The sequence below is a fragment of the Moschus berezovskii genome, chromosome 20 (assembly GCF_049115385.1).
Source record: "Moschus berezovskii isolate FMDL1 chromosome 20, NW_MosBer_1.0, whole genome shotgun sequence".
NCBI lineage: Eukaryota > Metazoa > Chordata > Mammalia > Artiodactyla > Moschidae > Moschus > Moschus berezovskii.
Genome location: NC_142479.1, coordinates 43,231,953 through 43,520,310, shown reverse-complemented (window position 1 = coordinate 43,520,310; position 288,358 = coordinate 43,231,953). Strand labels below are relative to the sequence as shown.

The following is a 288,358-nucleotide window of genomic DNA, read 5'->3' as shown; positions in this document are numbered from 1 at the left end:
AAGAGCAAGTATCAATAAGCTGAAAAAAAGAAAAACAGACTAAAACTAAATGAATGAAAAGAGAAAACATAAGTACACAATCTAGAGTCAAAGAAAGGGATATTATCATTTATATCCATTTATAGCACGGATAGAGAGACAATTTTTAAAATCCTAAACAAATGTTGTGTATTAACCTTTCATTTTAATAAGTGGAAAATATTCCAGGAAAACATAAATTATGAAAATTGACATAGGAAAGTTAAAAAGCCTAATAACAATGGAAGAAATGGTTTTTTAAAAATTGTTAAAGACCTACACAAAAAGAACAATAGTCTTTAGTTTTATGAATGAGTTTTTTTCAAATGTTCAAAGACTATTGAACTCTCATGTCAATTAAACTATTAAGGTCATGGAAAAATATAGAAAATTTATCAACTCATTTTCTGAAATGAGAATGATTCTGATGACATAAATTTGGTAACGTATAAAAATGGAAGTGTTCATCTTACATATGCAGTATAATTACTATCTCAGAGAGCTTTGCTTCCCATTTGTAGAATTTTCTTCAGTTTCTTTTAAATTTAGAGTTTCCAAAATATAGAAAACAGAATAAAAATTTAAAAATATTTGAGTCATTCTTGTTTTACTATATTCTCTCTTAACCTATTACATCACTTGCCCTGGGGAGAGGCCTTATACATTCCTTGTAATTCTTGTTCTGGATGCATCTTAGGAAACCCCAGTCTCCTTGGTGTTGTTTTCAAGTCTCAGCATTTTTCTGTTTTTACACATTCATACCAGCCTCTCTTTTTCATGTGCCCTTTGTTTTCTGTCTCTCCTTATATCTCTTGTACGTGTTCTTTTAAAATGGGAATTAATGAAAGTCTAGCCACATTGATTTTTTATAGATATCTCCCCCTCTTCTTCATCAAAAAATCATTCATAATTATATTGTCAGAATTTAATTTCTGAGAGCATTTCATCCTTTGTGGATTAAAGGGACAATTGTTGTTGTTATTCAGTCACTATGTTGTGTCCAACTCTTGCACCCCATGGACTGCAGCACACCAGGCTCCCCGTCCCATCTCCCAGAGTTTGCTCAGGTTCATGTCCATTGGGTTGGTGCTGGCATGCAACCGTCTCATCCTCTGCCACCCTCTATGCAAGCACAGATATGCATGTATGAACAGTATTATAATGTTTTGTGAGTGTTTGAAAGCTACATAAAGGTGCAGTAGTTCACATTCCTCTCTCTTCCTCACTTTCTCTCTCTCCATACATATTTATATATATACATACACATATATGTATGTGTCTATATGTGAGTGCATTTATGTGCATATATAGATAAACCATGGGGCTTCCTTGGTGGCTCAGAGGTTAAAGCGTCTGCCTCCAATGTGGGAGACCCGGGTTCGATCCCTGGGTCGGGAAGATCCCCTGGAGAAGGAGATGGTAATCCACTCCAGTATTCTTGCCTGGAGAATCCCATGGACAGAGAAGCCTGGTAGGCTACAGTCCACGGGGTCGCAAAGAGTCGGACACGACTGAGCGACTGAACGGAACAGATAGATAAACCATAGATAAATGGAGGGATGAATGGGCAGACAGACAAAGATAGATAGGCAGATAAAGATAGATAAACAATATATATAATGCTTTCTGGTTTTACTGAAATGTAAATAAATACATGCATTCATTCCCTCCTCCACCCCGGGTCACTCACTGCTCTTCCTTTGTGGAACCTGGTACATGAGTCACCACAGTGTATCCATCACTGCCCCCTGTCCCCCTACTGAGAGACATTTGCTGTTTCCAGGTTTTCTGATTACAAACAATATCAGCAGGGGCATGTCTTCCAGCCCCCGTCTGGGGGAGTTAAGCATCCAGACCTAGAAGTGGAATTGCTCATCTAGAGCAGAGGTCAGCACGACACATAGGAAATATTTTAGTATTTTAGGTCTCCGTCAAAGTTACACAGCTCAGCTCCTGCAGCACGAATGCAGACAATGCAAAAGGGAGTGAGGGCCCTTGTGCACCAGAGAAACCGCCACATCTGCCCCCAGCGGATCATCTTTGACATTCCCTATGGCCAAACAGCTCCCCAAGGTGGTGCCCACTCAGCCTTCCTTGCAGTCTTGCTTCCATCAATTTCCCTTGATCGTTTCTTGTCTTAGAGATGTTTGCAGAGCTGAAAATAGAAGCTGCCCAGGTCAACAGTTTCTCCTATATTTTAGGAGCCTGGGTTCATTGAAAAGATTGCATGCTTGAGGTTCAGAGAGAAGAGGTGTATGTATGTTTGTGAGAGAGAGAGGCTTTGAAGGCCACCAGAGGAGTAAAGGAGAGATTTCCCCCGGACTGTGGTTGGTTGCTTGCTCCCTTGAGCAGGGGCACCCTCAGTCCCTGGGGACAGCATGTGGCAGGATCACAGTGGAATGACTCAGAGGTGGCCCAAGAAGGTTCCCAGCCTCCAGGAAGAACAGTCCCAGTTGAGCTGCCAGACTACATCCCAACCGTCACCAGGGTGGGAATAAGAACAGAGAGACTCCCCACCCCCGGCCACTGCAATGACCTGAACAGTTGACTGTCTAGGATTATTATGTGATCTGGAGGAGGAGAGAGGGAGGAATCCCCATTTAAAAATGTTTCTTGAGCTTGGAAAATTATTTTCCAGGTAAAGAAAGAAGTCTGATATTTACACGTTGTATTAATGGAAATGTATGGGAAATAGATGGAAAAACAGTGGAAACAGTGTCAGACTTTATTTTTTGGGGCTCCAAAATCACTGCAGATGCTGATTGCAGTCATGAAATTAAAAGACGCTTGCTCCTTGGAAGGAAAGTTATGACCAACCTTGTTAGTATATTAAAAAGCAGAGACATTACTTTGCCAACCAAGGTCCGTCTAGTCAAGGCAATGGTTTTTCCCGTGGTCATGTATGGATGTGAGAGTTGGACTGTGAAGAAAGCTGATCGCCGAAGAATTGATGCTTTTGAACTGTGGTGTTGGAGAAGACTCTTGAGAGTCCCTTATACTGCAAGGAGATCCAACCAGTCCATTCTAAAGGAGATCAATCCTGGATGTTCATTGGAGGGACTGATGCTAAAGCTGAAACTGCAATACTTTGGCCACTTCATGCGACAAGTTGACTCACTGGAAAAGACTCTGATGCTGGGAAAGGTTGGGGGCGGGAGGAGAAGGGGACGACGGAGAATGAGATGGCTGGATGGCATCACTGACTCTGTGGACATGAGTTTGAGTGTACTCCGGGAGTTGGTGATGGACAGGGAGGCCTGGCGTGCTGTGATTCATGGGGTCGCGGAGAGTCGGACACGACTGAGCGACTGAACTGAACTGAACTGAATCATAGATTATTGCTTGGTTCTGCAAAGAAGAGTTGTTACATTATCTAAAAAAGGATAAATGCTGTGGCTGAATTCTCAACTTTTAGAACCAACTCTAGCCTTCATGGGTGGCAACCTTGCTTACATAACAAAATGTAAACTTTATAAACCTTAATGATGGAAGCATAAAGTTTTTTTGCATAAAGTTGAGGAGGTAGACGGGAGCACTGGTGAAGTATGGGGGAAGAAAATTGCCAGTACGGAAGGGAGATGTCTTGGTGTTTCTAGAAAAAGAAATGGAGATCAAAGGATGACTTTGAATATGTAGGTGTGACTAAAGAAGGATCTGGGTGATGCTAGTCATAGGGGATAGGATTGGTGGTGATAAAAGTGAAAAAAATTCTTATCTATCAAACTGAAAGGCAACAGTTAACAATTAGAGTGAATTAAGGGACTTCCCTGCTGGTCCAATGGTTAAGAATCCACCTTGCAATGCAGGGGATGCAGGTTCAATCCCTGGTCGGGGAACTAAGATGCCACATGTAGCAGAGAAACTGAGCTGCCATGCCACAACTAGAGAGGCCACAGACCGCAACTAGCGAGCCTGTGCACCGCAACCAAGATCCTACATGCTGCAACTAAGACCCGATATAGGCAAATAAATAAATATTTTTTTAAAAAAAAAACTGATTAGAGTAGCTTCATCTGGAATTGGTAGCCTAAATGTACTCTTTAACTGTGGTGCAGGAGAAGACTCTTGAGAGTCCCTTGGACAGCAAGGAGATCAAACCAGTCAATCCTAAAGGAAATGAACCCTGAATATTCATTCAGGGTTGAAGCTGAAGCTCCAACACTTTGGCCACCTGATACCAAGAACCAACTCACTGGAAAAGACCCTGATGCTGGGAAGGATTGAAGGCAGGAGAAGAGGGTGACAGAGGATGACATGGTTCAATGGTAATCAACGACTTGATGGACGTGAGTTTGAGCAAGCTCCAGGAGATGGTGAAGGACAGGGAAGCCTAGCGTGCTGCAGTCCATGGGGTCACAAAGAGTCAGACACAACTGAACAACAAATCTGTATAGAGACAACACCCAAAAGAACAGATACACACACACATACATAACTGTTAATCAAGGAGTAAACTAATGTCAACCACAGAATGCAGCCCTTTTAAAAAAATATAGTAGGAAAAGTACTATATGCTGATGTCATGAGTTTTGCTGGGATCCTTCATTCTTGGGTGGAAGCTACTTTCTTCATCAAAATCTGAGGGTAGCGGGGAGGAATGCAGAGCCAGGATTGAAAATGAGAACAGGGGAGGCAGGCAGACAGACCAACTCAGGGGAAAGCTTCCCCACGCAGGTGGAGACACTCCCAGCCAGATGGACCTTAAGCTGAATCAGGGATAAACTTTGGAATGGACGGTAACCAGGAATGCAACGTCTGGCAGTTTGTAATTTCTGAAGAATCCCAGTTAAATTCCCTTTCCCTTCCGTAAACAAGATGAAAACCACTGTCGGCCATGTGTGTGGTCTCCGTGGCACACAGGAGTCAAGGTCACAGCCAGGACAGTGAAAGGGAAACTCAGCGGCCACTGCACCCCCGGTGCTGAGAGCAGGGGGTAGCACCCCCTCTACTGGCATCCTGGGGGGAATGCCACTTGGAGGCTGAGCCCTGGCTTGGAGATGGCACCTGGAAGCCAGGAAAACTTGGACAGCAAGCTTCTCGGCCAGTAGCAAACAAGGTAACGCCTTCCTCTACCAGGAAATTCCATGAGGGAAGAGGAAACAAACTGAAACCATCTTCACAGCCAACTAGAAATTTTGCAAAGAACTTATTTATTTTTAAATGATTGTAAAACTGGGTTAGAATTGTCATCATAATCTTTTATTTGCCTGGTGACAGGTACTTTGCAAACACTCTGACATTTGTCATCTCATCACACCCTTAGCAATTACTGTCGTCCTCCTTCGCAGACCACACAGCATCCCTAAAATGTGACAACAATGCGTGACTAAGGTCCCGCATCAATTCCAGGTACGCCCTTTAGTTTTCTCTCTGCTGTACCATCCAACCCAGAGGCCCTAAGAACAGCCCAGTAAATCAGAAAATGTTTGTGACTGCCCCTCAGATTCGCAGTGATTCCTATATCTGTATGCACAGAACCCTCGAATGGACTGGAACCCAAGGGCACTTCCTGTTTACTCCACTCTGGTGCAGGAGGCTGCACCAGGAAGAAGAAATGAAGCCCAGGCTTTGGGATTTATGGATTATTCACAGGCACCCACACGCGACCCACACCTCCCCTGCTTTATGGCATCGCAGGAGAGTTCATAAAAGAAACAGGCTTTTTCTTCTCAGCAGAGTTGCATGTTTTGCAATTATAAGACAGTAAAAGGAAGCTCAGATGAAAGCGTGGGATGGCTGCACTTTTTCCCTGTACCCACCATTTAAACTTTTGACACCCAAGTCACGCTGCTGTCTCAAATGGGGAAGCTGGGTCGAAGCTGGTGAGACGAGAACCGTCAGTAGCAGATCAAGCAAAGCCCGCTTGTCTTAGCCCAGCGAGGTGGTGAGCCCCTTAGCACCTTGTCAAACACTAAATTTAATCCCAGCTTTATTTTCGAATCGCTTTTTAAAAATACACTAACCATTAAGCAATCTGGGGAAAGGTCCTTTTAAAATGATTTATTACGTGTTAACAGCTAAAGAAAACCTAAACAATGTCTCCATAAAGGCCCACGATCACGTTTTTAATTAAGAGCCACAACTTTTAATGGAAAGCATAATATGCCCATTCATTTCAGGGCGCTGGTGGCGGCCGGGCCAGGCAGCATCGGACTCCGGGGAGCACTGCAGCTTCGATTCACACCTCAGGGTCTTCTGCTAAAGAAAATAACAATAAAGTCAGATTCCTTTAAACCTTGACTTTGGGAATTGCAACCCAGAGAAAGGACACATTTTGTTCCACTACAGAGACATTTGTTACTGTTGCTAAAGTGCCCACAATAGCTCCTTCAGTGCTCTGAGTAACTCAGATGCCCCCTGAGTTTTAGTATGTGACTAGGTTGTTCTAAATGTGACCCTGGGACTTTCCTTCCCAAGCTCAGGGGAGGCTCTGCCCTCCGAGAAACAAATCATCACTCTTTCTCAAACTGGCCCCTTAGATGTTTTTTCTTCTCCAGCTGTTTTATTTAAGGTTAAAATTCCATCTCTTCAAGAAAATTAGGGAACATTTCATGCAAAGATGGGCTCGATAAAGGACAGAAATGGTATGGACATAACAGAAGCAGAAGATATTAAGAATAGGTGGCAAGAATACACAGAAGAACTGTACGAAAAAGATCTTCACGGCCAAGATAATCACGATGGCGTGATCACTGACCTAGAGCCAGACATCTTGGAATGTGAAGTCAAGTGGGCCTTAGAAAGCATCACTACGAACAAAGCTAGTGGAGGTGATGGAATTCCAGTTGAGCTATTTCAAATCCTGAAAGATGATGCTGTGAAAGTGCTGCACTCAATATGCCAGCAAATTTGGAAACCTCAGCAGTGGCCACAGGACTGGAAAATGTCAGTCTTCCTTCTAATCCCAAAGAAAGGCAATGCCAAAGAATGCTCAAACTACCGCACAATTGCACTCATCTCACATGCTAGTAAAGTCATGCTCAAAATTCTCCAAGCCAGGCTTCAGCAACATGTGAACCGTGAACTCCCAGATGTTCAAACAGGTTTTAGAAAAGGCAGAGGCACCAGAGATCAAATTGCCAACATCCGCTGGATCATGGAGAAAGCAAGAGAGTCCCAGAAAAACGTCTATTTCTGCTTCATTGACTATGCCAAAGCCTTTGACTGTGTGGATCACAATAAACTGTGGAAAATTCTCAGAGATGGGAATCCCAGACCACCTGACCTGCCTCTTGAGAAACCTGTATGCATGTCAGGAAGCAACAGTTAGAACTGGACATGGAACAACAGACTGGTTCCAAATAGAAAAAGGTGTACGTCAAGGTTGTATATTGTCACCTTGCTTATTTAACTTATATGCAGAGTACATCATGAGGAACGCTGGGCTGGAAGAAGCACAAGCTGGAATCAAGATTGCCGGGAGAAATATCAGTAACCTCAGATATGCAGATGACACCACCCTTATGGCAGAAAGTGAAGAGGAACTCAAAAGCCTCTTGATGAAAGTGAAAGAGGAGAGTGAAAAGGTTGGCTTGAAGCTCAACATTCAGAAACCAAAGATCATGGCATCTGGTCCCATCACTTCATGGGAAATAGATGGAGAAACAGTGGAGACAGTGTCAGACTTTATTTTTTTGGGCTCCAAAATCACTGTGGATGCTGATTGCAGCCATGAAATTAAAAGACGCTTACTCCTTGGAAGGAAAGTTATGACCAACCTAGATAGTATATTAAAAAGCAGAGACATTACTTTGCCAACAAAGGTCCATCTAGTCAAGGCTATGGTTTTTCCAGTGGTCATGTATGGATGTGAGAGTTGGACTGTGAAGAAAGCTGAGCACTGAAGAATTGATGCTTTTGAACTGTGTTGTTGGAGAAGACTCTTGAGAGTCCCTTGGACTGCAAGGAGATCCAACCAGTCCATTCTAAAGGAGATCAATCCTGGGTGTTCATTGGAAGGACTGATGCTAAAGCTGAAACTCCAATACTTTGGCCACCTCATGCGACAAGTTGACTCACTGGAAAAGACTCTGATGCTGGGAAGGATTGGGGGAGGGGGGGGAGAAGGGGACGACAGAGAAGGAGATGGCTGGATGGCATCACCAACTCGATGGACGTGAGTTTGAGTGAACTGCGGGAGTTGGTGATGGACAGGGAGGCCTGGCGTGCTGTGATTCATGGGGTCACAAGGAGTCGGACACGATTTGAGTGACTGAACTTAACTGAACTGAAAATTCCATGATGGAGGAGAACAGAGCTGTGTCCCTCTGTGTGGTCCTGCAGGGAAGCCACGATTATACCACCAGCACGGATTGGCTGCTTCCCATGAGCCTGGTTCTGCAGACTCTGATGAGGGCCCCAGAGCATCATCTCACGTGACCCGGGTGACAAGGCAGTAAAAAGCATATCAGCCCCCATTTGTAGATGAAACACTGAAGCTTGGACAGGGTGAGGAATTTCCTCTGGTTGCTGAGCAGCCTCACACATGGCGGGCTGCGGATATGTAGGGTGGGGCTGGACCCAGTCCTTTCCCAAAAAGAGGTTTAGGTCTTTTTGGGAAGACAGGACTTGAGCACATTGAAACAGAGCCGGCCACACAGGACTGTGGCTGGAAGAATCCAGTGGACAGAATGCCGCGTTGTTCCTCAGTACCTACAGGGAGTTGGCTCCAGCACCTCACAGAACCCAAAATCCATAAGTGCCCAAGTCTCACATAAAATGGTGTGGTACTTGCATATAGCCTACACATATCCTCCTGTGTACTACATTTTTTAAAAAATATTTTACTTTTATACAATTTAAAGGTTACTTTCCATTTACAGTTATTACAAAATATTGGCTATATTCCCTATGCTGGACATCTTCAAGCTATCTTTTAAAAATAAATAATTTTATTTACTTATTTTTGTCTGTGCTGGGTCTTCGTTGCTGTGGGGCTTTTCTTAGTTGTGGCGGTGGCTGGGTGGGGGGACTTATCTCTTGTTGTGCTGGGCAGGCTTCTCATTGCTGTGGCTTCTCTTGTTGCAGAGCAAGGGCTCTGGGGTATGTGGGCTTCAGTAATTATGATTATCAGGCTCTAGAGCACAGGCTGAATAGTGGTGCAACTCCTGTCCTGGGAAAACTGGGAATGTATGTAGGATATACCATGCCTTTTCTTTCGGTAGCTTGTATACTGAAGAACACTACTTAGAAGAACATAAGTCAGAGGTGACAGTTAACTTAGAGATGAAAGGACTAGCAGTTGGACAGGCAGGAAAAGGAGTTTCAGGAAAAGGACATTCAGCCTAAGAAAACATTTTGTGTGCAGGCAGGTCTAAAGAAGTTTCTGTCCTGAGTGGCCTGCAGAGTATGGCTTTCGGTCCCAGGAGGGTACGGCCACGGAGCTCCCATTTGGCATTCTGCACAGCTCTCCTTGTCCCTCTGCTGCCCAGCTAGCTCCAGAGGGTGGACTGAGCTGGGGTGGAATTCTAGGCTCAGGACGAGCACCAGGGGAGCAATTCCCAGAAAGTTGTATGGGGCAAAGGTGCTCAGAGTCCAGACCAAACCCCACCCACGAATGTCCACAGCCGTGGTCTCCACAGCAGCAAAGGTGGACACAGCCCAAACGCCCAACAGTGGATGAGTGGATAAACAAAATATAATCTGTCCATGCAACGGAAGACCTCTCCACCTTTAAAAGGAACGAAGTGCTTTACAAGCTGTAATATGGCTGAACCTTGAAAACAGTATGCTCAGTGAAGGCAGCCAGGCACAAAAGCTCTCTTATTATATAATTCTATACATATGAAGCACCCTAGATAGGCAAATCTGTAGAGGCAGAGAGCAGATTAGGGGCTGCCAGGGGATGAAATGGGGGCCACTCAACAGAGTGGTAAAGAAACTCTTTACCACTGAGCCATCAGGGAAGCCCCTTCAACACAGTTTTTGAAATGCAAATGATATTTTTTTAAGTGGATGAAAAAGAACTACACCTCACTGTGGATTTGTGGAAAGCCCTTGGGAACACACAGACAGGAAAGCCACAGTGAAGACAACCGTGCTCCCTGATCTGGTAACCAGAGCAGCCTGTTTGCTGCAGCAACTCAGAAGGGATGTCTCACGGTGTGGAGGGATGGGTGAGCTTGGAAAGAATCAGAACCTGGGTTTGCATGTTCACTCTGCCCCTCTTGAGGTGTCTGATCTTTGGCAAGATGTTCACACTTTCTTTGAACCCTAACCAGTCACACAGGACATCCCGCTTTTAGTCAGCCTGCCCCCAGCCTCTCCCCTCCCCAAGCCAAAGAGCTACCATCAGGGCAGCCCTGGGCCTTCTCTTCCACCCACCGTGACTTCTCCTCTCCTCTGCCTGCCTTGGAGTCTCTCCAAACTCCAGAGCCAAGGCTACTGCCTTCCCAGGGCACGGTCAGCGTGAAGAAGAGACTTCGTGCCCCATTTGGTTGGCCTGCATCACAGTTCTCAGATGCGATCTGAACCACAGTTATTGACCTGAGGGCCACAGGCATCCTCCTCAAAGACCCCTACCCACTCCACGTCCGGTTAGATTCTGTGAGTCTGTCTCCCTTAGAGCACCTCTCCTCTCTTCAAAACCCAAGCAGACAAACTTTTTATCCCCCAGGGGGAAAAATCATGAACATCTCTTTTTCTTGAAAAAAAAAAAAAAAAACCTTCTTAAAAATATTAAATGTAGTAAAAGTGTCTTTAGGAAAATTGATTTTTAAAATTTCTTTAAGACCCCCAAATTTGCCTCATTCATCTAGCAGGGAATGCTAGAATTGCAAATTCTCTCAAAAGGGGGCTGATTTCTAAAGTAAATCAATTTAAGGACTTCCCTGATGATGTAGTGGTTAAGAATCCACCTTCCAAGGCAGGGGACACAGGTTCAATTCCTGGTCAGGGAACTAATATCCCACATACTGCAGAGTACCTACTGAGTCTGTTCACCACAATTAGAGTCCATGAGCTGCAATGAAAGATCCAGCATGTGCAACTAAAACCTAATAAAGCCAAATAAATAAAATATTAAAAAAGAAAATTTCCTAAGAACCTCTAGGGCAGTAGCTCCTAAGATTTACTAAATAAATCCCTAGTAGAAATACTAAGTAGATCTAAATAGATCCCTAGGCCCAACCAGGGATCGAACCCAGGTCTCCTGCATTGCAGATGGATTCTTTACCAGCTGAGCCACAAGGGAAGCCCAAAAATACTGGAGTGGGTAACCTCTCCCTTCTCCAGGGCATCTTCCGGACCCAGTAATTGAACCAGGGTCTCCTGCATTGCAGGCAGATTCTTTACCAACTGAGTTATCAGGGAAGCCCAAATAAAATATTAAAAAGGAAAATTTCCTAAAACCCTCTAGGGTAGTGGATCCTAAGAACATCTTTGTGAAGTTGCTCAGTCGTGTCCGACTCTTAGCGACCCCATGGACTGCAGCCTACCAGGCTTCTCCGTACATGGGATTTTCCAGGCAAGAGTCATAAATAAAGACAGGCATGGAGGGCTGAGGGTTTCCCAGCTGGCTCAGTGGTAAAGAATCTGCCTGCCAGTGGAGGAACTGCAGGAGACCCGCATTTGATCCCCTGAGTTGGGAAGATGCCCTGGAGAAGGGAATGGAACCCACTCCAGTATTCTTGGGCTTCCCTGGTGGCTCAGATGGTAAAGAATCTGCCTATAATGCAGGAGACCCAGGTTCAACCCCTGAGTTGGGAAGATCCCAGGAGAAGGGAATGGCAACCCACTCCAGTGTTCTTGCCAGGAAAATCCCATGGACAGAGGAACCTGGCGGGCTACAGTCCATGGGGTTTCAAAGAGTCGGACACAACTGACCGCACACACACACAGGAGGGCCGACGTTCACGCTTCTGCCCCATTCTGCCAGCAGAGAGGCTCTGACTCGGGTCTGAAACCCATGGAGCAGCAGCCATGCAGCAGGTGGTTAAGGGCAAGGCATGTTCATGAACCTCATCTCAGCTGCACAGAGCTATGTGTCCTCCAACGAGTTATTCACTCATGTACTTCAGCTTCTTAAGCAGTCAAGTGGGGGATAATAACACTGTCTCATCATGAGATCCTCCTGGAGGACTGATTCCTCTAAATGCACGAAGTGTTGACATCAGTGCCTGGCACTCACGAAACCTGGGGGAAATCTAGGCATCTAAGTTCTCAGCCAACTCCTCGCCCTCCACCAAAAGCCTGTCTGCACTTGGGCCATGCTAGGGGGGAGGACAGAAAGGCTGCAGCGCCGGGAAAACCAGCCGGAATGTCCATCACTCACATCTGTGATTGTGTAGCAGGGGACAAGGTAACTTATTCCTCCCCACACATTTTCCATTAACAAAAAGAAAACCTCTGGCACCATCTGGTGCGGCCATCCCCTGGGTTTTGTTCAGGGAATGGCGAGCAATGACTAACTTAATATCAGAGGAGCTTGACAGCCAAGGACTTAATTTATGAAGTGTTTAGTACATTTCTGACGAAAATCGGCTCCAAAGTATGGACACACGTTCATTCATGCCTTATGGTTCCCAGCTGCAGTGCTGCAGCCATAAACACACATTGTTGGAAGGTTGGGGGAGGCTTGGAGTAGATTTCCAGGAACGACCGTTTCTTCGAGGTAACGGGCCAGAGAGCAAAGCTCCCTCAAGACCAGGGGTCCCCTGGCTGGAGCAGGAGGAAGTGGGTGGAGTCTTGCTCCCTCTTGGTCTCCAACTCTACAATTCTGTTGATGATCACAGCAGGCTGGGGTACAGGCCGTTTATTTCCCTCTAATTTTCAGAGAGGAACGCCGAGACCTAGGATTTCCTGGAGTGGATGTGCATAAAAGAAGTGTCACCCATTTTCGCTGTTGCTGTTGTTCAGTTGCTAAGTCCTGTCCAGCCCTTTGAGACCCACGGACACAGCACACCAGGCTTCTCCGTCCTAACTCTGTCTCTGAGTTTGCTCAAATTCATATCCATCGAGTCAGTGATGCCATCCAACCACCTCTTCCTCTGCTGCCCCCTTCTCCTTTTGCCTTCAATCTTTCCCAGAATCAGGGTCTTTTCCAGTAAGTCAGCTTTTCACATCAGGTGGCCAAAGTGTTGGAGCTTCAGCATCAGCCCTTCCAATGAATATCCAGGGTTGATTTCCTATAGGATTGACTGGTTTGATCTTCTTTCTGTCCAAGGGACTCTCAGCCATTTAGCAGATCAGAAAACAAAAACAGGGACTGATCTGGTGATCCAGTGGTTAAGAATCTGCCTTCCAATGCAAAGAACTCAGATTCAATCCCTGGTCTGGGAACTCAGATCCTATATTCCACAGGGCAACTAAATCCTCTTGTCGCAATAAGACCCAACACACCCAAATAAATTTAAATAAAAATTTAAAAAGAAGGGAAAAAAGAAAACCAAATGTGTTTTCAAGGCAATTTGGGATAGAGTCTTCGACAGGCTGAGAAAAGGTGATTTTAGTGGGAAGATAGGAGATTTGTTATTCAGTTACAAAGTGTCTGACTCTTTGTGACCCCATGGACTGCAGCATGCCAGGCTTCCCCGTTCTTTGCCATCTCCCAGAGTTTGCTTAAACTCATGTCCACTGAGTCAGTGATGCCAACCAATCTTCTTGTCCACTTCTCCTGCCCTCAATCTTTCCCTGTATCAGGGTCTTTTCCAATGAGTCATCTTTTCACATCAGGTGGCCGAACTATTGGAGCTTCAGCTTCAGTGTCAGCCCTTCCAATGTATAATCAGGGTTGATTTCTTTTGGGGTTGATTTCTCTTATCAACATTAATCTTTTGATGTTTGATTACCTTGGGTTTTATGTTTTTTTTCTTAAGATTTTTTTTTTTTATGTGGACCATTTTTAAAGTTTTTATCGAATTTGTTACAATATTGCTTCTATTTTATGTTTTGGTTTTTTGGCCATGAGGCATATGGGATCCTAGCTCCCTGACCAGGGATTGAACCTGTACTCCCTGCATTGGAAGGCAAAGTCTTAACCACTGGACCACCAGGAAAGTCCCTGTTTGTTTTTGGTTTTGCAAAAACTCCTACATACCCTGGATATGCCCTGGCTCTTCCTTCATGTTGCTTTTAAATAATTTGGGGAGGCAGAGGATGGCTCATCACATACAAAACTGTATCTCCTCTGAATCCACCTCTCACCACATGGGGAGAATTATCTTTACTCACGTGATACTGCTGCTGCCTGAAGTTTGATTTAAATAATGGAATGTCATCCAGAACATCCGTTTGTTTATAACTTCTTTACATAAAAGTCTATGAATTAAGGAAAAATTAAGGAGGAAAAGCGGGATCTCGGCGGGGGCACACAGGGTGAATTGTGATGGCAAGTGCTGAGTCCTTAATGTTTTACAGCTCATAAGACAAGAAAAGAACAGAGCTGGGGGAGGGGTGGTGAAATGCCTGGGCTGTGAGGCACTTGGGAGCCCAAGAGCCCCTTGTACCAGACACGGGTTCTTCCAGGTCCATCTCCCTATTTAAGGGTATTATCCATGGACACACCTATTTTAGAGCCAGGAAAATTGAGGCCTGGGAATGATCATGGGAACTGACAGCAGGAGGTCTCCTTGGCTAAAAATCTATGGGCTAAACCTAGACCTTGAAACGACCAGTGACTTAGTAGTCAGTTCATATGTAAAGTTAAAAGGACTACCTAGGGGCTTCCCTGGTGGTCCAGTGGTTAAAAATCCACCTGCCAGGATGTAAACTGAATCGGCCACTATGGAGAACAGTATGGAGAGTCCTTAAAAAAAAAAGAAGCTAGGAATAAATCTACCTTATGACCCTGTAATCCCCCTACTGTGCATATATCCTGAGGAAACCCTAACTGAAAAAGACACATGGACCCCAGTCTTCACTGCAGCATTATTTACAAGAGCTAGGACATGGAACGGAGAAGGCAATGGCAAGCCACTCCAATACTCTTGCCTAGAAAATCCCATGGATGGAGGAGCCTGGTGGGCTGCAGTCCATGGGGTCGCTAAGAGTCGGACACGACTGAGCGACTTCACTTTCACTTTTCACTTTCACACATTGGAGAAGGAGGTGGCAACCCACTCCGGTGTTCTTGCCTGGAGAATCCCAGGGACGGGGGAGCCTGGTGGCCTTCTGTCTATGGGGTCACACAGAGTTGGACACGACTGAAGTGACTTAGCAGCAGCAGCAGCAGGACATGGAAGCAACCTAGATGTCCATCAACCGATAAAAGGATAAAAAGGTTCGGTACATATATACAATGTGATATTACTCAGCCATAAAAAGGAACAAATTTCAGTCAGTTCTAATGAGGTAGATGAACCTAGAACCTATTATACGGAGTGAAGTAAGTTCAGAAAAACAAATACCATATATTAATGCATATATGTGAAATCGAAAAAGATGGTACTGATGGACCTACCTGAGGGCAGCAATGGAGACACAGACATAGAGGACAGACTTGGGGACACGGTGGGGGAAGGAGAGGGTGGGACGAATTGAGAGAGCAGCATGGAAACACACACGTTACCATATGTAAAATAGACAGCCAGTGGGAACTTGCTGTGTGATGCAGGGAGCTCAGGCCTGGTGACCTGTGACAGCCTAGCGGGATGAGATGGGGTGGGAGGTGGGAGGGGACATATGTAAATCTGTGGCTGATTTATGCTGATTATGCAACCAGCACAATATGGTAAAGCAATTATCTTCCAATTCAAGATAAACAAAATTTAAAAAAAGAATCCACTTCCCAATGCAGGGGACATGAGTTTGATCCCTGGAAGATTCCATCCACCACGGAGCAACTGAGGCCATGCGCCACAACTACTGAGCCTGTTCTCTAGAGCCAGTGCTCCAAAACTAGAGAAGCTGCTGCAGTGAGAAGCCCACACACAGCAACTAGAGAAAACTCGTGTGCTGCAATGAAGACCCAGCGCAGCCAAAAAGCAAACAAACAAAAACCCACATGCTCAGCACATAGCAGCCAGTTCTCCTGATAAGTCTAGAAAATAATTCACACAACTGCCAGCTTAGTCCTTTCTTAAGGCAACCTAAGCGGCAGGGTCATGGCTGAGCTGCTGGGAAATTAACGTCACATGCTGTCCTGTGTGCATCTCATTATGACTGCTGTACACACACACACATACACACACTGCACCCTTTGTGGGCTTCTTGAGAATCTTGGCTGTCCTTTAATGGGAAGAGTTAAATTGGATCTTGGCTCCACTGGCATTTTATTCTCGGTGAATGGTCCATCATGGCACATAGGTCCTCTGGCTTGAAGAAGAAAGCCCACCTGTAAGGAGACAGGCTCCTAGTGGAGTTCAGCAATGCCTCAGTGACTCCCTCCAATATGTCTTTCTTCTGTTGCACAGCTGTCCCCAGAGCCCACACAGAGCCTGGAGAAGCGCCTGAGGACGAACCTGGCTTCTAGCCGTGGTCTTCCCCGCCCAGCAGCAGGGCTTGATAAGCTGCTCTCCAAGATCCCTTCCCACTCTGATGTTTTGTGAGTCTACGATTACCTAAGATTTGTAAAACTGACACCAGGGTCTCTTATGCACGTAAAAAGAAACAGAGCTTTTAGCTCAACAATTCCACTCCTAGGAATTTATCCTAAAGAGATAATCTAACATGTGTGCAAAGCTGTAGGTATAAGAATGTTCACCGGGGTGTTATTTACGGCAGCAAACCTTGGGAAAGCTCAGGATTCAGCAATAAAGGACTGGTTAACTCAGCATTTCCCAAAGTATGTTCTGTGATATAAATAGGTATGACTGGGAGAAAGAAAAAAAAAGAAGGGGAGGAGGTTGTGACATTCCGTGGTCAACGATTTTAAAGAAGCATCACCTTAAACCAAAGAAGAGTTAAAAAGGTTTCTTTCAACCGGTATTTCATTGGACTTTTATGCCGCAGATATGAAGTACTTGATAAAAACTGTTGAATGATTGAAAATCTGTTGAATGATTGAACAGGAAGTGAATGTTTATAGTCAACCAAAAAAACTATTGGTTTCACTGTTTCAAAGCTACAGAACATTATACCTTCCAGTATGGGAGAATGGTCATTTATAGCACCTAACTAGATCATAGCCTCTCGAATATGTTTATTTCTGTCTTTATTTATTTTCGGCCTTTTTTTTTTTCCAGGAAAAGATTTAAAGTGGGTGAGTGGGGGGTTACACATTATAAAGTTCCTGGAGGGCAAAAGACGTTGCCTCAGGCACTCCTTCAATGCAAAGACCCAGGCCTGGAGAACAGACAAGCAACCAAATATATTGTTCATACGGCCCTCCAACAAGCCCCTTCTGTTTCCTATAAAAATGATTAGTTCAGAATGGAAATGTATATTTGTTTGGAATCCCAGATCTCAGAGTCTTCAGCTAGCACCTACTAACACTGCTGCTTTTCACAGGCACTGTGTGCGTTCTAAATAAGACGAGGGATATTTATATTATTTATGACCACACTCCCAGGCTCTTCTCCAGACTCGTATTCCTGGTGAGTCAGGCTGGACCACATGTGAGGTAGAAGGACATCTTTGTGCTCCTGACCCAAGACTGAATCTAAAAGTAAACACAATATATGGCAGAATCAAAAGTTTATAAACATCTTAACAGGCTGGAACATAAGACCCAAAGCAGAAAAAAAGTTACTGGCCACAGTAATACTAGCTAACATTTACTGAGTGCTTTGGGTATGCCAAGCATTGTTCTAGGCAGCTTTATAAGAATTAACTCAGAATTCTTACAGAAATCCTATGACGTGAGAACCATAGTTACCCCCTTTTTCACAAGTGAGAAAAACTAAGGAACAGAGAGGTGAAACAACCCACCCAAGGTCATCCAGCTAGTGAAAGAACTGAAGTTTAGACCGGCAGTCTTTGTACAGGTGCTTAGCTAGCCCACAGTGCTCCCAAGTGAACCTAGGTTGCTGCTGCTGCTAAGTCACTTCAGTCGTGTCCGACTCTGTGTGACACCATAGATGGAAGCCCACCAGGCTCCCCCGTCCCTGGGATTCTCCAGGCAAGAACACTGGAGTGGGCTGCCATTTCCCTCTCCAATGTGTGAAAGTGAAAGTGAAGTGGCTCAGTCGTGTCCGACCCTTAGCGACCCCACGGACTGCAGCCTACCAGGCTCCTCCATCCATGGGATTTTCTAGGCAAGAGTACTGGAGTGGCTTGCCATTGCCTTCTCCGGAACCTAGGTTAATAATTGTTTAAACTGTCCTGTAGAAAATACAGCAAATTTACAGCACGGCTTGAGGAGTTTTATAAAGTGAACACGGCTGAATAGCCACCATTCAAATCACAAAATAGAACATTAGCCGCAGCATAGAAGCCTGCCTATTACACTACTTCAGGTAACCACTGGTTTGACCTTTATCACCTTAAGTTAGTTTTGCCTGGTTCTGAGCTTTATTTAAGTGGAGTCATAAACTCTATGCTTCTTTTCGTTCAATCGTTCTTCACTCGACACTATAATCTGTGAAGTTCCATCTATACTGTCGAGTGAGTAGCAGTGGTCAATTTCTCTTCGTTTCTTTTTAAAAATATATATATCTATTTGGCTGCTTCATGTCTTAGTTGTGGCACGCGAGATCTTTTTTGACTGCAGCATGTGAACTTCTAGTTACAACATATGGGCTCTAGTTTCCTGACCAGGAATCAAACCCAGGCCCCCTGCATTCAGAAAGTAGAGTTTTAGCCACTGGACCACCAGGGAAGTCCCCTAATTTCTCTTCATTTCATTCCCAAGGAGAGAAAATGTTTTTGTACAGCCTATGAGCTAAGAAGAGTCTGTATAATTTTTAATGGTTGAAAACAAATGCTTTTAAAGGGTAACATTTTGCAGTGTGAAGATTATATGAAATTCAAATTTCACTGTCCGTAAATAAAATTCTAGAGGCACAGCCATGCTCATGTATTTGTGGGTTTTCTGTGGCTATTTTCACACGCAGACAGCAGAGATGAGTGCTTGTGTCAGAGGCAGTATGTCCAGCAAATCCTAAAATATTTACTCTCTGACCTTTACAGACACAAGGTTGAATGCATAGCTGCCTAGGAAGGTAGTCATCCCCAAAAACAGAGCCTGCCAGTGCCTTGATTCTGGATGTCCTGGCTTCCAGAGCTGTAAGAAATATATGCTGTGGTTTATAAGCTGTCTGTCTGCAGTATTTTGCTGTAGCAGCCCAAACCTGCTATACAGTGTTCCATGGTACAAATGAACTATCATTTTTTTGTTCACTTTTTATTTTCTATTGGAGTGAGGTCAGTTAAGTCGGGCACAACTTAGTGACAGAACAACAACAAACATAGCCAGTTAACAATGTTGTGATAGTTTCAGGTCCACAGCAGAGGGACTCAGCCATACATATACATGTATCCACTCTCCCCCAAACTCCCCTCCCAGCCAGCTTGCCATGTAACATTGAGCAGAGTTCCCTGTGCTATACAGTAGGTCCTTGTTGGTTATCCACTTTAAATACAGCAGTGTGTGCATGTCCATCCCAAACTCTCTCTCATCGCCCAGCCATCCCCCCCTCCCCCCGGCAACGGGGGGTGGGGTGGGGGAGTTTGTTTTCTGAGTCTGTGAGTCCATTTCTGTTCTGTAAATAAGTATGAATGAGCTATAATTTATTATCCATTCAATTGCTGATAGGCATTTGATTGCTTTCCAATCGGCAGCAATAATAAATAATAAACAGTGATCTCATGTATCAGATCGGTTCAGTTCAGTCGCTCAGTCGTGTCCGATTCTCTGCGACCCCATGAATCGCAGCACACAAGGCCTCCCTGTCCATCACCAACTCCCAGAGATCACTCAAACTCATGTCCATCGAGTCAGTGATGCCATCCAACAATCTCATTCTCTGTCGTCCCCTGCTCCTCCTGCCCCCAATCCCTCCCAGCTTCAGAGTCTTTTCCAATGAGTCAACTCTTTGCATAAGGTGGCCAAAGTATTGGAGTTTCAGCTTCAGCATCAGTCCTTCCAATGAACACCCAGGACTGATCTCCTTTAGGATGGACTGTTTGGACCTCCTTGCAGTCCAAGGGACTCTCAAGAGTCTTCTCCAGCACCACAATTCAAAAGCATCAATTCTTCAGCGCTCAGCTTTCTTCACAGTCCAACTCTCACATCCATACATGACCACGGGAAAAACCATAGCCTTGACTAGACGGACCTTTGTTGGCAAAATAATATCTCTGCTTTTCAATATGCTATCTAGGTTGGTCATAACTTTCCTTCCAAGGAGTAAGCATCTTTTAATTTCATGGCTGCAATCATCATCTGCAGTGATTTTGGAGCCCAGAAAAATAAAGTCTGACCCTGTTTCCACTGTTTCCCCATCTATTTCCCATGAAGTGATGGGACCAGATGCCATGATCTTCATGTTCTGAATGTTGAGCTTTAAGCCAACTTTCACTCTCCTCTTTCACTTTCATCAAGAGGCTTTTTAGTTCCTCTTCTCCTTCTGCCATAAGGGTGGTGTCATCCGCATATCTGAGGTTATTGATATTTCTCCCAGCAATCTTGATCTACTTAGACACATGAATACTCAATGACAGATCCATATTTAGGTATATCAACAGTTCCAAATAGGAAAAGGAGTACGTTAAGGCTGTGTATTGTTACCCTGCTTATTTAACTTATATGCAGAGTACATCATGAGAAACTCTGGGCTGGATGAAGCACGAGCTGGAATCAAGATTGCCGGGAGAAATATCAATAACCTCAGATATGCAGATGACACCACCCTTATGGCAGAAAGTGAAGAGGAACTAAAAAGCCTCTTGATGAAAGTGAAAGAGGAGAGTGAAAAAGTTGACTTAAAGCTCAACATTCAGAAAACGAAGATCATGGCATTTGGTCCCATCACTTTATGGGAAATAGATGGGGAAACAGTGGAAACAGGGTCAGACTTTATTTTTCCGGGCTGCAAACTCACTGCAGATGGTGATTGCAGCCATGAAATTAAAAGATGCTTACTCCTTGGAAGGAAAGTTATGACCAACCTAGATAGCATATTGAAAAGCAGAGATATTATTTTGCCAACAAAGGTCCGTCTAGTCAAGGCTATGGTTTTTCCAGTGGTCATGTGTGGATGTGAGAGTTGGACTATAACGAAAGCTGAGTGCAGAAGAATTGATCCTTTTGAACTGTGTTGTTGGAGAAGACTCTTGAGAGTCCCTTGGACTGCAAGGAGATCCAAACAGTCCATCCTAAAGAAGCTCAGTCCTGGGTGTTCATTGGAAGGATTGATGTTGAAGCTGAAGCTCCAATACTTTGGCCACCTCATGTGAAGAGTTGACTCACTGGAAAAGACTCTGAAGCTGGGAGGGATTGGGGGCAGGAGGAGAAGGGGTCGACAGAGAATGAGATGGCTGGATGGTATCACTGACTCGATGGACATGAGTTTGAGTGAACTCTGGGAGTTGGTGATGGACAGGGAGGCCTGGCGTGCTGTGATTCATGGGGTCGCCGAGAGTCGGACACGACTGAGTGATTGAATTGAACTGAAGCAGATCAAACCAGTCAACCCTAAAGGAAATCAACCTGGAATATTCATTGGAATGATTGACACTGAAGCTGAAGCTTCACTACTTTGGCCACCTGATATGAAAAGCCAACTCATTGGAAAAGACCCTGATGCTGGAAAAGATAGAGGGCGGGAGGAGAAGGGGATGACAGAGGATGAGATGGTTGGATCATTGACTCGATGGACATGAGTTTGAGCAAACTCCCAGAGATAGTGAAGAACAGGGCAGCCTGGTGTCCATGGGGTCACAAAGAGTTGGACATGACTGAGAGACTGAACAACAATCTTACTAGATACGATCAGTTTTCCAAAGCTGGTGATCCAGCTTACACTGTCCCCAGTGACATAAGTGGTAACCTTGTTTAGGTCATGTGACTGAATATGTATCAGTTGCATATGTCTTTTGTTTATTCCACTTCACCAATAATGTTCCTATATGTATTGTGGTATTAAAAAAACCACAGTTTTCATTACTACAGCTTTTTCATAAATCATAAAATATAATCATCTTGATTCTTCTTCTACCACAGCTCTTCTTATCCTTTATTTTTCCCATATCAATTTTAGAACGAGTTTGTCAATTTCCACAAAAATTAAATCTGCTGGGGTTTTGATTGAGATGCCAGTGAATATATAAATTGATGTCAAGAAAAGAAGATAATGTTGCAAGATTGAATAGTTCAATCCATGAACATGGTATTTCCTTCCATTTACTGACAGTCATTATGTGTCGTTTTTTTATGTACAAGTCCTGAATATCTTTCTTTGGTCATTTCCTAGGTATTTGATTTTTTTTAAAAATACTCTTTTGAATCACAACTCCCCATGAGTTCTCCAAACCAAAACAGCTCTATTCATTGGTGCCTGAGAAACTCTGAGACGTCCTTTTCAGGTCTTTTTTTCTTTTTGAATATTTATTTATTTGGCTGTGCTGAGTCTTAGTTGTGGCATGTGGCACCTAGTTCCCTGAATAGGGATTGAACCCAGGCCTTCTGCACTGGGAGCAGAGTCTTAGCCACTGGACCACCAGGGAAGCCCCTTTTCCAGGTCTTCTGAGATGACATCCTCTTTGCTTTTCCTACCTTCTAGGATTTCAGTAGGAGATGCAGATTAGATCCCTGGGTCAGGAAGATCCCCTGGAGAAGGAAATAGCAACCTACTCCAGTATTCTTGCCTGGGAAATCCCATGGACAGAGGAGTTTGGCACAGTGCAGTTCATGGGGTCTTAAAGTGTCAGACACAATGGAGCACACACACAGCAGGATTTCAGTTATATCTGAAGTCCAGAAAAAAAAAATCTCATCTTTTACTTGAAATCCTCCCAGAGATTTACTTGAAATCTCCAGTCCTATGGGAATGCCCCATTACCATCAATTGGTGGCACCTATTAACTTATTGCTGATTTACTAATTAATGATCCTCTGTTACTTGGCCTTTTCTAGGGAGCAATTTTTTTTTTTTTTTACTGCACCACAAAGCATGTGGGATCTTAGTTTCCCAACCAGGAATCAAACTCCCATTCCTTTATTGAAAGTTCAGTGTTTTAATCATTTTATCACTGGACCACCAGGGAAATCTTCGAGCAAATTGCTAGAAAAAAAATTTTAATGTATTTATTTATTTATTTTTGGTTGCACTGGGTCTTCATCGCTGAGCAGGCTTTTTCTCTCGTTGCAGTGAGCAGGGACTCCTCTCTAGTTGAGGTGTGTGGGGCTTCTTATTTCAGTGGCCTCTCTTGCCGCAGGGCACAGTCTCCAGGGTGCACGGGCTTCTGTAGTTGTGGCTCCTGGGCTCTAGAGTGCTGGCTCAGTAGTTGTGGCACACAGGCTCAGTTGCCCTGCGGCATGCCGGATCTTCTCGAACCAGGGATCAAACCTGTGTCCCCTGCATTGGCAGGGGGAATCAACCACTGGGCTGCCAGGGAAGCCCCGCTAGAAACCTTTTCAATGTCAACACACAACTTCTGAAGTCTTATCTCCCTCCAAAAGTACAAATTCACTGGAGATAAATATTCATTATCTTTTACTTTTGATGCCCCTTAAATATTCTTCCAGAATAGTGTGTTCAGAAGGAACTTAATGTTAGCTCCTTCTTTGACTGAATCCTAAATTAATTTTCCTGAACATAGTTTAGCTGGAGATTGATATGAAATGGTTAGCTATTTCCTATTCTTTCTATAATTGGCTCATATATCATATACACAGTAATTCATGGATTTAAACTTGTCTTGTGCTTTAAAGCTAAACTCTTCAGTGAATTAAGACAAACATATTTTTTTGCTTTTATTTTTGATGAAAGAGGTAGGCAGCTTTTTCAAAAAGAGATTTGAGGAGGAAAAGAAACCATTTTATTATTTAGCCGATTTTTTTTAAGTCCCATTGAATGATGCCATGAAATTATGGAAGATGCAAATCTGTTCCCCATAATTTGAAGTTGTTGACACGCAGGACGGCCCTGTGTGGGTTCAGAAATCATTTTTCAAAATGCCAGGCAGCAATTTTTGGCTCAGAAACAGCAATGGTGGCCTGTATGACCCAAATAATTTGTTTCTTCAACTGGGAAATCCTTAGATGTAGCCAGGCAGGTTTAAAAAAGAGAAAAGCAGAAATACAGAGAGAAGGAATTGGATCAGGATTGGATTCTATTTTACTCCCACACTGACTTCCATAAACTGGGATCAGGCCAAATGATGGGGTAATAAAAATTAGAAAGACTGAGTTTTTGACAAAGGGGATTTTGTGGAGAGTCTATACACAGATCACTTGGGGCTTATGTTTTGTTTAAAAAAAAAAAATCACATCACAACAACCAGCCCGATCTCTCAAAATGTTCCCAGCAGCTGGCAACTAGAGATAAGGCAGAGGTATTTCACAGTCTAATACTAATCATATTTGAGCACTTCAAGTAAAATTGGACCATCTATTTTTTTCTTTCATACTGTTTATTTTTAAGTTCAAAGCAAGGACTTGTTATATATATGAAAGATCCTCTTGAATCTAAAATATGAAAAAGAGGGAGAGAGAAGTGGGGATGCAGCGTGGAGGGGGGAGGGTAGGAACGAGAGAAAAGACTTGTCTCCTTCCAGCAGAACCTAGTCATTAATGTTGGAACTCATAAAAATCCAGGCTGCCCCAACTGATACCCACATGAGGGTGGAGGCTGCTACTGAGGCTGCCAGAGCTCTGGGATGAGAGGGTGGCGTTCAAAGACCAGCAGTGTCCTGGGATGTTCTAGGATGTCACAAAGAGGAGGACCCGAGGGGGAGGAGACCCCTTCTGAATCAAGATGAGCAGCTTTATTCCTCTGCCAGCCCTGCAGATCCACGCTCCCCGCAATCAACCGTCCTGTAATTCTACATACTCGATGCTTCATTTACTTGGACCATGACTGAGGGGGGAAAAAACAACAACTGTTGCCTATGCCAGAAAGTCTCATTATGAGCTCCCTTTACGTGAAACCATCCCTTTTCCAGTCTTGCCCATGCTACAGGTCTCAGATGTTTTCCTTCATGTATATTAATCCAGGTGTGAGTCAATGGGTTCAGGCTAAAAAATTTTTTTAAAGCCCATCATTAAATTAGGTCAACCTTGGGACTTCACTGGTGGTTCAGTGGCTAAGATTCTATACTCCCAATGCAGGGGGCCCTGGTTCAATCCTTAGTCAGGGAACTAGATCCCACATGCTGCAGCTAAGACCTGGCACAGCCAAACAAAAAAGGTCAACCTGGAGATAACCTGCTAGTGGTCATCTTTAAAGCTGCTTCATCCCATTATTCTAGCTTTTTGTTCCAAATTGTCTCATGAAATCCTACATTTCCCCAATCCCGAATCATATGGGATCAAAATGGGAAAACCCTCATCTGCTAATCCCATTCACTGTCACAGAGATAAGACATCACACCTCTGTAACTGTTGTCAATTGTGTTCCCTTTTGGACCTAAAATGCTTACACTTCTGTCTCTGCTTGTTGAACTCCTGGTGTTATTCAAGAGCAGCACAGACTGTTGCCTTCTCAGGGAAAATTCCTCAAAAATTCCTAGGAAGAAAAATCTTTCTCTGTTGTGCCGTCTTAGTCTTCTCAGTATAGCACAATTGTGATACTTGACAAATAATCAAATATTTAAAAATCAATTCAGTGGTCACTCCTACCAGGTAGTGAGCACAATGGAAGGAAAAATTATTTCAGTAATACTACTGTATCCATAATCTCTAGTTGTGGCTGATACACAATGGATATGCAGTAAAATATTGAATGAATAGATGGGTGGATGGAAGGATGGATGGATGGAAGGATGGATAGATGGATGGGTGGATGGAGGGAGGGACAGATATATGGAAGGATGGATGGATAGGTGGATGGATGAATGGACGGGTGGATGGAAGGAAGGATGGATGGCCAGATATATGGAAGGATGGATGGATGAATGGATGGGTGGATGGAAGGAGGGATGAATGGCCAGATATAAAGAAGGATGGATGGAAGGATGGATGGATGGATGGATGGGTGGATGGAAGGAAGGATGGATGGCCAGATATATGGAAGTATGGATGAATGGGTGGATGGAAGGAAGGATGGATGGCGAGATATAAGGAAGGATGGATGGATGGGTGGATGGATGAATGGATGGGTGGATGGAAGGAAGGATGGATGGCCAGATATATGGAAGGATGGATGGATGGATGGTTGCTTAGATGGAGCTAGAGGAAGATTGGTGCATCGATCTTCTATTGTTGAGTAATAAAGTCTGATTCCAGTTTTTGATATCTGACTCCTGACAGCATGTAAACATCACCTCACATTATTCTTTTTCTGCCCCACATCTGGGAAAGTGGACAAGAATTGGTATTAACAGGATAGGAAATTCACCCTGTCCCCACCTCTTACCCACCACTAAACCTCCACCCAGTCTTCTTTTCCCACTTTCTCAAACTGTTTTGGGACCTGCTTGGGATCCATCCACCCTGAAAGCTTCATTATGTAAGTAACAGATTTTTTTCACGTCCTTTTGTTGTTTGTGTGGCATCCTCAGTCTCAACATTTGAACCAAATCTTGGGTGGGCATCCACCTGTCCCAGAAGGATGGCTATAGCAGGCTGTGACAAACTACCACAGACTTAGTGACACAGCTCAGAATATTATCTACAGCCCATGAGGAGGAACTAAAGGTCTTTGACTTTGTTTAATGACTTTATTATTATTGGGTTGGCCAGAAAGTTCATCTGGGTTTTCAGTAAGATCTTACGGGAAACCCAAATGAACATTTTGCCCAACCCAATATTTTGTCCTGCTTGACTGCTTTTCTTTGCCTTTGTACGTTTTTTCACTTCTCTGATTAAATTTATTCTTTGGCAAGGGCGGGCAGAGGACATGTGGGGTGGGCGGGGAGGGAGATCTGTTTTGGGAAGGCCCCACAGGAGTCTGCTCCATGACAGAAACCTGCTGCTGAATGAGATGCTGGGAGGCCAGGGATGGGTAGAGAAACGGAAAAACTGAGCAAACTCAAAGATAATATCTCATTGCTTTTACGTCGAGGCAGTAGATCCTTTCAGATCCTCATTTTGTCCCCAGTCTTTTCCCAGAGAAAGCTATATTTATCTTTGTTTTGCCCAGTAAGTAGCATGAATATGAATATTGAACAGGGCACAATGGTTTTCCTTGTCTATTCTGCTGACCCCATTAAACCATCCAAGATTTTTAAGCTATAAAAAGTGATACAAAGATTAAGTCATCACAATTATTACTATTATTATCATTATCATTATTAGACCAGAAGAATGTAATAGCGTAGAGGAAGCTTTGGACCAGGCATCAAGAAACCAAGCGCACCCATAATTAACTGGGCGATTTTGGGCATATCAGCTGACCTCTCTCTGCCCAGGGTTCTCCACCGCCAAGAGGGGAGTTAGGTCACGTGATTTCTTATGGTCCCCCTTAGCTCCAAAATGTTCATTATTTTCGGCCTATTTGGTAGCTCGTCTAAAATGCTGGTTCTGGATCTTGTGGTCTGAATGCATCTGCTGTCCAGTCTATTTTTAGCATGGGAGGTCTTTTTGATGTGTTGGCCTCAGCAGAAGCACGCGTTAGCAGCAGTTGCTTTACCCTGGGCCCAGCCGCCTGATGAAAAGAACACAGCAAGCATGTGCAGACCTCCAGAACCACCGTGTTACTGCACAGAACGCTCATGTTCACAAAGTCAGGCATGGTCATTCCCAAAGAATATTCCTAGAGATGTCAAGGGAAGCTCAGGGCTCCCCTGGTGGTGCAGTGGTAAAGAACCCGCCTGCCAATGCAGGAGACACATGAGTTTGATCCCTGACCCAGGAAGATCCCACATGCCGCAGAGCAGCTAAGCCTGGGCACCACAACTATTGACCCCACATGCCCTAGAGCTGGGAGCCGCACCTGGAGAGTAGTCCCCACTTGCTGCAGCTAGAGAAAAGCCCATGCAGCAACAAAGACCCAGCACTGCCGAAAATAAATAAAATAAAAAAGGGGGAGCTCGGGTTTGAGTTCTGCTCCCACGGGTACCACTTAGAATGTATGGAATGATGGTGCCTCACCCATTTTCCTTCCTCTCATTCACTCTCTCCATAGCCCTGGGTGTGTTTATAAACTTTTGCATGCCACAAAGATGAATGAAAGGAGGGGGTGGTGGAGGAGGGGGAGGAAGAAGAAATCAGCGGGCCAGCTTCCACTCTTGCCTGCCCACAACCATCTGACCCACTGTTTGAGCCCCCTGGATGGGCTCAGTTCCATTATTTACTGTTTCTACTGGGCTGTGCTAGGTCACTTCAGTCATGTCCAATTCTTTGTGACCCTATGGACCATTGCCTGCCAGGCTCCTCTATCAATGGGGGTTCTCCAGGCAAGAATACTGCAGTGGATTGCCATGCCCTCCTCCACGGTGTCTTCCCAACCCAGGAACTGAACCCACTTCTCTTATGTCTCCTGCATTGGCAAGCGGGTCCTTTACCACTGGTGCCATCTGAGGAGTGAGCTTTCTACTGTGTTATCCACAAGTTTAATGAGCTTAAAATCCCCTGAAAACTTGGCGTAAGTAAAAACGTCCCACAGGGTAGAGCCCTGTATGTCATCAATAGAGACGATCTCCCAGCTTGAGGCTGATCTTTGTTTTTCATCTTTCAGACCCAGATACTCAACAAGGTGCAATTCTTCCTAATTATTTGGTCATTCAAGTTGCTGTTTCTGTGTATATGGAGACACTAGGAAAGCACAGTTCTAATATCTTAACTCAAATTCAGTGAACTAGTTAAGCAGGAACTGGGAGGTAGGGGGAGGGGTGTGTGTGTGTGTGCGTGCGCTCTGTCCTGTCTGACTCTTTGCAACACCATGGACTGTAGCTTGTCAGGCTCCTCTGTCCATAGAATTTTCCAGGCAAGAAGGGTGAAGGTAGTTAAGAGGCATAAACGTTCACTTATAAGAGAAGTTCTGGGGATGTCATGTACAACATTATGACTGTAGCTAATAATACTATATTGTATATTTGAAAGGTGCTAAGAGAGTAGATCTTAAAAGTTCTCATCCAAGGAAGAAAATTGGCAGCTATGTGAAGTGGTGAGCAATAACTAAGCTTATTGTGGTAATCATTTTGCAATATATACCTGTATCTAATCATCATGTTGTGAACATTAAGCTTATAGAATGTTATGTGTCAATTATATCAGTAAAACTGGGGTTGAGGGAGAGAAGTCAGAACAACAATAACAAAAACGCAAATATACAAAATAAAAGATGCTCTAGGATTGCTGTACTTCCTTGATAGATCCAGTCTAGCAATCCCATCAAAAAATGAATGGATGGATCCAGGACTTCCCTCATGGCCCAGTGGCTAAGATTCTGTGCTACGAATGAAAGGGTTTCAGGTTCAATCTCTAGTCAGGGAATTAATTCCCTCATGCAACTAAAACCTGGCACAGCCAAATAAATAATCAGTTCATTTCAGTCACAGCACGCCAGGCTTCCCTGTCCATCACCAACTCCTGGAGCTTGCTCAAACTCCTGTCCACTGAGTCAGTGATGCCATCCAATCATCTTATCCTCTGTCGTCCCCTTCTCCTCCTGCCTTCAATCTTTCCCAGCATCAGGGTCTTTCCCATGGAGTTATTTCTTCACATCAGGTAGCCAAAGTATTGGAGTTTCAGCTTCAGCATCAGTCCTTCCAATGATTATTCAGGGTTGATTTCCTTTAGAATGGACTGGTTGGATCTCCTTGCACTCCAAGGGACTCTCAAGAGTCTTCTCCAACACCACAGTTCAAAAACACCAATTCTTCAGTGCTCGGCTTTCTATATTTTAAAAATCCATGGGGTCGCAAAGAGTCAGACATGACTGAGCGACTGAACAACCACAACAATTTGAAAAATGAATGGGTCCATTCTGGTACCACATGCATAACAAACAACTTTATCTGTATTTTACTGTATTTTATCTGTATGGTCATTTCTACCTGTAAGTGCTCCCTATGCCATCAAAAGTCAGGCAGGCAGGTCTGATCAAAAGCCAGACAATGGGTTGGGTTAACAGCCTGGCCTCAGGCATTTTAAGGCATCAATTGTGGTCTGGTTCACAGGAATAGTGTCAGTGGTTTCAGTCGTGTCCGACTCTTCGTGATCCCATGGACTAGAGCTCACCAGGCTCCTCCGTCCATGGAGGAGGAGTATTCAGTATTCTTTCCAGGCAAGACTACTGAAGTGGGTTGCCATTTCCTACTCCAGGGGATCTTCCCGACCCAGGGATCGAACCCAAATCTCCTGTGTCTCTTGCATTGACAGGTGCGGTCTTTACCACTAGCGCCACCTGGGAAGCCATAGGAACAGTTAGAGTTGAAAGTCTCTCTTGATAATCAGTACTGTTCTCTCTCCAGTTTCCGCCTTTCCACCCAGTTCTCTCAATACCTCAACGTGCCCTGGTAGCAGTTCTGATCCAATAATGTTTAGGAATTTGCGGAGAATAAGCTACAATTTCAGAACAAGATCAACCTTAAACCCTTACTAGGCACTGAATCAGGAAATTTATATAAAAGAACCGAGGGTTAAGCTATTCAACCTAGAGATGGGGAAGATGGCAGTGGAATTTCTAAGAGATTTATTTGGTATGAAATGCTTTGCACAGATGTAAACATTGATCAAATTCACATGTTAATGATCTGACTGGCCACTTCTGTTTGCATCTTCTCAAGACGCCTCTGATTCCAGGCCAGGAGGCCAAATTGCCTGCAGCTTGGCACAGGAGAAGCCTCGCTCCTAGGACAGCCCTGGGTGTAGCTAGCTAGCTTCTTGATGATGTTAACCAGAGCTGGCTTCTGGGATCTTAGAGGATCAAAAGGAATTTTTAAAAATTGCACATGAGCCCAGAAGAAAGTCCATAAAATCACTTCCTTGTGTCTGTGGGTTCCACCCAATAATAGCCTGCCAAACCCAAATACCTGAGAAGGAAATAAGATAGAGGGAGAGGAAAAGGAAAAGTTGACTGTAGAGGGCAAATGAATCAAGTCCCAAATTCTGTATTCGTCAGCAGACAATAGAGGCCAACAGGGATACGTCCTTGCTGTGTGCATCGTTTATGCATGACTTTAGGGAGAAATTTGCCTCGTCTTCTGCTGCCTCTAGCTAATGTTCCTCATCAGTGTTTCCAGAAATCCAGCCAGCCTAGAAAACTGCTGCTGAGAGGTCTAGGAGAAGAAAGCGATAAGGACAGAAAGAGGAGTGGAGTCACTGAGCTGATCCAAAGACAGTGAACGTCTCCCCAGAGCAGAAGATTCCTTCTGTTCCTCATGTCGTCCCCAAACTCTTCCCATTATTTTGCTCTGCCCTGGCATGTCTCTTGACTCAGAATATTAACAAGGCACAATTTGTTTGCCTTGTGCTGACCTCATTAAACCATATAAGATAAGCTCTAATTTTGCAGTCTTCAAATTGAATTTAATCACAAAGTCCACCTCCTTTCAGTTCAAGTTCACTGCAAAACAGACCGTCAGGCAGGTTGGGCAGTCGCCTCCAGTGTGCTTGTGTGTATTCGCATAAGCTGTGCCCACAGTCCGCCTGCTTTTCTCCCTTACCCACCTAGTCTCATGACTCCCCAGTCCCGACTCCCACCCACCCGCTCCGTAGCTCTGTCTCCGTCCCACCCCGAAACTAGCGGCAAGCCCCCACCTCCCCGCACAAACACTTCTCTATATTCTCATTAATATTTGTTCTTCTGCTGGTGTGATGTCCTTTGTTGCTGTTCAGTCGCTCAGTCCTTTCCAACTCTTTGTGACCCCATGGGCTACAGCACACCAGGCCCTCCTGTCCTCCACTATCTCCTGGAGTTTCTCCAAACTCCTGTCCATTGAGTCAATGATGCCATCAAACTGTCTCATCCTCTGTCGCCCCCTTCTCCTCCAGCCCTCAAACTTTTACCATCCTCAGGGTCTTTTCCAGTGAGTCAGTTCTTCGCATCAGTTGGCCAAAGTATTTGAGCTTCAGCATCAGTCCTTCCAATGAATATTCCGTGATGTCCTTACCCATCTGGATTTCTCAACTATGAGTGACTCAATGGCAAGATTCTCCTCTTATTCATTCTTTTTATTATTAGCACCAACAAGTGATGGTTAAATGAGTAAGCTTTCATCAGAAGAAAGCCAGTCTGCCCCATGTTTTTAAAAAATTTTCAGCCACACCCAATGGCATATGGGATCTTAGTTCCCCAACCAGGGACCAAACCTGTGCCCTCTGGGTTGGAAGGCAGAGTCTTAACCACTGCACCTCGAGGGAAGTCCCAGCTAGCCCCATTCTTTATCTCATTATGAATCTCGCTCCTCATCTTTTGCTCTCAGTGAGGACAGTCCATACATAATGGACAGGAAAGACCACGGGTAATGGTCACCGTACCATCATTTGTGCATGCGTGTGGCTCTATAGGTGGTCTGAACATGGAGCATAGGGGCCTTACCTTCCATCGTCTGTTTATTTATTTGTTTCTTCCCTCATCATCCGACGAGTCACAGCAATCTTGAGGAAGAAGAATGGAACTGGGGGAATCAACCTGCCGGACTTCAGGCTCTACTACAAAGCCACAGTCATCAAGACAGTATGGTACTGGCATAAAGACAGAAATATAGATCAATGGAACAAAATAGAAAGCCAAGGGATAAATCCACGCACCTATGGACACCTTATCTTTGACAAAGGAGGCAAGAATATAAAATGGAGAAAAGACAGTCTCTTTAACAAGTGGTGCTGGGAAAACTGGTCAGCCACTTGGAAAAGAATGAAACTAGAACACTTCCTAACACCATACATAAAAATAAACTCAAAATGGATTAAAGATCGAAATGTAAGACCAGAAACTATAAAACTCCTAGAGGAGAACATAGGCAAAACACTCTCCAACATAAATCACAGCAGGATCCTCCAAGACCCAGCTCCCAGAATATTGGAAATAAAAGCAAAAATAAACAAATGGGACCTAATTAAAATCAAAAGCTTCTGCACAGCAAAGGAAACTCTAAGCAAGGTGAAAAGACAGCCTTCAGAATGGGAGAAAATAACAGCAAATGAAACAACTGACAAAGAATTAATCTCCAAAATATACAAGCAGCTCCTGCAGTTCAATTCCAGAAAAATAAACGACCCAATCAAAAAATGGGCCAAAGAACTAAACAGACATTTCTCCAAAGAAAACATACAGATGGCTAACAAACACATGAAAAAATGCTCAACATCCCTCATAATCAGAGAAATGCAAATCAAAACCACAATGAGATACCATTTCACACCAGTCAGAATGGCTGCTATCCAAAAGTCTACATGCAATAAATGCTGGAGAGGGTGTGGAGAAAAGGGAACCCTCTTACACTGTTGGTGGGAATGCAAACTAGTACAGCCACTGTGGAGAACAGTGTGGCGATTCCTCAAAAAACTGGAAATAGAACTGCCATATGATCCAGCAATCACACTCCTGGGCATACACACCGAGGAAACCAGAATTGAAAGAAACACATGTACTCCAATGTTCATTGCAGCACTGTTTATAATAGCGAGGACATGGAAGCAACCTAGATGTCCATCTGCAGACGAATGGATAAGAAAACTTTGGTACATATACACAATGGAGTATTCAGTTCAGTTCAGTTGCCCAGTCGTGTCCGACTCTTTGCGACCCCATGAATCACAGCACACCAGGCCTCCCTGTCCATCACCAACTCCCGGAGTTCACTCAAACTCATACCCATCGAGTCGGTGATGCTATCCAGCCATCTCATTCTCTGTCATCCCCATCTCCTCCCACCCCCAATCCCTCCTAGCATCAGACTCTTTTTCCAGTGAGTCAACTCGTCGCATGAAGTGGCCAAAGTATTGGAGTTTCATTCAGTACAGTTCAGTTCAGTTCAGTTCAATCACTCAGTCGTGTCTGACTCTCCGTGACCCCATGAATCACAGCATGCCAGGCCTCCTTGTCCATCACCAACTCCCGGAGTTCACTCAAACTCACGTCCACAGAGTCAGTGATGCCATCCAGCCATCTCATTCTCTGTCGTCCCCTTCTCCTCCCGCCCCCAACCTTTCCCAGCATCCGTCTTTTCCAGTGAGTCAACTCAAAGAATATATTTGAATCAGTTCTAATGAGGTGGATGAAATTGGAGCCTATTATACAGAGTGAAGGAAGCCAGAAAGAAAAACATCAATACAGTATACTAACACACATATATGAAATTTAGAAAGAGGGTAACCTCAACCCTGTATATGAGACAGCAAAAGAGACACAGGTGTATAGAACAGTCTTTGGGACTCTGTGGGAGAGGGTGAGGGTGGAATGATTTGGGAGAATGGCATTGAAACATGTATATTATCATGTGTGAAATGAATCACCAGTCCAGGTTCAACGCATGATACAGGATGCTTGGGGATGCACAGGGATGACCCAGAGGGATGATATGGGGAGGGAGGTGGGAGGGGCGTTTAAGAGGGGGAACACATGGACACCCGGGGCAGAATCATGTCAATGTATGGCAAAACCAACCAATATAATATTGTAATTAGGCTCCAATAAAAAATTAAAAAATAAATGACCATAGTAAGAACTGAGGCGTGTTAAGTGAGACTTTTGGTGCATGCTCAACAAATGATTGTTGAATAAATTAATTGAATGATGGAAGAAATGAACAAAAGCAGTTTTATTAGGGGCAAGTTTGGAAGATGTTGGGGTCATTTCCTGCCATTGTCTTTAAAGCATATGTGCTGGATGGGGCACAAATGCTGAATAAATGTTAGTCATCATCACCACCATCATCATCACCATCATCATCAACATTGTCATCAGCAGTGCCTGGTATTTCTATTTAGCAACAAACCTCTTCCCATTAAAGCCTGATGTCCACCATTACAGTTAATAGTCAAGACACTGGGAGCTCCAGCCAACTGCAATCATTCAAGCAGTAATAGACTGTACATGTGCCAGGTACTAGGCTGTGTGCCTTATGGACAATATTTCATTTAATCCTTAGAAGATCCCTATAAAGTAGGTATCATTATCCCTTTTTACAACTGAGGAAGCAGCCTCAGAAACTGGGTAAAAGGCAGAAGGTTTGAGTTAGTGGGCAGTGCAATAGGAATTTACCCGGGTCTGTCGGTCTGAAACAGCGATGCTGCTTCTTTTTTTTTTTAAGAACTATAGTATATTGATCTAGAATAAGAAAAAAAAGTCAAAATTCTAAATTTGACAAATATTTCTTGCAAATAAAATGATCATCTCTTTGCCAAGCCCAAGATATCCAATCTAAAAATGATTGCAATATCGCAAAATATAATGGAATTGAAAGACCTCTCTCCCTTCACCCCCGTTCCCTTTGGTAACCATAAGCTTATTTTCTATGCGTGTGAATCTACTTCTGTTTTGTAAACAAGTTCATTTGTATTATTATTTTTAGATTCAACATATAAGTAATAACTTATAAAGGTCTCATTCAAAACAACCATTTTTTTAAAAAATTAAAACATTACATCATGTGCCCCAGTCCAGGAAATTTGCTTTCTAGCATGGCTCCCAGTCCAATTCACCCTTATTTTCCAGCACCACTCCAGAAACTAGGGCCAAGTTTTTGGCAAGGTGGGAGTGAAATTTATAAGCAATGTTCAAGGCTGGTAGAAAGAAAACAACTAATAAACTCCAAAAAGCAACATACAAGAATGAGAATAAATTAAAAGATATACCATATTCCTAGATGAGAAGACTCAATATTGATAAAAAGAAAAATTTTCACAAATTTAGTTTTATACAAACAATGCCAATAAAAACTTTGACAGGACTATTGTCTGACATTTCACAAAATAGCTTCAACATTCATACTGGAGAACATACGAACTAGAAAAGCCAAAAATATTTTAGAAAAGAAAAGTTACAAGAAGGATTTACCACACAAATATTAACATGTAATATATAGCATAATAATTAAATCAATATGTTATTTGTACCAAATTAGAAAGAGTAATAGAATAGAATAAGAAACATAACAGCAGACCCAAATATGTATATAAATGTAATATTTGATAAAGGTGAAATTTAAAATCAGTTAAAGAAAAAGAATAATAATTCAATAAGTGGTTTGAGTGGCTAGCCACTTAGAAAGTAAATGTAAATATCAAACTCACATTACACCCTAAATAAATTCCAGATGTACTAAAGTTTTAGGCATTTTTAAAGGTAAACTATAAAATACAGCAAATATTTATATATAATTTTTAGCAGGGTATATCTGTGTCTTATCAGAAGTAGAAATCTAAGAAAAAAACTGAGAGATTTGACTAAATGCCATTTTATAATGTTTGTAAGAGAAAGGAAAAGGACTGACAAACGAACAACAAATCAAAGCAAACCTTTGGGAAGTTACATGGTAAGAGGTAAGTTCCATGGTGAGAGACTTAATTCCTCCACATATAAAGGTCTTGTATGAATCAATTAGAAAGGTGTAAATATTTCAGTTAAAAGCTCGGCGAGGGGACTTCCCTGGCAGTCCACTGGTTAAGACTCTGTGCTTTCAACGTAGGGTTCAAGAGTTCAATCCCTTATTGGGGAACTAAGATCCTGCATGCTGTGTGATGTGGCTAAAAATAAAAGCTCAGCAAAACCAGGTCACAAAAGAAATGCAGGTGTTTTTAAACCCAAATAAACACTAGAAATCCAAGAACTGCTAAGCAAAGCACCTTTGAGATATTGCGGCTTTGATTTTAAAAAATTATTATCGAAGTGGCAATAATTTTTAAAATTATTGATTAGATTAGAGGTGTACAAAAAGTGCTTTTGTATCCTGCTTGGGAGGAGTATAAATTTATGCTGTCTTTCTGGAAACTGGGGCTTCCCTGGTAAAGTGCCTACAATTCATGAAATGCAGGTTCAGTCCCTGGGTTGGAAAGATCCCCTGGAGAAGGGACTTGGCTACCCACTCCAAAATTCTTGCCTGGAGAATTCCATGAGCTGGTAGCTCAGACAGTAAAGAATCTGCCTGCAATACAGGAAATGTGGGTTCTATCCCTGGGTTGAGAAGATCCCCTGGAGAAGGGAATGTCAACCCACTCTAGTATTCTTGCCTGGAGAATTCCATGGACAGAGGAGCCTGACAGAATAAGTAAATGGGATCAAAGAGAGTTGGACATGACTGAGCAATTATCACTTTCACTTTTTACATCATTTCGAAGTGCTTGTGATTAGTCATGTCCAACTCTTTGCAACACTTTGGACTGTAGTCTGCCAGGCTCCTTTGTCCATGGGATTTTTCAGGCAAGAATACTTGGGTACTTGGGAGTGGGTTGCCATTTCCTCCTCTAGGGGAACTTCCAGACCCAGGAATCAACCTGTCTCCTGTGTCTCCTGCATTGCAGGTGGATTCTTTACCCACTGAGCCATGGCGGAATACATGCAGTAATAATATCAGAAAGATGTCCACCAAAATGTAAGCCATGGTTATCCCTGAAGACTGGGACTGTGGGTGTTTTACTTGTTTAAATATGATTAAATTTGCTTTAATATGGGGGTGGGAAGAGTTATGTCCCAAATAGGCGTACAAGGTGCTAGGAAATGCTTTGAAAACCCTTTTCTGTGCAGAGAGTGCTGAAAACCCTGGGTCTACCTCATGGGTCTCCCATGGGTTTGCCTGGCCACCCAGGATAAGTCATATTTCACTGGAGCTCCCAGGTTTTTCCCCAAAGACCATTCTAGATGTCACTGCCCTGTATCCCGACACACCAAGGATCACTTCCCCAGCGTCATGGCCCTGGACTTTGGTCAATGTTACTTTCCTAACAGTTTTCTTAACTGATGGGCAGAGAGAAAGGCAAACTAGTGTGAGTGACGGGGCGGGAGGCCTGGTTTTAATAGAAGTTGTGGGATCAGCCGTGCATGCTTCCACTCAGCACTTCTTATCTCATCCACTGTCAGAGCTTTTCATCACATCACGGGCCTCGATCCTGTGAGATTTGCTTCTCATTATGGCCCCCAGCCCCGTTCTCCATCCCAGGAGGCAGGCCCAGGCATGCCTCCAGGATGAAAGATTACCCAAGCTGCTGGTACAGTGGGAGGACTAATTCTCCCACTACAGGCACTTCGATACACTTAAGAATCCCTCTGGTGCTGAAGGACGTGTCACTGGGTAGTTCTGCCAGATGCCCATACTGTGGGATCCTGTAGAACTTTTAATTTTTTTAATATTCATTTATTTATTTGGCTGCATCGGGTCTTAATTGCACCATCCAGAATCTGTCATTGCAGCACACGGACTCTCTAGTTGGGGCTTAGTTGCTCCTCAGCACATGGTATCTTAGTTCCCTGACAGGGATTGAATTCATGTACCCTGCACCACAAGGAGGATTCTTAACCACTAGACCACCAGGGAGGTCCCTCCTCCAGAACTCCCAAGAGCCATCACAGGATACTCATTTTGTCCTCATGTGTCTCTGCTGCCCCTCGACACCAGCATGGAACAATTAGGCGTGACTATAACTCCTTCCCCCCTCCTAACTGTTTCATTTACAGTCACTGTACCCTCCTCTGCTGAGTCCAACAAGGCCTCAGCATCCTTCTCGACAGAGGACAGTCTTCACCCATCACACCAAAACAAAGCCATTTGACCCCCTCCACCAAGCTAAAGTTTGCGGTATGATTGTTCAGCAATAGTAGAGTCCCTGTGGAAGCCAGAGTCTATATTTTTGTGTGTATGCATGCTCAGCTGCTCAGTTGTGTCGACTCTTTGTGACCCCATGGACTGTTGCCCATCAGGCTCCTCTGTCCATGGCATTTTCCAGGCAAGAATACTGGAGTCAGTTGCCATGTCCTACTCCAGGGGATCTTCCCCATCCAGCAATCGAACCCTCATCTCCTGTGTCCCCCGCATTGACAGGCAGACTCTTTACCACTGTACCACCTGGAAAACCCATATTTTGGGGTATTTGAGAGAAAAGAGCAATTTGCTGTCATGTTATATTATAGCCTGCCAGAGGTTTGTAAGGCTCTTGTGCACATCTCTTATTGTTGCTAAGTCACGTCTGACTCTTTGGAACCCCATGGACTGCAGCACGCCAGGCTTCCCTGTCCTCCACCATCTCCCAGACCTTGCTCAAACTCATGTCCATTAAGTCAGTGGTGCCATCCAACCTTCCCACCCTCTTTTGTCCCCTTCTTGTCCTGCTTTCCGTCTTTCCCCGCATCAGGGTCTTTTCAGTGAGTCAGCTCTTCGCATCATTTGGCCAAAGTATTGGAGCTTCAGCATCAGTCCTTCCAATGATTATTCAGGGTTGATTTCCTTTAGGAGTGACTGGTTTGATATCCTTGCTGTCCAAGACTCTTAAGAGTCTTCTCCAGTACTCTGGCTTTGATGTTTGAAAGCATCAATTCTTTGGCACTCACGCTTCTTTATGGTCCAACTCTCACATCCTACATAACTACTGGAGAAGCCAAAGCTCTAACTATACACAGATTGCTAGGTTTATCCAGATCATGTGACTCTAAACACAGGGTTCTCTCTGCAACATTGCACTGCAGCTCCACTCAGATGGCAGCAGGAAAGTCCCCAAGATTCCCAGGGCTGTCCACATCCAAGAGTAAACCAGAGGAGTGGTGAGGAGTTGGTTAGCCTCTAGTGCTGGGTTCACAATTTTCCTTCACCACTTGCTAGTTGGGTGAACCTGGGAAATTCCTCAGCCTCTATAAGCTTCAGTTACCCTAGCTGCAGAAAGTGAATAATCACATTATCTCCCTCACAGAGTTGTTGTGGAAACAAAATCATATTTAGCACACTGCTGGGCATACAGTGGGCTTCCCAGGTGGCACTAGAACCCGTCTGCCAGTGCAGGAGGCATAAGAGACGTGGGTTCGATCCCTGGGTTGGGAAGATCCCCTGGAGAAGGGAATGACAACCCACTCCAGAATTCTTGCCTGGAGAATCCCATGGACAAAGGATCCTGGTGGGCTACAGTCCATGGGGTCGCAAAGAGTCACACATGACTGAAGTGACTTAGCATGCACGCACGCAGGAAAGCTCTATCACCAGTCCAATTTGAGAGCAACCTCTGGAAAGTGACCTGCCTTCCAGCCAAAGAAGATGATCTTTGCACCTGGAATTGCCAAGTATATTCCACAGAAGACTGAGAAACCACCCAGAAGAGAAGGACTGGGATTTGATCCTGGATCAAGAAGAAGGTCGCTTCTTAGACTGGAGTCATCTTTCAGGTTCATGCTGACATGATTGGGTCTGCCTTGTGACCTTGGGGAGATCAAGCCTGGGACCCCAGGAGTAAAAGGGGATCCGGTGTGCTTAGAGGTGTGTGTGATATGCAGGCACTGCCCGGGGAAGGTGCTCTTGGGTTACTGTCAGCTCTCATTGGATGAGCACAACGAACCATTGCTTCCTCTCTAGGCTCCTGCCTCGCAACAGGAAGATGAAACTTCTCCCAGAAAATCTGACATTTGACAGTATGCCATCCCATTCCCACCAGTGGTCATTTCAATCTTATGGTTAGCCAAAATATTTTTACTCCAGAGGGAGTTGGGCTGGCTGGAGAGTGGGAAAAAAAAGTGGTTCTTTAACCTTTTAATCTTATAATGATGAAGTTCCTAGTAACACTTTGTGGTGCAAAGTAGAGATTATTTATTTATTGACACTAGTTCTTGTTTGACTACATCCTCTCTCTCTTTTTTTCCTTACCACATGGCATACGGGATCTTAGTTCCCCACCAGGAATGGAACCAGTGCCCCCTGCAGTGGAAGCACGAAGTCTTAACCCCTGGACTGCCAGGGAATTCCCATATTCTCCATTATTTCTACATTGGCTGAGAGTAATTTCTTTCTGGGAGAGGCAATTCACCACTCCCTGGGATCAGTGATGCTGATGCTCTGTCTAGCTAAAGGGCAGCATCCTGACCACTCTCTGCCTGATAATCCATTTCTCAAGGTTGTGTTTGCAACAGGCAAGCTTGGGCAATAAAGTACCAGTCCCTCCTGGCCAGAGAGCTACAGTGCTTACCTCTCACACCAAGCTCAGGTTTCCTCTTCTTTTAGGCATCCTTCTAGGCTCATCGGTGTGGCTCTCCCATGGGACTGGGGAGCCAGGGGAATGGACATGACAGGAAGCTCATGCTGCTTGCTATACTATGGTTAAGACCTTCATCTCTGACCCGAGAATCTCGTGTCTTCTGCCAACATCCATGAATAATGGGTTTGCCTAAGAGCCTACAAGTAGGATAGACTCCCAGATTCGTTATAGTTCTTGGCACTTATATATTAACAAAATTTAGCATTTTATTGTGTTATGTCCTGTATGGTTTCCTAACTGGAGGATATTGTAGTAGACAGGATTACCATGGTGCCTCCAAGACCACAGTCTCTGCTAAGTTGAACCGTGTCATGAAGATGCAGCTTGATACAGGCCAGCTGACTATTCCCGTGAGTGTGTGTGTGTGTGTGTGTGTGTACGTTCTCAGTCGTGCCTGACTCTTGCAACCCTATGGACTATAGCCCACCAGGCTCCTCTGTCCATGGGATTTTCCAGGCAAGAACACTGGAGAGGGTTGCCATTTCCTCCTCCAGGGGATCTTTCTGACCCAAGGGATTGAACCCACATCTCCTGCCCTGGCAGGCAGATTCTTTACCACTGAGCCACCTGGGAAGCTCCATTTCTCTATTATATCCCACTTTTTGGACCATGTCACCTAAAAAATGGACACAATGCATCCAAAAAGTAGCAGCCTATGACACATTCCTCAAAGCCACAGTCACATTCACTGGCTCTTTTTCCACATTCTCATTTTCCTTCTTTCCAAGCTTCTGTCCTACATTTTGCATCAAATACGACAAACCACATCAGCACAACCCAATCCAAACCACACGTCACTCTAGGGCAAATTAATAACAGCCTCAAGTAAAATAATAGCAGCATTGAGCAGAGAGTTACATTTAAAATGAGCTTAAGTCATTCCGATGGAGAAAGTCAGTAAACCATCATGCGAAATCAAACCCAGCAGTCTGAGTGGAATCGGAGCAAATGATTTTAAGGGCATTTTCTCAGAAACGTGGACAAGCCTTCCCAGTCAAGCATAGCCCGCCCTAGTCCATAATGCAGGTAGCATCTGTTGAACATGAAATTCTCTTCCAGTCCCCATGTTAACATTTCAGGGTTGATACCAACCACAGTTTGTAACCAGCACATTTCAAAATTTCCATTGTTTCCAGGCAGCTCAGCCCTCACTGGATGAGTCATTTTCAAGGGATGGGATGTGTGCTTATCTCAACGTCTCTGAAGCTGTAAATTTCTTCATGATATCCATTTACTCCTCCAAATGAGCTGTTAGACGGCTGGACTGATTGTAGAGGCAAATCAACCTTTGATGGGCTGTGGCATAATTACAAAACAAAACAGTCACACACGCTCAACTCCTCTACATATTGACGAGGAGTGACTGCAATGATTCTTCCAGACCCATACCAGTTCCTCAGTGTTTTGATGAGGTTGGAACATTCTGGTTTGGTCTTGGCTTTCTCATGGGTGAGGGATCCTACAGGAATGACTGTCATTTAGCCATTTTTCCTTTCCCCCCAAGAAACAGTACTTATTTTATGATGGTGTGGATGATGCATCATTGTATACTAATATTTCATTCAAAAGCAACTGTTGAGGATCAGTGACTAAGAATTTGGGCTTCTGGAAACAAACGAACTGGATTCAAACCCTGACAGGATGACTAAATAGCTGTGTGACCTTGAACAAGGGGTTTGATCTTTTTTATGCTTTAAGGTTGACAATCATTTAATGGATAACACTTTCACTTAAAAAAACACAATTTTCAGGTACAAGGAAGATTGGTTCTGAGAACACAACAGAATAGCAATCAGAAAAAAATGATCAAACCTCGGGGGAAAAAATGAACTGCATTCCATGCCGGTATCTACATAAACTTGGGAAGGAAAAAGAAAGAAGACACCAGATCACAGTCTATGTAGAAAACAAATGTGGGTCACTCAGCCTCAATGGCAGGAACTTCCAGGATCCAGATCTCACATTCTGGCTTGGCGCATTTCATGAATGATGATCTGCAATACAGCCACTGGTCTCTCCCTTCTTTTTACTTCTAAGACCCTAAAGATAACTCAAGAAATTAACTCAGTTTCCTCAACTCCAAAATAGGGATAATACCGTGTGCCTCATAGGATTTGGGTAAAGATTGAGTCATTCATGGGACTCAGCTCGGTACCTGCACGAGGGGAGCATTTGGTAAATGTCAGCTACATCCTGCACAGAATATTCTTTTTTAGAATAATATATTTATTTATTTGTGGGGTGGGAGGAAGGTTCAAGAGGGAGGGGACATAAGTATACCTATGGCTGATTCATGTTGATATATGGCAGAAACTGACACCACAATATTGTAAAGAAATTATCCTCCAATTAAAAATAAATCATTTAAATTAAAAAAAAAACAGTGCTAAGACAAAAATTAAAATTTATTTGGCTGTACCAGGTCTTAGTTGTGGCATGTGAGATCTAGTTCCCTGACCAGGGATCGAACCCTGGCCCCCTTGCACTGGGAGCACAGAGTCTTAGCCACGGGAAGTCCCCCACACAGAATATTCTTTCCTGGTTTTAGCACAGAGGATCACACAGAACATCCTCCACTTAAGCAAGTGGATTTCCCCCTCTAACCCGTGGAGGCTCACAGATCCCAGAATCAGAAGACAACGTCACAGATGGGCTGTAGCCACAGATCTGACCATGTTGAGGTTCCCCAAGGACAGATTTAGGACTCTGCCATGGCCAGTTTCCAGTCCAGCCCACTGTGGGAACATTCTCCATCATGCTGGCCAGACCCCAACTCCACGGAACGTGACCTCTCACACACTTCATGTTTTAATTAACCTTGGATCAGCAAAGCACTATCTGTTCTCCAAATACAGTCATATTTTATGCAAGCAGTGACAAGCTAATTAAGTTAATTATTATAACACCTATCTGTATAATGAAACTAAGGTTGGATGATTCCAGCTGCTTCTCCTTAAAGTGCCTCCCAGTGATGATTAAAAAATAATTAATATCGCAGCAAAGACAAGAACAAGAAGTTAATTAAAAGACGGAGGTGCAGTCTTAATGAAACATATCCAATTGTGTTCACTACAATGCTCCACGGCCAAATCCTCCTCTGAATAAAGATGAACAGCCGTGAACACCAGTTGTTTCCTGAGAGCATTTAGAAAGCATTAACATCTCCCATTGGCTCCATCTGGCAAACATTCTAGAAGTCTCATTTTGTCTTTTAACGAGATAAAAGAAACTTGTATTTATTTGGGCCAAGTCAATTGGTTGAAATGAATTCCAAATCTGGACCAGAAATATTACTTTGCGGGGGCACCTACATTACCAAAGATTGGGCTTTCCTGGTGGCTCAGATGGTAAAGAATCTGCCTGCAACTCAGAAGACCCAGGTTCAATCACTGGGTCAGGAAGATCCCCTGGAGAAAGGGTTGGCTACCTACTCCAGTATTCTTGCTTGGAGAATCGGAAGGACTGATGCTGAAGCTGAAGCTCTGACACTCTGGCCACCTGATAAGAAGAGCTGACTTACTGGAAAAGACCCTGATGCTGGAAAAGATAGAGGGCAGGAGAAGGGGGCAGCAGAGGAGGAGATGGTTCGAGAGCATCATCGACTCAACGGACATGAGTTTGAACAAATTCTGGGAGATGGTGAAGGACAGGGAAGCGTGGCATGCTGCAGTCCATGGGGCTGCAAAAAGTCAGACACGACTTACCAACTGAACAACATTACCAAACCTGTCCCTTCACTGGTGGTATCACAGACCCCCAAACATGAAAGCTCTATTTCCATTTTTAGGTAGTTAATTGCCCTATTGGGACTTCCCCAGTGACTCAGTGGTAAAGAATCCCCTTGACAATGTAGGAGACACGGGTTCAATCCCTTAGTCAGGAAGGTCCCTTGGAGGAGGAAATGGCAACCCTCTCCAGTATTCTTGCCTGGAAAATCCCCATGGACAGAGAAACCTGGTGGGCTATAGTCTGTGAGGTTGCAAAAGAGTCGGACACAACTTAGCAACTAAACAACAACAGTTGTCCAATCTTCATACAGGAAAAATTAAATAAAACATCATGGTTGAGGACATTTGGAACTCTACTTTGATTTCAGCTAGTTCAGTGTACTTGTATTGCATTCCAGGCACTGGTTTTACTGGCAGAAGGGGCCAAGGATGCTTTTGCTGACTGGCGAGAGTCCCCTAGGCCATGTCTGTAGGCAGTAGGATGGCTTGTTGGGTGGCCATGTGGGTGACTAGAACAGGTGTGGTGAATGCAGAAGTCAGTGGAGAATTCCAGGGCATCAGCCACACTCAGCCAAATCACTTTGCTTCTTAGGCAGAGGACACAAACTTCATTTGGGAAGGGGGACATCCCTGGAGATCCAGTGACTGTGGAGTCCACGCTTCCACTGCAGAGGTTGCAGTTTCCATCCCTGGTCAGGGAAAACTAAGGTCCCCCATGCTACATGGCCAAAACACTTTTAAATAAAATAGTCATTTGCAAAGGGAAGGAAAGGGTTGGGAATGAGCAAAGTTCTATTTTAGCCAAAATAAGAGTCAACAACCAATCTCCCTCTAAGTTGGAAGACCGTGTTTCTGGGCATCCTTCGACCCCTGAGCAATTTGTGCCCTTGGACAGACAGCTTTGCTCCTCTGAGTTTCTGTCTTCTTGCAATAAAAGGAGGAAGCAGGACATTACCTCGAACTACGGTTGCTTTTCATGCTCTCACTCTATGGACCTGAGCCATCACCTTGATGTTTGTAAGGTTAAAATGAGATGACGGGGGAGATATTGTCAAACTTACTGTACAGGTGAACAACCTGATCTTCATAGATCTTTCAGAATTTTTGTTCAAGTTACTCAGTTTCCTCTGAACCTCAGATTTCTGACTCAACAACAGACACTGCAGCCGCAGCAGGTTGTGACCTTCAAAACAATGCATCCACGAACTTCTCCAAGCCCTTCCCCTCTAAGGAAACCCCCTGCCTTGACAGATCACGGGATCTGTGGGTCCACCGGCCGTGTTCCACCACAAAACGAGGTGGGTGGGGTGTGTTTTATTCATTCTGCTTCCCTCATGTGGGAGGCTCCCTCACAATGAGGAAGGGGTTCTGCTCAGGGCCACATAAAAAGCGATTTAATGTAGTCCATCAAGTGGGACTTGGCCACAGTAACAGATCCTGTGGCTCTCATCATTAACACCTCATTTGCAATGAGGTTCTCACGGTCTTCCTCTCAGGAAGCAATTACACACACGTGCGCCCCCGCCTAGAAATTGTATCCTGGCTTTGGGGGGCCCGGGGCACCAGCAAAACCTGGCGGGAAGGGGTTTCTTTCTCATTTATTTGGAATGGGGGATTTGCATGCTGGTGTCCCGTGAAAGGTGAAGACATTTTAGAAGGACTTTGATGCCTGGAGAAGGATGGAGGGGGAAGGAGGCTGTTCAGTGGCAGAACCCCAATATGTAAACAGGAATTCTAGAAATTCAGACTGAGAAGGTCATTGTTTGCTTTTGCTTTGTTTTTGTTTTGTTTTTTTGCCTGCACGGCATGCGGGATCTTAGTTCCTCGATCAGGGATCAAACCCACACCCCATGCATTGGGAACTTGGTGTCTCAAATACCAGATGGCCAGAGAAGTCTTAGAAGGCTATTATTTTGAGGGTTGGGATGCAAAATAGCATGGCATCCTTGGGGGACCCTCTGCTCCTTCCCGGTCAGCACCCTTCCTCTTTAGAAAGTTCCTGTTATCAAAGGACCGAGGACTCAGAGGATCAGGCATGTGGGCTGCATTGACTGGGTGCTGAGAAATAACCCTCCCATGTTCCCAGGAACGGAGCGCAGGCAGGGAAGAATCTCATTCAGGTAAGCACCTCCTCCACACCTGTGCTGGTCATGTTGCCAGAATCTTGACTCCACGTCCACCCATGCCAAATAGAAATACAGAACCTGAGTTGGAAGAAATAGAAAAGGAAACAGGGAAACCCAGCAGGATAGTGCCTCAAGGACTGTGCCCCCCTTTCTCGGGAATAGGGAGAGGTTTTCTATCCTCCTGAAGGTCTTGCTTTTTTTTTTTCTTTTGCAAAGTTTCAAAACAACCATGGCTCGATCAGGCAGCTCAGTAACTGGGTCTAGTGAACCTGAAGTTACCAGCCCATGATGTTTTTTCTGAAATACAGTATACTATGAGAGAGTAGGGGGAGAAGAATGCCAGGTGCAGAGTGTAATCTATATGGAGTCATAGTAGTCAGCTTTGTGGAGGGTGAGTCCAGCTACAAGTGTTAGTAGTAACAGTTAAAGAGGGCTTTCCAATGGCGCTAGTGGTAAAGAACCTTCCTGTCAGTGCAGGAGACGTAAGAGAAGCAGGTTCGATTCCCTGAATCGAGAAGATCCCCTGGAGAAGGGCATGGCAACCCACTCTAGTATTCTGGCCTGGAGAATCCCACAGATAGAGGAGCCTGGCAGTCTACAGTCCATAGGATCACACAGAGTCAGACATGACTAAAGCGACTTAGCTCACACACACGCGCAATGGCTAAAGAATAACCAAGGTTGTTTAATTCTTGTAGGAATGGTTGAGTGGTATGTGCCAAAGGCTGTTCACTCATGTGTTTTTGCTGCAATAGTCACAGCAAAGAACAGGCACCCCTCACAGCCACTGCCTTCTCCCTACCGCACACAGATCAAACAGTTATTTCATTATCCCCACTTTACAGATGAAGGGACTGAGGCCCAGAGAGGGACCATGGCTTGTGGCCAACATGTTACATGGAGCCCAAGCAGCACGTCATGACCTGGACTGGGTGGTTTGAATTCAGGTCTACAGGTGGACCTCCCCTTACTGTCTTCACAGATGCTTATTTTTAAAAAACAGATTGAAGGTGTGTAGCTACCCTGCACTGTCAGACGATGGGTTAGCATCTTTTAGCAATAGCGCATTTTTAAATTAAGGTACATACACTTTTTTTTTAGACATAATGCTATAGTACACATAATACTCTACAGCTAATATCACTTTTATAGGTATTGGGAAACCAAAAAATTCATGCCACTTGCTCTATCATGATATTCTGTTTTTTTCAGTGGCCTGGAACTGACCCCCATTCTCTCCGAGATGTGCTTGAACCCAAGCCCTAACCCATAGAAATGTCTCTCTCTCCCACTCCCCACCTCCCCCTGACTCCCCTGAAGCCTGCATCTTCTGATGTAGGAATTCGAGACACGCAGGGATCTTTAGAACCCTTCCGCACCACCCCTGTGTCAGAGGTCAAGATGCCTGGATCTGTGAGGAGTGAAATGAAGTGGGTTTAATAATTCAGTTTTGCTTCCCAAGAAAACCATGCCTTCCTTTCTGCCTTCCCTCTCCCCCAAGCTGCCCCATACACAGACCTGTTTACATTGTAGCCTTTTCCCCCAGGTGGTGCCAGGGAGAGTCCAGGTGGTTCGAGTCAATTCAGTAAGCAAGTGCTGAGTCGGAAGGCCTGGGAAGGAAGACCTTGGTCGGATCTCAGGGTTCACACCCCAGCTCTCCCAGGAGAGAGTGCGGATTCTGACCAAGTGGCTTCATCTCCCCTCTCTTGCGCCCTCATCTGTAAAAGGCAGGTAATAATAGCAGTACTGCCTCCAAGGCTCCTTCTGAGGGTAGAATGAGATGGATGCCCCTCTGGCATACCGCAAGAGCTCAATAATGTTTGCCGTTGCCTTTACAGTAAGAGCTCAATAATGTTTGCTCTTATTCTTAGCAAAAGTGAGGTCCGACTGCTGGCCTCTCTGAAACTGATAAAGAGGCAAGCATGGTGGAAAGTTTGCGTTCTTTTGGAGGCTGGCAAATGGTGGTTGGGAGTCGGGGGGTGGACTCCTGTCCAAAGGTCTGCTCCCTTTCCTGGACAGCCAGTGGGCAAGAGCTTTTATAGACACAGGGAGGGGCTACATGCAGAAACTGCACAGTCAGCTCTGATAGTCATCTTGAAATTGGTCACTGGTGGTCTGACCAGCATCATCTTGTTTGTTTTAAGTACAGTTAGTCTTCAGTTCCAGGGTCAGTTTGCTCCCATTTTTCTCGAGGCCAGTTCTCTGAATTGTGGCAGCTTACGTCATGGCTACAGTCTGGTCATTATGTAGTTAACTTCTACCACTTAGTGGGGGGTTTCAGTATCTACAAGACAGCCCATAGTATATGGCTCAGGCTTCCCTGGCTCAGTGGTAAAAGAATCCACCTGCCAGAGCAGGGGACTGGGTTCAGTTCCTAATCTGGGAAGATCCCTCGGAGAAGGGAATGGCAAACCACTCCAGTATTCTTGCCTGGGAAATCCCATGGACAGAGGAGCCTGGCAGGCTACAGTCCATGGGGTCGCAAAGACTGCACATGACTGAGCGACTAAGCACAGCACGGCACCCTACAACAACAACAACACTATCTACAGCCCTTGAGGAGGAACTAAAGGTCCTTCCTTTGCTTACTTACTATTCTTCTTTCATCTTCTAGGGCTGTTTTCTCTTGCTTCTGCATTTTCCCATTTCTCTGATTATACGTTCTTTGACTAAAGCTTTTCCACAGACAAAAGGCAGGTGAAGGACATGGGATAAGGGGAGAAGCATAGGTCAAAGGTTCCCTTTCACTAGTATTAGATTTCAAACAGCGGCCTGCTCAGAGATGAAGAGGGCAGAAGTCCTGCCTCAGGGAGTTTACAGTCTAGTGGCTGGAATAACACAACACAGGACCCTGTACTTAGCAGAGAAGAGTGATTGTCTAAATTGAGCTGGCACTTGAGTCCTCCCACAGGGACATTAAAACATGCTGCACCCGCCTGGAGAGTGTCTGTTTCAGAAAGTCTGGGGTGGGGCCTGAGAACTTCCATTTCTAACAAGGTCCTGGGTGATGCTGCTGCTGCGGGGGATCCCACTTTGAGAACCATTGCTATGGGCGCAAAAGCACCAGGCAAAATTCTGGTCTGCCCTTGAGAGCTGCCTGATCTTGAACTGAGCTCCTGCGATGGGCGGATTAACAGGGAGGATGAATATTCGTAAGTGAGCCGACGGGTGAGGACCCTTGCTGCTTGTCCATGCTGACCTTTGCCAGCCGGTCGAGATGTGGCAGAAGGAAGAAGAGAGGCTGATCTCGTCTGGGGTGGAGGCTTCCGGCAGGAAGTTAATGTGAATGGGATGAAAAGCATCTGGGAGTCAAAGTGACAGTCACATAGATGCTTTGAGCCCTTGAGCAGCAAACCCTTGGCTCCTGAGTCCGGGAGCAATTGCAGGCATATTGAAGTATATTTTGATTGACTTCCACCCGTCTGAACCTTGAAATATGAGTGATGGCTGGAAGCCAAAAGGCCCCCAACTCTTTCCACCGTAATCCGTGTATAAAGTCTTCGGTGTGGTGTGGCTCCGCAAGGCATGAGGGCAACATTTATCATCCCTGCAGTCAAGCACCAGAAAGGGGCAAGGACTTTTTTTTAATTAAAAAACAAGTTGCTTTGTTACCCGAGCCTGTTCGCCGTTGGCACCATGATCCATTCATTCCACTCACTTGTTACAATTCAACACTTCATTCACTCGCAGTTCGAAGATGTTGATGTAAAATGTGGCAGCCATTTCCTGAACACACCAGAAATTTGACAACCAGCTCCCAGAAGAGTCATTTCGAATCGATCAGCGAATGTGCCCACAACCGAACCCAGGACCCTGCATTCAAGCTGTCTGTCTGTGGTTACAGTCCTCTCCTTCGTGGTCATTTGCTGGGATCCTGAAGTCACAGAGAAAGGAGCCATTTGACATTTGGCAGCTCCTGCAAAGACGCGGAGATGTCGGCCGGGAAGAGGGGTGGGGGGCTCAGCCCCACCTGAGAAGGAGTTGGGGTTAGGGCTGCATGCATTCTGGGCTTCCAGCTGCAGCCAAATGAGCTGAGCCTTGGGGAGGTCCTGATGCCGGGCCAGGGGAGCCCTCGGGCTCACACCTGCATCTGGGACTGCAGGGGAGGAGCCTGGGCGCGATTGGAAGAAATTTAGAGTCTGGGCTTCGCTCCAGCCCAGAGCCCGTCGGGTCACCGCCTGCAGGAATGGTGAACCTGGTTGTGCTCCTTCAGGAGCAAACCAGGGTTTCTCAAACACTATTTCCTGAAGTGCCCATGAGCAAGAGGCCTGTGGAGGGCCTGTCATTTCAAAAAAAAATAGAATAGCTGTCTGTTTCCTTGAGACCTCAAACCAGATGTCTGCAGCAGCTACTGGCAAGTTCCTGTCTCCAAACTCCTTCCCAGCTTCTTCCTTCCACAGCTGTCACTCATCTCCAGTCGAACTACTCCTTCAAGAAGATGGGCAGTTAGGTGGGTGTATCCTGCCTGGTCCTCCTCCTCGCCTCCTGCAGAGCCCACTACGTAAAAGAGCAAAAGCCGGATCTCTGGACACTGCACCTCCACAACCTGACAGGCTCTGGATCACCTGGGGCTCTTGTTGAAATGCACACTCTCATTCAGCGGGTCTGGGATGGCGCCTGAGCTGCCGCTTTTTGGACACGCTCTCAGGCGATGCTGAGACTGCAGGTCTGCAAACCGTACCTTGAGTGACACAGTTGTAAAGGATGACAGGAAAGTATTGAAACCAGAGCAGCTGCGCACGGTTATTTTGGGTCACCCCAGGGGACACGGAGCACAAAGTTAAATGTATGACTCTCATCTTGGTGATGGTTTAATGCAAATGGATTTTACTTGTGCAGCAGCTTGCCCGTGGTCATGTTAAACTTCAGGGTCATGCATGTCATTTTGGGGGCATTTCTGGGTGATACTGAAAGCAGAAGTGAATCATATGAAACGACACCCAACGCGATGGGATGGACACTTGGAATCAGAAGTTGATGGCATTTGAGTGTCAACTTTGCCCCATTGCTCGTGGGCATTGAGAGAGTCGTTAACCACTGGACAAATGGACGGGAACAGTGACTGTCTTACTTACCCTAACAGGGCTGCTTAGGAGATGAAATTAGGGAAAATTTGGAAAATTTCCAATGCAGTTTCAAATGGTAACATATTGACAACCCCCTTTGGACTCTGGGAGGATTAGCAAACATGGGATGTAAAATAGCCTTCTTAGGGACTTCCCTGGTAGCCCAGTGGTTAAGACTCTGTACTCCCAATGCAAGGGGCATGGGTGTCAATCCATAGTCGAAGAACTAAGATCCTGCATGCTTTTCAGTATGGCTAAAAGAATAAAATAAAAGTTTAAAAATAAAATAGCCTTCTTATATAGAAGGCAGCAAACTTTTTCACTGTCACACATGGTGCCACTCTATCTCAAACTGCATCTTAACACACCACCCCCATTTTATTATCCTTCTCACAGGATAATAGTGGCTCTTACAGCCAAAGGAAATATTGTATTATCCCAACAGCATTCACATAAAACATAAAGAGATCAAAGTCCAGCTCGTTTTCTTCATATCATAACAGTGAGATTTATACAAGTTTGGCTTAATTCAGCCTTGGCCATCTTTCTGACTAAAATATCCCCAGAGAGTGGGCCTTTTGAAAAAGTCTTCTTTTGGGCCTCATGTGAATTCCTTTCTAATGTCAACCCTTAAGGAAGTAATTATTGGAAGTTCCCCAGCCAGCCACACATCCAAGTGTTCCTCTTTGTTTGGGAAGATGTCACATTCTTGGAAACCATCAGGAGGACCAGAAAGGATAACTTGAAGGTGCTCATTTGCATAACTGGCCATCAGAAAAACGAGCTCAGCTTCCTAAGACTGAAGTCCGGTCAGAAATAAAAGTCTCTCTGAAGATCATCCCTGGGTAGCATTTACCAAAGGGCCCCAGCTTCTGCGTCTAGTTTGTATCACATTTAGACAAGCAATGATACAGTGCTGGGCCTGTGTATTATACAGTCATGGAAACGTGATCTGCATCATGTTGTTAGAGTGCAAGCTGTTGGTACTCCGGCCATGCTCTCTGCAGACCATCTGCCTGTATAGCATGGTTATTGCTGCTGCCGCCAGGGTCCTGGTGCCACATTCGTCCAGCCCCTTTAAGTCCCGTTGGGGCAAATGGGAAGTCCTCCTCAGCCCCCTGAGTTGGTTTTGATTGGACTCAACTTCTGGGAGAAACTGGACTCCTGCAAAGCCCGGCCAAGTAAACAGAGCTCTTCCCTCCCTGGTGTCATTAACCCTTTTCTGGGCAGGCAGCGATCCACACAAATTTAAACCAGATGGGTGAAAGAGTCTTTGCAAGAGGGAAGGAAGCCTTTTTTTTTTTTTTTTATAGGTTCCACATGGAAAACCAATAGGGGTGTGTTTCATGCATTTGTCGTCTGTTTCAGGAAATCTGTGCCGAGCATCGTGTGACGCTGGAATTGGCTGGAGGTTCAGACCGAGTGGGGAACGCAGTCTTCACGAACGACCCCGCTGACTATCCCAACAGGCTTCAGGACCAGGAGGTGGCAGGTCAGACTGGGTCAGCCGCAAATCAAAACTTAGGTTGATAATATCAGTTCAATCATCCAGCAACTATTTATTGTGTATATTCAGTGAAGAAGGGTCATCAGGCTTCAGACAGGGTTCAGAATCAGGATTTCAGAGCAAGGTCAGGAAATGTCACCTTTGCAAGCTGAAGCTAATAAGAAGTAACATGAAATTGAAGCAATTAGCCATCTGCAGGAGGAAACCGCCCTTTGGCAATGTGCTGCAGATGAGCCTGGGGTGTGCCCTGAATCTCCACCTAAGAATGGACACCCCTGAGGTCTTCAGAGGCGTTCAAGAACAATGAACTTTAAGGAACACAGAGCAGTGATTATCCTGATGGCTCTCAGAACTGGTGGGAGGTGCCCTGGCAGGTGGTATTCTGAGAGAAATATCTCAATATTGAGGTCAGTTCATCTAGGCGCCCCACCTTGAGAGAAACAAAAAATAACCAACGCCCTTTGAGTTATTCTGTACTTGACAAGCAAATGACCCCACTGACTGATCCCAGGACCCCTGCCCCAAATGGTTCCCATGGTGAAATAAAAAGTGAATATTCCAGTAGGTGAGACTTGCTTGATTCTGAGGAAAAAATTTACAGTAATTAAGTCTGATTGTCCCTAGCTAGATTCATAAAACTGAAACTGGAGCCAGAGAGGACCATACCCCACATCAGATAGCTTCATTCATTCCTTCTCTCACCCATATATTCCATGAATTTATAACGGAAGTTCACCTCTGTACTGGAGACGCCTGAGGCATAAGGGACCCCAAGGAAACTTCACTCCCCCTGCTCCTTCTACAATGTGAAGGGTCTGATTCCTATCATGAATCCTGTATCCTGTAATTGCTTTTAAAGCTTGAAAAACAATTTACTAGAAGAAATATTAGAGAGTATTTATAATGATTTGTGTCCACACCCCTGGTGGCTCGCATGGTAAAGAATCTGCCTGCAGTGCGGGAGACCCGGGTTCGATCCCTGGGTTGGGAAGATCTCCTGGAGGATGAGGTGGCAACACACTCCAGTATTCTTGCCTGGGAAATCACATGGACAGAGGAGCCTCGTGGCTACAGACAACAGCTTACAAAGAGACACAACGGAGAGACTGACGCTAGCGGTTCTACTAAAAGATGTAAAACATACAAAGAAAGCCCAGACAGGAAGTGACATTAACAGGCAGGAAGGGCTTCTTAGAAGAAATAACCTTGAATGAGGTCTTGAGTGATGAGCAGACCCCCAACAGCGCAGAAGAAAAAAGTATTCATGTCACTTGTTTAAAAATGGTGAGGAGGGGTTTATTCAAGGGGAACGACCGTGATAGGCAGATGGATCGGGGAACGAGGATTTGCAGTGGAGGAGAGAGCCTGGGTTCAGTGCTGAAAATGACAAGGAGAAGTGGGAATTTATAGCCAAGGAGTGGGTGATGGGGTGGGGGGTCGGTCAGTGGATGGGAACTCAGGGTAGCTCTGGGCTCGGACCTGGGTGGCAGCATGGTGAAACGCACCCAGAATGTTGGAGTTGTGGGCAAATACGGGACCCATTATGGTGCCACCCTCGGGAAAATGGTGAAGAAAATTTAAATCGGCCAGCAAGCCAAGTACACCTGCTCCTTCTGTGGCAAGACCAAGATGAAGAGACAAGCTGTGGGCATTTGGCATTGTGGTTCCTGCATGAAAATGGTAGCTGATGGTGCCTGGACCTACGACACTACCTCTGCTGTCACAGTGAAGTCTGCCATCAGAAGACCCCAGGACTGAAGGACCTCTAGATGCACCATCATTTGATAACATTGCCAGCCTATAATAAATGGGTTACTTTGTGTATCAACAGCAACAATAAAAAAGTGCCTGGGTAGCAGGCATTCTGGTAAACTGACCAACAGGACTCTATCTGAAGGAGGGTGGGAGGTCAGACATGACCTGGGGGATGGTGGAGGATGAGGCTCTTGCTTGTGGAGGGTGATCAAGTGTGGAGGATTGGGATGCTGGCTAAACTGACTTAGCCGGATTCTTGCTAAAATTGGATAATGTGGAAATGAAACATTCAAATCCCAAAGTCAAAGCCTTGGTGGAAAAGGTCTCAGAGAAGCCTGCACAGAGAATCTGGTCAAGGAGAGCATCTTTGTCACCAGACAAGGACTCTCAGCTGGAACAACAAATCTGCTTCTTTCTTTATCACCCTATTTTCTCTCTCTTTTTTTAAACATTTATTTATTGATTCAGCCGTGTCCGGGTCTTAGTTGCGGCACATGGGATCTTTTGTGATGGACCATGGACTCTCTAGTTGTGGAGCGTGGGCTTAATTGCTCCGTGGCATGTGGACCTTAGTTACATGACCAGGGATCAAAACCAAGTCCCCTGCATTGCAAGGGAGATTATTAACTACACTGGACTGCCAGAAAAGTCCCTCTCACCCGATTTCTTAACATGAGCTGCTGCTGCTGAGTCGCTTCAGTTGTGTCCAACTCTGTGCGACGCCATAGACGGCAGCCCACCAGGCTCCGCAGTCCCTGAGATTCTCTAGGCAAGAACACTGGAGTGGGTTGCCATTTCCTTCTCCAATGCATGAAAGCGAAAAGTGAAAGTCACTCAGTTGTGTCCCACTCTTAGCGACCCCATGGACTGCAGCGTACCTGGCTCCTCCATCCATGGGATTTTCCAGGCAAGAGTACTGGAGTGGGGTGCCATTGCCTTCTCCTCTTAACATGAGCACCTAACTCCAACTCTGGGGGCTTCCCTGGTGGCTCAGACGGTAAAGAACCTGCCTGCCAATGCAGGGGACATGGGTTTGATCCCTGACCTGGGAAGATCCCACATGCCTTGGAGCATCTAAGTCTGTGCTGTGGAGCCCAGGAGCCGGAACTACTGAGCCCACGTGCCGCAACTACCGGAGCCAGGGCTCCACAGCAAGAAGCAGCCACGGCGATGAGAAGCCCACGGACAGCTAGAGAGTAGCCCCCCATTGCTACAACTAGAGAAAAACCCACACAGCAGCAAAGACCCAGCACAGCCAACAGATAAATACATAAAATGATTTAGAAAAAAAAGGGAGGTACACATTTCTCTGGGGGCAGCATGTCCACGGGCCGTAAGGAGAGAAAACTAGATGTCTTAGGCTGGGTCTCTGGAAGCAGACGTTGAGATGGGAGTTGTGTGCAGAAGGGTTTTCAGGAGGAGCTCTCGGGAGAGTTGCCTGTGAGGACATGGAGGAGGCAGGAATGGGCAGGACGCAGTGCGGATGCATCTGAGGCCCTGGCTAGTCCAGCGGGGAGCTCTGCGTTTGGGTGTTAACCTCATTTCATTGGCTGTGGGCTGGACCTTAGCAGGGTGTGTATCCTTGGCTGAAGGAGGGCCCTGTAGCACAGATGTGGACAACGCTCAGCGAAGGACATAGCTATGACCCATCAGTCCCACAAGCAATATTCCCAGGACCTAGGAGATGGGTGCCGAGGCCTTGTGAAGGGCAGCTGGACACTGCATGCCAGGATCTAACACAGACCTGTGTTCAGCTTGACTCCATGTTCCTTTTGATATTTGGCTCCAAACTGGACTGTGGCTTCCTGGTGAGTTGGCTGGCCTGGAACACTGATGAGCTGCAGGACACATTTTTGCCAAGGCTGGACCAAATTCAGCCCATGTGACTCCACTGCTGTAAACACACAGAACTGAGAAGAGCAGGAAGAAGAGAAACACAGCTTCCCAGCAGGAAGATATACCAAAGCCCTCTGGCAGAAGAGATGTATCAAATCCCAACCCAGAGAGCACAGCAGGTCCCCCGAATGACCAGCTTCAAGGAGAGGGTGTGAAAAACCATCTGTCATTTTTGGATGCCCAGAGTCCACTGGCTATGGAAGGGCATAGCGTGCATGCTCAATATTGTCCGACTCTTCACAACCCCATGGACTGCAGCCCACCAGGCTCCTCTGTCCATGGATTCTCTGGGCAAGAATACTGGAGCAGGTTGCCATTTCCTTCTCCAGGGAATCTTCCTGACCCAGGAATCGAACCCACATCCCTAGCATCTCCTGCACTGCAGGCAGCCCTGGCTATGGTAACATCATTCCAATTTTCCTTTAGAGGACCATCAGTCCTTTGCCACCATCAGTCTCTGAGGTTCAGATGGACTGACCCTTTCCCTTCATTCTGTATGTGGGCAAGTTGACCAGTCTTGGCAGAGAAGAGTGAAGCATCCCTAATCCCTGGCAGCCTTTTTCTGCTGGAGTTGCTAAGATAAGAGACCATCTTTCTGGAACTGTGGATGCCCATCTGCTCTTTCCTGGGCAGAGTCCCTCTGAGGATGAGGCCAATAATGAGAAGCAGGCAGCTCAGAGGCAGAGAGCAGGACAGGTTCCTGGGGATGATTTGAAAGCACCTGGATCCAGCAGAACCTGAAGACGTCTTTCCAGCTGTACCGCTGGACTTCGCAGTCAGGTGAGCTAGTGACTGTCCTTTTTTGATTAATTCTTTAAGTTGTTTTTTGTCACCAAAAAATTGGGATGGTATATTCTGATCCCCTTTGCAAGCACAGAGGAAACTCTCTGGCCCCAAGCACAGGTCTCTGCAAATCTGGAGATGGACTCTGGAAGCAGTGGAGAATGTGCCATGTTTGTCAGCAGGCAGGCAGTCTCCTTCATTCTAGAGTTAATTATTAATCACTGCTCTGCCATCTAGCTCGGTGACCTGGGATGGTTCCTTATACTACTTGTGTCTCAGTTTCCTCAACTGTAAAACAGGAGTAAAAGCGATATTTGCCTCCTACACTTGCCTCAAGGATTAGGTGAGTTAGGGTATACGAAGGGCTTAGGAAAGGGCCTGTGTGTGTGTGTGCTCAGTCACTGCAGTCATGTCTGACTCTTTGCGACCCCATGGACCATAGCCTTTCAGGCTCCTCAGTCCATAGGATCTTCCCAGTCAAGAATACTGGAGTAGGTTGCCGCGTCCTCTTCCAGGGGATCTTCCCAACCCAGGGATCAAACCTGCATCTCCTGCATTGCAGGCACTACCGCTGAGCCACCAGGCAAGCCCTGGCACATGGTTAATGAGGAAATAATATTGGCTAGAATTATACCTCAACAGGCTTGAAAGCAAATGTTTTTCAAAGAGAAATATTCCAGGGACTTCTCTGGTGGCCCAGTGGTTAAGAATCCACCTTCCAGTGCAGGGAACGTGGGTTCAGTCCCCGGTGAGGGAACCAGGATCCTACATTTGACAGGGCAACTAAGCCTGCAGACCACAGCTACAGAGCCCACAGGACATAACTAGAGATAAGCCCGTGCGCTGCAACAAAACATCCCACATGCCACAACTAAGACCCGACGCAGCCCGAAATAAAGGAAAAAAGAAATAGTCCTTCAGTTTCTCAGTTTCTCTAATTCTTCCTATTAAGGAGGAAAGCAAGACCGATCTCTGGATTCTGATCTTTACTGGGGAATCGTGTCCCACTGTGCGGGTGTGGACTCGGAGGCTCAGGGACGGGAAGTGACTTGCCCCGGGGTCACACCTCAGTTCTGCCCCAGCAGACACGGAGCTGGGTGAGGATTTTACATCCCACCCAGGGCTCTGCTTCTCTCTGTCCTCTGATGCTGGGATACCCATGAAGGGCAGGGGGGACCCTGTCCCCTCAGTGACATACTGCTCTCTTTCTGCAAACCCAGCATGTTCCTGGTCCCCCTGTCCAGTCCCCAAATGCTGAGCCATCCCACTGTCCTATTTCCAAGGTAAATGAGCATCACCTCGCAAAGTTCCCAGAGGCAAAGCAGGGACACAAGCCTGGGGGGTCACTTCCCTTCCCCCACACCTCAGGGGCCTCAAGGTACCGTGTCTCAACCCCACCTCTACCCCTCCCCCCTTCAGTTTAATCCATTTCCAGAAGGAGAAGGAGAACAGCCCCTCAGGTGTCACTCTAAACCTTTTCATAACAATAGACTTTTGAAAATCCTAACCCTAATTTATTAAAAAGCAGAAACATTACTTTTCCAACCAAGGTCTGTTGAGTCAAGGCTATGGTTTTTCCAGTGGTCATGTATGGATGTGAGAGTTGGACTGTGAAGAAAGCTGATTGCCAAAGAATTGATGCTTTTGGACTGTGGTGCTGGAGAAGACTCTTGAGAGTCCCTTGGACTGCAAGGAGATCCAACCAGTCCATTCTAAATGAGATCAGTCCTGTGTGTTCATTGGAAGGACTGATGCTAAAACTGAAGATCAAATACTTTGGCCACCTCATGCGAAGAGTTGACTCATTGGAAAAGACTCTGATGCTGGGAGGGATTGGGGGCAGGAGGAGAAGGGGACGACAGAGGATGAGATGGCTGGATGGCATCACCGACTCGATGGACATGAGTTTTAGTGAACTCCGGGAGTTGGTGATGGACAGGGAGGCCTGACGTGCTGTGATTCATGGGGTCGCGAAAAGTCTGACACGACTGAGCGACTGAACTGAACTGAACTGATCTGAACCCTAATTTAAGAGAAGAGGGAAGAAGTCCGTTGCTTCTGTGGCTGGAAAAGCAAAGGGTGCAGCAACCCATACTCACCACTAGGTGGCGATCGTGGAAGCAAATGCTCAAATAGGGCGACCAGCCAGGTTTGGGCCTACGTTTGGCTTCCATGTATCTCTTTTTTGGCCCACAAAGTGTTTATATATGTTCTCAGGAAATTTTGCATAAAAATCTAGTGTTCCAGGCTCACTTGTAAAACAGTCCCAGGATCTGGCATCATCTGGGCCTGCGTTTCTTGGGGAACCAAGGCTTGCCCTGGGCAGATCATCGCTCCCACGTGGAGCACCCAGGCCAGGTTTGCTCCTTCTCCCCTCGTCCTGTTGATCGCTCACTCAGGGCACCTGCCTGGCTCTGCAGGCTAAGAGTCTGCCACCCCAGTGGCCCCAGTGGGGGTGTCTGGTGAGGCATGTAGGTGTTTTTTAGACCATTGCTGACTCAGAGCAGCACAATGGGTGTTGAGAAGTGCTTGTATATATTTTTCTGTTGATGACTGCAGCCATGAAAGTAAAAGACACTTGTTCCTTGGAAGAAAAGCTATGAAAAACCTAGACATCATGTTAAAAAGCAGAGGCATCCATCACTTTTTCCAACAAAGGTCTGTATAGTCAAAGCTATGGTTTTTCCAGTACAGGTGTGAGAATTGTACCATAAAGAAGGCTGAGAGCCAAAGAATTGATGTTTTCAAACTGTGGTGCTGGAGAAGACTCTTCAGAGTCCCTTGGACAGCAAGGAGATCAAACCAGTCAATCCTAAAGGAAATCAACCCTGAATATTCATTGGAAGGACTGATGCTGGAGCTGAAGCTCCAATACTTTGGTCACCTGATGCAAAGAGCTGACTCACTAGAAAAGACCCGGGAAAGACTGAAGGCAGGAAGAGAAGGGAATGACAGAGGATGAGATGGTATAGCATAGAATATATGATAGGATGGCATCACCGACTCAATGAACATGAGTTTGAGCAAACTCTGGGAGATGGCGAAGGACAGGGAAGCCTGGCGTGCTGCAGTCCACCGGGTCGCAAAGAGTCAGACATGACTGAACAACAACAACAGTTTTACTGCTGACTCAGGTCTTACTGTCTGCACCCCAATCTCACTGCTGTTCAAGGCTGCGAGGGGCCTCTAATTTGTGCCCATAGCAAATGAGAGGTTCTCTACAGTTATGATCACCGGCCCAGATTTTTACTGTCTCTCCCATTAATCTGTAAATTCTCCGAGGGCAGGGATCAAGATAATCCTGTACCTGGCTCTTCAAAGGAATTCAACAAAGAAAGAAGGTAGGGGAAGAAGAAATGAGTGCTAAGTCCCTTCAGTCATGTCGGACTCTGTGCAACCCTGTGGACTCTAGCCCACTAGGCTCCTCTGTCCATGGAAATCTCCATGCAAGAATGCTGGAGTAGGTTGCCATGACCTCCTCCAGGGGATGTTCCCGACCCAGGGATCAAAACCTTGTCTCTTCTCTCTCCTGCATTGGCAGGCAGGTTCTTTACCACTAACGCCACCTGGGAAGCAGGTAAGGTGGGGGAGGGTGTACTCAAACACCCTGGTTCTCAAGCCCGAGTGGACATCAGAATCCCCTCCCAAGACTTCCCTAGTGGTCCAGTGGTTAAGACTCAGAGCTCCCAATGCAGGGGACCCAGGTTCAATCCCTGGTCAAGGAACTAGATTCCACATGCCCCAACTAAGAGTTTGCATGCTGAAACTAAAGATTACGAATGCCACAACTAAAACAAACAAGACCCCACATGCCGCACCTAAGACCTCATGTAGCCAAATAAATGTTTTAAAAAATAATAATAAAAAGATGAATTTTATGGTAGGCAAATTACATGTCAAAAAATAAGAACCCAAGAATCCCCTCCCTGGAGCAGTGGCTATAGCCCCAGGCCACTGGTGCCCCGCCCCCACTCCTCCTCAGATTCAGTAGATCTGGGTGGGCCTGAAAGTCTGCATTTGTAGTAAGTTTTGGGGCAGTGTTCGTGCTATTGGCCCAGGAGCCACATTTTTGAGAACTTCTGCTCTTGGTGGCTCTTTTTCAAAAGATAAGTTTCTAGAAATAGTTTACAGATTTTTAATAATTGCACTCACCCTTGTCTTTCTATCAGATCTAGTCCCTTAAATCTATTTCTCACTTCCACTGTATAATCATAAGGGATTTGATTGAGGTCAACAGACTGGTTCCAAATAGGAAAAGGTGTACGTCAAGGTTGTATATTGTCACCTTGCTTATTTAACTTATATGCAGAGTACATCATGAGGAACGCTGGGCTGGAAGAAGCACAAGCTGGAATCAAGATTGCTGGGAGAAATATCAATAACCTCAGATATGCAGATGACACTACCCTTATGGCAGAAAGTGAAGAGGAACTCAAAAGCCTCTTGATGAAAGTGAAAGAGGAGAGTGAAAAGGTTGGTTTGAAGCTCAACATTCAGAAAACAAAGATCATGGCATCTGGTCCCATCACTTCATGGGAGATAGATGGAAAAACAGTGGAAACAGTGTCAGACTTTGTTTTTTTGGGCTCCAAAATCACTGCAGATGCTGATTGCAGCCATGAAATTAAAAGACGCTTGCTCCTTGGAAGGAAAGTTATGACAAGCCTTGATAGTATATTAAAAAGCAGAGACATTACTTTGCCAACCAAGGTCCGTCTAGTCAAGGCAATGGTTTTTCCCGTGGTCATGTATGGATGTGAGAGTTGGACTGTGAAGAAGGCTGATTGCCGAAGAATCGATGCTTTTGAACTGTGGTGTTGGAGAAGACTCTTGAGAGTCCCTTATACTGCAAGGAGATCCAACCAGTCCATTCTAAAGGAGATCAATCCTGGGTGTTCATTGGAGGGACTGATGCTAAAGCTGAAACTGCAATACTTTGGCCACCTCATGCGACGAGTTGACTCACTGGAAAAGACTCTGATGCTGGGAAAGGTTGGGGGCGGGAGGAGAAGGGGACGACGGAGAATGAGATGGCTGGATGGCATCACCGACTCTGTGGACATGAGTTTGAGTGAACTCCGGGAGTTGGTGATGGACAGGGAGGCCTGGCGTGCTGTGATTCATGGGGTCGCGGAGAGTCGGACACGACTGAGCGACTGAACTGAACTGAACTTGTCTTTCTATTTTAGAATTTAGCAGGTACTCAGTGAAGACTGACACACACGGGTGGCTTTTGCTCTCCCTGCCTGCTGGGCTCTGGAGGAAGAGGGCTGCTATGGTGATTTCCTCCTGCCTGAAGGAGTGGGTTCCTGTGGGTCCTGAGGAATGTCCACCGCCCTTCTGCCTCAAGCAATAATGTTCTGGACACAAAAGGCAAGAAAAAAGAAAAGGAAGGAGTAGGAGATCAGATTAAGATGCTACTCTGTAGCCAGTGGCTTCCCAGGTGGTCCTAGTGGTAAAGAACCTGCCTGCCAATGCAGGAGACCTGGGTTTGATCCCTGGGTTGGGAAGATCCCCTGGAGAAGGAAATGCAATCCACTCCAGTATTCTTGCCTGGAGAAGCCCATGGACAGAGGAGCCTGACGGGCTACAGTCCATGGGGTCACAAAGAGTGGAATATGACTTAAGCACACACACATTGTGGTGCATTCTTGTGTCCTGTATCAGGATGCTACTCTGTACCCAGCATGTGCCCCTGCCACGCCCCCCACCCCCTCCCAATCACATGGTGAAGTGACAGTGGCAGATCTGGGTGATCAAGCCTCAAATTCCTGCTCACTGAGCCTGGACTTAGGTGGGGTTTAGAGCAGCCACCCTCAGACAATCTGAGATGTGCCTGCTCTCTGGAAAGAAGCTTGTTGAGAAGAGATTCCAGAAACCACTACCCTCCTTAAATCCTGGACCCAAACGCAACATCAGGAGAGACGGAGAAATCCATGATGTTCCGGGGGGTCGGGGAGGGGTTCCGCTAAACAGAACACAGTGCCACCAAAAGCCTTGGTTAACTTCAGGTTGTTGGTCACATGGATGCAGTCGGCAAAGGAATTCTGCGGAGAACTGAGTAACAGATGTCAAGCGAAGCCCCCTGAGAACAAAGCCCAGACTGCCAGGAACTCTTCTCCCTCCCGGGGAGGCTCAGCTGCCAGCCAGATGGAGGAGGATGGGTCGGGGCATTTCCCCCCAACCTCAGCCCCTGGGCAAAAGACGAGGCTTCGCTGCCACCAAGTGGTCAGGGCTGGTAACACCCCGCAGCTAAGGAAATAATGAAAACCAATCAAGGCCCGAAGAACGGATGCAAGAGAGGATAAAAACTATAATTATTTTAGTTTTTCCCCAGTGAACACACATGCCCATTTCTTGTGTATAAAACACTGGGCAAAAGCGGTATCCAAGGAAGAGGGTCGAACTCTTTTTTAAAGATCCCAGACCAGATATTACTGACCAAGAAAGAATGGACAGATCAGGAATTCAATTCAAGCCTCTTGGATACCATCCAGATGTTAAACCAGCTGGTCACACTGAGTCCCCTCCAGTCAATTACTTTTCTTGATGTTTCTAATCAGCAGTATTATATATGTGATGCTATAAACTTTTATATTTAATATTAGCTCATAACTCAGGATCCGAAACCAGATGTTTTGGGTGAGAAAGAAATTGATGACTTATCAGTAGATTGAACCCAGGCCACTGGCTGCTTTCCAGGCATTTTACCAGCTGAGCTGCAAAGCAGAGGAGTTGCTACCAGCTCCCTTCAGTTATGGAGAGAGGAGAAGACGAGAGAGAGGAGGAAAATGCTTATGAGCAAAAAGCAGCATTCAAGGTCTTTTATGATGTATTTTTTTTTCTGTCTTATAAAGTAAGAGCTTGTAGTATTGAGTCAGTAACAAGCAGGTGTTTCCAGACCTCAGAACTCATCCTCCTCTTCTTTATGATGTCATGGAGTGTGGGTGCTGGGGACGCAGAGTAGAAGAGAGTAACATACAGGGGAATGCGGTTGATGGCCATGTATCAGGTGGGATAATGTCGTTAAAGTGTAACTCACTTTCCCCTCAGGATTCTCCTCTGCCCTGGGATAAAAAGAGCCAGGCCCACTGACAGGACAAATTGGGCCAAGCAGAGAGCAGAGAATGAAGAAACTTTCTAGACAGTGGTTTCAGGCTCCTGAAGGAGAGGAGGAATTCCTGCCTCAACGTCCCTCTGGGAAAATACCCCCCAGTCTGTGGATCCGAGAGCAAGACTTCAGGTGGATTTCAGAGAAAGTTTCCGTGGCTGATTTCCTGGGTCAGAGTCCCAGGGAGGCAGCAGAGCCCAGACAGGGTGTGGCTGCATGCAGCATCTGGCCAGTGGGGGCCATGGAGCTTCCCAAGGAGAAGAACTTATCAGGTCCAGAGGATGAACTCAAAAACCTACAGCTGACACTGCTTTACATCAAGGCTGTATATTGTTACCCTGCTTATTTAACTTATATGCAGAGCACATCATGAGGAAACGCTGGGCTGGAAGAAGCACAAGCTGGAATCAAGATTGCTGGGAGAAATATCAATAACCTCAGATATGCAGATGACACCACCCTTATGGAAGAAAGTGAAGAGGAACTAAAAAGCCTTTTGATGAAAGTGAAAGAAGAGAGTGAAAAGGTTGGCTTAAAGCTCAACATTCAGAAAACTAAGATCATGGCATCTGGTCCCATCACTTCATGGGAAATAGATGGGGAAACAGTGGGAACAGGGTCAGACTTTATTTTGGGGGCTCCAAAATCACTGCAGATGGTGACTGCAACCATGAAATTAAAAGACGCTTACTCCTTGGAAGGAAAGTTATGACCAACCTAGACAGCATATTAAAAAGCAGAGACATTACTTTGCCAACAAAGGTCCATCTAGTCAAGGCTATGGTTTTTCCAGTGGTCATGTATGGATGTGAGAGTTGGACTATAAAGAAAGCTGAGCACAGAAGAATTGATGCTTTTCAAGTGTGGTGTTGGAGAGGACTCTTGAGAGTCCCTTGGACGGCAAGGAGATCCAACCAGTCCATTCTAAAGGAGATCAGTCCTGGGTGTTCATTGGAAGGATTGATGCTAAAGCTGAAACTCCAATACTTTGGCCAACTGATGCGAAGAGTTGACTCATTGGAAAAGACTCTGATGCTGGGAGGGATTGGGGGCAGGAAAAGAAGGGGATGTCAGAGGATGAGATGGCTGGATGGCATCACTGACTCAATGGACATGGGTTTGAGTAGACTCCGGGAGTTGGTGATGGACAGGGAGGTCTGGCGTGCTGTGATTCATGGGGTCACAAAGAGTCAGACACGACTGAGCGACTGAACTGAACTGAACTGACACTGCTTTTGCGTGGTTGCTCATGTTTCAGATGCCTGTAAAAATCACCAGAGCCAGCTCCCTGTGGGATGCTTGCTCAGCAAGGGACAGCTAGTAGAGATTTCCCCCTGCCCCCGCCTGCCCCAACAACCCTGGCATCTTTTTCTTTTCTCCTCCCATCAGACAAGACTACTTTTAATTCAGTTTCCTAAATGAGCCCATCTAAACCAATAGGTGATGAATTTTATATGTCAACTTGCATAGGCCATGTGAAAGTCACAGTCGTGTCCAATTCTTTGTGACTCCATGGACTATATAGTCCAATTCTCCAGGCCAGAATACTGGAGTGGGTAGCCTTTCCTTTCTCCAGGGGATCTTGCCAACCCAGGGATTGAACCCAGGTCTCCCGCATTGCGGGCAGATTCTTTACCAGCTGAGCCACAAGGGAATCCCAAGAATACTGGAGTGGGTAGTCTATCCCTTCTCCGGTGGATCTTCCTGACCCAGGAGTCGAATCGGGATCTCTTGCATTTGCAAACAGATTCTTTACCAACTGAGCTCAGAGGGAAGCCCACGGATAGGCCGTGGTACCTAGATATTTGGTCAAACATTATTCTAAGATATTTCTGTGTATTTTTTTTTTTTTTACATAAGATTAACATTTAAATCATCGACTTAGTAGATGACCCCTCCATAATCTGGGTTGGTTTAATCTAATCAGTTGAAGCCACTTGAGACGGACCACCCTGGAGGAAGGAGGAATTCTGCCAGCAGATGGACTTTGGACTCAACTACAGCTCTCCTGGGTCTCCAACCTGTTGGGTTGCCCTGCACTTTTTTTTTTTTTTGATTTGGCCACACAGCATGGCTTTCAGGATCTTAGTCCCCTGACTAGGGACCAAAGGATGAACCCACACCCTCTGCAGTGAAAGCATGGAACTGCAACCACACGAGCCAATTTGTTAAAATAAAATCTTCGTTCAACACATACACACACATACACACGTGTGTACATCCTATTGACTCTCTGAAGAACCCTGACTAATACAGTGATTCCTCAAAAGCATGACAGAATATACATAAATATATCTTTTCCTCATGGCCCTACCCCTACCCTGGTGGACTGAAAAGCAGAATACAGGGTGTCTACTGCTGCTACTGTTAAGTCGCTTCAGTTGTTTCTGACCCTGTGCGACCCCACAGACAGCAGCCCCCCAGGCTTCTCTGTCCCTGGGATTCTCCAGGCAAGAACACTGGAGTGGGTTGCCATTTCCTTCTCCAATGCATGAAAGTGAAAAGTGAAAGTGAAGTCACTCAGTTGTGTCCGACTCTTAGCGACCCCATGGACTGCAGCCCACCAGGCTTCTCTGTCCCTGGGATTCTCCAGGCAAGAACACTGGAGTGGGTTGCCATTTCCTTCTCCAATGCGTGAAAGTGAAGTCACTCAGTTGTGTCTGACTCTTAGCGACCCCATGGACTGCAGCCCACCAGGCTCCTCCATCCATGGGATTTTCCAGGCAAGAGTACTGGAGTGGGGTGCCATTGCCTTCTCCATACAGGGTGTCTACTGGTGAAAAATTAGAGTAAATCTCTCCATTACCTATGAGGTTTGTAATCTTGGGTGAATTAATCCCTTTCTGCCTTGGTTTTCTCATCTGTGAAATGGGACGATAATAGGCTACAGGCAGCAGGACTGTGGTGAGGATTAGATGAGGAATACATTTAAATTCACAGAGGCATGCCCATCATAGAGTAGACACTCACGGGATACATCCGCATCTTTCATATCTCCTTATGGTTCCCTCTGGCTGGAATATCTTTCCTCATCTTGCCATCCTTGAAATTTCCTGTTAATTTTCCAAAATCCCAAGCATGCCTTATGTTCTGTGAGACTTCCCTGACGTTATCCACCGTGCCCAGAAAATAGCCATCACTAACACACATGCTTATGCTATCAGCGGAAAAAAAAAAAAAGACTGTGCAGAAAGCCACAGCTAGAGTTCTACCTTCACATATTTCTTCATCCTTTTTAAAATATTTATTTGGCTGCACCCAGTTTTAGTTGCAGCACAGGAGATCTTTGGTGTGGCCTACGACCTCTTAGTGGCATCATGCGGGATCAAATTCCCTGACCAGGAATCAAACCTAGGCCCCCGGCGTTGAGAGTGCAGAGTCTTAACCACTGGGCCACCAGGGAGTACCTTCACATATTTCTGTTCTAAGCCGCCATGCTGTGTTGGCAGAAAATTCAGACCTCATGGTGTCTGAGTCCCCAGGTTCCCCAGGGGTCATGTCAGCTTCCTGGAAGTGGGGTGTGTCAACCTGCTAGGGTGATTCCTGTACTAAAATAGCGGCTTAAGCAACAGGAACATGTTTTCTCACCATTCTGGGTGAGATCAAGTTTGGGTTTCGTGAGAAGCCTCTTTCCTTGACTTGCAGATGGCTCTCGTTCCCTGATGTCCTCACTGGGTTCTCCTCTCTCCTGGAGCATCCCTGGTGTTTCTTTTGAGTCTTAGTTTCTTTTTCCTACAGGGACACCAGGAGGATTGGATTAGGACCCTAAGGATTCATTTTGACTTAATTACCCACTTAAAGGCCCTTTCTCTGAATACAATCAGAGTCCTGGGAGTTAGGCTTTAACACACGAATTTGAGGGGATGGGGCTTCCCTTGTGGCTGAGATGGTAAAGAACCTACCTGCAATACAGGAGACCCCGGTTTGACTCCTGGGTTGGGAAGATTTCCCGAAGAAGGGAATGGTAACCCACCCCATTCTTGCCTGGAGAATCCCATGGACAGAGAAGCCTGGCGGGCTACAGTCCTCGGGGTCACAAAGAGTTGGACATGACTGAGCAACTAACACTTTGCTGGGGGTGGGGGGAGCACAATTCAGTCCATAATGTTACCAAAGCTCAACCTCTCTGAACACTGCACCGAATCAAATCCCAGAGACAAGTTTTTGGGTGAAGTAGAAAAGGATAGCTTTATTGCCTTGCCAAGCAAAGGGAGACACACCAGGCTTCTGCCCTGAAAAACTATGTGATTACTCTAGAAAACTTGATGAGGGTTTTCACAACAGTGGGTTGAAGGTGGGGTCTGACAAGATCAAGGTGTGAGCAGGGCTTGCATGCCCTTAGTCTCAGGTGGTCCATCTCCTAATCTTTATGAACTTCTCTGGCCCCTTTAATCTTGCTTTGGGTGGTTTCTACTCCCTTGACTAGCAATCTGCCCTTTGGAACTCAGGGAAGGTCATAATGACTGGAAAGAAAAGAAAGGGTTAGTCACTCAACCATGTCTGACTCTTTGCGACCCATGGACTGTATCCCGCCAGGCTCCTCTGTCCGTGGGACTCCAGGCCAGCATACTGGAGAGGGTTGCCATTCCCTTCTCCAGGGGATCTTCCCAACCCAGGGATTGAATCCATATCTCTTGTGTCTCCTGCATTGCCAGGCGGGTCCTTTACCACTAGCACCATCTGAGTGAAGTGAAAGTCGCTCGGTCGTGTCCAACTCTTTGCAGCCCCACAGACTATACAGCCCATGGAATTCCCCAGGCTAGAATACTGGAGTGGGTAGCCTTTCCCTTCTCCAGGGGTTCTTGCCAACCCAGGAATCCAACCCAGGTCTCCCGTATTGAAGGCAGATTCTTTACCAGCTGAGCCACCAGGCAAGCCCAGCACCACCTGTGGGTGTTCAATTAACACTTGAAATATTTTCCAGTATATACTGAAGGGGGGAAATATTCCAGGGGGGAAATATCCCCCCTCAACATTTGCCAGCCTCCTACCAGTCCTTAACCCCGTCGGTAAAATAGCCTAAGTTTTTCTTACAGGGCAGCAGTGCGCTAAGCATTTGGTAGCGCTGGAAATAAACTCTAAAAGGAACTAACACTGAAGGGAGGAGCCACCGCGCCCTCTAGTGGTGATGGCGCGCGTTGCACCCCTCTGAACTTTCCCTGAGCCCTGACCCTGCGCGGGGACCAGTCTGAATGGGACCGTTCCTCCAGGTCTGACCGGGGGTCCCGGGCAGCCAGGCCACAGGGCAGGCACTTGGTAGGAGCCACCCAGAACATGCTCCGCGGAGGATGTGGGACAGCTCTGAACATGCGCTGAGGATCTAGGTGGTTTTTTTTAATTGAAGCAATAGTTGATTTATAATTTTCAATCAGGATCTAGAAGACTTAACTGCTCCAGTCTGGCACCACTTGAGAGAACTTGCCACCTGAAGCGAGGAGCTCGCTCCCCTGCCACTAAGAGGAATATTCCCATTAGGTGGAGAGGCACAGCCTCACAACCTGTCTCAGGCAAGAGATCGTGAGACCCTCATTTCAGACCAGGTTCAGAGCTACCAGCTGGGCTTATAGGAAAAGAGGAACCCAAACATTCTCCCTCTGAAGGTCGAGGGGCAGGAGACACAGGAACGCTGAGGTGTCCTGAATAGAAGGGCACCGAGGAGAGCTGGAGTCAGTTGTTAGTGGCTGAATTGTGTTCCTTCCCTGAATTCATGTGTTGAGGCCCTAACTCCCACGACCTCACCATGTGACTGAATCTGAAGAGAGGGCTTTTGAAGATGTGATTAAGTTAAAAGGAGGCCATGGTGGTGGCCCCTAGGCCGATGAGACGAGTGCCAAGAAATTCAGACACACAGAGGGCGCCGCCAGGGATGCACAGAAGAGAAGCCCAGGGAGGAAGCAGGGAGGAGGTGACCATCTGCAAGCCAAGGAGGAGAGGCTTCAGGAGAAATCTGCCCTGCTGACACCGTGAGCCTCCAGAACTGTGAGCAAGTTAGTCTCTGTTTGTTGAGGCCCCTGGTCTGTGCTGTTGTGTCATGGCAGCCTGGGCAAACTAATACTGGGCAGGTCCTGTGCCCCCAGCAAACGTGTGCTGGGTTCTCTCCAGGCCTCACTTGTTTTTCAGTCGCTCGGGGACTGTGCTTAATGCTGAGCATCTAATGATGGATGAAGGGATTTCCCTGGTGGTCCAGTGGTTTGCTTTTGTTTCTGTTTTCCCCCCAGCCTTATTGAGCTTTGATTGACATAGAACACTGTGTAAGCTGAAGGTTTACAATGTAATGACTTGATATACATACATATTGCAAAATAATTACCACCATAAGGTTAGTGAATATATCCATCACCACGCAAAGTAACCTTTGTGTGTGTGTGTGTGTGATCTACTTTCTTAGTAACTTTCAAGTAGACAATACAGTATTGCTAACTATAGTTACTGTACTGTACATTTCATCTCCAGAGTTTATTCATCTTGCAACCAGAAGTTTGTACAGTTTGAACACCTCTACCTATTTTCGCATGCTCCCAGCTTCTGGTAATCACTAATTTCCTCTCTGTTTATATGAATTCCTTTAAGAGTCTCCATATAAGTGAGATCACATGGTATTTGTCTTTCTCTGACTTATTTCACTTAGTATAATGCCCTCAAGTTTCACCCATGGTGATGCAAATCTTTGTTATGGCTGAGTACTATTGCATTGTATACATTTACCATAGTTTATCCATTCGTCTATTAGGTTGTGTCCTCGTCTTGGTTGTTTCCATGTCTTGGCTATTGTAAATAATGCTGCAGTTAACATAGGGTTGTAGATATCTCTGAGATACTGATTTCATTTCCATATGTACTCAGAGGTGGAATTTCTGAATCTTATAGTAGCTCCATATTTAATTTTTTTTGAGGAAACTCCATACTGTTTTCCATAGTGGCCGCACCAATGTACATTCCCACCAACAGCGCACGAATTTCCCTTTTCTCCACATCCTGACCAGTGCCTGTTATTGCTTGTCTTTTTGTTAATAACCAGTCTGACCACTGTTGGCGATAGCTCACTGAGGTTTTGACTTGCATTTCCCTATTGATTAGTGATGTTGAGCAGTTGTTCATATACCTGATGGGCATTTGTATATCTTCTTTGGGAAAATGTCTATTCAGGTCTATCATTCATTTCTAAATTTTATTTGACTTTTTGCTATTAAGTTGTATGAGCTCCTTATGTATGTTGGATATTAACCACTTATCAGATGACTGGCACATACTGATTGATATTTTTCTCCCATTCCATAGGCTGCCTTTGATTTTCTTGCTCAAATGTTTATTTTTAATACTTTGGGGGATGGTAGTGTCATCATTGTTTCAGGATTAAGCCCTGGAAATGTTTAAAATAACAGAAATGAAGTTTTCCTGATCCTTTCAGTAAAGGTTGCTTCAAGTACAAAATGTTTTTACACAGTTGTGTGGTATTCTTCCACAGAACCAGTTTCATATTTGATTAGAAAGTCCAGGTAAAGAAAAGGTCATCCCCACTTAAGGAAGTTCCTTGTATTCCAAATGGTTTAATTGAGATCTCTCAGGGGCTTTGAAAGGGGAGTTAAGTCTTGTCGAGCTTTTCAAAAGGTCTCTACTAGGCCGTCTACCCCATGACTGTCCCTGGGCAACATTTCTTTAACCACCAACAGCTTTTTAAAATATTTTATGTCGGTTGAAACACTTTATTTCCTTCCCAGTTTTTACCACCATTCATTGAGTGCCTGGTCCATGACAGTTCCACTCAAAGCTGTTAATACCCATTAGGTGATTTAATTTTAAAACCTTATGAAGTATGGGACTTCCTCATGGTCCAGTAGCTAAGACTCTATGCTCCCAATGCAGGGGGCCAAGCTTTGATTCCCTGGTCAGGGAATTACATCACACACGTTGTAGCTAAGCATCTGCGTGCTGCAGCTGAGACTTGGTACAGCCAAATAAATACACAAAAATATTAAAAAAAATAAAACCTTACGAAGTAAAAACTGACTACCCCCACTTTACAGTTATGGAAACAGGCTCAGAGAGGTCGAGATCACTCGACTAATAAAAGACTCTCTTATTTCAGAGATTGGTCTAACTTCCACTCTTGCTTTTCTTTCGAAAACCCAGTAAAACACATCTGAAACGTGTATTCATACGAATTACAACGTAAAAGTTAGCAAAACTCCTATCTCCTCACATCTAATCCTACCAGCCACCACAAGGGGTTGACTCGTTAAGGGAAGTGAAAAAAGGTGAAAAGTGAAGTCGCTCAGTCGTGTCCAACTCTTTGTGACCCCATGGACACCAGGCTCCTCCGTTCACGGGATTTTCCAGGCAAGAGTACCGGAGTGGGTTGCCATTTCCTTCTCCAGGGAATCTTCCCCACCCAGGGACTGAACCAGGTATCCTGCATTATAGACAAACGCTTTACCGTCTGAGCCACCAGGGGAGTCCAGCTCAGAATACGTGGGAACCAGTGTCCACCGCTTGAGCCTAAATCCACCTGAAGCTCTCGCTCCTCCGCCCGCATCTCCTTTTCCGGTCCTGTGCCCCTGGAAGTCCCGCCCCGCGCCCCCGGAAGCCCCGCCCAGACGAGGGAAGATTTCCGCAAAGAACAGCCAGGGGAAACCAGAAAGAGACCAGGGGCGGGGCCGTCCAGGGCGCTCTAGCAGTCTTCCTCTCTATGACCACCGCCAATTGACAAGGGCAGTACGGAGAGGTCCCTCCCTATTGGACGTGAGGCCGCGGGTAGGCGGGCGGCTCGGCTGGCGGCGCGCTGATTGGCTGGGGTGCCACGCGGGTGGAGGGGCGGTGCACACGGGGCGTGCGGACCGAGGCCGCCGGCTGCGTTCGGGTCCGGGAAGGGGAGGCTGCGCATGTGGGCGCTCCGCGTTCTGCTGGGGCTCCGGTGCGCTGCCGGGCGCACCATGTCGCAGGGGCCGGCGCGCCGCCCGCGGCCGCCCAAGGACCCGCTGCGGCACCTGCGCACGCGGGAGAAGCGCGGCCCGTCATGGGGGCCCGGAGGCCCGAACACCGTGTACCTGCAGGTGGTGGCAGCCGGCGGCCGGGATGCGGGCGCCGCCCTCTACGTCTTCTCCGAATTCAACCGGTCCGTGCGCCGCGCCGGGGCCCAGTGTGGGTGGGGTGGGTGTCCCCTGGCCGAGCCCCCCCTCCCCAGGCTTGGTCACCCGGTTGTCAGTGTGGATGCGAGAGCCCGCACCCCGTACTGCCCCGTCCGTGCGGCTCCGGGAGGCTCCCCTGACCCTTAGGCAGAGCCCTCTCGCCTGCGCCCCATGGCCGGGGCCTGTTAGTCCGTGGGTGAAGTGGGCAGGTGTGCGGAGGAGTTGATGGGAGAGGACCCCAGCACCGGCCCATCCCAGCCCCCTCCTCGCGTCTGCCGAGGAGGGTTCAAAACCCAGCGTCCTAACAGCAGACACTCGGCCGGTAGCACCACATGGGTTTTCAGGTCCCCGCCCCACCCCCCATACGGTGTACAGCAGAGCATCCGATTGGTGGCAGAAGCTTTACAGACTGTGACTCTCTGGTGCGATGTTCGTCTTCTAGGTATCTTTTCAACTGCGGGGAAGGCGTCCAGCGACTCATGCAGGAGCACAAGTGAGCCAGCCCTCTTCCTGCGGGGCGGGGATGACTGTGCGGCTTTGACACGGGGGTCAGCAGAAGAGAGGGTCCCCGGCCAGTGTGCTGTGTCCTGCTCCAGCGCTTTCTCTTTCTTAGGCTGAAGGTGTCCCGTTTGGACAACATATTCCTGACCCGAATGCACTGGTCTAATGTTGGCGGGTTGTGCGGTGAGTCCGTTCTTGTCCAGGTCAAAGGCTGGAGGGAGGTCTCTGGAATTTTAACCTGCCTTCTCCCCTTCACCCCCTTTTTTTTTTGCCCATCGCCCGAAGTCCAGGGGAGCTGGAATTCTTTTTATGCCTGCCCCATCAGCTACAGCAGGAAGCATCAAAAAGTGTGGCTCAGAAGAGTAGGTGTTAACCACCCACCTCATTTATTGAGTTGCTGGACTGGAGGTGCGGGACCGACTGGAGTGTATGGTCACAGTAAATGTGGATCACAGTCAATACTGGGTTGGTCAAGAAGATGGTTTGGGTCTTTGTGTATCAGACTTTTTGGCCAACTCATTATGTCTGCCACTGGGGCCATCAGCTACACACAAAGACCCAGTATCCAGATTTGTTGTTGTTTAGTTGCTACGAAGTGTCCGACTCTCTTGTGACCCCCATGGGCTATTATAGCCCGTCAGGCTCCTCTGTCTGTGGAGTTTTCCAGGCAAGAATACTGGAGTGGGTTGCCATTTCCTTCCCCAAGGGATCATCCCCACCCAGGGATCAAACCCAAGTCTCCAGCATTGGCAGGCGGATTCTTTACCCCTGAGCCACCGGGAAAGCCCGGTATCCCGATTACCCCCTTGTTTCTGCCCATCAGTTAGAAAGATCGAGATTGTTTTGCTGCCACATTCTGTAACATTGTGGAGCAGGTAGGAAGGAGTAGAGGCTGGACCCTTTCATCCCCCAGGACTGAGGCTCAGATGAGGCGAGGACACGCCCAGGGTGCAGAATTGGTGCCATCCTTTGACTCAGTGGATTTTTGCCCCCGAGGTGCCTCATTCTAATATCAAGTCCTGAGTAAGCGTCCCTTGAACCTCTGGCCAGCACCAAACGTGCTCTGCATGTGTTCCCTGTTAACTCTTGAATGAGAACAAGTAGAAAAAGCAGCCAGTTAAGTAAGGAGTGCGCCTCCTGGCGGTGACTGCGAGTCAGGGCTGTGAGAGATCTGAGTTTATTCGTTTTTGTTTTTTTTTTTTTTTTTAAGGAATGATCCTCACTTTAAAGGAAACTGGAGTTCCAAAGTGTGTGCTTTCTGGACCTCCACAACTGGTGAGTCTCAAAGCTGAGCCTTCCATTTTAACTTCCACAGGAATTTCCAGTTGGCCCTCTGCCCTCCAGAGAAATCTCATAGCAGTGGAAACACCTTGCGTTTCAAGCTAAAGATAACCAGAGTCCAAGCCTTACTGACTCTCTGACTGGGCTCAGGTCACATTCCCTCCTGGAGCCCCAGTGTCTGTATCTGTGAAAGGGTCGCAGGTGTTACGCAGGTAACACAGAGCACTTGGTCACTATGTTTCAGACCACGTGGACACAAGATAGATGTCGGCTTTTATTCTTGTTTTGTTTAAAATTTATTTAGTTTTTAATTGAAGGATAATTGCTTTACAGAATTTTTGTTGTTTTCTGTCAGACCTCAACATGAACAACTTTTATTCTTATTTATTAAATTTCAGACATCTCTGTTGTACCTTCCAAGCCAGCTTACAACACTGTTGAGAGGTTATAAACACATTATTGGTGTAAGGGTTCACTTCACTTCCCAGGTCCTAAGGGAAAAGGCAGCCAGACACCAGCCCTGCCGGTGACATCTGTCTCCAGAACAGTGCCTCGCAGCCATCCCTCTGTGTCCTCCTCATTAGCTCTGTCCCACCGTGGTCTCCTGCCATCCCTTCCCATGTGCATTCCTCCACCCCTGTGACTGTCCAGCACCGCGGCCACAGGGATCCCTCTCAAGTGGAACGGAAAGCGGGTCACCTCGTCCTAAAACCCTTCACAGGTCTCTGTAAACATAGTCCAGATACCATCACGTGGCCCCCAGGTCCCGCTGGCCCCGGCCCTCACCTGCCCTGCATCTATGCCCGGCCACATAGAGAGGCTGCGGGGCCAGCTCTGAGCTCTTCACAAAGCCCCTGCCTGTCCCTCCGGTGTCCTCCCAAACTTCTGGGCTCAGCTCCAGGGCTTTGGCTTGGGATGTCCGCCCCCTGCCACCCCTGCCAGTGACTCTGCAGACTGGTTGGATCCCAGTCTCTTGTGTTGTTTCACAAGCCCCACAGCTGCTTGTTGTCATTTGTATGATTTCCGTCTCCTCCCCTGGTTTCTAAGTTCTGTGAGCGCAGGTGCCCCATCTTCTCATTGCTGACCCCCAGGTATCTAAGCTGTGGTGGACACTCAGTAAGAAAGTTGAAAGTGCTCTCTGAAGTGTGTTCTACGTTGCTGCCTCCAGCGCCTCTCGTGTTTTGACGTTTGAACATGTGTTTTGTCCTCCTCATTTTTCTTCCTTAGGAGAAGTATCTGGAAGCTATCAAAATATTTTCTGGTCCACTGAAAGGAATAGACCTGGGTAAGTCTTGATAACTACTCATATGCCCCCTTCTCGCAAATAAGAATCCATAAAAACTGACCAAAGTAAACCTTAAAAATCAAATGCTCTCTGCCCCTACCTCATCCCCTTAAACAACAGCGGGAAGGCAGGAGTGAGTCAAAAGCTGCCAGATACGGGGTGTGTGCAGGATGGGGTCTCCCTTGGGGCCCTGAGGCTCCTTCCTGGCCCTGTAGGTGGGTGTCACCGTTGAGTGGCCTTGGATCCCTCACAGAGAGAGGGGCTGGGAGCAGGTTTTTTGGGAGCACGTGGCTGGTTGCTGGGAAGAGGGCTGACCGAGGTACCGGCCAGGCCGGGGGCATCTCCGGTTGGTTCTTCTGTGGAAGGACACAGGTGTTTTATTTCAGAACGTGTCTTGGCTCCCAGAGTTGAGAGCACAGGTCCCCTGGCCTGGCAGTGCTGAGTGTCAGCCTGTATCTCCCACACTTAACCATCGGCTTCGTTTTCTTTTGGCGGTTCATCACCAGTGATCTCTCGTACATCTTCTCACGTGGCTGTGCTAAATGTTAATGGCTGAAGATGTATTTTTGCTGCTTCCCTAAATATTTTCATTTACTTAGAAATTCTCGGTTTAATGCAGATTTCTGCAGAATTCCAAAGCACTTCCGTTGCTCGTGGGTGGTGATCTGAAGGTGATTCTCGTGCCCTGCTTGCCGCCCCAGTCACTATCCCATGGTCTTTTCCCCACAGCTGTGCGGCCCCACTCAGCACCAGAATACAAGGATGAGACCATGACAGTGTTCCAGATCCCCATCCACTGTGAGTACGAAGCCACATGGTGGGGACCCCTGGCAGTCCGTTGGTTAGGGCTCTGCGCTTTCACTGCCGGGGCCCAGGTTCGATCCCTGATCAGGGAACTAAAATCCTGCAAGCTGACCTGCACAGGCAAAAATTTAGAAAGCCACATTTTCTTGGAGTGGGAGGAGGTGGGTCCTAGTTGAGGAGGGCAGGGGGGTGGTAGAAACTACTGGTGGCCAGCGGAGGACAGGCCAGTGTAGTGGGCAATTGACTGTGAGCTCGCCTGATAGCTGTGTCATCTGCTCATTTCCCCTACTGACCAGGCGAGCAGACGAGTAGTCCGCAGTCGCCCGCACAGAGTCCAGAGCGGCTGAGTCCACAGCCGCCTCCACACGCGGAACCAGCTGACGGGGAGCAGCACCCGGATGGTAATGGTGCTCGGTCAGCAGTGTGCTGTTGAGAGGGCTGGGGTGGACGTGGGGTCTGTTTTAGTCCATTGCTTCCTTCTGCTCTCCATTCAAGTCTTTGTCCTAAAGAAGCTCTCTGTGCAGAACAAACACTTTTTCCTTGTCACGTTAGGACACCTGCGGGCAGCTGAGAAGGCTGTCCTAAAGGTGGCCGCACGGAGCCTAAAGGGCCAGTCTGCAGCCGGTGGGTGGGGACCCAAGCTTCCGGTCCAGTTTACCCAGAGGAGAGTAGGGCCTGGCATATGATTCATACAGAGGCTTTTGTGTCTCCCATTTTCTGGTACAAAATTATGTTGTTTATTTCATTATACAGTACAGGTCATTAATTAAGTCTTTACAATTCATTACCGAGTCTTTGGATTTTTTTGAATTCCCATTTCACGTGTAGCAGATAAGTATTTGTGTGTGCACCTATCATGTTTGCAAAACCGCACACACAGGAACACTGCTCTGACACTGTTGGTGTCAGCAGATGGAGAAGGCTTGATGAACTGTGTCTCACTGAGGCACCCGTAATGAAGTTAATTTTTGTGAATGCAGGACCTAACAGCCAAGCTGACAAAGCTGTCAAAGAGTGGCTCTTCCAGAATGACAGCCCACTGGGAAACAGGATCAAAATTCTAGGATGAGACCTACCAGAGGAATTGGGCTGCTTGAGGACACTGTGGTCCAGGGATGGGCAAGCTTGATAAGTTCCCGCCTCTGCCCTGAGGCCACGTCTGTCTGAGGACCGAGGGGCCCCAGCCCAGTGAACTGTCCTTCTTGGATGGCATGAGTGAGGACTGGCACCCACATCATTTTTGCAGGCCTTTCAGCTTTTATGTTATTTCTCTCAGAGTTATTGATAAAGCACATTACAGCTTAATTTTTCTCTCATCTCCACTTCGAGGTACAACATAAAACATGTAAAAACCCTTCGCTTGCCCTTTTCTGGTTTGAGTTTTTGCATTTTTGTGTACTTGAATCTCAACATGAGATAGGAAAAAAAGAAAGTACTGCTTGAGGGAAAAACAAGTGTGTGTTTGTATCCAAAGTTCCTTCCATTTAAATTTGCGTGACGCCAGATTAGGTGTCAGATGATCGCTGACCTGTGACTCCTGGAAGCCTTGCCATTCACCTTGTCATGGTTGGACTGTCTCTTCTCAGGTGTTGGCCGGAAAGCACGTGGCAGGGACACCTCCTTGGTGGTTGCTTTCGTCTGTAAGGTGAGCATGTGTCTGGTGACCTGAGGCTTTTCGGTGATTTGAAGGTAGCGGCTTTCTCTGTGACCAGAGGAAACACGCCCTGGTTCCCAGTAAACCGCTTATGCTCGTGTATGTGTCCACATTGTCTTCCAACCAGAGTCAGTCTTCAGAGACGTGTTTCATAGTTGGCTGTGAACCCAACTCTTGAACTTCAGAAGTAGTGAAAGGTTAAGTTTCTGAAGTCAGTGGAAATAGAGTTGACTGACAGTGTTAACTACTGCTGTACAGCAAAGTGATTCAGTTAGACACGTGTGTATGTATACTCTTTTGAAAAATATTCTTTTTCATTATGGTTTATCACAGGATATTTTCTTGTGCTATACGGTAGGACTTTATATCCATTCTATATGTAATAGTTTGCATTTGCTAATCCCAAGCTCCCAATCCTCCCCTACCCTCCCCCATCCCGGACTTCCCGCTTGGCAACAAGTCTTTTTCTTAGATAGGTTCATTTGTATCCTGTTTCAGATTGGACGTATAAGTGATAGCATATGGTGTTTGTCTTTTTCTGGCTTCACTTAATATGATAATCTGTAGGTCCATCTATGTTGCTGCAAATGGCATTTAATTTTTTATGGTTGAGTAATGTTCTATTGTATATATACATTTATATATTTATATACCACATCTTTTTTATCCATTTCTCCATCAGTGGATGTTTGGGTTGCTTCTATGTCCTGGCTGTTGTAAAAAGTATTGCAATGCACGTTAGGGTGCATATATCTTTTTAAATTATGGTTTTCTCCTGATATATTCCCAGGAGTGGGATTGCTGGATTGTATGGTAATTCTGTGTTTACTTTTCTGAGGAACCTTAATACTGTTTAAGTTTTTAAGCTACTTTGAATTTATTTCTGTGTATGGTGTGAGAGGGAGTGTTCTAACTTTGCTAGTATTCTAACATGGATCTGTCCAACTTTCCCAGCATCACTTGCTAAAGAAACAGTCTTTTTCCCCATTGTGTTAATATATTCTTGCCACCTTTGTTGAAGATCAGTTGACTGTAGGTGTGTGGATTTACTTCTGGGCTCAATTAATAGCTTTTATTATCTGAAGATATGTTCTCTCTATACCCACTTTAGTAAGAGGTTTTCTTTTTTGATCATTATTACATTTATTTATTTATTTCTGGTGCTGCCGGGTCATCACTGCTGCATGGGCTTTCTCTAGTTGTGAGTGGGGGCTCCTCTCTGGTTGTGAGCAGGGGCCCCTCTCTGGTTGTGAGCAAGGGTCCCTCTCTGGTTGTGAGCACAGGCTCCTGTCTGGTTGTGAACAGGGGCCCCTCTCTGGTTGTGAGCAGGGGCCCCTCTAGTTGTGAGCACGGGCTCCTGTCTGGTTGTGAGCAGGGGCCCCTCTCTGGTTGTGAGCAGGACCCCTCTAGTTGTGCGAGTTTTTAAGTACAGAATGATGATTAGGTTTTGTGATAGGATTTTTTTTCCGTTTTAACATAATAAGAGAATACTGGGAATTTTTTATTGTAATTTCTCTCTGGTGTAAAAGCAGCAGCACAGTTTTGCCACATATGTGAAAAGTCGACGAGAGAAACCACCCCCAGTTTCCCTGTCCCTGGAGTGCTGTATCACATGGTGGATCCGTGGCCATTTCTGTTGGGCTGTGTTCTGGTGACGCGCCGGTGGCCGTCTCTTGGCCAGCGCAGGATAACAAAACGAGCGTGTCTCCTCCAGGTGCTTGGAGGACGCTTCTTACTTGGGGTGGGAACCGACGGTATTTTATTAGATGTGCAAGGAGTTAATAAGGTGGGGGAAGTAAGCAGCTAAGTTTTAAAGCATTCAATTTCCAGTGCTAAAACGATTCCAAAACTGATGGTGGAAACCGAGCTCCTCCGTCAGACCCTGGCCTCACATGCTGTCTTCTTCCTCACAGCTCCACGTGAAGAAGGGAAACTTCTTGGTGCTCAAAGCGAAGGAGCTGGGTCTCCCAGTGTGAGTGGCGGGGCGTCTGGGGGGGGGCCTCGTCGGGCACAGGGCGCCCCCGGGGCCCTGCCCTCACCAAGGCCTCGCCTGTCATTTCAGTGGAACAGCCGCCATCGCCCCCATCATCGCTGCCGTCAAGGACGGGAAGAGCGTCACCTATGAAGGGAGAGAGGTGGGTGCGGCCCTGGCAGCCACACGCCGGGCCGGACGCTGGACAGTCACTGTCTGGTTTGGGCCCCACTTGCAGGGGAGTGAGCAGCTTGGGTTTCACCACTGAGCTGAGCTTGTCTAGGCTTGCCCTGCACATCAGTGCTGGCCACGTGGGGGCATTTCTGGAGGTTTCCCTTTAGGATTTGATGGTCCTCCTGATAGGATGGGGGCTGTCCCTGTCCCTGGGTTCAGGGGAGACCCCCCTCAGGCTGGACTTCAGGCGTGTGGCCCCGAGGAGTGACATCCTCACCAAGGTGGGAGGATGGAAAGACGAGACTCTGCCGAGAGCCGAGTGTGAAATGCCCTCTCCGGCCAGCCGGCCCCGACTGGTGTCAGTGGAGAGAGGGCTGGAGGTGTGGGCGCTCCCCGAGGGGGCTGTGCTGTCACTGGGAACTCAGGGGCCTGCCCTGGGAGCACACGGTGACCCGGGGACTTGACAGATTCTGCCTGAAGAGATCTGCACCCCTCCGGACCCCGGGATCACCTTCATCGTGGTAGAATGTCCAGATGAAGGGTTCATCCAGCCGTTATGTGAGAACACCACCTTCAGGAGGTAAGGAGGGCCTTCCCGGTGGGAGGTGAGAACCAACATTGCTCGGGGGAGCCGGGCCGGGCTCCCGCTGCCCAGTCTGAGGCCTGCACTGTGTGCCTCACTGGACCCAACAGAGCCCCTGCTTGCTTCCTCCCAGTTACCAAGGGAAGGCCGACGCCCCTGTGGCCCTGGTGGTCCACATGGCCCCGGAGCACGTGCTCCTGGACAGCAGATACCAGCAGTGGATGGAGAGGTATGAGCGCCCCGGGGTTCCTGACCTCCCTGGAGGCTGGGGGCGTCCATGCTGTGAAGACAGTCCCCGCGAGGGGGCGCTGCGGGCACGCTTCTGCTGGCCTGGGGCTGGCTTCCTGCCTGCACCCTCCACACCCTCACCTTGGAACAAACCCTGCCTGTGTTGATGATCTCCTGTGTGTTTCCTAAATAAGATAGGTGGAGGAGAAAGTAGCAGCCTCGCTTTAGAAGCTTTATCCATGTCAGGCACCTTCCTGCTCTTCCCCACTGCCCGCCTGAGGGCCGGTGGAGGGACTTGGCTGGGGTTGGACAGGGGCGCGTGGTGATGCCTCTCTTGCTGGCGCCCCTGGTCCTCTGCCCCTTGGGGTCTGAGTATTGGCGTCCATCACCATCTTCCTTTCCTCCCCTCATCCCCGTGTTCCCTCGTGTTCCTGAGTCCCCAGCCCTGGAACTGTTCCTGGTTTCCCAAAGGCCTTGAACTGGGCTCTGAGGAGGAGCTGGGCTGTGTCTGGCCACTCGGGGTGACCTCTAGACTGGTCACTCGCCCTCTTGAGCACTCCCAGTCCATGACCACCCCGTGGGCGGGAGTGCCCCCAGAAGGACACCATGACGACCGTGTGTCCATCCGTCTCAGGTTCGGGCCCGACACTGAACACCTGGTTCTGAATGAGAACTGCGAGTCGGTCCACAACCTGCGCAGCCACAAGATCCAGACCCAGCTCGGCCTCATCCACCCTGGCATCTTCCCTCCGCTCACTGGCCCCCGCCCTCAGGTAGACCCTGCCTCCACTCGCTGGCCCCGCCCTCAGATAGCCCCCCCCCCCCCCCCGCCTCCACTCACCGGCCCCGCCCTCAGGTTGTGGCTTTCTTCTGTCCTCTGTCCGTGTTGTCCCCCACCCTCATGGGTCACAGCTCCGTTTCTTGCAGGAAGGCAGTGCTGCCCAGGGTGTGCCCATGGTCCGAGGCCAGTGTCTCCTTAAGTACCAGCTCCGGCCCCGGCGGGAGTGGCAGAGGTCAGTGTGGTCTCAGGGTTGGGGGGGGGTCAGTGTCTCAGGTCTGCAGCCACGTGGCCTCTGCCTCCAAGCAGGGAAGTCAGTCACCCGCCATCCGGTCACCCTGAAACACTGCCTGTTACCGGTTTGTGATTTCTGACTGGGTGTGTGGAGGCATGTTAAAATGTGTGCCTATACTGTAGGTTTAGGGCCTGATACACTGTCAGGCTTTTCCCAGGTCATGATAGTGTCTTCAGAACAAGGTTGTCGCCAGGTTTCCAGGTGGGGATGCTTGTTCACTAGAGGCACTGCAGTCCTCCTGCTACGTTAACAAAATGAGTTCCTTCCATAAGACCCCTTGGGTGGAACAGGGTCTCCTTGGAAGACTCCTAAGCGGGGGTGGGGGAGGGGGGCTGGGTCAGAGGCTGGCCCTGCCTGAAGCACCTGGTGAACCCAGCTTACCCTGCAGCCGGTCACGTGAGAGGTGCTTGCTGCTGTCTTCAGTTTTTAAAAATTTGAAGTGTTCTGTGCACACCAGTGTGCTCCAACTGGACCACATTTGGAAAGGTAGCTAGAATCTGGGCACCGTTGTGTTGAATCGTTGGGGCCCTTTAAGAGCCCTCCTCACCCTCCCCCAGGGGGATGCCCGGCATGACTGGGTCTAGCAGTAGAGGTTAGGGAGGCCCGTGCCCCACGTATCAGTGCTGCCAGGGCCAGCCTGGCCCACTTTCAGCTGCGAGGTTCCGAGGACCGGAGGTGTGAGACCCGCTGGGCTAGGGAGGGCCTGTCACGCTGTCGCTGAGAGCTGGAAGCACTTGCAGACAGTCCCCAGGGTTGATGCTGACGTCAGGTCTCATTCACGGCCATGGCGCCCTTCCGTCCCCTGATGCCACCACCTTCTTGCAGAGATGCTGTCCTGACCTGCGACCCCGAGGAGTTCATTGCCGAGGCTCTGGAGCTCCCCAACTTCCAGGAGAGTGTGCAGGAGTATAGGAAGACGACCCAGGGCGGCCCAGAGGGTGAGGCAGACCAGGGACCAGCCCCCCTCCCAGGCTTGCCCTTTCGAGGGCATTCGTGTGGCACAGAGCACAGGGTCAGCCTGACACCGTCTCACCCTGGGGCCTTCTGGTCTGTTTACTACCAGTGCCTGCCCCCATCCAGACCAGTCAGGTTGGAGGTTAGGTGATGAGGCCCACGCAAGCTGAGCGTGAGGGTCCTGGGACCTCAGGTGAGGCTCAGTGCAGAACCTGGGGTCTGGTCCCAGCTTTGCTTGTAAGGGCCCATGGGAGGACTCTGGTCCCATCACTCGCTGTGTCGGGCTTCCCCTGCCCCAGGGGAGAGACAGTTTGGGGAACTCCGTGGCCTCTCTCCAGTGGTGGTGGTATTCTCAGCTCACAACTGAAGTGGAGACAGGAGGCTGGACTGGAAGGCGGGGTCAGGTTCAAGCCAGTCAGCCCCAGGCTGGAGTTTCAGGAACATGCCTCCCTGGCTGCACCTGCCAGGGTAGGTTTCTGGTTTGCAGGTTGGAGCTCCATTTGTGTCATCGCTTGCACGCGTGCACACGGGGCCTGTCAGGCTGGGCAAGGCCTTGCGGGGACCCAGGCTTCAGATTCCAGGAGGCTATGCCTCTTCCTCCCAGAGAGTGGACCCCCGAGTCCCTCCCAGCAGGGCGGGACTGTGCCAGGTGCGCTCAGCCCGGAGGTCTGAGCTGATCCACAGCACGGAAAGGGGCCCCCTGTTATATCATCTAGTAGGAGACTTGGGGGCTTCCCTGATAACTCAGTTGGTAAAGAATCCGCCTGCAATGCTGGAGACCCTGGTTCGATTCCTGGGTCGGGAAGACCCAGTGGAGAAGGGATAGGCTACTCACTCCAATATTCTTGGGCTTCCCTTGTGGCTCAGCTGGTAAAGAATCCACCTGCAGTGTGGGAGACCTAGGCCTGGGTTCGATCCCTGGGTTGGGAAGATCCCCTGGAGAAGGAAAAGGCTGCCCACTCCAGTATTCTGGCCTGGAGAGTTCCATGGACCTTGTAACTTTCACCAGCAGGAGACTTGGGCCTGTGGAATTGCTCTGCTTTCCACCCCTTCTGGTCTGAACATCAGCCCCTCCTGGGGATCTGAACTTAACCCCAGGGCTGTCTCACGACATGTTTCTCCATAGAGACGAGCAGCCAGTACCCAGAAGTGGTCTTCTTGGGAACAGGGTCCGCGATCCCAATGAAGATCCGGAACGTGAGCTCCACGCTCATCAATATCAGGTATGAATCCTTGAAGGGGAGGCCCGCCCGCAGGGGGACCCCGCCCCACTCCCAGGTGAATTGGAAGGTGCAGCCTTTAATCCCTGGAGGCCGGTCTTGGCTGGAGTGCCCGGGGAGGGGTTGGCAGTAAGGTGACAGGTGGTTTGGGTAGCTGACTTGGACGTGGGGGGTCCGCGCAGTTGGACGCCCAGTGCATCTTTGGATGAAGCAGGTGATGTGCTGTGAGCCATCAGCTGGTCACCTGGCTGAGACGCAGTCTCCCCGAGCTTTCAGCTCCTCCTGTGAACTAGTCCCTAACTGCCCCCACCAGCATTGTTGGTGCACCTGCCCCCCAGGCTCCGCTTCCCTCACAGACCCTCTCTTGGGACCCGGCCTTTCTGCGGCTCCGGGGACGCTCGTGTATGTCCCAGGGCATCGGGATGTCCTCTGATATGAGGACAGACGTGAGGCCGCCTTCACCTTGAGGGCAGCACCCCCCCGCCAGTGGGGCTGAAGTATCGCCCTGCCCTCCTCCCTGAGTGATCCCCCCCTGGTCCCCCACAGCCCTGACACATCCCTGCTGCTGGACTGCGGGGAGGGCACCTTCGGGCAGCTGTGCCGCCACTACGGGGATGGCGTGGACCGGGTCCTGGGTTCCCTGGCCGCCGTGTTCGTATCCCACCTGCATGCCGACCACCACACGGTGAGTGGACTCCCTCCTTGGACCCATGCCTCCCACCCGGCGTGGTGTCTTAGGAAAACCTGGTGGCCTAATCTTGAGGTCTCAGGGTCTCCCCTGGCCAGGCGGCAGCTCGGAGCCACCTTCAGCTGGAGGCGGGTGGCAGCCAGGTGGTGGGCATCGGAGTAGGGTGGCTGATGGCGACCAGGGACTGCAAGCTGGGACCCCAGGGCCCCAACTTGGGAGGGAGGTCGGGTCTGCATGAGGCTGATTGTGTCCCCTCCTCCTCCCAGGGCTTGTTGAACATCCTGCTGCAGAGAGAGCGTGCTCTGGTGAGTCCACTGGACTGGACTGCTCCCTTGTGTTTCCTGGGATGACACACACACACACACCTCCTCCCACTCCACACCGTTTCCGCTGAAACATCTGCTGTGCTGGCGGCACTCTGCTCCCCCTGCTGCAGGCATCGCTGGGCAGACCCTGCCACCCCCTGCTCGTGGTTGCCCCGACCCAGCTCCGGACCTGGCTCCAGCAGTACCATAACCAGTGCCAGCCGCTGCTGCACTATGTCAGGTGGGCACGGGCTGGGCGGCAGAGCCGGGCAAGGAGGAAACCCTCGGGTGGTTCCCACTTATAAAGGCCCTTTGCTTTCATTTTCTCCCGGCCTCCTTCACGTCCATCCTCGAGTCTTGATCTCTTCCAGCACTTCGCGAAATGGTTCCCAGGCCTAGCACCCTGCTTGCTCAGTGACAGCACTGAATTGTTTCTTCATAATAGTGGGGCTGTCTGGTCAGCAGCTTGAACATCAAATTAAACATTCTCTTTCTTAAATGTTTTATCTTCTCACAGTGTTATTCCTGCCAAATGCCTTCAGAAGGGAGCTGAGGTCTCGAGCCCCGAGGTGGAGAGGTTGATAAATTTGCTGCTGGGAACCTGTGGCCTGGAGGAGGTAGGGGGAGGCCTGGGCGCGGGCAGGCAGGTGGGGGCCACGGAAGCGTGTGACTGGCCGTGAGCCCACCACCCCTCCTCCAGTTCCAGACCTGCCTGGTCCGGCATTGCAAGCACGCCTTTGGCTGTGCGCTGGTCCATATGTCCGGCTGGAAGGTGGTCTACTCGGGTGACACCATGCCCTGCGAAGCTCTGGTCCAGATGGGTGAGTAGGGGCATGTTCCGTGTGGCCCCCAGGCCCGTGCGGCCCCCAGGGAGAGGGCTTATTCTCGGCACCTGTGCTGCTGCTTCAGGGAAGGACGCCACCCTCCTGATCCACGAGGCCACCTTGGAAGACGGTCTGGAAGAGGAAGCCGTGGAGAAGACACACAGGTACAGACCACCTGGTCCCTCTGGCTCCCCAGGTGATGCTGGGCTGGCCTGCTTCCCACCAAGGGCCTTGGGGGCTTCTGAACCCGAGCGGCTGGCTCCCGGTCCTGCACTTTAATTTCTGTGGCACCTTTAAGGCAAGGCTCTGGAAGAGGTGTGGCTCAGGAAAGAACTGGAAATACGCTGAAGCCAGGGAAGGGGGGCTGGGGCAGGGTCATGGGGCGATCTAAGGAAGGAGTGTGTTGCCCCAAGTGGGAGGCCCCTGTCCCCCGAAGGCCCTCACCAGTGGGCGGTCCCACAACGCAGAGCCTGGGCTGCACTGGGGAGGTGGGAAGATGGGCCCGGGCTGGCTTTGTGTCGGCGGCAGGAAGGCTGTGGCCCCCAGGTGCCTGTCTGGGCCGGGGTCTGTGCGGCCCGCTCCTCCAGCCTCCTGTTGACCCATGTGCAGCACCACCTCCCAGGCCATTGGCGTGGGCATGCGGATGCGCGCGGCCTTCATCATGCTGACCCACTTCAGCCAGCGCTATGCCAAGATCCCGCTCTTCAGCCCTGACTTCAATGAGAAAGTGGGCATTGCCTTCGACCACATGAAGGTGCGGGGACCCCTTGGACCATGCGGGGTGGGGAGAGGCGCCTCCACCCATGTGGATGGCTGGGCTCGGCCTGCTGCCCACCACAGCCGGCACAGAGTCTCGGGGCACAGGCCCCCGAGAACCCCCTGGAGGCCCAGCTGGTCCCCAGAGTGATGACACGCAAGCCACCCTCCACACAGGCCTGGGGGACAGTGTTCTCCAAGCAGTAAAGCTGGGCCTTGGGAGCCTGGCTTCCTCTCCTCACGGCCAGGCCCGTCTTCTAGCCGAGTCTGTCTGCGAGGGTGGCCAGTGCCTGCGAGCCATGATGGCCTCGTCTTGCCTTGTAGGTCAGCCTGGGGGATCTCCCGACGGTGCCCAGGTTGACGGCGCCGCTGAAGGCCCTGTTTGCCGGGGACCTGGAGGAGATGGAGGGGCGCCGGGAGCGCCGGGAGCTGCGGCAGGTGCGGGCAGCCCTGCTCGCTGGGGAGGACGTGGAGCCACCGCAGAAACGCGCCCCCGCAGAGCAGCCCCCGAGCCCGCAGAGCAAGAAGGCCAGGGCCCAGTAGACGCGGGGCCAGGGAGCGCATGGAGGGAGGCCACGGCTTCACTCGGTCTCTTGCACGAGTGCTGGGCTGGGGACACAGCCTCAGGAACGGCATCTCCAAGGACCGGGCACTGTGAAGGTGGCATCTGGACCGAGTGCTCTGTCCCCTTGCTGCGGCCGAGCAGGGTCTGGGGGCACAGCTCTGCACTGCGGGCGCCCAGGGTGCCCGGAAGCAGCTTGCTCCTGGCAACAACCTTCGGAGTCCATCCCCGGAGAGGGAGCACCCCTCTGCAGCCTGGTGGCTTAGTCGTGTGGACTACGATGGGCGGGCGTGCAGCGGTTCCAGGAACGCAGAGATGGGCTGCCGTTCTTGCCGCGTAAACAGACTTAACCGAGTGTGGAGTGACACCGCGTGGGGTTGGCGGCCGGGCCTCCCCTTAGGGCTGGACAGCACTGAGGTCAGTGTGAAAAGGGGGTGGATTTTCACAGATGCCTCTAGTTTTCGCGTGTTTTTACCACCGGGGAGGAGAGAGGGGAGCTTTAAAGAGACACAGGTGCTGAGACAGAGACCAGGGACTGGCCTCACCATGACCTCGGGGTCCCTGGCGTCACCTCCCACGTCCCCTCAAGCTTGTTGTCAAGACAGGAAGATAGGCCACGCTCAGGGATAATAAATCTATTTTAATAACATTACTTTTGACAACTATTTGTACACGTATTGAAAGGTAATTGTCAACCCCCGGGCTCCATTACAAATTGGGTACTGAGCTGCCCTGCCAGGAAGCGAGCAAAGCCGGGAACATCAGAAATCAGCGCTAGTCCCACTGTCGGAGGAGGGTTACTTTACACTTTGCTGGGAAAAATAACGAAGCATTTAAATCTCTCATTGTACACCTGTACATGGGTTTAGATTGAATGGCTCAAATTAAACAAATATAGATTTCATATATACAAATATTATATCCAGTTTAGGTATTCTATTTTAAAAGGATAAAACTGTAAGGTTGGACTCTGCATGCATGACCGGAATCCACTTCTCTCTCGCTCTGTCCCAGGTGTGACCAGAACCCCTGGGGTCTCCTCCCCAGGACTGGCTGGGGGGCTCTGTGGAAGGGTGAGCCAAGCTCTGCACACCGCATGGCTGGGGGTGCGGGCCTGAGGGCTCCACGGGCCATGCCCCCTTCCCCTCTGGGCTTTGGGTGACAGGATTATTGCTTTTCACGTCTGACCTCCAGAAAATGACCCCATTTCTTAGTGACCTGGGGGACCCTGGAGGGCTGCAATTACTGAGACACATCTCAAGTTTTCGGGGCAGGGGGCCTGGGGAGCTACATTTGGGTCTCCCAGACACACTCAAGATCGTTTTTAAAATTCAGAAGTAGAAAACCTTAAGAGTAAAGGGAGCTTCATTCCACAGCGTGGAGGAAGTAAAACTTAAATTTCATCTTCAGCCATTTACATCAAAGCCCACAGATGAAGGTCCGCCCTGGCCGGCTCCTCGCTGTGAAGAGGAAGGCCGGCCAGGGCCCCAGGCTTCTGAGAGCGAGACCCCCTGCCCCCCGCCCCATCCCCTCCCCACTCTGCACCATCAGATGGACCTCGCAGGATTCACGGTGGCCATCAGCACAGGTGACAGGCAGCCCCAGGCTGACCACCACCGAGCCGTGCACACCCGCCCTGCAGAGGGTGTTTCCAACACAAGCCCTCGGGTGGAGAGGGCGGTCGCCTGGCGTGGAGGCCGAAAGTGGATCAAAATAGGCACAAAGTCAAAAGGCAAAGATCAAACAAAAGGCCAGAGTCACCACCCGGAGGGGAAGAAAAAAATCTGCACCACAGAAACCTGCCACGTGGCCATCCGCAGGAGTCCCAGCTGGCGGCGGCTGCGACGGCATGGGCCGCGGCACACGCATGCGCGGTGCTGCTCACAGGGCCGTGCTCTCCGACTCCTCCTCCGAGTCTCTCTTCTCAGCCACCGAGTGTCGCCGCACGTGCTCCAGGGGCCCGAGGCGCAGCGCTGACCCCAGCTCCACGTGGATGGAGGGCACGTCGAAGTGGACCAGATCTGCAAGGCGGCGGGGTACGGGCTGAGAGGCCATGGCCCAGGCAGTGCTGGGGGGCCTGGGGTGTCACGGAAGGGCCAGCTGGTGGCGGGGGTCCCTTGTCCGCCCATGGGCCAGGACATCCAGAGTCCTACCTGTGGTTCAGGCCCACCGGATCCTTACCCCCAGGAACCAGATTCTGCATATAGAGGACGCCCCCTGGCTGGGCCAGGTGACACCGGATTGGGGATGTCAGGGCTGCATTTAGTTCCCTGGTGTCTGTAGGGATCAGGTCACAGGCTGGGGACACAGCCGCCTTCCAAGTGTGTGGATGGACAGGGGGTCCTGACACAGTGGCCCAACTCAAGACCACACATGTATGCCTGAGGGGCTGGTGGAGGTGGGATGAGGGTCTCCCTCAGGACCCCAGGAGTAAGGGGGGCAAGTTGCTCCCTATGGGCACCGCCACCCCCATTCCCGTCCTGCTCGCCTCCAGTTACGCCTCTGCTCAGCACTGAAAGGTCACTTCCTGGAAAAAGACCAGGAAGAGGGCTGGTCTCCAAGGTAACACACACAGTCTGTCCAGACCTCAGCAGGCGGCTGGGGGCCTGGTGGGGCGGGCATCGGACGGCAGTGCCCTGACTCCCAGGGCCACAGGGCTAAGGGGACCTGTCACTCCCTCTGGGCCTGCTGAGCTCTGGCCTCCGTTCAGCCTCGCTGTCCCCAGGCGGGGGACTGAGGACCCACACCACGGGGGAGCAGACTGGGGTGGGGCTTCCCGTTTTTGTCAAACATGCCATCCAAGGAAGACCACGGCAAGTGGACAGACAGATGTGTGGACACCGTCTTCAAAGACACACAAACATGGAAGCTCTAGGACGAAGGTCCTCCTCTCCCCTGACCCCCCCACGCCCCCAAAACAGCCCCCTGCCTGACCGAGCAGAGATGGGGGCAGGGGTGGGGGTCCGCGGCTCAGCCGTGCTGCTCCTCCTGCCGACCTGGTCTGTAAGGTGTGGCACACCCTGCAGCTTGGACTCAAAGCCCCACCTCTGTCCCCAGGCGGAGTGTGACCTTGGGTGCCTTCTGACCCCGCCTGGGCCTGGCAGTCACTGGGGTGACACAGGTGGGAAGGTGCCTACAGACGAAGCAGGTAACGGATGTGCAGCCTGAGGAGAGCTGCCTGGCGGCCACCTTGGCCACTCCTTAAGCCACACTGAGCAGGAAGGTAACTCAGGCAGCTGGCCGTAGTGGGAGAGAAGCCCCTGCAGACGGCCTAGAAAGGAGAGGCCCATCCTTGGGACAGAGGCCCCAGGAGGCCTGTCAGGGGGCCCATGTGGGCGGCGGACACCGCAAAGCCACTCCTGTCCAGAATGTGCAGCTTCCCGGGGGGTGGAGGGGACCCCTTGCTTCACTCTGGCTGCCCCATCTGACTCAGGCCCCAACACCTGCTTCCTGCCTGTTCTTGCCTCTGCTTTCCTTACGAGCTTCTACCCTTTACAGGAGCAGGAGGACTGGCAGAAACTGCTAAGAGGGCTCCCAGAGTATTTCATTGAATTGGACAGAAAGGCCCTGACTAGCTGCATACCTGGGACATCGTGAGCTCGGGGTGAATTCTAGGACGGACACTAGGGGTTCTTTAGAACCTGCTGACTATCCTGGAGGACTGGGCGGGTCCTCTCCCCAAGGGCCCCTCCCTAAACCCCAGGTGCTTGTGCCTCCAACACTGGGTACACGTCGTCAGCCAACGGGCCATCCAGTGACACAGACCTGGGATGAGGGAGGAGTCTGTCACCCCTTCCTTCTAAGCCTGCGTGGGAAGCAGCGGGGGCTGGGTGACCCTGGAGGGGGACAGTGAGGGAGAAGCTGAGCGCAGCCTCTTTCTCCTCCTGTGAAAAGCAAGGCGGCGGCCAGTGAGCCTCCAGGCCACAGGAGGCGGCCGTGCGGGTCGGGGTGCATGCAGAGCGCAGGGTGCGGCCTGGCTGCGGGCGGGAGAGGTGAGGCCGGGACCGCTTACCCTGCAATCCCCCTCACGTGTCCACAACCGCGTCCCCCGTGTCACACAGCTGCGAGAACACAGTGATAGTCGGAGAGAGGAAGAAATACGATGAGACGACAACGGAACACAGACCACGCCCAACATCACAGTCAGAGGGGCTGCAGCAAACCACGATGACCACGCCGCTCAGACCACTGCCCTGCGGGACGAGGGGCCGGGCTGCCGCCCCCCAGGGGACATCAGGATGGGACAGACGGGGCCCAGATGACTGCTCAAGGGCAGCAGCTCTGAACCAGGGGTGGCCAGGACCCCCTCCAGAACCCCCTCTTCTGGAACCACCAGCGGGAAGGAGGTGGTGCTCACTGTGGTCCAGGGAGGGTTCTCCTTAATGTCTTAAGAGCCTCAGGGTGGACAGAGCAGCTGGGCCTTCACCGTTAATCACATCCAAAGAAAGCCAGATTGCCAGACGGCCGCTCCCCATGGTATATACGTCTGCTCCCCCCACCCCAGGCATGCGCACTGGACTGGTCTCTTCTAGGCAGCAAAGCACTAAACCCATGGGCTCACCTTCCATCTGGTCAAGGGAACCCTCACTCCCGAGGATGGACGTGGGGATGAATAAAAGCACAACCTGGTGCAGTCGGGACCCAGGGCCAGATCGCTCCCTCCAGTGTGTGTGGCGTGTCTATGTGGAGGCAGCTGTGTTTGTATATGTGTGTGTGTGGTGTGTGTATACAGTAGGTGTATATATGGTGTATCTGTGTTTTATGTGTATCTGTGGTATGAGTGCGTGTAAGCATGCTTGCATGAATGTCTCTGTGTGATGTGTGTGGGTTACAGTTACACTTTTTCCCAGAGGAAAAATAGCTCCACCTTTGATGTTAAAGTAAAACTAATTTTAGTTGTTATGGGCCTGTCCCACAAAGCCCCTCAAAGAACCAGGCTTACAGACTCTTGTCTGAAAGTGCATGCTCAGTCACTTCAGTTGTGTCTGACTCTTTGCGACCCCATGGACTGTAGCCCTCCAGGCTCCTCTGTCCATGGGATTCTCTAGGCAAGAATACTGGAGTGGGTTGCCATGCTCTTCTCCAGGGGATCTTCCTGACCCAGGGATCAAACCCATTATCTCTCACATCTGCACTGGCAAGCAGGTTCTTTACTGAGCCCTTTCTAAATATATTTTGCTAGGAAAAAACCTTTTTCTAATAAGGTTTGTTTGAAGTTAAGTGAAAGTTGCTCAGTCGTATCTCTTTGTGACCCCATGGACTTATGGAATTCTCCAGGCCAGAATACTGGAATGGGTAGCTGTTCCCTTTCCCAGGGGATCTTCCCAACCCAGGGATTGAACCCAGGTCTCCTGCATTGCAGGCAGATTCTTCACCATCTGAGCCACCAGAAAAACCCAAGAATACTGGAGTGGGTAGCCTGTCCCTTCTCCAGGGGAATCTTCCCGACCCAGGAATCGAACCGGGATCTCCTGCACTGCAGGTGGATTCTTTACCAACTGAGTTATCAGGAAGCCCATAAGGCTTGTTTAGTTATTAGGAAAATATGTCTTTGTCCCTCAACCTCTGTTCTCACGGTGAAAACTGGTTCCTGAACTGCCAGTGCTGAGCTGAGCAAAGTCCCAGTCACACCTGTGCTGTGATCCCACTTTCTGCCATCACAGTCCAGCCCCTCCTGAAGTCTCCTCTTCCCAGGACGCAGGGTGCTCAGCCCCCAGATGCAGGATCAGAACCCAGGCTGGCAGGTGTTCAATTGGGAGAAATCCCCTAGGAAGCCCCTTCTCTGCAGGACAACTGGGCCCAGGGCTGTCCACAGCCTCAGGGGGGCTTCTAAGGAGACCAACCCATATGCCACAGGTGGCTCCAGCATGGTCATCCCTGGCAAACAGGGCCCACCTCACGCAAAGTCCCCAGTGGTTCCGCCATGCTAAGGCTCACACAGATGCCACGCGTGCCAAGGTTACCTGTTGACATGCTCTCCCCGGGGGACACACCGTCCAGCACGGGATGATCTGAGGACTGCGGGCTGGAGGCAGCGAGGCTGACGGTGGGCGGCTGGGGTGGTGGCAGGGTGGGCCTCTGCCGGGGCTTCGGGGTGGGCCGCGACTTGCTTAGGGCACCCGTGAAGCCGGAGGGGGAGGCGAGTGGGGGCGCCGGGGCCGCGGGGGAGAGCTGGCCCGATGCCAGGGAGTAGCCTGGGGGATAGCTGAGTCCGTAGGGCGACGGGGTGCTGGGGGGCGTGGGTGACAGGCTGAGTGGGGATGGCTGGCTGGCAGGCTGCTCAGGCAGGGTCCCCGGCTGGCCAAAGGGGACCTTGGGCGGAATGGGTGCCAACTTCTTGGAAACTGAAAGACGAATCAGCACACAGGGCTGTTAAGTGGCACTCACCATCCATTCATGTGGCTGTGAGCACCTTTCCCTGACCCCTCACCACCAGTGTCCTCACGCCCAGCTCCTGCCACCCTGAGGGCAGCTGATGCCATTTTTTAAAATTCACCTAGAACTGCAGGTTTTCATATCTGCCCACCTATTCGCTAACGTCGCCTCCTCTTCTCTGGATTCCTGCTGTGATTGGCTGGCACACACACACACACACCCACACCCACCCACACACACCCCCGGCTGAGTTCACACACTGGCACACACACACCCACCCACCCATCCACACCCAAACCCACCCCCCACACACACCCCTAGCTGAGTTCACACACTGGCACACACACACACCCACACCCACACCCGGCTGAGTTCACAAACTGGCACACACCCATACCCACACCCACACCCACCCACACCCACACACACCCCCGGCTGAGTTCCGGGTCCTCCCATCACTTCACAGTGGTACAAGTATCAGGGTGGCTCGGAGAAGGTGGAAGTTGAGGATGCACTGTCCAGGAGGGAACGACTAGAGATGGGCCTGGACACCAGACCCTAAACAAAGCGAACATCCTTGGGGCAGCTTGTCTGGCTGAACCTCCGATGGCTCTGGGATGCCATAACAGTGACCTCTGACCCAGTCCTCTGGCCACAGAGGCCCAGAGCCTCCATCACTCAACCTGTCTTTCCCTGTCCCTGCCCTCAGTCTTCCGTGTACTTGCCCTGGAGATGTTTTCCCTTTAAGAATCCCAGGTGTAGATGCGGACAGATCTGCATTGTTCTCGGTGTACCACTGCCCCGACCCCTCTGCACTGCCCTCTTTTTACTTTTTTTGATTCAGGATCTTAGTTACCTGATGACCAAGGATGGAACTTGTCCCACCTGCAGTGGAAGCAGAGTCCTAACCACCAGACCCCCGGGATAGTCCCCACACTACCCTCTTTTATTTATTTAGTGATGAGGGTGGTGACGACATACCTTTCCGGAGGGTGTGAGGGCTCTGGTCCGCAGGTGGCTGGCCCGGACTCATGCCCGGCTGTACCCCGGGCTGCGTGCCTGTACTGGGTGTCCCTTGGCTAGAACCCGGACTTCCCTTCTGCCCTGATCCTGGAGAAAGTTCTTTGCTTTTAGAAGCACTATAACACAAGAGAGTTACAAAAGAGAGTCAGTCCCTGAACGCAGGCAGCTTCAGCATCGTGAACTGAATATATGTTCTCTGGGCAGGCATGGTCCTCTCAGCCCTTCTTAAGGCCTTCGAAGATGCCTGTGGAGGTGACCGGCCCCTCCTGGGGGCTCTGAAGGCCTCAGCTCCACTCCCATCTCCAGGTGGCCCCCTTACGGCCAGCTCCCTTTCCTGGCCTCGGCCCTCTCCCCAGCAGACCATCCCAGCAAGTCTCCTCTTTGTCAGTTTCCTCCTCCAGCCAGCAGCCCCTGCGTCCTGCTGACATCTCTCTCCCCTCCTGCATCCTGAAACAACCAAAGCCCATGATTCCATGGCCAGGGTCGGCAACCCCTTGTCCTCTCTGGTGGAGCCATCAGCGACCACCACATCCAGGGTCATCTCCAGCCCCTGCCAACTCTGTCATTTCCCATCTCACAAATAAAATACTTTCTATACATTAAAGAAAAAAAAAATCCTACAACCCCTTCACTTAGGGGATTGGTATCTGTGTGCATGTGTGAACACACAAGCACATGCAAAGACTGGCTTGAAAGGTTCAGATTTGCAAAGTCACCACAATTTTTCCAATTTGTAACAATGCATAGTGGGCCTGGTGAAGTGGCTTTCCTAATTTTCTGAATTGTTGTTTAGAACAGAGACAAATGGCCAAGGGGTCTGTGCAACCCAGCTTGTAGAATCCCCTCTGACCATGCCCCTCTCAAGGGGGTTTGGGGCGGGGGGGCTCCTCCCCTGTGCCCCTGGGGACCAGTGACCCCGTGCCGGCTCAGACCACACTTTCCATTTTTGGAGGGACAAGGGCCTTTCTCCATAAAAGCTCATGGAACCAGCACCGGAACGAACAGGCTCCCCAACTCTTTTCTTCCTCCACAAGAATGAAATGCATGATCTTGTCACCTCCGTTCTTTACCTGACTTGCACCCATTTTAGCAGTAAAAATGGCCCCTATGCATCTAAAGGAAGAGGAGTGGAGAGGAGAATCGCTGAAACTCTAAATTTCGAAACAGGTAACAAGCTGTTAACAGTACAGGAGGGGACAGAGGAGCTGGGAACTCGGCTTCCTCGCCTGCTCTGGCAAGCTGCCACCTTACACGGTGCGCCTGGGATGCTACTCTCAAAAAGCCTGGGCTCCCTCTGATCACACAGGGGCTGTGAATCCCTACCTGCTGCCAGCGTGAAGCAGAAGCCAAACCAGGATGCTTAGAAAGGGGTCGGGGGACATGACCAACTGCAGGAGGCTCTGAGCGTGTGCAGCAAACCCGAAACCCCTCATCCACATGCACCGCAAGCTAGCCTACACGGGGGTCGGGCAGGGGGCAGCGCCCCGGACTTACCTGGTCCGCTCAGCCGCAGGCTGGAGGCCGAGGCCGGATGGAGAGAGCGCGGGCGCCGCGGGGCCCTCCGGGGACTGCTCCGGGAGGGGCGACGGCAGGGGCGGGGCGAGCTCGGCGGGCGGGGCGGGGGGCTGCATGGCAGGCGGGGCGCAGGATGCCTTCCGGCCGGCCGAGGAGCCTCTTCGAGCCACCCACGACGTGTCCATGACCCTCACGCCCATGCTGGCCGGGGACACAGAGACACCCAGGCTGAGCCGCGCGCCCCGGGCGCCGGGCTCCCGCCCCCACGAAGCGGCCAGCAGCGCAGCCCCGAGCATCTCCTGGACCAAGGAAGCGAGGCGGCGGCCGTGCTCCGCGGAGCGTCCCGCAGCTCCAGGCTGGGGCGGCCCGGGCACTGCTGGCCTTAGGACCGCGGCGTGCCCGACAAGCTCCCGGGAACCCAAGCTTCCCTCAGAGCAGAGAGCGGCTTCGCTGGGGCGGGGGGTCACCCACTCCTCCCAAGTGGAGGGTGGAGGCGAGGCGGGGCGGGGGAGGGGGCGGGCAGCATCAGACTAGAAGAGAGCACCGACCAGCAGGGACACCTGAACATCCATCCTTCTTTTTGTCACCTGGGGGTCCGGGAGCACAGGACCGACTCAGGACTCCCGGGCCAGCCCCAGGACGCTGGCTGGCTTACAACCTCTGCAAGGTCTACAGAGCAGGGCGGGGCTGATCATGCTCTGGTCAGCCCCCGCCCCCGATGTCACTTCAAGAAGGGGGGACACAGCTCTGAGTACATCGGCCAAAGCAACCAGACACGCACATTCACCCCTGCAGAGCTCGCTAAGGCACGGCTCGCTATTCCCATGGGCTGCATGTGGCCTCATGGCTACCCGAGGATACTGTACCTTTGGATTTTCCTAAGGCTGCAGGGACAGAAACACACAGACATTAGTGTGGCAAACACTGCGCCTGCCTCTGGACACACAGTGGCTCTCTGTCAGGGTCAGGGGCCAAACCTGGGGCTTCCACTGAGTCTTGAAATTGTTTAGTCCACCTCTCCAGTTAAAGTGACTTTTCTGTCTGCACAGGTGAAGAGCATCCTACCAAGCTCACAGGTGAATAAAGACACAAGCTGAAGAGCTGACACTGGTGCTTGCGGTGGAAAAAATCCACAGAGGCAGCCATCTGCTCTTTTCTAAGTTATATGATTTAGAAGGTGGTCAATCTCCTTTCCTCTGGTCTAGGAGGTGACTGGTTCCATGATCCGCAGTCAAAGCCTTCACTGATTATGGCAAGAGCTAATACCACCAGTGTTAAGGGAGACACAGATATTCAGGCAGGGAGAACACCGGCCAGTCCCCTGTCTCCCCTGGGGATAAGCAGAGGGTTGCCCCTTGCTTACTGTCACCCACGCTGGCCAGGAGCACTGAGCTACCACACCGTGACAGTCTGCCCACCTTGCAGAGGTGTAGCAAAATTCAAACCAAAGGTTCAAGGTTGGGGATTGATTGTAGCAGGTGGGATGTGGTCCTTTACGAAAATGTGTGGGGAGGGAGCCTCCGTGAGGGGCACAGAGGACAATGGTGCTACAGCTGTGCACATAGAAAGGGACAGCTGACACACTTTCCCCTGGGGAGAGTGGAGGGGAGACATCCCCCCCCCAACCACCGCCACGCCCCTGTCTAGTGTCACTCTTAACACATTATTGACTGGGGCATTTTTGCAGAAGCTAATGCTTGTGGTGTTAATACCTCTCTGGTCAATAATGTGTTAATAGTTCTCTTCTCCAAGGCATTTTGGGGGCAGCTGGTCTCTCTCTGGGATCCGCTACCCACCAGCTTGCAAGTCGTCTTGGCTCTGAGGACTCCCCCACCAATAAACAGGCACCTTCTACAGGGGATCCAGTCACCCCCGGAGATCCCTCAAAACTCTGCAGCAGGGTCCAATGGCATCCCCTGGTATTTAAAGTAAGCTGGGGGCAAGTATCAAAGTGTGCTCTTTGGGCTTCTAAATTTATCAGGATGAAAAAGAGCAAAAAAGCTTAACATTCCACTTAGGGAAGCGAACTGATGCCACTTTGTTGCAATGGTTGGTGATGCTGTTCCCTGTGGTTCCTAGAAGAGCCCTAAAGGTGGGTGGTCTCATACTCATGGGATTTCTTTATCACACTCTCTTTCACTTAGAAAGACCTTCCACATTTGAGATGGGAGGTGTAGGCTTTGGAATCAGGGCTGGTTGGGGGACACCTATTATCAACTGCATCTCCCAGCACCATGGACCCCAGACACCAGGCTACCTGGTGATCTCCTGGTTCACCAAGGGGAGAACACAGAGGGAGGACCAATGAGACCCACTAAATATCAGCAGCAAAGCAACAGCAACCAAGAATCGAGAGGTGAATGTACGCTCCTGCCTTCATAAACAGCTAAGTCGCCTGTCATCACGACTCTCCCAGCTGAAGTGACTTTTGTGGGGCAGGCAGCATGCCCTGTTGCTCAAGAAACAGGCATCAAAGATTCACAGATGTCTTCAAAAGGCGATAAAAATCTTTATAGACCAATGAATCACAATGGCAACAGTGACAATCTTGGAGGCCCCAAAGCACGTTTACCTTCAGAGGCTAATGAAAATTTGCTTGAAACATTGGCAGATTTAAGTGTCTGAATGTCTAGCTAGAACTCCACCCAAAGACAAAATTTATAAAATCGCTTGGCATGTTGCCAAGAGCAAGGGAGCTACTCAGAGGTAGAAGAATACAACCAGAAGGTCACAGAAGCAGGTCACAAGTTTCTGCTCATTGTTCTGTCACACAAAGAAGTAATAGTCACAAGATTCAAATAACTTCGTGTTGTTTAAAAAAAAAAAAAACACCAGATTCAATCCATCAAAAACAACCAACTCCCTTAGAAACTTCACAGTTACCCACATCACTTATGGATGTCAAAGATTCCCCACAGCCACTGCTTCCAGTGAAAATGAGAAGAACTTGGTTTTTGGATCCCTTTATAGTTGAATCATGGAGAGGGCAATGGCACCCAACTCCAGTACTCTTGCCTGGAAAATCCCATGGATGGAGGAGCCTGGTGGGCTGCAGTCCATGGGGTCGCTAAGAGCCGGACACGACTGAAGCGACTTAGCAGCAGCAGCAGCAGCATAGTTGAATCAAGGCAGAGGCGAGAAGCCAGAGGCCACCAAGAATACCCAAGAAGCAAAGGGTTTAGAGGGCAATTAGCAGAAAGCAGGATGACATGGCAAGAGTCCAGGAGGGGACCCATTCAGAGTCCTCATCTGCTCCCCCTTGGGATTCACATGAGGTAGGCTGGCTGGCAAGGCAGCTCCACTGACAGCTACTCTTCCCTGCTTCACTCCTCCGAGCCTACTGGGACCTCATATTGCAGAGTAGCGTATCCTAAGCTAGGCTTTTCTGGTGACTCAGAAGCTTAAGAATGTGCCTGCCAATGCAGGAAACCCAAGTTCGACCCCTGGGTCAGGAAGATCCCCTGGAGAAGGGAATGGCTACCCATTCCAGTATTCTTGCCTGGAGAATCCCAAGGACAGAGGAGCCTGGCAGACTATAGTCCATAGGGTCACAAAGAGTTGAACATGACTAAGTGACTAACACTTCACACTATAACCTGGCAGGCCACACAGGGAAAAGATAAGATGCAGGACCTTAAAAATTAGGAGACAAAGGCCTGCCTCAGAAAAAAAAAAAATCTGAAAGTTGGAGATTTCAGCATAAGAACAGGTGTCTACAGAAAGAATACATTTATCACTGAGAACAGAAGTTTGCTCTGGACCATTCCAAGTGATGAGCTGTCAGGGGTTCAGTTCAGTTCAGTTCAGTCACTCAGACATGTCCGACTCTTTGCGACCCCATGAATCACAGCACGCCAGGCCTCCCTGTCCATCACCAACTCCCGGAGTTCACTCAAATTCATGTCCATAGAGTCGGTGATGCCATCCAGCCATCTCATTCTCTGTCATCCCCTTCTCCTCCCACCCCCAATCCTTCCCATAATCAGAGTCTTTTCCAGTGAGTCAACTCGTCGCATGAGGTGGCCAAAGTATTGGAGTTTCAGCTTTAGCATCAGTCCTTCCAATGAACACCCAGGATTGACCTCCTTTAGAATGGACTGGTTGGATCTCCTTGGAGTCCAAGGGACTCTCAAGAGTCTTCTCCAGCACCACAGTTCAAAAGCATCAATTCTTCGGCGATCAGCTTTCTTCACAGTCCAACTCTCACATCCATACATGACCATTGGAAAAACCATAGCCTTGACTAGACGGACCTTGGTTGGCAAAGTAATGTCTCTGCTTTTTAATATACTATCTAGGTTGGTTATAACTTTCCTTCCAAGGAGTAAGCGTCTTTTAATTTCATGGCTGCAATCAGCATCTGCAGTGATTTTGGAGCCCCCCAAAATAAAATCTGACACTGTTTCCACTGTCAGGGGTTAGCAGCTATATTTCTTTTTGACCTCTGTAGGACAGACATCTGTCATGCTGTTTTTATTTTTTATTTTTGGCCACATCATGTGGCATGCGGGATCTTAGTTCCCCAACCAGGGATCAAACCCACGATCCCTGCAGTGGAAGCATGGAGTCTTGACCACTGGATCACCAGGGAAGTCCCCGTCATGCTGTTTTTGAATCCTGGTCAGGAACGGTCTTACCCAGAGATGTTGGCCAGTATACGGACTTGAGGTATTTAAGTATACAGAGGTCGGATAGGCTTTGATTTTTCATGTAGGGATGGGTTACATTTGGAATCACTGGAAAAGACCCTGATGCTGGGAAAGATTGAAGGCAGGAGGACAAGCGGGGACCGAGGATGAGATGGCTGGATGGCATCACCGACTCAATGAATGAGTTTGAGCAAGCTCTGGGAGATGGTGAAGGACAGGGAGGCCTGGTGTTCTGCAGTCCATGGGGTTGCAAAGAGTCGGACATGACTGAGCAACTGAACAACGAGAAGTCTATACTGATCTGAAAGGTTTCGATTTTTGTTCTGAAAATCAGTTACATTTGGCAAATACTTGCTGAGAGAAAGGAAGTAAGAAAGCCTGGTATCTCCTCCAAAATCCACAGAAGCTTTGGGAGTTCCGACCACTTAAGATGAACTTGGAGGCTGGGCAGCAGTGGCATGGAAGGTGCCAACATGAGAGATGAGTAAGAAGGATCCTAAAGATCCTGGCTCAGCCTTGCCCACACTCTCCCAGGAAGGCCAGAGTCAAGTATTTCTAGCTCCTCTAGGGATCATTCCTCTCCTAAATGCGTAACAAAGTTTCTTCGCTTCCCCAGGACAAATAACAGCCGGAGGCACCAGGCAACATTTCACAGACCTGGTCTCAGCACCCACAAATGTGTGAATCCAGGAAATGTGGAAGCAGAGGTGGGGCCTGGGCCAAGAACATACCTCCCGAAGGCTGAGCTGACAATCCAAGCCTCAAATATGAGTCAAAGTTTCCATGGTACCCAGAACCTCAAGCTCTGTATGAAGAAAAATTCCTGCACCCTCTCACCACTCCACAACCCTGCTCAGAGTAGCTGCATTTGGGGTTTTCCATCTTTCTACTTGGTCTTCAGAGGACCCCAGTATCCACAGTCACAACAACAAGCTTCTTGGAACACGAGTTCTATCTCGTGACAACAGGCTTTTTGATGTAATAAACTTGGGAAAGGATGCCACAGCCCTCTGTGAAGATACGTGACAGATCACAGCATGTAAAAGACCCCACAAACTCATACATTCAGGAAAGTGGCTTCAACGTGTTGAATCACATGTCTCAGGAACTCACGAGACCTGGATGTCTTTCCCCCCCGCCCCAACATAACCAAGCACCAGTGGAACCTGTGTTCCATAGAGCACCTCAGGTCGCTCCTGAACTTCTCAATTACAGGCTTCCCTGGTGGCTCAGGGAAAGAATCTGCCTGCCAGTGCAGGAGACATGGGTTCCATCCCTGGGTCAGGAAGATACCCTGGAGTAGGAAATGGCAACCCATTCCAGTATTCTTGTCTGGGAAATTCCAAGGACAGAGGAGCCTGGCGGGCTATTGTCCACAGGGTCACCAAGAGTCGGACATGACTTAGCAACTAAACAACAACAACATTCCAAATTACAGTACCTCCAGGCTAAGGTCTCTGTGTAGACATACTCATGGACTCAGCTGCTGCTGTCAGCTGACCTGGTGAGGCCCTCTGAGGATCAGAACAGAAGTGATATTGCTACAGGCACGTCAAGCAGGACTGGAAAGAGCAGCCACAGAGCTCTGTGGGGTGCACGACCTCAGGATCCTTTTTCTTTTTTTGGCACACTGCATGGCATGTGGGATCTTAGTTCCCTGACCAGGGATTGAACCTGCACCCCCTGCATGGAAGCTCTGAGTCCTAACCTAAACTGACAACCTAACTTGACTACCAGGGAAGTCCCCAGTGTCCTTTTTCTTTTTTTAAAAAAAGCTTGTTCTGATTCTCTTTTGTTGCATAACAAACCACCCTCAAAATTTAGTAGCTTATCGATCCAGGTCACAAATCCACAGTTCTGACAGAACTTAGCAGGGTAGCTCAACTGATCCACACAGCACGAGCTGAGGTGGCTTGACTTCATGTAATTTTAGCCTCTGTACCCCTAAGCTCCAGCAGCACCTGCGAAACTGCCTACAGACCCTGGGGTCCCAGAGAGATGGCTCTCTACCCACAGAAATCCTGACGACTCTGGCTCTTTATATTCAGAAGACCATACTATAGAGGCCAGTGGACACTGAATGCCCCGAGATGCCACAGTGACAACTTTCTCGTAGAGGTCATCTGGATGGTTTTTCAAGAGGGGGTCAGACGAGGTCTGGCCGGGAAGACAGGGAGCCCAGCTCTGATGCAGAGACATCTGGGAGCGAAGGACCACAACTGACCCTCCAGGGTATCCCCCCCGAGCTAGAGACGCCTCACACAGGAACCGAATTGCTTAAAAACCACGTTTAAAAGACAAATTCCAAAGCATTTGCTGGCATCAGGAATGAGGTGACAGAGCCAATTAAACTGCTGCTGGTTAAGTGCAGCCTTCCTGTCATTCACCTCAGTCAACCCGTCCCTGCCCCAAAGCTGAGAAAGGGAGGCGAGTTCATACCCATCCTTTTTGTAAAACTCCAGCATCATGTTATCTGTGGCCACACTGAGGGGCCGGCGGGCCTGCTCGGGCTGGCGCCGGTCAGCGGGGTCCATGTCTGGGGAGGGCATTGAGCTGTAGTTGGCGTTGTGGTTCACGTGCACTGGACTCCCGTAATTGCCCGTGATGTTGAACTCTATCTCTGTGGGGAAGACAGAACAGATGCACATGGTCTGTGACTTGGCCAAGCCACTCCTGGGCAGGAGGGAAACCAATAGAGAAACGGCCACGCTTTTATGTGCCACCCCTGAAAATCTCATTCCATGGTTCAATGTTAGATCATCTGTTGACATTAACTCATCTTATTATATTTCATGGCGCTCACCTAGCATGTAATAGAATAGGGACTTAATAAAGCATTTTTTCATCTGTGATTCACAAAACAAATTCAGTCAAACAGGAACAGATGGGTATTATCTTTCTGGAAAAAAAAAAAAAAGGCAGAATCATCTATCTCAATCCTCACATTTAAGACTGAAATAAATGCCAGAGTGGTCTAAATCAAATCAGAAAAAAGGGCAATGCCCACTCTCAACACTGTTAGCTGATATTGTTGAAGTGCTAGCCAATGGAATTAGTCAAGAAAAGAAAATAACAAGCAATATTACTATCTGTAAATGATGATGACGGGATATCTTTTCAGAAAACCAAAGAGAAAAAAAAATTACAGGATTATAAACAGAAAGAGATCTCACGAAGACTGTGGGCTCTCAAATGGAGTCTCATCTCATCCCCTCCTAACTACAGCCGACTTATCTGCAGTGCTCATGAGCTCAGCCACAGAACCAACAGAGTTTTACCTTGAACTCCTACCTCCTTTGTTTCTTTATCCTGATTTCCTACCACTGGCCAAAGGTGGTATGCACAGGGGTCTTAAAAACAAAATCACACACACACACACACACACCCCCCTTTGGCCAGTGGTACTCAATTTTAAAGAGTCAGAACTCACAGCAACCTCCCGTTCCCCCCAGAAGCCTACTCCCCCATCAGATGCTGCCACGTACCCCCGGGGAAGAACCAGTCTGCGTGCTGGATGATGGGCTCGATGATCCCGACGATCTGCAGCGAGACTGTGGTCATCATCTCTGTGATGTTCCTGAGGGCACAGGGCAGAGGAGGGCAGGCAGGGTGAGCAGCCGAGGCAGGGAGAGGGCCCTGGACCAGAAGCCTGCAACCTGGGTCTGAGACCGTGTGTCCTCTTGGGGATGGCACGTCACCTTTCTGAACCTCTCCCCATGTCTACAGAATGGAGACATCCCCAGAAGTCCTCCCGACAGGAGATGAGCGAGTAACACACATGAAATCGCCAAGTCTGAGGACTGATTCTCACAACTGCCAGACTCATCCTTTCCTAGCTCTGTTCTCTCTGTCAAGACAGCACTCTGTCCTTCTGTATCCCGATGCTGGGATGTACTCTCCACAGAGGGCCCAGGGGCCTAGAAGAGCTTGCCAGACTTGATGCTGACCCAGATGAGCTCAGAAAAGACCTTGGCTACAGGCCTGGCTCTGAGACTATCAACAAGAACTATCTGAAGAATTCTGGGCCTCCTCCTGAGTCTAAAGAAGGACCAGCTCAAGACAGGCATATGACCTGACACATAAATTAGGCTAGTGGTTATCTGGGGCCCTGACCATCCCACCCAGGCCCCCACAGCCCCCCAGTGTGACCCACACACCCCTTCCTCCCTGGACTCACCCTTCTGCTTGTGGCCACAGCAGGTTGGGTCCTAATACAATGGCCATGTTACTGGGTGTCATCTTGTTGACATCCTGGTATTCTGAGAGCTTGGATAAAAACTTGATCAAGTATCTGAAAGGAAGTGAGAAAAGCCACGTTTTACCAGGGCTCAATACCAGCCATGGTCCCCTAACACCAGCTGGAAACATCTCTTAACTGATAAGAAGACTCATACGTCCTACAATATAATCAAGATGTGTCACGGGTCAGGACACAAGAATGCCCCAAAAACAGACAGAGCTCTTCCTAGGCTAGTTGTCAATGTCTGCTTCAACAAACTGTGGCCAGAAAAAAATTCTTTATCTTTCCTTTTGACTCAGTGCATAATGCCAGAAATTCCCTCCTTCCTTTCAAACCTCTTTCACCTCCTGTCTTCCCTGTGTGCAGAGGTGAGAAGTAGTGTGTAGGTGTCAGTAGTGGGGACATTTTCATGCTAGGAGCAGTGTCTCAGTGGGGCTATGAGAGCCAATGAAGAAAATGTTAGACCTAGACTTAGTGTGTGGCCCAGCCATTCCACTCGTAGAGAAATACGTCCACACAAAAATGTGGACACAAGTGTTCCCAGCAACATTATTCATCATAGCTGAAAAGGAGAGACTGCCCAGATATCCATTAAGGGATGAACAGATGAACGAAATGTAGTCCCATCCATATAGTGGAGTACTACTCAGCCTTCAAAAGGAATGAGATACTGACACACGCTACTGCATGGATGAACCTCGGAAACTTGATGCCAATGGAGAAAAGCCAGACACAGAGAGCCCAGGGTGAATGACTCCATCTGTATGAAAGGCCCGGTGCAGGCAAACTGACAGAGACAGAACACAGATGAGAGTTTGCCAGGGGCTGGCTAAGCAGAAATGGGGAGTGACTGCTGATGGGAACAGCACTTCTCTGTGGGGTGATGAAAATGTTTTCAAATTACACAGTGGTCAGAGCTGCACAGCTCTGCAGATTTACAGAAACCCAATTAATTGCACACTTTTTAAAAGGGGACAATGGCATATGAATTGGTATGTCAATAAAGCCATTATTTAAAAAACAAATCAGTGAGTGAGTAGCTGTGCACAAATGAAGCACAAAAGGAGCTCTCCCAAACCATCCCAAACCTGCCTGGTCCCTCACAGGCCCCAGACCCCAAAGCCCATCTCTTCCCGGGCTCTTGCTTATACAGACAGTGGGTCCAGCCACATGCTGCCTGGACCACAGCGAAGCAGCTCCTTCAGCAACTGTTGCCCACAGAGCACAAAGACCCTAAGCTGCTGATGGGCCACCTCCACCCACACCCTGCCGCATCACACCCTCCAAGAGGCCACACATGCCTTGACCAGGACATGGGGCCTGAGCTGAGCTCGGTCAATCCACGGGCTGGCCAGTGGCCTAGCATCACTTGAAGAGTCATTCATGCTCTTGATCTGATTCTTGCTCGTGGGATGCTTTCTTTCAATTTTGTATATATTTAACACTTTAAGCATTTTACAGTGTGCAGTTCACTAGCATTACTTTCCATTGTGATGCAACCACCACCACCATCCATCCCCAGAATTTTTCATTACCCCAAACTAAAACTTGACACCCATGAAATGACCGCCCACCTGCCGCTCCTGACTCCTCCCCCCTTACCCTAGCCACCATTCTACATTCTGGCAACCACCATTCTACTCTCCATCTTTATGAACTGACTACTGTATGTACTGCTTTTGAGTGGAATTGTTCAGAATTTCCCCTTTTGTGTTTGGCTTCTTTCATTTAGCATACAGCCTTCAAGGTTCAACCATACTGTAGCAAGAATGAGAATGTCTCTTCTATTTGAGGCTGAATACTGCACTGTATGTACTTTTTGTTCACCTATATTTATCCACTACTGGACATGTGGGCTGTTTCCACCTCTTGGTTATGTGAATAACACTGGCATGAACGTAGGTGTACAAAATCAAGTCCCTACTTTCAAGTCTTTTGGAAATACATCCAGAAGTGGAATTGCTGGGTCATACAGGAATCCTATGTTTGTCTGAGGACCCGCCATGAGAAGTCACTTCTGGGATTTTTAACAGGAAAACAGAAATAATCAGGCAGATGGCAGTAGGAGCTGAAGCTGAAAATATGCATCTAAGGAAGCTCCGAGGAGGACGGGGGGAGGGCCAGGAGCGATGCTGGTGCAAAGTGATGAGGAAGCAGAAAATGGAAAAGAGCATAAGCCCGGGAGGGAAAAGACGCGCAGAGCAGTGGGAAGTGAAACCCGGGTGCGGGTGAGAAAAATAAGAGACGGACACATGGAAAATTTCTGGTGACAAGTGGAAACCAGAGAACATTCTCCCAGCCTCTTTTTCCTGAAGTCTGGCTCCAGGGCACAACTGCCAAGTCCAGCTCAGGGTCTGGTCAGTGTGGCCCCTGGGATCCACAGGCACCTATCTTTACAATGAACCCCAGTATCTGAAAGCAGCCTGCATTCATCCTTGCTCCTTGCAAACCAAAGAACTCCATCAGCCAGCAGCTGGTCAGGTAGCCTGCAACGTCTCACAGCTCCATACAGTCTTTTTCCTCATCTGCTGGATGGTAATTCACAACCTCCCAGGATTGCTTGAAGTTGAAAAGAGACCGTTCATGTTAGATATGCTTTGGACGCTGTGTAACGCCAAGCTTGTCAGTGACTACGCCTTTCGGCCCCGAAACGTGTGTGTGAGGCTTAAATAACCTTGACCTGGCGTCCCTATCGTCCACTCACCGGATGTTGTTGTGATTGGCTTTGGGCAACTTCTCACACGCGTTCCACAGTGCCTGGAGCCTCTTGTCCTGGTCCTGGATGCTGGAAAATTAATAGGAAAAGCCATTGACTGAGTACGGATCAAGGAAGTCTTACCGGCACTCAGACTCACCAGCCATCGAAATATTTGAGGAAAAGGAACCAGCCGCTGTCAGTGACCACATCAGTAAACTATTATCTTTCATATCTTCAGTTCTTACTGTTTCCCCCTCGATAATCTTTCAGTCTTGCCTGTGCTGTTTAAACAAAACTTCCCCTGCACACATCACATGGCCCAGGTCAATGTATACTGGGGCAGCAGGTGAGGGCAGACACCTGCACCTGAGTGGGCGGGGCTGTGATGTCATCGGGAGGTCGGTTCTGGCGCAAAACAGGACACCAGAAACAGGTCAACTCCACCTTCACGCCACCATGGCAGCCAACTGGCCAGTCCCACAGATAGTTTAATGCACATTAAGCTTCTTGGCATGTGCAATATAACAGATGCTCAATAAACACCTTCTGAACAAGTAAATGACATGAACTCATATTGACATAAGGATATCTGACCCTTGAAGACACAACTCAGAGATGGATAGTTTCCACAACCAAAGGATTCTCCATTCTACAGAGACTTGCTTGAAGGGTTTCTTTATTGATAGATCTTCTAAGGATTAAAAGAGATTACTGAAAGGTCTATATATATATTTTATTTTTGTTAGGACTACATTTTTAAATATACATTTTTATGAAAACCTACATCAAGGACAGGGTTGGAAGACCTTATGCTCAAAGAACATTTTAACAAGAAAAACTGAAAGGCAAACACCACAGGGAGGCTCAGCTCCGACCCCCTGACTCAAGACCCAAGGGAGGGAATGGCCATCGCGGGGCCCCCAGAAGTCCCTGCTTCCATCCTGACCAAGGCGAGAAAAACTCCCTTTTCTGCTCATCAATTCTCTCTAAGGTCAAAAGGCAGATGCTGCCAAGGTCTTTCCTTCAGTAAAAAATCAACATCCATATGGGATTTCCCTCGTGGTCCAGTGGTTAAGACTATATGCTCTCAATACAGGGGGCACAGGTTTGATCCCTATTCAGGGAACTAAGAGCCCACAAGCTGAGCACAGCAAAAAAAAAAAAATAGGCAAAAAACAAAAAATCGACATTCACATACTGAGGGTCTCTGGTGTATCAGGCAGTGACACAGGGATTAGGAAGTGGGAGGCAGTCAGAAGAGACGGTCATCCCTCCCTGCCCCCCATCAGCTCACAATCCAACCAGCCACACCAACACAGCCTTGGATTTGATCGGTCCCTGCAGAGAGCCTGGGGGATGAGGCAGACCCTGACTGCTAGCTGCTGGGCACCAGTTGTCAGGAAGGAGGCCTCTCTGGGGTGACCTTCAGAGTGGGACCCAAAGAGTCAGAAGGAACCTATGAGGTAGACGTTTTGGGGAACAAAAACCTGTCGCATGGCAGGGAATGGCCAGCGTGAAGAGGGAGGAGTCTGAGTGGCGACGGGAGGTCGGAGCCTCCCTGAGTCCTCTTGAAGGTCCAGCTGGGGCTCTGGGCTACTGGTGGCTCCAGCCTGCGATCTACACCCTGGGACCTAGCTCTCTGGGCACATGTACAAACCTCTCCCCACGACACACACCAAGATACAGACACTGGATCCCAGTGGCTTGCACAGTTTCAATTAAGGTTCCACATAAACCGCACCCACAGGACACATGGAGACCCGCGGTACTCACTTGGAAGCCTGAATCCACTCGTCGTAGAGTTCAAAAGTCATCAGAGGTTCTGGCAGCTCCCGGAGGTAAGACTTGAGAGCTCCTGGATGTGAACATCATACAGGCCGTGAACTGCCGGGATGCGGCAGACAACTGCTACCAGCCAGCGTCACCACGGGGTCCACGTTTGGGGAAGGTTCCCCAACCCTAGTGACCAGGTCACATGGTGGCTGCCACATGCCTGGATCCAAGGCTCTGGTGTGGCTGTGAGGGCCTCCCATCTCGTGTTACCACCATCACCCCCTCCTTCCTTCAAGGGCACAAGCAACCAGGCCTAAAGTGGGGCCCTGAGTGGACACTCCCAGACCATGGCAGGGAGCCAGGGGCTCGAGTGTCCCTGACACGTGGCTGTACATCTTCCACGCTCATCCCTTCCCCTGGAGCCCCTCCAGCTGCGGGGCCCACCTGCGATGGCGTGGGGGTCCGCCGAGCACTCCTGTACATCCACCACACAGCAATCCAGGGCCGCCTTTAGCTTCTTCAGCTTGGAGGCAGATGGGGCTACTCGGAAGAGGCCCTGCCAACAGGACAGGGGTCACCAGACAGCCTGCACCTTGAGGGCACAACAGCAAGACCGACGACACGCAGTCTCCCCACCCCCTTCCGCCACGATCTCCCAGAGGCGTCCTTCCCATCACCATGTGTCAACATTGGGACAGCAGGACCTGGGCCTCATCCCTGGCTGTGGCCTCAGCACCTAGCACAGGGTGACCCGGTGTTCTGGTTCAGTATGTACTTGATTAAATGAAGCCTGGGCACTTCAACATCCCGTCCTTGTGTATTTAAGATATATTTTGGAAAAACACAAAAACACTAATTTGAAAAGATACATGTACCCCTATGTCCACAGCAGCATTGTTTACAATTACCAGGACATGGAAGCAACCTAAGTGTCCATCAGCAGATGAATGGATTAAAAAAGATATGGTAGGTCTATAAAATGGAATACTCAGTTCAGTTCAGTTCAGCCGCTCAGTCGTGTCCGACTCTCCACGACAGCCATAAAAATGAAAGAAAATTTTGCCATTTGCAGCAACATGGATGGACCTGGAGATTATCATACTAAGTGAAGTAAGACAGAAGGAGAAATATTGTATGACATCCCTTATATGTGAAATCTAAAAAGAAATGATACAAATGAGCTTACTTACAAAACAGAAACAGATTCACAGACTTAGAGGACAAACTTGTGGAACTGATGGTTGCCAGGGGAAGGACAGGAGGAAGGGATAGTTAGGGAATTGGGATGGACATGTACACACTGCTATACTTAAACTGGGTAATCAACAAGGATCTACTGTATAGCACATGGAACTCAACTCAATGTTATGTGGCAGCCTTTTTGTGAGGGGTGTTTGAGGGACAATGGATACATTTGTATGTACGGTTGAGTCTCTTTGCTGTTCATCTGAAACTATCACAGCATTGTTAATTGGCTATACCCCAATACAAAGTGAAAAGTTTTTAAAAAATGGGGAAAGAAAAGGCCCCATTCACCTCCCTCCATGAAACTTTCCCTCAGGGACTAAAATGACCTCACTTTTCATTGGTATTATACATGAAAATGCCTGGCATTTAAAACAGGGTCAAAAAAACCTGTTTTGAATAAATCAGGCTTATTTGACAGACACTACTCTCATCCACTCCATAAGCTCATAAGCCCCCATCTCACTCTTTTATACATTGCTTAGTAATAAATACCATAGATAAAAATTGATTTGTTGATCAGATCACAGGAAAGTGGAGTCATGATTTTTAAACTGCCTGCATAAGAAACTAAAGATGAGGTCTACCTCCCAGGAGACCACTGATATAGCAATAAAAACAATGGTTGCCAACGTCTCATAGGATTTTTTTTTAACATGTGGCTTGGAAGGAGTGCTTTCTAATGTCTGTATCAGTTTTCAGGATGTCTATTAAAAAAAGTTATGACCTAAAGGTTAAAAGGTCTATCTTTTAAATTAGGGAGAGAGGAGGTGGAGAATGGGGTGGAGGAGAAGGAGGAGAAAGCCCCAATCTCATTACATATGCAGACAGGAGGGCCAGAGAGGGGCTATAAGGTCCTCAGGGCGGGGGTATCATGTCCCACAATCCTCCACTGTCCCTGGAGAGTGAAGGCTCATGGGAGAAGCAGGGCCAGTTTGAGGACAGGGGGCTTGTACTGTGTCTTCCCAGGTTTGGGTTTGTGGGGCCGGGTGAGGATGGTAACAGAGGAGAGACCCCAGAGGCTCCATCTCGCGGGCTAGGAGACTCGCTCACGGCTGAGTTCGGCTGCACCCAGACGCACCTCCTCCTGCATCCCGCATTCCAGCAGCATTGTCACACATGCCTCGATGGGGAAGGCGATCTCCCGGCCGCTGATTGTGAGGTGCTCCTCCAGGGGCTTCCCAAAGGAAGGCTTCTCTACCCAGGCCTCTGGAGGGAGGGTGCAGGTGGAGCAAGAGAAGGGTCAGCGCAGGTCACCCCCACGGAAACCTTCCTTTCCTCCGGTCACACTGCTTCTCCTAAGTGTCCCAGGGACACGGAGCAGTGGACATGGAAGCACTGTCCAACAGTGTCCATGGAAGCACTGTCCAACGGCAGCATCTCCATTCCTGCAGTTTCGGGGGATGACGGGGAGGAACTGGGGGAGGCGGTGGAAGCCAGCCCGCTGTGAGCAGAGCTGCCGGGCTTCCTGTTACACACCCGCCTCATCCCTGCTAGGGTAGTGTATGTGTGTGTGTGCGTGTGTGCACGCTCTGCTTTCCTGCCGCTGGTCAAGGTGCCTGCAGGCGGAGGCCCAGGGCTCACAGGAAGGCGGCCCAGCTGGGGGAGGAACAGGTGAGCCAAGCACAGAGCCCTGGACAGCAGGCTCCCCGCTCTCTCCACCCTAGGCAAGCTTGGCACTCACCCTGTTGTGCTTTTATCTGAGGCAACACGGCCTGCAGGAGTGTCAGGGACTTCCTGTGGTACTCGGCCTGCACTTCGATGAGCTGAGGGAACACAAGGAGAAGCATCAGCTTTTGCTGGAGGATGGAGGGCATGGGCTGCCACACCCTTGGAGTGCCCTGCCCCCTCCTCCACCCATCTGCAATGATGGGCATTCGTCCCCTCAGCCTCTGCAGCAGAGGGGTGACCATAAAGGGAAGTTTTAGAGGTGGGAGACTTGGAGAGGAGGTGAAGGGGACTCTCCAGAGGTGAGCCTGCCTTCACTGCCACCCCAGCTTGGGAGTACCCTGCCCCCAGTTCTCACAGCAAAAGGCACCAAAGGGGTGGAACAATGAAGAGGCTATAAACAGAGAACACATTCAGAAATCCAGGTGCCCATGAGAGGGCGCTCAATGCCATGAGCCTCAATGTATCTTGATTCCCCGCAAAAAGAGTTCAAGATACAACTGGTGGGAAAACATGTGCTCGATCCACAATCCTCTTCCACCTTGGGAGGCAAAACTGCTTTACTGTGATGTGATTCAAAGGACAAAGTCCTTCAACATGCTCTATTCTGCCCCTCCCACTACTGAAAAAGCTGCTGAAATGGTAAAAAGAGCAGAGGAAAAGCAGTGAATAACTGGCATTTCATTTATTTTCTAAATCTCTCCCGGCTACAAAAAAAAAAGAAAAAGAAAATTGGGTATGTAGGAGGAAAAAGGAGAGAGAGGCACTTTGCTCAAAAGTCTGGTGTGATGAGTAGCTATTATCCCCAAGGAAAACTAAAAGGGAATTTTCTTCTTTTTTTAAGTCATAGTGTTGAAATAAGTGGTACCCAAAGACAATGAGGTAGTCCAGTAACGCTCGGAATGTCAACAATCATTTGTTTTAGATATTTTAAAATGAAATATTATCTTCACAAATAAAACCGATGGAATAGACTTGTAAAGAACCCTACTATTTTAAAGTAAATATTTCAAGTTGGAAGGAATATGTATCAGCTCTCTCTCGGGGAGAAGAAACTCTGGACTTCTTGGCCAATGATGCTGTGCCTGTGGGGGAACACTGACTGCCCCCAGTTCCGCCCCACGCTCATCAAAGCATCCAGCTTCTCAGGATTCCTCATCTCTCTTCCCTTTATCTTCTTTCCCTGTCTTTGTATCACTTCCTTGACCCTAAGGAGAAATTTTGAGTTTTATTCCCAATGTTATTTTTCATTTCAGGGTCCTAATTATTTGGGCCAGATGATTCAAGTATGGATGACTCAGATCCTGTGTCTCTACTCTGTAAATCTGCTCCCATAGAGGAGAGGCAGTAAACAAACATCAACCCTCATTTACCAACTTGTCATCATCTGGGACAATAAAAATCTCCATTAATAACCAACAGATGTTGGGGTGCGCCTAGCTGCTTCTTCCCAAGTTGCTTCCTGATGACAGAATCAAGTTTTGCAACCCTGGCCCTACTGACATCTGGGGCTGGATCACCCTCTGTTGTGGGAGGCACCATCCTGTGTGCTGCGGGATGTTTAGTGACAAACCTGACCTCCACCCTCTGAGTGCCTGTAGACCTCCCCCTGATAGTGACGGCCAAAAACATCTCTGCTAAGTGACTTCAGTCGTGTCTGACACTTTGCGACCCTATGGACTGTAACCTTCCAGGCTCCTCTGTCCATGGAATTCTCCAGGCAAGAGTATTGGAGTGGGTTGCTGTGCCCTTCTCCAGGGGATCTTCCCGACCCAGGGATAGACCCTGTGTCTCTTAAGTCTCCTGCAGTGGCAGGCGGGGTCTTTAGCGCTAGTGCCACCTGGGAAGCCCCCCTCAAATGTCTCCAGACACAGCCAATCATCTGCTGGGAGATGACAGAATCACACCCCTGGTTGAGAACCACTGCCATAGATCACAGAGGTACAAACATCTTCATGGGTGAGGCTGAATTTTATTCTCGGGGTTTTGGAGAAATCCATACAAAGGGGACTAGAAGGCAGGATTTATTCACAGGTAGGACAGTCAAAGCCCCACCTGTTCTCAGGACATGCTCAACTGAGGGATCCTTGATTCAAGGCCCACATTCCTTCCTGTCCCCACTGTGACACCTGCCAACAGACTCCAACCAGCCTCACCTTTCTGGATGCTTACCGTTTGAAAGTAGTTTGCATAGTCGATTTCTTTGGCCACAAAACTGTACATGTCAGCTGACAGCTGGTCCTGTGGGGGCAAAACACAGAAGGATAGAGAGTAGGAATCCACACATCAGAGGAAAGAACCGTAACCATGGTTTAACCTCATTTTTCATAATACGAGGCAGATTACAAACTTTGCCTGTGGACATTCCATTTCCCAAGCACGGCTCTAAAGGATGGCTAAGTGGGGAAAGAACACCTATGCCAGTGTTTTCCTAGGGCTTTTAACGTGGGCCACGTGGAGAGTCAGGAAAGCTGATGCGGGGGAATGACGCACAAATTGCTTCCTTGCATCTCTGCGGCGTGCCCTGCTGTCTGCAGCAGACCCGCCAGGTACACACTGTGCTTCTGCTTGCCTCCCCCTGCCACTTCTTCCGCTTGATGATACTACTGCCTTGCTCCCTTCATCTCAATGCTGATTGGTTGATCATCAGGGAAAGAGAGGCAAACACACCAAGTCGAGGGAAGCTGGTTAAGACAGGGTGGGCAGGGGACGGACCGCTGATTCCAAACTTGGCAACAACAAAAGAAACAAACCTGGACTCATCCGATATCATACATGAATCTCAGTGTGAAACGCCCTTCACCACTCACCTCCCCGAGGGGCTGAGAATAGTGGCTGAATGCTATGTCTGGATCGCGTTCCCTCCGAGGAGGACCGTGGTCATTTTCACTGAAACACCCCCAGCACAGTGCAGTACAAGTGCATTCGAGTGGATGTAGACTCTGTCACACTAGCCGTATCTTTGAGCATGTCACATTCTCTAAACATGTTTGTACAAGTCATGTGATCTCTGACATCCCTCCCTGCTTGGTAGTCTTTGAGGCAGAGCTTCAGAAGAGGTGCAGAGTTAAGGGAAAAAGTATCTATCCCGTTCAGGCTGGAGTAAATAGGAAAACATCACGCCAACGCTTAGAGCAGCGCTATTTCCAATTGCCAAGATATGGAAGCAACCCGAGTGTCCACTCACAGATGAACAGATAAAGAAGTTGTAGTGTATAGACAATGGAATACTACTCAATCATAAAAAATAAAATACAATCTTGCTGTGTATAACAATGGATGGACCTAGAGGGTATTATGCTAAGTGAAATAAGTCAGAGAAAGACAAATACCTCATGATTTCATATATGCAATCTAAATCATGAAATGAAACAAAAACAGACTCATAGATTCACAGGACAAACAGTAGTTGTCGTAAGGGGAGGGGATGGGGGATAGGCAAAATAGGTGAGGGGGATTAAGAGGCACAAACCTTTAGTTTACTTAATAATTAAGCAACGGGGATGTAACATACAGCATAAGGAAGACAGTCAATTACACTGCAATAACTTTGCATGGGGCCAGACGGTTACTGGATTCATCATGGTGATCATTTCATAATCTATGCAAATATCAAGTCATCACGTACCACACAAGATACAAACACTGTATTGTATGTTGACTATATCTCAGTCAAAAGGAAAAAAAGCACAGGAAAGCTGACCCGAATGCTGAAGGAATTACAGCAGACAACTGCATAATTCAGGAAGTCTGATATACACAGAACCTCAAGCATTCTGCACAGACCCTGATAACCTCAGCAACCCCTCCAGCTGCTGATCAAACTGTCCTCTGTGAGCAGGGAATGGGAGGAGTAATCTGTTTCCTTTTCCAGTATCCTCAGCAGGCAAACATCCTTAAAGCGTTCTTGCATACAAGATGATAGAACCAAGACACCAATTTCACATGACTAGCTACCGAAAGTTCAAGGTATTTTTCCCAAAGAATAAAATGGGCTCTAGGACCACCCACCTCAGGTCCCCTCCACTTCAGCATCCCTTACAATGAATGCCTCCGGGAGGCTGCTGGACCTGTCAAGGGTGCTAGAGAAAGTGGTTTTGTCGGAACTCAACCTCGCCTGCCATGGCCCCAGCAGCCTTGGTCTAGAAGCATCCATCACCAGCCTGCCAAGTGTGAGGGAGATAGTTCAAGTCAGGGGAAGACAAAGGGTAGGGTGATAAAAAATGACTCGGTAGACAGAGGTAAGGAAGGAAGCCTTGGGAGGACTAAATGCCACATCAGTTCAGTTCAGTGCAGTCATTCAGTTGTGTCCGACTCTGCAACCCCATGAACTGCAGCATGCCACTGTCCATCACCAACTCCCAGAGCTTGCTCAAACTCATGTCTACTGATGCCACATCAAATCACCTTCAACAGCTCAGCAGACGATCTCCATAAAGCCAGCCCAACGGAGTATACCCTCAGGAACATGAAGGGATTTTCTGAAGGTACAATCACATCACTGTCTTATAAAGTTAACAATATAGATTCCAAGTCACACAAGTGAGAAATAAAAGTGGAAACTAAACCAAATTTTCATTTGTCTAAATAAAATATTTATAATTTAATATTATTATTTTATTCATAAACATTATCAACATAATTTAATATTTAAATAAAGTGTAGGAAGCCCCTACACTTCTGCTGAGTTTTTCCTCCTGAAGTACTACCAAGTTCTTACAGTGAACAGCAGCGAAAAGTCCTCTCTCGTTTTTCCCAAGGGGAAGGGAAAAGATTGCTATTTTGAAATGCACTAGAACATTCTACTCTTAACAAGACCTAACCTCAGGAGAATTTTTCTTTTATTCCTGGCTGTGCCATGCAGCTTGTGGGATCTGAGTTCACCAACCAGGGATTGAGCAAAGGACCACAACAGTGAAAGAGTCAAGTCCTAACCACTGGACTGCCAGGAAACTTCAAGGATAAATTATTTTATCCCAGTAGAACCTGCTGGGATGCTTTCGAAACATGGTGCTGCAGAAGACTCTTGAGAGTCCCTTGGATGGCAAGGAGATCAAACCAGTCAACCTCAAAGGAAATCAACTGTGAGTAGTCACTGGAAGGACTGATGCCGAAGCTCCAATACTTTGGCCACCTGATGTGAAGAGCCAATTCATTGGAAAAGACCCTGATGCTGGGAAAGATTGAAGGCAACAGGGGAATGGGTTGGCAAAGGATGAGATGGTTGGATGGCATCATCAACTCAATGGACATGAATCTGAGCAAACTCCAGCAGATGGTGAAGGACAGAGGAGCCTGGTGTGCTGCAGTCCATGGGGTTGCGAAGAGTCTGTCATGACTTAGCAACTGAGCAACGACAACCTGCTGGGGTTATATCAGAGCCCTACTAAACACTTGCTTCTAGCAGACTCTAGCCTTCCTCACACTGAGAAAGAGAATTAATCAGCTCCAGCATCTTTTAGCCATCCCGTCCTACCAAACACAAAAACCAAGAGGCTGGAAACAGAACGAAAGGCAGCAACAGAGAAGCACTGAAGTTCACGGTGCAGGGTTGCAGGCTTACCCACAGGACTCACACCCAGTCACAGGGCTACAGGGGCTTCCCCTGCTCCCACACCTGACCACTACATCACCAAATGTCTACGCACCACAGGTCCCTTTACCCAATCCTCTTTACCCAATCCTGCATGTCTACCTTCTGACAAAAATTGCAAGGCATACTAAAAGGCAAAAACATAGTTTGAAGAAACTGAACAAGCATCAGAAGCAGAGTCAGAGGTGTCAAGAATGTTGAAATTATCGGGCCAGGAATTTTTAAAAAATATGATGACTACTGAAAGCCCCAGGTCTTAGGGTTTGTCCTGGGCTCTTTAGACATGCCAGCTGACAAGCTTGGGGACACAGACTCAACCAGAGGCTCACTATTAAGGTTTTCATAGACCTCCAGCAAACAAAAGGATCCTCCCTGAGGGCCTCCCATTTTTCTCAGTGGAGAGGCGCACAGAAAGGGGGTACCCTGCAAATCTCCACTCTGTTGGCAGCCTCCTCCATCTCCTCCCTGAGGGCATCGGCTTTGGCACCCGCAGGCTGTGAGCTGCTGGACAAACCCGAAGACTTGGATGTCTGCTGCCACCTGATGAGAAAACAGGAGAAAAAGAGGAGAGGTGTGAATAGAACTTGGTCCCTGCCTTCGAGGAACTAGACTCTAGTCAGATTAGGCATAAATATAAGTTGAGTTTCAGTACAGTGTGGGTGTTTTTTTCTTTTAGCATTTTCAGACATTCTACATCTAAGTTAATGAGCCTTACAAATTGGAGTTTGCGCACATACAAAATAGCCAAAAACACATACCCTTGGCTCTTTAGGGTTCCCATCCCTTTGCCACTGATGCACGAGGCTCCAAGCTTTTTCCCTGTGCACCTTCATAATTTCAGTGTCTTTTAGTGACAAGTTAGAATGGCAGTGAAAGCAAACACTCTGGGATTAGAAAGGGAAGATGCATGGTGAATTGGACTCAACGGTAACTTCTGGCAAAGAACATTTTCCATGTAGCGTGTGGAATCTGATGCTTTATCAACCCTGACAGGGCTTCCCGAGTGACTCAGTGGTAAAGAATCCACCTGCCAATGCAGGAGACCTGGGTTCAATCCCTAGGCTGGGAAGATCACTAGAGAAGGAAATGGCAACCCACACCAGTATTCTTGCCTGGGAGATCCCATGGACAGAGGAGCCTGGTGGGCTATAGTTCGTGGGGTCACAAAGAGTCGGACACGACTGAGCATGCATGCACGCACGTGCGACAGGTGGAGAAAACCCTGAGGACACTGTGGGAGGCAGAGAAACAGCTGGCTACGGACATCACCCAGGGAATGGCACAGCCTCATTGCCGAGAAGAGATCAGGAAAAGGTACCTAGTACCAGACCAGGAGAAAGGGGGCCCCAGTGTCCACACGGCAGGACTAAGAGAGGCTGAGGACAGTGGCCCCTTCAGACAGAGCAAGTGTTCTCCAATTTGTGACACCTTCCCAACTGTCTCCCGAACCCTAAGGGCGAATGACATCACTGCGGCTTTCTCTGAAGCAGGGTCCAGGCCGTTCCTTTTAGTTCCCTGCCCACCTGCAGGCATTGAGTTGGGAAACCTTCATCTACTTGGCCAAAGTCAACCATGGATGCTAAGTGAGAGGGTAAATGGGTAAGATGAAAACAAATGTGAAAGTCAAAATCTCCACTAGGAAGCACTAAGCAGTCTTGGATCAATATTCTGATACCTCATGTATATTTTCTTAAACATTTATCTCCAGGCAGAGAATACTGGCCTTCTAAGGAGGCCCCTTGGGAAACTTTCAAGCGGAAGCACAAATATTTCTGGTTGCTCCTCCAATTAGAAAATAAATTTAAAAAACTATTTCCGGTTGCTAAGTTATTATCAAAGAATTACCCAAAGCAGGCCCTGACAGAGGTTCTAGTTACACTAAGATGCTAGTAGCTATAGCAGGGAATAGCAGCGGGGCCTCTCTCACTCAGGCAGTAAACTCAACAGTCTATAGGGCCCAGCAAATGGGAAAAATAAGTTAAATGGGTCATTATCTTAAAAACTCACCCACCCAATCATTTATTTCCTCCTTGTAACAGGGACATGATATAAGCTGCTTCTCAACTCTAAGGAAAACAACCGAGTCATCAGGGTGGAAAAGGCAGCTGATACCTGGCTACTGTTTTGGGAAGTTGGGAGGGACTCGCTGGGGGTGGGGGTGCTGATGGGGCCCAAGCAGGAGCCTGGGCCTTGGGGAGCTGGATGTTTTCATGGACAAGCTGGAAACTGTCAAGTGAACTCATCAGATGAAATGTGGCAACAGATTAAATAGTGTCCTCTAAACACCATGCGAGCCTGGGGCGGACGGGACAAACCAGAGAGTCCTGCTGGCTCCATCTGGCTCCTGGACCATTCACCCAACGTGGAGGCAAAAAGTACAGTCTTACCCTTGAGAATCAATAATAGACTGTTTTCTCTGCAGAATTCTTTCTTATTGTGTTATGTGCAAGAAAAAAATTGAGAGTGGAGCTGCATCACAATACCAAAAAGAGGAAATCAGTTCTCTTTGCTACTAGCAAAAAGTAGCAAAAAGAAGAATCTTCTGTCACTTTTAAAAAAGTGCACCCATGGGAGAATTACTTTGAAAGGCTTTGGGACATCAAGCTGACTTGAAGCAACAGCGATGGTCACATGTGTACTGAGAAAGATTCCTTACTCATAAAAAGAATTCAGGAAAAATTAGAAATATTTTTCTAATATTCTACTCCAAAATGTCAAAAAAAAAAAAAAATCTAAGCTAACAGGTAAGGATTAGTAAAAATGCCTGGGCAATTCTCTCTTATAATGGCTTGCCCTACAGAAATGATGTATTTATTATTTCTGTTTTTAAAATTAATTAATTAATTAAAGTTCTGGCTGTGCTCGGTCTTCATTGCTATATGTGGGCTTTCTCTAGTTGTGGCAAGTGGGGGCTCCTCTTTGTTGTCGACAGGCTTCTCATTGGTGGTGGCTTCTCTTGTTGCAGAGCACAGGCTCCAGCAGGTGGAGCATGTAGGCTCAGGAGTTGCTCAAGGGCTTGGTTGCTCTGTGGCATGTGGGATCTTCCGCGACCAAGGATCAAACCCATATCCCCTGCACTAGCAGGGGGATTTTTTTCCACTGTACCACCAGGGAAGTCCAACAGAAATGATCTGTTTAATTAATATCTCCAAGCCACAGCCAAATAAAATATGGAATGTCATGGATATAATTTGGATCTCAGATAATGAATGTACTTCCATAATAGATTATGGGACAGACCTACAGCCACCATCTGACTCGTCCTGCCTGAAAAAAAGAAAGTAACCAATAAATAGGCATAAGAACTACAGTGCCCATAAATACTAAACTGATTTTTAGGGTATTATAGATCTGGATTAGGTCTTTTTATAAAACCCAAATTACATTTAATATATGTATATTAAAATGAAGACATTATTTTTCCTCACAATTCTGTCCTGGTACTTTAAAAGCATACACCTTTCCCCTCCCTTATCTATTCTGACATTATAAATACCCACCAAATGGTCCCTTTGTGGAAACTGAATAGCACAATATCAAGTAAAACTAGGAAACATTTTGTATAGGTAGTAATTTGTTAGGAGAAGTGCCAGGAGTCATGAATCTCAACGAACAATAGATGCTGGAGAGGGAGTATGGAGAGAAGGGAGCCCTTCTGCACTATGGGTGGGAATGTAAATTGGTACAGCCACTAAGAGGAACAGCATGGAGGCTCCTTAAAAAACTTAAAACAATCATATGATCCAGCAATGCCACTCCTAAGCACATATCCAGAGAAAACCATAATCCGAAAGGAGACATGCACCCCACTGTTCACAGCAGCACTATTCACAAACGCCAAGACATGGAAGCAACATAAACGTCAATCAACAGAGGAATGGATAAAGAAGATATGGTACATATATATACATGGAACGTGACTCAGTCATAAAGTGGAATGAAATAATGCCATTTGCAGCCACGTGGATGAACCTAGAGACTATCATACTAAGTGAAGTAAGTCAGACGAAGACAAATCTCATGTGATATCACTCATATGTGGAATCTAATTTTATAAAGCAGGGAAGCCTGGCATGCTGCAGTCCATGGGGTCGCAAAAAGTCGGACACAACTGAGCGACTAAACTGATTGGATTTAAAAAAAAAAGACGCAAGTGAACTTACGTTCAAGACAGAAACAGACTTAACAGATATCAAAAACAAACTTATGGTTAGCAAAGGGGAAACGTGGGGTGGGTTATAAATCAGGAGCTTGGAGTGAACAGACACACACTACTATATATAAAATAGATGACCAACAGGACCCGCAGGGAACTCTACTCACTATTCTGTGATAACCTCTATGAGAAAAGAATCTGAAACAGAAGGAATATATGTATCTGCATAACCGAACCACTCTGCTGTACACCTGAAGCTAACACAACACTGTAAACATCTGTGCTCCAATAAACTTGAAATATTTTTAAAAAATCACTCATTTCAAGGAATGATGATATTCTCAGCCAAAGGCTCTATAAATAAACTCAACAACTGTCCTGCTCTGTTAAGGGGAGAAATAAGGATTCTTGTCCGAGAAGAGTTTGAGCTTTGAAGCTGGAAGAGGAGAAAGTTCATTTCTTCCCACTAAGAGAGCTGAGGTGACCCACCATTCTCTGGGAAAGATGCTATCACTATGATTTAAAGAAAGCTGAGTGCCCAAGAATTGATGCTTTTGAATCGTGGTGTGGGAGAAGACTCTTCAGAGTCCCCTGGACTGCAAGGAGATCCAATCTGTCAATCCTAAAGGAAATCAGTCCTGAATATTCATTGGAAGGACTGATGCTGAAGCTGAAACTGCAATATTCTGGCCACATGATGTGAAGAACCAACTCATTGGAAAAGACCCTGATGCTGGGAAAGATCGAAGGCAGGAGAAGGGGACGACAGGGGATGAGATGGTTGGATAGCATCACCAACGCGATGGACATGAGTTTGAGTAAACTCTGGGAGTTGGTGATGGACAGGGAGGCCTGGTGTGCTGCAGTCCACGGAGTCACAAAGAGTCGGACACGACTGAGAGCCTGAACTGACCTGAACTGATGATTTGGGGATGATGAAGATAGAATGCAAGGTTTAAGGAAGGACTTCTCTGGTGCTCAGTGGTTAATACACCTTCCAATGCAGAGGATATGGGCTCCACCCCTGGTCAGGGAGCTAAGATCCCACATGACATGGGGCAACTTGGCCCGCGCGCCGCAACTACTGAGACCCACACGCCGCAACGAGAGAGATGTCTGAGTGCTGCAACGAAGAGCCAAGGCAAGGAAAGATCCTGCAGGCTGCAACTAAGGCCTGATGGAGCCAAATAGACAAATATTTATAGAAACAAAAAAGCCTCCAGGGAACAAAAAGGCTGGAAATAAGGGTAAGACATTTCAGAGACCAGGAGAAGGGCATAGAAGGCAAAGTCAAGATGACTTCAAGGTGACAGGGAGTCCAGAAGAAGTTCTGGAAGGAAAGGGGAGAGCTGCGTTACAGGGACATGCGTTGTTTCATCTGCCCCATCTTCTCTGCTCCTCTCCCACTGGCATCATCCATTCTCTGAGGGCCTAGGAGGAGGAAGCTGTGAGGAACAGATCCTAATGAGTACAGACTGACCAAATGCGTAAGTGGGGTGGGGCAGAGGTGGGGGCAGTGAGAACCCACCTGCCCCCGAAGAGCAGCTGGTGATGTCTGCATTTCCATAGCAGAGAATCAGGTCTCACTCTATGTTCTATCTTGGCAGAGTCCTCATGCTGACTCAGGGTGAAGGGTCAGAGTGAAAGGCAAGAAGCTGGGGGAAGCTGGCTTCTGAAAGGCTGTCAAGGGTCTAAGTTCAAGGTAAAAGCACAGAAATTTGGATGGGGTGGTAGATATTGCCTTCAGTTCAGTTCAGTTGCTCAGTTGTGTCCGACTCTTTGCAACCCCATGAATTGCAGCACGCCAGGCCTCCCTGTTCATCATCAACTCCCAGAGTCTACCCAAACCCATGTCCATAGAGTCGGTGATGCCATCCAGCCATCTCATCCTCTGTCGCCCCCTTCTCTTCCTGCCCCCAATCCTTCCCAGCATTAGGGTCTTTTCCAGTGAGTCAACTCTTTGCATGAGGTGGCCAAAGTATTGGAGTTTCAGCTTCAACATCAGTCCTTTCAATGAACAACCAGGACTGTCTCCTTTAGGATGGACTGGTTGGATCTTCCTGCAGTCCAAGGGACTCTCAAGAGTCTTCAACAACACAGTTCAAAAGCATCAATTCTTTGGTGCTCAGCTTTCTTTACAGTCCAACTCTCACATCCATACATGACTACTGGAAAAATCAAATCTTTGACTAGACAGACCTTTGTTGGTAAAGTAATGTCTCTGCTTTTAAATATGCTATCTAGGTTGGTCATAACTTTACCTCCAAGGAGTAAGCGTCTCTTAATTTCATGGTTGCAATCACCATCTGCAGTGGTTTTGGAGCCCAGAAAATTAAAGTCAGCCACTGTTTCCACTGTTTCCCCATCTATTTCCCATGAAGTGATGGGACCAGATGCCATGATCTTCGTTTTCTGAATGTTGAACTTTAAGCCAACTTTTTCACTCTCCTCTTTCACTATCATCAAAAGGTTCTTTAGTTCTTCTTCACTTTCTGCCATAAGGGTAGTGTCATCTGCATATCTGAGGTTATTGATATTTCTCCCAGCAATCTTGATTCCAGCTTGTGCTTCTTCCAGCCCAGCGTTCCTTATGATGTACTCTGCATATAAGTTAAATAAGCAGGGTGACAATATACAGCCTTGACATACTCTTTTTCCTATTTGGAACCAGTGTGTTGTTCCATGTCCAGTTCTAACTGTTGCTTCCTGACCTGCATACAGATTGCTCAAGAGGTATTCCCATCCCTTTCCGAATTTTCCACAGTTTATTGTGACCCACACACTCAAATGCTTTAGCATAGTCAATAAAGTAGAAATAGATGTTTTTCTGGAACTCTGTTGCTTTTTTGATGATCCAGCGGATGTTGGCAATTTGATCTCTGGTTCCTCTGCCTTTCGTAAAACCAGCTTGAACATCTGGAAGTTCACGGTTCACCTAATGCTGAAGTCTGGCTTGGAGAATTTTGTGATATTGCCTTACCAGTCCCAAAACCCAAGAGACCATAAGCTGGAGACATGAAAACACTCATTAAATACTGGAAGAGAAGTCCCTGATGACACTTCTCTACGGTTTCAAAATCTACAAGCCACCTCTGGTGTCACCATTTAAAACATGAGACAGAATTAGATGGACCACATCTGTTACCCAGAAGAAATTCTCCTTTAGGGAAGTTGAATGAAGAAATGTAAGTGGACAAGGCAAGGACAAGCTTTGAGGCTAACATCCAGCCCTGAGCAGAAGCTGAAAATTCAGGTTTTCCTTACAGAAGCAGAGAAAAGACCTCAGAGCTAAAACCCAGGTCCTCAGAGGAGGAAACCCCTCTGCAAACCCAGAAGCATCGTGTCCACCATCATTCTGACAGCGCAACAAACAGCATGGCTGCAATCATCTCGTGGTGTTGTTCAGTTGCGCAGTCATGTTCGACTCTTTGTGACCCCGTGGACCACAGCATGCCAGGCTTCCCTGTCCCTCACTATCTCCTGGAGGTTGCCCAAGTTCATGTCCATTGAGGCAGTGATGCTACCCAACCATCTCATCCTCTGTTGCCCCCTTCTCTGTCTGCTTTCAATCTTTCCCAGCATCAGGGTCTTTTCCAATTAGCTCTTCACATCAGGTGGCCAAAGTATTGGAGCTTCATCATCAGTCCTTCCAATCAACGTTCAGGGCTGATTTCCTTTAGGACTGACTGGTTTTATCTCCATGCAGTCCAAGGGACTCTCAAGAGTCTTCTCCAATACCACAGTTCAAAAGAATCAATTCTTCAGTGCTCAGCCTTCTTTATGGTCCAACTCTCACATCCATACACGACTACTAGAAAACCATAGCTTTGACTAGACGGACCTTTGTCAGCAAAGTAATGTCTCTGCTTTTTAACATGCTGTCTAGGTTTATCACAGCTTTTCTTCCAAGGAGCAAATGTCTTCCAATTTCTTATGTGACTCCCCAATGTGGGACCACAGAAGAGAAATCTATACCATCGGAAGCAGGAAAAGGTGACCAAGTCCCCAGATTCAGAAATTCTCCTCTTTTCTTTTTTTGGCTGAGCCATGTGGCTTGCAGGATCTTAGTTTCCCATTTAGGGATGGAGTCCTGGCACTGAAAGCACCAGTCCTAACCACTGGACAACCGTGGAATTCCCAGAAAATCTCCTCTTATTACAGACACCACACATCACCCAACCTCCTCTCTGATCTCTGCTCCTACCACCCTCCCTTTTTCCCTTCCACTCCCACCATGCCCGCCTTCATTCTGTTTCCTGAATACGTCACCCTTATTTCCACCCACAGGGCCTTTGCTGTTCCCATTGTCATGGACAGCTTTGCAATGTATGTCTGAGTAGCTGCTTCCTTCTTATCAGATCAGTGTCATCTTCTCAAAAAAAAAAAAAAGTCTTCTCTGTTTCACTACTATGCCATGGCCTGCTTCTCCAGAGCCACTTCCAAACTTACACTGTGGTGTCTTCCTGAAAGGACATATGACTGCTGAAATGGCCTTGTGTGTTTTCTCTTGTCCAGCGTCCAACTCCCAAATCAGGCCACAGCCTCTCTAAGAGCAAGGCCCCTGTACTCCAGCACCCAGCTCACAACAGAAGTAAGAAACACTCAGTGGATGAACACACACACACTCATACACACACCACTGCCTTCCAACTCAGATCGCTGCTCTTTCAAAGCAGCAGAAATGGAAGCAAAGAAAACCCACCATACCTCGTTCGTGAAGAGTCCATGTCCAGCACCAGCTTGGCTAAGTGTTTCCTCTGTTTTTGGATATTTGGGATTTCTACCTGTGCGTACAGGAAACAAACAAAGAAAACACTGTTGATTTGAAGTCCAATGACAGATTTTTTAAAAAAATTTTAAAGATTGAATTATAGTTGAATTTCCAATGTTTCAGGTCTACAGCAAAGTGATTCAACTATATATATATATATATTTCAAGTTCATCTCCATTATAGATGAACTTGAAAAAAAATAGATATATATGTATAAAACTGAATCACTCTGCTGTATAACAGGTCTGTCCCATTATAGGTTATTATAAGATATTGAGTATAATTCTTTGTGCTAGACAGTAGGTCTTTGTTGGTTATCTATTGTATACATAGCAGAGTGTGTATGTCTATCTCAATCTCCTAATTTATCCTCCCACCTTTCCAGGGAGTGAACCTGAGCCTCATGTCTCCTGCACTGGCAGGTGGGGTTCTTCACCACTAGCGCCACCTGGCCTCACTACACACATTTCAGGAGCTCAGCAGTCACAGGGGGTTAGTGGTCACTAAGCAGTGTAGACCGGAAACATCTCCAGCACCGGGGAGGTTTGTAGGACCAATTAAAGGGGATGCGAAGAGGGCCAGGGTTCACAGCAAATAACATCCCCCAACCATTTTATCTCTTACTTGATAAAATTTCACTTGGTTGAAGCTGGCAAAATTGTCACCTACACATTAAGGCTTCTTCTTAAAAAGACAGTTTGCATTAGTGTCCTTTAAAGTAGACAGAGAAGGGCCCTATCTCAACAGAGACAGAGAGGGGGTTGCACAGAGTCTCTAGGACATGAGCCCCCATGTCCAAGAACAGGGGCTTATGAATAGGGGCTGCTGTTCATTTTTTAATTGAAGGACAGTTGATTTACAACGTTGTCATACATATATATATATTTTTAAAATTTTCTTGTCCATTACGGTTTATCACAGGAGACTGGATTTAGTTCTATGCACTATGGAGAAGGACCTTGTTGTTTATCCATCCTATATATACTAGTTTATGTGCTAATCCCAAACTCCCAATCCAACCCTCCCATATCCCTCTCCCCCTTGGCAACCACCAGTCTGCTCTCTATGTCTGGGGGTCTGTTTCTGATTCACAGGTAGATTCATTTGTGTCCTATTTGAGATTCCACGTCATTTCACTGAAGACTGGAGATGGGTGGAGGACAGGGAGGAGGATGGGGCGGAGACCCTGTGGGGGATAAAGTGATGCCACCAGCCTTGCAGTTTCACTCTCCAGGATGGCATGGGTGGGAGAAGGGGACAGCATTCAGCTCAAAGGGCTCCCATGCTGGGGAACCCCCTGCAGGTGGGTAGTAACGATCCCCGGTGAGACAATGTGTCACTGGGTGAGGGGCAGAAACAACCCTGAGGCTGGAGCCAAAGGACCCCAGGGACAACCACTCTGCCCACCCCAATCACATGGGTCCAGCCTCGCTCCCACTTCTGACCTCGGCCAGCAAGAACAGTGGCTCGATCACATCCCTCTCGACCTGCAGTTCGAAATGAATCAGCTCCTGAGCCAGCTTGTCCTCTGTCTCACCGCAGAGTTTCAGCATCTTCCTGCAACAGAAGGGGAGGAAAACCATCCCGAGTACTCTGCAGAGAAAGATGTGACCCATGTCCTAATGCTGTCACCTGCCAGCCAGGTAAACACCCTTGAGAAAAACCTGCTCCATGCAGTTTTGTTTCTGAAACTGTCCACTTTCTAAAGGATGCTGAGTACCTACTATGTGTCGTGCTAAAAGGGGGTCTGTGGGGAATTAAGAGAGATATAGAGGGGCTTCCCTGGGGCGGTCCAGTGGTTGAGACTTCACCTTCCAATGCAGGGGGCCGGGGTTCGATCCCTGGTTGGGGAACTAGGATCCTGTATACTGCAACGAAGGATCCTGTGTGCAGCAACCAAGACCTGGTGAGGCCAAATAAATACTTAAAAGAAAAAAAAGCAGCAGCTCTCTCCTCTTTCCCCGTTTGCCTAAAGTGAAAGTGAAAGTCACTCAGTCACGTCCAACTCTTTGTGACCCCATGGACTGTAGTCCATGGAATTCTCCAGGCCAGAATACTGGAGTGGGTAGCCTTTCCCTTCTCCAGAGGATCTTTCCAACCCAGGGATCGAACCCAGGTCTCCCCCATTGCAGGTGGATTCTTTACCAGCTAAGCCACAAGGGAAGTCCAAGAATACTAGAGTGGGTAGCCTGTCCCTTCTCCAGTGGATCCTCCCGACCCAGGAATCAAACCGGGGTCTCCTGCACTGCAGGCAGATTCTTTACCAATTGAGCTATCAGGGAAGCCTTAAAAGCAGGGTATGAATCTGTAAAGGGGTCCCCCTCCCATCTCTATCAGATGCTAATCACCAGAGACAATTCCAGACCCTTATCAGCCCAGAGACAGCCCCAGTGGACTCCACATTACAAACTTTACTCTTATCTTCTACTAGTTCCCCATATATTTACCTTCCCACAATTTGCTGCCCTAGAGACTAACATTTCTTTTTCTTTGTCTTGTCCCATCTCTAAAAATCACTGCTCTTTTGTGAAAAATGCTACATAGGCCCAAGTTCAAGTCACCCCTTTGAGTTACTCATCATTGAGTTCTCCCATGTGTATGATAATCAAACACGCATGCTTTTTCTCTTAGTCATGTGTCCTCTGTCAATTTTGCTTGCAGGGCCTGTGAAAGAGCCGAAGATGGGAAGAGGGAAAAGAATTTCTTCATCCTCTCTGCACATTCACTTTGTTGTTTGTTGCTGTTCAGTCACTAAGTCGTCTGACTCTGCAACCCCATGGACTGCAGCACTCCAGGCTTCCCTGCCCTTCACTGCCTCCAGGAATTTGCTCAAACTCATGTCCATCGAGTCGGTGATGCCATCCAATCATCTTATCCTCTGTCGCTCCCTTCTCCTCCTGCCCTCAATCTTTCCCAGCATACTTTTTTGTTTTTTTAAATACTTTCTTGCTCTTTGAATTTCACTCTTTTCTTCTGGACATAATCTACCTCACACAACCTTAACTAGTTTTTCAGCGAGAACAAGCAAATGGTAACTCCTCTAAATCTGTGCCTGAAGATAACCTATTTTCCTCTTATTCCTTAAGATTTTTTAAAAAATATTTGCTTATTTGGCTGTCAGCTCTTTGTTGCGGTGCACGTTGGCTCAGTAGCTGCAACACGTGGGCTTTGTTTGCCCATGCCATGAGGGATCTCAGTTCCCCAGCCAGGGGGGACTGTTCCCTGCATTACAAGGAGGATTCTGAACCACTGGACCACCATGGAAGTCCCTTCCCCTTATTCTTGAATGACAACTTAGTACGTCACTGAGTCTAGATTTCTCACGTTTTTCCCTCACAACTTGAAGATATTCCTCCCTTCTTTCCTGGCATTTGTTTCGGCTCATAAATAGTCAGCTATCAGTCTAAGTGCCCTTGTATACATACTTGGTGACTGAACAACAACAAGCTTTCTCTGCTCGACTTTAAATCTCTCTTTTGTGTCAATGGTGTGTAGTTGTTTTACAATGGCGTGTCCAGTGATGGATTTCTTTTTGTGGATCTCTGTCAGGACCTTTTGTGCTCCTTAAATCTGAAGACTCATGCTTTTCTTCAAATCTAGAAAAGGAAAATTCAACCATAAACTTACCCTTCTATTTTCTTCTTCAGGAGCAACTACCACACATTAATGCTCTATATTTATAACCTGCCACTTGCGTTTCTCCACTTAATGTTGCCTGTATCCTTAGCGCTTCTATTGGGTCAGCCAACAGAATTCATTCAGGATTTTCTGTAAGCTCTTACAGGAAAACCCAAAGGAACTGTACTTTATTCTGGTCATTCTTGTGGCGACTCCAGATACGTTTTCAAGGTCACCAGTTTCCATATCTGTGTGCAACTTCCAGTTTCTCTCAAGTAAGTTTTTAAAGTATAATAAATATAATTTGAATTTTTAAAAGTTCTATTTGGTTTTCTTTGATTCTGCCTCTTCTTTTTTTCCCCTTGTACTGATTTTTTTTGTCAAGAATTTTTTTGTGTTTATTAAATTTTTAAATTTCACTTTAAATGTAATTACTGTCCATTTCCTTTCATGCCACCCTAGTATTTTTAGCTCTTAGGGTCCGATTCTCCCATCAGCTGTGCCTGCTGACCCTCTCTCATGATGCTTCTATTTTTAGCTTGTTTTTATTGTGAGCTCAAAATCAGCAAGGGTTGTTCTTCTGGGAATCCTTTAAGTTCTGACATCTGACACGGAGAGATTTCACATTTGCTTCTGCTGGGGCCCGAGGGATTTTGAATGTCCTTCAACCATTTTTTTTTTTTTTTTTTGACCACACCTCATGGCATGTGGGGTCTTGGTTCCCCAACTGGGGCTCAAACCTACACCCCCGGCAGTGGAAGCACGGAGTCCTAACCACTGGACCGCCAGGGAAGTCCCTACAGTTTTTTGTTAATTTCTCCCCTTGGGAACTGCCTCCTGCCCAGACACTATGACTCCAGGGCCTGGGGGCTCAATTTCTCACTGGCCACCGCCCCTTCTTCCCCATCCAGCCCCCGGCCAGGCTTCAGTGTCCTCAGTGCCTTGCTGAGATGTGCTCGTCCCCTCTTTAAGGACGGGGACTTTCCCAGATTTGGCACGAACCCATGCGTGGTATCTCCTTACCCCAGAAGTGTGTCATCTCCCAGGATAGCTGACCCTTCCATCAGACACTGAGCCAGTGTTGTCAAAGGCAATTTTTTCTGAAAAGGAAAAAAGGATGTGGTAATGAAAATGACTTCAACAGTCACCCACTTATATGAAAATAGTGAGAAGTCAAATACTTGCCTAGATACTCTGTTAGCTAAGAAACAAATTTACTTTAAAATATGTATAAAATTTAAAAACTCAGAGGATACAAAGGTGGGTTAGACTCAGAGATGTCAAAATTCAGAAAATTAAAACAAAATTTGCTAATTTGGAAAATAAGGCTACGGTTTACATGCTGCATTTTAAAATCTAGTAGGATAGCAACAGGGAAAAAAGATTTCAAAATTATGCTAAAGACTTCAGCCACGCTTTAATTAGAAATCAATCTCTTTCTTAAGAAGTCAATTAGCCCTAATTTATAAACAAGGCAGCTTAAGGTCAAGAAAGAGAGAAAATGTTCACCTAGAATTACAATGCAAACAAAGTAATCATCAATATAAGGCAGACTCCAAAGAAGATATAAAATGGCCAATAACCAAATGAAAAGATGCTCAACATCCTTAGTCATTAAGGAAAGCAAATGAAATCTGCAATGAGATACCACCTCATCCCCAGTAGGATGGCTATCATAATATTAATAATATATATTCTTGGATACATAAAATAAATATTGGTGAGCATGTAGAGAAATTGGAACCTTCATGCTTTGCCAGAAGAGATGTAAAACGGTCCAGCACTGGGGAAAAGTTTGGCAGTATTTCAATAAGGTAAACAAAATTAACATATGGCCCGGCAATTCCACTCTTGGGTATGTACCCAAAATACTCTGAAACAGATGGCTGAATAAAAACATGCATGATGTGAAGAGCGGCCCAATGCACAATAGCCAAAAGGTAGAAACAGCACCAATGTCCATCAATGGGTGAGTAAAGAAACACAATGCAGTCTGTCCACACAAAGGAACTACTACACAGCCAGAAAAAGAGAATGGCTACAGTGTGGATGCACCCTGAAGGCATTGCCAGACAAAATGGGCACATGATGCATGATTCAACTTATATAAGCTGTCCAGAATAAACAAATCCATGGGACAGGAGCTAGACTTATGGTTAAGAGATGAGGGGGAAACTCCAATACTTTGGCCACTTGATGTGAAGAATTGACTCATTGGAAAAGACCCTGATGCTGAGAAATATTGAAGGCAGGAGGAGAAGGGGACAACAGAGGATGAGATGGTTGGATGGCATCACCAACTCAATGGACATGAGATGAGTAAGCTCCAGGAGTTGGTGATGGACAGGGTGGCCTGGTGTGCTGCAGTCCATGGGGTTGCAAAGAGTCGGATACAACTGAGCGACTGAACTGAACTGAAGAGCTGAGGGGGAGGGGGATTAATTGATGAGTATGGAGTTTCCTTTAGGGGAGACGGAAATGCTTTGAAAGTAGATTATGGTGGTAGCTGCACAATACTGTCCCTGCACTAAATGTCACTGAATTGCACTTTAAAATAGTGAAAATGGTAAGTTTTATGTTATGTGGGAAGTGAGGGGGAGAGAGGAGGAGGGAGGCAGAAAGGCAGAACAATCTATGATCACAGAACAATACATCCTCCCTCCTTACTAAGTGTGGACAAGCCCTGTTCTTCCTGAGCCTAAACCATCCAGCACACGCCGAGAACAAAGTGAGAACAACTGGATCTCCTTAGGCCTTCTGGTCTCCACCACCACACAGACCTCCTCCCATCCCACAGCCTTTGCCTCAGGACCCAGAGACCCTCAGCTGTCACTCACGTCCTCCCCAGAGTGAACGGGGCGCCCACCTACCCGGGTGCCACAGCCGTGGTGACTGGGACCGCACGCTGCTTTCACGGAGCTTATACCCCAGGGCGGAGAGACAGCTACTAACACAGACACTATGAAGGAGACTGTTTCGAGAGCTGGAAGTGCTGTGCGGGCAACAGAAAGCAGGACAACAGGCAGAGTGGGCAGCTGTGGCGAGGGAGCGGTGATGAGAAAAGACCCTCCCCCCAGAGAGGGAACCTTTAGGAAGCACGCTGAAGGGAGAGAAAGTCAGCCAAGCCTCCAGATGACCTGCGACAGAACATTCCAGGCAGAGGAATGGCAGGTGCAAAGGTCTGGAGGTAGCATACCTGGCCAGCTCAGCATCCATCCCCAGCAGACCAGCACGACGGGAGTTAAGGGAGTGAAGGGGGAGCAGTCAGGGAGGAGGTGGAGGCTAGATCACGCGGGTCCTCGTTAGCTGGAGGGAGGCAATGGAGTTGGACTCTAGGGGACCTGGGGACCACTGGGGGCTTAAGAACAAACGATCTGTTTAAAATAACTCAATCCTGAAACACGAAACTGGATGACGTGAGAGAGGAACCAAGGATTTTTAGGAATCTGGTTTGAACATCCCCAGGAGAGCGGCAGGCTCCAGGTATCTCCAGGGAAAAATCGCAGGAGACAGGTCAACCCCAAGAATGAGATGGAGTTCCTGGGGCTCCAGAAGGAGGAGAGACCAGGACACCTGCGAGATTATTGCTCTCCAGCCCAGGAAAGCCCAGGATACCCTGGATGGGTCCAAGGCAGAGTCCCCTCCCTGCCCTCAGAGAGGACGTCTAACTTCCGTGAATGGGGTGCCTGCCTACCCAGGTACCACTTCCCAGTTAGACGCTTTCACTCAAGGAACAATCCTGCTACTCCACCATTTCACATAAAATGAGACATTCTCCTGGGTAAAAATGAGACCAGGCAACCAAGAAATCATACATCCAAACTTAAACACCACTTTCTAGCTGTCCTACAAAGCTATTAGGTCCAGGTTTCCAGAGATTTAATTAAAGGCACAGGAACAGTATCTTTGGAGAGAATCTGCTCCCACCCTCACCGTTCAAGAGAAGTTACTTTGGGCACGTTTTAGAGAAACGTCTAAAGTGGTTAAAAAAGAAAAAAGCAGACCATCCTTAACCCTCAGCCACTTGGTTCCCGTCTCCAGAATCATGACAGTGATCAGTTTTCTGTGTCTCCTTCCATAAGTATTCTAAGCAGATCCAATTATGTATGTGAGTGTGTGTCCGTTTTTAATGGACACATTTTTCTCCTCACACTGTCAGCACACGATATACCCAACCTTATTGTTTTCCTTTTCACACAGAAATATCATTCATGTCATTTCCTATCAAGACGTAGAGAGAACTGCCTCCTCCTGGTTTTTTTTTTTTTTTTAATGGCTACACAGGTCACTGAATGATGACGACAACATTTAAACACGTCCTGTACTGACGGTGTAACGGTCACAAGACAGGGTCTCTGCCTGTGGACCGAGTGATGCTCCTGAGGAAGGATTTGCTGTGGAGGAGACACTGAGGGCCTTGTGGGTGCGTGGATTTCAAGGGCATCAGTGTTGAAGGGGTAAAACATCAATTAGTGAGTTTTGGCTTGTGTAGATGCTGTAAGAGTCCAGAAACTAAGAGAAGAAAAGAATCAAGAAATTAAAAGGAAGCTGCTGCTGATGCTAAGTCACTTCAGTTGTGTCCAACTCTGTGTGACCCCATAGACGGAAGCCCACCAGGCTCCCCTGTCCCTGGGATTCTCCAGGCAAGAATACTGGAGTGGGTTGCCATTTCCTTCTCCAATGTGTGAAAGTGAAGTCGCTCAGTCGTGTCCGACCCTTAGTGACCCCACGGACTGCAGCCTACCAGGCTCCTCCATCCGTGGGATTTTCTAGGCAAGAGTACTGGAGTGGCTTGCCATTGCCTTCTCTGAAAAAGAAGCTAACCAAGAGGAAAAAAAGAAAGGAAGCAATGGGTTATACCTTCATGTCAAAAATGAGACGGTGATAATCTATAATCAAAGGCAGGTGAATAGAAGAAGTTAATGAACTACAACTCATAACAGACTCCAAATTATTTCTTTATTCCTAAAGAAATTTTCTAAAACAAAAGGAAAAGCTGAGGGCTCGGCAGACACAGGGCGCCGTGCTGATTAATTTACCCTAATGCCGACCTGTTCCTGAGATAGTACTTGCTCTCTTCCCCACCCTCTGCTCACCCTCGCTTCACTGAGAAGGATATTGAGACTTTGAAGGATCCAACTGCCCACATGTCTAGAAAAGCCACCATTCTCTGGCTGACAAAGATCCAGGCTGAAAGAGCCACATAATATTCCAGGACTACTGTGTTAGTCGCTCAGTTGGGTCCAACTCTTTGTGACTCCATGAACTGTAGCCCACCAGGCTCCTCTGTCCATGGCATTCTCCAGGCAAGAATGCTGGGGTGGGTTGTCAATCCTTTCTCCAGGGGATCTTCCCAACCCAGGGACCGAAACTGCCTCTCTTCTGTCTCCTGCACTGTAGGCGGAATCTTTACTGTCTGAGCCACCAGGGACCATTAGTGCCCAGGTAAAGAGATCTTGGCAAGTTTCACCCTGACCAGTGGCTTTCCAGGTCAAAGGGAAGCTATTAGAATACACCTCCTCCTGATTCTGGAGTGCTGAGAGATGCTTAAGAGTGAAAGAAGGCGACACAGAATGTTCCAGGGTTCGCAAGCAGTCAATCTGACTTGTCTGAGATGACTGTTCTCTCCAAAATTATCTTGGGCAGAAGCAGCACAGTTTGTAGGATGACTCAGAGACAAAAAGTCTCATTCTAATATCCACTCTGCTTCCCAAACATACACACAATGTGCTCACACACAGCCCCATCTCTGAGAACTGCTGTCTACTATCCTCTAATCCAAGCACACTTGTTCCCTGGGGCTCAGCAGTTCTCAGTGGTGATTCTGGACCAATGACAGGGCCATAATAACAGCAGCTTCTGTTTCTTTACTATGCATAGGTCAAGCACTGTGCTAAGCATTTACGTGAATGATCTCACGGAATTCTCAAACAACCCTACTAGGTAAGGATTCACTGTTACTACCATTTTCCAAGTAAAGAAACCAAGGCTTTTAGAGGTAACTGACTTGCTCTCTGTCAGGCAAAATTTGGAAACAGCAGAGCTAGGCTTCAAGCTCAGAGAGTCATATCCCAGCACTTAAACTCAGAACCATCAACCTAAATTGCTTCTGTAAAGAACAGCAAAGATTTGGGACTTCCCTGGTGTCCAGTGGTTAAGAATCCGCCTTCCAATGTAGGGCCTTTAGGTTTGATCCTTGATCAGGGAACTAAGATCCCACATGCCTTGAAGCCAAAAAACCAAAACATAAAACAGAAGCAATACTGTAACAAATTAAAGATTTTAAAAGAAAAGAATAGGAAAGAGTCAAACTGGCTCGACGCGTTGGGCAAGTCCTGTGCCTAAAATACTCACAGGCCATCCAGTCGTGACACATCTATTTTTAGCGCTGCCTTCACGTGGCAGGCCCCATTAGAGGCATTAAGGATGCAGCCGTGATGCGAAGATAAGATCCCTGCTCCCATGGAGCTCACATACCAGGACTGGGAATGGACATGGGAGAATATGAAGGAGCACAGCGATTTTAGAGAACAACACGCGCCAGGAAGAACGTGGAATCGGGGGGTGTGACTGGGGGAGGGAGCAAACACATCAGATGGAGAGAGAAGCTGCACCGAGAAGGTGGCATCTGAGCTGAGAATCAAACAGTAAGATGATGCTGGCCTGGCTAGCCTCAGTAGCCGGGACATGGAAGCAATCTAAAAGTCCATCAACAGATGATGGATCAGGACGTGGTTCACACATACAAAGGAATACCAATCAGCCATAAAAGAGGAAAATAATGACATCTGCAGCACCATGGATGGACCTAGAGTTTATCACTCTAAGTGAAGTCAGACGGGGAAGACAAATACCATATGCTATCACTTATATGTGGAATCGAAAAGAGGACACAAATGAACCCAACAAGGAAACCAAAACAGACTTGTGGACACAGAGAACAGACCAGCAGTTGACAATGGAGACGACTGTCAGGCTCCCTTTGCCGAAATCCCCAATACACATCGAATTACTTCCACAGACACTCTGCAAAGCTGTAAACATTTTCTTTCTACCACACATCAGTGGTTCCTGCTGGGAAAGTTAAGAAAGAAGAAACCAGGGTTGGGAGGAGAAAATGGAATGATGGAGCAAGCGGAGCGGTCTGGTCCTGCAGTGTGAGCTGGGAGGACGCATCAGGATCGCCAAGAGAGGCGAGGCCAACAGAGCTGGGGGGCTCAGGGCGACCACCAGGAAGAGACGTCAACAAGAACTCCCGGTCCGAGAAAATCAGACAGAGCCCAGACATGTTGATCACCAATTCGAGGAGGAAAGAAACCCCCTAGGCTGCCCCTCCTCTGGAACAAAGCCAAGTGAACGCTTAAGAATATCTTTTTGGGGGGCTTCCCGGGTGGCTCGGTGGTAAAGAATCTGTCTGCCAATGCAGGAGATGCAGGTTAGATTCCTGGGTTGGGAAGATCCCCTGGAGTAGGAAATGGCAACCCAGTATTCTTGCCTGGGAATCCCCATGGACAGAGGAGCCTGGCGGGTGATAGTCCATGAGGTCTCAAAGAGCGACTGAGCACAGCAGACAAAAAATAAACTTAGTAAGATTTTTTTTTTTTTTAAAAAGGAAGAATATCTTTTCATCTCTGCTGAATTTGAGGGAGGTGGGGGTCAAGAGGGAAGTGAACCTTCAGGGTCATCCACCCCAAGGACTATCCAGTGGAGCTCCATGATGCAATGCCTTCAGCACTACTGCAGGTTCTAGGCAGAGACCCTGGAGCCCTGTTAGGCATCACCTTATCTTTACTGCATCATTGCAGCAAAAATGGTCTTCATAAGAGCCTTTATAGGTCCCTTGTATCCCCCTAAACCACAGTGTAATTTTTTTTCCATGTGATCTTAAGATACTATGAAGGCAAATGGAATCTGTAGATGAGCATCAGGGGTAAGGGAAAGGTGGCAGCCTCCTTAGCAGTGGGATCTAAGCCCATCCTGCTCTCCTCGGGGGCTGCCCCAGTCTGGGGAGGACAAGGATGGGGGCCAGATCTTGGTGAGGGTGGAGGTGCTTCAGGCAGGGCTACGATTCTCAAACACTGGCCGGGCGATCAGCAGGCAAATTCCACCTCCCCCGGGGCCGGGAGGGCACTTACGGAGCGCTTGTCAGCCTCGGCCCCTTGCTGGCCCTGCAGACATGCCGTGAGCTTCTTGTGTGTGCTGTGGGAGACCTGCTTCACCAGCTCCAGCCGCTTCTCTACCTGCGGACAGAGCAGGGGGCGGGGCCCCCAGGTGAGGCGAGGTCAGAGTGGGGTCATGGGTCTGGATAATCCAGGGACAAGACTGACCCCTGTTTCTGCAGAGACAACGTCCAATGCGGGAGAGAAACGGAGGGGATCACAGACTCGGAGATGCTCTGCTAACCGTGCAGTAAAATGCCTTCACGTGTCTCCTGAAAAGTCCCACTGAGACTGCTGTGCACCATGCAGGGTGCTATTGTAAAGAGAAAATATTCCATCTCTAAACGGACTGGGAGAGGAGTGGTGGAGAATCTGCACAACATCGGGAAGGACTCGGCTGTAAAAGGGAAGATGTCTTTGACATCTATGAGTTACGGGCCGGTGACAACCTTACCTGAAGAAGGTCTTCGCTCAGAACTTCAGTCTTCTCAGCCCTAAAGGGAAAATGGAGACACATATCAGTTAAAAAACAAAATAGGAATATGGTCTCATAATTACTCCCCACCCTCTCCACATATCGATTCAGTTATACATCTATGCACATTCTTTCATATTCTTCTCTATTTGTGTTTTATTACAGGATATTGAACACAGTTTCCTATGCTACACAGTAGGATCTTGTTGTCTCGACATCCTGGATATACTAGCTTGCATCAACAGCAGCGATTTCTAACAAGAGAAAATGTAGGCAGCACTGGGATTGACAAGGAATATCAAGTAACCAGCATTTCCAGCAAAACATAGTAAACCAGAGGCTCTGAGGGGTCTCCCACTACTGCATGGAAACCTAGATGAAGCACAACAAACACATTTTTTCTGCCTCCAGGTATTCTTTTTCAAGTAATAGAATTAAGCAGGTTCCCCCACCCATTCCCCTTGGTCTCCCCCAAACAAGCAAACACGGTAGAGACTGATCAACAGCAAAGACAGAGAAAGTTTTGAGTACTGGTGACAAATGCAAATGTCACCACTGAGATCTGGCCACTAGTATGAGGCATCCCCCAGAAAGTGGGGAGCTGAAACCAGAGGTTAACACTTTCGGGGAAAGAACCTGGATGCTGGCTGGAGGGTCCCAACCTGTTAGCAATCCCTGTCTCAGCATCAGAGGAAAATGCAAATCTTCCTGGAGGAAAGCACAAAAAGGCATACTCAAAAAAATCAAAATATAAACTAACCCACAGAAAGGAAAGAAAAAGAACACAAAGCAATTTAAAAAAAAAGAACATAGTACAAAAAATTAAATGGCAGGCTTAAGCCTTAACATATTCATAATTATATTAAAGGCAAATGGCCTAATAAATATGCCAATTAAAAGACAGAGTGACAAGAGTGGACTGAAAGAAATCATATGGTCCACAAGAATCTCACTTCAAATATGATATGGGTAGGCTGAAGGTAAAAGGATAGGAAAAGATATCATGCAAACATTGATCAAAAGAAAGCAAAAGTGGCAGTATTAATAGCAGATAGATTCAGAATAATGAAATTGACCAGAAATATAGAGAAGAATATAACGATAAAAGCATCAATCCACAAGAAGACACAGAATCTTGAATGTATATGCACTAAACTAAAAAGCTGCAAAATATGAGAAGGAAAATACAAATGCACGTAGAGACTTCAACATTTCTTCTCTCAACAACTGACAGACTATCTAGAAAAAAAAAAATCAGCAAGAGTATATATGAACATAAATCCAGGGGCTTCCCTGGTAGCTCAGTCAGTAAAGAATCTGTCTGCAGTGCAGGAGACCCAGGTTCAATCCCCAGGTCGGGAAGATCCCCTGGAGAAGGAAATGGCAAACCACTCTAGTATGGGCTTCCCTGATAGCTCAGTTGGTAAAGAATTCTCCTGCAATGCAGGAGACCCCGGTTTGACTCCTGGGTCTGGAAGATCTGCTGGAGAAGGGATAGGCTACCCACTCCAGTATTCTTGGGCTTCCCTTGTGGCTCCTGCCTGCAATGAAGGAGACCTGGATTCAATCCCTGGGTTGGGGAGGAGGGAAAGGCTACCCACTCTAGTATTCTGGCCTGGAGAATTCCATGGACTGTATAGTCCAAAGGGTTGCAAAGAATGAGACACGACTGAGTGACTTTCACTTTTCTTTCACTCCAGTATACTTGCCTGGAAAATCCCATGGACAGAGGAGTCTGGCAGGCTACAGTTCACAGGTCACAAGAGTTGGACACAACTTAGAGACTAAACCACAACCGCCACAAAAGAATCTGACATTTATAGAAGAACACTCCAACCAACATCAGCAGAATATTCTTTTTCAGTACATATACCAAGATGCACAACATCTGGGTTCATATCATTACTAGCCTGAAAGAACTGAAATCATATACAGTATATTCTCCTATCACTGCTGCTGCTGCTGCTGCTAAGTCGCTTCAGTCGTGTCCAACTCTGTGCGACCCCATAGACGGCAGCCGACCAGGCTCCGCCATCCCTGGGATTCTCCAGGCAAGAACACTGGAGTGGGTTGCCATTTCCTTCTCCAATGTGTGAAAGTGAAGTCGCTCAGTCGTGTCCGACTAGTAGTGACCCCATGGACTGCAGCCCACCAGGTTCTTCTGTCCATGCGATTTTCTAGGCAAGAGTACTGGAGTGGCTTGCCATTGCCTTCTCCGTCTCCTATCACTAACAGAAGGATAAGAAGAAAATATCCAAACATTCAGACACTAAATAGAATGCTTCTAAATAATTCCTGGAACAGAGAAAGTCTCAAAGGAAAAAAACTAATGAACTAAATAAAAATGAAAATGCAATGTATCAAAATATAAGACACAGCCAAAGCAGTGCTGGGAGGAAATTTTATAGCACTAAAATCATACATTAGAAAAGAGAAACATTTTCAAATGAGCAACCTCTAATGCAACAACTTATAAAAGAAGACCAAAAATAAGACCAGAGAAAGCAGAAGGAATGAAATCATAAATAAATTTGATTTATTCATGAAATAAGTCTAAAACAAAATAGTAACAGAGAAAACCAAGAAACAAAGAGCTGGTTCTTTGAGAATACAGTTGAAAAAACCTCTAGCACAACTGAAAACAGGAAGAAAGAGAAGACAGACTAGGAATGAAACAGGAAAAATCACTACAAAATCCTGTAGATTTCAAAAGGTTGTCTTTGAACAATTAACCACATAATGTAAATTTGACAAGTTACATGAAATGGACTAATGTACTTAAAAACAAATTACAATACACTCAATATGAAAGAAATAATCTAAATAGCTCTATAACTATTAAGAAATTGAACTTATACTATTAAAAATCTTGGAAAAAAATTCAGATCCAGAGATTTCACAAGAGAACTTTACCAAATATTTAAAGAAGAATTAGCACCAATTCTACATAATCTCTTCCAGAAAACAGAAGAGAAGGAAACACTTCCCAATTGATTTTATGAAGCTAGTATTCCTTTGATACCAAAACCAGACCAAAAACAGTAAAAAAAAAAAAAAAAAAAGCTAACTATAAACCAGTATTCCTCACGATATAGATGCCTTGATCCAAGTTTGTACTCAACACTCATTCAATACAGTGCCAGAAGTTTTATTTAGGGCAATAAAGGAAATAAAAAACATACAGATATGAAAGGAACAAATTAAAATGTCCCTATTTTCAGATGACATGTTTGTTTATGCAGAAAATACCAAGGAATCTACCAAGGGAAAAAAAAATTCCTAGCACCAATGAATTCAGCAAGGTTACAGGACACAAAGTAAACAAACAAAAATAAATTTTATTTCTATATACTAGCAATGAATATATATTAGGATTAAAAATAAAATACTATTAACAACTGCTTTGAAAAATAAAATATTTAGGAATAAATTTATAAATACATAGGCATAGAAAGTACATGTTGAAAACTATAAAATATTTATGAAAGAAATTTAAAAATCTACATCAAGGGAGAAATACTGTGTGGACTGGAACACTCCACACAATAAAGATGTCAATATTCACAAAATTAGTTATGATTAAATACAATCCCAATCAAAATTCCAAAAGGATTTGTTATAGATACAATCTAAAATCAATACGAAACTGCAAAGGAAGTAGAATATACAAAACAATTTTTAGAAAGAATACATTTGCAGTACTCATTCAACTTTAAGACTTACTATAAAACTAAGTAATCAAAAGAATATGGTAGTGAAAGGACTGAAAAACAGATCAATGGGACAGAATAAGGAAAATGGACCTAGATAGATACAAGCAACTGATTTGTGACAGAGATGTAAAGAGGAAGAAGAGTCCTTTTAACAAACTAAGCTGGTACAATCGGACATTCATATCAAAAAACAGGAACTTTGTCCCGTACATCACATCATATATAAAAATTCATAAAGGTTCACAGACCTAAATACAAAACAAGAGACTATAAAACTTTTGAAGAAAACATGAGAAAATATCTTTGACCTTGGGGTTAGGCAATGAGTTCTTAGAAATATCAAAAGCATGATCCATAAAAGAAAAAAAAAAGGACACATTAGACTTCACTTAAATTAAAAGCTTCTGCTCTGTGAAAAGCACTTCCAAAAAATGAAAAGACAATCCACTGAAAGAAGAAATATCTAGTTCACATAAAAGAACTGTATCCAGAATAAACGCAAAACTCTCAAATTCAACAGTTTAAAAAAATCCTGTTACAAAATGGGCAAAAATATCCAAACAGAAACTTTTTAAAATTTATTTTCTAGTGGAAGGATAATTGCTTTACAGAATTTTTGAACAGAAACTTTATCGAAGAAGATGAATAAATGGCAAATAAGCACAGGAAAAATTGTTCCACATCAGTATCCACTAGGAAAATGCAAATTAATACCCAAATGAGATAACACAATTAATATAACAAAATAACAACAAAAAATGCAAAACCCCTGACTACATCAAGTTCTGGAGAAGACGTGGAACAACTAGAGTCCTTACACACAGTTGAGGGTGAGTCAATGGAAGCCAAACAGTCCCTGGGGAAAGCAGGTTGGTAGCTTTTTACGAACTTGAACATACACTGGCCACATGACCCAGCAATCCCACTCTATAGAAATGAAATTTATGTTCCCCCCTAAAAACCCCTCATAAATGTTCATAGACACTTTATGCGCAACGAGCAAACATTCTAAATGTCCTTCATCAGGTGAGTGGATTAATAACAGAATACACTCAACAATTTGTAAAATACTCAGTCAATCCTAAAGGAAATCAACCTTGAATATCATTGGAAGGACAGATGATGACGCTCCAATACTTTGGTCCCCTGATGTGAAGAGACGACTCAATGGAAAAGACCCCAATGCTGGGAAAAGTGAGTGAAAGTAGCTCAGTTGTGTCCGACTCTTTGCAACCCCATGGACGATACAGTCCATGGAATTCTCAGGCCCAGAATATTGGAGTGGGTAGCCTTTCCCTTCTCCAAGGGATCTTCCCAACCCAGGGATGAAACCCAGGTCTCCTGTATTGTAGGCGGATTCTTTACCAGCTGAGCCACAAGGGAAGCCCAAGAACACTGGAGTGGGTAGCCTATTGCTTCTCCAGTGGATCTTCCCAACCCAGAAACTGAACCAGGGTCTTCTGAGTTGCAGGTGGATTCTTCACCAACTGAGGTATGAGGGAAGCCGAGTGGGAAAGGTTGATGCTGGGAAAGGTTGACGGCAAAAGGAGAAGGGGGCAGCAAAGGATGAGATGGTTAGATAGCATCACCAACTCAATGGACATTGAGCAAACTCCAGGAGATAGCGAAGGATAAGGAAGCCAGGGGTCCTGCAGTTTACGGGGTTGCAAGGAGTCAGACACAACTTAGCAACTGACCAACAACAAACACTCAACAATAAGTAGGAAGGATCTACTGACACAAGTGACCATATGGATAGGTGTTTAAAGACATTATGCTCAGTGAAAAAGGCCACGTGCCCTTATCTGGTACCCAAATAAAACATCTTTTAACAGAACAATGCCTATTACAATAATATTTTAGTAAGCATTGTTTTGCTAAAATATTTTCTAATACTTTCTACTGTGTTCACTATATTAATTTCACTATCACTAATGGGTTAAGTTCAGTTCACTTGCTCAGTCGTGTCCGATTCTTTGCAACCCCAAGGACTGCAGCACGCCAGGCCTCCCTGCCCATCACAAACTCCCAGAATTTACTCAAACTCATGTCCATTGAGTCTGTGATGACATCCAACCATCTCATCCTCTGTCGTCCCCTTCTCCTCCTGCCTTCAATCTTTCCCAGCATCAGGATCTTTTCAAATGAGTCAGTTCTTTGCATTTGGTGGCCAAAGTATTGGAGTTTCAGCTTCAGCATCAGTCCTTCCAATGAATGCTCAGGACTGATTTCCTTTAGGGACTGGTTGGATCTCCTTGCAGTCAAGGGACTCTCAAGAGTCTTCTCCAACACCACACTTCAAAAGGATCAATTCTTCAGTGCTCAGCTTTCTTTATAGTCCAACTCTCACATCCATACATGACTACTGGAAAAAATCATATCTTTGACTAGATGGACCTTTGTCGGCAAAGTAATGTCTCTGGTTTTTAATAAGCTGTCTAGATTGGTTGTAACTTTTCTTCCTAGGAGCAAGCGTCTTTTAATATCATGGCTGCAGTCACCATCTGCAGTGATTTTGCAGCCCAAATAAATAAAGTCTGTCACCGTTTCCAGGAAGTGATAGGACCAGATGCCATGATCTTAGTTTTCTGAATGTTGAGTTTTAAGCCAACTTTTTCACTCTCCTCTTTCACCTTCATTGAGAGGCTCTTTAGTTCTTTTTCGCTTTCTGCCATAAGGGTGGTGTCATTTGCATATCTGAGGTTATTGCTATTTCTCTCAGCAATCTTGATTCCAGCCTGCGCTTCATCCAGTCCAGCATTTCTCATTATGTACTCTGCATATAAGTTAAATAAGCAGGGTCACAATATACAGCCTTGGTGTACCCATTTCTCTATTTGGAACCAGTCTTTTGTTCCATGTCCAGTTCTAACTGTTGATTCCTGACCTGCACACAGATTTCTCAGAGGCAGGTCAGGTGGTCTGGTATTCCCATCTCCTTCAGAATTTTCCACAGTTTGCTGTCATCCACATAGTCAAAGGCTTTGGCATAGTCAATGAAGCAAAAATAGATGCTTTTCCAGAACTCTTGCTTTTTCAATGATCCAACAGATGTTGGCAATTTGATCTCTGGTTCCTCTGCCTTTTCTAAATGCAGCTTGAACATCTGGAAGTTCACGGTTTAAGTACTGCTGAAGCCTAGCTCGGAGAATTTTGAGCATTACTTTGCTAGCATATGAGATGAGTGCAATTGTGTGGTAGTTTGAGCATTCTTTGCATTGTCTTTCTTAGGGATTGGAATGAAAACTGACTGGAATTTTCCAGTCCTGTGGCCACTGCTGAGTTTTCCAAATTTGCTGGCATATTGAATACAGCATTTTCACAGCATCATCTTTTAGGATTTGAAATAGCTCAACTGGAATTCCATCACCTCCTCTAGCTTTATTCGTAGTGATGCTTCCTAAGGCCCACTTGCCTTCACATTCCAGCATGTCTGGTTCTAGGTGAGTGATCACACCACCGTGATTACCTGGGTCGTGAAGATCTTTTCTGTACAGTTCTTCTGTGCATTCTTGCCACCTCTTCTTAATATCTTCTGTTTCTGTTAGGTCCATACCATTTCTGTCATACCAACTATGGGTTGGGACCATTTTAAAAATGCTGTCCTAGAGACCCCCCTGGGCATTTATCAGGAGACATTTTCAAAACATTCAGCAGATTTTTCTTTTTTTTTATTTTGGTTAAACAAAAAATTAGGGGGAAAAAGGTCATCAAGAAGAGAATTAAAAAATGGCATATATTTACATAATGTTATACCATATATTAATACATTAATAAAAATAGTTAATAAAATTTACCCAAAACAACATTGATGAATCTAATAAGTACTGTGATTAAGGAAAAACAAAAGACTACTTTGATATGATTTTCATAAGGCTCAAAGCTAAAAACTACTAAACGACACATTGTTATAGGATGAATAAACATGTAATGAAAAGAAAAACAATACATTTCAAATGGTGGTTATCTCTAGAAAAGAAAGAGGGGTGGGATTTGAAAAGGATAAACAGGTAGCTCCAACATAATCATTAAGTGTTCTGGTTCTGGATTTGTACAGCACATTCATAGCTTTAACATGTTTCAGAATATACATATGAAAATACAGGTAATCTATATATCAAACAATAGATAATATAAAAAATAAGCACCAAGTATTAAGCATAAACTTGCATAAATGGTTCCTTGCATAAATGATTTATATACATAAACATATATAGTTATCAGTTCAGTTCAGTTGCTCAGTCGTGTCCGACTCTTTGTGACCCCATGAATCACAGCACACTAGGCCTCTCTGTCCATCACCAAGTCCCGGAGTTCACTCAAACTCATGTCCATCGAGTCGGTGATGCCATCCAGCTATCCCATTCTCTGTCGTCCCCGTCTCCTCCCACCCCCAATCCCTCCCAGCATCAGAGTCTTTTCCAGTGAGTCAACTCGTCGCATGAGGTGGCCAAAGTATTGGAGTTCAGCTTTAGCATCAGTCCTTCCAATGAACACCCAGGATTGACCTCCTTTAGAATGGACTGGTTGGATCTCCTTGCGGTACAAGGGACTCTCAAGAGTCTTCTTCAACACCACAGTTCAAAAGCATCAATTCTTCGGCGATCAGCTTTCTTCACAGTCCAACTCTCACATCCATACATGACCACTGGAAAAACCATAGTCTTGACTAGACAGACCTTTCTATTTAAGTCAGAATATAGGGAATCTAGTGGATATTTTTTGTTTACTTTTAGTCTTCTGGGATTACAGGACTCATTTATGCAAGTTTATATACATACACTGGAGAAGGGAATGACAGCCCACTCCAGAATTCTTGCCTGAAGAATCCCATGGACAGAGGAGCCGGATGGGCTATAGTCCATGGGTTCACAAAGAATCGGACGTGACAGAGCGACGTTCACTTCACCTCACCTCATATATACATATGTTTTATACATAATAAATATATAATACATGTAATACACATAAACTGTGATATTATAAACATTTTCTTTAAAGATATTGCTACTTTTTCTTTAAAGATATTGCTACTTTTTCTTTAAAAGTAAGAGTTGAGTTTCAGGGCCTCTTGATTGCTAGCTAATTACTCACAGTTCAACTGCACATAAAATAAAATAAGCAATCAAAACAATGTAACTACATAATTGATAAGGTGGCAACAAACTCCTTTAAAAGAAAAGGATCTTGTTCTGGAGACAAATTTTGCTCTTAAAGTGTGGGGTCACACACTTATTTGGAAATCAAAAGGATTTAAGAAACTCCTAGAATGTTTTGCTGACCTGGGAAGACTGATCAATATTGAATTGTTTGGAGGTCACTTAGCCCAACTGTCCACTCGCCGGAGACTTCCTCCATTACACACGAAGCACTTCAACAGAGCACTCAAGACTGACCCAAGCAAGGCGGTGGGCTAAAAGGTGATGCTAATTTTAGAAAGCCTGGTAATTTTGGTCTCATCTTTGTAAACAAAAGAGCAATGTTCACTACTAAGACAATGAACACTGCCGTTTTCAGAGGGTGAGTCATTCTACAGAGTGACAGGCACTGTGTAGGTGACACCTGAGCACAAGTCATGTATTTTTATTTTTTACACCAAGAGACTAATGTAAAACAGAGCCTTGGGCGAATGGATCTAAAAATGATGCACTGTTCTCCTTAGGGGCTTAGGAGAATAATCACCACTACCCACAAAAATCCTGACTGTCGCCAGTGTCATACGTGAGCATGTCAGGTCACAGAATGTGTTCCATGAAAAAATAGTTATTAGACATGCCAAAGAAAAGGGCTCTGTGGAAAAAATCTTAGGTACCACTGAAGGTTATATTATCCATTAACAGAGTCTTATTAAAGTATTAAAGACTCTGAGACATCCTGTAGGAAATTAAATGGCTTAGCCAACTCATCATTTTCCAAATCTATAAAAATATAGTTCACATAACACCAGTTTGCAACCACACGCTGAGTGTGGAGTGTGACAGTGAAGGAAACATTCACTACGGACATGCTGGAGATCTTACCTGACATGCTGCCCTGGAGTTCCAGCCTCATCACAGAAAGACATTTAGCGGCTAGAGAGCCAAGCAATGATTCTCAGCTGTCATTACAGAAGTCACAGTTCGAAGCTGCCTTTAAAGCAGAGATAGTTCTCATTACAGGGTTTCCCTGGTGACTCAGTGGGAAAGATTCCCTGGAGGAGGAAATGGCAACCCACTCTTGCCTGCAAAATCCCATGAGCAGAGGTGTCTGGTGGGCTACAGTCCATGGGGTCACAAGGAGTTGGTCACAACGAAGCACACATGCATTAGGCTATGGGGGGTCCCTAACAGTCCAGTACCTGAACCTGCGGTGATTCAGAAGTAGGAGAATAGTGTCCAGACAACAGGAGCCTGAAACAGGTGAGTGGAAGTATGGCTTCGTGATTGGTTGTTTGCCTGTCAAAAATGTGCTTGCAGGCAAATTGTCTGCTCTCTCCAGGAATCAGCCAGGCCTGGGAGGGGTAGTCTCTCCTGAGACAATGGGACTTCAAATGCCCATTCATGAAGTATACAGAAAATATAATGAATACAGTCAATTACTTTTTTTTTTTGTAAGGCAGAAGATGTTATTATCTCCAATTTTTATAAATTAAGTCATCATCTTAGTATAATATGAAGCCCCTGGTGGCTCAGATGGTAAAGAATCTGCCTACAATGCAGGAGACCTGGGTTCAGTCCCTGGGTCAGGAGGATCCCCTGGAGAAGGGAATGGTTACCCACTCCAGTATTCTTGCCTGAAGAATCCAATGGACAGGGAGTCTGGTGGGCTACAGGCCATGGGGTCACAAAGAGTCAGATACGACTTGGTGAATAACGGTACTAACACACCAAAGCATAGTCCTGAACCCACAGTATCAGCGTTACTCCTGCTAGCGTTCAGCCGGTGTTCTTTGAGAACTGTTGCATCTGTAGGTGTATTCTTTTTTTTTTGTAGGTGTATTCTTGATGCATCCGCGGAGAGAGATATACTCCACGTCCACTTCCTCCTGCACCCTCTTGACTCCCTCCTCCTGGAGGGCTTCTTAAAGCAGATTGCCGGAGCTCACTCCCAGAAGTTCTGACTCAGTAGGTCTGGTTGGGACTGGAGAATTGGCATTTCTAACAAGTTTGAAAGTAATGCTGATACTGTGGGTCCAGGACTATGCTTTGGTGTATTATACTGTTAGTTGCTAAGTTGTATCTGAGTCCCTGTGACCCCATGAACTGCAGCACACCAGGCTTCCCTGTCCTGCACTATCTCCCGGAGTTTGCTCAAATTCAAGTCCATTGAGTCAGTGATGCCATCCAACCATCTCATCCTCTGTTGCCCCCCTTCTCCTCCAGAAAATCCTGCTGAGTCAACAAATTTATCTCCTCAAGGTTCCCAAACTGCCCCCATCTTCCATACCCAGGCATCTCCCGCTCTTCACACCGATCCCCTCCAACCCTGCCTGCCTGATACTCTATGCTCCAGGCACATCTAACTTTCCCTTGTGTGCCAAACAAGCACCCCTGGGACTCCTATCACACTCAGCACCAGCAAAGCACTTAGACACAGCACGTGCTTTATAAATGCTCATTAAAGTGCAGTGCCATCTTTGATACAATTGGGCACAGCGGCTCTCCCTACTCAGACTTGCTCATTTTGGCAGACTCTGCTAACTGGCTCTCTCCTAAAGCCCATCCCCACCTCTGCTGCTTTGCTATCTCTCACCAAAGAAGGTGGGAGGCCAAAACCATCCCAGTTTCTCCTGAAATTAGGAATACCCATGTGTCCTGGTTCTAGGCTCTAAGACAAAAGCAGAAGTATGCTTCGGAGTCATCTGGAAAAGCTCTACTTTCCTGATAAGAATGAGGAGGACACAACTGTCAAGCTCTTTGTCCTCTTCCTGCTTTGAGTGCAGACACGATAGCAGGAGTGGTAGCAGCTGTTTTGTAATTGTGGAGAATTGTCAGAATGGAGAGATGCTGGCTTGACATGACTGAATCACTGATATAACTCCACCCACCATTTACACTTGGACTTGTTTTTGAGAGAAATCAACTCTTTTCAAAGCCATTCTAAGTGGATTTTTCTATTACTAAGTTCAATACAATCTCAGCCTGACATACTGGCTGCAGAGGGTCTCATCCTATAGCTTATTTTATTCTGATTAAAAGTGCAATTATTTGATATTCCTGAAATTGTCCATAGTCCCCTCCATCTTAAAATCAGTATAGCAATTATTAATTTTTCACTGAGAATCTCCATCAACTACCAGTCTGAACATGAATACATGTGTGGGGGGGTGGTGTGAGAATTAAAGGAGGTAGCATCAGCAGGTACTGAGGTTTGGGTAGGATTTGCCAGACAGAAACAAGGGAGACAGTCCAAAGTGGCAGAGCGACCACGAAAAGCATTCCCTTTGCACCAAGAAAAGGCAACTAAATAAAGAGAAGTAGGTTAATGAGAAGAAAATCACCTCTTGGGAATAAGCGGAGACACACGTGGCCAAGTTATTCTAATGCCAGGACAAAGCTGTATTTTCAAAACAAGGCACAGACAACGCTTAAATTGAGAAAGAAAACACTTTATTAACTAGTTTCTTCTGAGAACTTCAAGAAGAAAAAGACACCTATTAAAAACATAGAAAGTTCTGAAAATAAGAACAATTAGAACACCAGAGAGATTTCTGGAAGTAAGCCCTATAGAAGTTCCCGGGGGAAAATGATGGAAAAAACGGAATGGGAAATTAGTGAGAGAGAAAGAGAGAGAGGAAAATTCCTCGAGTGAAAGAGACACCCAAGCCCTCAAAATGCTAGTGCCTGGACTGTGAAGGACACAATAAAACAAAGAGATCCTAAAAGGCTGTCAGAGAGCAGGAAGCTATCGAATTGCAACAATCAGACCATCAGCAGAATTTATCAGAAATAACTGACGATAGACTACCACAGACCAGTTCCAAAGTTCTGAGTGAAAATCCATTTCAATCTAAAAGAAAAATTTATTATGGTATCTTATCAGTCAAGAACAGAGGTAAAATAAAATCATTTTTAGAAATAGAAAAGGAGGTTACCTCTCTTTCTGAGAAAACTCCTTAAGGATGCACTCCAAGGAAAAAATAAGGATAAAACTTCAATCCAGCAATAAATGATAGAAATAAACCTGAGACCAGCAAGAGGAAATCCCAGGATGTCAGACTCTCAGGAAGCTTGATGAGCAGTAAACCCAAGTCATAACTCAGTGACCTCGAAGATGAAGAGAGCAAACAAGATAATAGATGGAATGAGTAAGTTGGAAGGTATGAAGGCATATGATTCTCCCAATAAGAAACAAGATAATCCTAAAGAAATTGTAGGAAAAGTGCCCAAGAAAGACAGGATTCAAATATGAATCAAAAAAAAAATATGAATTGAAGTAAAGTGATGCATGATCAACTCATTTGTAGAACATAACAGAAGAGTATTCATTTAACCTTTGCACTAGGCAAAGTCTCCGTGATCTGAGTAGATACCTTTATGTTGGAACCACACAGCATGAAATATTATTGACATGTTACTGGGCTCTGCAATGAACAATATTTAAGTAGCTACAAAAGAAGTATTTAATTGACTTGACTTTTAGAATCAACCCATGATCAAAGCCTAGAGTATGTAATTATGGGGATTACAGGAGGGAATGAATGTAAATTTTATCAGTCTTCGAGATGTGAAAAAGAGAAGGGAAAGAAAGGAAAAAGAGGGAGAATAAAAGAGCTGAGAGAGGTGAATCAGGCTCACTAAAGCCATACAAGAGAAACCGTACCACTTGTGGCGCCTGCAGAGAGATTTAAACATAAGTAAAATGCGGTTTGTTACAACAATTTCAAAACTGGTAATGCAGAAGGAGGCAGGTGGTTTCATGGAATCAAAACCTCATCTCCCCAATAGGAAGGAAACTCTGTGTGTGTGTGCGTGTATGAGAAGGAACCAACAGTACAAGCATATTATTTACAGATAGATGTGGGGACAAGTTACTCAGGAATTAAATACAGAAGCCATAGCTGTCTCCATGGCCTTCCCTGATGCCTCAGTGGTTAAGAATCCTCCTACCCACGCAGGGTTCAATCCCTGATCTGGGAAGATCCCACGTGCTGCGGGGTGACTAAGTCTGTGCCCCTCAACAAGAGAAGCCACCGCGATGAGAAGCCTGCTCGCCACAATTAGAGAAAACTTGCACGCACCAACCAAGACCCAGCACAGCCAAAAATAAGAGTTACTTTTTAAAAAAACGAACTGTCTTCAGAGAGCAGGCCTGGGCATGGGATCAGAGGAATAGGGCTGGTACCTTTGCGTGATAAGTTCTTCTCTACAGCTTGACTTTTTGAAGCCACATCCACCTGTTATTTTAGTTTTTAAGGGACAAGGTTACCTGAGTCAGGGAACATAGGTGTGTCAACCCACAGCTGTTGGAAGCACGAAATGGTTCGATCTTCACTGAAGGCAATCTGGGGTCACAGAGTCAGACACAGCTGAGCAACTAACACACTAATACAGCTGATTAACAATGATACGCTAGTTTCAGGTACACAGCAAAACGTCTCAGTCATAAGCTATATCTTTTAAAAGCCGAACATAGAGAAAATGTTTCTCCAGGTAACTTAAAAGGAGGAACTCTTCCCGAAGAAATAACTGAGGATGTAGGCAAAGACTGAACTGTAAGAAAGTTATCAGAGCATCGCTGAAGGGAGGTCTACGTTTATACTTAATCTTTTGTCTCTGGCCCTTTGGAACAAGGACATACTGGAAAAAATCCGAAGAACTACCCCCCAAAATGAAAAGGAATTGTTTAAATGGATGGACTTTCAGGTAAGTATTAAAAATGATGACATATTTGACATGCTAAGGTATTGATATATTAAGCAAGGAGAAGCTATAAACCAATACATGCAGTAAAAAACATATATACATATATGGATGCTGCTGTTGTTTAGTCACTGAGTCTTGTCCGACTCCTTGCCCTGACTGTAGCACACCAAGCTGCTCTGTCCATAGGATTTCCCAGGCAAGAATACGGGAGTGGGTTGCCATTTCCTTCTCCAGGGGATCTTCCTGACCCAGAGATCAAACATGAATCTCCTGCACTGGCAGGTGGATTCTTTACCACTGAGCCACCAAGGAAGCCCCAACTCAGAAGCAAAAGGAATATGCTAAGGTATATGTCTGGAGAAGGCAATGGCACCCCACTCCAGTACTCTTGCCTGGAAAATCTCATGGACGGAGGAGCCTGGAAGGTGGCAGTCCATGGGGTCGCTGAGAGTCGGACACGACTGAGCGACTTCACTTTCACTTTTCACTTTCATGCATTGGAGAAGGAAATGGCAACCCACTCCAGTGTTCTTGTCTGGAGAATCCTGGGGACAGGGGAGCCTGGTGGGCTTCTGTCTATGGGGTCACACAGAGTCAAACATGACTGAAGTGACTTAGCAAGCAAGCAAGCAAGGTATATGTCAAGGTGTTGTGAGCCCTGTGTTCTTCCCTTGCGTTAAGTATTCTAATTCTTCTACAGTGAACAGTGTCAGTTCAGTTCAGTCGCTCAGTCACGTCCAACTCTTTGCGACCCCATGAATCACAGCACGCCAGGCCTCCCTGTCCATCACCAACTCCCTGAGTTCACCCAAATTCACGTCCATCGAGTTGGTGATGCCATCCAGCCATCTCATCCTCTGTCGTCCCCTTCTCCTCCTGCCCCCAATCCCTCCCAGCATCAGAGTCTTTTCCAGTGAGTCAACTCGTCGCATGAGGTGGCCAAAGTATTGCAGTTTCAGCTTTAGCATCAGTCCTTCCAATGAACACCCAGGACTGATCTCCTTTAGGATGGACTGGTTGGATCTCATTGCAGTCCAAGGGACTCTCAAGAGTCTTCTCCAGCACCACAGTTCAAAAGCATCAATTCTTCGGCAATCAGCTTTCTTCACAGTCCAACTCTCACATCCATACATGACCATGGGAAAAACCATAGCCTTGACTAGACAGACCTTTGTTGGCAAAGTAATGTCTCTGCTTTTTAATATGCTGTCTAGGTTGGTCACAACTTTCCTTCCAAGGAGTAAGCGTCTTTTAATTTCATGGCTGCAATCACCATCTGCAGTGATTTTGGAGCCCAGAAAAATAAAGTCTGACACTGTTTCCACTGTTTCCCCATCTATTTCCCATGAAGTGATGGGACCAGATGCCATGATCTTAGTTTTCCGAATATTGAGCTTTAAACCAACTTTTTCACTCTCCTCTTTCACTTTCATCAAGAGGCTCTTTAGTTCCTCTTCACTTTCTGCCATAAGGGTGGTGTCATCTGCATATCTGAGGTTATTGATATTTCTCCCGGCAATCTTGATTCCAGCTTGTGCTTCTTCCAGCCCAGCGTTTCTCATGATGTACTCTGCGCATAAGTTAAATAAGCAGGGTGACAATATACGTACTCCTTTTCCTATTTGGAACCAGTCTGTTGTTCCATGTCCAGTTCTGACTGTTGCTTCCTGACCTGCATACAGATTTCTCAAGAGGCAGGTCAGGTGGTCTGGTATTCCCATCCCTTTCAGAATTTTCCACAGTTAATTGTGATACACACAAAGGCTTTGGAATAGTCAATAAAGCAGAAATAGATGGTTTTCTGGAATTCTCTTGCTTTCTCCATGATCCAGCGGATGTTGGCAATTTGATCTCTGGTTCCTCTGCCTCTTCTAAAACCAGCTTGAACATCTGGCAGTTCACGGTTCACATATTGCTGAAGCCTGGCTTGCAGAATTTTGAGCATTACTTTACTAACATGTGAGATGAGTGCAATTGTGTGGTAGTTTGAGCATTCTTTGGCATTGTTTTCTTTGGGATTGGAATGAAAACTGACCTTTTCCAGTCCTGTGGTTCTATGAAGTCCTATAAGACCTTTAGAACTAACACCTAAAAAAATATGTCCTTTTCATTATACGGGACTGGAATGCAAAAGTAGGGAGTCAAGAAACACCTGGAGTAACAGGCAAATTTGGACTTAGAATACGGAATGAAGCAGGGCAAAGGATAATAGAGTTCTGCCAAGAGAATGCACTGGGCATAGCAAAATCCCTCTTCCAACAACACAAGAGAAGACTCTACACATGGACATCTCCAGATGGTCAACGCCGAAATCAGATTGATTATATCTTTGCAGCCAAAGATGGAAAAGCTCTATACAGTGAACACTGTAAGTATTGTAAACTGGACTGCAAAGGTGGTTACCAGGGGTTACGGGGGAGTTACTGTTTCAGGGATACAGAGTTTCAGTTTTGCTAGATGAGGACTTCCGTGGAAGGATGGATGGTGGTGCCGGTAGCACAAAACTGTGAGTGTGATTAATGCCGCTTATCTGCATATGGGGTGACTGGATGAGGACGCATGGAGGAGATGGCTGTCTGCAAGCCAGGGAGAGGGGTCTCAGAAGGAACCAAGCCCATGGATACCGTGATTTGGGGGCTTCTAGCCTCTGAAATAAGGAGAAAATAAACTTCCATTGTTAAGTGCCCTGGCGATGCCACTTGGTGTAGCCGCCCCGGCAGACCCCACAGGAGCCCATTTTGTATCTTCTATCTCCACCCGCTATGGTCACTGAACTCTGAGTGCCGTGAACCTTCATGGTTTTCAGGATGGATTACAGCATGATCTCAGGGCTGCAGAAGAGAGTCACAAATACCACTGTCATGCTCTCCTCTGCTCACAGTTTGGGGTCTGTGTTTGTCAGAGACCAGGGTCTGGTGACATTCAGAACAAGACCTGCTGTGCTTCCTGAACATGAAGGGATTGATCGGCTCAGGATGAACAGATTCCAAGTCGTCCCTGGGGGTGATTTCCAGGATACCTGTCATTGCAGAAAGGTTGTCTGGGGTGGACTTTAAGAGTGATTCTCTCTGAAGTTAAAGCCTGGACTCAATGACTTGCCAAGGTCTTTTTCTGGTCTATGGTTTGGCACGGTTTTAAAAATAAACCTGTGATCCAGTCCAATGGAAAGTGGCTTGGAAGTACAGATCTCTGAGGGGCTAGTCTGTGAGACTGAAAATGACAGAATACCCTGGTGCCCAGCTCCGCTGTGACTGGCAGACTTTATACAGGGAGGCCGGCCCCAGGGTGCAGCGGGCAGGATTGTGGACACAATTCACTGCAGGGAGAGGACTGGGGCCACAAACATGTGTTCACACTCCCCTGGCCTCCTGCTCTTGGCGTGCTGGTCAGGCAGGGCTTACAGGGACCAATAAGATGCTATTTTGCCATGATCAGTGGTTTTCCAAAAGTGTGCCCATCCAGACAAAATACTGATATTGGGGCCTGTGGCCTCTCTTCTGGGGCCCTTCCCAAGCCACACTGTGAAGGGTCCCAGGTAGAGGTGCAGCCACAAGTGAAGCCAGGCAGACTGTGGTCCAGGCTGATGCTGTGAGCTGTGGAGACAAGGGCTCCAATGATGCTCTCAAGGTTAGGGGTCAGTGTGTGTGTGTTGGGGAGGGGGTGGACTTTTCCAAGCTCACCGGACACAGGTGAGCAGGCCTCAGCATCTGAGCCACCACAGCTGACACCGAGTACAACAGAAATTAGCTGAACCCTCTGAGCCTTGCCCAAGAGCAGATTCATGAAGAAAACGGCATTGTTACTTTGTTCAGTCCCTAAGTCATGTTCAACTCTTTGTGACCCCATGGACTGCAGCATGCCAGGCCCCTCTGTCCTCCACTATCTCCTGGAGTTTGCTCAGATTCACTAGGTTGGTGATGCTATCTAACCATCTCATCCTCTGATGCCCCCTTCTCCTTTTGCCCTCAATCTTCCAAGCATTAGGGTCTTTTTCCAATGAGTCGGCTCTTCACATCAGGTGGCCAAAGAATTGGAGTTTCAGCAATAGTCCTTCCAATGAAGGATTCATGGCTCACAGCTTCATACGAGTTGAGCCATGCCATGCCATTGTTATTGTAGACCACTAGAGTGGGGCTGGTTTGTTATATACCACATTCCTAGATAACCAGAATGATCACCATGGTTCACCATGCTAGTCCACACAAAAAATAAGGGACCTGGACTCAGATAGGATTCTCTCTAGAATCCTCCAGGATTTATATATATTTTATTTCAAACTTTAAACTTTTTATTTTGTGTTGGGGTACAGCCAGTTAACAATGTTGTGATAGTTTCAGGAGAACAGCAATGGGACTCAGCATACACATGTAACCATTTTCCCCCAAAGTCCCCTCCCAACCATACTGCCACATAACATTGAGTTTCCTGTGGTATACTCTATGTCCTTGCTGGTTATCCAAGGATTTATATTTTAATGCAAAATTTCCATAGTTTTCAAGGATTCATGTTATCTCCAGCTTTCTTGGTCTTTCTTGGTCTTAGAGATAGCTTTGAGAAGATTCTAGAACCATCTACTTCCTTGGTACTAAAATGACTGTCATTGAGAGGTAAAACGGGAAGAAACCAGTATAATATAATAATTCTATTTTATGCAAATACACTTAGTAGAAGAAGACATGTAAATGTTATGTCAGTTCTCGGGTTGAGATGCAAATATTTTGAATTGGCTCAGTGAATGACATTAGATCTTACAAATTTTCGGGGAAAATACCTGTGTGTGACAAGAGTGAATTCACTTAACTAGGTCAAGGAGTTTCAGAAACAAGGTGTAACAAGGGGTCCGGAAGCAGGGGTCCTGGCTTCTGGCTAAGCCGTTGGTTCTCCAGGGAAGAGTCTCAGCTTCTCCGAGTTCCCTCATCTGTTAAGTGAGGAAATTGGACTCAGTGACCTTTAAAACAATTCTGCAAGCACGACCATTCTGCAGACCTTTAATAAGTGTTCATGTGTCAAGAGCAAGAACATGCTGTCCACCCAACCCCATCATTTCCCAGATGGAAGAACTGAAGGGTGCCTGAGGGGTTAGCAGGCAAGTGAGAGATTAGGAGATGTACGAGAGGAAGACACAATCCCCATCATCGGAGGGATACACAACTAGGAAACTGCTTGTGGGGATCAACCCAGACGTTCTCAGTGATATTCCCTGTTTCATTCCTATTCTTGGTAATGTAATCTCTTCTCTTTCTCCTTCTTTCCAATTGCACTAGATTACCAGCTTACCATAAAAGGACAGAACTCAGGAGCAGCCAGATGGAAGAAGTGCTCAGGAGGGGTGAGGAAAGCATGCAGAGCTTCTACACTCTGAGTTCGCTACCCCACCTAGAACCTCCACCTGTTCACCAACCCGGGAGCTCTGTCAACTCCATCCTTTTGGGTTTTTATGGAGACGTCATTACACAGGCATGACTGATCAGCTCATTGGCCAGTGATGATCAGTACTACCTCCAGACTCTTCTCTTCTCCAGCGGTCAGGGGTGGGGCTGAAAGTTCCAACCCTTTAATCACAGGGTTGGTTTCCCCGGCAACCAGCCCCATCCTCAGGTGCCATCCCAAAGTTACCTCATCCACACAACAAGCTAAAAAGTAAGAAGATACCTTTACAGCTCTCATTATTTTGGAAATTCCAAGGGTTTTAAAAATTCTGTGCCAGAAAGAAAAGCAACACTAAATTTCTTATTATAAATATTATATTCCTTATTACAAATATTTTTATTACAAATCACAATATCACAGGCTGAGAGCTTCAATTGTGGAAAAGGGGCCTGGAGGGCTGCTTTATTTGACCTGATGCTAGAGCTGTGAAAGGAATCCTTGCACACCTGCATGATCCCCGCTGAAATAGATACACCCCAGGCAGTGCCACACAGACTCTCCTAGTCCAGAAGGACTCTCCTGCCTTCTGGGCACCAAAGTGGTGGCGAGGGAGGGGGCTCTGCTTGGGGAATTCCACAGCCCCTCACAACTAGCAGAGGGCGAGGCAGGAAAAGAAAGCGGGTAAGATACAGCTGCTGTATACACGGTTCCTCTATCTGGCTGACCCTGGTGTTTTTACAATAGCAGATGTGCTCAGAACCTTCCATTCAAGGGATTCCTGTGCCCACACACTGTGGGCTAATACAGTCAAAGGCTTAATACAGACTTGCTGGAAGACCTACTCCTGTTCCTACTTCCATGCTCAAGCCAATGCCGGCTTCTCAAAAGGATAAACTTTCCTTTCCTGATGGGGTCTGGATTCACATTTCATTAAGCTCCTGAGTTTCATCTGAGGTGACGTTTGATATTTCAAGGCTGTTCATTCCTTACACCTTCAAAATGCTGAGGGAGCGATGCCTAAAATACCACAATGAAACATCCAGTCCTTTGGTGGCCAAGTCACTCTCCTTTACTAGAGACCCTTAGTCACTGCGGGGCTCCCTCAGGGAGGACTTAACCAGGTGCCTGCATAAGAACAAGCTTCCAGGAAAAGAAGCAGGAAGTGGGGACAGAGGTCTCCATAGGATTCTGGAGAAATGGCTTTGCCACTAATTAGCAGTAGGGCAACGAGGTTCAGAGAAGTGAGGCAACCTTTTTTTTAAGTCTGGCAAGAAGTGGGGGAAGATTTGCTTGAAAAGAGTATCGTCAATATACTTCTAATGATAGGTAATTTTCAGAATACAAATTACAGAAAGTAAATCTCAAAGTCTGCAGAAGGCACAGAGAGATGTAGAAAATGCAGAGAAGGCATAATCACATGTGTAGTCTTAATCCATTTAAAAAAACCACCACCACAAAACAAACAGGCATTTATTAAGTCCCCACTAAGTGTGAGAGTTGGACTGTGAAGAAAGCTGATTACCAAAGAATTGATGCTTTTGAACTGTGGTGCTGGAGAAGACTCGTGGACTGCAAGGAGATCCAACCATTTTAAAGGAGATCAATCCTGGGTGTTCATTGGAAGGACTAATGCTAAAGCTGAAACTCCAATACTTTGGCCACCTCTTGCGATGAGTTGACTCACTGGAAAAGACTCTGATGCTGGGAGAGATTGGGAGTGGGAGGAGAAGGGGACGACAGAGAATGAGATGGCTGGATGGCATCACCGACTCGATGGACATGAGTTTGAGTGAACTCCGGGAGTTGGTGATGGACAGGGAGGCCTGGCGTGCTGTGATTCATGGCGTTGCAAAGAGTCAGACACGACTGAGCGACTGAACTGAAGTGCTTCCCTGGTGGCTGAGATGGCAAAAAATCCACCTGCAATGCAGGAGACCCAGGTTTGATCCCTGGGTTGGGAAGATTCCCTGGAAGAGGAAATGGCAACCCACTCCAGTATTCTTGCCTGGAGAATCCATTGGACAGAGAAGCCTCGTGGGCTACAGCCCATGGGGTCGCAAAGAGCTGGAGCTGACTGAGCAGTATGTTAAAACTTGACATTCGTTTAACTTTCCTAACAACCCCTGAGGTGGGGACTATTAATAACATCATTTTATTGATGGGGAAATGGGAGGGTTAGTGAGTGCAGAGAACCAGCCCAAGGTCACAAAGCTTGGAGAGGCAGATAATGAACCCAGCCTGAGCTCAGAACCCACTTCCGTGACCTCTGTATCATCACGGCTTTTAAAAAAGTTTGGAGATCCTGGCAATCCCTAAAATACCTTCCGAATAAGAACTGACTGTGGAAGACAGGGAGGAGGGGATGGGAAAGCACAACTAAACTGTGCCTCCTTCACTGCTCAGGGCCCACTTCCGGTACAGTTCTATATATAATCTGGCTGCTCTTCAAAAAACAGCAGAAAATCACTGCTCTCAGGCTACCTACAGGGAAGCAGAGAGGAAGGACATTTTCCCGCCAGGTCTAACAGACTGCGGGTTTCATCTGCCCTAACAGCTCCAGAGGCAGCCACCCCACAGGCAGTGTGACAACTCCCACTCCTGTAGCCAGAAAATAAATAAATGAGTACAGCAGAATGAGACCAACAGCACAGAGAAAAATACACATATAATATGAATTCATTATATATAGATATATATGTAAACATATACAAATGTATTACTTATAAGTATATATGTACATATTTATTATATGTATAAACATACATGCAAATATAAAAGCATTTATAAATAATACATATTATATATAACTTATATGCTTCCCTCATGGAGCTAATGGTAAAGAATTCACCTGCCAGTACAGGAGACACTAGAGACATGGGTTTGATCCCTGGGTCAGGAAGATCCCCTGGAGCAGGAACTGGGAACCCACTCCAGTATTCTTGCCTGGAAAATCCCATCTGGCAGGCTACAGTCCATGGGGCTGCAAAGAGTCGGACACTACTGAGCACTACCTATGTATATTATACATATATATGTTTATATAATTATGCTGCTGCTGCTGCTAAGTCGCTTCAGTTGTGTCTGACTCTGTGCGACCCCATAGACGGCAGCCCACCAGGCTCCCCCGTCCCTGGGATTCTCCAGGCAAGAACACTGGAGTGGGTTGCCATTTCCTTCTCTGAGGTGTGAAAGTGAAAAGTGAAAGTGAAGTTGCTCAGTCTTGTCTGACTAGTAGCGACCCCATGGACTGTAGCCCATCAGGCTCCTCTGTCTATGGGATTTTCTAGGCAAGAGTACTGGAGTGGCTTGCCATTGCCTTCTCTGTTATATAATTATAAATTAATATAATTTATAAATATATATATTTATAAAAAATACATTTATATATACATATATATGTATATAAATGGGCTTCCCAGGTGGCACAGTGGTAAAGAATCTGCCTGCCAATGCAGAAGATGCCAGAGACACGGGTTCGATCCCTGGTTGGGAAGACCCCCCCTAGAGAAGAAAATGGCAACCCATTCCAATATTCACGCCTGGAAAATTCTGTGGACAGAGAAGCCTGGCAGGCTACAGTCCACAGGGTTGCAGAGTCAGACATGACTGAGCGGCTAAGCACACATGCTAAATATTTAGCTGTAGGCTTGTAGTTGTGCCTGGAGAAGGAAATGGCAACCCACACCAGTATTCTTGCCTGGAAAATTCCATGGACAGAGAAGCCTGGCGGGCTACAGTACATGGGGTTGCAAAGAGTCAGACACGACTGACTGATCGAGCACATATGCTAAATATTTAGCTGTCAGCTTGTAGTTGTGCCTTCATGGTCACCGAGACAGTCATGGTCATGATGTATATAAACATAAAGGGAAAAAGATAATATAAGCAACAGAGGGAATTAACCAAAGCTAATATGGGTTCTTTGAAGAGACAAGAAACAGACAAGCCCCTGGGAAAACTAATCAAGAAAAAGCAAGAAAAATGCAAATGACAAACACTGTGAATGAAAATGGAGAGTTTTAAAAAACTGGCAGAAACATAAAAATTACTCAAACGGACAAAAAGTGTCTACAAGCAAAGACTTCCTGGTGAAATATACTTAACCAGAATGTAAAATCTATCTTCCACATGATCACCACAAACAGTTCACACATAAGATAAAGCAAACAGTTCACACATAAGATAAAGCAAACAGTTCACACATTTCAGATAATCTTGCAGGCAAGTTGAGCACAGGCCACTTCCATCCTATCTCCTCAAACTCCTGCAAAGAACAGCAGAAGTAGGGCCCAATGCCTTCTACGTCCTTGACGCCAAAATCAAATAAAGGCAGCACAAAGAAACTGATGAGACAAGCTCGTCTTTATAACCACAGATTTTCTGCAGGGTATATTCCACTCCACTCCACCTAAAAGATTAACTACCCAACAGCCCTCTGTCCCTTCATGGATCAGAGCCTTGTCATGGCAAAGGGGCTTGTGTAACTCAACAAAGCCATGAGCCATGCAGGACCACCCAAGATGGACGGGTCATAGGGGAGAGTTCTGGTAAAACGTGGTCTACTGGACTGCAAGGAGATCAAACCAGTCAATCCTAAAGAAAATCAACCCTGAATATTTATTGGAAGGACTGATGCTTAAGCTCCAATAGTTTGGCCACCTGATGCAAAGAGCCAATTCATGGGAAAAGACCCGGAAAGACTGAAGGCAAAAGGATTGAACAACAACCACCACCCTCTGACTTAGACGGTGCCTATTTGAGGCCAAGGAGATGCAGACAAAAAGGATGCACAATCTGATTTCTGGAAAGTTACCTCCCATAGATTTCATCTATTTAGAAAGGAATTCCCTCCTTCTGTAAGAAGGTAAGAACAATCACCTGCATGAGGGAGCCCTGAGAAAGAGTTGTGGGGTGAGTGTACATCCTCCCTACCTTCTAGCCTTCTCTGTAAGAGAAAAATAAGCTTCTGCCTTTTTTGAGGCTTCTATTTTGTTTAAAGTTCTACCATTTAACACTTCTGTCTTATATGCAATCCCAGCTGATTCCAATGGCCAGTTGAGCAGGAGAGACCCTGAGAAAGGAGACAGGGGAGCTACCAGCCTGCCCACATAACTGAGAAAACCCTCAAGGGAGAGACCTGAGGACTTGAGAGCGGTGCTTCCTGCGATGCTGGAGATGCTGTTTGGGCTCACCCTGCACGGATGCCTGAACACAGAAACAAGACAGCTGGGAGGGATCCTACAGAGGGACACACCCGACCCTCTCATTTCACCAGTGAGCAGAGTGGAAATGACTCACAAAAGCAGAGACACTGGCAGAATGGTGACTCCAGTTCCCGTGTGCATGTGTGGGTTCCTCCCACTCCACCGAGTAATCGTCCGCAACACCCGCCGGGCTTCCTACAACTCAACTGACACCTGAAGATGACATCAGATCCCACAGCTGCAGGGCTCAGACCCACAAGACTACACTACCTACACCACCACCCCGCCTTCAGATGCCAACTCCAAGTCCAGGTTGTCCCTCCCTGTGCTTTGGACCAACCTGCTACAGATCCAAGGATCCCACGATCCCCTCCTTAGGTTCGCTCAATTGGCTAGGGGGCTCACAGAATTCAGGAAAATATTTTATGGTTGACCCTTGAAAGATGCAGGGGGTTGGTTCCAGGACCTGCCCCGAGACCGAAATCTGAGGATGCTCAAGTCCCAGAGTTGACCATCTTACCTGCAACTCTACCCCTGAGGATTCAGCCAATCGCAGGTGTAGATTGTATAGTACTAGAGTATTCACTGAAAGAGTCCACATATAAGTGGACCCACACAGTCTGAACTCATTGTTCAAGGGTCACCTGTACTTACTAGATGCTGGTTCAGAGTATGTAACTCAGGAACAGCAGAGTGGAAGCAACGCACAGGGCAAGGTAGGAAGAAAAAGCCCAGAGCTTCTTCCATGACCTCTCCAAGGGTGCCATCCTCCCAACACTCCCACGTGTTCACCACCCCAGAAGCTGTCCAAACCCAATCCTTCTGGGGCAACGTGGAGGCGTCATTACATTGTCACGACTAAGTAAACCACTGGCCATAGGCAATGGATTCAACCTCCAGCCCCTCTCCTCTCCCTGGAGGTTAAGTGGGATGGAAAGTTCTAACCCTCCGATCACAGGACTGGTTTTGCTCTGCCAACCAGCCCCCATGCTGCAGATGCTTTCCAAAAATCTTCTCACTTACATAAGCTCAGGTGTGGTTCAAAGGGGCTTGTTCTGAATATCAAGACACCTTTACCACTATTATCACCTGGGAAAGTCCAAGGGTTTTAGGAGGTCTAAATATATATTTAGGAGCTCTATGGACAAAGACAAAATGCATGTTTCCTATTAAAAATCACAGCATCACAAGTGTTCAAAAGCCAAAGTGGGAAATAAAATCCAGCTCCTCTGATTTCTACCCAGGTCCCAAGCTGTCTCTGATATGCATGAGTCTCAATGACTAGAAGTAGCTTCTTAGAGATGGTCATGCTGAGTGAAGTAAGTCAGACCAAGAAGGAAAAATATCCTAAATATCATATGACACGCCTTACATGCTATGCTATGCTATGCTAAGTCACTTCAGTCGTGTCCGACTCTGTGTGACCCCGTAGGCGGAAGCCCACCAGGCTCCCCCGTCCCCGGGATTCTCCAGGCAAGAACACTGGAGTGGGTTGCCATTTCCTTCTCCAATGTGTGAAAGTGAAAAGTGAAAGTGAAGTCGCTCAATCATGTCTGACTCGTAGCAACCCCATGGACTGCAGCCTACCAGGATCCTCCGTCCATGGGATTTTCTAGGCAAGAGTACTGGACTGGCTTGCCAATGCTTTATATGATGAATCTAAAAAGAAATTATATAAGTAAACTTATTTATGAAACAGAAACAGACTGACCGATTTAGAGAATGAACTTACGGTTGCCAGGAGGTGGGGGGGCAGAATCTGGGGAAGGGATAGTTAGGGAGTCTCGGATGGCCATGTAAACACTTTTATATTTAAAGTGGATAACCAACAAGGACCTACCATATAGCACAGGGAACTCTGCTCAGTGTTATGTGGCAGCCTGGATGGGAGGGGAGTTTGGGAAAGAATGGATATATGTATATGTATGGCTGAGTTGCTTTGCTGTCCACCTGAAATTATCACAATATTGTTAATGGACTATACCCCAATATGAGAAGGCAAAGGATCCCAAATGGGTCAGTGAAACCAAGACAATTGCAATTTTCTAAAAAAATAGGGCTCTACTCCTGCCTCTGGCTTATTTAAAGTTAGATTCCATCAACATATACGACAGCAGTAAAAAGCAATTGGCTATGTATAACTGTCATTATGAAAGCCCAACTCAGGCCAGGCTCCTCACCTGTCAGCTCTGGGGTGGGTCTTGGGCAACCTTTTCAACCATCTAAGCCTTCATGCCCTTGACTTTAAAACTGAGCTGGCTGGAACATAGTCTCTTGAGCTTCCTTGACTCCACAACTGGATCATTTTATATTTATATTTGACTTATCCCACGACCAGTCATTATATGTCCATGACATTTCACTTTGGCAATGCTTACCAACATCCTTCCTAGCAAGCAGAAGTGAATCTGGTCCCTTGATGAAGCATAAGGACAATCTGAATGCTCTTTTATGGGTAATTTTGTTCCATCGTGGATAAAATGAACATTTTGGTAACAGAAAAACTGAATCATCCCAGAGTCATACGCTCACACCAACACATTGTGGACAAGCTTGCCATCCTTGATCAAGCAGCATCAAATGCTGCCTGGAAAAAAGGAAGTAAAGGAATACTTGAGATGTTATACATCATTTATTAAGTGCCATCATATTTTTGGACATGGCAAGAATTAATATTTTCAAAAGCCAATAACTGGTAAATACAGTTAAATGTTATCATCAGACCATTTGAGGGCCTGGGTTTGGGTAATTCTTTTTTTTTTCTCTTGGCTGTGCTTGGCATGTGGGATCTAGTTCCCCACCAGGGTTCAAATTCATGCCCCCTGCAGTGGAAGCAAGGAGTCTTAACCACTGGATGGGCAGGGAAATCCCCCTCTTTTTTAACTGTAGCTGATTTACAACGTTGTATTCATTTCTGCTGTGCAAAGTGATTCAGATACACACACATACATAGAGACATTCTTTTTTTTATATTCTTTTTCATTAGGGCTTATTACAGTATATTGAATATAGTTCCCTGGGAAATATAGTATGACCCTGTTATTTATTCATTCTATATATATTATAAAACATTGCATCAGAGAACCCCAAACTTCCAATCCATCCCTTCACCCACTCCCACCTTCCCACCAACCACAAATCTGTTCTCTGTATCTGTGAGTTTGTTTCTTAATGATCAGTCAACTCAGGGTTCATTGGGGCCAGACAAGGTGAAAACAAGAGCTTAAAAACAAAAAAGAACAAAAATTGGAAGGAAAGATTAAGTTACTGAACTAACATCGGAAGCCAGAGAGATCCATTTCCAAGTAGCAATCAGGATTCAAACCAGAAAATCAGATTCAGGTGAGCAAGTCAAGCAGGGATAGAAGCAGTGCAGAGTGCCAAGCACTGTGAACACCCAGCACAGACATGGGGTAAGGCTGGTGAGGTGGGTGATGAACAGAACAAGGAAGAAGACACGGGGGCAGGGGAAGTGCCGGGTCGCACAGCTCTGTTCTCCCAGATGCTTTTGAATGGACGCTGTAAAGCACATGAGACAGACTACGAAAAGGCCATGCACAGAAACCTCAGGGAAAGTTCCCTGACCCGCAAACCCGAGAAATAACTCATTCTCGTGACAACATAAAAGCTGTATTTTTAATGCTCTCTGCACCTAGATTCGGAATGTCCTTTTGCAGGCTAGAATCTGGATGCAGCCAACATTTACTCTGTTAAACAAACATGTATTTTGTGTTCCTTCTAGAAACATAGCATACTGCCCAATAAGAACCATCTCTGGGGACTTCAGTGGTGGCCCAATGGCTAAGACTCTCTGCTCCCAATGCAGTGCGGCCCGGGTTCAATTCCTGGTCAGGGAACTAGATCAAACATGCCACAACCAAGACCTGGCACAGCCAAGTAAACAAATAAATATTTATTTTTTTAAAAAATGAGAGGAAGAACTGTCTCTGCCCTCATGGATCTCAGAATCTAGTAGAGATGCTGAAGCACACCAGGGTTTCAGAGACATCTAAGTGTGCTGATACAGGTTTGACTAACTTTCCCAGAGAACTTGGTAATTAATTTCCAGAAGTAGCTTCTGACTTAAAAAAAAAAAAAGGCAAGCTTTGGCAGGAACTGCAGGAAAAATGTATTAACAAGAATACTTGACGGATATTCATGTTTCATACCCAATCAACAAATTTAATAAGAAGTGAGAAATGAGTGGGTTGGTGCTGCTGACAAGGTGACTGAAGAAGCACAGAGTTTCCATGCAGAGATAACAAATCATTTCAAAGGCTGGAAATCGACACCCAAAAAAAGGTAGAACAGGAAGTGCCCAGGAAGATGGCTGCTTGAAAAATGGCACTTCTACCCTCTGATTCAAAGTTACCATTAATATAACATTGAACAGAAAGATTTCTAGGCTGCACCTCAAAGAACATGAATATGAGTTTCCCCATTTTTCCATTCTATTCTTACTGCACACAGCAGGGAACAAGAAGCAGGCTGATACCTGACTTTATCCAAGATCACCTTCTGCCATAAAAAAGAATGAGTTAATGCCATTGGAAGCAACGTGGATGGACCTAGAGATGGTCATATTAAGTGAAGTAAATCAGACAGAGAAAGACAAACATCATATGAAGTCACTTATATGTGGAATCTTTAAAAAAAATGATATAAATGAACTTATTTAAAGATCAGAAACAAACTCACAGACATAGAAAACAAACTTATGGATACCAAAGGGAATAGCAGAGGGGGAGATAAATGCGGAGCTTGGGATGAATTTATATACACTACTGATGCTAAAGCTGAAACTGCAATACTTTGGCCACCTCATGCGACGAGTTGACTCACTGGAAAAGACTCTGATGCTGGGAAAGGTTGGGGGCGGGAGGAGAAGGGGACGACCGAGAATGAGATGGCTGGATGGCATCACCGACTCTGTGGACATGAGTTTGAGTGAACTCCGGGAGTTGGTGATGGATAGGGAGGCCTGGCGTGCTGTGATTCATGGGGTCGCGGAGAGGCGGACATGACTGAGCGACTGAACTGAGCTGAACTATATATAAGAACTATATAAAAGACAGCTAAACAACTATAAGGACTCACTTATAGCACAGGGAACTATTTTGTAATAACCTGTAATGGAAAAGAATGAATCTGAAAAAGAATACACACACCCATATATATATTTATATATATAAATACTTATAAATATAATTCAATTATACACACACATATATAAAACTTAACTGCTGTGCTGTATCCCTGAAAACAACACTATATTGTAAATCAACTCTAAAATTTAAAAATAAGCTAAAAAATAAAAATAACAGCTACAAAAAATCATTAACATGCTGGGAAAACTGCCTTGGCGACAGTGCAACCACCACATTCTACAGACATCACCGTTTCACTCACCAGTTGTGATCTAATTCACTTTTTTCCCCTGGTTTGCCCAAGCATACCTTGTAGCAAACCAGTCTGTACTGTTTCCCTAGTATTGTTTTAAAGAGCTTCCTGTATCCAATGAGAAAAATCAAATTGTGCTGCCGTACACTGTGCGAAAGTTGGATAATAAAGGTGTATGTAGCTCAGAATGGGATAGAGCCCAGGTAACACAGCGGGCCACTTCAGCGATGACTTTGTCAGCTCAGCATTACTTCGTGGGTTAACCTCAAACAACCTGAAAAGACCATGATAGAGAATTCTCAGCTCCATTCTAGGAGGATACAAGTTCTCCCTTGAATGAGAGAAGATTACGTGAAATTACTTTGTAGCATAAGCAACACTATGAGGAATTACACCTGCCTAGTTAAAGGCACTATAGGAAACACACCATAAAAACGTTCCCCTGTTGAAATTATTTTAAGCAGACCCCAATCTAGCCTTTTCACTCATTCTATTTCTGTCATTTCTACTCAAGCATGGCGTTAGGAGAGATGGCATGGCATTTGAAGGTGTCTCCAGTTGTCAAGGTAACCAAAAACACTGCAAAAAAATAACTTACATTACTACTTCTCTGACAGACATCTTTCCCATTTCAAATAAATTCTATTTTCAGCCTAAAATATTTTTCCATAGGAGACTGAATAAATGATTAGATAATTTGTGTAATAAGATACTTGCGTGCATGCTAAGTCGCTCCAATCATGTCTGACTCTTTGCGACCCGATGGACTGTAGCCCACCAGGCTCCTCTGCCCATGGGATTCTCTAGGCAAGAATACTGGCGTGGGTTGCCAAACCCTCCTCCAGGGATTTTCCCTACCCAAAGATCAAACCCCCTGAATTGACAGGCGGGTTCTTCACCTCTAGAGCCACCTGGGAAGCCCGTAACAAGATACTACACAGTCATAAAAAAGCATAACACACTGATATGGGCTAATACATGTAAGGATGTACAGACATATGTGTGAAGCATGGATGCATATGTTTTTCAAAAAGGTTTATGGCAAACTGGGTACTGTTAAGGGCTCATGCCTCTGGAAAGGGGAACCTGGGAGCCAAAGAGTTGGGAAAATGCTTACATTTTTCTTTTTTTAAGTTACCAAATTTATGTATTTGCTTCTCAATTTAAAATTAGTAAATGAAAACCAATAAAGATTTTCATGTCTACCTAGACAGATCTAAGTCTGAAATCTTGTAGTCAAGCCTCCACAGGTCCTAAAATTCACCCATCCATTTGCCAGCTGAAGGTTTTCCCTAGAAATAACTTGCACCATCTCCCTGCCCCATGACTCTGAAAATAAGGGTGAAAAAGCAAGCCTAGAAACAAGGTCAAAAGTTTTCACAAACCTATTTTAGATATGCTTTTTTGTTAATAGATTTTTAAATCCAGAGACTCTGTCTTCTATTTATTTCCAACCATCGTCTGAACCTCGGGTCTTGCACATTACCCAGGGGCTAGTTTCATACCTTACACGGAGGAAATACACCATTGACATTTTCTGCACTGAAAGGAGTACTTATACAGCTTTAGAAATAAAGATGTCACAAACCAATTGCAGCCTTCTCAGTTCAGTTCAGTCACTCAGTCGTGTCCGACTCTTTGCGACCCCATGGACTGCAGCATACCAGGCTTCCCTGTCCATCACCAATTCCCAGGGATGGATAAATATCTGGCGACTCAATAGGAGAGTTCTATGTCACATTAGTCAACTTAATAAATACTTAATAAGTCAATTATAACTCAATAAACTGAAAAAAATGCTTTGAGAGCCTATTATGTACAAAGATTAAGAGGCACAGAGCACAAAGTGATGAGCAAGGTAAACAATGTTATTGTCCTCATGAGTTTATGTTTTAGCAAGGAATTGTTATTCAGTCGCCCAGTTGTGTCCGACTCTTTGCAACCCCACGGACTGCAGCACACTAGGCCTCCCTGTCCCTCACCATTTCCCAAAGTTTGCCAAAGTTCATGTCCATTGCATTAGTGATGCCATCCAGCCATCTCATCCTCTGACGCCCTCTTCTCCTTCTGCCCTCAATCTTTCCCAGCATCAGCGACTTTTCCAATAAGTCCACTATTTGTAAGACGTGACGAAAATACTGGAGCTTCAGCTTCAGCATCAGTCCTTCCAATGAATATTCAGGGTTGATTCCGCTTAAGATTGATTGGCTTGATCTCCTTGCTGTCCAAGTGACTCTCAGGAGTCTTCTCAGCACACACAGACAGCTTTCTTTTCTTGTTCTTAAGGGTTTTGGTAAGCCTCTACTCAATTCTTTTTTCTTCCAGTTTTATTGATATAATTGGCATCAGTTCAGTTCAGTTCAGTCGCTCAGTCGTGTCCGACTCTTTGTGACCCCATGAATCACAGCATGCCAGGCCTCCCTGTCCATCACCAACTCCCGGAGTTCACTCAAACTCATGTCCATCGAGTCAGTGATGCCATCCAGCCATCTCATTCTCTGCCGTCCCCTTCTCCTCCTGCCCCCAATCCCTCCCAGCATCAGAGTCTTTTCCAGTGAGTCAACTCGTCGCATGAGGTGGCCAAAGTATTGGAGTTTCAGCTTTAGCATCAGTCCTTCCAATGAACACCCAGGATTGATCTCCTTTAGGATGGACTGGTTGGATCTCCTTGCAGTCCAAGGGACTCTCAAGAGTCTTCTCCAACAACACAGTTCAAAAGCATCAATTCTTTGGCGATCAGCTTTCTTCACAGTCCAACTCTCACATCCATACATGACCACGGGAAAAACCATAGCCTTGACTAGACGGACCTTTGTTGGCAAAGTAATGTCTCTGCTTTTTAATATGCTGTCTAGGTTGGTCATAACTTTCCTTCCAAGGGGTAAATGTCTTTTAATTTCATGGCTGCAATCACCATCTGCAGTGATTTTGGAGCCCAAAAAAATAAAGTCTGACACTGTTTCCACTGTTTTCCCATCTATTTCCCATGAAGTGATGGGACCAGATGCCATGATCTTAGTTTTCTGAATGTTGAGCTTCAAGCCAACTTTTTCACTCTCCTCTTTCATTTTCATCAAGAGGCTCTTTAGTTCCTCTTCACTTTCTGCCATAAGGGTGGTGTCATCTGCATATCTGAGGTTATTGATATTTCTCCTGGCAATCTTGATTCCAGCTTGTGCTTCTTCCAGCCTCATGATGTACTCTGCGTATAAGTTAAATAAGCAGGGTGACAATATACAGCCTTGACGTACTCCTTTTCCTATTTGGAACCAGTCTGTTGTTCCATGTCCAGTTCTAACTGTTGCTTCCTGACCTGCATATAGGTTTCTCAAGAAGCAGATCAGGTGATCTGGTATTCCCATCTCTTTCAGAATTTTCCACAGTTTATTGTGATCCATACAGTCAAAGGCTTTGGCATAGTCAATAAAGCAGAAATAGATGTTTTTCTGGAACTCTCTTGCTTTTTCCATGATCCAGCGGATGTTGGCAATTTGATCTCTGGTTCCTCTGCCTTTTCTAAAACCAGCTTGAACATCTGGAAGTTCATGGTTCACGTATTCCTGAAGCCTGGCTTGGAGAATTTTGAGCATGACTTTACTAGCAGCACTGTATAAGTTTAAGGTGTATAGCACAATGATTTCACTCGGATACACAGTGAAGTGATTACAATAAGTTTACTGAACATCTATATCTCATAGATACAAAATAAAACAAAAAAAGAAAAATTTTCCTTTGAATGAGAACTCTTAGGATTTACTCTCAACAATGTTCATATAAAACACAGCAGTGTTAATTATCTTTACCAAGTTGTACATTACATCCCTAGTATTTATTTATCTTATAACTGGAAGTTTATACCTTTTGATCATTTTCATTTAACTCCCCTCACCCTTACCTCTGGTAACCACAAATCCGATCTTTCTTTCTATGAGTTTGTTTTTGAAGTTAAATGACCTACAATGCTTTGTTAGGTCCTGGTGTAAGATATAGTGATTCAATACTTCTATATATTATTAAATGATCATGACTTGTGTGGGCTTTTCCAGTTTTTTCACAGATTGCCACCATTGGGTCATTTACAGGTTAGCTGAAAATCTCCTCCGCTTTGGTAAGTTCTTTCTAAATTAAACTTGCAAAAGACTACAGCTGGAAGCCAGAAGGGTTTCTGTGGGATGTTTTCTTTTCTCCGGATTACAATGAATTAATAATAAATCTCTCTCTCTCTCTCTCTCAAACACATACACACACACACCATAATCTGGAATGAAGAAAAATGCATCTAATTTTTCAGACCTTTCCAACTCTCTAAGCAAGCCTGCCCTTCAGTCTCCTTAGTAACCAAAAACTTGTAATAATTAGAAGCAATTAAATCTTCAATGATTAGAATAAACCACACTTATAAAACCTAATACATCAAACACTGTGATAGGAAAAAACAAAATTATATATTACATATTTACGTGATTATTAAAAAAGGGACACCACAACACTATAAAAGAAACTTAAAAAAATGTATTTGATGTTTCCCCAAGTTGTCTATTTCTCACTGATTCCAACTGGTCTCAAACACCCAAATGTTATACCTCTTCTGAGAAGATCACTTATACTAGAAAATAAATTCCATGAGGGAAAAGACTATATTGTATCCTCAAGGTCAACCCAGCTCCAGAGACAGTAGACACTCTACTAGTTGGATGAATAAGTGAAATTCACAACCTGGTGCGGGATTTGAGTTTCACACGACTAGTGTCCAATGCTGCAGCACTTCACAGCAGCTCTAATCTTCATGCAGAGAATGTGAACCTGACCTCTATGTCTGGTTAGTTTGTAGGATCGTACTGTCAGTTAGACACTTGGAAGAACAGAGGAGGAAAAGATCAAGGTAAGGAAGTGAGTGGCTGAGAGCTGGTGGGTAGGGGATGAACAGCCCCTGGCATTTAGTAAGTGCTTCCACCTCCTCCAAAGGAGGTGGGGCGGATGAGAATTCAAAGAGGATGAACAGGACCAGGTGATGATGCCCAGGAGGCCACTGAGAAAGGAAAACTTACACAAATCTCAGCCCAGACAGAATCTGAACTGTGACCACTTTTTTTTTTTTAGACATCCAGAACACCTGCTCAGATATGTATCAGATCCATCACTTTGCTGACAAAGGTCCCTTGAGTCAAAGCTATGGTTTTTCCAGTAGTCATGTACAGATGTGACAGTTGGACCATAAAGAAGGCTAAGTGCTGAAGAACTGATGTTTTCAAATTGTGGTGCTGGAGAAGACTCGTGTCCCTCGGACAGCAAGGAGATCAAACCCTTGCTGATCTAAAGGAATCAATCCTAAAGGAAATCAACCCTCAATATTCATTGGAAGGACTGATACTGAAGCTGAAGCTCTAAATACTTCGGCCACTCGATGCAAAGAGCCGACTTATTAGAAAGGACCATGATGCTGGGAAAGACTGAGAGCAGGATAAGAAGTGGGCAACAGAAGATGGTTAGATAGCATCACCAACTCAATGGACATGAATCTGAGCAAACTCCGGGAGACAGTGTAGGACAGGGGAGCCTGGCATGCTGTGGTCCATGGGTCGCAAAGAGTTGGACACAACTTAGTGATTAAACAACAACCCTAAAATAACTCTTGACAGCCTACCCCTAAAGGGCAAATATTCCCCTTTTCCATCATCATCAATTATAGTTCTTTTTAAAATATTTATTTATTTGACTGACTGCATTGGGTCTGAGTTGCAGCACATGGGTCCTTTAGTTGTGGCACATGGGATCTAGTTCCCTGACTAGGGATCAAACCTTGGCCCCCTGCAGTGGGAGCACGGAGTCTTAGCCTCTGGACCACCAGGGAAGTCCCTCAATCACAGTTCTTGGACAACCTCATAGCTTTTATCTTTATAAATCCCTGATCCTTCCTCTTCCTCAGAATTTTTTTGTTATCCAAATCTATGTAACCCCCAATCGCGATTCTTAAGACCACAGATAAAGCTCTCTGTTCTCTGCAACCTCAATACTAATTATTGTTCGACTTTATGGATTAAAATCTGTCCTTACCACTTCACTTTGGTGAAATTAAGGAATAAATGATACAAGAGGTGAACAGGCAGTCAGCCAGGCTCCGCCCACTGACTGTGACCTCAAGATGCTTTCCTGAATGTGTAGAAGGAGACACCAGCCCTGCCTCACAAGAGCTGCTAAAGAATGACGTAAGATACGGCATGAATTTAGGGCTATGTCTGGAAATCAGAACTGCTAAACAAATAATTAAGAAAGCAAATAGAAATAAACCTCTGGAGGGATTCACTAAAACTGGACAAGCTGGGCAGGGGGCGGGGGGTGGGGCAGGCTAGGGCGCAGAAAACCAAAGCCAGGGGCATATTACACACTGAAAGAAAAGTCACTGTAAAGTCAAAGGACGTGTCCCATTCAGAAAGCGAAGATCATGGCATCTGGTCCCATCACTTCATGGGAAATAGATGGAAAAACAGTGGAAACAGTGCCAGACTTTATTTTTTGGGGCTCCAAAATCACTGCAGATGCTGATTGCAGCCATGAAATTAAAAGACGCTTACTCCTCGGAAGGAAAGTTATGACCAACCTTGATAATATATTAAAAAGCAGAGACATTACTTTGCCAACAAAGGTCCGTCTAGTCAAGGCTATGGTTTTTCCCGTGGTCATGTATGGATGTGAGAGTTGGACTGTGAAGAAAGCTGATTGCCGAAGAATTGATGCTTTTGAACTGTGGTGCTGGAGAAGACTCTTGAGAGTCCCTTGGACTGCAAGGAGATCCAACCAGTCCATTCTAAGGGAGATTGATCCTGGGTGTTCATTGGAAGGACTGATGCTAAAGCTGAAACTGCAATACTTTGGCCACCTCATGCAAAGAGTTGACTCACTGGAAAAGACTCTGATGCTGGGAAAGGTTGGGGGCGGGAGGAGAAGGGGACGACAGAAAATGAGATGGCTGGATGGCATCACCGACTCTGTGGACATGAGTTTGAGTGAACTCCGGGAGTTGGTGATGGACAGGGAGGCCTGGCATGCTGTGATTCATGGGGTCGCGGAAAGTCGGACACGACTGAGCGACTGAACTTAACTGAAATAAATCAACTTTGCCCTCGATTCTCTGCTCTAAGACAAGGGATAATGTCCCTTTAAACAACCTGACCAAACCTCTTTGCTGGTTGCTAAGTGTCGCCAAGGGATACAGGCTAAGCTTGTGTGTAAATTAATCATTGTCTGCAAATTAAGCAAAACACCAGATGAGAGCAGTCTGGAACAGCTCCCGATCCAAGGGGAAAATATAACAAATTTCATAGGTTTTTTCTTTTTCTTGGTTAGCTGCTGGGAAAAAAAGAATTTACAGGGCACTCAGTCTGATTCCTGCATTACATAGGAGGGCAGTTTGAAGCCTCCAGAGGTAAAGTGACTTGCCCAAGGTCCCAAGGCAATTAGCAATGAGACGAGACCTAGAAGATAATTTAATCATGCCTTGTCGATTTCTCATAGCAACAATATAAAGGAAAATATGACACAGACCCGGGAAATATCACCAATAAGGACAAGAAATTTGAGTTACAAGACATTCAAAACAGTATAAAGTAAAGATTTAAGAATCTTCAGTTCAGTTCAGTCGCTCAGTCGTGTCCGACTCTTTGTGACCCCATCAATCACAGCATGCCAGGCCTCCCTGTCTATCACCAACTCCCGGAGTTCACTCAAACTCATGTCCATCGAGTCAGTGATGCCATCCAGCCATCTCATTCTCTGCCGTCCCCTTCTCCTCCTGCCCCCAATCCCTCCCAGCATCAGAGTCTTTTCCAGTGAGTCAACTCGTCGCATGAGGTGGCCAAAGTATTGGAGTTTCAGCTTTAGCATCAGTCCTTCCAATGAACACCCAGGACTGATCTCCTTTAGGATGGACTGGTTGGATCTCCTTGCAGTCCAAGGGACTCTCAAGAGTCTTCTCCAACAACACAGTTCAAAAGCATCAATTCTTTGGTGATCAGCTTTCTTCACAGTCCAACTCTCACAACCATACATGACCACGGGAAAAACCATAGCCTTGACTAGACGGACCTTTGTTGGCAAAGTAATGTCTCTGCTTTTAAATATGCTATCGAGGTTGGTCACAACTTTCCTTCCAAGGAGTATGCGTCTTTTAATTTCATGGCTGCAATCAGCATCCGCACTGATTTTGGAGCCCAAAAAAATAGTCAGACACTGTTTCCACTCTTTCTCCATCTATTTCCCATGAAGTGATGGGACCAGATGCCATGATCTTAGTTTTCTTGCTGATCCCTAAATAAACTGAAGAGGGACTGAGCTGAGAGTCTGAGCTCAGAGCAGAGAATCAGGGAAAGGAAGCAACTACTTCTGTTACAGCACCAGACAGCATGTAAGCTGAATATCCTGGCAGAGCTTCTCAAGACATAAGATAAGTTCCTTGGCCTAAGAGAATTTAGCAATCAGAGCAAAAAGGCCCTTTGCTCTTTGAGGTCAAGAAGGAAAGCATTCAAATAAATACTTATGAAAAGACTTCAATCTCTTCAAAATCCCAAACCCCCAGAGCCCAAACAACCAATACTTCTTTGCTGTCACACAGGAGGTCTACATTGCAGGACAAGTTCTTCATTTGAAGACTGGCACCCTTGTAGCTCAGTAGGCAAAGAATCTGCCTGCAATGCAGAAGACCTGAGTTCAATTCCTGGGTTGGGAAGATCCCCTGGAGAAGGAAATGGCAACCCATTCCAGTATTCCTGCCTGGATAATCCCATGGACAGAGGAGCCTGGCAGGTTACAGTCTATGGGGTTGCAAGAGTTGGACACAACTGAGTGACTAAGCACACACACACACATTTGATTTTATTCGTTTATTCTAATATTTATTGAGTGCCAACTACGTTACAGGTACACTTTTAGACAACAAGATAATCAGTGAATGAATACACCAAAATCTCTGCCTCTGAGGGCCTTATATGACAGTGGGGAGTGGGGTTGGGGAGAGAAAGAAAATAAACATAATACACAAGTAGAGTAAGTAGGTGTAAGTGCTAAACATGAATGCTGCAGCACTGGGATTGCAATTTCAGGACGTGGTCAAGAGAGGCTCTATCAAGAAGGTGGCATTTGGCAAAGATTTACTAAATGTAGGGAAATACTTGCAGGGGAGGCAGAAGAACATTCTAGGGAGAGGAAAAATGGAGTGCAAAAGTCTTAGTTAAACAGAGGAGACTTTGGTGTGATTATAAATCCAATGAAGAAAAGGAATAAAGTTTGTATTCTATAAACAGTTTGTAGGAAGGACTAATAAACAGGTTTCAAGGTAGTGACTGGGTACTGAAAGTTGGGGGGAAGAGAATGTATTCAAGATAATATTAATACATCTGAAGGCTCACCTGACACCGGGGGTTACAATGGAAAGCTCGAAAAGAGCAGTGCGAGGAGCATCCGTGATAAATCTATTACCATGGCACAGGCCCATGACTCCTCACAGGAAGACATGGAAAAATAAAAGGACCATTTTGAGGGACCACATCAAGAAAGAATCCAAAGAATCTTGCAAGTGAGCGGGGAGAGTGGGGGTGGAAAAGACAAGGATGACTCCCAGCTTTCTCGTCTTGGTGTCTGGCACCCCTGACGGAAACAGAAAACTCTGGAGACAGGGCCAGAATGACAAGTTGATTTTAGAAATAGAAAAATCAGCATGATGTGCTGCTGTAGCCAACATTGCCAATAAAATGTAAGCGCCTTGGGAAATTTAAATGCAACCACATCCTTAAGTCAAGTCACGGTCCAATGACACTGGGAATGAAGTTAGTGCACTGGTTACTGCGCTCAAGAAAACAGGAAAAAGGCACAAAGAGGAAGACCAGAGCAGAGGAAATCAAACAATTATGTCAAATGGCTGACACGACTTCTTCATCAGACTCTTTAAAAGAACTGGTAAAGAAACATCTAAGAGGGGATTATAAATGAATTATAAAGAGGCAAATTTGTTAAAGGGATCTGTTGAATCAGGAAAGGGTTTATCAATAATATACTTTAGAATGAACACAAAGAATTACTCTAAAGAGCGGTGCATGCAGCCATAAGACATCACCTCCACTGGCATTGGCTACAGGTAGAAAATCTAGACATCTAACACTCCCAAAGCTACATAATCGATGTTTATTGCATGCCTTCTACATATCATGCACTATGACAGGCAATGAGGATGCAAGGATGGGGTCAAACAGACATGGTCCCTGTGATGGCTAATTTTATGTGTCAACTTGGTTTGCTTATGGTATTGAGTTTTGGGTTAAACAACAGTCTAGGTATGTAGTGAAGGTACTTTTAAGATGTGAATTAAATTTAAATCAGTAAACTTGAAGCCAAGCAGATTGCCCTCTGAATCCATTTGGGCAGCTATAATAGAATAGCCTAAACTAAGTGGCTTAAAAACAACAGAAATTTATCTCTCAAAGTTCTAGAGGCTGGGAAGTCCAAGATCAAGGTATTGGCGTAGTCCATGTCTGGCGAGAGCCCACTTCCTGGTTCTGCGGTCTTTTCCCTGTGTCCTCACACAACAGAAGGGGAGAAGGATCTCTCTAGGATCTTTTTATAAGGGCACTCACCCCATTCATGAGGGCTCCACCCTCATGACCTAATCACCTCCCAAAGGCTCCAATTTCAAAGATCACCATCTTGGGAACTAAGTTTAAACAAAAGAATTTGGGGAAGACACAAACATTCAGTCTACCACACTCTCCAAGGTAAGTAGGCCACCTCCTTCACAGAATTGAGGGCCTTTACAGAAAACCTGAGTTCCTCTGACGAAGGATGAATTCTGCTCCCAGACTGTCTTGAGACCCAAGACGGCAACATCAACCTTCCCCTGGGTCTCCAGTTTATTTGCTCTGCCCTACAGATTTCAGACTTACCAGATCCAACAATCACATGAACCAATTCCTTAAAATAAACCTCTCTCTTTTCTACACATATACATCCAATTGGTTCTGTTTCTCTGGAGAACTCCAATGAACATAGTCCCCCATGTCACTAAAAGAAACAGCAATCAAATGACTCTATAAGTGAAGTGAGAGTCACTCAGTTGTGTCCAACTCTTTACAACCCCATGGACTATACAGTCCATGGAATTCTCCAGGCCAGAAAACTGGAGTGGGTAGCCATTCCCTTCTCCAGGGGATCTTCCCAACCCACGGATCGAACACAGGTCTCTCACATTGCAGGCGAATTCTTTACCAGCTGAGCCACCAGGGAAGCCCAAGAATACTAGAGTGGGTAGCCTATCCCTTCTCCAGTGTATCTTCCTGACCCAGGAATCAAACTGGGGTCTCCTGCATTGCAGGCGGATTCTTTACCAGAGGAGTTCCTGGGGAAGCCCCAAATGACTCTATAAATAACATATATTGCAAACTAAGATTAGCCTACAAAAAGGAAAGAAATCAAACTCTATAGTAACAAAAAAGACAATCAGCCTAAATTGGGATCAAATCTGATGGGCAGTCTTCACCAAAAGTGGTATTTTAGCCAAGATTCTGGAAGCACAGGAGATACATAGGCAACAGTAGTTGGGCTGGCAGAGAATGACTCAGGTGGAAGGCGGAGCAGTGAAGAGCCAGGAGGAGGCAGGTGGGAAAGGACGACAGGAAGGGACATCAAGGCCAGACCATGAAGAACCTTATATGAGGTTCACTATCCTCAGAGCAGTGGTAAAGCACTGAAAGGAATCAGCGTGGGGGTGACGTCAGATGTGCACTGTGAAGATTACTCAGGCTACTGTGTAAAAAATAGGATGAAAGAGGGTGAGAGTGAACCGAATCGAAAGGAAAAGTGAGGCTAGGATTTGAATGTCGGTTTTAGAAAAGGCAGAGGAACCAGAGATCAAATAGCCAACATCCGCTGTATCATCAAAAAAGCAAGAGTTCCAGAAAAACATCTATTTCTGCTTCACTGACTATGCCAAGTCGTTGACTGTGTGGATCACAATAAACTGAGGAAAATTCTAAAAGAGATGGGAATACCAGATCACCTGACCTGCCTCTTGAGAAACCTATATGCAGGTCAGGAAGCAACAGTTAGTACTGGACATGGAACAACAGACTGGTTCCAAATAGGAAAAGGAGTACATCAAGGCTGCATATTGTCACCCTGCTTATTTAACTTATATGCAGAGTACATCATGAGGAACGCTGGGCTGGAAGAAGCACAAGCTGGAATCAAGATTGCTGGGAGAAATATCAATAACCTCAGATATGCAGATGACACTACCCTTATGGCAGAAAGTGAAGAGGAACTCAAAAGCCTCTTGATGAAAGTGAAAGAGGAGAGTGAAAAGGTTGGCTTAAAGCTCAACATTCAGAAAACTAAGATCATGGCATCTGGTCCCATCACTTAATGGGAAATAGATGGAGAAACAGTGGAAACAGTGTCAGACTTTATTTTTGGGGGCTCCAAAATCACTGCAGATGGTAATTGCAGCCATGAAATTAAAAGATGCTTACGCCTTGGAAGGAAAGTTATGACCAACCTAGTAAGCATATTAAAAAGCAGACGTTACTTTGTCAACAAAGGTCCATCTAGTCAAGGCTATGGCTTTTCCAGTGGTCAGGTATGGATGTGAGAGTTGGACTGTGAAGAAGGCTGATCACTGAAGAATTGATGCTTTTGAACTGTGGTGTCGGAGAAGACTCTTGAGAGTCCCTTGGACTGCAAGGAGATCCAACCAGTCCATCCTAAAGGAGATTAGTCCTGGGTGTTCATTGGAAGGACTGATGTTGGAGCTGAAACTCCAATATTTGGCCACCTGATGCAAAGAGCTGACTCATTTGAAAAGACCCTGATGTTGGGAAAGATTGAGGGTAGGAGGAGAAGGGGACGACAGAGGATGAGATGGTTGGATGGCATCACCAACTCAATGGACATGGGCTTGTGTGGACTCCAAGATTTGGTGATGGACAGGGAGGCCTGGCATGCTGCGGTTCATGGGGTCGCAGAGAGTCAGACATGACTGAGTGACTGAACTGACTGACCCCTAAATTGATCACTGAGGAAAGCTTTCTTATCTCTCCTTGCTATTCTTTCAAACTCTGCATTCAAATGGGTATATCTTTCCTTTTCTCTTTTACCTTTGGCTTCTCTTTTGCAACTATTTGGAAGGCCTCCTCAGACAACCATTTTGCCTTTGTGCATTTCTTTTTCTTGGGGATGGTCTTGATCCCTGTCTCTTGTACAATGTCACAAACCTCCATCCATAGTTCTTCAGGCACTCTATCAAATCTAATACCTTGAATCTATTTGCCACTTCCACTGTATAATCATAAGGGATTTGATTTAGGTCATACCTGAATGGTCTAGTGGTTTTCCCTACTTTTTTCAATTTAAGTCTGAATTTTGCAGTAAGGAGTTCATGATCTGAGCCACAGTTAGATCCTGGTCTTGTTTTTGCTGACTGTATAGAGCTTCTCCATCTTTGGCTGCAAATAACATAATAAATCTGATTTCAGTATTGACCATCTGGTGATGTCCATGGGTAGAGTCTTCTCTTGTGTTATTAGAAGAGGGCTTAACACTCAACATTCAGAAAACTAAGATCATGGCATCTTGTCCCACCACTTCATGGCAAACAGATGGGGAAACAATGGAAACAGTGAGAGACTTTATTTTGGGGGGCTCCAAAATCACTGCAGATGTTGACTGCAGCCATGAAATTAAAAGATGCTTCCTCCTTGGAAGAAATGCCATGACCAACCTAGACAGTATATTAAAAAGCAGAGACATTACTTTGATAACTAAGGTCCATTTAGTCAAAGCTATGGTTTTTCCAGTAGTCATGTATGGACGTGAGAGTGGGACTATAAAGAAAGCTGAGCACTGAAGAATTGATACTTTGAACTGTGGTGTTGAAGAAGACTCTTGAGAGTCCCTTGGACAGTAAGGAGATCCAACCAGTCCACCCTAAAAGAAACCTGTCCTGAATATTCATTGGAAGGATTGATGCTGAAGATGAAACCCCGATTCTTTGGCCACATGATGCGAAGAACTGACTCATTGGAAAAGACCCTGATGCTGGGAAAGATTGAAGGCAGGAGGAGAAGGGGACAACAGAGGATGAGATGGTTGGATGGCATCACCGACTCAATGGACATGAGTTTGAGCAAGCTCCAGGAGTTTGTGATGGACAGGGAGGCCTGGTGTGCTGCAGCCCATGGGGTCGCAGAGAGTCAGACACGACTGAGTGACTGGACTGAACTGACCCCTAAAATTCAGTGTTTAAATCCTCACCCTCAGAGATGATGACAGTATCAGGGAATGAAATCTTTGAAAACTGATTTGGTCATAAGAGTAGTGCCTCCACGCCCAACATAAGTGTTCTTATAAAAGAAGCTCCAGAGAGACCCCTGAGCTCCTTCCACAATGTGAGGACACAGAGAGAAGGTGCCAGTTAGAAAAGGAAAAGGGGCTTCGCCAGAACCAGACCATGCTACTGCCTTGATCTTGGACCTCCACAACTATGAGAAGTAAATGTCTATTGTTGGTAAGAGCTCCAGTCCATGGTATTCTGTTTTAGTAGCTGGGATAGGGCAAAACAGCTGTGGGGAATGTCTCTAATCCACCCAGCTGGGTGGATGGTGATGGCAGACATGACAACAGGGAAGCCTGGGAAGAAGACCATGAAACAGGCCTTAGAGATGTTGTGTTTAAGGCACATCTGAGCACCTGATGAGGCCCCGAGGCCTCTTTTCTGAATACTAGATTCCTCAAAGCTTTCCCTGCCTCCAGTTGTGTCTCTCTACTAAGTATTCTGCACACATCAGGAAGACTAATCTTTCAAAAATGTCAATAAAACTGTATTATTCCTTCACCAAAAATTCAAACTTTTCCACAGTGTATTAAGGACCTGGGGCTTTACCACTGGCAGCTCCAAGACGGCTTACGAGAACTCAGTCATCTGCAGAGAGTGCTCACAGAAGCCAAGGGTATGAAGGAAATTGCATAGGGAAAGACCATAGAATCCATGAGGAAATCCATTATTTCCTGCAATGGAGACAGATAAGGAATGGCCAGAAAAACAGGAAGAATTGCAGCACAATATCGTATCACTGAAGCCAAGGGAGAGGAAAAAAGCACTTCAGGGAAAAGCGATCAATCAAGGCTGCTGAGAGGTTAAAGAGCAAAGACTCAGAGATGTCAGTGGATTTAGCCATATGGAGTCTGGTGCCTGTTTGGTACCTCACTGAGTTCAGGCAGAGGGATGTGGGTAAGGAACAGGACCAGAAGCCAGGCAGAGGGATACACAGTGAAGAGTGGGCAAAGACGTTTGCAGCATCATGGATGGACCTAGAAACGATCATACTGAGTGAAGTCAGTCAGAGAAAGACAAATACCATATGATATTACTTATATGTGGAATTGAAAACATGCCACAAATGAACCTATCTATAAAACAGCAACAGACTCAGAGACACACATAGAGAACAGACTTGTGGTTGCCGAGGGGGAAGGGGGTATAAGAAGGTGAACTGGGAGTTTTCAATTAGCAGATGCGAACTGGTATATATAGGATGGATAAACAAGGTCCTACTGTATAGCACAGGGCACTATATTCAATATCCTGTGATAAACCATTGTGGAAAAGAACATTAAAAAAATGTATATGTGTGTGTAACAGACACTGAGCAGTCCATCAGAGACTGGCACAACACTGCAAATCAACTATACTTCAGTAAAAACCTTACATTTACCAAAAAAGAGGAGGCAGAGAAACAGACTGTGAACACAGGCATCCTTCCCAAAAGTCTGGCTTTAAAAGACGAGAGGTAAGCCAGTGTTGGAGGGAATGTCAGGGGAAATTTTATTGTTCAGATGGAAGGGACTGAACACCTTCATTGCTGATGGAACAAACTATTTGAAAAAATAATTAAATACACAGGGGAAAGAAGGGAGACTTGATAACACAGTAAGGTTCTAGAGATGAGACCCAAAGCACAGATGATGGACAGAAAAAAGATGAGAAGAATTCCTCCTCTGCTGGAACAGGTGAGAAGATAGAGAAACTACAGACAGAGGAAGTCTTGACTTTCACAGTGGAAAGTCATGGACATCTCATTCATCTGATAGAGCATCAGCTTTCCATATGAAGTAGGAGGTGAGGTTAGTAAGAGTGCTAGGGAGGAGGCAGTTTGAGGAAAATAGAAAAAGGAAGTACTATTGTTTTGGAGAAGGACAGAAGAAGCTGATCTGACAACAGGATTTAGAGAGAGCCATGGTGGCGGCGGGGGGGCGGTTGGCCACTCAAGTTGGACAGTAAAGAATTCATAAGGTACCAACCGGCCTTGTTGAGTCACCCACGACAGTAGAGTATACTGCCTCAGTTACAGGCACAAAGCTCCCCGGGAAAGACTTTAAGAGAGGTCAGTAGTCTGCAAGTTGATTGGAAGTATTAAAGAAGCCTGGAGTTCTGAAGATTCCTATTATCATAAAGACAATCATGCCCTCCCAAGGAACCAATGCTGCTGCTGATATCCAGGGTCAAGAGTGCCAGACAGAACATTACTTTATAACTAGAGTGATTCATGGGGTCGCAAAGAGTCGGACTCAACTGAGCGACTGAACTGAACTAAACGACATTAAGTTGGTATTGAACCACAGCAGATTTCTGAGTTATGACACTATGCAGATGAAAGAAGTTAGAAAGCAGAATCTACCCATGCAGCACAGCAGATCAGGAAAAAGGTCTACCCAGTAACCCGCCTTCCTGATACTTTAAGAAAACACGATTGATCTAGCACCTCTTGTTGGCTTTGACATTACCTCGTGCGGAACAACTGCCTCTTTCACAGGTGTAACATTTCCTAACTCCAGCCTCTGAGTCACAGATGTCCCTTGGGAAGGGAAAGATGGAGTCACCAGGCAAGGAGGGTGGCCAAGGAAACCAGCATTTTAATATCTAAGATATCTTTTTTCTGGTTCTAATGCTACACACAACTGTCTTTGTTCAGCTCTCATCACTTCCGCTCAAGACATAAAGTGATGAGACAATTCTATCCTGATTTGCAAATGGCTTGCATTCTAGACTTTGGTTTCTTTCCGTGAATAATTAACAGTAATGGTTTATTAAATAGAGTATGGTTTTACTGGAGCTCCACACACCTACTGGCGTTGAACTCCCTGAGGCCCAGAAGTGTGAACCCAGGTACCCAAAGTGGTGCCACCACTCTCCCTCCCAAGCTAGGAAGTCCATGACAACCTACTGCAGGGTCAGCAAACTATGGCCAGCAGGCAAATCCAGACCCACATGCACTATCAACTGATTGATGACAAGGAGAACACTGCAATGTAACAGGAAAGGATCGTTCCGTCGCTCAGTCGTGTCCGACTCTACGCAACCCGGTGGACTGTAGCCTACCAGGCTTCTCCTTCCATGGGATTCTCCAGGCAAGAATACTGGAGTGGGTTACCGTTTCCTTCTCCAGGGGATCTTCCTGACCCAGGGATTGAACCCGGGTCTCCCGCATTGGAGGCAGACGCTTTAACCTCTGAGCCACCAGGGATAGGTTTTTCAAATAAATGGTGCTGGAGAAACTCATTATTCATCTAGACGTATCATCTTTGTTGGGTTCACTGCCCCCACCACTAAGCTTGGCACGAAAATACGGTTAAACCTTTTTATCCTTGTTGAAGGATAAATACATGTTTCATTGGTTTTGTTGACTGAACTGTGTCACAAACAACCCCACCCCCACCCCCACAGAAGTTACAGTCAGAATGTGACCTTAGCTGGGAATGATGGGTTGATGCAGGTGTAATTCACTTAAGAGGAGGATATGTTGGGGGTATGGGCTTCCTAGGTGGCACCAGTGGTAAAGAATACACCTGCCAATGCAGGAGACACAAGAGATGTGGGTTTGATCCTTGGGTCAGGAAGATCCCCTGAAGTAGGAAATGGCAACCCACTCCAGTATTCTTGCCTGGGAAATTTCATGGACAGAGGAGCCTGGTGGGTTACAGTCCATGGTGAAAGTGAAAGTTGCTCAGTAGCGTCTGACTCTTTGCGACCCTGTGGACTATACAGTCCATGGAATTCTCCAGGTCAGAAAACTGGAGTGGGTAGCCATGCCCTTCTCCAGGGGGTCTTCCCAACCCAGGGACTGAACATTGCAGGCAGATTCTTTTTACCAGCTGAGCCACAAGGTAAGCCCAAGAATACTCGAGTGGGTAGCTTACCCTTTCCCAAGCAGATCTTCTGGACCCAGAAATTGAACCAGGGTCTCCTGCATTGCAGGCGGATTCTTTACCAGCTGAGCTACTAGGGAAGCCCATACAGAAACACAGAGTTACAAGAAAAGAGTCAAAAATGACTAAACATACACTTTCACATGTGCCGGGATAGGTGGACCTAAACCCAATATGACTGGTGTACTTATAAGATGAGAAGAGACAGAGTCAGTGATAAAGCCATGCGATGACAGCGGTAGAGATTAGATTAATCTCTATTAATACTTGTGTCTACAACCCAAGTATTAATAACACCAAGGATTGCTGGCAACACCAGAAGTTAAGAGAAAGTTCTGACACTGCTCCCTGGTACCAATCAGATGTCCTACAGTTCGATTCCATTCTGACACTAACTACCCAAAGTCAGAGCAGACCCCAGAAGTTAAGGACAGAGGGCTACAGTTTTGGGTGTCCCTAAGCCGCCCATCCAACTTTGGCCACCTCATGTGAAGAGTTGACTCACTGGAAAAGACTCTGATGCTGGGAAAGGTTGGGGGCGGGAGGAGAAGGGGACAACAGAGAATGAGATGGCTGGATGGCATCACCGACTCTATGGACATGAGTTTGGGTGAACTCCGGGAGTTGGTGATGGACAGGGAGGCCTGGCGTGCTGTGATTCATGGGGTCACAGAGAGTCGGACGCGACTGAACTGAACTGAACTGAAGCCGCCCATGATCTGCCCAGCTGGCTGCAAATTCAGGCTTCCCCATCTCCCTTCAGTTCAGTTCAGTTGCTCAGTTGTGTCCGACTCTGCGACCCCATGAATCACAGCACGCCAGGCCTCCCTGTCCACCACCAACTCCCTCAGGTGGGATCATTTCTTAGAATGACTCACAGAACTCCCTGAAAGTGTTCCTCTTAGGATTACAGCTTTGTGTATATGTATGATGGAAACAACTCAGTTGGGATCAGCAGATGCAAACTATTACATACAGGATGAATAAATAACAAGGTCCTACTGTAGAGCACAGGGAACCATATTCAATATCCTGGGATAAACCATAATGGAAAAGAACATGAAAAAGAATATACACGTGTATAACTGAGTCATTTGGCTGCACAGCAGAAATTAAACACACAACATTGTAAATCAACCACAGTTCAATAAAATAAAGAAGAATACAACTTGCGAACAACCAGATGAAAGGGGTACACAGAGCAAGGTGTGGGATGGTGGAGATGCTGGGTTTCCATGGCCTCTTCTCGTGGAAATAGGTGCCCCACCCCCAGCACCTCAATATGGTCCCATCTAGGAAGCTCTACTGAGCACCACTGTCCAGAGATTATATATGAGCTTGATCACATAGACAGGATGGATGGAGTCACTGGCCACAGCACTGGATACCCAGCTCCTCGCTCCTCACCAGACGTTGTGCTGGCCCAATGATTCAACCCTTCAATCACAAGGTCTGTCTTTCTGGAGACCAGCCCCCATCCTGAAAGCCATCCAGGGGCCCACCAAGGTCACCTCATTAACATAAGACGGATAACGATTAACTCAAGAAATTCCAGGGATTTTTGAAGCTTCCTGTCAGAAACAGATGAAAAGGAGATGGTGGTGGCAGTTTAGTTGCTAAGTCATGTTCAATTTTTTTGTGACCCCAATAACTGTAGCCCTCTAGGCTCCTCTGTCCACAGGATTTCCCACAGAAGAATACTGCAGTAGGTTGCTACTTTCTTCTCCAGGGGGTCTCCCCAAACCAGGGATGGAACCCGAGTCTCCTGCACTGGCAGGCAGGTTCTTTACCTGTGGGCCACCAGGGAAGCCCTGAAAAGGAGATCCTCTTCATTACATCACAGCAAGGGATCTACCCTCCCCTCCCCTAAGACTTCAGAGAGAGTATGGCCCCACCTGCACCCTGATTTTGATTCAGTGGCCTTTAGAACTGTCAAAAAACAACAATCTGTTATTTTAAACCCCCCTCCCACCTGAGTGTGTGGTAATTGATTACAGGAGCCTTAAGAACTGACACAGTAGGTGGAGCAAGGCTTTCTCTGTTGTAACTCTGAGCTAAAATGGGGGCCCCAGTGTAATCCCCTCACCCCCACACCATCTATTATTTCCTGACGTTCCTCAGGACATTTCTCTGCAGCCATCTCTTCTTAGCAACACTCCCCCTGCCCGCCACTTCAACGCTTCGATTCCACCCACCTGCTGAGGACTCCTAACTCCATCACCACTAGACCTCCTCCTGAGCTCCAGACCCAGATGCCCACTGGAACATCTTCCCCTTGTGTTTCGCAGTGACTGGTAGGACTGCCCACCCTTTGCCCTAATCCCAAACCTCAGGGCAGCTTTATCTCCTGCTGCTCCCTCAAATACTACCAAGGTCCTCAAGTCAACAACTTAACTACCTCTAACCTCTCCGCATCTCCCCTTTTCATGACCACAGATCTGATCCAGGTGGCCATCAACTGGTCTGAATGACTTACCTAGTTTCTGAGTTCAATAGCGTCATCTCCTCACTGGTCCCTCTGCCCTAGGCTTGCTCCCCTTTCCATTTGGTTTCCCATCCTGCATCCAGAGTAATCAGACTAAAACCCAATCTCCTCCCCTGTTTAAAATAATAGCAGCATCTTACACTTACTGCTGGCTTATAATGTCCCAGAAACTATTTCAAGTACTGTGTGTGTGTACTAATTCATTTAAAATATCATACTTTATCATATCATAAAATATATTTTATCATTTAAAAATCATAAAATATCATGGCAATTATTAATATACCAATTTTGCAAATAAGATAATTGAGGCTGACCAAGTCTAAGTGACATGTCCAAGATTTTGTGAATAGTTAAGGGACGGAGGCAAGATCTAAACCTGTGGAAATCCAACATCAGAACCCTTGTCATGACCCCAGAAGTGTGGAAAGAGGTCCAATGATTTGGAAATTTACTGAGCGATTTACCTCCGGTCCTTGTACAAAATCCAAATTTGCTGAGTCATGACAAAAGTAGGATATCCATACAATGTGTGCCCAGGATTTGTCCTGCTGTCCCTGGCACTGAATTATTTACAACCAGTCTCAGAAGTGTCCCACTTTGGACAGTAAATTAGACAGTTGAAGCCTTACTCCGACTGCCAATGACATTCCAAACACAGAGAATTTATTTGACTTCCTTGCCGTGCCACGCTCTACATCCCTTGGCATTTCTACTCCCTTATCCTGCTAGAAATGCCTCGTCCTTCAGGTCTCAGCTTCCATGACATCCTCCCAAACCTCACTCCATCCAAACACCATGATGTTCTTAGGATGCCACGAACAACGGACCTGCCACCCAAGACGCCAGCCACTGTCCTGGTTTAAGTGCTCTCTTCCTCATGCTCAAGCTTCTAGCAAAGGACCTGCCACCTGGGAGGTACAGTGGACACCAGGCTCTCTTTCAGGAATGAAAGCTATATGCCCCATCTCGTAGGAACGCTGCCATATGACCACCTTCAGCGGTCTACCCTCTGGCACTGCTCGGGCTGAAAGTCACCCTGTGTTCCAGTGAAAGGTGCGATTCCAACGACTGATCAATACAGAGATAAAAAATGGCTCAATGCCTTCCTCCCAACCAAGGACGACTCTGAAGAGACATCCGAGCTCCAGACGCTAACCCAACAGGGAACCAGCTGAGACCTTTCCTGGGACTGCATCACGGCTTCACGTCTCCTTCTGCCAAGTCCTGTTTCCACTCACTTCTTCCACAGCTGCTGATGTTAAGAGCACTTCCTAATAACCACTCTGCGTGTTATTCTCAGTATCTGCTTCCTGTGAACCCACCTGTCACCTACCGCGACAGTAGGTGGTCAACAGTTATCTGCTAACAAATGACTTCTTTACTCAATACATTTCCACGACTACACCTTCCTCTTTGCAAATATGACAGTGCAATGGCCTGGGTCTGGCTTATGGAAAATCATACTTTCAAATTAAAGACATTATACTTACTAGGGACCAATTCTAAAGCCATGTCCTATTTTTTTGCTTGCAGAGTAAAATCCTGGCGATTAGGAAGGCACGACTACAAGCCTCCAGCTGAATATTTGGCGTGGAAAATCTCAATTTAGAGGACTCAATAAACCTATTCTGACACATTAGAAAAGCACACACTGCCTCACTGCCACCTTGTTGAGAAGTGCCTGCTCCCACTGTTTGCACAGCACCCGGGACAGCTCCGGACACAGAGGTATCAGCCTGGATCCCTGCAAAGGCGCAGCACCCAGTCCAGTGGGTTAACAGAACTAGCAGCAGCTGGAGATCAGAGCAGGATGAAAGAACTGGTACAGAAGCAGCAGAGCGTGTGGAAGCACAAAGCAAGACACGATCGTGGGGAGAGACAGGTAGGGGCGGCATCCGAACTGAGCTCTGAGAATGAACCTCCCAGCTTCCAAGCCCCTTCTGTATTCCAGACACGGCACTGGGGTCCCCAGACTACAAGCTGAACTATCATGATGATACAGTACACCACGTTTCATATGTCGATACAAGCCAGAGCTCTGGAATACGGAAGAAGGGCCCTGGCAAATACAAAGCAGAAGCAACAACATTCTGACTCAAGGTGAAAACGTCACTAAGGTTAAGACTTGAACTTCTCTGAACCACACTTCCAACGACAGTCTAAAAACTCTAGTTTGATGCATGAGTGGCCCCTGAAAAATTGGTTTTCACACTCAGAATGCTGGGTTCTGACTGTCTACGCAGATGCCCTTTTCTCTCCTGGACACGTACACAGCCCTCCCCCATGGAGCACTCCATCTCTAGTGCCACTAGTCATCACAACCCTGCCTCCCCTGCCAGGGACCCAGTCAAAGATGCAGGCTTGCACCCACCAGCCCACGGCACCTCCTCCCTCAGGCACATGGTAAGTCAATGGAAAACATGTAAATATGCTTCACAGGCTGCTCAGGGAAAAGAATTTGTCTGTCAATGCAGGAGATGCAGGTTTACTTCCTGGAGGGGGAAATGGCAACCCACTCCAGTATTCTTGGGCTTCCCTAGTGGCTCAGACAGTAAAGAATCTGCCTGCAGTGCAGAAAACCTGGGTTCGATCTCTGGGTTGGGAAGATCCCCTGGAGAAGGAAATGGCAACCCACTCCAGTATTCTTGCCTGGGAAATCCTATGAACAGAGGAACCTGGCAGGCTATAGTCCATGGGGTCACAGAGAGTCAGACCTGACTGAGCACATGCATACAAACTGCCTTAGGCGAGAGAAGAGGACCCTTATCCCATGATTGGGACCCTAGGGACTGCTCCACTTGTCTTAGTCATTTTGGGGCTGCTGTAACAGATTGCCTTAGGGATTCAAGTGGCTTCACATCAGTAGAAATGTCTCCCAGTTCTAGAAACTGGCAAGTCTGCGGTCAAGGTGACAGCTGATCTGCTTTATGACAATGTCTTCTCCTTGAGTCCTCACGTAGTGGAGGTGCCAAGGGAGCTTTTGGGGGATTCTTTTTTGGCTGCACCACACTGCATGTAGGATCTCAGCTCCCTGATGAGAGATCGAATCTGCGTCCTTTGCATTGGAAACTCAGTCTTAACTACTGAACCATCAGGGAAGACCCTCCAGGGATGCCTTTATAAGGCCACTAATCCCATTCATGGCAGCTCTGTCTTCATGATCTAATTAACTTCTAAAGGCCCTACTTCCCGAACCACCACCTTGAGGGTCAGGATTTCAATGTGAATTTGGGGGGAACACAAACATTCAGACCCAAGCATCTCTCTCCCACGTCCTCTCGTGGGTTCATGAGCATGAAGACAGCTTAACTCAGTTGCTGCTGCTGCTGCTGCTGCTAAGTCACTTCAGTCGTGTCCGACTCTGTGTGACCCCATAGACGGAAGCCCACCAGGCTCCCCCGTCCCTGGGATTCTCCAGGCAAGAACACTGGAGTGGGTTGCCATTTCCTTCTCCAACGTGTGAAAGTGAAAAGTGAAAGTGAAGTCGCTCAGTCGTGTCCGACCCTTAGCGACCCCACGGACTGCAGCCCACCAGGCTCCTCCATCCATGGGATTTTCTAGGCAATAGTACTGGAGTGGCTTGCCATTGCCTTCTCCGCAGTTGCTGCTACCAGCTGTATTTTGACTGTGAAAAAAAGCCAAGATGCAGGAGAAGGCAAAGCAAAGAGAAATGGTGAGAAAGACACAGGGACCCTGTGCTCAGGGCACCTGGACTCCCCCTACCTGTGCACACACCTTCACCTGAAGCAGTCTGCTTACAAAGTCTCTCTGAACTGACATCTGCTACTGTAATGAAAAGCATTCTAGGTGATACAAGTGATCCAGTTTTCTTTACCGCGGACCTTGAGAACCTTAAATAGAAATATAGATTGTAAGTCTCTAAGAAGAATCGACAGTGTGCCACATTCCTCGCAGTCCGGGGATTTTTTTCCCACAGAACAAAACTTGATAAAGAAGGAAAAGGACATTCTTCTGTCCATGTATTCAAAAATATCATCTTTCCTGTGTTGCAGGAAGCCAGAGAGGAGAGATCCCAGGCGACAATACACATAAAGAGGACGCTGCAGTAGGCGACGGTAGGGACACAGACAACAAGGAACAATCAGGAATGTTGGGATGGACATGTACACACTGCTGTGTTTAAAGTGGATGACCAACAAGGACCTACTGTAGAGCACAGGGAATTCTGCTCCATGTTATGCAGCAGCCTGGATGGGAGGGGAGTTTGGGGGAGAATGGATACATGGATGCATACAGCTGAGTCCCTTTGCTGTCCACCTGAAACTATCACAACACTGTTAATCGGCTACATTCCAATACAAAATAAAAAGTTTTTAAAAAGATAAAGGAATGAAATGAAATATATAAATTATGAATCAGAGAGAAATCTGGAGGCACTGACTGGACGTGGAGGAGTGAAGAATGACCTCAGAATACCAGGAAACAAGCTCTCCAGGTCACTGCTGAGGTCACAGCTCGCTGGCAAAGTGACCTAGGTTGGGTCTTTGATGTCACTGATTAGGGTCTAGTCAACCATCTGGGTGGACTAAATGGCCACCATCCTCTCTTGATCCTTTGGGTAGAAGCCTCTGGTTTTCCTTTTGGAAATTGCTTCTCCCCATTTGCTCTGTGTGGACATGCGATGTAGTCAACTCCTTACCCTTCCGGTCCCCAAAGGGTTGGCCAGGTCACATGACCCACACCAACCAATCAGACTCTCTTCTGCAGTGGAACCCTGAGTGGCCCAATGACAGAAAACAACTGGGAACTAACCCCCTTAAAAAAAATTTTTTTTTAAATGAAGTACAATTGATTTATAATGTTGTGTTAGTTTCAGGTGTACAGCAAAGTGATTCAGTTATACATTTATATAGTTTAATATATGTGTGTGTGTGTGTGTGCATGCTAAGTCACTTCAGTCAAGTCCAACTCTTTGGAACTCCATGGTCTGTAGCCCTCCAGGCTCCTCTGTCCATAGGATTCTCCAGGCAAGAATAGTGGAGTGGGTTGCCATGCCCTCCTCCAGGGGATCTCCCCAACCCAGGGATCAAACCCTGGGTCAATCCTGCATTGGCAGGTAGGTTCTTTACCACTAGTGCCACCTGGGAAGCCCTATATGTGTGCGTGTATATATACTTTCCAGATTCTTTCCCCATATAGGTTATTACGAAATACTGAGTAGAGTTCTCTGTGCTATACAGTAGATCTTTGTTGGTTACCTATTTTAAATATAGTAGTGTGCATATGTTATTCCCAAATCCCTAGTTTATCCACTCCGCCTTTTCCCTTTCAGTAACCTTAAGTTTGTTTGCTAAGTCTGTGGGTCTGTTTCTATTTTGTAAATAAGCCCATTTACAGGGAAGTAACCCTTTTGGAGGTGGCCTCTGCAGGGCTGTCCTGTGGCCCTTGCACCTGGTCACTCTGTTGATTTTCTGAGCTGCCCTTCTCCTTTCCAAAGCTTCATTTTGGCTTAAATTAGCTCTTCCTTCTGCCGCAACCAGAGAACCCCAACTGGTCACAGGGATCCACTAGACCTCAGCTCCAAGTCATGCAGACCAAGTTTCAAAATGTGATGTGTCTTTCAAAAGTAGCCACGTGCAAAGGCTATTAGCCGATCACTTCCTAAGAGATGACTAGTCTATGCTGTAAAATGAGATCTGACATCAGGTCCTTTCCAGGGCATGAAGATAAGATGTTTCCCATGTTTGAAAATCAAGGCTGAGAAGAACTTCAAACGTTTCTATTCAGACCTTCCAGGGCCCCAAACTTAACAGTATCACATGAGAACTTCCAGCTACATTTTACATTTGCCCACTTTGAAAGGGTTTGATTTTTTTAGTGTTTATTTTTAAAGAATTTGGAAATTTTTAGAAAGTGCAAGCAGCAAGAAACCATACCACTCCTAATCCTACCCAGAGATAAACACTGCATGCCGAACTATCCCAGCTTTCCTTATTTCCTTTCAGTCTGTTCTATGTACTCTTTAAAAAAAACAAAACTGTACAGTCTCAACTCTGTATGCCTTCTGTATCCTGTTTCCTTGTCTTAAACATTTCTCCCAAGTTATTACATTTTTTTGAACATGAGGGAAACACTAACATTGTTACAACTGCATAGATGGACCAGAATTTAGTCATCCCACTAACGTTAGACATTTCAACATTTTCCAAATTTTTCCCTCCTGCAGACTCAAACTGAAAAGTTAAAGTGTTAGTCCCTCAGTTGTGTCCAAATTTCTGTGACCCCATGGACTGTAGCCAACCTGGCTCCTCTGTCCATGAAATTCTCCAAGCAAGAATCCTGGAGTGGGTAGCCACTCCTTCTCCAGGGGATCTTCCCGATGTAGGGATTGAACTCGGGTCTCCTGCATTGCAGGCAGATTCTTTATTGTCTGAGCCACCAGGGAAGCCCACGCTCAAAGTACAGCAATAAAGAACATCAGTGTCAGAACCAGCAAATCTGGGAGCAAATCTCAACTGCCGTTCTTTCCTTACCAACTCTGCACCCAGAAGCATCACACGCTCACCTGCTTGGAGACTTGTGCAAACACTGGGGGTGTCTCCTGAGGGTGGACCTCTGCAGCCTCAGGGCCCCTCCTGCTACTTCAGTAACTATTCTGAAGAGTCATGAAGATGAGACAGGAACGTCTGTAAAGTGCATTCAAGTGTCTGCCGCAAGACACAGGACACATGCCAAGAGCAGCCATGCACACGAAGCTGGTGTCTGCAATCCCAGCAGTATCCATGCCACACCAAGTCGCTTCAGTCGCATCCAACTCTTTGCAGCCCACCAGGCTCCTCTGCCCATGGGATTCTCCAGGCAAGAATACGGGAGTGGGTTGCCATTTCCTCCTGCAGGGTTTCTTCCCATCCCAGGGATCGAACCCATGTCTCCTGCATTGCAGGCAGATTCTTTACCATCTGAGCCACCAGGGAAGCTCCATAACAGTATCCATAAGCAAACGACAAAATAATAAAAGTTCAGTCCGCTTTTCATTTCCTTGATATGACAAACGAGATGACTACATACTCCTAGATTCTACTAAGCTTTAAAATCATAAAAAAAAAGAATGCTTTTCTATAGCATTCATTTTGTAAAGGTCCCTGCTCAGTTTATTTGCCATGTAGAAGTTAGTAGAGGCTTTTGCAGATACACAAACTGCTTTTCTTCCAATACAGAGCTTTAAAAGTACTTTCAAAGGACACTCACGCTCCTTATCCTTTCTGGTGAAACTGCAGTTGGGAAACAAAATGAAGAATTTTCAATTGGCAGATGTTCATAGTATTCTCTTTGTGGATGACTACCGACAAGGCACTAGATTACCTCGAATGAGTGTGACAGTGTTATTTTTATTCATGTCAAGCACAGTTCATTAGCATTTCCAGAACCACCTAAACTGAAGTAACAGGAGGGACCCAGAGGCTATAGAGATCCACCTTCAGGAGACAGCAGATGAGACGGGAGCATTTGCCTGCACTTGACCTACTTAGGCCATAGCTCTGATGTGGTCTGCTCCTGTCTTAATCTGCTACTTCCACAAAATGGAGCTACAAAGAGCCCCCAATTTCTATCCACGCTTCCATATTGTTGTTGTTCCATCACTAAGTCATGTCCCAGTCTTTGTGACCCCATGGACTGCAGCACGCCAGGCTTCCCTGTCCTTCACTATCTCCCAGGGTTTGCTCAAACTTATGTCCATTGAGTCAGCGATGCCATCCAACCTTCTCATCCTGTTGCCCTCTTCTCCTCCTGCCTTCAATCTTTCCCAGCATCAGGGTATTTTCCAATGAGTCAGCTCTTCACATCAGATGGCCAAAGTATTGCTGCCATGAGTCAAAAAAAAATAAAGCCTATAAAAGACATTGCCCAGTCCTCGGTGACAAGAGACAGAGCTGTGGCTTTTGTGGCTCTCCTTTTCCGGGTCCATGAGGGACTGCCTTTCCCTGCCCCAGCTCCAGTTGGGGTCGGGCAGGTGATTTGCTCTAGCCACTGGATGTGAGCTGAAGTGACATGTGTCACTTCCATAAAGAACCAACATGATTCATCACATCCTCCACCATCACAGAGGTGCATGTGGGGAATGGGAAGAAGGAAAACCCCTAGCAAAGTTAGTCCAGATGAAAAGAGGGAAATGCAAACTTGGCTGACAAAGGAGGTACGACTATATACTCACAGAGTCTATTGAGTTTTAAAATCATAAAAAAATGAATGCTTTTCTATAACACAGGTTACTAAAATGACTCAGGAAAAGATAGAAAACATAAATAGCCCAGTGATCACTGAAGAAACTGGGAAAGCTGCCAAAGAACCACCTCCAAAAACTGTCCTGGAAAGGTTGTTTTGAACCTTCAAAGAACAAGTAATTCCTTACCTCACCATTGCACAGGAAAAGAAGTGAAGAGTCTGCTTAACAATGTTATGGCTCAGTGGTAAAGAATCCACCGGCCAGTGCAGGTGACATGGGTCTGATTCCTAGGTTGGGAAGATGTCCTAGAGGAGGAAACGGCAACCCACTCCAGTATTCCTGCCTGGGAAATCCCATAGACAGAGAAGCCTGGAGTCCTGCAGTACCTAGGGTCACAAAGAGTCGGATAAGACTTAGCAACAAAAGAACACATGGGAATACTGAATGCCCAAATCCTAACCAACTAAATCTAGCATTGTATAAAAATAACTAGCAAACATAGTCAAATAAGATCAACTGCAGGAAGGCAGGGAGAGCTCAATACTAGAAAATCTACTGAGGCTCAAGAATGTAAAACACAAGGTCTTCATGTGTAGGAACTGGAGGAACTATCGTTGGTGTTATCACCAGCACAGAAAACAAGGCTTGGAACACAGTAGATGCTCAATAAATATCTATGGCATAAATTACTGAGTGAACGTAGTGACAAATTAAAGGAGAAAAATACATGATCACCTCCAAAGACCACGACAATATAGTCAAATTTAACTTCAGTGCCAAAGAAATCAAAATAAAATAATAAATCTACGCAACATGTAACATGATTAAAAAACAAAGTCTCTCAAACCAGTTATCATGCATTTCCAGAGATAATAAGACAGGGAAGTTCACATTTCACAATATATTCATCAGTAGTTTAACACTGTTCTATAAATCCTAGACAACGCAATTAGACAAGAAAATATGATAAGTGTAATACTGGAGAGGAAGAAACAAAATTACTATTTGTAGAAAATATGATTACTACTTGTAAACTCAATACACTCAATTTCTGTTAAAGTACTTATAAGCAATGAGAAAGTTTGGATGAAGGTGATTAAGATAATTATACAAGAATCAACAACTTTCCTACATCCCAACAACAAAGAGTAAGAAAATATCACTTAACAAAAGACTCCAACCATTAAGGCTACTGTGAAGAAAGCTGATCGCCGAAGAATTGATGCTTTTGAACTGTGGTGTTGGAGAAGACTCTTGAGAATCCCTTGGACTGCAAGGAAATCCAACCAGTCCATTCTAAAGGAGATCAATCCTGGGTGTTCATTGGAAGGACTGATGCTAAAGCTGAAACTGCAATACTTTGGCCACCTCATGCAAAGAGCTGACTCACTGGAAGAGAGTCTGATGCTAAGAGGGATTGGGGTTGGCAGGAGACAGGGACGACAGAGAATGAGATGGCTGGATGGCATCACCGACTCGATGGACATGAGTTTGGGTGAACTCTGGGAGTTGGTGATGGACAGGGAGGACTGGCGTGCTGTGATTCATGGGGTCGCGGGGAGTCGGACATGACTGAGCGACTGAACTGAACTGAATGTACATGGAACAACAGACTGGTTCCAAATAGGAAAAGGAGTACATCAAGGTTGTATATTGTCACCTTGCTTATTTAACTTCTATGCAGAGTACATCATGAGGAACGCTGGGCTGGAAGAAGCACAAGCTGGAATCAAGATTGCCGGGAGAAATATCAATAACCTCAGATATGCAGATGACACTACCATTATGGCAGAAAGTGAAGAGGAACTCAAAAGCCTCTTGATGAAGTGAAAGAGCAGAGTGAAAAGGTTGGCTTGAAGCTCAACATTCAGAAAACAAAGATCATGGCATCTGGTCCCATCACTTCATGGGAAATAGATGGAAAAACAGTGGAAACAGTGTCAGACTTTATTTTTTGGGGCTCCAAAATCACTTCGGATGCTGATTACAGCCATGAAATTAAAAGAGGCTTACTCCTCGGAAGGAAAGTTATGACCAACCTTGATAGTATATTAAAAAGCAGAGACATTACTTTGCCAACCAAGGTCCGTCTAGTCAAGGCTATGGTTTTTCCAGGGGTCATGTATGGATGTGAGAGTTGGACTGTGAAGAAGGCTGATCGCTGAAGAATTGATGCTTTTGAACTGTGGTGCTGGAGAAGACTCTTGAGAGTCCCTTGGACTGCAAGGAGATCCAACCAGTCTATTCTAAAGGAGATCAATCCTGGGGGTTCATTGGAAGGACTGATGCTAAAGCTGAAACTGCAATACTTTGGCCACCTCATGCAAAGAGTTGACTCACTGGAAAAGACTCTGATGCTGGGAAGGATTGGGGGCGGGAAGAGAAGGGGACGACAGAGAAGGAGATGGCTGGATGGCATCACCGACTCAATGGACATGAGTTTGAGTGAACTCCGGGAGTTGGTGATGGACAGGGAGGTCTGGCGTGCTGTGATTCATGGGGTCGCAAAAAGTCGGACACGACTGAGCGACTGAACTGATCTGAACGGAATGACAATAAGAAATTACCTAAACATATAAGCAAGATTATTCAGGACCTTTGTAGACAAAAACTAGATTATAGGATCATAAACAAACTTGAATAAACATGTCATTTCCAGAAAGAAAGAATTCTCATCATACTAAATACTGCAAAATTGTCAATTTCCCCCAACTTAATGCATACATTTTAAAACATACTAAGAAAAAACCAGTGAGCAAAGCCAAAAGAATATAATCAACATTTTTTTAAATAAGAAAGCTATTTGTAATGAGCTGTGACTATTTGGCACATGATCTTCAGACAAAGCTGTTGAGTCCTAATTGTCGAGCCAAGGAGCTGCCCCAGATGAAGCTAGGATGAGGGACCCAGACCAACTCCATTGCACTCCTGCCCAAAGGATGGGATGTACCGATCCACCCCTGCTCCATTGCACTCCTGCCCAAAGGATGGGATGTACCGATCCACCCCTGCTCTCCTGGGCAGCAGAGCCCACCTCAAATCCCTGCTCAGTGCCAAGGAATCGATGCTTTTGAACTGTGGTGCTGTGGAAGACTCTTAAGACTCCCTTGGTCTGCAAGGAGATCAAACCAGTCCATCCTACAGGAAATCAACCCTGAATACTCATTGAAGGACTGCTGCTGAAGCTCTAGGACTGTGGCCACCTGAGGCGAAGAGCTGACTCACTGGAAAAGACCCTGATACTGGAAAACATTGAGGGCAGGAGGAAAAAAGGACAAGAGAGGACGAGAGGTTAGAGAGCACCACTGATTCGATGGACATGAACTCTGGGAGAGAGTGAAGGACAGAGCGGCCTGGCGTACTGCAGTCCATGGCATCACCAGGAGTCAGAAACAGCAGAGCAACTGAACAACTGTTTAGAAAAAAAACTAAACATGACACCTCTGTGATGTCACACACCAAAATCACAGAATTTGACAAAAGGTCTGGTGGCAAAATAAAATTATATAAATGGCAATGAAAATGTATCAATATTTATGTAATCTTAGGCTGGGAAAAGTGCTCCAAAGCATAACATTTAAAGCACAAACCATAAACTGACAGACTTGAGGTCATGAAATATTAAAAATGACATAAAACAAAATATCAAAGGCAGAGAAAACTACAGAGAGAGTGCATGGCATAAGACAAAGTGTATATACTTAATATATTAGCAATGACCTTAAAATCAACAAGAAATAGTCATGAATATGACTGTAAAGAAATGGGACAAAACCTATGCAGGCAACTCAGAAAAGGCCACAAACATCCAACAGACATAAAAAATGCTCAACCTCACTGTAGAAATTTGAGAGGAAAAAAGGTTTTGGTTTTATTCAGGTAATTAACGAAGTCATAAAATTAGTTACTGATGGCGTTGGGGAGAAGAAATTAACAATTCTTCTGAGGATGAAAACAGAAAATGTGTGTGCGATTCATACATGTGAAATATATACTCACACAGTCTTAAAAACGCACTTATTCTTTGGTCCAGAAATTCCACTTCTAAGACTTCATCCTAGGAAAGTAAACCCGTAGGAAATACTTGCTACATGATTACCGAAGGAACTCAGTGGACTGTAATGTAATATTACATAGCTTTGAAAAATCATGCTGTCAACACAGCTACTGACATGGGATGATGTTGAAAATATAACACAAAGCGGGAAAAGACAGGCTGCAAAAAGTACACAGCCAATGGCCTCTGTCTTTAGGAATAGAAATACACCTATTAAAAACTTGGAAGACTATATCCAAAATACTACTGTGGCCTCCAGGTAGTCAGATGACTGGTTTGGGAGGTTTCAGTTTTGTTTTCTGGCCACACCATGCGGCAGGCAGGGTCTAAGCTCCCGACTAGGGGCTGAACCCAAGCCCCCTGCAGTGGAAGTGGGGAGTCTGAACCACCGCGCCACCCAGGAAATCGCTCCGGGTAGTGGGATTGATGATTTCTCTTTTTTTGCCTTTTTGCCCACCCACGAGTTTATAACTTTTCTGCAATAAACAAGTATCATCTACACAACCAAAAAGAAAGTTTAAAAAAAAGTAAATTGAATTCTGTGGGAAAATAAACATTTATCCTAAAAATAAACCCTGAAGTTGGAAAATGAAAGCAAAAACATCTGCTTCCTGGACAGAAAGGAGAGTTTAAAATTGCTAGACAGCCACACACTTCCCGAAGGCAGCGGTGTGTCAGGTGCCAGCTTGCTGGGACTCTCTGCACCCAACGGGAGAGCCCTAACTCTCCCCAACTACCAATCTCCCCATACCTCTCTCCAAACTACCACTAACTCCATGCAGAGTTGAAGCTTAATTGTATTATTTCCCATTGTCATCAATATACCATTTGAAATACATGTTATCATTATCAATATAGCATTTGAATCTCTTGATTATTACTAAAAGAGATCAAGAGATCCTTACTAATCCCCTCTAAAAGAAACAACCTTCAAATGAATGACTGTTTTGCTCAGCAACTGATTCACTTTGTCTAGAGGGGAAACTGGAGAAGGCAATGGCACCCCACTCCAGTACTCTTGCCTAGAAAATCCCATGGGCGGAGGAGCCTGGTAGGCTGCAGTCCATAGGGTCGCTAAGAATCAGACACAACTGAGCGCCCTCATTTTCACTTTTCACTTTCATGCATTGGAGAAGGAAATGGCAACCCACTCCAGTGTTCTTGCCTGGAGAATCCCAGGGACAGGGGAGCCTGGTGGGCTTCCATCTATGGGGTCGCACAGAGTCGGACAAGACTGAAGTGACTTAGCAGCAGCAGAGGGGAAACAGTCCTTATCACCCATCATGATACATTTCTTCACTGGATGGATAATGGGAGGGGGAGTCATTATCTGCTGCTGAGAAGAATGGCTCCTTGGAGATGACTTGCAGGTCTGGGAGAACAGAGTCCTGTAGGAGGTCCTGACAATGGGGAGCAGCCCAGCCCAAGGCTGCAAGCTGGCAGGTCTACATAGTGAGGAGCCTGGAAGACTCAAGCAGAGAATACATTCCAGATCTGCTAGCCTGCTCATCCGTCGGTGAGTACATTCTGTTTCTTTGTCACACACACACACACCGCAGCAGGTGGCCTGACACAGGCTTCCATAAAACTAATGAAAAACATCACTCTGAGACCTTACAAATGTGCACAGTGCTCCTTGGGGGACAGGTTTGGGTCTGCCCAGCCCTGTTGCATAACAGAAAGCCACGGGGAAATACAGGCAGGAACAGAAGAGTCCGATGACTAATCTGGAGCTGGTTCTGACTTTTCCGTGACGGCCTATTATCTGGGCCATGGCTCTTAGGAGGCCTGCTGATGGGCAAGTTAGTGTCTCAGAGACACCTTCAAGGAAAAGATCCTCACTGGTCTTGGCTGCTTTGGCTCGAGCCAAGATGTCTGCAGCACCAGTGCTCCTGGAGACGGCTGCATCCTCGGCATCTATCTGGGTACCCCTGGTGGCGGCAGTGGCATCCTAAGAGCTGCACAGCAGCAGTGATGCTCAGCCCACCTGGCTCTGCACCAGAAACCAAGCCTGCTCAAGGTGGCAGGCTGAGTAGTCTAGGAGTGGAAGATGGGGCTGTATAGACCAAACTTGACCTTCCACTCCCCCAACTCAGAGCTTTAAGAACCAAATAATCCAACCCAACCGGACTTGGTCCCTCCCACACTTCCAGAGCTCCTTGTCTACTCTCAAGTTCCTTGAACATCACCCCGTTTTGCACACGAGCACTGAGGGCTTCCCAGGTGGCACCTGCCAATGCAGGAGACATAAGAGATGGGGGTTCAGTTCCTGGGTCAGGAAGATCCCCTGGAGAAAGAAATGGCAACCCACTCCAATATTCTTGCCTGGAGAATCCCATGGACAGAGGAGCCTCGTGCGCTATGGTTCACGGGGTCACAAAGAGTTGGACACGACTGATGCGACGTAGCAAGAGCCCACTGACAGCCATCACTGGTCAGTGGCTGTGGGCATCTGAGAAGCCCTTTACACTCGGGAGCCAGTGTTTTCAGAGGACTGAATGGGCTCAGGGAGACTCACCAACCATTTCCTGGGTACTCAATATAAGCCAGGCTCCCTTTAACTCTTAATAGACATCTAAGGCAGGGGCTGCTCTGATATCCACCACCCCTCACTGGAGACTGAAGAAACCTCCTCACCAAGTCAAGGTGCCAGTTTTACCTCCATTTTCTCACTCAGTTGTGTCTGACATTTTTGTGACCCCATGGACTGTAGCCTACCAGGCTCCTCTGTCCATGGAATTCTCCAGGCAAGAATACTGGAGTGGGTAGCCATTCTCTTCTCCATGGGGATCTTCTTGACCCAGGGATCAAACCCAGGTTTCCTGCACTGCAGGGAGCTTCTTTACCATCTGAGCCACCAGGAAGGCCAGTTTTACTTCTATTTTCTGGGTCACCTGGCAGGTCTCTAAATCTCAGCTCAGGGCTCTATTTCCACACCCAACACAAACCACATGCCATTTGCAGAAAAAATACTCTATGTCTTTCGGAGTGCCTCTCACCCCAGCAACCGACAGACTCTCCTGAAGGTAAAAAACCCAGTATCCTAAGTCAGCATGAACTGATTCTTCCCTTAACTCCTGCTCTATCCTTCCAAAGCCCAGGAGCACAGCTGTGGTCATGCATCGGTACACCCATCACCATCCCAAAAGGAGAGAGGGGCCACGTCTGGAGCCTCTTGCATCCTTGTCTATGACCCAGGATCTCTTGTTCACTTATGTATTCAGTTGCCAAAGAATTTCAGAGAACCGACTATACACCAGGCATTAGGACAGCTGTCCCTGCCTGCGAGGAGCTTAAAGTCTACTGGGAAAGGCAAATGAGACAAGATAAAAATTACAGTACACAAGAGAAACGGGTTTTGTTTACTCTGCACAGCAACAGTTCGTGAACCAGCACAGAGCCCGGCAAATAGCAGGCATCCAATAAGCATTTACTGGATGAATGAAAGAATGAGCAGACAAGCCAGGAATAGCATCTGCCCAAAGGTACTTGCAAGTTCCCTGGTGGCTCAGAGGTTAAAGTGTCTACCTGCAATGTGGGAGACCTGGGTTCAATCCCTGGGTTGGGAAGATCCCTGGAGAAGGAAATGGCAACCCACTCCAGGATTCCTGCCTGGAGAATCCCATGGACAGAAAAGCCTGGCGGGCTACAGTCCATGGGGTCACAAAGAGTCGGACACGACTGAGCGACTTCACTTCACTTAAAGGTACTTGTGGCTACTGTTTATGAAGCATGCCCTGGCTGACCATGGTTTTGGGTGCTTTTTGGGGGTAATCCCAAGACCTCATTGCCACAATCACCACATCACCGGTACTCAGTCCAAGCTCGGACTGCTCGCCACACAAGAGGCCCGTAAATCGAGAGAGGAGCTGTTGGAGCAAGGAACAGAGACTTTATTCGGAAAGTCAGCAAACCAAGATGATGGTGGACTCAAGTCCTAAAGAACCATCTCGCCTGAGTTAGAATTCAGGCTTCTTTTACATTAATACTTAAAAAAAAAAAAAGGACAGTAAAGTCAAACATTTCTTGGTTTGGGTTAGCCTCCAGAGGGGATGTGTTAATTTCTTCTTCCCTGCAGTCATTCACAGGTGGCCCTGATCAGGAAGTTTCCTTGAAGCTAAACAAAGGTATTCTGGCTTAATGCTCTGGACCTGGGGGGCAGGACACCCAGAGATGGGCCATTGTGTGTAATTTAAGCTTATAGGCAACATCCCTTTAGTGATGAACTTGTCATAGAATACAAAAGGTCCTTCCCTATTACATCACCTCAGCAAAACCCTTATTATGCCCATTTTACAGAAGAGGAAACTAAGGAGCAGAGCCAGCTCAAGATCCTGTAGTCAGTAACCAACTAGCCAGATCCATCCAACTCGAAAGCCAGCGCTACCTGGAACCACCAGGCACTTGGTGGTTCGGTCTGGAAAGTCGAGAGATGCTTCCCAAAAATGGGCTGAAGTGAACGGAGAGGAGAAGGAATGTGTGCACAGATGGGAGAAGCAAACCAAGGAGGAGATAACACTTTTCCTACTTAACTGCAGTGGCCTTGAAACTTTTCCCAGTTGCTGGCACCCTCTCTATGGAGAAGTACTCACTTCAAGAGAAAATACTGCTAACTCCATAAGGTATGTGTAAGTACAGCATTTCCTCGTTGTTAAAGAGACTGGATCTGATCTCTGGCAGTTTTATATTCAGAAGACGTCCAAAACCTACAACTTACAGAAGGCAAGTTGGGTCAGATGCCAAGAAGTAGGACCACCCTCCAGCCCATCTCAGCCCTCCCTCAAAGACAAGAATGTCATCCTTTCAAAGACACACAGGACAAGCATCCAGTGGCTTGTTAAAGCATCACCAATAGGTGGTCCACCAACCCCACGCCTAAATTCCAAGCATCCAATCCCACTGCTTCTACTGAGTCAAGAAATTAAGCAGCAGCATTAGGATCATGCCTTGGTACATTCTCCGTAAGAGAAGCTGAAGGCTGCCCACTTTGACTTACCTGCATGGACCCCACGGTCAACTGGATTAATCAATAACCATGAACTGAGCACCAACTGCCTAGAAGGCATTGCACTATACACGCTGAGCATACAATGGCAGTCTGTACATTCTATGGTTTTGGGCTTGTAAGAAATCAAAAATAATGAAAAAGAAGAGCATTTCAGAGAGTGATGAGTGCTGTGACAAAAATGAACAAGATGATGGGGGGAGTGGGGAGAGGGGAGGGGGGCCTCTCAAAAGTTTTTGAGCAAAGACCCAGATGAAGAGGAAGAGGCATGCAGGAAGAGCAGACCCTCAGCCAAGCAGGGAAAGTGGAGCAAGGTCCCCAGGTAGAAATGAGCTTGGTGCGTCTGGGGCAAGGAAGGCCAGGAAGGCCGCCGTCGATGGAGCGCAGAGGAGGAGGGGTGGGCGCAACAGCATGAGAATGAAGAGACCAGCAGCGAGTCGAGGCTGGCCAGGGCCTGAGGCCCCTGGAAAGACGTGGGGCGCTCAGTGCAACGGAAGGCCACTGGAGGCTTTTCAGCAGCAAAATAATACAAACTAGTTTTTGCCCTAAAAGGTTCACTCAACTCAGAATGTCATCAAAACGGATAGAGACTAGTGATTAACACAGTGGGCTGATCCCCATGCTACCTGATAAAGAGTCAGAATTCATCCACAGGCCAGCAACCACCAGCGTCTCCATAAACAAGTGGCAAGTACCTCTTAGCGACCAGCTGCTTGGAGCTCCAAGAATATGCTTTCAAATTAGTAAGAACACCTGGTACCTATTCTGAAACCCAACTTCCATTCTCCCTTGGTCATTCCATCCATGGATGAGGCTGGAAATCAGGTTTTATGCCCAAGGTTTGTAGTCAATCTTCCTACTTTGAAACAAGTCCTGGAAAGAGACAGCTGTGTTTTAGGGGTACTGGGGAGAAAGCAAGAACACCTTGCTAACATTTTGCTTTGATGACCGAAGTGGAACCTCAAGACTAAGTGAGAAGGGAGATCCAGGTCTAAGGTCATGGGTCCCTGGTCACGTGGTTGGTCTGGAGTGAAGACCTGAAGACCCATGCCAGCCCCTGGGATGATGCAGAAGTCAATCACTAAAGACAGGTCAACTGGACCATCATCTGCTAAATGACCCAGACAGGAAAACACGGTTTCCGCATCCAGCATACCGAAAGGCAGCCCACGTGAGGCTCTGTCTGTGGCAATACCATGCCAGAAATCTGGGCTAATCTGCCTCTGCTATTCATAAATTCTCCCCCCGCCCCTGTGAAAGCACATGTGTTTGGGAAAAAGGAAAATGCATCCAAGTCCATTTTAGATATGGTTGCTTGGGAGCCATCTGGAAGCCTAACAAGCCGCCCGCAGCCCCCTGCCGTCAAATGCCCACTGTAATTATGGCAGTGTGCTTACAAGGGTAAGGGTGTTCAGTGTCCCCCGGGGAGGTCCCCACTCACGACTGGCCAGATGCCAGTTGGGGCTCCATTTCCCACCCAATGAAGGTATTCGGTTTCTTGGTAAACCTAGTGGAGGGCCCTCGAGGTGTTGAGCTTGTACTTGAACTGCACCCAAGACTGGTTTCTCTGCTTTCCCCCGGCCTTAAGACAGCACACCCAAATTCCCTGTCCACAGAAGCAACGGAAATCTCTCTCCAGGGACAGAAGTTTCACGAAATGCCCTCTCTACCTAACCAGTCTGTGTGCAGAGCTTGGGAAGAGACCCGCCAGAACCCTTATGTAACAGGAATAGACGCCGGCACCCCACACAGCGGCCCCAGGAGACACTAGCCCAGATGTAGCCCATTTTAGTGATGACAGCCAGCGGCGGGGTCTTGCGCTAGGATCCGGTTCTTTCCAACTCTGGGGCTGGGGTCCCCCACCCCCCCGCACCTGGCTGTGATCTTCTTTCTGCTTATCTCATCTTCCAGAGGAGTTGGGCCTCCTCCTCTGCAGCCTTCACCGCCACCCCCCTCCCCCCACCCTGCCACTGAAATCAGTCTCAGGACGGAGCGACGGCCGCGCCATTCCACCAGCACTTTCCCTGCCGCGGCCCCCACCCCTACCGATCTCTCCCCGCCACCTAACACCTCGACAAACCCGGCCAGGAAAAGAGATTCAGCATCTCGCACATCCAGAGCCCCCGGAGGGGCAGGCTCAGCTCTGTCAAGCCGACCCACCAGGCCCAACACTACCCCCCTCCCCGCGCCGCCGGACCCCACGACGAGCCCCGAACTCGGACCAGGAGGGGCATGCATCTTCGAAGAGCGACCGCGGGTCGGCGGCCTCCAGCAGGATCAGAGCGAACACCTGTTTCCAGGACGCTCTGGTGCCAGAGGGAGAAGGGAGCCCCCGGGAGGGGGGAGGTGTGCAGGGAGGACGAGGTGAAGGGGCAGCTGGGGACGCAGGTAAAGGATGCGTCATTCTTCGCTCTTGGCAACCGGAGACCCGGCGCGGCCGCCAGAGCTCCAGAATGGCTCGGGGGTCCGAGAGAAGTTCCGGGAGGAGGGATCGCGCCCGCGAGCGGCGCCCCGAGCTAAGGGAGAGGACCGGCGGGGGCCGGCGCGCCCGCTCCATCACCTACCTGCGCGCGCGGGGGGATACAGCCCCGCTGCGAGCCTGGCCCGCGGGTGACCTACCTGCCCACCGTCTGGTTGGCCAGCTGGCGCATGCGGTTGAACTGCTTCTTCATCGTGGCCCCGCTGGCGCGCTAGCCCGGAGCTGGGGAGGACGGAGCAGCCCGGAGCCCGCCGCAGGGTTACATGGCTCCCGCGCCGAGCCTCCCGGGCGGCGGCACTGCGGAGCCTCCCGAGCCGTCTGGCCCGCGCGCGGCTCCCTCCCGGGGGCTCCACCGCCTACTCCTCGTGCAGCCGCGGAGCCCTCATGGCCACGCCCGGGCCGCCCCGGCCGCCGCCGCCGGGTCCGCCCCGGCCGCTGCCCCCAGCCCCGCTACGGCGCGGGACCTGGGTCTCCGCAGGCTGGCCGCTGACCGGCTGGCCCGGGGCTGGAGGTGGGGGGGGGGGGGTCCCTGCTGCGCCTGTGCGGAGGGCGCCGTGCATTCTGGGGCTTGTAGTTCCGCGCCTGGCGCCCACCTCGCCACGGTCCCGGGTGTCCACGTGGGGCCAGCGGCTCTGCACTTCAAAGTTCTAGAAAGGGAAAGGTTTTCTTGCTTTAGAAATAGCAAAGTGGAACCGAGAATACAACAGCAAATAAGGAGCATATATTGCCTTTTTTTTTTTTTTCTTTTTAATGAAATACAGGGCATGTACAATATCATGTCAGATTCAGGTATACTGGGTTTCCCTGGTGGCTCAGAGAGTAAAGAATCTGCCTGCAATGCAGGAGACCTGGGTTCAGTCCCTGGGTTAGGAAGATTCCTTGGAGAAGGGAATGGCTACCCACTCCAGTGTTCTTGCCTGGAGAATTCCATGAACAGAGGTGCCTGGAGGCTGCAGTCCACTGGGTCGCAAGGAGTCGGACAGGACTGAGGGACTAATACTTCAGGTGTTTTACATGATGACTTGACATTTGCAAACCATCACCACCATAAATCTAGTAACCAACTGTCCCCACACAAAGCTATTACACTGTTACTGACCATATCCCTTATGTTGCAGAGTCCAACAGAACTGAACAACTGACATATAACTGGAGATTTGTGCCTCTTAATCCCCTTCACCTCTCACCCACTGCCTCCCACCCTCCTCCTTTCTGGCAACCACCTGTTTGTATTTAAGAGAACGTGAGGTATTGCTGCTTTGAATTCCCAGGAGGAAGACATGCCTGCAAGAACATGGCTCATAAAGCTGCAGATGATTAACACTGAGGGCTGGGGTTAAGCCTGGGGCAAGAGTGTCGGGCAGATTTTGCACCAGGTGTAGCATACATCCCAGAAATGTGATGCTTGCTTTTCAACAAACCTAGTAGGTAACCAGAAGCCAATGAAATAAATGATAGCGGCATCATGATCACGGGTTCCAGTTTGACCAGGATCACTTTCTTGTGTGGCTTAGACTCCAGCCTCATGTCCCTTCTACCGCTGAAGACCAAGTGCCATCAGCTGTGGCTGAGCAGCAGCATCCTACATGGCAGCAGCACATTAGCATCAGTTGGCTTTTGAAAAGGGGTCATGACTTTCTGCAGCCTTTATCCTTTGGAAAACAATGGTGACTTCAGTTAGGTTTTATCATCATCTACCAAGTAAGAGCATTGTGTTGGGTGGGAGTGTCTTTGGATCAAAGAGATTTGAGTATTATAACTCCAAATACCAGTTATATAACCTTAGGGAGAAAGTATATATATACTCTCTCTAAGTCAGTTTTCTCATCTCCAATAGAGAAATAATACTGCTTGAGAGACAGCAAAGTTAGAGATCTATTTGCTAAACTATCAACAATCAAGTAACATCTAAATTTCTATATAGTACATTAATTATGTCCTCTTCATTTACTACAAATAAGATTAGCATGATTGCAATAGAGAAAAATGCTATTCCTACAGCAGAATTACTATTGTGACAAATGAAAGAACTTTTTTTTGCAATGGGCTATTTTGCATAGGTTGATTATAGTCTCAAGATGTCCTACATATGGTTCTAAGTATCTTGCTGACCAGCTGAACAAAAGATGGTTTGAGGCATGTCTTGGCTGAATGAACATGAAATCTTTAATTAAGTTGTGAATTTAGCCTCAGCTTATTAGGTCAGCAGCTCTAGCCAATTAATAAGTTAAGGCATTATTTGCTTTTAACCAAGTTATGCCTATAATGTCAATATAATTTTTCTACAAACTAAAGTTATTTTCATTTTGAGAATTTTTTTTAAAACCAAGTCACAGCATGTTTTTATATATATAAATAATAGTGAGGCAGTAAGGACACGGGGTGACTTTGATTAATAGCACTATCTCCCGTAATGTCTAGAGTGTCCAGTATAGTAGTCACCAGCAGCACATGGCTATTGAAATTAAAATTTAAAATGTAATTCCTCAGGACTTCCCTGGTAGTCCAGTGGTTAAGACTCTGTACTTCCACTGCAGCGGGCACGAGTTCGATACCTGGTTAAGGAACCAAGATCCCTGGACGCCACCTGGTGAAGCCTAAAAATTAAAAAATAATTTAAAAACATTGGGGCTTCCCTGGTGGCTCGGTGGTAAAGAATCTGCCTGCCAATGCAGGAATCACAGGTTCGACCCCTGATCTGGAAGATCCCTCATACTGCGGAGCAACTAAGCCCTCTTGCCACAGTTAGTGAGCCTGTGCTCTAGAGCCCGGGAGCTGTAGCTACTGAGCCCATGTGTCACATCTACTGAAACCTGAGGCCCGCAGAGTCCGAGCTCTGCCACCTCAGTGAGAAGTCCGCACAGTGCACAATGCAACAAAGGGTAGTACCCGCTTCCCAACAACAGAGAAAAGACCGTGCATCAACAGCAACCCAAACCAGCCAAAAATTTAAAAATCTTAAAAAAAAAAATACTATCCTCCAATTAAACATTTTAAAAGTTAAAAGCAATAAAATTTAGTTCCTCCATCACCCTAGCCACATTTTAAGGGCTTCATAGCCCCATGTGACTAGGGGGTTGCTGTGTTGAACAGCACAGAATTAGAAGATTCCTATCATCTCAGAAAGTTCTAGTGGACAGCACTTGTCCTCCAGAACTCTGGCAGACAACTCCAATATCATGTCAGCCTCTGCCTTCAATGCTGAGATATTTCAGTTCTGTTCTGCTTCTCCTCAAAAGACAGCCTACCCTGCTAGACTGTGGTCTAATAATATGTTATTAACTGATGGTTTCTTCACAAGTTTCTGTTCTCCTATGAGTTTTTTATTCCATTCAAGAAGCAGCCAGGGCTTTTTCTGCTTCCTACCCCAGGGAGGGGATGACAGTGCAGAAAAAAGAGAAAGGAGTGTCAGATCTTTTCATCTCTCAAAGCAGACTTCAGAAACACATGTGAGAGAATAGAGTTTTTTTTTAAAAAGGGGGGGTTTGAGTTTGAAGATTATGGGCTTTGGAATGTTTATGTCTATGCCATAAATAGCAGCGTTTGAAGAGTATCCTACCCTGTATATTCTAGATAAAGAACCCCCAAGCTGTGGGATACTGAAGATGATGATAGGGGAGTGGAAAAGGAGACAGGGAGAGGAAAAGTAGATGATGAATGTGCTGATTTTATTATTGTTCAAAAATTTCACTGCCTTTCTCCATAGGAAGGGATTTTACTTCCTCTTCTCTTTAAGGTCAAGATCAATCACGTGATTTTCTCCTGGGACACAGAATATGCACAGAGGTGATTTATGTCTCTTCAGAGTAGAAACTTTAAGAGTCATTTTGTGATCCACCCCCTTCTTTCTTTACAATCCCACGAGACCAGCAATGAGCTGTTGGGGGCTGCTGTGGATCCGAGTCATGGTGATCCACTTGGAGTGAAAAAACAATACCTTTGTTGTTGTAAGTCAGAGGGAGGTTAGTAGACTGTTTTGTTACTGCAGCATCACTGAGTCTAAGCTGATCACTACAGAAGGAATCTCTAAGAAAGCGACTTGCCCTGTGCCCTTCCCCGGGTCCCAATTTAAGTAGAGTCCAGGTAGGTTGGAGACAGGTAGATTACATAGCTATGGGTCATATAGCAAAGGTCACAGAGACCCTCCACATGGAGGACCTGGATTGCCCAAAACACAATGCCACGTGCAGTGAACATGTGTGCTAGGAGGGCCTACAAAGGTACCGAAAGAGCTGGACAGGATGCTGTTGGCCACAAAGATAAGGAGAAGGCAGCAATGGCTAGGTGTGGAATGAAGAAGCTCTAGATTGCCTGAAATTTGATTTCTACCTCCAGAAGAATGGACTGAACGTTTCAATTAAGTGCATTTGAAGAAGAAGATGAAAAGGGGGAGGAGGAGAGAGGAAGGAGAGGGGGAGGCAGGGGAGGGGGAGGAAGGGGAGGGAGGAGGGGAGAAAGGAGGAGAAGGCGGACAAGGAGAAGTAGGAAGGGGAAGAGAAAGAAAGAACATTCTACTTCTTACATCCCTGACTTTGATCTATGGCAGGGTTACATTTCCTGCTCCTGTGGACCTTAAATGTGACTACATGACTTGCTTTGACCAACAAAAATAGGGGCTTCTTACTTGCTTCAATAATGTTGTACTACTATTTATCTGAGATTCCTTTCCTCTGAAATCTGATATTCCACTTGGAAGCCCCTGAATTAGTTTTAGCATCTTCATTCTGCACCCCAGCATTGGCTGGAGCTGCCCTGTCCAACTCAGAAGTCACAAAAGACATGTGCTTATTTAAAGTTAAATTAAATTCAATAAAATTAGAAATTTAGTCCCTCAGTGACACTAGCCACATTTCAAATACCCCCAAACCACACGCCATATTAGATAGTGTAAAACAGAACGTCTGCATCGTCACTGACAGTTCCACCGGACAGTACTGGTCTAGAGAACAGAATTCAAAATACAGGGCAAAAATACCATATGATATCACTTATATGTGGAATCTAAAGTATGAGACAAATGAACTTATCTACAAAACAGAAACAGACTCACAGAAACAGAGAACAAACTAGTGGTTACCAAAGAGGAAAGGGGGTGGGGGAGGGATAAATTAGGAGTTTGGGATTAGCAGATACGCACAACTGTCTATAAAATAGAGAATCAACTCCTATATAGCACAGGGAACTATATTCAATATTCTGTAATAACCTATAATGGAAAAGAACTGAAAAAATATGTGTGTGTATATATGTGTGTATGTGTGTGTATATGTGTGTGTATGTGTGTATATGTGTGTATGTGTGTATATCTGTGTATACGTGTTTATGATGTGTGTATGTGTGTATACGTGTGTGTATGTATATATGTGTGTATGAATGTGTATATATGCGTGTATGTGTGTACACATGTGTGTATGTGTGTATACATGTGTGTAAATGTGTGTATGTGTGTATATGTGCGAGTTTATGTGTATATATGTGTGTGTGTATACGTGTGTATGCATATGTATACATTTGCGTATATGTGTGTACGTGTGTGTATACATGTATGTATGTATATATGCATGTGTGTATGTGTGTATATGTGTCTATATGTATGTGTGTGTAAACATGTTTATGTGTGTATACGTGTGTGTACACATGTATGTGTGTGTATATGTGTATGTGTATGTGTGTGTGTATATGTGTGTGTGAACGTGTGTATGTTTATATGTGTGTATGTGTGTATATGTGTGTGTGTCTGTGTGTACGTGTGTGTATATGTGTGTATGTGTGTATACATGTGTGTGTATACGTGTGTGTATACATGCATGTTTATGTGTATATGTCTGTGTGTGTATATGTGTGTAAAAGTGTATATGTGTGTATATGTGTGTATACATATGTGTATATATTTGTATACGTGTGTGTATATATGCATGTTTATGTGTATGTGTGTATATGTGTGTGTATACATGTGTGTATATGTGTGTATACATGTGTATACATGCATGTTTATGTGTATATGTGTGTATATGTGTATGTGCGTGTATGTGTATATGTGTGTATACATGTGTATGTGTGTATACGTGTGTGTATACATGCATATTTATGTGTATATGTGTGTATGTGTATATGTGTGTATGTGTGTATATGTGTATACATGCATGTTTATGTGTATATGTGTATATGTGTATGTGTGTATATGTGTATATGTGTGTATACGTGTGTGTATACATGCATGTTTATGTGTATATGTGTGTATGTGTGTGTATATGTGTGTATATGTGTGTGTATGTATATATGTGTGTATGAATGTGTGTATATATGTGTGTATGTGTGTATATGTGTGTCTGTGTGTATATGTGTGTATGTGTGTGCATGTGTGTATATGTGTGTATGTGTGTGTGTGTACATATATATGGGCTTCCCAGGTGTCACAGTGGTAAAGGATCCACCTGCCAATTCATGAAATTCAAGAGACATAGGTTCAATCCTTGGGTTGGGAAGATCCCCTGGAGGCAACCCTCTCCAATAATCTTGCCTGGGAAATTCCATGAACAGAGGAGCCTGGCAGGCTATAGTCCATGGGGTCGCAAAGAGTCAGACGCTACTGAGTATACACACACACATATATACATACATATATGGATATAACTGAACCACTTTGCTGTGCACCTGAAACTAACAACATTGTTAATCAATTATGATTCAGTTAAAAAAAGAATTTCTGCATCACAGTGTGTCTGTCACATTTTCAAATTATTCTTGTGTTGCCAAACTATCCTCTAGATTAAAAAATGGAAACATTTTGCAGGCCCACCTGCCATGCAAAAATGTCCTATTCTGGTAGGCTGCAGTCCGTGGGGTCGCTAAGGGTCGGACACGACTGAGCGACTTCACGTTCACTTTCACACATTGGAGAAGGAAATGGCAACCCACTCCAGTGTTCTTGCTTGGAGAATCCCAGGGACGGGGGGCCCTGGTGGGCTTCCGTCTATGGGGTCACACAGAGTCGGACACGACTGAAGTGACTTAGCAGCAGCAGCAGCCCACACCCTGACCTACATGGGATATTACCACTTTTAATAATCCTGCCTGATGAATAGCTGAGAAACAGCATTATAGTGCTCTTTTAATTTGCAGGGTTTTTCTTCTTAACCACAGTAAACATTGTGTCTCACGTTCCAAGGCTATGAGCATTCCTTCTTCAGTTAACTGCTCACTTCTTCATGTCCTCAGCCTGGTTTTCTCTTATGGGGCTCCATATTATCTTATTGATTTTTTAAAACTCTTTAGTAATCTTAACTACACTAATGCTATTGTTATCTTATGTCAGATATTTCCTTTAGTTTGACCTTCCTCCTTTAAAATCTCTAATGTTGATTTTAATCAACATTATTTAAAATCTCTAATGTTGACACACACATATTAGAGAAATTCTATTTCACTCATGGAAATTAGGGAAAGATCCCACTTGCTATCTTGGCAGAAAATGGCAGCAGTCATTAGATAGGAAACTTCAACCTTAAGAGTAGAGACTTCATCTTGGACCTCTTTTTGCCCAAAATAAGACCTGGGTATATAGAAGATGTTCAACAAGTGTTGATTATGATAAGGGATATATACAATGGAAATGGAAAACTGAGATGGAAAGAACTGAGAACCTTATGCAGTAAGTTCTGATGGCAACCATGTCAAATTTTAATGAAGCAACGTGACATGAGAAACAAACCCAGGATCAGTCTTGGCTTGGTCACTTACTGAGTGATCCAAGACAAATTACTCAACTTCTCTAGTAACTCAGTTTCTTCCTCTGGAGAATGAAGGCAAGAACCTTGTCTCTGCTGGTCACCATTACACTTGCAGTTCCTACTTTGCAAGATTGTTATGAAGATCAAACAAATACAGCAATGCACACACGTGAAATGTTTGCTACACTGAAACTAAGGAAGTGGTCATTATTCTTACATATACTAATGATAATAAATTTTGTTCTTACAGGAAAAAAAAAAATGGTACCAGTGATTTCTGAGTCAGGGAAGAACTGGCCAGGAAAAAGTTACTATGTGTGGTAACCTCTTGAGGGAAATTAAATGGAGACCAACATCATCTCTGATACACCACAGCCCCCAATATCTCAGCCACCAGATCCTGACTATTCAGACCTCTCTACCTGAGAATGAACAAACAGAAAAAAATCAGTAGTTAAATATAATAGTGAAGATGATAAAGATGATGACTACAATGATGATGGCAAGATACAATGAAAATAATAATAAATCATATGGTATTAGTTGTTTAGTCATGTCCAACTCTTTGTGACCCCATGGACTATAGCCTGCCAGGTTCCCCTGTCCATGGAGTTCTCCAAGCAAGAATACTGGAGTGGATAGCCATTCCTTACCCAGGGGATCTTCCTGACCCAGAGATCAAACCCCGGTCTCCTGCATTGCAGGCAGATTCTTTGCCATTTGAGCCCCGGGAAAGCACAATAAGCCATATAGCTAAAAGTGAAAGTGAAAGTCACTCAGTCGTGTCTGACTGTTAGCAACCCCATGGACGATACGGTCCACAGAATTCTCCAGAGTGGGTAGCCATTCTCTTCTCCAGGGCATCTTCCCAACCCAGGGATCAAACTCAAGTCTCCTGCATTGCAGGTGGATTCCTCATCAGCTGAGCCACCAGGGAAGCCCAAGAATACTGGAGTAGGTAGCCTATCCCTTCTGCAGGGGATCTTCCCAACCCAGGAATAGAACCGGGGTCTCCTGCATTGCAGGCAGATTCTTTCAACATGCATCATCTTATTTAATCTTTAAAAGAACTTTAGGATGAGGGTTTTATTACACCCATCGAATAAATCAAAGCTCAGAGGGTTTCTGTGAAGAGTCATTCATGCATCACCATTGAGATGCCAGGTTTTTCTAGTTCAAATGCTTGTGCTGTTATTACAGGTTATTACCTCCATAAAACAGGGAGGCTAATCTGAGAATTCAGAGAACTGTCCTCCTGTGAAAAAGTTAAGCAGGAAGTAAGGGAAATATATTTTTAAAGTCTAATTTGTATTCCTGGTGAGAACAGAGAGAACACTGCTTTAATATGACAGGAGCGGGCTGCCATGAAAAAGAGCCATCTTAAACAAGGAAGAGTTCTTGGATAAGAAACACATGACTTCTAAACTAATGAAACTCAGTAGAAGCAGGAAATAACAGATTTGACACTGCCCGAAGCCAGACTGGTCCATTCCAGGATGGGCTGGAAGAAATCTCCCAAAATTCAGAGAAAGGAAGGAGGTAATTCCATGAAAAGAAGAAAAAAGGCAGAGACGCGGGCTCTTCCTCAGAACATTGAAAAGTATATATGTAATAGCATTTCCAGAGCAGATGAAGAATAAAAAAATAGCATGGAAATTCTTGAAAAGATATTTTGCACAGCTGCAGAAAGGCCCAAATCAAACTTGAAATCATTCATCAAGTGCCAGAAGCTACTACTGCAGCAGGTAGAGTTGGGGGCCCCAGAAGTAACTGGGTAAAATTTCTAAATTTCAAAGGTAGATACATACAGTATGGTATATTTGAAAGTTGCTAAGAGAGTAGATCTTAAAAGTTCTAATCATAGGAAATAAATGTAATTTGTGTGGTATGGATGTTAACTAGACTTACTGTGGTGATCATTTTGCAGTATGTACAAACATCATATCATTACATTGTACTCCTGAAACTAATATAATATTATACGTTAATAAGACCTCAATGGAAACAACCACCAAGGCCAAGGGGCGCAGGGGGGATTGGGTGAGTGGTGGAGTGGGAGTCTGGGGTTAGCAGATATAAATTTTTATATATGGAATGGATAAACAACAAGGTCCTACTGTATTTCACAAGGAATTATAGTCAGTATCCTATGATAAACCATAATTGGAAATAATGTAAAAAAGAATGTGTATATAGTATACGTATAACTGAATCACTTTGCTGTACACAGCCGGAACTTACACATTGTAAAAACACTATACATCAGTAAACAAATTAAAATCAAACCACCACACCAATACAAATACAAAGATAGATATAAATGTATATAAGTACTGTCCAGAGAAAAGAAGTTTCTCTCTGAAGAAAAGCTGATTCCCTCAAGCTTCCTTTTTGCAACAGTGTAATAAAATTTGGAGCAATATTTACAGAGCTCAATGGAAACAGGATGTAACTCAAGTGGGACTCAAAAACTCTGCATCTGGTCTAACATTCACAAACAAGGGTGAAAAATAAGGCATTTTTAAACATGCAATGAACTGAAAAGGTTTATCAGCCACCTGTTCTCTAAAAAAAATTATTCTTCCCAAGAGAAATAAAAATCAAAATAAAGAACAAGTGAGAAGATTTTCTATAGGATCGTGGGGTAGGGAAGGATTCCTTAAACATGATACCAAAAATCCTCACCTTAAAGGAAATCATTATAAATATTACTTAACAATAAAAGACTTTGGTTTATGAGACAATATCATTAAGAGAATAAAAAAGCAATCCTTAGAGTGGGAGAAGTTACTTGCAAAAATCATATAATAGTCAAAGACTCAACTCCAGAATACATAAAGAGTTCTGCAATACAACAGGAAAAAGGCAAGAAACTTAAAGGAAAAATGGGCAGGGGACCTTAACAGTCACCTTACCACAGATAGGAATCTAAATGGCCAAGGAAATATGAAAAGTTGCTGAACCTATTAGTCATCCAATCAATGCCAGGCGATTTTACAGGGAATACCAAAATATATCCACGACATGGCTAAAACTGAAAAAGACAGGCAAAGCCAAGTGTTGATGGGGACATAGCTCAGCCGAAGCTCATGTATTTTGATGGGAGGGGGATGCGGACAAGCCCCTCAGAAAGCTGTTTTTACATCATTGGCTATGACTTAACGGTAGGCAAACACCATGACCCAACAGTTTCACATGTTCAGTAAAAATACCATGACTCAACAATTTCACATGTTCAACAAAAATGTAAGGAGACTTCCCTGGCCGTTCAGTCATTAAGACTGTGTGCTTCTACTGCAAGGGGCATGGGTTCAATCCCTGGTTGGGGAACTAAGATTCCACATGATGCAAAACTCAGCCAAAAAAAAAAAAAAATTGGTAATGTCTGTACCAAAACACATGTGCTAGGATGTTTGTATCAGCAACATTTCCAATCATCAAAAATTGGAAACAACTGAAGTGTCCATCAACAGTATCAGTTCAGTTCAGTTCAATTCAGTTCAGTCGCTCAGTCGTGTCTGACTCTTTGTGACCCCATGAATCACAGCACGCCAGGCCTCCCTGTCCATCACCAACTCCCGAAGTACACTCAAACTCATGTCCACAGAGTCGGTGATGCCACCCAGCCATCTCATTCTCTGTCCTCCCCTTCTCCTCCCGCCCCGAAGCTTTCCCAGCATCAGAGTCTTTTCCAGTGAGTCAACTCTTCGCATGAGGTGGCCAAAGTATTGCAGTTTCAACTTTAGCATCAGTCCTTCCAATGAACACCCAGGACTGATCTCCTCTAGAATGGACTGGTTAGATCTCCATCAACAGTATAGTGGATAAATAAAAGGTGATATTACAGATGTGCATGGATCCCTACCACTTTCTCTCTTGTGTGAACTAGCTAATTCTCATTCTTTTTTTAATTACCTCAAATACCTCTCCTCTTGAAAAATCGGTCCTTTACATTTTTGTCCACTCTGGTCTTGTGCAACTTCCTCCTCACATGGCCATGCCCCTTGAAAGGCGATGCCTGGATTCAGTCTACATTTTCTCATCCCCCCCTACCTTTTTGTTTTTTTGGCCACACTGCACATGACCTGTGGGATCACAGTTCCCCGACCACAGCAGTGAAAGCCGGGAATCATAACCACTAGGCCGCCAGGGAACGGCCTCTTCATCGCCTTTCAATTCCTTGGGCCACACCCACTTGGGTTTACCCCTGCACCCATGATGCTCTCACCTTGGTTACCAACCAACCAACCACCTCCTTATTATTAAGTCAAACAGTACTCTTTGTTCCTTACCTTACAGAAACAGCAGCACCAGACAGGATTGAAGATTCCCTCTTTCTCCCACCTTGGAGCCTGGGATACTTCCTTCTTCCGGTCTTCTTCCTGGTTTCCTAGTCCCGCCCCTTCCTCCCCTCTGCCAATAGCAAACCGTGTTGGTGGTCCTCGGCATCCCCTTTCCTTATCACTGCACAGGTTGTGTAGGTCACAGCCATCTTCATAATTTCAGTGATCTTCCCAATGCGGGTATCTCCCATCTCTAAATCTCTGTGCAGAGGACTCTGAGCTCCAGACCTCTCTAGTGAATGCTTTTGACTTGAGTGTCTTACAGGCAACAGACACTCAGATTCACAAAGTTTGGTATTAAGGTTACTCACTCTGGCCTTTTGCCTCTGTGAATGGAATTAAAATACACTGGACATTCACCTGGGCTTCCCAGGTGGTGCTAGTGATAAAAAACCCACTTGCCAATGCAGGAGACTTAAGAGATGCGGATTCCATCCTGGGCGGGGAAGATCCCCAGGAAAAGGGCCTGGCAATCCACTCCAGTATTCTTGCCTGGAGAACTCCAGAACAGAGGAACCTGGTGGGTTACAGTCCATGGAGCCACAAAGAGTCAGACGTGCCTGAAGTAATTTAGCATGCATTCACAGATATCCACCTCTCTCTCCCAGATCTGAAACCTCTCTCTCCTTTGCCATTTCCATCCCATGATCAAGTCCCATACTTTCCATTCTATTAACATGTTTCAAAACTACCTTAGTCTCTATTCCTACAGCTGTTTTTCTTAGTTGAGTCACCATCTACTTGGCTGGTTTATTAAGGAATCTTAAGTTACTACTTTCACTCCAACCCCTACTGTCACCCCATCATTTCTTCTGTATTGAATTCAGTATGTTGAATTCCCCTTGAAGTTCTTACGTCTCTAGAATAAGGAGGGCACCACTTATTTATCAAACTAATTCACAATTTACTGTGTGTATTTTAATAGCATACACATAACTGAACTGTAGGCTCACTAACATCCTCATTTGATTAGTGTGGGTGAGATGTACAGTGTATGAGATCAGAAGCACTGCAGATAAGTAAAGTGTGATCACTGGATCTGCCAGGTTTCAGATGTGTAACCTTAAGTGATTAACTCAGCCTTTCCAGACTCAGTTTCTTCATCTGTAAATTGGGGGTGATCGTAATACTGTTTCATGGTACCATTGTGGGGATTTTACAAAATATTAGCACAATGCCTGGTACATTGCATAGTCAAGAAAAAAGCTTTCATCTCTCTCTAAAATAAACATTTTATTTAAAAATATACATATATTTTTAAAAAAAGAACACATGCCAACTTTGGTATTTAGCCACTGCTTCTTTTCTCTTCCTGGTCACACACATTTCTTCCTAGTTATGTATAGTTGAGCAAAGGAGCTGATGTGAAAGCTCCACATGGGGTCCCTGCAGAGAACGTATGCTGGCTCTTTGGATTTCTTTGCAAAGTGCCTCTTTGTGTTTCCAGGAGGCAGGATTTCAAGCACCCAGCTGTGCACTGCCCTCTTTCCTCGCTGCAGGCACGTTGGAGAGAACTCTAGGGAGCAGCGTGGGTTCCCTTCCTTTGGAAAACATTACAGCAGCCTCCAGGATCCCCATCATTCTATGACCTTCTCCCCAAAACCCTCTGGAGCTGTTAAAGCACACACAGGGAGCTCACAAGGCCAAAGGTTGTTGAAGGAAGCGCAGGAGACCACCAGGAGTTTGTCTTAATCCATAGCATTGTAGAAACTTAAATTCCACCAACTCCTACCATCAGAAGGGAACTTCTTCATGTTGTCAAACCCAATGAGTCTTCAGCAATTTCCCTGGGAGGTAATAGAGAAATTTTTCTCAGATCTCTTCCGGTCTTAAAGTCATTTCCTAATGCATAGTCTCACCGTTGCCAGGGCTCTCCTGAAAATGTGGATTCCAGAATCAAACCCAGCTCCTCACCACATTGAGTAGCTCTCTAGCTTATAGGACTGTCTTGTGTGTCTAGTAATATCATCTAATAAAGGGCTAGTTGAGTTTCTGCATCTCAACCACCCTGCTGGTTTCTACTGGATTTAGAAGAAAACTTAAGACTCCAGACTCTTTCATTCTGAGTTCTCTCACAGCTGACAGCAAACTTGGTGCATCTGTGGACCACAGCCAAGTCCTGAAGGGGGGGCCAAGCTGCCCTCACAATCCTGCAGCTTTTTTTTCCCTAAAAGATAGAGGCTCTCCATGGACACCCTACCCTGTAAGTGTCCCTTTTGTCCAGAGAGCTTGTTCTGAAGATCAAGATGAAGGCATGGGACAAAGTAATAATAAGTTTCCTTTATCCTTCTCTGATTTTCCAAATGTTTCTGTATTTGGCAATGAAGATAAACCCTAAAAGCTCAAACAGATGTTTTAAGTGGTAGAAAGACATCTAAATCATATGTTGCTGCTGTTTGATCACAGAAGTAAAAAAAAAAAAAAATGTCAGCATGAGTGTAGGTTTTAGCTAAAAATCTCCCTCCCCTTTGGGAAAATGAAGACCCCCTTGTCATCATAGGTAAAGGGATTCTGGTTGGAAGACTGGGAAATTACCAGGGTTCTTGCAACCTCCCAGTCCCTCAAGATCGGAACCATCTGTGGAGAGTCTACATGGTACTGGACATCTGGGACAGGGGATGTGCTCTGCACAGGTGAGACATCAAGTTATTATCTACTGGATGAGTAAATCTGATGCAGGAGTTTTCGGCCAAACCAGCACTGGTTTCCAGAAGAGGTGATAGAAACCTCTTCAACAGGTCTTTAGAAAAGAGTGTCTTGAACGCTTGGGGTAGGTTTTTGATTCCCCCTTTTTTCAGATTGGAAATAAATGTTTCTGGATAGCAAAGGCCACCAGTTCACAGGCCGTTGATTGCTCAACTGAAGACTCTCCTGCTTTCCTTATCTGTCGGGGCGATCACTTCATGGGGAGAATGGTTTCTCATCCCAAGCTTTTTTATTTCCTTTTCATAATGTAAAGTCTCAGCTGAACTGAGAGGCTGTGACCTGATTTTCCTTCCTTTCCTCCCTCTTTCCTTTCCCCTTCCTCTCCCTTTCCTTATGGTAGAATGTGTGTCATCTCAATAACACTGTTAGAAGCAGGGCTTCTACTGAGTGCAGGCTTAAGTATCTGCACAAAGGAACTTCCTGAATCCGTGGGATAAGGGTGAACCCACAGGACTGCACCACAGTTGGGAGCAGCTGCAAATGTCTGCAGGTCAGCTTTACCACAGGGTAGTCCTGGGGGTCTTGAGAGGACCACATGTGGTTAGTTTCAGGCTCTAAGGGCCTTAAGAAACTTGACCGTGGCCATCTTCTTGTCTCTGTACATCTTTTAGTCATGCCCAATTTGTCACCAGAACAGAAGACACAATTAAGAATTTAAAAGAACTTAAAAAAAAATCCCTTATAGGAAACATAAATTAACACAGATGATCAGGGAGCAACCAGCTTCATCAGCCTTTTCCCAATTATCCTCAGTTTTATCTTTCAAATCTCACATCTGATCTACGGAAAGAGAGCGTGAATATGGTGGGTGGGGCTGTGGGTGGAGGTTGAAAGCGATGATCCAGGAGGCTGCTCTGGGTTTCGTGCTGGTTTGTAGCAGCAAGTATCTTTCGTTAACTGTGAGGCGTATATGTCAGTGCCAGATAATAGCCTAAAAATATCCCAATGAAAATGCATAGCCTTACAAAGACAGAGGCCTCCTAGCCAAGTCTAGCCCTTCAGAAAGAAATACCCAAAGGAAAAAAAATAATTGACACTCAGACCAGAGTCTCAGAGATTGCTGTGAGGTTGTTTTCCAAAGGAAGGGGGATAAAAATAACATTAAAAAATTCACACAACTTGGCACATGAGAAACGGACTGACCAGCGAGCTTTGTCAAGATCCCCCCAAATGTCAATGTCTTAGGAACACACAAAGGCGAGGAATGTGTCAGGAAGGTTTTCTTCCCCATAGCTTCATCATCAAAGAAGAGATGGCAATTTTCCCCTCAGGATCTTTGGTTTTGATGACAGACATCAAAGCAAAGTGGAAAATGTACCGTGTGGCTCTTTTAAAGCACAAGGCAGAAGAAGGAATGTAAAACGACTGTCGTCTTCCACCGCTGCTCTCTGTGAGAGAAGGCAGTACCTTTCCAGTGACCAAAGGTGAAGGCTCCCTATCTCTTCACATCAGAGTCACTGTCAAGACGGGTTTGTTCATCATAAGCAGGTGGTGTGCGTCACTGGGTTGGAGCCATGAGTCATACATAGAAGCAACTTGTAGTCTGGGTGATGAATCGGGAACGCGTAGTGAGAAAGGCTGAGATCATTTCACAGCAGATGGAGGCTTAAAGGCTTTTGGTATAGAACTCTGTTGCACTGCCTTGAAGATACACACTCATACACACATGTGTATGTATATGTACATATGGATGTGTATATAAGGATACACATACCCACACATACCTATAGACACACATACATATACATATGTATATATCTATACCACATGTATATGTGTGTGTGTGTATATATACATATATAATATATATATTCCCTTCCTGCCCTCCCCACCCCCAGTAAGATGCGGCAGCTTTCAGAGTAGCAATCACCAAAAACACTCTGTGTTCACACATGTTAACAGGTTAACAATGGAATGACTTCTAAATCTTTTTTTTTTTCCAAAAAGAGAACTTCTAAAATCACAACATGTTTGGTTATTTTCTCCATAAGTGCACAGTGAACAATTTTTTTTTTATACAAAAGAAGAAAACAGTGCCTCAGTGATTTAAATAAAAAATAAAAACAGCAAGAGCTACCTTCTATAGCATGCAACACTATGAATCCGTGCATTAGAACCACAGTGAGCCTTAGAGACGATCCTGCAATCTAAGTTTTCAACTCCCAGCAAAAGCAGGGGAAGTGGCGAGGAATGCACAAGAGACCATTGTCTTTTTTCCTTTCCATCCTTTTTGACGTGCAATTGTGTTTTCTTTCAGAAACCCAGACCTAAAATACTCTTTCCTTGGAACTGTACTTTGCATTTACCTTTATAACGTAACAATTTCTGGTTTTCCCCAGAGCAACCCAAATCAGTGATTGCCAACCAAATGAGGGTATCATGACTGATGGACAGAATCATTGGTTTCTTTCCTTTGATTTCTTTGACTTCCTTTTACAGCAAGTTATTATGCAGATGGAGAATGAGTTACCTGGGAGAACCTTGACTTTCAGCTTTTTAACATATGGTTTTATTAGCAGTAGGACAGCTGGTAAATGGATGAAATCCTCTTCTCCCAACGCTGGGGCAGAGAAAGGGAGATCTTCAAAAGAGGGGTGAGAAAGGATGGAGAATTTGAAAGAAAAGTAGAGTGGGAGAAAGATAATGGAGGTGAACCCCTCCTTCCAATAAGAAAAAGAGAAGCCGCATGTCCATAAGTAATCACCCTGTTATATGAATAGTAACCCACTGTGTTTATTCCCATCATATGTGAAATGATGTTCTTTAGTGCAGTCTGCATTATTCCTGATAACAGTTTCTTGAGACCAGAGAGATACTTCTGATTTGCTTACATGGTCGTCTCTAGTCTGTGACACTAAAGGAGGTTGTGCTGGAGAATGGCAGGAGGTTTTGTCTCTCTTCTTGCTTTAGGGGTCTCTCCTGTTTCACAATGCTTAACACCGTGGCGGGGATTCCCAGGTGGCTCAGTGGTAAAGAATCCACCTGCCAATGCAGGAGACCGGAATTTGATCCCTGGGTTGGGAAGATCCTCTGGAGGAGGACAAGGCAACCCACTCCAGTATTCTTGCCTGGGAAATCCCACGGACAGAGGAGTCTGGCGGGCTACAGCCCAGGGGGTCGCAAAGAGTCGGACACAACCAACCGAGTGACCCAGCACACACATCACCACGGAGACAGTGACAGTGATCCGGCCACTGGTTAAGAAAGGGAAATTTCACGTGGGTTTCTTTGGGCCAAAGGTAGGTCGGTTGTTATCAGTGACCACATGGAGTCCTGAGTACAGGGTTGGGGGTCACTGTTGTTGGGGCGGCTTTGTGGCCAAGGGATACTGAGTTCACTTCACTTCCTTGGGAATGGATTGGTCCTGTCACTCTGTTCTGCCTTAAGAACCTGACACTGGGCCTGACCTCTATTTTGAAAGGCGGGTGATGGAGACAGGAGAAGCAGCCTTCAGGGGTATGACTTCTATCACCTTTGAAGGACTGGCTTCTGTGTGTTCCCCAGACAGCTTACAACTTCTTTCCACGGTAAGAGTAACAAATTCATAAGAAAAGCTTACAAAGTGAGATTGTGCCCCAACAGTGCCTGAAAAAAATACAAGCTAGAAAAAAAGATTAGTGTTTGAAAGGCATTGGAAGAAAAAATTTTTTTTCATTCTTGATCTGAAAAAATTTTGAAAGCATTGCTGAACTCAATAATAGTCACTGAATGTTGGCAAATATTACACTATCCGTCTGTTAAAAAAGACTCCTGTTTGTTCTCGCCGGTGGTCACAGAAGTCTCCACGCTTGCTTTTCATGCTCTCCAGCGCCTCCTCCCCTTCCTCCTCCCTCTTCTTCCTCTCTTCCTCCTCTTCCAGCTCCTCCTTCTTTGGGAGAATGTAAATATTTGTGGTCACGTGCTTTCCCCAATGGGATTCCTCTTGGCCTTCCTTAGCACTTCATCAGGTGTTTACCACTGCTGTAAGTGGAGGTCCATAGGGGAATTCAGATTGAGATCCGTGACATCCAGGAAATCAATGTTGAAGATGCTGGGGCCCCCGGTAGATAGGGAGCTGAAGCTTGGGGTAGAGCTGGGCGGCGTGAGGTCCAGCCACTCCATGCTTTCCCAAGGAGATTCTGTGAAGCTTAAGGGCAGCCCACTGCTGTCCACAGAGGAGGGTGAAAACTGAGTCTGCATGGGGGACAGGGGGCCTGGCAGGATCTCGTGTGCGTTGAAGAGGTCTTCCGCAGCCTTCCCTGAGAATCCATCCATCATCCCGTCAAAAGGAGGCTCCTCACTCCCGATTTTGAGAAGGGCGGTGTCACTCACCTTCCCCAAGGGGCTCTGGGAATTTAATAAGACTTCCAGGTGCTCGTCACTCTCAGCACCGAAGTGATCAAAGGAGAGCTGGCCTCCTGCGGACGCTGGTTCAAAGGCTGCCGAGGACTTGGGGAGGGCACCGGTGGGGCTTCGAGAAGACCCGGGCATCTTTGGGACTCTGTGAAGACATGAATGATCCTCTCTGGCGTCAGCGGGCATTTCTGTTGGTAAAACACACAGGAATTGTTCAATCGCTTCCGATCGATCTGTGATCATTCAAAGATTGATGAATGAATGACTTACAGAAGATGGCCATGCTTCTTGGGTCACAGCTCTACACCCAGTCTCACCCCTAAACTACTCTGGATATTGCAAGTTCTTCCCTTGGGTCTCTCCCCAAACCCTCTCTTGCTGAAAATTCCACTCTGCGATTATCAGACGCTCAAAGCAGGTGCTTTTACCTGCTCCTTCACTGACACCTGGCTGCCCCTGAAGACACTGCATCCTCGCTGTACCCTCACTGGGGGCTCTTTGCTGCCCTGCTAGAAGAAGAGTCATCAGGTCCTTTCCTGCCACCACTGTCTGATCGTTACTCCTCCTCCTTATTATAACTTCTCAGTGGTTTTGAAGATCATTCTGCTCTAAGTCCAACCCCCACCCCTACCCCCTGTCTCCTTGTCCCTCCTCCTCATCCACAAAAAACTGCTCCCCAGTTCACTGCCTTTCTTCCTCTTCAACTCTTGTCATTCTCCGTGACTTCAGCATCCCGGAAGTGACTTGTTGTCCACGGGGCCTCTCCGTTCCCTGACACCCCATCCCCCTCAATGCAAGTGATGCTGCCATTGCCCCTCTGCTGGACACACCCTGGACCTTGTGGCCCCAAACGCTGCATTCTCTGAAAGTTCCGTTTCATCCACCATTTCCAACTCCCTATCCATCGCCTCCCACTCCTCAAGTTCACTTCGTAAGGACCCTCTGACAACGAATTCTCAGCCATTTTGAGTCACCCCAGTCTACCGACTCCACGATTTTATCACTGTCCATCAGCTTCTTCTGGTTTTTATTTATTTGGGCCACTACATGCGGCATGCGGATCTTAGTTCCCTGAACCAGAGATGGAACCTGCCTTCCCTGCAGTGGAAGCATGGCATCACAAGCGCTGGATCACCAGGCAATTCCCTGGCTTCTGCTCCTTTCCTTGTGCAGTCTGTACTCTTGATCCACTACTCTAATTACTCTCTCATACATCCTCAATCCCCCTGCCCTTTCCTTCCATCACCGTGCTCCCTTGGCAAAACCCCACACCTGGATGAATCTGACCGTCTGTTTTCTCCAAGTCCTTCCAGGATTGGCTGGACTTTTAAGAAAAAAATTGCACAGGGAAGTTGCCCAGTTCATTTTTAAATTCATGATGTCAAGCCTATAGGTGGCACTTAATACTGCCTAGGAGGGGTCGTCCCAGGTGGCGCTAGTGGTAAAGAACCGGCCATCTCCATTGTAAGATGTAAAAGATGCAGGAGATGTAAAAGACAGCAGGTTGAATCCCTAGGTTGGAAAGGTCCCCTGGAGGAGCCTGGCAGGCTACCGTCCATAGGGTCGCAAAGAGTCAGACACGACTGAAACGACTTAGCACACATGCACTCAGGCACAGGGAGAGGGTGGTCCTACTGTTGTTTCTTGTGATCATTCATCACTGTTCTTCTTTCCTGGAATTTCCCAGGCTCCACTCCCACACAAGGAGTGCAAGGTCCTGTTTGCAGACCTTGCCACAAACTTCATTAAAAGCATAAGGGTGTCTTCACTGCCATATTTAAACTGGATAATAAACAAGGACCTACTGTATGGCACAGGGAACTCTGATCAGTGTTATTGTGTGGCAGCCAGGATGGGAGGGGAGTTTGGGGGAGAACGGATACATGTATATCCATGGCTGAGTCCCTTTGCTGTTCACTTGAAACTTTCACAGCATTGTTAATCAGCTATACCCCAACACAAAATAAAAAGTTCAAATACAAAATATGATGGTGTCTGATAGGAACCCGCTCATCTTTCCATCATGAAACTTAACAACGATACAGATATCTGCGTCCACGTTTTTCTTCTTCCCTCTTGTTAGAAGGGAGGAACTGCCTGTTTCCTTGCATGGTGCCCATCTCTCTTGCCAGAGAGCAAACCCCCTAAAGGTGGAGACTTTGCCTGCTTCAGCGATGGGCCTAGCCGGATGCCTGGCCACTTTCTCTCTGAAACTTGCAATGCTGTCACTTAAGCGTTCGGCACTGAAGAATTGATGTTTTCGAACTGTGGTGTTGGAGAAGACTCTTGAGAGTCCTCTGGACAGCAAGGAGATCAAACCAATCCTAAAGGAAATCAACCCTGAATTCTCATTGGAAGGACTGATGCCGAAGCTCTAGTACTTCAGCCACCTGATGCAAAGAGCCGACTCATTGGAAAGGACCTTGATGCTGTGAAAGATTGAAGGTAGGAAGAGAAGGGAATGATAGAGGATGAGATGATTGGATGGCATCACTGACTCAATGGTCATGAGTTTGAGCAAACTCAGAGAGATAGTGAAGGACAAGGAAGCCTGGCGTGCTGTAGTCCATGGGGTGGCAAAGAGTTGGACACGACTTAGGGACTGAAAAACAGCAACAACTTGCTCCAATATGGAGTCTTTTCTTCTTACCCACACATTCTCCTTACACGATCATAGTCATCTCGTGTGCTTTCAAATTTTAGGCACAACGAACTGAATGTAACTGTTTAAAAAGAAATAAATGAATGACTTAAAAGGAGGCAAAAAAGAACACAATGATCACTGTCACTGCTTGAATGGTGTGGGAAAATGAAAGGCCCATCGGTGGGAGATTCATTTTGGGTAGACTTGCTTTACCTGCTTCCTTCTTCTCATAATAAGAAGAGAGAGACATTGGGATTAGAACAGTAGGGGGAATGGTCTAGCAAGAAAAACATTTAGGAAAACAAGGACCAAGCCGAAAGATGAAAACTGTTAAAACGATTGCTGAAAAGTTTTCTGAGGACAATGGGACAAAGGTGATGAGGGATCACCCTCTAGGACTTCTTTTATCCGTTCCAAACATGGACAGGAGGCTCAGAGGCAGGGATGCTCCACCCTGACACGGCTCTTTAGTCCAACTCACAATGAGCATCTGACCTGGGCCCTAAGAGTCCACACCCTAGAGTGCACACAGGGGCAGGGCATCCTGATATCTTACCTCCACTTTCAATGAGGACATCCAGGAGTTCGTCCATCTGCTGGCTCCGGGTCATTTGCTGTTGCCAATTAACCAAAGGAGAACAGAGAAATTAAAACGTAGCGACTGCTTCTGTAGGAAGTCATCGGAAGCAGTATGACAGAGGTTTGGTTAGCATGTTTTTTTTTTTTTAATTGTGGTAAACTACAAACAACATAAAAATTTACCATCTTACCCATTTCAGAGTATAGTGTGCAAATGCATTAAGTTCATTCACGTGGTTGTGCAACTGGCACCACCGTTCAGCTCTGGAACTTTTTCATCTTGCAAAACTGAAACTCTGACCCCATTAAACACTAACTCCCCATCTCCTCCTCCCTGTAGCTCCTGGACACCACTTTTCTGTTATCTGTCACTGTGGATTTGATGACTCTAGTTATCTCATATAAGTGGACTGATACAGTATCTTTGGGACTTTCCTAATAGCTCAGTTGGTAAAGAATCTGCCTGCAATGCAGGACACCCCAGTTTGATTCCGGGGTCAGGAAGGTCCGCAGGAGAAGGGATAGGCTACCCACTCCAGTATTCTGGAAAATTCCATGGACTGTACAGACCATGAATAGGTCGCGAAGAGTCAGACACAACTGAGCCACTTTCACTTTCAGTGTCTTTCCCTTTATGGCTGGCTTATTTTACTTCGTATAATGTCTTCAAGGTTCACCCACGTTGCAGCAGGGGTCAGAATCTCCTTCCTTATTAATTCTGAGTAATATTCATTGTGGGGCTTCCCAGGTGGCCCGAGTGATAAAGAACCCACCTGGCAATGCAGGAGACTATACGAGACTTAGGTTCAATCCCTAGATGGGGAAGATCCCCTGGAGGAGGGCATGGCAACCCACTCTAGTATTCTTGCCTGGAGAATCCCATGGACAGAGGAGGCTAGCAGGGTATAGTCTATAAGGTTGCACAGAGTCAGAAATGACCGAAGCAACTTAGCATGCAGGCACAATATTCATTGTATGCATAGAATACGTATTTCATTTATCCATTCATCCTTCAATGAACACTTGGGTTGGTTCTACCTTTTGGCCTTCGTGAATACAGACATAACTGGCTAAAGGTTTTGGAAGCATGCATTTTTGGACAGGAAAATTACTAAATAAAACAATCTGACACAACAAGAGAAGGGGGGAAGGAGGAAGAATGATCCCTAGCCCAGAGTCATTTAGAGTAAATTCAGTTGTTTGAGAAGTTTCCATTCCAGGAGATGGGCACCTTAATATATAAATAGCATGGCCATTTTTATCACTTTGAAGTGACTTGGCTAGGACACAAAATAAGCTCAACAATTAAGCATCTTTTCTGATCACAACAGCATGAAACTAGAAATTAATCAGAGAAAAAGCAATGGAAAAAAATGCTTATGTGGAGGCTACAAAACATGCTACTAAAACATGAATTGGTCAGTGATGAAATCAAAGAGGGAATGAAAAGATACCTAGAGACAAAGAAAAGGTGGACTTAGTCTAAAAGTCAGACTATAAAGAAAGCTGAGCACTGAAGAACTGATGCTTTTGAACTGTGGTGTTGGAGAAGACTCTTGAGAGTCCCTTGGACTGCAAGGAGATCCAACCAATCCCTCCTAAAGGAAATCAGTCCTGAATATTCATTGGAAGGACTGATGCTGAAGCTGAAACTCCAATACTTTGGCCACCTGATGAAAAGAACTGACTCATTGGAAAAGACTCTGATGTTGGGAAAGATTGAAGGCAGAAGGAAAAGAGGGCAACAAAGGATGACATGGTTGGATGGCATCACCGACTTGATGGACAGGAGTTTGAGCAAGCTCCGGGAGTTGGTGATGGACAGGGAAGCCTGGCATCTTGCAGTCCGTGGGGTCAAAAAGAGTCAGACACGACTGAGAGACTGAACTGAGAGACAAATGCCAATAAAAACACAAGCATGCAAAATCTATGGGATGCAGCAAAAACAGTTCTTAAGAGGTAGTTCATAGGGATACTGAAATTCTTCAATAAAATAAGAAGAATCTTAAATGAACAACCTAACCTATCATCTAAAACAGTTAGAGGGACTTTCCTGGTGGTCCAGTGGTTAAGACTCTGCACTCCCAATAAAGAGGGTGTGGGTCCTATCCCTGGTTGGGGAATCAGATCTCTCATGCTGTGCAGCGTGGCCAAAAAAAAAAAAAAAACAACTAAGAAAGGGGGCTGGGTGAAAAAAAAAAAAACAATTAGAAAAAGAGCAAACAAAACCTAAACTGAGCAGAAGGAAGGACACTAAAGATCAGAGAGGAATTACATAAGAGAGAGATGAACTAACAATAGAAAAAAAAATCAATAAATCCAAGAGCTGGTTCTTTCAAACAGTGAACAAAATCGACAAACCTTTGGCTCACCAAGAAGAAAGGACCCAAATAAAGAAAATAAGAAATGAAGTGACTTGGATCTGCCTCCCATTTGGGTGCTGAGGATGTGGCTCCCGTTTGTACTTGTGGTAAACACACCTTCCCCTCGGGCTCATCTGTTAAGTAGACTCTGTCTGTGGAAGTCCACTTTGCCTGGCCCTCTTCTTTTCTTTTGAAACCACAAAGAATCCATTTGATGTTTACAGATACCAGGGGATAGGAATGAGAAGGACAAAGGCATACACGAACCTCAGTCCCTGGGATTGCTGAGCTTTGAAGCTAGGAAGAACCTTAGAAACAGTTACCCCGGCAATTACTCCCATGTGTTAACGTTTGAGTACGCATCTCGCGTCAGGACAATGCGATCAATGCTATGTCACCTAGAACCCTTATCCGGTAGATATCATCTTCATTTCACAGAAGAGAAGTGGAATTCTTGACCAGTGTTTGTGGCAGTGGCAGCTGGCACCAAGTCTGCGCATTTGGGTGCTAAGTCAACCTCTTCTCTCTCGGCCTCACACAGCGTCTCTACACAAACCATGCTTCTTCACAGCGAGCATCTGGACAGTCTGCTTGTTCCGGCAGGGGAGGCCACAGAATCTACACGCGTGAAGCCACATCATATAAAACCACATGCACTGAGTCAGTCTGTTCTTCCATGAAGATCAAATGGTGCGCTTACCTGCTTCACTGCATCTTCATAGGATGGCGGCTGGGCTATTTCTGAAACTGCGGAAGTGGACTTGGAAAAAGTTGGGGATGGAATTGGAAACTTTGGCCCTGCCTTATCAGAAGAGTGCAGACCCGCCATCTGCGTGAGTAAAATTCAGAGAAAGACGATCAATCCAAGCATCAGACATTGTATATAGCTCCTGTTTTAGAAACTATGGACTCAACTGTAGAAAAAATTGATTAAGGGGAAAAAAGATCTGGGGCTTAAACATACATCACAGATATGTTACAGATATACATCAACAACAGGACATGTCACTGTGGACGCGACGCTGGAGGCGTCTCAGGATGGGAGCCTCAGAAATTCATTCCCTTCCTTGAAAGTGCACCCTGTCTGCTGGGAGAAAACGAGATGAGAAAAGAAAACGAAGCAAAGTGTCTGTCCAGTCCAACACAAAGAGTTCCATCAACCCAGGCATTTCCACAGTAATTTATCTCTCAGCCTGTGTCGTTCCTAAGTGAGAGTGTTAGTTGCTCAATCATATCCAACTCTTTGCACCCCATGGACTGTTGCCCTCCAGGCTCTTCCGTCCATGGGATTTCCCAGGCAAGAATATTAGAATGGGTAGCCATTCCCTTCTTCAGGGGATCTTGCCAAACCAGGGATCGAACCCAGGTCTCTCGGATTGATGGCAGATTCTTTACCATCTGAGCTACCAGGGAAGCCCATTTCATTCCTAAGTGAGTGTATATGCAGATATTGCTGGAGTGTCTCTTCATAAGCCAGCCCTGTGTGCTGTGAGTGCGTTCTGTTGGGGTACCCGGGACATTGCAGAGTCTCCATCCCCAAAGCATGCCCTGCCCTGTGGCATGCAGCACTTTTGTGTCATGGTCATCTCATGTCTTCCATCATTTTTTTTTTAAGACTAATTTTTTTTTGAACATTTTATTTTGTATTGGGGTATAGCTCATTAATGGACAGTGCTGTGATAGTTTCAGGTGAAAAGTGAAGGGACTCAGCCATACATATACATGTATCCATTCTCCCCCAAGCCCCCTTCCCATCCAGGCTGCTACATAAAAGTCTGCCTCCTCTTGGACTACCTCCCACCGCTCCTTGCATTCCCCATATCCTGTCTATTTTGCCTCTCTGATTCTCCCGCCTGCTGACATGTGTCATTTCCTCCCTTTCACAAGGCGACTCCAACCTCTCCATTCATTTCCGAGGATCCATCATTTCTCTCATTCTCCACAATTTTTTCCCCATGCTTCCTGATTCCTATCTTCAACTTCACTGAACTTGGTCTGTTCGCCACGCTCTTTTGCAAACCTGCCAAGGCCATTTTACCTGTCATAATTTCTGGGATGAACCCAGGAAATGATGCCTTGGAATACTCTCACTTATATCTGTACATCCATTTCTGTCCTTTTCAAGTAGACTTGTTTCTATCCAGAATGTCATTTCTCTCTGTTTGAACCTCAACACGGGGAGGAGAGGGGCCACACAGAGAGAAGAGGCCAAGCTGGCTCCCAGCATAAACCTTTCTCCGGCGCCTACCTTCTGCTGCACACCTGGGCTTTTGGGAGAAGGTTTGCCCCCGGCACCATGACTGCTGTCTGCCGCAGCTCCAGAGAAGGCGGGGTGAAGGCTGGGAGGCTGGGGAGAGAAGCTTGGAGGGTGGCCCTCGTGTGCCCCTGAGTTCTGTGGAGAGGAAGAAGGACAAATGAAATGGCTGATCCCTGCCCTTGGTGTCTTATCTTTCCAAACCTCCCTAAATTCCATCACCAAGGTCTCAAATCCAGCTTTGGACATTTCACCTCCTGCTCACAAACTCTCCATGGTTTCCACCCATCTGCAACGGAGGGTCTCCACATCTAACCAGGGTGAGTCTTCAAAATGCTCCACAGTCAAGCATTCTTCATTTTCCTCTGTGGGCTTGCGTGTGTGCATGTTCAGTTGCTTCAGTCAGGTCTGATTCTTTATGACCCTATGGACTGTGGCCCACCAGACTCCTCTGTGCGTGGGATTCTCCAGGCAAGAATACTGGAGTGGGTTGCCATGGCCTTCTCCAGGGGATCTTTCCAACCCAGGGATCAAACTGACTTCTCCTGTATTATAGGTGGATTCTTTACCACTGGGCCACCAGGGAAGCCCTCAGTGAGCTTAAATTCTGCTAATCCAGCCATAACTTGTACGTTTTAATTAAGCTTTTTTTCACATGGAAAATGACCTTTTCCTGATTCTCCTCTTCCAACTCCTCTTCTCAGGTCCAATCCCTTTGCAAGTCCTCCCAGACTCTTCCAGCCCCTTACGGTCGACACCCACTCTCCTAAGGCTCTGTGTAACACTTAACATCATGGTGCTCAGTGATGTTCTCTTATATTGCACTTTATCTTCTTATTTATTCATTTTTTTATCATGGAATCATTCATGTCTTCAAAGAGTGATTTGTAAGCCAGCAATTACTGTACAAGTGGTAGTTCTTCTTGATAGCATCCATATCCTTCACTTGAGCATCTTCTGGTCCAGAGGTATCTCCAGAGCTCCGTTCCGTTCCGTTCCGTTCAGTCGCTCAGTCGTGTCCGACTCTTTGCGACCCCGTGGACTGTAGCCTACCAGGCTTCTCCATCCATGGGATTCTCCAGGCAAGAATACTGGAGTGGGTTACCATTTCCTTCTCCAGGGGATCTTCCCAACCCAGGGATTGAACCCGGGTCTCCCGCATTGGAGGCAGATGCTTTAACCTCTGAGCCACCATCTCCAGAGCTACTTTTACCTTTGATGTTGAGAACACCACAATGACACCAATTGTCAATGAGGATGAGAATCCATGTTAAATTCCAACTCCACCCAGAGTGCTGACTCAGGAGTGAGCATCCTTCATGTGAATGTGTTGCTCTGGTGGGTTCATAAAAATGTATTTGCATTACCCCGCCTCATGCCCCCAGGATAGAGACTATTCAACATGAAAGAGGCACACGTTTTATTAATAGTATCAGATAATCCTTGGTTGCCGTGGCCCTGGGCAACTGGCTTCACCTTCCTGGGCCTTATTTTCCTCAATAGTGAAGAATAATAAATTGGAATTGGTAAGGTTGTTTTAGAATTCGTAAGGACTTGCCTGGTGGCTCAGACGGTAAAGCATCTGCCTACAATGTGGGAGACCCGGGGTCGACCCCTGGGTGGGGAAGATCCTCTGGAGAAGGAAATGGCACCCACTCCAGTACTCTCGCCTGGAGAATCCCATGGATGGAGGAGCGTGGTGGGCTACAGTCCACGGGGTCACGAAGAGTCAGACACGACTGAGCGACGTCACTCACTCACTCAAGGCTGTTTTGACAGTTAATGAGTTGCTCACATACATATCCCTTTTGAAAAAAATACACTGTGATTGTTTTAAAGGTCATCTTGTTGTTATGCTTTGACTTACTGACAGATCGATGTTGTTGCTCTGGGTCTTTGTTTTAGCACACGAGATCGTCAAAGCTCATTGTGGCATTGGGGATTTGTAGTTGCAGCTTGTGGGACTGAGCTCACTGACCAGGAATCAAACCCAGGCCCCCTGCATTGGAGTCTTAGCCCCTGGACCACAAGGGAAGTCCCGTACATGCCCCTTAATACCTGGCGTATGGCAGGGATCCAGTTAACTTTTCTTCCTATTCCCTTCCTAATAACACAGAATTCAGAACCTTTGTACTTTTCTTTCTCGAAGAGACTTAGAATTCTCTATTAATTCTCCAGTTTCATGGACAGAGGAAGTCTTGGATGCTTCCCTTGGTCTAGTCTTTGAACCGGATATTCTTCTGAGCCATCCCTATGACTCCCTTCATTCTGCTTCAGCCACACCAACTTCTTTCTGGTCCTGGACTATTCCACACATGCTCCTAGAACAGGGCCCTGGTACTTGCTGTTCTTCCTTTGCTTATAACACCTTCACCCCAAACACTTACAAGGTTTTCTCCTTCACCCCCTTCAAATGTCCCTGGCCCTTCCATTTAAACTTCTCATCTCCCTTCTCTGCTTTACCTCTGTAAGATGTTTCATCTTCTAATATATTAAATACTTTACTTAGATCTTTTGCTTATTGTCTGTCTCCCCATGAGAACAGGAATTTCTGTCTGGCTAGCTCAACACTAATCCCCAGATACTAGAACACAGTAGGTAAATATTTGCACTTTACAGACCGTTACTCAGAGAGAACAGTAAGGTCTGATAACTTTCCCTTTGGCCCTCTTGATGAATTAGTTTGGCCTATAATGAAGTTTGACACCAAGGGGTCCTGGTAACAGCCCCATGAGCCAAATCTGGACCCCAGATTGTTTTTGTAAATAAAGTTTTATTGGAACAGCCATGTGCATTCATTTACCATGTTGTCTATGGCTGCTTTGGGGTTCCAGAGGTAGAGCTAAGTGGCTGTGACAAAGACTGTACATTCCACAAAGAAAAGACATTTATCATCTAGCTCTTTACAGAATAAGTGTGCCATCCTTGTCTCGCAAGTGAGTGTGTCCGACTATAAAGTTTTATGGATCATGGTGCCCAGGAGTTACTATCAGACTTTTAGCAAACCCTCCCCATGCAAAATTCCAAGGTCAGCTCCTTAGCAGTTGCAAATTCACATCCCACTTTCAGGAAGAGCACGGGGCCAGTTCTTACCTGTGCAGTGCACACCTGGCTGCTGGCAGGTGAGGAGACCCTGTGTTCTCCCTGGGCGCCTGATGGTGGGGGAAGGAAGTAATGGTTGTTCGGCGATGGGGGCAAACTGATGTGCTGCGGGCTTTTCACAGCCTCGAGGGGCGAATGCTGCGGCGAGCACTGCGGGCTGAGGAACGTGGAAGACAGTACATTGGTCTGAACCGCGGGCTCTGCACAGTGAGCACTCCCCAGGGGCAGGAGCTGAGCGTCTTCGCGAGGCGGTGGCGGCTGGCCCTCCGAGCCGCTGCTCTGTCTTTTCACGACTGTTTGCTGGGATGAGAAAGGACAGCTGGACACAGGGTCTTCCTGCTTGATGGGGGCGGCTGGGAAGGGTGGTGGCTTCTTGTCGGGACAGCCGCTCCTCTTGTGCTTCTGAAGCTGCAGCCTCAGCTCCTCCACCTGCCTCTGTTCTTGCTGGAGCTTCCAGGTGAGCTCGTTGATCACCTTCTGCTTCTCCACCAGCATCTTGTCCTTCTCCGAGTCCAGCCCGTCCAGCTCCGGAAGCATGGAGCCGCCGTTCAGACTGCCCATGAGGGTTTCCTCAGCACATGCGGGGACCGGGGAGGGATGCAGGCCGAAGGATGGGGAGGCGTCGTTGAAGGTGTCCGGCAGGGACCCCGCCACCGACAGGTCAGACGAGGCGGGCGAGATCGGGGGGCTGGAGCTAGTGCTGCCGAAGTGGTAGAAGCCGTTGGACAGGGCGCCGGTGGAGGGGGAGGACTGGTAACTGGGCAGCGCGTTGCTGGGCGTCACCGGAAAGGTGACAGTCGTGATGTCACCGAAGTTGGGAACAGGGTTCCCAGAGCAGTCCTGGAAGGGCCGGAGTCGGTCCATGAGGGCCGTCTTGGTACCGGACACGGGCAAACCTCGTATTCGAAGCTGTTGTCTTAACTCAGAGACCTGAAGGAAACAGACTGGTATTAATGCTGCTTAGTGACAATTTTTTTTTTAAGTATTGTTACGGCAGCTTAAAGATGTCACAAATGGAATCTAACATGTCCCCTTATTTGTTTCCGATTTTTATATCATCTTGAACATTTTTAATGATTTGAAAAAAAAATCATACTCCATGTTTTCATGGTCTCAGATTACAGAAATGTCCAACTCAGATGAACCACAGGTGTTATCTGGTCTATTGCCTTGCAACCCCCATCCTGGTCCTTGCCCCCACTTAACAGATGAGAAAGCTGGTACCTGCCTGGGTTTAGACATCAACCCTCAACCGGCAACACAGGGCAGCCTGACATGCCAGGACCTCTGTGCCCTTGGTGAGCACCCTGCTCACCCCATTTTCCCCACACCTGGCAAGAGCATTAGAGCAGAGCCATGCCCCCCATGGGGGTCCAGATTCAGCAGGTCTGGGTTGGGCACTGAGAATCTGGGTCTCAAACAAGTTCCTGGAGGATGCTGTCGGTGCCAGGACCAAGCTCTGAGCATCATGGTTCTGCATTACCATGAATGTCCTAATTTTAGTGACTGGCTGGATAACAGTCATATACTGAGAGAAGTGGGTGCAGAGATGAGGCCATCAGTTCAAATCCTGGCGCTGCCTCCCGCCAACTCAGTGATCGCTCTGTGAATTGGGGTGACAGGACCTCTCTTACACATTTTTGTGGGGATGAAAATGGCTTAGGATTTGTAAAGGGCTTGGAGTAGTGCCTTACAATTGTTGGTGCAAGGTTCTTCCTTTATTATTATGTGGATTCACAAGTAATTATTTTAACCCCACATTTATATGCATAAATGTTTGTTGCTGTTGCGTTAGTCACCTAAGTTGTGTCTGATTCTTTTCGGCCCCATGGACTGTAGCCCACCAGGGTCCTCTGTCCATGGTGGATTGCCATTTCCTTCTCCAGGGGATCTTCCTGTCCCAGGGATCAAACCCGTGTTTCATGCATTGGCAGGTGGATTCTTTACCACAGGAAGCCTATAAATATGTGTACGTGTATATATATCTAAACCTCTGCTTGCAGATGAAAACGTCTGGATAAAAATAGGCTAAAATTCTAACAACAGTTCTCTTTATTTGCATTTCTAAAATAACCTTCATCAGCATATTACTTTTGTAATCAAAATGGAAAACGTATCAAATACTTAAGTGTCAATAATTCAGTACAACGGCCAGAAATCAATAGGGAGATATTCTTGTGATGTTTTGTACAAAAAGGTCTTTTTGAACCTCAAAGCTAAGAGACTAATAAAAATACTGACCACAAAACTGAAAACTATAGGTCAAAAATACTAGGAGAAAGTCCAAATAGCCATTTCATTAAAAAAAAGATAAAAAGCAGGGAAAATAATAGTAAGCTCAGTGTATCCAAAGGAAAATATTGACTCCCAAACTAAAACTGGGTAATGGACATGATCCAACCCTTCACAAACAAAAGATAAAATTAAAAGAAAAATGGAGACTTCCCTAGCAACACATTGGTTAAAACTTCACCTTCCAATGCAAGTTCGATCCCTGGTTGGGGAACTGATTCCACATGCCTTGTGGCCAAACCACCAAAAGATAAAACAGAAGCAGCATTGTAACAAATTCAATAAAGACCTGAAAAATGGTCCACATCAAAAAAAATTTTTTTAATAAAATTAAAAGAAAAATGACCTATAACATCTGAGTACCAGCTAGTATTCCAAGAAATAAATATGTACATAGCTTTGTGTTCAGCAGATGGACAAAGAAATGAATAATAACACTTCATGTCAGTGAAGTAGCAGCAAAAATAACTGCATAAAAATGTTAAGGAAAAAAAAAAGCTTTTAAACCTTGCTATTCTGAGTGTGGCCATGGGCCCAGCAGCACCAGACAGCATCTGGGAGCTTATGACAGAAATGCAGACTCTCAGGCCCTTGCCACACCTATCGAATCAGAATCTGCATTTGACCACGAGCCCCAGGTGGACCACTGGGCACGTGCCGGCTTGAGGAGTGATGCCCTAACACACTCCTTCTGGGAACAGATTGGCACAAGAATTCAGGACAGGAATGTGGTAACATGGCTTTCAAAAATAATCATGCATTCAGGTTCAGGAGTTCCACTCCAGTGTATTCAGCCTGGGGAGATAATTAGAGAAATTAAATGTGTACGTGAATTATACTTTTCATAGCAAAAATTTGGAAGCAAAAGTCCAATAGACAGAGGTCAATGAGGTGGAGAAATGATATGCCAGTACTAAAAAGAAAAACCTTACTGAAATACTAAAAGTTATGAAGAAGTCCATGATAAATAAAATAGAAAAGCATGCCAGAAGTATATGCTCACATATACTTATATAATTATTTTAAAACCAAACATGTTCACAAATATTTTAAGGCTAGAAGGAAATACTATAGAATCTGTGAGTTAATTGTCTTTTAAAATACTTTTTTATACACTATCATATTTCAGTAGTGAATATATATTACCTTAAGAGTTATTTAAAAAATTATCTTAAAAAGGATTGCAATTGCTGATTGTGTCACAAGCAGTAAGGCATGCTCTCAGCCCCCTAGCCTGGCTAGTGTTGTCTTACCATTTTCTTCTATATTCACTGGTTTGAAAAAGTGAAAAATGGCAACTCGTTATTGTTTTAATCTAGAATTACTTAAAATTAATGAGTTCTACATTTATTTTTAGAATCTGCTCTGGCACTGAATAATTTAAACTACATTATTAAATAATGCAGCTCATATTCTAAAATAAAATGAATACTTGTTCAGTCCAGTTTACTTTAAATTTCAGACTATTATGCTGTGTAGGCTTGCTTGGCAGAAAGATTTGTATTCACCTCTTTTATACATTCACTGGTGTTTTAATCATTGAATTTTTAAGTCAAACCAGCCAATCCTAAAGGAAATGAACCCTGAATATTCACTGAAAGGACTGACGCTGAAGATGAAACTCTAACACTTTTGGCCACTTGATGTGAAGAGTCAGCTTATTGGAAAAGATCCTGATGCTGGGAAAGGTTGAGGGCAGGAGAAGGGGGCAGCAGAGGATGATGGTTGGATGGCATCACCCACTTGATAGACATGAGTTTGAGCAAACTCTGGGAGCTGGTGAAGGACAGGGAACCCTAGAGTGCTACAGTTGATGGGGTCACAAAGGGTCGCACACTACTGAGTGACTGAACAACAGGGCCTTCCCTGATGGCCCAGTGTCTAAGACTCTGTGCTCCCAATGCAGGGGACCTGGGCGCCAAGCCTGGTCAGGGAACTAGATCCCACACTCTGCAACTAAAGATTCTGCATGCGGCAACCAAGACCCGGCGCTGCCAAATAAATACATAAATATTTTAAAAATATTTGTTTTACAAAACCAAAATAGAGCCAAACCCTATACCTTCAGATCATCGAGGTTGGATGGGAGTGGGCCTGGCTTGAGAGAAGAGACACCAGTTTGTCCAGAAAAGCTGTTTTTGGCAGGAGACAAAGGGGTATTGCTCAACGGTGCTGAAGAAGCGTTTGGATTTCTGGCCATCTGCTCATTTGGTTCCCTGTAAAACAAACACAGAAGAGGTACTGAAAATACAGTCAAATTTATGTATGGGATATGACATTGTGATTTATAAAAGGAAATGTATATATTTGGTCTTCAGCCTGGTTTCTGGCACAGCTCCTAAAACCCTGGGGGTTTCCTAAGTCAAGAGAACAAAAGCTGTCTTTTGTTATCCTAATGAGGTGACTGTTGGAAGTCACTTAAACTTGGAGGCTGGTGGCGTGGAGACCGAATCTTGTGATTAGAGAGTTGGAGTTCTCAGTCCCACCCCTGACCTCTAGGGAAGAGAAAAAGCTGGAGGTTGAATTGATTCACAACGGCCAATGATCTACTCAATAATGCAATGAAGCCTCTATAAAAACCCAAAAGAATGGGGTTTGGAGAGCTTCTGGGTTGTGGAGCAGGTGGAGATTTGGGGAGAGTGGTGTATCTGGAGGGACATGGATACTCTGCCTGACTCCCATGTACCTTGCCCCAGGCCTCTCTTCCATCTGGCTGTTCCCATGAGGAGCTGTGTGCTTTTACAACAGACCAGTAGACTAATAAGTAAAATATTTCTTTGAGTTCTGTGAGCAACTCTAGCAAATTAATTGGAATCCAAGGAAGAGGTTATTGGAACGTCCAGTCGATAGCTGGTCTGTCAGAAGGACAGGTGACAACTTGGACTTGTGACCGGTGTCTAGAGGGCGAGGGGCCAGTCTTGGGGGACTAAGCCCTCTAGCTGTGAGACTGAGATCCAACACCATCTCTGGGTAGAGGGCATCAGAACTGAGTTGAGCTGCGGGACCCACCACCCCACCCAGCTGGTGTCAGAGAGGTGTCTGGTGGTGTGGGGAAGACTGGGTGACCCGACCACCAGGACGTGGTGTGGTGTGGGATTCGCTGTGTCCTCTGATGGAGAAGCCACAGCCAGCCTCCATCCCCAGGTGCCCCCCACCCGCACCCCCCTGAGCTTGCCTGACTTACTTGAGTGGAGCTGCGTGCAGCCCGGGGTAGCTGAAGCGGTGCTGCTGCTGCTGGCTGAGGATCTGCAGCTGCAGGAAGAGCTGCTGCTGCTGCAGCAGCCGGGCGTAGGCAGAATCCATGGGCGGAGGGGACTTCTCCGCCTTCTGGTCCGGGGGGATGTACTGGTGGTATTTGAGCTTCTTCACCTTTGGCTTGGGGTCCTTGGGCTTTTTGTGGCGGTTCTTGCTGTCGCTCAAGGACTTGGACTGCAAAGCGGATGGAGAGATGGCATGTGCTTTTAGGTGGTGGATGGGAACGGCTTGGCATCAGGAATATTATCTCTAGATTTTATCTGATGGGTGTCCTTGAACCCCTGACATACAGTATAGCAAAGACAGGAGGCACAATGAGACCCTGGATATTAAGATACCTAACAAACAAATCCATGCAAATACATCAGGAAGGATGGACACTCCTTAGGCAGGAAGTCTTGAGTCTTAGAAGTGGCTTCAGGGAGCTTCCTTCCCAGAAGAGAGAGGTAAGTCTATGTTTCAGTGAGGCCAGCTTCCTAACCTGAAACCTAAACCTGATGACTAATGAAGATGACATTCTGTTCTCAGGCTAGATTCATAAGAAGGTTTCTTTTTTTGGGGGAAAAAACCAGAAGTTTGATGTGGACCATTTTTAAAGTCTTTATTGAATCTGTTGCACTGTTGTTTCTGTTTTGGATTTTTGGTCGTGAGGTATGTGGGATCTTTGCTGCCGGAACAGGGATCAAACCCACATTCCCCGCATTGAAAGGGCAAGTCCTAACCATTGCACCGCCAGGGAGGTCCCAAGAAGGTTCTTTCGTCTGTATACATGTCATCATCCTTAGTGAAGCTCCTCGTGAGCTGACTGATTAACAACATAAAAGAAGATGAAATTAAGGCTGACTCTAAAAACCCAAAAGGTGGATTCTTGTTGCTTCTAAATCAATTCCCCTTCCCACCAAATACTGATATAAGATCAAGAAGTGACACCCTCTGAACTAAAGAGTCTTCACTGACTACAGGAAGGACAAGTCACCCACTGAGACCTTTCTAGAAGTTACCAATCATAGTGTATGGTTTGGACCCTTGAAAAAAGTTAAGGACAGAGGCCTGGAAGTGAAGACACATTTTTGAACATGGTATAGTTATCCAACTTTACCACATCTCAATGATCCCAACCTGCAAGTTGGGTAAAATAGTCTCTACTTTTGATCTCAGTAAGCAATGGGAGGATGGTAAAATATATTGTTGAAACAATAAGATTTCAAAGGACTAGTACGATTATATTTATAACCTGTTCCTGAAATCCAAAGACCTCCAGAGATTGAGAAGCAATAGGTCTATACTTCAGTCAGTTAAAAAAAAAAAAAAAAACACATTTCCAATCCCTGATTGTGTTTGAAATAAACAGGGGTGTGATGACGGAAGGGTCTTAATCTGAGAACAAACCGGTGGGGGAAGGTGTGGTACCAGCAGTGTCCAGAAGAGGGAGCTCCTGAATAGCCAGCAGGCAGGTTGTCACCGGGCAGCTTTCCCATTTTACCCACAAAACACACATCTGAAGGTGACCTATTGGATTTGCTTTTCTCTGACTCAGCGTGCCCGTCCACCAAAGCCTTTTTTGTGTGTGTTTTCTCAGGAAGGCTTCTTCTTGTACACTTAGCTCAAGGATTCCTATGGGCCAGGGGCCCTCCTCCCTGCTCATTCATCGATGGGGTTAGTGCTCCAGGTAATGAGTCAGCCTTCTGTTCTTGGGAGAGTTTCCCCCAGCTCCTGCAGTCAGCTTTGCCCTGCTCCCACTCCTTCTAGGATCTGCTTGTCTGGGGGAAGATGCAGCCTTGCCTCTAAAGCAACTAAATCAGGGGCTCAGTCATCTTCTCTATTTGTTGCCTTATTATCACAGAGACTCTGAGCATTCAAAAGGTATTGTAAATCGGACCATTTTCTCCAGATAGTGAGAAGCATAGACCACTGAACCCACGGAACTCTGAATCACTGGAACTTTTATGTGTTCTGCGCTCATTTGCTCAGTCATGTCTGACTCTATACAACCCCGTGGGCTGGAGCCTGCCAGGCTTCTCTGTCCATGGGATTCTCCAGGCAAGAATATTGAAGTGGGTTGCCATGCCCTCTTCCAGAGGATCTTTCCAACCCAGGAAGAAAACCCGCAAACCTTATGTCTCCTTCATTGGCAGGTGGGTTTTGTTTTTTTTGTTTTTTTTACCACTAGCGCCACATGGGAAGCACACCTGGAACTGTATAGTTGCATATTTTTGACATGACTCTTCACTGAAATTGATTGTCCTTTCTCAGGACAATTACTACACTTTCTTAGTACAAAAAAGCTGAAGGCTCTGCTCATTTGCATTCAGTTCAGTTCAGTTGCTCAGTTGCGTCTGACTTTTTGCGACCCCATGGACTGCAGTACGCCAGGCTTCCCTATCTATCACCAACTCCCGGAGCTTGCTCAAACTCATGCCTATGGAGTCGGTGATGCCATCCAACCATCTCATCCTCTGTTGTCCCCTTCTCCTCCTGCCTTCAATCTTTCCCATCTTCAGGGTCTTTTCCAATTCTTTTGCATGAGGCAAAATTTAAACACTTCAGTAGAAATATTAATACAATTTCTCTTTGCTCCCAATGGTGGAAATCACTGAATCATATTAATATTAAAATATAAATATTCTCCCAAGTCAATATGTCTCCTCCCTCCACCTATAATGAACAAAATTCACCAATAGCCACATAATTTCAAAGCTGTTGAGCTGAGTGGATTGTGAAGTGAAAGTTGCTCTTTGCAACTCCATGCACAAGTCCATGAAATTCTCCAGGTCAGAATACTGGAGTGGGTTCCCTTCTCCAGGGGATCTTCCCAACCCAGGGATTGAACCTAGGTCTCCTGTGTCTCCTGCATTGGCAGGTGGATTCTTTACCAGCTGAGCCACCAGGGAAGAGTGGATTGTAGGCTGGGTTTAAGCCACTGCAGTCTGGGGAGCTTTCCTGGGAATCAGAAATGCCTATCATCCATTCAGAACATGAAAACTAGTTTCGTGGGCTTCCCTGGTGGCTCCGTGGTAAATAATCTGCCTGCCAGTGCAGGAAACACGGGTTCGATCCCTGATCCAGGAAAATCCCACAGCAACTAAGCCCAAGGGCCACAGCTATTGAGCCTGTGCTCTAGAGCCTGTGAGTCACAGCTATTGAAGCCTGAGCACCCTAGAGCCCGTGCTCTGCAATAAGAGAAGCCACCACAACAAGAAACCCACGCACTGCGACTAGACTAGTTCCCACTCTCCGCAACTAGAGAAAAGCCCATGCAGCAATGAAGACCAGCACAGCCACAAACAAACAAATAAAATTTAAAAAAAAGAAAACCACTTTTGTGTATATGCAGTTTAGGGGGTGGCAGGGCCATTACTTTAACACTGATTCTTACTCAATTTACAAGCTTTTAAAAGTATGTTTTAAGAATCATCTCAGCATTAAGTGCCAGCTTTAGAGCTGAGAAAATATTAACATGCCCCCCAAGTCAATGAGAAGTTATTTGGGATAAAATATTATGAAAAAAGTCAAATGACTACCAGTTAACTGAAGAGAAAGTACTCTGTGAACTGTTAGATATAATGCTGAGGAAATTAAACCCAAACTATGCGATCCTGCTTATTCTGTGTCTCCTGCGAATGTAAGCCCTCCCTTCATCTTTATGTCTACAGGGAGACTGGCTTGAATGACAGAGGTTTTACAAATTAGAAAACAAATTAGGGTTAGGGTTAGGGTTAGGCAAGGCCTTCAGGCTGGCCTCCCTTGTGTAAAAACCATTGTCCTATACCTGTGTTATGGCGCACGTAAATCCTGTGTGCATTGCAGTAAGTGTCTGTCTCTAGGCTAAGCTACCGAAGGCTTTCAAGTCAGGAACCCGGTGGCTGAACTGTGAGCCCAAAGAAAGGAGCCACAGACGCTTCTCTTCTGTGGGGAGACCCCTGATGGGCAAGAGTGTCTTGGTCCACGTACACTGATAGCCCACTTCTCAATCCCTGTCTGGCGACGCTCCCAGTGGACTGAATCCATCCATCGGTCCACATGACTCTCCCCGTTGCCAGACCTAACTCAGCACGCCCTGCCCCGCAATGGCCCTGTGAACTGCATGATCGGGCGGGCGTGTAGGCTGGCCCATCCTACCTTTACGGCTGTGTGCACAGGGATGGGGGTGCCCAGGGAGCCAAGCCCCTGCTTGCCCAGGTCTGGCTGGTTGCCGGGTTGTGGGGCTGAGTCACTCCTCTCATTTTCTGGATCCTGGAAATCCAAATTTGAGCCTGATTAGGATGCAGGAGTAGAAACTGTGTGATGTGGAAATGTTGCAGTCGAGGCTCCCACCCTCACCCCCCAGGTCTGCTGTGTTAATCCCAGCTTCTTATCTGAGCAAAACCTCAGACTCTGTCCCCGGGGGTGGGGAGTCAAGTACATAATTTGTCAACCAACTGAGGACCCTTTTTAAGAGAGAAAGCAGGCATGATAAATAATCATTCCATCCAACAGGTGTAGAACTGGTTTGGGCTAGGCGAACTGGGACATCTGGTCACCCTGTGGGCGGGATCCACCTACTCGCAGTGAGGTCTACATGTTGGAATTGACAGTGGGATTGAAAAAGAGAGGAAGCGGGAGGAATGAGTGGAGGAACTTTGGGGGAAAGTTAGGACAACGAAAAGGTTAGATGAGAAGGGGACTGGCAGATGGAAGGAAAGTGTGTAGGTATGTGTGTGTATGCGTGTCTCTGTATCTGCGTATATGTCTCTGTAATGTATGTGTGCATATGTGTATATATGTACATTCCTTTGCATGTGTGTCTGTGTGTGCATACCTGTGTGTCTGTGTGTATGTCTGCGTATATAAATATGTGTGTGTGAGTGTGCAGCATCAGGAAAACCCTAATGAGAGGCATGTTCCCACATGCAGAGGATGCTGAAATGAACGCAGAATCCTCTTCCTCTCCCACAATCCCATGTCACAACTTTGGGAAAAGGCCCTTGAGCTGCCCAGTCTTTGCCTGAGCACGTGTCAAAACTCTGTAGCATCCTTTTCTCTCAGAGCCCATGCCCTCATCTCTCAAATGAGGCTGCTGGATTAACTGATGTAAAATGATTTTTGCATTTTCCCTGACATTGCTCAGTGCTCATTCCCTTCTTCCCCACTTCAAGGGTGAGAAAGAAAAGCGTGTGCCTTCTCCCCAAACCATCTTTAAATCAGAAGCTGAAGAATTTACTATCAGAGCAATACGAATACAAATGGCCTGATGTACTGTTTGATGTTATCAAAGACGCTGGGCTGCAAAGAAGCTCGGGATGCAGGGAAGAAAGAATGCTTTGATTATAAACTCTTGCACAACAAACATGCAGCCCTTTTGGTTCTGCTTTTTCTGTCTTCTGTCTCCCTCTCGTTCCACATTTCCTCCTGGCAGCCTTGAATTTGTTCTGATGGAGTGAAGAAGGGCCTGACGATGACCGATCACAGTGCAGTTTCAGGAAAGAGGGTCATGGTAAGTAACTCCTGAAACTGTCTCTGATCCCTGCAAGCTTTACAGTATAAAAATGGTTTCAACTAATATGGGTTTAAAAAGTACAAACATCCAGCTATACAATAAATTGGGCTTCCCTAGTGGCTCAGCAGTAAAGAATCTGTCTTTAATGTAGGAGAAACAGGTTCAATCCCTGGGTAGGGAAGACCCTCTGGGAAAGGAAATGGCAACCCACTCCAGTATTCTTGCCTGGAGCATTCCATGGACTGAGGAGCCTGGCAGGCTAGAGTCCATGGGGTTGCAAAGAGTTGGACAGATTGAGCTACTAACACACACACACATATGATAAATAAGTCCTGGGGGGTGTTATGTTCAGGATGGCAGGATGGTGACCGTAGTTAACAAGACTGCATGGTCTCTGAAAGTTCCTAAGAGAGTAGATCTTAAAGACTCTCGTCACTAGAAAGAAAATTTGTAACTATATATGTAGATGCTAACTAGAATTATCCTGGTGATCATTTCACAATATACACGATAATATATTGTATCTATCATATATACTGTGAAATACACACATAATTCACACATGTATCACATGTATATGTTACATCACATGTAACATATACACATATGCATCACATGTATATGTTATGTTTCACAATATATACAGTAGATATAATATCCAACAATTATGTCCTACAGCTGATATTGTATATACTGTATACATTGTGTATTTCACGACATATATGGTATCAAACAGTTGTGATGAACATCTGAAATTAATACAATGTTATATGTCAATTATACCTCAATTTAAAAATTAAAAGTGCACACACATATAAAATATCTATATGTAATAAAAATAAGATATAAGATATCTATATATAATTAAAATATATAAAATAATGCATGCTCAGTTGTTAAGCTGTGTGTGACTCTTTTTTGACCTCATGGACTGTAGCCCACCAGGCTCCTCTGTCCCTGATATTTCCCAGGCAAGAATACTGGAATAGGTTAGCATTTCCTTCTCCAGGGGATCTTCCCGACCCAGGGATTAAACCTGCATCACTTATGTCTTCTACATTGGCAGGCAGGTTCTTTACCGCTGAGTTACCAGGGAAGCCCCATATAAAATAATATAAAAAATAATAAAAATAGGCAATATGTGTGTGTGCATATATATATATATATATATATAGGATCTGATTTCAAGTCACTGAACAATTCCTGTGAGGCCAAGAGGAGTGAGGTCTTCCTGAAGGGAAGGGGCTGAGGGTGGAGGGTTCTCTCCAGAGTCGGAATGTGGTGGAAGATTCACATCTCACTGTCACACGAGTGTGATCCCTCCTCTCCCTCCTCCTGTGCGGACGCTCACACTCATCTTCTCTGGGGGCTCCAGGAATACCATCCTGCCAGGCAGAGGGGAGTGCCATCAAGACTGGATGTGGCTTCTAGAGGGGATGCTCCAGAGATGGAGGGAGGGTGGTATGTGGTGCTCCCAGGGCCACACAGCTACTCAGCCTCACCAACTCATTTCCTTCTCTGTAACATCTGATAGAAAACGCCTGCAAGGTGCCTACCACTGGCCCTGATACACAGCTGGTGCTTAATCATGGCAGTAGCTGTTGACAGCTATCATCCTGCTCTTTATAAATGTGCTTTTAATAGTATTTGCAGAATATATTTAATATGTCTGGACAGTTTGTAGATGTGTCCAGAAAGAGGGGAGTGCTATGTTTGGGCTGGGGCTGGAGGCAGCCCTTGCAGGATCTGGCGTGTGGACGCCTGCTAAAGGCAGGAGCAGCTTGGGGCCCCTGCTTTTTAGCCAATCAGTTTTTCCAGTAGTCAAGTACGGAAGTGAGACTTGGACCATAAAGAAGACTGAGCACCAAAGAATCAATGCTTTCCCATTGTGGTGCTAGAGAAGACTCTTAAGAGTCCCTTGGACTGCAAGGAGGTCAAACCAGTCAATCCTAAAGGAAATCAACCCTGAATAGCCATTGGAAGGACTGATGCTGAAGATGAAGCTCTAATACTTGGTCACCTGATGTGAAGAGCCAACTCCTTGGAAAAGATTCTGATGCTGGGAAAGATTGAGGGCAGGAGGAGAAGGGGGCAACAGAGGATGAGCTGAATTAAATAGCATCACTGACTCCATGGACATAGATTTGAGCAAACTCCTGGAGATAGTGGAGGACAGAGGAGTCTGGTGTGCTGCAGTCCTTGGGGTAGCAAAGAGTTGGACATGACTTAGCGACTGAACAGCCACCACCAGCCCCTCCAGCTCCTGCTCCCCAGATCCTGAAGTGGCAACTCCATCACAGGAAGGACTGTGAGCTTTGAAACCGGTCCTGCAGTGGCCCTTTCTCTCCAGGAGACTGTCAACTGACTGTCAAATCTTCGGGAGCCTCATTTCTACCTTTTGTGCAAATATGGAGATAAAAGAGATCCACTTGGCTGAGTAGATACTGAAAATGTAAGCAGGACGTATTTCTGGGGACTGTCTCTCTTGGTGTTTTCTGGAAGCTCCTGCCCTCACACACAGAACCCTGAACTGAACACGGTGAGAATTAGCAACAGGACGATGTGTTGTGAAGAGACATCTCCGGGGTCTCTATGCTAAACTTGCTAGAGCAGCCATGATTTCAAGACTGAAGAGACGAGCAGGCTGGAAGGGGGTTTGTTTACCTGGATTGTCCCGCGAGGACCCGCCAAAGGGGTCTCCGTAGCTTTCGTGTCTGGGGGGGATCCCGCTGAGCCCTGGAGGTCTTCCCCTCGAGTCTGATCCGGAGAAAGCCCATCGCTGCTGCTGTCCTCCTCAAAGGCAAATGCATCCGCCGACTTGGAGAAAGTCACCTGGTTCCCTGAGGGAGGGGAAGCCAAGAACTGGGTCAGCAGACACGCTTCCAGGTGTCACCCCCCCCATTTGGAGCACTACCCACTGCCTTCAGAGTTCCCAGTTCAAGGAACCCGCACTGCAGGTAGATTCTTTACTGTCCGAGCCACCAGGGAAGCCCAGGGTAACAGTGAAGGTATATTTAAAACGATTTGGTCTCTCCTCTATTTACTCTGTAGACGGGGACTTGCATTTTTAAAAGTGGCATGTTTGGCAGGGAGGAATGAGTGACATACTAAAGGTCTATCATCACCTGTCAACCTTTACTTAGTGTTGATCCTTTCCTGCAAATTTTGTTATGTGAACCCCTATCTTTCTGGAGCTAAATCAGGAAAGATGAAGGAAAGAATGTGGGCCACTGGAGGAGAAGGCCCCCTGTCTCCCTCGGGCTTTACGACGAGAGGTTAAGTTGATGTGACAGCGTGCCATTTGCATCGTGTTCAAATACAAAGCAGGCACCCGGCACGAAATGTTTTGCAAACTTTGCTATTAAGGATAAGCCAGGGGGAGCTCCTAAATTTAAATTTCTAAATGTCAGAAGAGAGCTAATGTCACCAGGGTATACTGAAGTCCCATTCAACAAACGCATATCTGTTTATAAAAAGCCATAAATGTGTCTCAGAAACTGGAGCATGATCTTTATTATTATTTTTTTTATTCTTTGGATTTTGTTGTTATTCCTTTTATCTTTGTGTCTATTTTGGAAATCCCCAGCGACTTGCACATGTTCAGATTCTTCCCCAGCAGCCTGCATGGTGTCGGGAGGGGAATTCAGGCCTGGGCTTGGGAAGTGGGGTTACCAGACCAGGTGGAACTGTGGTGACATCCTTGAATGTCCCTCCCATTTCTTAGTTGCCAGATCTCCTCTCTTATCCAAGTGCAGAGTACAAAATGTGCCAAGGCCACAGAGCCCTCCTGACCCGCTTGCAGGCATAGCCCTTGGAAAGGAATTTACGTATTATCAGCAAGTTTTCCAAACCCGGTGTTCCGCAATCACACTGACAAGAACTTTTGACTCAAGCTCTGGGCAGATAAGAGAGAGGAGCTCTCACCAGGGAGATTGGAAAGGAGCTAGAAGTAATGGAACAAACGTGGTTTGGGGCTTGTCACCACCACCGCTGCTGGCATGTGTCCCGGACCCCCAATCAGACACGCAAGCGTCAAGTCAGGAGGGAGGCCGGACAAGCACAGAGTCACTGAGAACTCCAGTCGCTGGGCAGCCTGCTAATCTGGAAAGTCTAGGGGACCAGCGCTGCTGCTTCTCAGCTTCCAGGATTACTTATAAAACTCAATGTCACTTTTCTATGATTATAAAAGTAATTTTTACTCATAAAAATTCATTTGTACCATATGAAATGAACATAACAAGGTATATAATAATCCCACTTGCGTTAATGATTTATTTCTTCTTCCTAATTTAATTCTATCCGTATAGCAAGACACACACGGATTTAAAAAGCATTTCATTCAGTTAGGACTGGGTGAAATAGACTGTTCTGAAACTTGCTTTTTAAAAAAAACATTTTTTTTTTAACTCCACAGTGCTTCTTGGAGATCTTTGCATGTGAACACATAGAGGTCGGCCTCAATTTTTTGGTAACAGCTACACAGTATTTGACTGTCTTAATAGGAACTTATAGTTTTCAACTTTTATTTCCCAAAGGGCCCTTATTTGTATCTATAAAAATTTGAAATAATAAAAAAGTGCAGAGAAGAATATAAAACGTCTGTTCATGTATCATTTGAAATAAATACATGCCAGTATTTTTAATATGTGTATCAGAAACTGATTCATTTTCTAACAGAGGGTTATTTGACAAATGTCTGCTTTTTCTTTGCAATCATGGGTCACTTTTCTCTCACATCTGGTCTCAGACCACCGCACCCCTGCCCCCACCCTCTATTTTAAGGGTCCAGCTCACTGGACCCTTAGCTCACTCCCTCCCTTCTTTTCTCATGGCAAACCCTGGACTCTGCAGAGAAGCTCAATTTATTGTTTTCACACAATATGAGGGAATTTTTATACTGTTTTCCCTTTCTCCAGGGGACTATGTGATCTTCCCAGGCAGATCCTTCTGGAAGCCTCTATGAATATGCTTCCATTGTAACTCAACCTGTTAATTACTTTAGAAACCACGTTTTCACTGGCATTTCAACTCCTACTTCTATTTGTGGAACTAAATAAAGGCTTTGTCCCGGGACTTCCCTGGTGATCCAGTGGCTAAGACTCTGCGCTCCCGATGCAGGGGCCCTGGGTTCGATCCCTGGTCAAGGAACTGCCACAACTAAAAAATCTGCAACAAAGGTGGAAGATCTCATGTGCCACAACCAAGACCCGACACAGCCAAGGAAGTAAACAGATATATATATATATATATATATATATATATATATATATCATTCTTAAAGAAGGCTGCGTCCCTGTTTAAAAGATGACGTGTTATTCAGGGCCAGCTGGGCATAGGATTTGGGGTTGTGTGGGTATTAAGCCTTCCTCACTGGCTTAAAACTCAACATTCAAAAATGAAGATCATGGTATCCAGTCCCATCACTTCATGGCAAATAGATGAGGAAACAAAGGAAACAGGGCCAGATTTTATTTTGGGGGGCTCCAAAATCACTGCAGATGGTGACTGCAGCCATAAAATTAAAAGACGCTTGCTCCTTGGAAGAAAAGCTATGACCAGTCTAGACAGTGAATTAAAAAGCAGAGACATTACTTTGCAACAAAGGGCTGTCTAGTCAAAACTATGGTCTTTCCAGTAGTCATATACAGATGTGAGTTGGACCATAAAGAAGGCTGCGTGCCAAAGAATTGATACTTTTGAACAGTTGGAGAAGACTCTTGAGAGTCCCTTGGACAGCAAGGAAATCAAACCAGTCAATCCTAAAGGAAATCAATCCTGAATATTCATTGGAAGGGCTGATGTTGAAGTTGAAGCTCCAATACTTTGGCCAACTGATGCGAAGAACTGACTCATTAGAAAAGACCCTGATGCTGGGAAAGATTGAAGGCAGGAGGAGAAGGGGATGACAGAGGATGAGATGGTTGGATGGCATCACCAACTTGATGGACATGAGTTTTAGCAAGCTCTGGGAGTTGGTGATAGACCGGGGAGCCTGGTGTGCTGCAGCCCATGGGTTCACAAAGAGTCGGACACGACTGAGCAACTGAACTGAACTGAATCCCAGAAACTGCAACATTTTGTTGGGGTTTACTTGGCACAGGGTCTGAGCCCACACCGACTCAGAGAGCCAGCACTGACTATGCCAGCCCCCGGGGGCAGTCAGCCTCCTTTGCCCGATAGGACCCTTGATGGCCGAGCATCTTATATTCCCTCCCACTTCCTTCAGTCTGAACAGGTATGGATCTTCTCTGTGTGATCTGACCCTTCATGGACAAAGAATTTACCCCTGCCTCCCTGCCCCCCACCCCCACTCCCCACCCCACACAAGAGTATCACATCTGAAACTCATACAAATGAGAGTGAATTAATTAAACCACAAAGTTGTCCAAGGGTTCTAACTCATGTAGAAATATCACAAGAAGGATGGGGATGGAAAAAGAGAGAAAATTTCTCTTACTCCCTGACTACTTCCCTTCAATGATTTTAAGTGGAAAGATAATAGCTGATGAAAATAGTAGTTTGTGTGACTTCTCTGGGTGGTCCAGTGGCTAAGACTCCATGCTCCCAATGCAGGGGGCCTGGGCTTGATCCCTGGTTAGGGAACTAGATCTCACATGCCACAACAAAAAAGATCCCTTGTGCCGCAACGAAGATCAAAGATCCTGTGTGCAACTAAGGCCCAGTGCAGCCAAATAAATAAACAAACACTAAAAAACAAACAGCTCTCCCACCCTACCACCCCACACACAAAAGGTAGTAGTTCAAATCAGCTGTCCATTTAGCAGTGGCAGCAGTAACAGAAACAGTCAACTTGTGTTTGGCTTCAGAATGGCCCAAGAAGTCAGAGTAAGGACTGCAATCTCTCGTTCCTGTTTTGTAGAGGAGGTCATCACAAGGTCCAGGCCGGCCCCAGTTCTCTAGAGATTGAGCTAAGACTGCTCAGTCTAAGGTCCAGCCTTCAGATGCTCAGAGTCCCAGCAGAGGGGTGGCAAAATCGATTTTCCTCCAGGGAGGCTGTCAGATGTGTGTTGTTTTGGGAACATGTTAAGACCTGCTGGGCTGGTGGGTGAGGCGGGGCTGCCGTGTCCCTTTTACTGCACATGTGTGCTAAGGACAGCTCCATCCTTCATGACATCTTTTACTTGAGTTTTTGAGATCTGAGGGAATGAACATGACATCCTGACTGTGAGAATAAAGGAGGCCAGGGGATCACGACAGTCTTGTTACCATTGTCTCAGAGAAGGCGTGGGAGGACTGTGGAGCCCTGCTGTCATGGTCATAAATCAGCATGTCCTTTCCACTCTGACATTGTGAGTGCATGCTCAGTCACTCAGTCGTGTCTGACTCTTTGCGACCCTACGGACTGTAGCTCACTGGGCTCCTCTGTTCATGGGATTCTCCAGGCAAGAATACTGGAGTGGGTTGCCAAGCCCTCCTCCAGAGGACATTCCTGACCCAGGGATCGAACACACGTCTGTTATGTCTCCTGCATTGCAGGCAAATTCTTTACCACTAGTGCCACCTGGGAAGCCCAGCATGCAACAACTAATATCCAGGGAAGCCAAATTAATAAATAGGTATTTTTTAAAAAAATCAATGAGATAGTTTTCTTAAAATAGAAAAGCACTGAGGTTGACATATGTTATATGTTATTCACAAGGTTCCTGACACACAAGTGTCCAATCATTTCTAGCTGTTGTTGTTATTATTGGTTTTGGTAGGAGTGTCTGCTTGTCTCAAGTTCACCATGATCAAAAATTTTAAAAAAGACCACCCAAGAGGCAGTTGATCCTGTGGTTAGCTGTGCAAAAGTCTGGAGCCAGAAATGCTGAGAGGTCCATTCTGGGAAAGCGAAGCAGACCTTCCCCAGAGCACAAGGGACATCGCAGGAAAGGCTGTGCGCTCCCCCCTCTCCTGCCTGGTTCAGGCCAGGCTCGGTCAAGAGGGACAGAGGTCACCTTATCTGGCTGCCGCAGGAACAAGCAGAGTCTATCGGCTCCGTGTTGTGACCCAGGGCCCCTGCTCCAATCTCCTGGGGCTCACTGGGAGCTGCTGGAGTGTAGGACGCTGGCTATTGTCCCTGGAGACACGTCGGGCCGTGTGATGACAAGGACCCGCTTCGGGAAGTCCTGACATCACCCCCTAGCTATGTCCACAGGGCTGTCTCTGGGCCTGGCCTCTTGGGGATCTCAGTCTGGCCCCTTGACGCACCCCCACCCTTCTCTCTCTCTCTCGGAAGTGATTAGATGAATGAGTCAGTTGGACTTTCCTCTGTATAAACATTTAAAATTCCGAGATTACAGTAAGATAGTCAGGGTCCTGGTTACCTTGCCTCTGGATCCACACCAGGGGCTGGAATGCAGGGGGTGGAACATGAGAACGAACTTCACTCGCTTATCTGTATGCAAGTCTGAGCGGTGCCCGTATGATGGCTATTTTAATCCTCGGTCAGACCTTCTCCTAACATCCTCCTGGAAGAGGGGGAAGCCAAATCCACTTCCTGAGGGAGGAGGTGATCGGGTGCCAGTAGCTAGTTTAAATACAGCTCCCGCCTAAAGAGCTTCCTAGACACTGAGGATATTACAGTCTGGAGGAGACTGATTGAACGATCCAACAAAGACCGTGGAACCCACGGCTCTTGAAGGGGATCAGGTGGCTTCAGGAAGAGAATGGGTGGGCATGAGACTTTGGAGGAACAAGCATTCCTTTACCTCAAATTCCTGGCACTTTAGAAATTGACTTTATTGGGGGAGAATATATATACATGAAAATAAAAGTGTTAGTTGCTCAGCTGTGTCTGACTCTTTGTGACCCCATGGACTGCAGTCCATCAGGCTCCTCTATCCATGGGATTCTTCAAGCAAGAATACTGGAGTGGGTTGCCATGCCCTTCTCCAGGGAATCTTCCTGACCCAGGGACTTCCCTGGTGATTCAGATGATAAAGAATCTGCCCGCAATGTGGGAGACTCAGGTTCCATCCCTGAGTCAGGAAGATGCTTGCCTAGGAAAACCCACGGAGAGAGGAACCTGGCAGGCTACAGTGCATGGGGTTGCAAAGAGCAGGACACGGCTGAGCGACTAACACCTTCCTTTCTATGTGCTGTGCTGTGTGCTTAGTCACTCAGTTGTGTCTGACTGCTTACATACATACATATTACAGTATACATATTCATTATATGTATATGTATTGCTGAATCCCTTTGCTGTCTACCTGAAACTATTATAACATTGTTAACTGGCTATATTCCAACACAAAGTAAAAAGTTTAAAAAGAAAAAAAAAGAAATTGACTTTAAGTCTCTAGACAGACCCTGATGCTAAGGACTACAGGAGGTGGGAAAAACAGTTAAGCTGCATCAGCACTTGTCCTGTATCGACCATTGAAACCAATTCTCCATGGAACAAAGAAGATTATTAGGTGGGTAAAGATACATTAGGGTCATCTTAGAGCACCCTAACTTTCCTCCCTGACATCCCCGACCCCCAAAGCTACTGGCTTCCTGGTTCTCTTTTCCCACCACCTTTTCTAGAATCTTCCTCAGAAAAGTATTTATCACATGTTTCTTTCCCCCAAGGATCATTTTCACATTGGAAATCCTTTCTCATTATGGAATGATAGATTCTGGTCATGAAGTTATGCCAAAGCAAATGACCCCACCATCTGATTTAGGGGCCATGGTTAGTGTCTATTTGCCTTCAAAATGGACAATTAGAGAGTGTTGAGATTTCCAGAGAGTCTGAAGAATGACTGGATTCCTAGTAAACAAGAATTTTTGTTTTGTTTTATTATAAAGTCTTAGCCTTGGGGTTAAAAGTGAGCTAAGACTATCGTAGGATCTTTTAGAAAAATGTACATGACACTTGTAAATGGATGATTTCTGGGCCATCTCTCAGGGACAGAAATGTTGCTTCCTGTGTTAAAAGTTTACAGTGATAGAAAGAATGACTTTATCTTTGAAAATGGGGCTGTATATTCTGAATCAGGCTTCACTGGTGGCTCAGATAATGAAAGAATCCACCTGCAATACAGGAGACCCAGGTTCAATCCCTGGGTCAGGAAGATCCCCTAGAGAAAAGAATGGCTACCCACTACAGTATTCATGCTTGGAGAATCCCATGGACAGAGGAGCCTGGTGTGCTACAGTCCATGGGGTCCCAAAGACTAAGGCACAACTGGCTGAGTGACTTTCACTTTCTTTTCATTCTGAATTGCAGGTTCAATTTTTTTTAAAAGAGCTGAAAAAAAAATTCAGGCATTCAGGTGGGAAGCCTGGCTCAATCCAAGGAAAGGACGAGGACACTTTAGGGTGGAGGAGCTTGCCCACTGGAGCAGGACACCAGGACCCTTTTATTGTCTAAACAGCTGGGAAAGCCAGCCAGGATTCTCCTTTCCTCAAGCAGAAGCCAGGCCTCTGTACAATAACAGCTTCCTTGGTAGCTAAGGGATACTCCCAGAGTGAAGGAGATACTCGGATGACCAAAGAGAGGATTAACAAGCTCGGAGGAGAGCTCTCCAAACTGAGAATGTGGAGTGGCGATGACCATACATAAGCAGAACAAAGCCAGGCTCAACTCCAGTGCACAACTTCTGGTCTCGCAAGTTATCACTCCCTCACCACATTTGTTGCATTAAGTGTTCTGGCCTGAGAGAGAGAGAGGCTGTTGGTGGTTTTCTAAGTACGAGAAACAGGGAAACAGGTGTAGCCTGTGAGATGTAGCCATGAGACACCCCCCGAGTCTCCTTTTGTGTCAGTAAAATCAGAAAACCTGGTATTTACCATAGCTAGGACATGGAAGCAACCTAGATGTCCATCAACAGATGAATGGATAAAGAAGCTGTAGTGCGTATATACAATGGAATATTACTCAGCCATACAAAAGGAACACATTTGAGTCAGTTCTAATGAGGTAGATGAACCTAGAACCAATTATATAGAGTGAAGTAAGTCAGAAAGAGAAAAACAAATATTGTATACTAACGCATATATGTGGATCTAGAAAGATGGTACTCATGAACTTATCTGAGGGCAGCATGGAAACATACACATTACCATATGTAAAACAGATAGCCAGTGGGAATTTGCTGAATGATGCAGGGAGCCCAAAGCTGGTGCTCTGTGACAACCTAGAGGGGTGGGATAGGGAAGGAGGTGGGGGGAGGGTTCAAGGAGCAGGGGACACCAGGACCCTTTTGGGTGATTCATGTTGATGTATGGCAGACAACAACACAGTATTGTAAAGCAATTATCCTCCAACTAAAAATAAATTAGAAAACAAAACAAACAAAAAAGAACCTAAAAAACAAGCCCCTTTTTCCTTCACATCATATCAGTGTAGCCCACACAAGCCTAAGTTTCCTCCAGCAGGAATCTGTAAACTTCTACCTGACTCAGAAAATAAACCTGCAGGCTGGAAGAGCGATGGTTGGCTGGCACCCCAAAGGAGAGCAAGGTGTAGGGGGAAAGATTTGCTACAGTCACTCAGCTGAGGGCAAGGGTGGGGACATCTGCCAAGAAGAGAAACCCCACAGTGGGGGCTGGTTCTCTGTCAACAGCCTCCTTGCGAGATGTTCTAGTTTATTTCATCTCTGTGTTGAAGAAAAATGGGTCTTGAATAAAACCTGGGTGGGAGAGGGGAGGAAGATAGTGAGAGTTTCGCTCTGGGATTGGCAGAAACAGACACACAGCTGCGGAGGGAGCTGGAAAATGTAAACACATCTGGAAAGGCGCGTGGACCAAGGAGGGAAAATACACAGAGGCCAGGAGATACATACACAGAAAACCACGACCCTGAGTCACTGCTTTGCTGAGGGTGGAGGATGAGATCCAAAGAAGTGACAGCCAGGAGAGGGGTGGGGACCATCAGTGACATTGCAAGGGTTACTCAGAGGGCTATTTCTACAGCTGGTCTCTGAGAAGCTTCCTCTGTCCCTATGACATGTCATAAGATAGATGACATGTCATAAGATGTCATAAGAATTTTATGACATGTCATAAGATGCCACTCATTTGAAAAGACCCTGATGCTGGGAAAGATTGAAGGCGGGAGGAGAAGGGGATGACAGAGGATGAGATGGTTGGATGACATCACCAACTCAATGGACGTGAGTTTGAGTAAGCTCCAGGAGTTGCTGATGGACAGGGAGGCCTGGCGTGCTGCAGTCCATGGGGCTGCAAAGAGTTGGACATGACTGAGAGACTGCCACTGCCTTGCTGGTATAAATTCACACACATTGAAAGATTGCCCCTCAACAGGCTGATGCATGGGGGTTCCCTGGATGAGGTCAACCTCCACCACCTTTTTCTCTAGCTTTTCCTTCTCTTACTCTTCACAGATCCCTACCTCTGTTTATACATTATTCTCTTCTCTTTTTATACTTCCTTCCATCCCCCCAACCACCCTCTACTGGGCACTCTGTACACTGTACAACTTCTATTTTCACACCATTTATCACTTTTTATTAGGATATATAATTATTCATGGGTTTTGCTGATCATCTATGTCTCCTGTACTAGAATATAAGCTCTGCTAGAGCAGACATTTTTGTAGGTTTTGTTCGTTAATATATTGAAAACACTTGGAATAGTGCCTGACACACAGAAGATGCTCCATAAACATTAAATGAAGAAACGAATACACGAAAGGGATCTCTTAGCAAGTCCATCAGTTTAAATTTCCATAGTCTTCTAAGTCTGTAGCTCTAGACCAAGACTTTCTTCTGCAATCTAGTTTGGCAGAAACTCCTGCTTACTGAACCCCTGCCTCTGGAGTTCCTGTGGATCCCTCAGCTCCAGCATGAAACAGGAATTCATCACCTCTCTCCTGATCTGCTCCTCTGCTCACAGTCCCCATCTTGATACATGGCTGCCATTTAACTAGCTGACCAACAGGGAAGCCAAGGTTAGTCATCTGTGACTCTTCCTTTTATCCACACTGCCACATTCTTCCAGTATCTAATAATGCATATCAAGTACTTCTCAGATGCTCTTTTTTTTTCTGTGCCCACAGCATAACTCTTGTTCAGGCTCTTGACCAAAAGCTACTCATTAAAATTTACACCCCCTCCCCCTTCCATAGTCTAGAGATATTTCTGTGAAATTGCTGTTCCTTTCTTTCCTCTTCCCTGGCTAGATGTGGAGGATGATAAGGCTGCAGGGCACAGCTTGGCAAATTTATAGCTGGTGAGACTGCTGTCTGTTTTTGTAAATAAAGTTTTATTGGAACACAGCCATGCCCATTTGCTTATGTATTGTCTGTGGCTCCTCTTCCACTATGATGGCTGGGCTGAGCTGTTGTGACAGCTCCGAGAGCTTGCTTACTATCTAGCTCTTTAAGTTTGCCACCTTTGTGCTAGGGGATGATGGAGCAGCAAGACCAAAGGAGTCTGTGTGCCTGAAACGTTTTCCATAGAAGAAAACCCTCTCTGGACCGTTTATAAATAAGAAATAAATGCCTGTTAAGCAGCTGAAATTTTGTGGTTTGGTTAGCAGCTTCTGTTATCCCAACTAACAACAAAAGAGATGTAAAATTCACAAATAAAATACTAGCAATTTCTAGGGGGAAAATATCCATGTAGGATTTATTTCCAGAAATACAAGGATGATTAAGAAAGACAGTAGTACCACATTCCTAGAAGAGAGAAAGAAACTCAAAGGGTCATCTTTTCATGAACGTGGAAAGCATTTTAAAAACTAAGCATCCATCTTGCAAGCTACTCTTAATAATGGAATAGAACAAACGCTTCCTTACAATATCTGTTTATAGCAAAAGTCAGTATCATATTTAGAGGTGAATGACTAGAGAAATTCCCAAGGAAGACTGAATCAAACAAAAGTGTCATCATCAACATCACAAATAAAACTGGACTAACGTTTTCGCCAATCCAATACATAACATTATAATACTGTTTTTGAAGCACTGGCAATATAGCAATAATAATAATTTTCTTCTATGTAATATATCAACAATTATTTAATTATATAATAAAACTGCATAATGTAAAGTTATATAAATTATATGTGCTTTATATAATTCATACATATAATTTTATAGGTTAGATACACACCTGTATATTTTATGTACAGTAAAATATATATATTATTAGCTTGTATAATATACTCTATTGTTATCATTTATATATCATTTACAAATACAAATAGGTAATTTATAAATAAAATACACAAAATTATATATAATTTGTGCTATGAATATACTGCATGTAACTTAAAATGATATTTTGCAATTTACTAATAATTGCGTGATGTTTCTTTTCAGCAACCAGTCAGTGTTTCCAGGCAGAAAGGAGAAACAAAGCAGAAGGCACATCTTCATTATTTGCAGATGATGTGATTATATATCCAAACAATTTAAGATAAAACAAGAAACTACTGGAACTATTAAGAAAATCTTCAAAGTGCCCCAGTTACAAAATAAATGTGCAAAATTAATAGGTTTCCCATACTCAAGCAGCAACTGATATGAATGTATTTTTGAAAACCTTAGGGAAATTTTAAAAAAAGGCTTGTGTAGGTGAAAAGAGATACTATCTTTTTGCCTCAGAAGAATTCATATAATTTAAACATATGAATTCACCATAACTTAACCTATAAATGTACTGCAATCCAGAACAACATTCTAACAGGATTGAAGTTGGCATATAAGAAACTGATCCTAAATTTCACCAACCAGAAACTTATAAGAATAGCCAAGAAACATGAGAAAAATCAGGCCAATGTAAAAAAACCTTGTGAAGACAGAGATCAAGACACATTATAAAATAAACCACTAAAATTGTGGAAAAAGGAAAACTAAACCTTGTCTCTTAAACCATGCACTCTCATATATAAAAGTATAAATACTTTTATATTTCAGCATAAAGACTGAAATATAAAAATGAAGTCTAAACATGTTAGAAAACAGAATAGGTGAATAACTCCATTCTTGAGGTAAGGAGTGTTTTCCGTAAGCAATAACATTCAGAAACTCAAAGAAAAAGATTAAGAGATTGAACTATATAGAAATTAAAAACTGCTACAGGTAAAACACACCACACAGAAAATCAAAAGACAAAGGACAGAAACAAAACAAAAAAGGTAAAGGACATGCTGATGAAAGGATATGTAATATTTGTGACAGAGAATCAGCTTTTTAAAGATATATTTCGTATATATATATATTTTGGGGGAGGGCTTCCCTGGTAGCTCAGAGAGTAAAGAATCTGTTTGCAATGTAGGAGACCTGGGTTCAATCCATGGGTTGGGAAGATTCCCTGGAGAAGGGAATGGCTATCCACTCCAGTATTCTTGCCTGGACAATTCCCTGGACAGAGGAGCCTGGCGAGCTACAGTCCATGGGGTTGCAAAGAGTCAGACACAACTGAGTAACTAACACTTTTCAACCCACAGAACCCAAAGTGGGCTTAGCGCCCAGTTCTTCCCACCCAGGTCCGGTGTTCTCTCTGTTCTGCCAGTCTCCACCCCTTTAAAAGAGGGAGCCAAGGAGGGCCATGACTCCAGAGGGATGGGTCCCCACGGGGGAGGCGTCTGACCTGCTTGACCAGAACCACTCTGGTCTACGTCAACGTGACATTGGTAGGGGGTGGCTGGGAATTTCTTCCTTGTTCCTGGGGTTTCTGGGAACATTCTAGAACAGTAACCCCTGGATAGACTCTTGTTTAGTGAGACGCCTTCACCCCCAGGACACCCCAGCGCTTCAGAGTCACGGCTGCCTTCAGATCCCAGCACAGAGGAAGCCTGCCATTGGTGCTAATTACCTTTAATGGCCTCTTTCACGGCGGAGTCCACAGGGAGTATGTTCTTCTCCACCAGCTCCAGCGGCCCTGGCCGGAGAGCAATCTTTTCGTTGAGGTCATCTGCGAGACGGGCTCTTTTCAGCTTCATCTGGGCAGTCGGAACCGATCTCTCTGCAGTGGAAGCTGAGGGGTTAAAATCAAGAGGACTGGCTCTAGAATTTGATGTCATTTTTGTGGTTTTATTTTTATTCTGTTTCTTGCTTCTGTAACCCAAACACTCTGACACATTGTACGCCACCATCCTAATAATTTTTCGATGCAATCATCCTCATTTCACATGAATTAGCAGCAAAGACTAGACAGTTCCAAATAAAGGCAAATTGAAGAGCATAGAAGTGTTAGAGAAACTGGCTTTGTGAGGATTTTTGGGAAAAAAATGTGCAATTTGTCGATTCTGTAAGCAAACAGTCCACAGGGCCTGCCTCTTATACTGACTATAAATGACAGCATTTGCATGCCCATCCAGTCTGTTTGCACTTCCCTGGTGGCTCAGCTGGTAAAGAATCCGCCTGAAATGCAGGAGACCTGGGTACTCCCCGGCCCGTGATGAGCTGGCAGTAAATATTATCTACTGTTATAATTGGGGTTTCCCTAGTGGCTCAGCGGTAAAAAAAAACCTGCCTGCAACATAGGAGATGCAGGAGACGCAGGTTTGATCCCTGGGTCGGGAAGAGCCCCTGAAGAAGGAAATGGCAACCCATTCCAGTATTCTTGCCTGGGAGATCCCATGGATAGAGGAGCCTGGCGGGCTATAGTCCCTGGGGTCACAAAAGAGTCAGACATGACTGAAGGGACTAAACAACCCAATCCAATTGTAATAATTGCGATAGCATGACCTCTTAAGGGTTTCAGACCTGTTGAGGTTGTGATACTAACTGATTCAAACGTCCTGATCTGGTTGTGAAAGAGAAACAATTTTGGAGGGAAATGGTTATTTAATTAAACAGGGATTTAAGAAACTGAATATATCCAACAAAACGGTTATTTAATTAAACAGGGATTTTAAAAAATGAATATATCCAACAGGCAGCTCAGCTTCTCATCACTGGGAGGGTGAGAAAGATCACTGACAAGCTCTAAATCACTCTTTATTCCTCTCTGGGCAAGGCCCTGACTTATTTCTGTGCAAGAACATGGAAGAGAGTCTTGAAAGCCAGTTGTTGCAATAAGGCAGAACCTGAAGTTAGGGTTCCACGAGAGTTTGCCGTTTTCTGCTCAACTCTGAAAATTTAGAATGTGAGATCTTTTCAGACCTCATAGCACCACTGTTCTATTAATGTGTGTGTGTGCTCGGTTGCTCAGTTGTGTCCGATTCTCGAGGTTCATAGCCCCTGACATTTTAATTCAAGATGGTAATGATACAACAGATAACATTCCTTTTTTGATTATGTATTCTTATACATATATATTGCTGTAAGTGTAGAAAACCCTAAAAAAATTTATGCAAAAGAAATGAAAGCATTGGGAAACCTCCCCCACTTAGGATCTACTGTGTATTTCTTAATTATTTACATAGTATTTATTGTTAGCTCTTTATCTTTTCATCATAGAATCTGACTATAAATACAATTTATGTATATACTTTGCTTTCCTGAATTCGACTATGAATATAGTTTTGTTTTCTGGTCTCCTCAGTAAACATCATTTTGTAAGCCTCTCATGCTCAGTTGCTTCAGTCGTGTCCAACTCTTTTGTGACCCTGTGGACTGTAGCCCGCCAGGCTCCTCTGTCCATGGGATTCTCCAGGCAAGAATACTGAAGTGGGTTGCCATGCCCTTCTCCAGGGGATCTTCCCGACCCAGGGATTGAACCTGAGACTCCTGCTTTGCAGGTAGATTCTTCACTGCTGAGCCACCAGGGAAACCCTTTCGAAACTAAACATTTATTTCTGGTATGAAGGATGGACATTTTAAAGTAAGGTGATATATGTTAGACATTCCCTGTGTGCTCAGAGAAATCTGAGCAGTGGTGCAGCTCAGATTGGACCCCAAGTGTGGTACCTTCTGGGCTATATGGCTTCTCGATTTGACCATCTACATGGCCTTGAATGACTAGATGACAGCTCAAAAACCACTTCGGAATGGAAGTGGCTCCTTTCTAAGCGGACTCAGACACTGTGCAGAGACAAAGAACCTTGAACAATGGTCTGTGTTCCCTTCTCACTGACGGGTACTGGTTTAATGATTTCGGGCAGCCCTACCTTGGAGTATGTGCATTTTCACCACGGCTGCACGGTCTGACCTGCTTCTTGCCTTGCGCTTCAGGGTGTCTTCAGCCTGTCGGACACAAACATGGAATCAATTCCACTCTCAGTATCATACAGCCGAATCATCTAATTTTAACTTAAAGAAACCCATTTTCTCTCAAAAGGAAAAAGTATTACTTTCTTACAAATGAAACATACAAATATCCCTGTTCTACATTCTGATGAAGGAGGACTCATCTAGTAAAACCTCTCTAGTAATTTCAGGATGGAGAAATAAGATAAAGAGGTCAGAAGCTTTGGTCCATCTCAGCGCTTCAAACTTAAAGGGCAGACAGGTACCTATTCATAAAATATTAATAAAACTGATATCATCATGCTGCTTATATTATAGCCAATCTTATTTTGTAAAGGAGTCACAAATTAACTAGAGTCAGAGATGAAATGTAACTTCATTCCATATGACAATATATGCCCTCCTCCTGTTTTTCCCTTGGGTTTTCTCTCAGGATGTGAAAACGAGAATCCTGCAGATTGAGACCCACATTGAAGCTGCAAGGACACTTACAGATGTAGTATTTATTGAATCTTAAAGTTTTCTTGATGATGGAGCTGTCTGCAGAGACGGTGTGGGCTTTGGCAGAGCCATAACTGGACTTCAGGGCCCTCATTTCTGGGTTCTGATCTCACTGTATTGGCCCCCCCGAAGAGGGGTCTGGGGCTCACTCCAGTTCTGATGAAAGGCAGTTATTCTCCAGGCAGCAGGAAGTAGAGCCTCCCATGAGCAGCCCTAGGGAGTCCTGGAGCTTTGCCCCTCTTTCCTGCTCCCCTACCCTCTCACTAGGCTAGGATTCTCTAACAGTGACCTTCCAGGAGAAGGGCACCTGCTGGCCTTCCTTCTAGGTGCACTGCTGATGCTCCCTAATTAGCACTTACAGTATCGATAAATTCAAGTTGCAGAAACTTGCTCTGAAGATATAGAATACATGCTAATTTCCCCCCTCAAATGCTAAAAGAAAGAGAAATAAACAGAATTCCTTTAGCCTTCCATTGTTTAGTCACTCAGTTGTGTCCGTTTTATTCGACCCCACGGACTGTAGCCCACCAGGCTCCTCTGACCATGGGATTCTCCAGGCAAGAATACTGGAATGGGTTGCCATTTCCTTCTCCAGGGGATCTTCCCAACCCAAGGACTGAGCCTGCATCTCCTGCGCTGGCAGGCGGATTCTTTATCATTGAGCCACCAGGGAAATCTTTTCGCCTTTAGATAGCCTCGAATAAGTCCCGTATCTGCAGGCCTTACCCTACCACTGAATTGGACTTAAAATCATCTATTCACCACTGAGAAATGCCTGTCATGAAAGAGAGGCCAGTCTGCCAATTCACCTCGCCTACCTCATCTCATGTCTCTCTGAAAACTCCTTGCAGGGATGCCCCTACCAACATCAGAAAGACTGGGGACATCTTTTTTAAAGCTCACCAATAGCAGTTTCAAAGCCAACATCATTGATCCTATTTCCACAGTTTTCAGAGCCTAGGAGGAAGATTCCACACAGTGTGGGGGGAGGGGACCAGCCAATTGTAGGAGAAATTTGCCCAAACTTAGCACCTGGAGATTCATAGCCTGGAGTCTGAGATCAGAAAGATGGGAGGTTTGCAGAAAGTTACCTTGCCACTATCCAAATGTTTTCTTTGTTCATGGAATTCAGGTGGGCTTTTCAGGGCTGAAACAGAAAGACACAGATGTGAGCAGGGGGCCTTGGGTCCCGGAGCAGCGTGGTGGTGTTGCTGGTGTGCTTGCTGAGCTGTGCACGGGGGCAGGGGGGGCAGGGGGGAGGTGATCGCCTTCTTCAGGCCACAAGCAGTTGAAGGAGAAAGGCCTGGAGGTCACCAGCTTCCCCGAGGCTAGAGGGCACAGAGAAAGGTGGAGGTCAGCCTCAAACAGGAGGAGCAGCGGGGGCAGAATACGCGATAGGAAAAGGAGTGGCAGAGACGGGCATTCCAAGAGTCCGAAGAGGGGCAGGCCTAGGGGCAGGGACAGGCGATGCTCTAGTTTTAAGGAGATGGGAGACTGGGGTGACCACTACTTTCTTTGACTTTGCCCTGCCCTTGAGCGCAGAAGTCTGGGTGGAGGTCAGGGTCAGTGGAAGGGCTGTGATCCATGTTGTGGGAGGCGACTTGTCCTTTTGGGTCAGGTAGGTCGGGCAAGAACATGCAACCGAAGGGTGTTGAGAGAGAAGCACGGGATGAGGCTTTGAGTGCTGGAAGGGACCTTGGAGATGGTAATGAGGAAACTTAAGGCCCCTGGAATGGGATTGACTCACCCAGGGTCACACAGGTAGGGCTAGGAGCCTAGGTCCTCTGACCATCTAACTTCTCGTCAGCTGTGATGCTCAAAACACTGACAACCGGTAGACATGGGTGCTGGTCCATCACAGTCCACAGCAGCCAGAAACGACCTGGACCTGACTCCAGCCTCCCTTCTCTCCACAACCCGACTGCTTCTCCTCCTACCAGATCCCAGCAACGCCTCATGGGGATGAACTTTTGTCTTTGCTTTTGCAAAAATCTGCCTTTTCATTGCCTTTCCTGATCCCCTGGAACAATCACAACCCAGAGCCATAAACAGTAACTTTTCAACAGAAGTGATGAGGTTGATCAGCGGTTGCAGAACTGCATCGAATATTCTCCTGGACTGGAGGTCTGGACAAGTGGGTGGATCACGTGATCCAGAATTCTAATATTACTTCAACAGATGTCAACTCGCAAGCTGCAGGCAAGGAAACAGTCTTCCAAACTTTGGCTGGCATTAAAAAGAAAATTGGATATCTAACCAGATGGGCACTTGGGGCTGTGTGTGTGAATGTGTGAGTACGTGCATGCATGTGAGTGTGTGTGTCTCATTCAGCCTCAAAACCATGCCTCATGTGAGCCCAGCTTTTGGACAGGCTTGTTGGAGAGAAGGGAGACTCCACTCTGGGTCCCGGCAGCTGGTCAAGCCCATTATCCTCGGATATTGCTTGGGGAGCTTGGGGAGCTCCTGAGGCATCTCTCTCTAGATTTTCCTTTCTCGCCCGAACAACTGCAGAGTTGACCAAAGGAACAGGTAGACTGGTCCCAGCTGGCTGCCTTGGGCCAAGGAGACTGGACAAGTCCTTTTCTCCTCAATTTGACCAGAGACTAAGGGGCTTCCTTTTTATAGGAGAAAAAAAAAATCAGTCGTTGCTTGACCACCACATCTCCCATTGATCTAACACCTCCAGTTTCTCTTTGCTGCTTTTTCACTCTTAAAAGGAACCTCTCTGCCAACTCTGCCCTTTCCAATGGCCTCTTTCCCCTCCCCTGTCCCCTGACTCAGTGGCTCTGGAAAAATGTGCGGGTCTGCTGCATTGCTCATACATTTTCTCTGACGTGGGTCTGACCCCCATCCTGAGTCAGGACGCTTGTCTTTATTTGCCTTTCATCACAGCTGCAATTTACACTGATGGTGTTCTGAAACCATCTCCCGTTTCCCCAGGCAACCAGATCTTACAAATCTGCTTGAGGGCCACTGGGTCCTGGTGAGTCTGTACCATCTGAACCCATAGGTCTTCACCTCTGTCCAACAGTCTGGTGGTCACCTAAGTATTATATGCTGATGTGGCTTAATCCCTTCCATAATCCAGAAAAGGAGTTGATTTTAGTGTGGCCTTTCTTAGGTAAGTCATTAAAACGAGTGACACAACCTTTTCCTTAAGAAGAAACTCTAAGGGGACAGCATGACTCTATCTTGAGATGGCTCTTACATTCCAAACTCAATTGGTTTTAATTGGGCGTAGGGTTTAGGGGAAATTTATCTGATTCTCTTATCCCTGAGGCTTTTCGATTCTTATTAGTGGAGCTTATTAACTCTTCCATGAAATGCTGTATTTCCTGTATCTTAGCCTGCAGAGTTACAATTCATCATTCCTAGGTGGTAACAATTCCCCTGTGAAATGACTGAAGAGTCCAGTTCTCTGATGCCAGGCGCACAATGGTCTTCTGGAACCTTCTGCCACAGGATGGGAGAGGCTATGACCATTCAGCAAGGACTTGGGAAGGAAGCTAAAAAGATTCACATACTGGGTTGTACTCCACGCTCTTCTTTCCAGGACTTAAAGGATGTCACATGGGCCACTGGGTTGGCCTGCCATGGCCTCTGTGATTGACACGTATCTTTTCTGGGATTCCAGAGAAAAGAGGGTTTCAGCCCCTCCCCCCAAGGGCCAAGGAAAGCGAAACTGCATCCCCGCGCACCACATTTTGGAAAATCCACGAAGGACCTCCTCTGCTGAGAGCCCTGGGAGTATCAAATGGCAACATTTTGTATTTAAGGGACGTTGACATTTAGGATTGAAAAAGGAATTTGGATTGCTAAATTAAAAAAAAAAAGTCAATGTGATTCCAAATTAAAATACGGTTGTAAATTCAGTCAGCCACACGTCTTGCTCATCCCCTGGGAGGAAGATGAATCGCTTCTCACAGGGGAATTCATGTTCTCGATGAGGAGTTTAGTCACGGGCTATTCCTATTTCTGTCCACGCAGCTCTGGCTAATTTGGGTCAGCTTTGTGTATAAACATTTGCTTACTTAGAGCTCAGGAAAAGATCCTAAGATAAGAACAGACCTCCTGCGGTGGTCCCCTGCCTCTAACCTCCTGCCTCCAACAGGGACCCGGAAAAAAGAAAAAACAGGCTGGAGAGCTGTTGACAATCTATTCGGGAGAGGAGCCTGGGGCTGGTGGCAGTTCTGATGGTGGAGGCGGGGCCTGCCTTCTCTCCTCTGGCTTGGAGGGGAGAACCCAGCTCCTCCTCCGGTGTACGGGTCAGGACCAAGAGGCTGCATCCAACAGCTGGTGTTCTGGGGCAGCAGCCGGGGCAGTGGTTCCCAAAGTGTGGCCCTGGACCAGCATCTTTGGCATCATCTGGAAACTTGCCAACAGTACCAATTTTCAAGCCCCACCCAGATCTACAGGGGCTGGTGTGCAGGGATGACCCAGAGGGAGGATAAGGGGAGGAGGGACGTGGGAGGGGGGTTCAGGAAGAGGAACTCATGTACACCCGGGGCGGATTCATGTCAATGTATGGCAAAACCAACCAATATAATATTGTAAAATAATTAGCCTCCAATAAAAAAAAAAAAGAATCCAAAGCTTGGGTGAGAGGTGGAGGGACAGAGGGTCTGTGTTTGGACAAGCCCCTCAGGGGGATTCTGGTTCTCTGGCATTTCCATGGCAAGTAAGTCCTGATCTGTAGATGGGAATCAGAGGTACTTGGGAATCAGAGACTTCAAAAAGGGGTGCCTGATGTCCATGACTAATTTCTCAGTATTTCAAAGAGCTGAAGAAAAAGGGTGTGTTTGTCCAGAGAAAGGCTGCTTAGTTTCATGAAAATGTCACTTTTCATAGTTGCTGCCTAGAAGCAGAACAACTTGGTTTAGAACTGCTTGTTCTCATCAAAAAGCACTGGCTGGTAAGTTTATATGTCATTAATTAATCAAAGACAGATATATGGATAATAATTCATATATATAGGGGTTTGGGGGGAGGAAGACAAAACTGATTTAAATACAAGCTCTGCAGTAGTCATGGGTATAATTAAAGAAGTCTTGGGTGACTAAAGTTTTGGGAGCCATCCCTCTGAGTTCTGTCCTTGCTTTGCCATCTATTTCTGGTGCCGCCTTGAACAAGTCTGAAAGTCTTCCCATGTTCTCAGTTTCCCACTTGCAAACAGGCTTAGCAATGCTTGTCCTCTTGACTATGATTTTTTTTGGGGGGTCATGCTCTGTGGCATGGGGGATCTTAGCTCACTAACCAGGGATTGAACCTGCACCCTCCTGTATTGGGAGTGCAGAGTCTTAACCACTGGACTACCAGGGAAGTCCACTGGCTTTGCTTTTAAAGACAAATTGGACCAGGAATATTTTTCTTCCAAACAAATGGAATCCATCCTATGCACGTGTGGTTAATACTTTGGAAACTGTCTCATCTCTTTAGGGTAGCAACAGATGGCTCGTTCAGGACCCAAAGGATAGTCTCAGGGGGTCTGAAAAGATTGCCTTTTCCCAATGGAACTTTGTAATATTACAGCCTGGCTTGCATGCTTAGGGAATTCAATGCCTTCTACACGAATACTCCAGAATTTCTCAGAAGGGTCCGCAGATACATTCACGTGATGCCTGCATTACTAGTTCACTAATTTCTAAGGAGCAAGGAACGAGAAAATAGAAGGAAAGGGTTGGGAGAAATAGAGAAGTTAGGATTTTGGACCCAAATGGGCTTGGTATGAAAACCGAGGAGGCTTTTTTCTCACTCCACATTTGAGATGTTAGGAGGGAGGGAAGGGGGACAGATGAAACCCTTGTGCCGTGTTCTGCTCAAACAGCCAACAGTGTGGGGGTGGGGGCGGTGCTGTGGGGAGAAGCCAAGTCAGATGAAGGCACTGAGGAAAGGAAGGAAGACTCTGCCCCGCCAACTTCTCAAAACTATCAAGAAGCTGCGTGTGTTGTGGGTGCAGGAACCGGCCCATGACACCTCTCGCTATTCAGGAGGAGGACCACAGAATTCAGGGATTTACCAAGGCTTTGCCGTAAGTATGTGGCTGCGGAGGCCTGGATTAGTCTGCAAAACAAATAAAGGCAGCACCATTCACACACAGCTCATTGTGTCTTTCCATTCATCGACATCCATCAGACCACGGAACCAAGCTGCCCAGATGCTTCTTTCTGGCCAGCGGGGCTTTCTTTGAGTCTCGGCGGAGAAGTCACAGCCTCTTGGGCGCCCCCTGGGCTTCTATAATCGACTTCAGTTTTCTAATGCCGTTTTCTGGATTCCAGGAGAATCAACTCAATGTTCCTGCTTCTCTGCCCTGAATTCAGAGAGATCAGCCCCAGTGTACTAGCAGAAGGAGAGAGAAAGTCATTTCTTTCCTTCAAGTCTCCCAGAAACCCTCTCCATGTTGTGGTGAGACGTCGTCCAATATTGTTAACAGGCATAACTAAGCAGGAGAATTGGGAGAACATTCTAGACGGTAAGCTCTTTGAAAGAGAATTCACGTCTAACTCCTTTGTGTTCCATGGGGCCTTTCTCCCAACAGATGGTCAAAATATCTACTGAACTGCTCTATGACTTTTTTTTTCACTGAAAACTCAGAGCTGATTCTCTTTCTGCACTAAGACTTCTGAAGGTGTTGGAATAAAACAGTATTTAAGATTCAACTCAGGATATATGTGTTAGTCACTCAGTCGTGTCCAACTCTTTTGTGACCCCATGGACTATAGCCCGCTACGCTCCTCTGTCCATGGGATTCTCCAGACAAGAATACTGGACTGGGTTTCTGTTTCCTTCTCCAGGGGATCTTTCCCACCCAGGGATCAAATCCAAGACTCCTGCTTTGCAGGCAGATTCTTTACCATCTGAGTCATAGCATTTACCCTCCAACCCAGGAGACTGGTGCCCAAAGAGAAGAATGTAGTGGAGAAAACCTGCGTGAGAAATGATGACCAGACCTGAGCCTGCCCACGGGCGTCCAGGAAGGAATAGAAGGTTGGGCTGTGTCCCAAAACAAGAAAAAAATAAGAGAACCCTGATGTCCTCTTGCAGCCTTGAGCCTGATGGGGATGGTGGCAGAGCCATGCTTCTGAATTCCAGTTGACAGTGACAAGTAGGCAATTTAAAACTTTCCTCTTGAGATTCAGAGGTGGGATTCTGGAAGGGAGTCTGAACCATAAATTCTTAAAGTAAGATTTCTACTCTAATGTCGAGAGGCTAGATCACTCAGGTTTCACAACTCTTTTGAAAATGTGAATTCCTTGATACTATAAATGTGAAAGCAATCTTAGAAGCCAGCCTGGGGGTGTACTTCTGGCTGAAGGCACTTTTGTACTGTTTAAAGGGGCTCTCTGCTGGCTGCTACTCCAGGATCAAGAGATGCAGGTTTTGGCCTCAGCTGCTGCAACAGGAGGGGACTGCAATTTCTTCTTTTTGCAATGGGCAATGGCCTTGGGTCAATCTAACGTACAACTCAAGACTAATTCTGTCCAAAGAGAGAAGGTATTTCTGTGAACAAACTAAAACCAGCAGGGCTACCTGGTAGTAACAGAAGGACAATGAATGATTCACCTGGCCAGCAGCTCTCCACTTGAGAAATTTATAACAGGTTTGAAAATTCAGGGGCTGCAGTTATTTCCGGTGTTATGGACAATGTGAGGCCGTGTTATCATTTTACTGTGCGGGCATTTAAAGTCTCGCGGTTCAAGTTTGTAAACAGGACCGCTTCGGGCTCTGGCTTTGGGATGTTTGAAGCATCTCTGAGGCCTCTCCAATCTCAGTTTCATGAAGGTTAAAGACAGTGAGACGTGGACTAGGGCAGGGTTTTCAAACTCTGCTTGAAGAGGACCCTGGGGAAGAGAAACAGGGTTATCTAAGAGGGGTGAGGGGGACCGAGTGAGTGGGGCAGAGGCCCCTGGCCCTGTTCCAGCCAGTATATATATGTGTGTGTGTGTATATATACACACATAACACACAATGTATTTAACTATTAAAAAACACCAAAAATCATCAAATTAGGTGATCTCCAATGACTATCAGCTTTGCTTCCCTCCGTTCTACTCACTTTCTTCCTCCTTTCCTCTTTTCTTCTGTTTCAGAAAATTCAAATGATAGAAGACATAAAAAGCACGGGAAATAGAACCAGTCCCACCTTCTGTGTTTCTTTTCACCTTTCCCCCTAAAGTCTTGAGCCTCTACAAAGTACAGCTGTGCTCACGGTGGTCCCACAGCGCCCAGCGTACCACCCTGCAGAGTTTGGGTCATCATGAAATATGTTGAATCTGATTGAGTAGAAAAGACCCAGAGACTGTGAGTTCCTGCTTCCTTCTCTGGAGCACCTGCCTTTACACACGTGTGCCTGGTGGTGGTGGGGTGGCTGAGTAAAGAGATGGGTGTTTAAGCTCTGGGTCAATGGGGCTACCATCTGGGCTCCCCATCTCAGCAGGTGCAGAGGCTTGTCTGGGTCTGGCTTCCCCAGAAGTACTAAGTCCCTGAGATCTAGGAGTTGGGCCTGCACTGGGCTGGGTGTACCTGCTGTAGCTTTGACAATTTTCTACAGCAGAAATGACACCCTTGGAGAGGAGGTGGCTGAAGACTATGGGAAACTGATGCTGCTTAATCTACCGTTCTCATTTTGCTGAATTAGAAAGGAAACATCACCGCATGACTCATAGGACTTTCCCCAGCAACTGTCTTCAAGACACAATGGGCTATGGGTGCAAAATTTCTGTTAAGCTGTATTTCATTAATATATACACTATCTGATTCTGGAAATCCTGGAGGAAAGTGAAAAAAAGTGAAAGTATTAGCGACTTAGTCATGTCCAACTCTTTGCGATCCCATGGACTGTAGCCCATCAGGCTCCTCTGTCCATGGGGATTCTCCAGGCTAGAATACTGGAGTGAGTTGCCATTCCCTTCTCCAGGGGATCTTCCTGACCCAGGGATTGAACCTGTTTCTCCTAATCTGCAGGTAGATTCTTTACCATTTAAACCACTGGGGAAGCCCCACACTATCTGATTCTGGAAATCCTGGAGAACAAAATATTCTATTTCCTTTGGACCCTACTCTGCAAATGGACATTTAATTTGCATACCTTACATAGGGGTGTTATGTAAAAATGTGCCATCAGATTCATTCCTGTTTTTATTAGGTGTCTTATTTCTGAAATTTAACTCCAGAAACTTCAAAAAAATTTTTTTATTCTCCTCCAAATGGCAGCTGCAAGACCCAGGTTTGCATTATTTAAACATGTAGGTTAAACTTTAAATCAGTTGTGAACAGCTTGACCAAAGGTACTGGGTACCTTGAGTAAAGGTTCTGGGTCTCTCTACTTCCATTGCTTTTCCAGAATTAAGGGAAAGAGATGCCCACGAAGGATTGCTGTTGTTATTGTTTAGTTGCCAAGTTGTGTCCAACTCTATGGGATCCCATGGACTGTAGCCAGCCAGGCTTCTCTGTCCTTGGGGTCTCCTACACAAGAACACTGGAGAGTCTTGCCATTTCCTTTCCAGAGGATCTTCCTGACCCAGGGATCAAACCCAAGTCTCCTGCATTGGTAGGTGGGTTCTTTACCTCCCACCAGGGAAGCCCCCATGAAAGAATTGATTATTTTAATACCACTGAAACTGGACGTATACATCTTATATTTGAGGGCATGTAGTAGAGACTGTGGTCTGCTGAGAGGATCCTGGTGGATCTACACTTGTCTACACTCCACTGTTAGTGAATCGTTCTTCTAGATGGTGGTTAAACAGATTCAATTCTACACCTTTACAACAGGATTCACAAATAAGACTGGCCTGCTTGACTTGGAGAGCAAATGTATCTATCTGACATGAAGCCTGTAGACTTTGGGTCTCTCCTGTGTTTTAACACCTGCCTTGCTGGGCTGGCTAAGATGAAACAGGACGCTTGTGCCTCTGGTATCTCGTTCTAACTGTACATTTGATCGAAGCAGTCTTTCAGTTGCAGGGTGAGATCTTTCTTTTGCGCTTAGCAAATCGCTAAAAAAAGTTGCTCTGCCATAGGTCACCTGCTGTTTATTCTTTGTAGGGCTGAGCCATGAACAAAGAACTTCATCTGAATTCCCAAAGGAAAGAGCTTGAAGTATTCTTAGTTCTTTTCCGTTTTTGAAGCACCGACTATACTTAAAATGTTTAGACTTTGGATCACAGGGCACCAAGGTTACTAACGGTAGGACATTCAATCAAGGGCAAATGCTTGCTTGTTGCATGCTTAACTATGAAGTCACAGTTTGGACAAGGACCTGGATTTCTGCAGGAGTCATTATGGATTTTGACTTTTAAAATTTTAATTAAAACATTAAAAATTTTAACTTCTCCAGGAAGAAGTTAGAAAGTGTGACCTAAAGGAGCTTACACGGTGATTCCATTTATTTGGTACTTTTCCTGTTTTTATAGCTAACCAGAAGGTAGCTTCAACTGCTATACTTGAAGTTTTCAAGGTAGGAAATTTCAAATATACCTTCCCAAAAATAGGATAATCCTTCTTCTTTGACCCAAATGATGGCCAGTAATTCAACGTTATACCATTTATACTAGAATGGTATTGCTGCTCATTATTCCAGAAAGGAAGCAAATGACAATATTCAATTAACTGGGAACTCAAGTACTCAAACAAGAGTGAAACCGAGGAGATGAGATAAAGATGATACAATTGATGCTTCCAGGAAAAACAGTGATTATATCCAATTCTAAAGATAGGAGAGGTAGGTGGAGGCCCATAGAATTGTGTTTGTCTTGTAATCAAATACACTACATTAGAATTTTAGGTACAACCTCTGTGAGTAAAGGGAAGCCCTGGCAGGTGAGCAGCGTTTGGGACAAAGCCTCTAAGGTCTGGGATTCCTGCTGACCCGGAGTCCGTGACGATCTGCAGAGACTGATCGATGAAATCGGATTATGACCTCTGAGGTGCTTTCCAGCTCCCAAATTGCACGCCCCGCTGCCACCCCCATATAGACCAGTCCATAAGAAACAGAGCTACTCACGTGGTACGATGCCTTGGTTAGCCAGCTGTTCTTGGGTCCTTCTCTGTTGGAGTCGTAACTGTAAAACTTAGAAAAGGAAGTGTTAGTATGTGAGCTAGGCTAAGACTGATTGCGATCACTTGTATTTGCCTCGTATCATTTTTTGCCTGATCATTCTTCTCATATTATTTCTAGAACAGTTCTGAAAGTCTGAAGTATGTGAAGGACACTTGCATTTTGTTGTAGGCATGGACAAGAAAGAATGAGAGAAGCTGAGGGGTTGCAGGGTTTTCCAGCAAGCAAGTGACCACCAGAGACTAGAAGCCTAATCTCCTGTTTGAAGTGAACATTATTTTCTGTGTCACACTCTGTCTCCCCCTGCTAAGCTACCTGGGAGATGAATGCCATCAAATGCTGCCATGATTTCAAAACAGGAGACAGGGCAAAGAAATTTTGGTCTCGAAAGTGTCATCTGGGTGCCTGGGTGGATAACTCTGGGCAAGTTGTTCAACCTCTTTGACCCTCAGCTTTTTCATTTGTAAATGGGAACAATGCCCTGTGGGATTGTTATACTTTGATTAAAACATGTATGCAGGTTACTTAGCACAGTGCCTGGTACCATAAGTCATCAATAAATCGTAGTATTGGGACTTCCCTGGAAGCCCAGTGGCTAAGACTCCACACTTCCAATGCTGGCGGCCCAGGTTTGATCCCTGCTCAGGGAACTAGATCCCTCAGGCTGCAACTAAGACTTTGTATGCCACAACGAAGCTGGAAGACCCCACGTGCCACAACTGAGACTTGGCACAGCCACATAAATAAAAGAAATAAATATTAAAATAATAAATGGTACTATTATGAGCACCTCGAATTCACCTAGAAATTCAGAGAAGGGCCAGTGGAGTCATGCTTTGGTTAGAAAATGTAAAACACTATAAATTGTACAAATATAAATTATGGAACTTTCTGTTACTATCTGCAGCACAAGTAGATTACATATATATCACATATAGTTATGTATGTAAGTGGTTACATATATGATATATATTATGAGTGTAATATTTATGATTTCCTTCTTCTCTTCTCACTTAACCCCCTAAAAGAATCTATCTTTGGACATATACATTTTCTCAGGGAGATTCAGAGTTTGCCATCTTGATTCCTGGGTTTAAGCTGCTCAGGATGAGAATAGAAAGAGCAGAAATTTTCAAAGATAGGGACTGGTTTGATCACCTTATAATGAAAAGAGAGAACAAGCATTGCTTTTATGAAGAGAAAATTAGAATGGAGAGAAGAAAAACGCAAAGGCTATACAGCTGTCTTTCAAGTTCATTCACTATTCCACAGTGAGGCTTCAGAGCAAATGCAGTCATAACATATACTGAGACGAGCTTCCCTGTTGTCTCAGTGGTAAAGAACCCACCTGCCAATGCAGGAGACACAGCTTCGATCTCTGATCAGGGAAGATCCCATATGCTATGGAGCAACTAAGCCTGTGCCACAATTATTAAGCCTGTGCTCTAGGGCCTGGGAGTTGCAGCTACTGAGCCCTAGAGCCCGTGCTCCACAATAAGAAAAGCCACTGCAATGAGGAGTGGCTTGCAATGCACACCACAATGCACTGCAATGCACACCACAATGCACTGCAATGCACACCACAATGCACACCACAATGCACTGCAATGCACACCACAAGGAATAGTAGTCCCTGCTTGCCACAGCTAAAGAAAAAGCCTGTGTAATAAGGAAGACTCAGCACAAAAATATATAAATAAATAAACATAAAAAAATAAGGTATTCTGAAAGAGTAATGAAGACAAGTAATTTTTAAAGGTGTCGCTATGGGTTTTGAACTGGCTTCTCGCCAACCTTCATGGGAGAGACCAATGCTGCTGAATTGTTATCAGTTCCTTTCGAAGGCTAGATAGACTGTGCTTCACTGCACAGTCTCATGTGACTCCATCTTAGGACTGAACACACAAAATAGAATCAAATGGAAATACAAGATTTACTGTAGAATATCTGAAGTAAAAATATTTACCAAAAGGCCTAAAAAAAGAATGAGTATCAAGTCAGTACACTTGAACACAGAGCAAACTGAAGAAGAGACAGAAAATGATGAAAAAAGTGTTCAATACATCTGTGTCTCTTTTGCTGTCTCGTATACAGGGTTATCATTTGCATCTTTCTAAATTCCATATATATGCGTTAGTATGCTGTATTGGTGTTTTTCTTTCTGGCTTACTTCACTCTGTATAATAGGCTCCAGTTTCATCCACCTCATTAGAACTGATTCAAATGTATTTTTTTTAATGGCTGAATAATACTCCATTGTGTATATGTACCAAAGCTTTCTTATCCATTCGTCTGCAGATGGACATCTAGGTTGCTTCCATGTCCTGGCTATTATAAACAGTGCTGCAATGAACATTGGAGTACATGTGTCTCTTTCAATTCTGGTTTCCTCGGTGTGTATGCCCAGGAGTGCGATTGCTGGATCATATGGCAGTTCTATTTCCAGTTTTTTGATGATTTGGGAGAATGGCATTGAAACACGTATGTTGTCATATGTGAAACGAATCACTAGTTCAGGGTCAATGCATGTTATAGGATGCTCGGGGCTGGCATGCGGGGATGACCCAGAGGGAGGATAAAGGGAGGAGGGAGGTGGGAGGGGGGTTCAGGAGGGGGAACTTATGTAAACCTGGGGCGAATTCATGTCAATGTATGGCAAAACCAACCAATATAATATTGTAAAATAATTTACCTCCAATAAAAAATAAATTAATTACTAAAAAAAAAAAAAAGTGTTCAGATCCTCAGGTTCCTGTGCCCCAGTATCAAAAAGTCTGTTAACAACACCAGCTCATTCAGTTTAGTTCAGTTCAGTTCAGTCACTCAGTCGTGTCCAACTCTTTGCAATCAAATGGACTGCAGCGTGCCAGGGTTCCCTGTCCATCACCAACTGCCAGAGCTTGCTCAAACTCATGTCGGTCGAGTCAGTGATGCCATCCAACCATCTCATCTTCTGTCATCTCCTTCTCCTCCTGCCTTCAATCTTTCTCAGCATCAGGGTCTTTTCTAATGAATTGGGTCTTTTCTAATGAGTCAGCTCTTTACATCAGGTGGCCAAAGTACTGGAGCTTCAGCTTCAGCATCAGTCCTTCCGATGAATATTCAGGATGGATTTCCTTTAGGATTGACTAGTTTGATCTCCTTGCAGTCCAAGGGACTCTCAAGAGTTCTCTCCAACACCACAGTTCAAAGGCATCAATTAGATCATTAGATCTACTTGATCTATATAATTGATTTATGTATAATAATCGGCTCACTAGAGTCCCAGAAAGAGAGCAGAAAAATAAATAATTGCCACAACTCCCCAAATTTGGTGAAAAACAGAAATTTACAGATTCAGAAAGTTCAGCAAGCCCCAAACCAGATATAGTCACAGAAAAACCACACTTAGATTCATCATAATCCAATGGTTGAAAACCAAAGAGAAGGAGAAAATCTTGAAAGTAGCCAGGAAAAACAAAACATTACATAAAGGAAAACATTGATTTAAATAACCACAGACTTCTCAGCAGAAATCACAGTCCAGAAAATAAAACAAAATGAAAACCAAACAGAAAACTATCAACCCAGAACACAGAATATCCTCTAGGAATGAAGGTGAAATAAAGATAGTTCAAGTAAAGGAGAAAATCAGATAATTTGTTTGCTAGCAGACTTGACTACAGTAAATACTTAGGGAAATTCTTCAGGTTGAAGGGAAATGATATCACAAGGAAATCAGGGTATTCAAGAATGACTAGAGTATGTCAGAAATGGTAACTAGCTGGGTAAACTGTAAAGACTGTGTTCTTCTCACTAGCTAACCGAAGCATTGCTTGTCGCCCAGTGCCCTTGGCGTTGCCCCTCTTGTCACCTGGGAGCTTTTGTAGTCCTTCTCTCCAGTGAAGGACTGGTGGGCAGGCTGTCAGTTCAGCACTCCAAGCCTAGAGGGAAAGGCCAGACAGCCAAGGGCAGGCTGATCCTGGCAGTGGCATTTGTCCCTGGGAGACTTCTTCTCCGGGTCTGGCAAAGCTCCAAGGCTAGAGGTGGGGATTGAATGACCACATCCCTTTCTGTGCCGGCTTCCTGCTGCACCTGGGAGAGTCCTGACACTGGGCCAAAACTGTACCACCAGTGGCCGGCACCTTTGGACACAGCTGTCCTTAGCTACTGCCTGGCCTCCATCCCTGATGGTCTCTCTGTGCTTCACTGCCCTCCCTGCTTTCAGCTTGCTGTGGTCATCTGTGTCCCCAGAGCCCTTGGCAAACCTCCACTGCTCCACTGTAGCTAAAAATACTCTGAGCAGAGGGTTGTTTTCCAGTCCAAGTCTAACCCCTGCTCCCAGGTCCAACCAGCTACACACTGCAGGGATCCATGAAGTTCTCTCTTCGCTTCATTTGAGGCCATATGGTTATCTTAGGGAGGTGAAAGAGAGGGAGTTCTTGATGTCTTTTCCACATCATCCCAACGTGTTCTCGTATGGTTTTGGCATTCAGGTGTCGATCTGTTTTAGCTTTCAGAAACAAAGCAATTTTTTTTCTCTAGTTTTGCATTCTTCTGGTCATCATTATCAGAATTGAAAGTCCTGTGTTTAGACTCAAGTTGCTTCTTTTTTTTTTAAAGTAAGTTTCTTTATTAAAAAAATAAAAATCACTACAGTGTTATATTTAAGGACAAAATGTGATCATCAAAAACAATGTGATATGTCCCCCGGATGTTAAAATAAAGCATGGTGATTACTGTGACCAATTTGAGTTAGGCAATATTTATGTAATTCTAGAAATTTCCATAAATCGCCTAGGAACCAATAAGTAGATCTGAGAAGATATTAAGTTTAGAACAAGAAGGAATCTTCAGTACATGCTGTTCTTTTCTACACAATACTGAGATTAGTGATTTTTATCTAATCATAAAAATATCAGCTCTACTATATTAAATTCTCTTCAAGACTGATATTAGCCCAACTTAGTTTTCTTGGTGGAGAAGGAAATGGCAACCCACTCCAGTATTCTTGCCTAGAGAATCCTGTAGACAGAGGAGCCTGGCGGGCTGCTGTCGATGGGGTCGCACAGAGTCGGACACGACTGAAGCAACTTAGCAGCAGCAGCAGTTTTCTTGGTACAAACACAGATGTTTATACCAATCAAGTTGCTTCTTTATTCAGAAGTTCTGGGCTCTCAACTCTGATTTTCTCATCTGTCTGGCTTTTCCTGTCCCAGTTCTACACTATTTGAATTATTCTAGACTTAAGCATAGATGTTCATGCCTGGTAGTGAGGATCTTATATCAACCTTCTTTTATAAACGTGTCTTGACTACTCTAGCCTGCTTTCCCACCCGCCCCTGCCCCCCAAATGAATTTTAGGATGTGAGTAGCAAGTTCTGCCATCCCCTCAAGAACCTACCTCTCTGGAAGCAGAGGGGATCCATTCCTTTAATATTCTATAATTATAAGTGTGAACCCTAATCAGCCAGGGAAGCGTTATCCTGTTTAAGATTATTGAAGAATTTATAGAAACTTCAGGGTCAAGGACAGTGCAAGACCAGGAGTATAGGTTCTCTGAATGCAGCTGGGATTGAGACTGGGAACCCAACTCAAGAATGGGAGCTAGAAGTGCTATTCACAGTAGCCAAT

The 288,358-nt window shown here is 46.1% G+C and overlaps 3 protein-coding genes, 1 long non-coding RNA gene and 1 pseudogene across 9 annotated transcripts; 2 read left to right on the top strand and 3 right to left on the bottom strand.

Moving 5' to 3' along the window:
• Nucleotides 1-52,425: 52,425 nt before the first annotated feature.
• LOC148774702 (uncharacterized) lies at nucleotides 52,426-73,606 on the bottom strand. Its single transcript, XR_016035406.1, has 3 exons — nucleotides 73,517-73,606; nucleotides 68,671-68,814; nucleotides 52,426-53,691 (listed from the first exon to the last, which is right to left on the bottom strand). It is a non-coding gene; the product is annotated as an uncharacterized LOC148774702 (long non-coding RNA).
• LOC148774703 (large ribosomal subunit protein eL43 pseudogene) lies at nucleotides 55,029-55,295 on the top strand (annotated as a pseudogene).
• A 288-nt stretch (nucleotides 73,607-73,894) lies between the features above and the next one.
• Nucleotides 73,895-89,723, top strand: ELAC2 (elaC ribonuclease Z 2). Its single transcript, XM_055407315.2, has 24 exons — nucleotides 73,895-74,194; nucleotides 74,650-74,700; nucleotides 74,821-74,891; nucleotides 75,919-75,983; nucleotides 77,217-77,274; nucleotides 78,004-78,072; nucleotides 78,375-78,479; nucleotides 79,665-79,723; nucleotides 81,646-81,704; nucleotides 81,795-81,867; nucleotides 82,346-82,458; nucleotides 82,595-82,690; nucleotides 83,324-83,462; nucleotides 83,617-83,702; nucleotides 84,588-84,700; nucleotides 85,843-85,939; nucleotides 86,483-86,621; nucleotides 86,891-86,929; nucleotides 87,061-87,170; nucleotides 87,447-87,546; nucleotides 87,630-87,750; nucleotides 87,839-87,917; nucleotides 88,363-88,507; nucleotides 88,834-89,723. Exons 1-24 carry the CDS (start codon nucleotides 73,962-73,964, stop codon nucleotides 89,050-89,052), a joined length of 2,439 nt encoding a protein of 812 aa, XP_055263290.2. The 5' UTR covers nucleotides 73,895-73,961; the 3' UTR covers nucleotides 89,053-89,723.
• Nucleotides 89,724-89,861: 138 nt separating this feature from the next.
• ARHGAP44 (Rho GTPase activating protein 44) lies at nucleotides 89,862-212,503 on the bottom strand. Of its 5 annotated transcripts, XM_055407312.2 has the most exons (21): nucleotides 212,159-212,503; nucleotides 141,010-141,049; nucleotides 140,532-140,636; nucleotides 133,420-133,496; nucleotides 130,224-130,335; nucleotides 128,714-128,790; nucleotides 120,273-120,390; nucleotides 116,430-116,498; nucleotides 114,274-114,355; nucleotides 113,671-113,798; nucleotides 111,789-111,900; nucleotides 111,345-111,426; nucleotides 109,578-109,658; nucleotides 106,811-106,924; nucleotides 106,119-106,210; nucleotides 105,073-105,253; nucleotides 97,964-98,185; nucleotides 96,428-96,585; nucleotides 95,035-95,415; nucleotides 93,084-93,132; nucleotides 90,955-91,092 (listed from the first exon to the last, which is right to left on the bottom strand). In XM_055407312.2, the coding sequence occupies exons 1-20, from the start codon at nucleotides 212,209-212,211 to the stop codon at nucleotides 93,125-93,127; spliced, it is 2,292 nt and encodes a 763-aa protein (XP_055263287.2). In that variant the 5' UTR covers nucleotides 212,212-212,503; the 3' UTR covers nucleotides 90,955-91,092; nucleotides 93,084-93,124. The 5 variants fall into 5 exon arrangements, with proteins under 5 accessions (XP_055263286.2, XP_088685041.1, XP_088685043.1 ...); XM_055407311.2 differs by lacking the exon at nucleotides 93,084-93,132 and having other exon boundaries at nucleotides 89,862-91,092; XM_088828915.1 differs by lacking the exons at nucleotides 93,084-93,132; nucleotides 97,964-98,185 and having other exon boundaries at nucleotides 89,862-91,092.
• Nucleotides 212,504-225,368: 12,865 nt separating this feature from the next.
• Nucleotides 225,369-277,743, bottom strand: MYOCD (myocardin). Of its 2 annotated transcripts, XM_088828913.1 has the most exons (13): nucleotides 277,706-277,743; nucleotides 272,781-272,836; nucleotides 271,110-271,185; nucleotides 268,871-269,032; nucleotides 255,762-255,937; nucleotides 251,741-251,854; nucleotides 247,551-247,795; nucleotides 246,429-246,582; nucleotides 242,066-243,004; nucleotides 238,967-239,110; nucleotides 237,419-237,547; nucleotides 234,333-234,390; nucleotides 225,369-231,320 (listed from the first exon to the last, which is right to left on the bottom strand). In XM_088828913.1, exons 3-13 carry the CDS (start codon nucleotides 271,123-271,125, stop codon nucleotides 230,749-230,751), a joined length of 2,709 nt encoding a protein of 902 aa, XP_088685039.1. In that variant the 5' UTR covers nucleotides 271,126-271,185; nucleotides 272,781-272,836; nucleotides 277,706-277,743; the 3' UTR covers nucleotides 225,369-230,748. The 2 variants fall into 2 exon arrangements, with proteins under 2 accessions (XP_088685039.1, XP_088685040.1); XM_088828914.1 differs by lacking the exon at nucleotides 237,419-237,547.
• Nucleotides 277,744-288,358: the final 10,615 nt, after the last annotated feature.

Excerpts from the sequence above, each read along its gene's own strand:
- ELAC2 (XM_055407315.2), top strand. The coding sequence starts at position 73,962 with ATGTGGGCGCTCCGCGTTCTGCTGGGGCTCCGGTGCGCTGCCGGGCGC. Across the intron at positions 78,073-78,374 it reads GTTCCAGATCCCCATCCACT|GCGAGCAGACGAGTAGTCCG; the intron begins GTGAGTACGAAG and ends CCTACTGACCAG. Across the intron at positions 86,930-87,060 it reads TGCAGAGAGAGCGTGCTCTG|GCATCGCTGGGCAGACCCTG; the intron begins GTGAGTCCACTG and ends CCCCTGCTGCAG.
- ARHGAP44 (XM_055407311.2), bottom strand. The coding sequence starts at position 212,211 with ATGAAGAAGCAGTTCAACCGCATGCGCCAGCTGGCCAACCAGACGGTG. Across the intron at positions 140,637-141,009 it reads TGAGCGAAGACCTTCTTCAG|GTAGAGAAGCGGCTGGAGCT; the intron begins GTAAGGTTGTCA and ends CTCTGTCCGCAG. Across the intron at positions 120,391-128,713 it reads ATGGACTCTTCACGAACGAG|GTGGCAGCAGACATCCAAGT; the intron begins GTATGGTGGGTT and ends TTTTCTCATCAG.
- MYOCD (XM_088828913.1), bottom strand. Across the intron at positions 251,855-255,761 it reads GTCCTCGCGGGACAATCCAG|GATCCAGAAAATGAGAGGAG; the intron begins GTAAACAAACCC and ends TTGGATTTCCAG. Across the intron at positions 234,391-237,418 it reads ATGAAGATGCAGTGAAGCAG|CAAATGACCCGGAGCCAGCA; the intron begins GTAAGCGCACCA and ends AATTGGCAACAG.